The sequence below is a fragment of the Delphinapterus leucas genome, chromosome 3 (assembly GCF_059928025.1).
Source record: "Delphinapterus leucas isolate spDelLeu-1000000601 "Yukka" chromosome 3, BTC_Dleu_Yukka2, whole genome shotgun sequence".
In the NCBI taxonomy this organism is placed as follows: Eukaryota; Metazoa; Chordata; class Mammalia; order Artiodactyla; family Monodontidae; genus Delphinapterus; species Delphinapterus leucas.
The window spans coordinates 36890994-37175184 of record NC_143131.1 but is presented as its reverse complement, the minus strand read 5'-3'; the positions used below and the strand labels follow the sequence as shown (position 1 = coordinate 37175184).

The following is a 284191-nucleotide window of genomic DNA, read 5'->3' as shown; positions in this document are numbered from 1 at the left end:
GTTTTCAATCTGAATTTTAGCCGTGTATTTTCAGTTTATTGAATTATTATCCTCTGTATCACATATACTAGTAAAACTCTTCAATAGTTAAAACTTGATCCTTAAGACAGGAGACTAACTGTAATAGCAACCCATGATAAATGCAGTAAAATTCCTTTTGGGGTAAAGTTTAGAAATCATTATGATTTGATATACTGTTTTTGAACTGTATACTGTTGATCTATAGGATAATCTGAAGTAGTTAATGATGCAAAATCCTCCCTCTCAACTTTTTTTTTTAGTTCTTAACATTTTATTTTATTTATTTTACCCCCCCCCACCACCCTTGGCAACCACAAGTCTGTTCTCTATGTCTGTGAGTCTGTTTTTGCTTTCTAGATAGGTTCATTTATGCTATATTTTAGATTCCACATACAAGTGATATCATATGGTATTTATCTTTCTCTTTCTGACTTCCTTCACTTAGTATGATAAACTCTAGTTGCATCCATGTTGCTGCAAATGGCATTATTTGGTTCTTTTGTATGGCTGAGTAGTATTCCATTGCAATATATGTTCCACATCTTCTTTATCCATTCATCTGTTGACATTTAGGTTGTTTCCATGTTTTGGCTATTGAAAATAGTGCGGCAATGAACATAAAGGTGCATGTGTCTTTTTGAATTATAGTTTTGTCTGGGTATATGCCCAGGAGTGGGATTGCTGGATCATATGGTAATTCTGTTTTTAGTTTTCTGAGGAACCCCCCCACTGTTTTCCATAGTGGCTGCACCAACTTACATTCCCTCCAACAATGTAGGAGGGTTCCCTTTTCTCCACACCCTCCACACCCTCTTCAGCATTTGTTACTTGTAGACTTTTTTTTTTTGTGGTACGCCGACCTCTCACTGTTGTGGCCTCTCCCGTTGCGGAGCACAGGCTCCAGACGCACAGGCTCAGCGGCCATGGCTCACAGGCCCAGCCGCTCCGCAGCATGTGGGATCCTCCCGGACCAAGGCACGAACCCGTGTCCCCTGCATCGGCAGGTGGACTCTCAACCACTGTGCCACCAGGGAAGCCCTACTTGTAGACGTTTTAAGGATGGCCATTCTGACTGGTGTGAGGTGATACACCTCATTTTGATTAGTGATGTTGAGCATCTTTTCATGTGCCTACTGGCCATGTGTATGTCTTCTTTGTAGTTCCTAACATTGTACTATTATTATTATTTTTTAATTTATTTAAATTATTTATTTTTGGCTGTGTTGGGTCTTTGTTACTGCACACTTGCGGCGAACGGGGGCTTCCCTTGCGCAGCTGGGGCTCTAGGAGCACAGGCTTCAGTAGTTGTGACACACAGGCTTAATTGCTCCGCTGCATGTGGGATCTTCCCGGACCAGGGCTCGAACCCGTGTCCCCTGCATTAGCAGGCGGATTCTTAACCACTGCGCCACCAGGGAAGTCCTGTAGTTCCTAACATTTTAAATGAAAAAGGTTTCACTAGGGTTTTGTCTCAGAACATGGCTCCTGAACTAAACTCATTTTAATTTGAGCTTGATTTTCTCCCAACTCCTCCCCGCTAATGAGACCCTTGAGGTGTTTTTAAACCATCACTAGTATTATAGAACCATCCTTATAAAATCATCATTAACATTCCACTGGCTGTTATCACATGCTATTCCTTTTGTCACACTGGCCAAGCCATCTGATTGTTTCTAGGTGTCTTCATTGCCCCTCCTCCGATGTACGAAGGACAAGGTCAAGATCTTTTCAGTCTGTATGGTCTTCTTGCCCAGTGAACTAGGTGACAAGCTGGTGATTCAGGGGTCGTCAAATTCTTGGTGAGAAGCAAGGGACTGACTTGTGACCTCCACAGCCAGCCGCACAGTGGATGGCAGCCCCATTTCCTTCCATGCCCTTCTCCTGGGTCGCTGCCTTGCCCTCGCCCCTACCCTGCTCAGGCCGGCCCGCGGCAGCCCAGCGACAGGCTTGTGTTATCTCCCCATCCCCGCTCCTTGCCACCCTGAATGAATTCACCCTCAGTCCTGAGGCCCAGGGATTCCAGTTTCCTCCACTCGCATCCTGGTGTCCTCAGGCGTGGGAGAAATGGCTGCGTCAGAACTCTGTTCTGACCCAGGAGGATGTGAGGAGGTGTTAAGTAAAGAATATTCACGGAAAAGAGAATTCCGAACCCACCCACGAAAGGTCTGGAGCGTACCTGCTGTCTCCCACAGTTCCCTCAGGCTTCCCCCCGCAGCTTCCTCCTGGTGCTGGTCCGCCCCTGACTGCCGTCCCTTCCCCCGGAAGCGGTTCCCCCAACAATGGGCCCGCCCTTCTCCTGGTCCCACCTGTGCTCTGCCCTAGGGCCCCTCCTCCAGCCTTACCTCCTTCAGCCTTACCTCCTTGGGCTTCTTAGGTATTTTCATGTAGTTTCTAGAATATGATTCAACACTTAGTGACTGTCAGATCAATAATTATTTCCCGAGCAAAGAATAAATCACATTGGGTTAAGTTTTTTTAAAATAAATTTATTTAATATTTGGCTGTGTTGTGTCTTCGTTGCTGCGCGCAGGCTTTCTCTAGTTGCTGCAGGCGGGGGCTGCCCTTCGTTGTGGTGCGCGGGCTTCTCATTGCGGTGGCTTCTCTTGCTGCGGAGCACGGGCTCTAGGCTCGCGGTCTTAGTTGCTCCGCGGTATGTGGGATCTTCCCGGACCAGGGCTTAGAACCCGTGTCCCCTGCATTAGCAGGCGGATTCTTAACCACTGCGCCACCAGGGAAGCCCGGTTAAGTTTTGATTAATGAGTCAGCACTATTGAATAAATAATAATCCATATTTATTCTAGCAACATAAAGTAGGCTTATAAAGTACCAGACACTATGCTGGGTGATGGAGATGAAAACGTGGATACAATGCATTCTGTGCAGTCCAAAGTCAGTTAATGGATATGATCTCTCTTCTACAGAGTTTTGTCTTGGTAGCTTAGTGGTTAAGGGCGTGGGTTCTGCATGGATCCGACCCGCAACTCTTTTATTTACCAACTGGGTGATCATGGGCAATTTGTAAATTATACCTGCTTCAGCTTCTTTGCCTGTAAAATAGACATTAATTTATTAATGTCTACTTCATAGGGCTGTTGCAATGTTTAAATGAAATGATGCATTTTAAAAGTGAATAATGTACCTCCTGGCATAAGGTAAGTGTTAAAAATATTAATTATTATAATTAAAAATTTTTTTCAAAGACTGTTTGAAAGAATATCCACTGCCAACTTTGCCTTATCTACTTCTGTTTTTTTTTTTTTTGAGTAGGAGATGGGAGATTTATTTTTCTTAATTTGATTTTTCTATGAAACCCAAAATTTGGCATGCAGAAAAATGTAAACTGTAATAGGATAATTCGTACTTTATTATTTGAAAGGTATTATAGCATGGTGGCAAGAGAACTAGATGAAAGTGGGAAATGTGGCAGGGGGGAGGGGGGAAATCCTCTTTATGTTGCTAACCTGTTAGTAATTTGGGAAGGTTGGACTTTGCAAGTCTTTTTTTGTTTTTTATATAAAAATAAGAGAGGTAGACTAAATAACAGAGATAAAATTTTAAGATTTTTAAACTAGTCTTATGATAAGACATTGCTCATCAAAACATTTTGAAAATGTCATTTTCTCATGTTTATTACCTCATTAATTTCACAAAATTCACACATACACACACACATAATTTAATTTTTAAAGATCTTTCAAGAGATGAAACTTCTGGCTATCCAAGGAGGCTTTCCTTGACATTAGTAACAACACATAGGGATATTGAAAATGGCCTTTCAAATTGCTGGTTTTATCCAATTAGTGTATATATCTATATATCTATATCTATATATCATGTTCTATGTCACTTGTATCATAATAGGTTACTTAAACAAGCCCATTTTAAGATCCACCTAAAATGCTGCCTTCTCCATGATGCATTCACTGATCATATCAATCAACATGACCTACTTTTCCTTGTTCTATGCTTTTATTACACTTTGGACCATGCTGGATTTCTTTGGCATTTCTTAGGGCTGTTTGAATTGATATCTTCTCTCTCCTTCTCTCCTGTTGCATTATCTGCTCCTTGGAGAAAGAAATCTAGTGTGTGTGTGTGTGTGTGTGTGTGTGTGTGTGTGTGTGTGTATTTCTCCATAGTGCCAGCATAGTCAGAAGAAATAAATGAATCAACATACCAGAAATAACTCATGAAAATTTAGCTTGATTTTTCTAGTTTGAAATGAGTCATAAGCGTCTCTTCCAATTTATAGGTGTTAGCATTTTTTTGGAAAGAATCCTAGTGAATTCGAGATATATCTGTCAACGAGAAACTATATGAGCTTCCCATGATTTCATCTTTAAAAAGGGAATGTCTTCACAGTTGTATTCACAGTTTTATTCATCAAATACCATCTGAGAAACAGAATGGACTCATTGAACATTTGCTCAGAAACTGCCTGGAAAACCGTAAGAGAGAAATAACTTACGTTACTATGCCGTACTAACAAAGGGAGTGTAAAGAAAGTAATGTTAGAATCCATTAAAAAGTACCTTGGGGGCTTCCCTGGTGGCGCAGTGGTTGAGAGTCCGCCTGCCGATGCAGGGAACATGGGTTCGTGCCCCGGTCCGGGAAGATCCCGCATGCCGCGGAGCGGCTGGGCCCGTGAGGCATGGCTGCTGGGCCTGCGCGTGCGGTGAGAGGCCCGCGTACCGCAAAAAAAAAAAAAAAAAAAAAAAAAAGTACCTTGATTTGGAAAAATAGATGCATATGCACCCACATAATTGAAAAAAATTAGAAGCCAGTGATTTATGTATGTAAGTATCTTAAGATGAATGATACATTGATGTTTTTCCAGGTTACAAACAACAGCATTTATTAATTCATTCCTAAATATTTAAGTACTTGCAAGGTAGCGGCTACTGAGGGTCTAGGTGCTAAGGAGAGCAAGTCAAATAAGACATTCTCCTTCTGCTTTGGAGCTTATAGTCTCACAGGACTGCTTTTTTAAGACCATTAGCGCTTACCCATCTATTTATTCAAAAAATACATGTTGAGCACCAACCATGTTTGGGGATCTGTGAGAACACTAGAAATGAACAAAACAGACATGGTCCCTGACCCCAGAGGACCTACGGTGTAGAGATGGAGATAGATAATCAACAAATAAATAAAGGATAAATAAAAATTATAATAAGTGCAAGGAAAGAAACAAAAATCCATGATGTTGATTTAAAAAGTGAACAGGAGTTGCTTTAGGTATAGTGGTCAGGAAGTGTCTCAGAGCAGATAAGGTGAAAGCGAGACCTCAGTGGTACATCAAAATGTTAGCTGTGGGCAACAGATAAATACTAGGGTTGCTTTTTTTTTTTTGCTTTATTTTTAACCCTCCTGCTTGCTCTCTTGGCATACTTCTCCCTGCTCTTATCTCTGTGTTTATCTGATTCCCTTATTTCAATATCTGCTATTGAACCACATTGTCCTGGCTTCAGTTGCAACTTCAGGTCCCAGTTCTGTGGCTCCCTGGTTCTCAGCATTGCCTGCAGTAATTGGGTAAAAGACACCTGGGCACCAGGTCTGTGACCCTATGAAACTATGTTGGTTGGACTCACCTCCATCCATCCTCATGTAGAGAGAGGAATTTGGACACAATCCCAGGATAAATCCTAAACCATGGAATACTTGGACTACTTTTCTTGAAACAATCAGCCTTATATATGTAAATATTCCATCTCTAAACAGGCTTCTGTTAAAAGTAGAATCATATAGCTAACTGAGCAGAATTTGTATTTTTGGTTGAGGACAGAAAGTATGAGTATTCTATTTAATTTATTAAGAAGAAATCAATATACTTTAGACAGTGAGCTTATGGTAAGGGTGACATATTTTTGTGAAAATTAAGGAATCTAGCCACCGCTTAGTGGCTTGGTCTTCCATAGTTACTTGGAGGTGACTATAGGGTACTCTCAGGAGAAGTCAGATTTTTTTCTCAAAATACAGTTTTAAGTCTGTACAAGTACATAAACAAATGATCCATGATTACTTTGATATCATAATGTAACATGAGTTTAATGATTTGGGTCTAAAATATTCCTTTGCTCCCAGAGAAATCAACTTGTTCATAACATACCTTCTTAGCGATAACTTGGTTGGGGGTAGAGGGAATAAATAGACTTTTAGGCATACCTAGCTTCAATCCTGGCTCCACACCTATGAGCTGTGTGATTCTAGGCAACTCAGTTTATCTCTCTTCCCCTCAGTTTCATAATTTTCAAATGGGAACAAACTTCTGAAGATTGTGGAAGAGCTAAAATGAGATATTACATCTTATCAGGGCAGGCTTAGAGTATGCCAGAAGTATTTGTTGAATGGATGAATGAACCAATGAACAGTGTTAGTTCCTGAATCAATAAGCTATTGTAGTGTAATAAACTACTCTAAAACTTAGTGGTTTGAAACAACCATTTATTTAGCTAATGCTATTTCTGGTCAGAAATTTAGACTGGGCTCAGTGAGTAATTTTTCTAGTCTTGCCTGGGTTCCCTTATGTACCTGTGTTCAACTGTGGATCAAGTAAGGGGTGTAAGTGGCTTTGCTGGTCTTGATTGAGCTCTCACATCTTGGGATGTGAGTTGGGATGGCTTTTCACTCTGTCACTTGTTCTCTCATCCTCAAGTAGGCTTGACCAGGCTTGTTCTCAGGGAGTGTCAGGATTTCAAGAGGGGAAGCAGAGGCATGCAAGGCTCTGTAGTGGGTGAGGCTCAACACTGCCCCCAACCACTTCCTCACCGTTTTGTTGGGAAAAGTGCATTACAAGATCACCCAGATTCAAGTGGTGAAGGGACAGACTCCACCTCTTGATGGCAGGAGTTGCAAACAGGGTGAATACAGGAAAGGCAATAATTGCAGCCATTTTGCAAAAAAAAAAAAAAAAAAAAAAATTAACCAATAACTATCTTTAGGTATACCTGTCAAAATAAAATAGTTGTAGAATGCATACTTAAGTAAAGGGGATACATGGCCTGATGCATATAATAGTTAAGTTTAAGTCCAAGTTTAAATCCAAACTTGGAAGACATCTGCCAAGTGATTTTTGTGTAAGAAAAATTGAAATTTGGTCATTAGTTCTAATAGTGGTTAGATAGCAGAATGAAATGTCTTTTGAGGCAACTCCTAGTTTAAGTCATCCATGTAAAGGGTCATAAGTATCCTCCTAGGCAGTTGTAAATAATCAAGCGATATTAAAAAGAAATGGAGAAAATGAAGAGTCAGGTGATTCTTAAAACAGAGCTAGGGGGCTTCCCTGGTGGCACAGTGGTTGAGAGTCCGCCTGCCGATGCAGGGGACACGGGTTCGTGCCCTGGTCCGGGAAGATCCCACATGCCGCGGAGCGGCTAAGCCCGTGAGCCATGGCCGCTGAGCCTGCACGTCCGGAGCCTGTGCTCCACAACGGGAGAGGCCACAACAGTGAGAGGCCCGTGTACCAGAAAATAAAACAAAAAACAAAAAAACAGGGCTAGGCTTCTGGTTCGAGGTGGCTGCTGTTGCAGGGCAGACTATGGCAACTCAGGAAGCCAGTCAGAGCAGAGCAATGCTTTGGACTTGCCATCAGCTTATGATGTAAGGGATTAAGTGTTGCAGAGACCCAGCCAGGAGGCCAACAGTGAGGCTTTTAGCTCTGAGGAATCCCTTTCTATTCCTTGCTCTTCTGATGTGGATCCAGCCGTGTGGCTGACAAGGTCATTGTGCTCCGACCTGGTGTCAGGCCTGAGCCTCAGGTGGGAGAGCCGAATTCAGGTCATTGGACCACCAGAGACCTCCCGGCCCCACATAATATCAATCGGTGAGAGCTTTCCCAGGGATTTCCCACTCAGTGCTAAGACCCAGCTCCACCCAACAGCCAACAAATTCCAGTGCTGGATGCCCCATGCCAAACAACTAGCAAGACAGGAACATAACCACCCCCATTAGCAGAGAGGCTGCCTAAAATCATACTAAGTCCACAGACACCCCAAAACACACCACCGGCTGCACCCCTACCCATCAGAAAGATAATTTCCAGCCCCACGCACCAGAACACAGGCACAAGTCCCCTCCACCAGGTAGCCTACACAAGCCACTGAACCAACCTCACCCACTAGGAGCAGACACCAAAAACAATGGGAACTATGAACCTGCAGGCTGTAAACAGGAGACCCCAAACACAGTAAGTTAAACAAAATGAGAAGACAAAAATATGCAGCCGATAAAGGAGCAAGGTAAAAACCCACGAGACCAAACAAATGAGGAGGAAAAAGGGAGTATACCTGAAAAAGAATTCAGAGTAATGATAGTAAAGATGATCCAAAATCTTGGAAATAGAATGGAGAAAATACAAGAAACATTTAACAAGGACCTAGAAGAATTAAAGAGCAAACAAACAATGATGAACAACACAATAAATGAAATTAAAAATTCTCTAGAAGTAATCAATAGCAGAATAACTGAGGCAGAATAAGGGATAAGTGACCTGGAAGATAAAATAGTGGAAATAACTACCACAGAGCAGAATAGAGAAAAAAGAATGAAAAGGATTGAGGACAGTCTCAGAGACATTTGGGACAACAATAAATGCACCAACATTCGAATTATACGGGTCCCAGAAGAAGAGAAAAAGAAAGGGTCCGAGAAAATATTCAAAGAAATTATAGTTGAAAACTTCCCTAACATGGGAAAGAAAATAGTCAATCAAGTCCAGGAAGGGCAGAGAGCCCCATACAGGATAAATCCAAGGAGAAACATGCCAAGACACATATTAATCAAGCTATCAAAAATTAAACACAAAAAATATTAAAAGCAGCAAGGGAAAAGCAACAAATAACATACAAGGGAATCCCCATAAAGTTAACAGCTGATTTTTCAGCAGAAAATCTTCAAGCCAGAAGGGAGTGGCAGGACATATTTAAAGTGATGAAAGGGAAAAGCTTACAACCAAGATTACTCTACCCAGCAAGGATCTCATTCAGATTTGATGGAGAAATTAAAACCTTTACAGATAAGCAAAAGTTAAGAGAATTCAGCACCACCAAACCAGTTTTACAACGAATGCTAAAGGAACTTCTTTAGGCAGGAAGTGCAAGAGAAGGAAAAGATCCACAAAAACAAACCCCAGACAATTAAGAAAATGGTAATAGGAACATACATATTGATAATTACCTTAAATGTAAATGGATTAAATGCTCCAACCAAAAGATGTAGACTGGCTGAATGCATACAGAAACAAGACCCATATATATGCTGTCTACAAGAGACCCACTTCAGACCTAGGGACACATTCAGACTGGACGTGAGGGGATGGAAAAAGATATTCCATGCAAAGGAAATCAAAAGAAAGCTGGAGTAGCAATTCTCATATCAGACAAAATAGACTTTAAAATAAAGACTATTACAAGAGACAAAGAAGGACACTACATAATGATCAAGGGATCAATCCAAGAAGAAGATATAACAACTGTAAATATTTATGCACCCAACCTAGGAGCACCTCAATACATAAGGCAAATGCTAACAGCCATGAAAGGGGAAATCAACAGTAACACAATCATAGTAGGGGACTTTAACACCCCACTTTCACCAATGGACAGATCATCCAAAACGAAAATAAATACGAAACACAAGTGTTAAATGACACATTAAACAAGGTAGACATAATTGATATTTATAGGACATTCCATCCAAAAACAACAGAATACACTTTCTTCTCAAGTGCTCATGGAACATAGAGCCATGCATAGATCATATCTTGGGTCACAAATCAAGCCTTGGTAAACTTAAGAAAATTGAAATTGTATCAGGTATCTTTTCCGACCACAACGCCATGAGACTAGATATAAATTACAGGAAAATAAACGGTTAAAAATACAAACACATGGAGGCTAAACAATATGCTACTAAATAACAAAGAGATCACTGAAGAAACCAAAGAGGAAATACCTAGAAACAAATGACAATGAAAACACGATGACCAAAAACCTATGGGATGCAGCAAAAGCAGTTCTAAGAGGGAAGTTTAGAGCAATACAACCCTACCACAAGAAACAAGAAAAATCTCAAGTAAACAACCTAAACTTACACCTAAAACAATTAGAGAAAGAAGAACAAAAACCCCCAAAAGTTAGCAGAAGGAAAGAAATCATAAAGATCAGAGCAGAAATAAATGAAAAAAAAATGAAGGAAACAATAGCAAAGATCAATAAAACTAAAAGTTGGTTTTTGAGAAGATAAACAAAATTGATAAACCATTAGCCAGACTCATCAAGAAAAAAGGCAGAAGACTCAAATCAACAGAATTAGAAATGAAAAAGGAGAAGTAACAACTGACACTGCAGAAATACAAAGGATCATGAGAGATTACTACAAGCAACTCTATGCCAATAAAATGGACAACCTGGAAGAAATGGACAAATTCTTAGAAAAGCACAACTTTCCAAAACGGAACCAGGAAGAAATAGAAAATAGAAACAGACCAATCACAAGCACTGAAATTGAAACTGTGATTAAAAATCTTCCAACAAAAAAAACCGAGGACCAGATGGCTTCACAGATGAATTGTATCAAACATTTAGAGAAGAGCAAACATTGATCCTTCTCTAACTCTTCCAGTATGTAGCAGAGGGAGCAACACTCCCAAACTCATTCTACAAGGCCACCATCACCCTGATACCAAAACCAGAAAAAGATGTTACAAAAAAAGAAAACTACAGGCCAATATCACTGATGAACATAGATGAAAAAATCCTCAAACAGAATCCAACAGCACATTAAAAGGATCATACACCATGATCAAGTGGGGTTTATCCCAGGAATGCAAGGATTCTTCAGTATACGCAAATCAATCAATGTGATACACCATATTAACAAACTGAAGGAGAAAAACCATATGATCATCTCGATAGATGCAGAAAAAGCTTTTGACAAAATTCAATAACCAGTTATGACAAAAACTCTCCAGAAAGTAGGCATACAGGGAACCTACCTCAACATAATAAAGGCCATATATGACAAACCCACAGCCAACATCATTCTCAGTGGTGAAAAACTGAAACCATTTCCTCTAAGATCAGGAACAAGACAAATTTGCCCACTCTCACTGCTATTATTCAACATAGTTTTGTAAGTTTTAGCCACAGCACAGAAGAAAAAGAAATGAAAGGAATCCAAATCATAAAAGAAGAAGTACAACTGTCACTGTTTGCAGATGACATGATACTATATATAGAGAATCCTAAAGATGCTACCAGAAAACTACTAGTGCTAATCAGTGAATTTGGTAAAGTAGCAGGATACAAAATTAATACACAGAAATCTCTTTCATTCCTATACACGAATGATGAAAAATCTGAAAGCAAAATTAAGGAAACACTCCCATTTACCATTGCAACAAAAAGAATAAAATACCTAGCAATAAATCTACCCAAGGAGACAAAGATCTGTATGCAGAAAACTATAAGACACTGATGAAAGAAATTAAAGATGAGACAAAGAGATGGAGAGATATACCATGTTCTTGGATTGGAAGAATCAACATTGTGAAAATGACTCTACTACCCAAAGCAATCTACCGATTCAATGCAATCCCTATCAAACTACCAATGGCAGTTTTCACAGAACTAGAACAAAACATTTCACAATTTGTATGGAAACACAAACGACCCCAAATAGCCAAAACAATGTTGAAAAAGAAAAAACGAGCTGGAAGAATCAGGCTCCCTGACTTCAGACTATACTACAGAGCTACAGTAATCAAGACAGTATGGTACTGGCACAAAAACAGAAATATAGATCAATGGAACAGGATAGAAAGCCCAGAGATAAACCCATGCACATCTGGTCACCTTATCTTTGATAAAGGAGGCAAGAATACACAATGGAGAAAAGACAGCCTCTTCAATAAGTGGTGCTGGGAAAACTGGACAGCTACATGTAAAAAAATGAAATGAGAACACTTCCTGACACCATACACAAAAATAAACTCAAAATGGATTAACGACCTAAATGTAAGGTCAGACGCTATAAAACTCTTCAAGGAAAACTTAGGCAGAACACTCTATGACATAACTCACAGCAAGATCCTTTTTGACCCACCTCCTAGAGAAATGCAGATAAAACCAAAAATAAACAATTGGGACCTAATGAAACTTAAAAGCTTTTGCACAGCAAAGGAAACCATAATAAACAAGATCAAAAGACAACCCTCAGAATGGGAGAAAATATTTGCAAATGAAGCAACTAACAAAGGATTAATCTCCAAAACTTACAAGCAGCTCATGGGGCTCAGTATCAAAAAAACAAACAACCCAATCCAAAAATGGGCAGAAGACCTAAATAGACATTTCTCCAAAGAAGATATACAGATTGCCACCAAACACATGAAAAGATGCTCAACACCACTAATCATCAGAGAAATGCAAATCAAAATTACAATGAGATATTACCTCACACCAGTCAGAATGGCCATCATCAAAAAATCTACCAACAATAAATGCTGGAGAGGGTGTGGAGAAAAGGGAACCCTCTTGCACTGTTGGTGGGAATGTAAATTGATACAGCCACTATGGAGAATAGTATGGAGGTTCCTTAAAAAACTAAAAATAGAACTACCTTATGACCCAGCAATCCCACTACTGGGCATATACCCTGCGAAAACCATAATTCAAAGAGTCATGTACCACAATGTTAACTGAAGCACTATTTACAATAGCCAGGACATGGAAGCAACCTAAGTGTCCATCAACAGATGAATGGATAAAGAAGACATGGCACATATATACAATGGAATATTACTCAGACATAAAAAGAAACGAAAGTGAGTTATTTGTAGTGAGGTAGATGGACCCAGAGTCTGTCATACAGAGTGAAGTAAATCAAAAAGAGAAAATCAAATACCGTATGCTAACGCATATATATGGAATCTAAAAAAAAAAAGGTTCTGAAGAACCTAGGGGCAGGAGAGGAATAAAGACACAGATGTAGATAATGGACTTGAGGACACTGGGAGGGGGAAGGGTAAGCTGGAACGAAGTGAGAGAGTGGCATGGACATCTATATACTACCAAATGTAAAATAGATAGCTAGTGGGAAGCTGCCACATAGCACTGGGAGATCAGCTTGTTGCTTTGTGACCACCTAGAAGGGTGGGATAGGGAGGTTGGGAGGGAGATGCAAGAGCAAGGGGATATGCGGATATATGTATACGTATAGCTGATTTACTTTGTTATACAGCAGAATCTAACACACCATTGTGAAGCAATTATACTCCAATAATGATGTTAAAAAACAAAAACAGAGCTAATTTGGACTTCCTCCATCCTCTGCCTTCTATGAAGGGAGTCATTAGCAGCCTTGCCATTAGGATCTTCAGAAAGGATTCGTGAGTAAAAAACAAAACAAAAAAGCGAAAAACTAACAAGTTGAAACTAGATCTATAAATAGGCAATATTGGGCAAGCAAGGTAACTATAAACATTGGAGATATTACATTGTTCTGGAAAAAGAAGCCTAGTCAGGTCAGAAAATAATCAAGATTTTACTCTATGTGTCTCGACCCTCAGTAAAAGTCCTCCTCTTTTCTTCACCATTTCATTTGTCATGGTTCAGTAAATCCTCAGATAATTGCCTTCTCACAGTCTCTTTAACAACTCCTTTCTACTATGCTCAATTTGTGCCTAGTAACCTTAAGACATCTCTCTCTTTTTCTCTCTTAGGTTCGTCGGATGTTACCAAAATGAACTTAGTCTTGGCTAATAAATGCAGTGTGACCCACATAAAAGAAAATATAAAGTTGAGAACAAGTACCACCAACTCTGAAGCCCTTGGAATTTTCTGGGAGTCCTCTTCATCCTTCTCACACAAGCCTCCGTCTGCCTCCTCATCCTCTGCTAGGTAAATGTTCTTGTCAAACATGAGATGAAAGATACCTTTAAGATTGCTTCTTAACCAGGTAGTGCACAGAATCTACTACTTCACCTTGAACGTATAGCATTTCAGTTGCACTGAGGTTTAAACAGGCTTGTATAGGTGTATGCTTATATAGCATAGGTATGCTTAATCATAGAATCTGACAGTGTTTCTACAGAAAAATGCATTCAGACTACTGAACGATTAAATTATAAATGAAATTCTGGAACACATTAATTGTACATATTATATAAAATAAGTAACTGGGTTAATTTTTTAAAGAGAAAACTTTCATATTGACTACATAAAGTTTAGAAACATTAAACAACATAGAATAACCTGAACAAAATAACAAAGATTAAAACGAAATTGCAAAATAAAATGCAAATGGTTGCAAAATGTCAACTCCTCTAAATTAATCTATAAATTTAGGGCTAAACCATAAAAAGTTTAGCTCCAGTATTGTGGTGGTTGTGCATATTGCTTTTAAAACCAATGAAACTTATTGAGGTAAATTAAATGACTTTTACGTATTTTAAATAACATCCTCATAACCTATAAAAATGGTCTTTATTATTTAAAATGACTCCACCTGGTTACATAAAACTTCAATTTTGGATTATTCAATCAAAATGCCATAATTATAATTTTAAAAAAATTTATTTATTATTTATTTATTTTTGGCTGCGTCGGGTCTTAGCTGTGGCATGCGGGATCTTCGCTGAGGTATGAAGGATCTTTCGTTGTGGTGCGCGGGCTTCTCTCTAGTTGTGGCACGCAGGCTCCAGGGCACGTGGGCTCTGTAGTTTGTGGCACGTGGGCTCTTGTTGAGGCGCCTGAGCTCAGTAGTTGTGGTGCGCAGGCTTAGTTGCCCCGCAGCATGTGGGATCCTAGTTCCCCGACCAGGGATCGAACCTGCGTCCTCTACGTTGGAAGGCAGATTCTTTACCACTGGACCACCAGGGAAGTCCCTATACTTATAATTATATTTACCAAATTCTAGAGTGTTCAGGGTAGTTGAAATAAGATGTTCATAAACATTAATTACTCACAAAACATTTTTTGGGGGGAAATATAATTCTATCAAACCTCAATAAGAGCAAAACTAGCATCAGTTAAATAACCGCAGTTAAACCAAAAAGAAATAAAATTATTTTTAGAAACAGAAAACAGATGCCCTGTTGTGGCTGTGGATGTTCAGGGGTCCCTGCTGTGAAAGCTGAATCAAACCTGCATGTCCTATATACACTACCAAATGTCAAGTAGATAGCTAGTGGGAAGCAACCATATAGCACAGGGAGATCAGCTCGGTGCTTTGTGTCCACCTCGAGGGGTGGGATAGGGAGGGTGGGAGGGAGGGAGACGCAAGAGGGAGGAGATATGGGGATATATGTATATGTATAGCTGATTCACTTTGTTATACAGAAGTAACTAACACACCATTGCAAAGCAATTATACTCCAATAAAGATGATAAAAAGAAAAGAATAAAGACTAGGTGATAAACAAAACAAAACAAAACAAAAAGCCTGCATGTCCCCTGGCTCCTTGGGTCCTCACACTGTTACCCTTTTTCTCGAGGATTTGATTATCCAGCGGTTCCCCTGATCCTCTCGGGCCTCTGCCCAGGGCTATACGTGAACTGCAGGGGCAAAAGGGCCACTTGGAAAAAGCTGGAATTTAAACTCTGTTTCCACCAATTTTGTCTATTATGATCTCCCCCCACCCCACGCCTCCCCACCTTAGCTCTTTGAGCTTTCTCTCAGTTGACAGAGCTGCCAACCATCTTTCTTGAGGTTTTTCTCACTGGAGATAATCTGCCCTTGATAGAAGGAAGTCATTCTTTCTCATTCTTTTTCCAGGTCTTCAGCCATCCCCCTGGATAAGTATTCAGCTGATGTTTTCATACAGTTTGGGAAGTTATTTTTTTCTTTATTTGCAAGTGGTAAATACCCTCCTCTACTAATTTTCTGCAAAGTTGCATTTCAGGTTCTTGGTGAAGTTCAGGAAGTGTTTGCAATTTCAGCTGAAGCTTTTGAATCTCATTTTTAAGCTGAGAAAGTGAAAAGCCACTTCTTAGCTTAAAAGTTCACTGTCTTTCCGCCATGTCCTGAGCACTCCCAGCCTGGCCCCAAATATTCAGTCACTCTCTTAACCTGACCTCCTCTCCTTTGGGACCATCTTTTAGGAGTTCTCAATCCCCACCCCCAAAAAGCGTTAAAATAGTTAAACAAGGAAGCTCTTAGACTGATGTGGCACTAATGTAGTGGGGGCTTACGTAAGCAAACCAAAATTTAAGCCTGTAAATGCCTCAAGGTTACAAAAACAAAACGCTTAGGACAATCAATCACAAACAGCTGACTAGGCTTTAAGCTACAGGCAATCAAATAATTAATTTCTTTCTCCTGGCTCCTATCGGTGGAGCGCTCCTAATCACTGTGGTTTGGTGATGCTTGATTGGAATCTATTTCTGCGCAAATAAACCCTTAAACTTTTAAATATGCCTCAGTTTATCTTTTTTTTTTTTTTTTTTCCGGAACGCGGGCCTCTCACTGTTGTGGCCTCTCCCGTTGTAGAGCACAGGCTCCGGACGCGCAGGCTCAGCGGCCATGGCTCACGGGCCCAGCCGCTCCGCGGCATGTGGGATCTTCCCGGACCGGGGCACAAACCCATGTCCCCTGCATTGGCAGGCGGACTCTCAACCACTGCGCCACCAGGGAAGCCCTCAGTTTATCTTTTAACACAAGTTATCAAAACGTTTCTTGCAACCATACATGGTTGTCTGGAAGAGGAGTTCTGGGTGGTTTTCTTCATCTTGTTATATTTCCTGATAGATTGGCACTCAAACTCTGCCCCAGGCGGTGCCCCTTAACTTGGCTGTGCTGTGGTGGTCCAGGCAGACCCTGCCCTACCTTTGATGGGGCTCCTTGGAGATTTCACTCCCTTCCTTCCTTCTCTGCCCACTTTCTTCTTAATGCTCACTCTCCCTGATCCACTGTCGTGTTCTTACATTTTTTTTTCACTAATCTCTCTTAGTGATCTCTGGATCTCCCATCAGAATGCCTCATGGCACTCACCACTGAGAAGGGAGTTGGTTCTCATCTTCCTGGGTTTTAGGGCAATTTTCACTCTTTGAATTTCATGGCTAGGTTAAGAGAGAGGCTTTTGGCTCTATGGAGTTTGAAGAAATGTAATTTCTATTATATCTATTATTGTAAATTCAAATATAAATTTCATATTGTGCCCCAAATTAGTTCATTAATCTACCCTGCCTCTGAATTCTATTTGAAGACTGGGAATTGAGGTCTAGCCACTTTCCTGTATCTTGAATGTGAGAACAACTCAGATAAATCTGTTTGCAGCTGTTCCTGGAAAAATACTCTGCTATCTCCTCTGAGATTGTGTTAAATCTTCACGAATGGAGTTTACCCCTTTAATAAGAGCTTCTTCTACTTCATGGTAGATATTTTTATGACATAGATTCTTTCTCAAACTTGGCCTGGAGCTCTGGGAACCTGTGTTCTACCAGAGAGTCAGTCCAGGTTTTCCCATTTCCTCCATCTACCCAGTAGCTTTTCCTACTCCCCCACCCTTCCCTAGTCACAAGACAGTAACAATATTTAATTAGTCTATTTCTCTCCATAGTTAGAAGGTAGAAGCAGAAGTCTCAGGACTTTTCTGACTCAACCGTGATGCTTGCAGGAGGGGAGGGCGGGGAGAGGAGCCCTCACTAACCCTCCTCTGTTTCTTTTCTTGGTTGTCATCTTCTAAATTTATGACATAAGGTCATGGCTTTTCTCTTGTCTCATTCTTGTTGTTGTGAACTTTTTGACTGCTTTCATCTATTCTTTTTTTTTGTTGTTCATCTTACTAGCTTATAATATGGTGAGCTTCTGTGATCTGTTTATTGTCTCCCATCTTTACCAAGAAGCATCAATAACAATTTGATTGTAAAGCAATTGTGCATATAGTTTGAAATGATTTAAGGGGATATAGTATTTTAATATCATTATAACTCCTACAAAATAATTTATCCATTGGCTTCCTATGACACTGCATGATTCTCAGTTTGCTTCGTGTCACTGTCTCCTCAGCTACATGGCATGAATTAAGAACACTCCATGTCCACTTCTTAATGACATTGCTGCAGAAGGGTGATTTCCAGTTCCATTTAAGCTGATATCGTAATCCCTACAGAGTTTATATTAGGATTTTAAAGAGAGAATCTAGGTCAAACAGGAAGAAGTGACAAGCTGTGCCTTGACCCCTTGATCGGCTGCTCTGGATCCCACGGTGTGATTTCACTTTGCAATCAGGTCTCCATCAGGAGCTGTGCTGTTTATTTGCCAAAATATGTTGAACTTTCTCAAAGTCTTGTGCTTTGAGAAAGTTGTCTTATTTGGGACAAATAAGACAACAGTGGGAAATAAAATACCACTGAGAACCAAAAAGACTCATTTCAGCTTTAGGAACCAGAAATACTCAGAAACCTAAGTTATAATCGGCTCACAGACTCAGCTGAAGGGTTAAGCACCTCTAAGCTGCTGGGCTGAACCAACCTCTTCATCTGAATCTTTAGGCCAAAACACTCAAAACCAGCTCCCAACAATAAAGCCTATTCCATCATCACTGCTGAGAAATATTAAAAAATAATATTGCCAAAAAAAGAAAAGAATGGGAAAATAACCACATGGGAAACAAAAGGAGGTAAATTCCACCTGGATCCTCTTGCTCACTGAAGGAATCACAGAAAATCACAGAGAACCAGCTGCCCAGGGTTAGCAAGTGGTACAATAAAATGAACACTGGCAAAGTAGCTGTATGGTCAGGCCATTCAAGATGACTCTTCTCTTACTCTCCGCGCATCCCCTGCTCGACCAGACCCTCCTTCACTCACATGACTATCCAGTCTTCTTAATTATAGGGCTTAATTGGTAACTGCCTACGTGCTTGCCCCGGCTCCAGCTGCTGGTTTCCCTGGTAACTGATGAGCCAACCTGACGTCACTTGCCCCTATAAATGGTAGCCACCGCCGCCCCCTCCTCCTCCTCCTCCTCCTCCTCGCAGTGGTAGAGGTTCTTGCAGTCGCCTGCCTTACACGGTGTAGCTCCATGATCTTTTGCTTCAAACTGGTAAGATTCCCTGTCCAGTAAACTGTTGATGTTTCTGTTGGTATTTCCAGGCTCCTTCTTCGGTCTCAAGTCTGGCAACTACAAGGCTTGTAGTTCTGTGAGGTGCAGCCCAACAATTGACGAGCCAGCCAGGAGGCCAAAGAGACCCCCATGAGCACCAAGATGTCAGGAAATAAGAACGGGGAATGGAAAGTTGCAGGGGGAACCCCGGTTTGGCTGTCCACTAGAAAGTGGGGCCCTGTGGTGGCTGTCCTTGAGGAAGGGGTGTCGGCAAGAGAGTCCAGATGGTCATGGCCCATCCAAGTTGGGCTCCCAAGGTGTGGGACCTACTGAGAGCACTGAAGAAGAGAAAGTTTGGGATGAGGTCATAAAGGTCCTTATCCCACAGGATAGAGATGAAGAGCACCTCCCTTCAGAGCAGAGGCAGCTGACTACCATGAGAGATGTCTTTCTCTTCCACCATATTGATGATATCCTATTAACCTCAGAGTTTCTTTCTAGTTTTAAAAGTAGCAGCCCTGCACTTGTGGCTCATCTGACTGCATGGGGCTGGCTGGTGAATACAGACAAAATGCAAGGACCTGGATTATCTATCAAATACTTGGGCGTTATCTGGTCGGGTAAGACAAGCATAACCTAAACCATTACAGACACAGGCATTGGGGATATTAACACAGGGCCAGGCTTGTGAATTGGATGTGGCCAGTTAACCAGAAAGGTTTGATTTGGGCCTGTGGCAATGGCAAAGTGATGAAAGAGTACCCTTGGGCTTCTGCTCTGAGCTGTAGAAGGGGGAAGAGTAAGGATTGTGTGATCGAGCGGCAGCTGCATGTGGTCTACAGTGTTACAACAGGTGGAAGACATTACAAAAGGCCCACCCAAGTCATCCAGCAACTCAATAAAACCACTAGTTGGGGATCTATAACAGCTGTGCGTGATGTATGGGATCCCCATGTACTTCAATAGCCACCAAGGAACCCACTTTACCAGCCAGGAAGTTCAGGCATGGAATGATAAAAATGACACACTGGCCTTTCTACCTGCCCTACAACCCCACTGCTGCTGGGCTAGCAGAAAGGGTGAGTGGGCTACTTAACCATTGAGATGGAAACCTGCTGTCTCCACGTGTGGACGGGGAAGCTAATTCAAACCCTGTGAGTTATAACTGAAGAAGCCAGTGGCTGCGCCATGTTAACCCAGAGGCAACTAGGCAATGGTCAACTATTGGTCAGGACAATAATTCACTTTCACCCTTGCTGCAGGATCTACACCACTCCCTATCCCTTCCACAGCCCCCCGCCGGGGGAACACACTATAAAACGGCCCTGGGATTGGCAGGTAAAGCCCCGGTGGTTTGGGTTTGCTGAATAGGGTTAGAAAGGGACTTATCTCACTTGGCTTCTAGCTGGCCACACCCAAAACTACTATAGTAATCTGGGCCCCTTACTGGAGAGAGGTACCATCACATTAACACTGTGGCCTGTTTACATATGTGGCCTCCAGTCCTCAGCGCCGGCTGTGGAGGCTGAGGGTGGACAGGTGGTGTGGCACTGCAGGCCAGGACAAACCCACAGGCAGGGGTGGTATTTTCTCAGAGTGCTGTTACTGCTTGTAATTGGCTTAATGGTCATGATCGCCCCTGTACTGTGCCTGTCCAGCAACTCACATTTCATCCCTAGTCTGTCTGAGGACAAGGTGGCGATGGTGGTCTCACTGCAAAGTGAGTCTGATTGCTGGATGAGCAGTGAGATGCCATGAAAAATCGACCTGGCTGATGTGACTACGTGGGGACGACTGAAGCCTCTCGGAGGAGTCAGTGAGACCGGGTTTCTCCTGTCCCGCATGCCAGGGGCCTGGCTCTAGAATTTTCCCACCTCTGGGGGAATCACTATTTTTAGCATACTAGGTACCTTACACTTGATACTCTGTAGCTGCTCTTGTTTGTATTGCATTTGTGGTACTTTGTTGCTGTGTACGTCTACATACCTGACCCCAGGGATATCGTGGAAGAGGGGCAGGCCAAATTGTAAGGGTTGTGCAGGGTACGTAGGGGTGGAGTGTATCCTCAGGCCACTCAAGATGACTGTTCCCTTGCTCTCTATAAATCCCTCACAAGACTATCCAATCCTCTTAAGTAGAGGGCTTAATCAGTAACTGCCCAGGTGCTTGCCCACTGTCCCAGCCGCTGGTTTCCTTGGTAACTGATAAGCCAAACTGACTCCAATTTCCCCTGTAAATGGTAGCCTCCTTCTCCCCGAGTAGCGAAGATTGCTGCTGTGTCCTTCCTGGTGTCTGCCATACACAGTGGGGTGTTACTCCAGGAGCTTCTGCTTCAGACGGGTAAGATTCTCTATCCAATAAACTGTTGATAGTCTCTGTTGCTGTTTCCAGGCTCTTTCCTTGGTCTCGAGGCTGGGCAACAAGGCTTGCAGGCCTGTGGGGTGCAGCCCAACGATACCATATAACCAATGTTAGGGGGAAATGGGATTGAAAGATTTTTATGACTGGACCCGGGTGGTAAAAAGTTGAAGAAAATCCAACATCAAATCCTTCCTTAGGGAAGGTTAGATATGGCTTGAAGTGCCAGCCTCCAAACCCTCAGACCAGAACTGCCGACATAAATTGTGGAGCCCTTGCACAAAAACTAAATTTCAAGGCAAAACAGAGCATTAAACCAAGGACAGACCCTTCTGTATGTGGAGCCCTGCGCTTGTACACAGGTCACACACCCATGCAGCTGGCCTGCCTTCCACTCCTGCATTCTTGCCGCACGGATTTTTACCTTTTTCTAGCTCCTCTTTTTTTGTCTTGAAAGTTTAGGGTCTGTAGCTGTGTGCTGGGAATGCTTGAGATGCAGAGGTGGAGGGAGGCGCAGCGCCCCCTGGTGACTTCTCCAAGCATTGCACAATCTCCTGAGCGGAACGCAAGCATCTTCCAGTTTCCGTCTTGGGCTTTGTCACAATCAGTTTTATAGCCATAGACCAGTGTAAACAATACTTTAAAACGAGCTCAGAAAATACCGTGTCTGTCAGCGAGCTATTCAGAAGGATACCAGTGAATTTAGTTATTCCAAATTTCTTTGTTTAGAGCCAAGCGTCCTCCCCTGATGCTTTGTTAGATTTGATGGAGTCAGGGAGAGTTGGCACACAAGGCAGGGTAAGACCACTAAGTCAATTCATTAAAAATAAAATCCACATGGGCCATCAATCTTCCAAAGTTAAAACTCAGTTTTGATTAAGGGTTGGTTGTAGATTGAGATAAGGATTAGAAATGCCTAACCTGAAACTCCGCAACAGTCTAGAGCCCGGGACAAGTTTGTGATGAGCTTTGAATATCAGGCTAAGGAACATAACGGTTATTTTGGTTGAGACATGTGGATGCCAAAGGATTAGCATGATCATACCGATGTTCTAGAAAGATAATTCTGGCGAGGCCAAAACTTATGGAAGAAGTTGAAGTTGGGAAATCAGACAATAAAAATCTGAACTCTTCAAAAAAATAAGGGATATGTAGAAGTTGAATTCTTTTTCAATTTTTACTTGAAGTATAGTTGATTTGCAATATTAGTTATACAACACAGTGACTCAAATTCTTAGGTTATATTCTACTTAAAGTTATTATAAAATGTTGGCCATATTCCCTGTGCTGCAGTGTATCTTTGTAGCCTATTTTATATATAGTAGTTTGTACCTCTTAATCCTCTACCCCTATCTTGCCTCTCGCTACTGGCAACCACTAGTTTGTTTGCTAGATCTGTGAGTCCGTTTCTGTTTCATTATATACACTCATTTTGAGTTCACGTACAAGTGATAACATATAGTATTTTGTCTTTCTCTGACTTATTTCACTAAGCATAATATCCTCCATGACTAGGATATTGTAAATGGTAAAACTTTATTCTTTATGGCTGAGTAATACTCCATTGTGTATATATATCACATCTTTATTCATCTGTTGATGGATACTTAGGTTGCTTCCATGTCTTGGCTATAGTAAATGCTGCTATGAACACTGGGGTGCATGTATCTTTTTGAATTAGTGTTTTCATCTTCAGATATATACCCAGGAGTAGAATTGCTGGATCATATGGTATTCCTATTTTTAGATTTTTGAGGAATCTTCATACTGTTTTCAATAGTGGCTGTACCAATCTACATTTCCAACAACAGTGTAGGAGTGTTGCCTTTTGTAGAAGTTGAATTTTGGTGGTGGAATTTGGTGATGGAATGGGTATCTGGAAGTCAGAGCGAACATTTGGGGCTTAGATATTTTGTAACTTAGATCATCATATTTGCTGATGCCATTATTTGATATGGGGAGCATCAGCAAATCAGCCATTAAAGTTCCTGATGGGGGTGGATTTGGGGGTCCTCCATTCTGCATAGTAAGACAGTAATAAACCAAGATACTTATCCTTTTGACTTCCACCATTTTCAGTCACATCTTTAGAGATCTAGTCCATTATAACTTTTGAAATTATCAAGCAAAATTAAAAGTTAATTAGAAAATATCCTTAAATAAGGCTAAAATAACTAAAATATAGCTAGATATAGCTATATTCTATAGCTATATATAACCAGAATATAGCTGAGACAGATTATCTTCCAAAGAGTCCTGATAAAAGCTGTGATAATGTAAAGTATTATGCTATACATAATACTATGTAGAGAACTCTATCAGAATTGGTAACTTCCTCAATTTGGGGTAAAAAGTTTGAATTCTGTAATCCCATACTCATTGTGATGGCAATGAGATTTTCTTTACAGAACCTTCTGATGGCTCTGTAATCTCACAAGTTTAGAATACCAAGCTATGTAGTAACAATATTTTCCTAAGTTTGAGAGGAAAATTACCAGGATTTGAGACTTCCAAAAACATAAAAAATCCTTAATGATGGTGGAGACTTTTTTTTTCCTCCCTCTTCATCTTCCAGAGGGAGCCCCCTGAGCCTGTAATTCTGAACCCATACACTGATTAAACCAAACTTCACTGGTACAAGTTTTAAATTCTAAGCTTTTAAAACAATGTTTAAAAGTTTCAAAAACTAGAATAAAGCTTTTGATTGATGTGGCCTAGAAACTCTATCCTGTGATGCTCTTGTAATTTCTTTTTCAAATGTTTGTGGTTATAGAAGGAATGTACTTTAATTTGTGATGAGTCTGTGAGAAATCAGTCTTATCTGTGCATTGTTCAAATGTGTAAGGATGTTTTTGGGTTTTCACGATGACTGAAGACCTTATTAGAATTAGTATCTGGAAACCAAAGGTACATCCTATAATGCAGGGGACAGATGTATACCTGAAATCCTGGGTAACTGTAGGATTCTTTGTTTTTAAAAATATTACCAGAATATGTGCAGCTGTACTGTGTATGTATAACCCTGTTGTACTGTTCCCCTGGCGTATACATGCTATCTCAATATTCAGGGTTTCTTTATATCTCCTCCAGTTTCTAGATGGTCCAGTTGCTATTGCTGCAAAACAAACTACCCCCAAACTTAGTGATACACCAACGCTTTTAGTATAGTTCACATAATCAGTAGATCAGAAATTTGGACAGGGCTTGGCCGAGCAATTCTTTTGCTTCTTGTATCTTCAATTGAAGTCATTCCGTGGTACCCAACTGTTGGATAGGCTGGTGTGCAGGGCAAAAGATGATGTCCCTGCTCTTCTGGCTTCCTGACAGTGGTGGCTGGAAGGCCGGGCTTAGCTGGTACTATTGTCTAGAGTGCCTACACATGATGTCTCCTGCATGGTGGTCTCAGTGTTGTCAGAGTTCTTATGTGGTGGTGGGCTTTTCTGAAAGGAGTTGTCCCAGGAGAGCTGGGAGGAAGGTGTATCACCTTTTGTGACTCAGTGTTCAAAACCATACAGTGTCACTTCTAGCACATACTATTGGTTGAAGCAGTCACAAACCCACCAGATTCAAAGCCTGGAAATAGATTTCTATCTTTTAAAGGGATAAGCGTCAAAAATGTTGTGGCCATTTTTATAAACTACAACTTGAATTTATTCATTTAATATTGAGTGTGTAGTACATGCTAAATACCCTGCTGGGCTTAGGGACAGTGAACACAGGAAATAAAACACCCTCATATTAGGTGGGAGAAAGACATGAAAACAGAATGGCACAAATAACTACACAATAAAAGTAAGTGCTGTGAAGAGCTAACCTGGTCTGGGGCTCAAGGAAAGAACTTCCTGTAAAAAGCATGCTTCAGCTGAGATCTGAAGGATGAGCAGAATGTAGCCAAGCTGCAGAGGGGAGGAGCAGACATTCAGGGTGAAGGAAGGTGGCCCGGGAAGGCACAAGGTGTTCAAGCAACAGAGAAATGCTATATGGCTGGACATTGAGAGTAAGGTGGAAGTGACCCATGTCTTGTATCCTTTTTATAGGAGTTTGTAAGTTATCACAGAAGAAATGACAAATGCTTTTATCAGGTAAGTTGAGACCTGATCAGATCTGAAGTTTTACTCTAACGTTTTTGCTTGCTTTGGGCCCCAAGTGAAGGGAGTTGTCTTACTTATAATCAGTTTATAGCACAGCATCAGTGATGCATGCCAGGCCCCTTTCCTCTTTTTATATCTTTTCCCCTTCATCTTCCTGCTTCTATTTCCCTTCTTCCATCAAAGGCTGCTACTCTAAAGTGATTAACATAAATCCTTGGCAAGGTATGTATCATTCAAAGATATGGTGTAATTTATATATTAGGTGTGCCTTACATTTACATAGAGTATTATGTGCTAGCTCTTGTTTTGTCTTTTTCGCATTCAACATTTTATCCCCAAAGTGTATACTTGAGGTAGTGGTAGTGACCTCTCAAAACTAGGATTTCTCCATTTAAATCCTGGTTCTGCCACCTTTTAGCTATGTGACCTTTTTTTTTTCTTTGCGGTACGCGGGCCTCTCACGGTTGCGGCCTCTCCCATTGCGGAGCACAGGCTCAGGACACGCAGGCTCAGCGGCCATGGCTCACGGGTCCAGCCGCTCCGCGGCATGTGGGATCTTCCCGGACCGGGCCACGAAACCGCGTCCCCTGCATCGGCAGGCGGACTCTCAACCACTGCGCCACCAGGAAAGCCCTCTCCATACCTCAGTGTCCACATTTAGGAATATGATAATGGAGCATTGGGTTGAATAAAGGTGGTGCAGATAAACAAAGGACATGGCAAACAGTAAGTGATGTTAGCTAGTATTATCAGTCAATGTTAGCTAGTATTATCATTCCCTAGTAGTTAACTAAATATTTGCTATCATCATCTAGTTCATTGCTTCTGACCACTGAATAGGATTGTCATATGCCTCCACCCCATTTGGTTTATGTAGTTCCTTGATGATGGACAACAGACTCCAATTCTCTGTTATACCATTTCTCCCTTATAAACCTATACAAGAGTTTCTCTGAAGAACACACAAGTAATACTGGCAAGTCGCAGGGTGTGTGCCTACCCAGTTCCACTAAATACTGCTGAATTGATCTCTAGGATGGCTATGGTAGTTTATACGCTCACCTAACTGATCAGGGGTACGAAAGCCTGGACATCTTAGGACAGTTCAGGACAACCTTGAATATTCTGTAACTCTCTGGGGATGGGGGCAGGGGAGACAAGGCTTTCTCGGCCTGCATTGAATCTTCACTTCTTGTTCTGCCCACTCCTGCTTCCTCCTCCCTGCCACAGATGTTGGTCCCTAGGGCACTCCCTAAGAAATATTCTGCATGCTAAACTTTGCATCCTGCAGAACCCAACCTGAGACTTCATGCTATTTTTCAACTGAATTTTAAAACCTGATTTTATGCAATTATGTTAAATTACTTGAATGCTCAATCTCAAAGTGCTACAACATGCCAATGAGAAGACCACCTAATTTTGTCACACCATTGAAATGATTGTTTTTAGGAAAATACATTCTATTCTTTTTGTTCCGCTTCCTCTATTTTTGAAAACGTAGTTTCTCCCTGCAGCTCTATTAAAGGAAGTAAAACATTGAAGGGTAGCAGAATATGCCACCCCAAATTATGCTTCTTTGGCATAAGGATTATTTTGAGCTGATTATTTTGAGAAACTGCAGACACAGGAGAAGCTCTAAAACCAGTAGAAGTTACGCTTCTGTAAGAGTAATTTACATTAGAAAGGGGGCCTGTACTGGGAACAGAGTTATTACCAGAGATAAGTCACCTGAGGTGCTTACCTACAAGGCAAGGCAACGTTTGTTTGACAAATATTTCATTTCCTCTTTTCACCTTCCCGTGAATTGCCTTCTCTCCCTTTGAAACGCAGACCTCTATCACTTTCATTAGGTCAGGATGTTATATAAGCCTCAATTGTCTGGCTGCCTTTTGAGTCTCACATCTTTGGAATGCTCCTGTGTGTTAAGTACATAATTAAAATAGTGTTTTTCTCCTGTTTTTCTGTTATGCCAATTCAGTTCTTAAGTCAGACACAGAACCTAGAAGGGTAGAATGGAAAAGTTTTCCTTCCCAACAATATTACCAGGCTAAAAATGGATTTTCTGACTCTAGCAAGGGTACTATGTTTATCAAAACTGAAATTCCTTGTTTGTAAGGAGTTATCTACAAGTCAGTGAGTTATATTTCTGATACTGATCTAAAAGAAAATACAGATCTTCCTTGACTTACGGTGGGGTTATATCCCAATGAACTCATTGTAAATCAAAAATTTCCCGAGTTGAAAATGCATTTCACACACCTACTAAACATCATAGCTTAGCCTAGTCTACCTTAAAGATGCTGACAGCTAAAAATTTTCACCTGCACTCTGGTTCTATAAGAATCAAGTCACTAGCCACTGCAGTTGCTGACTTTCGGCACACCCTGAAAGGAGTTCAGGGAGATGAGGAATGAGGTACTCTGTGCTCTGAGAAAAACTGGCAGAACAGGGCTTTTGACAGTTAAATACTTTCAGCAGGAGATTTTATGAGCCCAAATTCTTGCATCTTCTCATATCTAGAAGAACGCTAAAATCATTAACAGACATCTGCCCCTTGTGACTAGCAGTAAGCTTCTTGTGACTAGCAACATTCTACCAAAATGTGTGCTTGATTGCACGTATCCCCCTTCACTAAAATTATATACTGACCACGCTCCCACCTCTTCCGAGCAGTTCCTCAGAACTATCTGAGGGGTTGTCTCCTGGGCTATAGTCCTCATTTTGTCCAAATAAAACTTAAACTCATGTTGTGCTTCCTTTTTTTTTCAGTCAACAGTTTGGCAACTAATGAAGGGACCCAGAGCAGTCCTCTCTCCTTTGCCTGAACTCTACAAGGAACCAGAGTTTGGTACCAGCAGAGCCCTCTTGTGCCCATTCACCTCCCTCAGAGAGTCTAGACGAGTTTGGGTGAGTCTCTCTTCCCTGGCTCTTGGCTCTCCCGTATTGGTTGATATCCTGAGTTTTATCTGGCAGTATGTAACAGTCCTTGGCCCCTCAGGTGAAAGACACTGTTGAGGGGTGTGCCCACCCAGCTGAAAGATACTAGGGAAGGCGCCCACCCGGTTGAAAGACACTGAGCTGTCTGGGCTGAGTGGTTAGGTAGAAGGCTGATCTGACACCTCTCCTGAATTTGGCTGCCTTACTGAGTTTGTTGGGATAAACGTGAAGATATTACATGAGAGCTTTGCTCCGAAGAAGTAGGATAAGACTGCTTCCGGTCGGTTACGACTTTCTCAGGAAACTGAGAAATTTATGGGAGTGGTGGAGGCAGAATCCTTACACTGTGCAGTGGTCCCACAGGCAACCTGTCTATTAATTAAAAGACGTGCTCATCCAGGGATCACGTATAAGAATTGGCCATTCAATGATCCGAGTACCAACGGTGGTCTTAGACGACCAAGGGGAGAAACTGAGACACGTAAGAGGGCTGCGATGACTCTAGAGCGGCGCCTAGAGGAGGTAAGCTCACAAGCAGCACACTGGCGCACATACAATCTCATTAGTAGATTTTATCCCCAACAAATTCAACTTTAAGATGGGAAATAGGGCTCTCAAACAGAAACAAGGGGTGTCAGAAAGCCAGCCTCTGACCAACACCCCAGCCAAGTTTATAAACAAAACTTACTCTTACAAGCGCTTACCTAATTGGGCATTAAAGGAGAATCTTGCCCGGAAAATGGCCAAAGTGGACTCTATAGCAGACACAGTTGTTAGAGAAAGCTGGCATGATAAAACACCTTTCCAGAATTCTGACCCTGAGGGAACAAGTCCTTCTAGGAAAACTTCCTTTTCTCTCCCAGTGCCTTGAGATATAAATGTTCTACCAGGGTTCTCAGGAATACTTACCTAGACTACTGTAATTCCTGAGACTGAGGGAAACAACGGAGTGGGGGAGAAGAGGCCTTTTCAAATTTAACTTATTCCAAATGTTATTTATAAACGAATGAGTTTTATATTGTAATGCCTAATTCATGACTAAATTTTAAAGTGAAGTTGAGACCTCTGCTTGTGTCTTTCCATATGTCTATGGGTGCATTATAAATATGTCTTTACCTTTGGATGGTATTACCAAAATTAATTTGGAAATGAGCTCTACTTAACTGGCTTAAAGGAAATTAAGTGCTTATGTGAATTCTCAGAAATATAAAAGGAAGCTGCCACAATGAATTTCAGGTTCACATGAACTGGGAAATATTCATTGTTAATACCTGGTATTAAAGTTTGTCAATTTAATTAGTATAGACATGTCTTTAGAATCATCAATATTAAGTATAATACTTTTACTGTATCTAGGTTTAATAGAAGTCAAATAAGTTCTTATATGTGTTGCAGATTTGTCAGCAAGAAAAAACTTGGTATGATTTTTATTAAAAAAAATTAAATGAAGTAAGAACTTTTGGGTTAATGTCTTAGGAGTAATTATGTTTTAGGAATGTCTACTTAAAAATAATCTCTCCAGATATTTGGTAACTTGAAATTTTAGAGTTGTGCTAATTTAAATGAGGAAAGTTTATTGAATAGCTAGGTCATTCCCAAATAAAATGAGGTACTGAAACACTAATTACTAAACATTGGCTTGTATTTACAGGGAAACTAAAGATATTTAAGACAATAGATAAATATGTTTGGTGCCACATGAGATTTTCTATAAGAAAGCACATATTTTTAGAAATTATTATTGGTATTTATGTTTGCCAATCTACAGAATACTAACATAAAAGACAGTTCATATTTGCTTGATCCTTAGTTTTCACTAGAAATTAAGGTTTTGAAGAGTTGAGTATTCTAGTTTAAATATGTAATTAAAGCTACCAGAAATAGAGAAATATTTCAGTATACAGTAGCAAAGTAGGATGTGGGTTTTCAGTAAAAGAAGGTATGAAGAATAGAATTGCATTTTGTTAAGGGAAAAGAAAGTAATTTTGTCCTAGAGATGGTTGTTTCTGCATGGGAAAAAATAAGAGACAAACTAATACTGATACAGAAAGTTATGGAAAGTTCGTGGAAAGGGACCCCGAGAAAAGTTCTGTGCAACGTCAGGATTGGGTAAGTTTAGAATAAATTTAATTAAGTAAATGAATTGTTATTAAAAGTAGGCTGATGCAAGACTGGAGTTCAGTTTTCTTTCTGTTAAGAAAACAAAGGTTTTTTTTGACCGTTGAGCTGCTTTTATAACAGAACTTAAGTTTCTTTACCTTTTAGAGTTTATCTTTTAAGTGATCTGTTCTGTATTTTCCTTTGAAATCTTTTGTCACATTGCTTAAGTGAATATGTATTGTTTCACGGTGATCTATGGTCTTATTTGACCAAGTGTTTTAAAACCTTTCTGACATTTTTTGACAAACTTCGCAAATCAAATTCCAGTGAAGTTCCTTTGACCTCTAACTAACTTTTGGGATGCTCCAAAAGGGTCCCTGAAACCTCCCAAAGAGAGATATTAAACTAATTAGGTTCATTTGGTACATTAATTACATGAGAAGCATTGTCAAATGAGTAATAAATCTTCTTAGGTTATATTGTATGGGTAAATGTTATTAATATAGATATTCTAGAAATTATACGGAATTCCTAAAAATCAGTAGGCCTTGGTAAAGTATTATCAGTCATAATTCTAGTTATCTTAAAATGTTTTATGTCATAGCAGTAACCAAGTTTCTTTGTCAATTGCATTGTAATTAGGTCTTTAACCGTGCCTTAAGTCTTGTCATTCATAGACGGTTATTGTTTTACTCTGATGCCCTTGCAAAAATGCTTCCTCTTCAAGAATATTCATAGCAAGAATATGTACTTTTTGACAAGTGCAGGCTTCTGATAACTTTCAGATTATACTGCTGATGGGTAAGAAATTAAAGAATTCTAATGGAAAGTCTCTTGGCTTCATAAACTTAACAAGAAGAATTAGTTACATGAGACAGTGAACTGGTGAATATGGTTATAATTTTTTATGACTTCTGTCTGAAATATTATTGGCTTTTAATCTTTATTTTACCAGCTATAAGGAACCCTTCCTCTTAAGCTAATTATGACTTAGGTCAATTTAGTAAATTATACCTTTGTAAGCAGAATTGAAACATATATCCTTTCTCTCTACCTGATCCCTCCAGAGATTGGAAACTCTTGGATTATCAGCACGTTTATCAGGTGAATTAGGAAGGCCACCTCCTAACAGGTGCAGGAATCTCAAGATATTTTGAGGACCTTGAAAAGGGAGAAATTCACTCAAAAATTTCCAAGACAAAATCAGTGACAAGCCCTTGGCATAGCTTTTCCTACCCTTGAAAGGCCTTTTAAAAATTTGAGATTCCTTAAAAAGTTCCAGCAAAGCCAACTTTAAAAGAACCTATATGATCAGTTACACTTGTATAAATCATCAGGCCAAGTTTATTGAAACCAGACTTATTCTGCAAACAAATTAGTCTTATTTTGGCTATATTTTGTAGAAATGAGGGTAATTTTCGAGAGAAAAAGATCGTTTCAGTGGACATTAAATTATAGTTTTGTTAGTTGAGGTCTGTATTTACTAAGACTCACTTCCCTGTAGCTCCTTGCTGTTACATTATTGTAAAGTTTAATTGAATTATTTTAAGGACACTCTAAGTTTGCTTCTGAAGTTTACCTCAGTAATCTATCTTTGAATGAAGATAAGATGCCTCTGGCGCACACACGGCTCCGGCGGGGAGGCGAAGCGGGTGGCGGCAGAATAGGCAGAGGCTGCCTGTTTCATAACCATCACTCCTTGCTGACTCGTGGGCTGCGAGGCCTGGGTTGGGTCGGGCTGCGAGGCCAGGGTCGGGTCGGGCTGCGCCGCGGGGGCCGCTTGGAGTGGCGGCCGCTTGGGGGCTGGCGGGCTGGAGGACTGTTGAACACACGTTGGAGGAACGTGCAGCAACCATGAGTTGAACAGAACAGAGGAGGGCAAAAAATAAAGTGCTTCGTTAACATGCTTGGAGGGAACACAGTAAGGAAAATCGTCAGCAGAGGTGTCTAGATGGAGAGGATGGAAATGCATGTTTGAGGGGAAGGAGAATCTGTTCTTCCATCACAGATGGGCAGTACCCTCAAGGGGTTCAGGTACATGTGCTGATTTCTTGGCAGTTTAGTGTGGAAACCATTGATCACCTTGTCCTCATTTCTACTTGTTCTGTGCTGTCGAGGGAGCGTGCCCAAATGAGCAAGGTATCGCAGCAGAACAGAACCCCGGGAGTGAATGGAATAAGTGTCATCCATACTCAGGCTCATGCCAGCGGTTTACAGCAGGTTCCTCAGCTGGGGCCCGCCGGCCCTGGGGGCGGAGGCAAAGCTGTGCCTCCAAGCAAGCAGAGCAAAAAGAGTTTGCCCGTGGATCGCAACAGTGATGAGTATCGTCAGCGCAGAGAGAGGAACAGCATGGCCGTGAAAAAGAGCCGGTTGAAAAGCCAGCTGAAAGCGCAGGATACGCTGCAGAGGGTGAATCAGCTCAAGGAAGAGAATGAATGGTTGGAAGCAAAAAGTAAATTGCTAAGGAATTAAGTGTACTGAAAGATTTATTTCTTGAGCATGCACAAAACCTCGCAGATAACCTGCAACCCAGTAGCACTGAAAATTTGACAAATTCTGATAATGCAGGACAGTAGACCTCACCCCTTCCAAACGTCACAGCTTGTGGCTTGAACGTTAAAGGTGTGACCACCTACACCACTCGTATCAGTGGCTGAATCTCCATCATTCAAAGATCCATTGAAGACTGTTTTCTAGGATCAGTACTGAAGAGTTGATTAGCTAAAAATGTTAGCCATGTAATTTGAATATCTGGTTTTAAATGATAAGGATTTTTGTGGGGATAAAAAAAACATTTTTAAAGGTATTTGGTTAAAAAAAAAATGCCCTGGAGCTTGAAGCTTTTAATAAATCCTGACTTCCCAAGGGAAAAAAAAAAAGATGCCTCCATGACTGCAACCAGGAGATTATGCATACTGGAAAAGACATCATTTAAAGGACTATCTCCAACCTAAATGGAAGGACCCTTATCAGGTACTTTTAACCAGCTCATGCACAGTAAAACTAAGGAAGTTGACCCCTTGCATTGGACTGGCCTATGGAGAGGACTGCTGACCTCAAAATCATCTTAAAAGTGATGCTTAAACAGAGGAGAAACTACCAGACCAGGATGAGAAGAAGACTACATCTGAAGTAGACAGCTTACTTAAGATGATGGATCAGGCCTGTATACCAATTACTTTGATAATTGCTCACACTTTTGCTTACAAACCAAATGTATTTCTTTCCTGGGACTCCCTCACTTGGCCAATCAATCAGACTTGCTCTAACCATCACCAAAAATATAAATTTTCTTTTAAAGGTACTCAAATTCAATCAGAGCAACGAGCAAATTTTCAGCCAAAGAATGTAACTTCCCTCAGTTGTGTGCTGGATTTATATGGCTAACATCAGGCTATGATTTTTAAGCCCCCCCTTATGTTGGGAACAATTAAACCATACTAAGGATTACCAGCTTAATAACACTAGGAAATTGGGCTGGGTGCCTTATGAATAAGCCTATATATCACTTCCCTTAAAGATACGAATTGGTACAGAACAGACTAAGTCAAATGACCTGGGGATATACTGGGTCGCACCTAACGCAAGTTCTTGGCTTAAATTCTTATGACCTTACTAATACTACTAGCTAGATTACTTGTATTGCTTATTTTACAAGATTGTTGTTTCTTATATTACCAAATGTGTGAATGAACCTCTGATAAAATGATGACTAAGTGACTTGAAGCAGTTGACCAGACATATAGTTCTGTATAAGATCAAATGATTGTAATAGTAACTCTCAATATGTGAAGAAGCACCAAGAGGGAATCATTTCTAGGACCATAAGGGACTAGTAAGACAGGTGGTCCAGGGGCTTTTGGCTACAGTTAATAGGGCCTAGTCCAGTAATAGCACATTGAGTGGCATCAATGAAATCCTTGCCTAGGAATGAACATTCCATGCACTGTGGGACAAAATGGTCATGAAATGCCTCCCAAGCCATCGTCAAATGTATGACCATGAGGGGCACTGCCAACTGAAATTGTTGCTCGCTATCTGGTTCTATAAGAATGAAGTCACTAGACACTGCAGTTGCTGACCTTCAGCACACCCTGAAAGGAGTTCAGGGTGGAGATCAGGAATGAGGCACTCTGCTCTGGGAAAAACTGGCAGAACAGGCCCTCAGATAGTTAGATATCTTCAGGAGAAGATTTTACGAGCCCAAGTTCTTGCATCTTCTCATACCTAGAAAAACACATTGTTAACAGACATCTGTTCCTCATGTCTAGCAACAAGCTTCTTGTGACTCGCAGCAAGATTCTGCCAAAACGTGTGCTAGATTGAATGTGTTTCTCTTCACTAAAATCACATGTATACTGACCTCCCCCGCTACCTCTTCTGAGCAGTTTGTCAGAGCTATCTGAGAGGCTATCTCCCGGGCTATAGTCCTCATTTTGTCCCATATAAAACTTAACTGACGACCCTCGTGCTGTACATTTTTTTTTTCAGTTGACAGCACTCAGACACTTACATTAGCCTAAAGTTGGGCAAAATCATCTAACACAAAACCTATTTTATAATATGTTGACTATCTTGTGTAATTTACTGAACACTGTATTGAAAGTGAAAAACTAAAATGTTGTAAGTCTGGAGTGGCTGTAAGAGTATTGGCTGTTGGTTCTTGTGATTGCATGTGTGACGGGGAGCTGTGGCTCCCTTCTTCTGCCCAGCATCATAAGAGGGTATCACACCACATATCACTAGCCAGGGAAAAGATCAAAATTTGAAAAATGGTTTTTACTGAATGTGTATCAGTGTTACACCATCATAAAATCAAAAAATCTTAAGTTGAGCCATCCTGAGTTGGGGGCTGTCTGTAGTCCATTATTTTAGACTCAGTAGGAATGCTAGTCAGAATAGTAGCATAATGAAACTAAAGACTAGTAAGTCATCTTTCAGTTGAGCCCATCTGAGAATCACTCAGAAATATCTTACTGGGATGTAAGCCTTTGCCCTTATATGTGACCTTAGGCAATCATTAACTTCTGAGGTTGCTTCGGTGTTGTTAAAAAGACAAACTGAGGCATATTAAAAATTTTAAGAGTTTGTGAGCAAAAATCAGTTCAAATTGGGCAGCTCCAAATGGTAGGTGGTTAGGAGTTCTCCATCAACAAGAGCTGGGGAGAGACTTTTACAGAGAAAAGGCAGAAGCAAAGCGAGGAAATTGACTAAAGCTTAAAGCCTACTTGGCTACTTGTGATTGGTTGTCCATAGGTTACAATTTTATAACCCTGAGGCATTTACAGGCTTAGATTTTGAACTGCTTACATAGGCTGCTGTGGCATTAGAGCCACCTCATATAAAGACCTCCTTTTTTATTTTTTCATTTTTATTACAGTGTTTATTTCTCTTGCATGCCATGATTTTTTTAAACATCTTTATTGGAGGATAATTGTTTACAATGGTGTGTTAGTTTCTGCTTTATAGCAAAGTTATACATATATCCCCATATCCTTCCCTCTTGTGTCTCCCTCCCTCCCACCCTCCCTATCCCACCCCTCTAGGTGGTCACAGAGTACAGAGCTGATCTCCCTGTGTTATGCGGCTGCTTCCCACTAGCCATCTATTTTACGTTTGGTAGTGTATATATATGTCCATGCCACTCTCTCACTTTGTCCCAGGTTACCCTTCCCCCTCCCCGTAGCCTCCAGTCCATCCTCTAGTAGGTCTACGTCTTTATTCCCTCTTGCCCCTAGGTTCTTCATGACCATTTTTTTGTTGTTTTTTAGGTCCCATATATATGTGTTAGCATACTGTATTTGTTTTTCACTTTGTGACTTACTTCACTCTGTATGACAGACTCTAGGTCCATCCACCTAAATTGACTACAAATGACTCAATTTCGTTTCTTTTTATGGCTGAGTAATATTCCATTGTATATATGTGCCACGTCTTCTTTATCCATTCTTCTGATGATGGACACTTAGGTTGCTTCCATGTCCTGGCTATTGTAAATAGAGCTGCAATGAACATTTTGGTACATGACTCTTTTTGAATTATGGTTTTCTCAGGGTATATGCCCAGTAGTGGGATTGCTGGGTCATATGGTAGTTCTATTTTTAGTTTTTTAAGGAACCTCCATACTGTTCTCCATATTGGCTGTATCAATTTACATTCCCACCAACAGTGCAAGAATGTTCCCTTTTCTCCACACCCTCTCCAGCATTTATTGTTTATAGATGTTTTTACGATGGCCATTCTGACCAGTGTGAGATGATATCTCGTTATAGTTTTGACTTGCATTTCTCTAATGATTAATGATGTTGAGCATTCTTTCATGTTTGTTGGCAATCTGTATATCTTCTTTGGAGAAATGTCTATTTAGGTCTTCTGCCCATTTTTGGATTGGGTTGATTGCTTTTTTGATATTGCGCTGCATGAGCTGCTTGTAAGTTTTGGAGATTAATCCTTTGTCAGTTGCTTCATTTGCAAATTTTTCTCCCATTCTGAGGGTTGTCTTTTGGTCTTGTTTATGTTTTCCTTTGCTGTGCAAAAGCTTTGAAGTTTCATTGGGTCCCATTTGTTTATTTTTGGCTTTATTTCTGTTTCTCTTGGAGGTGGGTCAAAAAGGATCTCGCTGTGATTTATGTCCTAGAGTGTTCTGCCTATGTTTTCTTCTAAGAGTTTGATAGTGTCTGGCCTTACATTTAGGTCTTTAATCCATTTTGAGTTTATTTTTGTGTATGGTGTTAGGGAGTGTTCTAATTCCATTCTTTTACATGTAGCTGTCCAGTTTTCCCAGCACCACTTACTGAAGACGCTCTCTTTTCTCCACTGTATATTCTTGCCTCCTTTATCAAAGATAAGGTGACCATATGTGCGTGGGTTTATCTCTGGGGTTTCTATCCTGTTCCATTGATCTGTATTTCTGTTTTTGTGCCAGTACCATACTGTCTTGATTACTGTAGCTTTGTAGTATAGTCTGAAGTCAGGGAGCCTGATACCTCCACCTCCGCTTTTCTTCTCAAGATTGCTTTGGCTATTCGGGGTCTTTTGTGTTGCAATACAAATTGTGAATTTTTTTGTTCTAGTTCTGTGAAAACTGCCATTGGTAGTTTGATAGGGATTGCACTGAATCTGTAGATTGCTTTGGGTAGTATAGTCATTTTCACAATGCTGATTCTTTCAATCTAAGAACATGGTATATCTCTCCATCTATTTGTATCATCTTTAATTTCTTTCATCAGTGTCTTATAATTTTCTGCATACAGGTCTTTTGTCTCCTTAGGTAGGTTTATTCCTAGATATTTTATTCTTTTTGTTGCATTGGTAAATAGGAGTGTTTTCTTAATTTCACCTTCACATTTTTCATCATTAGTGTATAGGTATGTAAGAGATTTCTGTGCATTAATTTTGTATCCTGCTACTTTAACAAATTCACTGATTAGTTCTAGTAGCTTTCTGGTAGCATCTTTAGGATTCTCTACGTATAGTATCATGTCATCTACAGTGACAGCTTTACTTCTTTTCTGGTTTGGATTCCTTTTATTTCTTTTTCTTCTCTGACTGCTGTGGCTAAACCTTCCAAAACTATGATGAATAATAGTGGTGAGAGTGGGCAACCTTGTCTTGTTCCTGATCTTAGTGGAAATGCTTTCAGTTTTTCACCATTGAGAACGATGTTGGCTGTGGGTTTATCAAATATGGCCTTTATTATGTTGAGGAAAGTTCCCTCTATGCCTACTTTCTGGAGGGTCTTTATCATAAATGGGTGTTGAATTTTTTTGAAAGCTTTCTCTGCCTCTATTGAGATGATCGTGTGATTTTTCTCCTTCAATTAGTTAATATAGTGTATCATGTTGATTGATTTGTGTATATTGAAGAATCTTTGCATTCCGTTGATAAACCCCTCTTGATCATGGTGTATGATCCTTTTAATGTGCTGTTGGATTCTGTTTGCTAGTATTTTGTTGAGGATTTTTGCATCTATGGTCATCAGTGATATTGGCCTTTAGTTTTCTTTCTTTGTGACATCTTTGTCTGGTTTTGGTATCAGGGTGATGGTGGCCTCGTAGAATGAGTTTGGGAGTGTTCCTCCCTTTGCTATAATTTGGAAGAGTTTGAGAAGGATAGGTGTTAGCTCTTCTGTAATTGTTCGATAGAATTCACCTGTGAAGCCATCTGGTCCTGGGCTTTTGTTTGTTGGAAGATTTTTAATCACAGTTTCCATTTCAGTGCTTGTGATTGCTCTGTTCATATTTTCTATTTCTTGCTGGTTCAGTCTTGGAAGGTTGTGCATTTCTAAGAATTTGTCCATTTCTTCCAGGTTGTCCATTTTATTGGCATAGAGTTGCTTGTAGTAATCTCTCATGATCCTTTGTATTTCTGTAGTGTCAGTTGTTACTTCTCCTTTTTCATTTCTAATTCTATTGATTTGAGTGTGCTCCCTTTTATCTTGATGAGTCTGGCTAATGGTTTATCAATTTTATCTTCTCAAAGAACCAGCTTTTAGTTTTATTGATCTTTGCTATTGTTTCCTTCATTTCTTTTTCATTCATTTCTGATCTGATCTTTATGATTTCTTTCCTTCTGCTATCTTTGAGGGTTTTTTTTTTTGTTCTTTTCTAATTGCGTTAGGTGTAAGGTTAGGCTGTTTATTTGAGATTTTTAAAATTATTTTAATTTTATTATATTTTTTAACATCTTTATTGGAGTATAATCGCTTTATAACTGTGTGTTAGTTTCTGCTTTATAACAAAGTGGGTCAGTTATACATATACATACGTACCCATATCTGTTCCCTCTTGCCTCTCCCTCCCTCCCACCCTCCCTATCCCACTGCTCTAGGTGGTCACAAACCACTGAGCTGATCTCCCTGTGCTATGTGGCTGCTTCCCACTAGCTATCTATTTTACGTTTGGTAGTGTATATATGTCCATGCCACTCTCTCACATTGTCACAGCTTACCCTTCCCCCTCCCCATATCCTCAAGTCCATTCTCTAGTAGGTCTGTGTGTTTATTCCCGTCTTACCCCTAGGTTCTTCATGACGTTTTTTTTTCCCCTTAGATTCCATATATATGTGTTAGCATATGGTATTTGTTTTTCTCTTTCTGACTTACTTCACTCTGTATGACAGACTCTAGGTCCATCCACCTCATTACAAAGAGCTCAATTTCGTTTCTTTTTATGGCGGAGTAATATTCCATTATGTATATATGTGCCACATATTCTTTATCCATTCATCGGATGATGGACACTTAGGTTGCTTCCATGTCCTGGCTATTGTAAATAAAGCTGCAATGAACATTGTGGTACATGACTCTTTGAATTATGGTTTTCTCAGGGTATATGCCCAGTAGTGGGATTGCTGGGGCGTATGGTAGTTCTATTTTTAATTTTTTAAGGAACCTCCATACTGTTCTCTATAGTGGCTGTATCAATTTACATTCCCACCAACAGTGTAAGAGTGTTCCCTTTTCTCCACACCCTCTCCAGCATTTATTGTTTCTAGAGTTCTTGATGATGGCCATTCTGACTGGTGTGAGATGATATCTCATTGTAGTTTTGATTTGCATTTCTCTAATGATTAATGATGTTGAGCATTCTTTCATGTGTTTGTTGGCAATCTGTATATCTTCTTTGGAGAAATGTCTATTTAGGTCTTCTGCCCATTTTTGGATTGGGTTGTTTGTTTTTTTGATATTGAGCTGCATGAGCTGCTTGTAAATCTTGGAGGTTAATCCTTTGTCAGTTGCTTCATTTGCAAGTATTTTCTCCCATTCTGAGGGCTGTCTTGGTCTTGTTTATGTTTTCCTTTGCTGTGCAAAAGCTTTGAAGTTTCATTAGGTCCATTTTGTTTATTTTTGTTTTTATTTCCATTTCTCTAGGAGGTGGGTCAAAAAGGATCTTGCTGTGATTTATGTCATAGAGTGTCCGCCTATGTTTTCCTCTAAGAGTTTGATAGTGTCTGGCCTTACATTTAGGTCTTTAATCCATTTTGAGTTTATTTTTGTGTATGGTGATAGGGAGTGTTCTAATTTCATACTTTTTCACGTACCTGTCCAGTTTTCTCAGCACCACTTACTGAAGAGGCTGTCTTTTCTCCACTGTATATTGTTGCCTCCTTTATCAAGTATAAGGTGACCATATGTGTGTCAGTTTACCTCTGGGCTTTCTATCCTGTTCCATTGATCTATATTTCTGTTTTTGTGCCAGTACCATACTGTCTTGTTTACTGTAGCTTTGTAGTATAGTGTGAAGTGAGGGAGCCTGATACCTCCACCTCCGCTTTTCTTCTCAAGATTGCTTTGGCTATTCGGGGTCTTTTGTGTTGCAATACAAATTGTGAATTTTTTTGTTCTAGTTCTGTGAAAAATGTCAGTGATAGTTTGATAGGGATTGCATTGAATCTGTAGATTGTTTTGGGTGGTAGAGTCATTTTCACAATGCTGATTCTTTCAATCTAAGAACATGGTATATCTCTCCATCTATTTGTATCATCTTTAATTTCTTTCATCAGTATCTTATAATTTTCTGCATACAGGTCTTTTGTCTCCTTAGGTAGGTTTATTCCTAGATATTTTATTATTTTTGTTGCAGTGGTAAATGGGAGTGTATTCTTGATTTCACTTTCACGTTTTTTATCATTAGTGTATAGGAATGCTAGAGATTTCTGTGCATTAATTTTGTATCCTGCTACTTTACCAAATTGATTGATTAGCTCTAGTAGTTTTCTGGTAGCATCTTTAGTATTCTCTATGTAGAGTATCATGTCATTTGCAAATAGTGACAGCTTTACTTCTTTTTTTCTGATTTGGATTCCTTTTATTTCTTTTTCTTCTCTGACTGCTGTGGCTAAAACTTCCAAAACTATGTTGAATAAGAGTGGTGAGAATGGGCAACCTTGTCTTGTTCCTGATCTTAGTGGAAATGCTTTCAGTTATTCACCATTGAGGATGATGTTGGCTGTGGGCTTGTCATATATGGCCTTTATTATCTTGAGGAAAGTTCCCTCTGTGCCTACTTTCTGGAGGGTCTTTATCATAAATGGGTATTGAATTTTGTTGAAAGCTTTCTCTGCATCTCTTGAGATGATCATATGGTTTTTCTCCTTCAGTTTGTTAATATGGTGTATCACGTTGATTGATTTGCATATATTGAAGAATCCTTGCATTCTGGAATAAACCCCACTTGATCATGGTGTATCATCCTTTTAATGTGCTGTTGGATTCTGTTTGCTAGTATTTTGTTGAGGATTTTTGCATCTATGTTCATCAGTGATACTGGCCTGTAGTTTTCTTTCTTTCTGACCTTTTTGTCTGGTTTTGGTATCAGGGTGATGGTGGCCTCATAGAATGAGTTTGGGAGTGTTCCTCTCTCTGCTATATTTTGGAATAGTTTGAGAAGGATGGGTGTTAGCTCTTCTCTAAATGTTTGATAGAATTCACCTGTGAAGCCATCTGGTCCTGGCTTTTGTTTGTTAGAAGATTTTTATCAGTTTCAATTTCAGTGCTTGTGATTGGTCTTCATATTTTCTATTTCTTCCTGGTTCAGTCTCAGCAGGTTGTGCATTTCTAAGAATTTCTCCATTTCTTCCATGTTGTCCATTTTATTGGCATAGAGTTGCTTGTAATCTCTCATGATCTTTTGTATTTCTGCAGTGTCAGTTGTTACTTCTTTTTCATTTCTAATTCTCTTGATTTGAGTCTTCTTCCTTTTTTTGTTGATGAGTCTGGGTAATGGTTATCAATTTTGTTTATATTCTCAGAGAACCAGCTTTTAGTTTTATTGATCTTTGCTATTTTTTCCTTCATTTCTTTTTCATTTATTTCTGATCTAATCTTTATGGTTTCTTTCCTTCTGCTATCTTTGGGGTGTTTTTTTGTTTTTCTTTCTGTAATTGCTTTAGGTGTAAGGTTAGGTTGTTTATTCGAGATGTTTCCTATTTCTTAAGGTAGGATTGTATTGCTATAAACTTCCCTGTTAGAACTGCTTTTGCTGCATCCCATAGGTTTTGGGTCATTGTGTCTCCACTGTCATTTGTTTCTAGGTATTTTTTGGTTTCCTCTTTGATTCCTTCAGAGATCTCTTGGTTATTAAATAGTGTATTGTTTAGCTTCCATGTGTTTGTAATTTTACAGATTTTTTCATGTATTTGATATCTAGTCTCATAGTGTTGTTGTCGGAAAAGGTACTTGATACAATTTCAATTTTCTTAAATTTACCAAGACTTGATTTGTGACCCAAGATATGATCCTAGAGAATGTTCCATGAGCACTTGAGAAGAAAGTGTATTCTGTTGTTTTTGGATGGAATGTCCTATAAATATCAATTAAGTCCATCTTGTTTAATGTATCATTTAAAGCTTCTGTTTCCTTATTTATTTTCATTTTGGATGATCTGTCCATTGGTGAAAGTGGCATGTTAAAGTCCCCTAATATGATTGTGTTTCTGTCAGTTCCCCCTTTTTTGGCTGTCAGTATTTTCCTAATGTACTGAGGTGCTCCTATGTTGGGTGCACAAATATTTACAATTGTTATATCTTCTTCTTGAATTGATCCCTTGATCATTATATAGTGTCCTTCTTTGTCTCTTGTAATAGTCTTTGTTTTAAAGTCTATTTTGTCTCATATGAGAATTGCTACTCCAGCTTTCTTTTGATTTCCATTTTCATGGAATATCTTTTTCCATCCCCTCACTTTCAGTCTGTGTGTGTCCCTAGGTCCGAAGTGAGTCTCTTGTAGACAGCATATATGTGTTTGTTTTTTTGTGTGTGTCCATTCAGCCAGTCTATGTCTTTTCGTTGGAGCATCTAAACCATTTACATTTAAGGTAATTATCGATATGTATGTTCGTATTACCATTTTCTTAATTGTTTTGGGTTTGTTATTGTAGGTCTTTTCTTTCTCTTGTGTTTTCTACCAAGAGAAGTTCCTTTAGCGTTTGTTGTAAAGGTGGTTTGGTGGTGCTGAATTCTCTTAGCTTTTGCTTGTTGGTGTAGGTTTTAATTTCTCCGTTAAATCTGAATGAGATCCTTGCTGGATAGAGTAGTCTTGGTTGTAGTTTTTTCCCTTCATCACTTTAAATATGTCCTGCCTGTCCCTTCTGGCTTGCAGAGTTTCTGCTGAAAGATCAGCTGTTAACCTTATGGGGATTACCTTGTGTGTTATTTGTTGTTTTTCCCTTGCTGCTTTTAATATTTGTTCTTTGTATTTAATTTTTGATAGTTTTATTAATATGTGTCTTGGAGTGTTTCTCCTTGGATTTATCATGTCTGGGACTCTCTGTGCTTCCTGTACTTGATTAAGTATTTTCTTTCCCATATTAGGGAAGTTTTCAACTATAGTCTCTCCCAATATTTTCTCAGTCCCTTTCTTTTTCTCTTCTTCTTTTGGGACCCCTATTATTTGAGTGTTGGTGTGTTTAATGTTGTCCCAGATGTCTCTGAGACTGTCCTCAATTCTTTTCATTCTTTTTTCTTTATTCTGCTGTGCAGTTGTTTTTTCCACTATTTTATCTTCCAGGTCACTTATATGTTCTTCTGCCTCAGTTATCCTGCTATTGATCCCTTCTAGAGAATTTTTAATTTCATTTAATGTGTTGTTCATCACTGTTTGTTTTCTCTTTCGTTCTTCAAATGTTTCTTGTATTTTCTCCATTCTTTTTCCAAGATTTTGGATCATCTTTACTATCATTCTGAATTCTTTTTCAGGTTCACTGCCTATTTCTTCTTCATTTGTTAGGTGTGGTAGGTTTTTACCTTGCTCCTTCATCTGCTGTGTGTTTCTCTGTCTTCTTATTTTGCTTAACGTACTGTGTTTGGGGTCTCCTTTTTGCAGTCTGCAGGTTCATATTTCCCGTTGTTTTTGGTGTCTGTCCCCAGTGGCTAAGGTTGGTTCAGTGGGTTGTGTAGGCTTCCTGGTGGAGGGGGCTAGTGCCTGTGTTCTGCTGGATGAGGCTGGATCTTGTCTTTCTTTTGGGCTGGTCCCAATCTGGTGGTGTGTTTTGGGGTGTTTGCGGCCTTATTATGATTTTAGGCAGCCTCTCTGCTAATGGATGGTGTTGTGTTCCTGTCTTGCTAGTTGTTTGACATAGGGTTTCCAGCACTGTAGCTTGCTGGTCATTGAGTGGAGCTGGGTCTTGGTGTTGAGACAGAGATCTCTGGGAGATTTTCGCCATTTGGTCTTATGTGGAGCTGGGAGGTCTGTTGTGGACCGATGTCCTGAACTTGGTTCTCCCACCTCTGAGGCACAGCCCTGACACCTGGCTGGAGCGCCAAGAGCCTGTGATCCACATGGCTCAGAATAAAAGGGAGAAAATGAAAGAAAGAAAGAAAGAAAGAAAGGAAGAAGATAAAATAACATAAAGTTATTAAAAATAATTATTATTAAAAAAATTTACAAAGTAATAAGAAAGGAAAGAAGGAAGGAAACAAACCGAAGAACACATCCGCCAATGATAACAAGTGCTAAAAACTGTACTAAAACAAACAAACAAAAGAAAACCGGACAGACGGAACCCTAGGACAAATGGTAAAAGCTAAGATATACAGACAAAATCACACAGAGAACGATCCACATACACACTTACAAAAAGAGAAAAACGGAAAAAAATAATATATCGTTGCTCCCCAAGTCCACCTCCTCAATTTGAGATGATTCGTTGTCTATTCAGGTATTCCACAGATGCAGGGTTCATCAAGTTGATTGTGGAGATTTATCTACTGCTCCTGAGGCTGCTGGGAGAGATTTCCCTTTCTCCTTGTTCACACAGGTCCCGGGGTTCAGCTTTGGATTTGGACCCGCCTCTGTGTGTAGGTTGCCTGAGGACGTCTGTTCTTCGCTCAGACAGGACAGGGTAAAGGAGCAGCTGATTCGGAGGCTCTGGCTCACTCAGGCCGGGGGAGAGGGAGGGGTACAGATGTGGGGCAAGCCTGCGGAGGCAGAGGCCGGCATGATGTTGCACCAGCCTGAGGCGCACCGTGCGTTCTCCTGGGGAAGTTGTCCCTGGATCACGGGGCCCTGGCAGTGGCGGGCTGCACAGGCTCCCGGGAGGAAAGGTGTGGATAGTGACCTGTGCTTGCACACAGGCTTTTTGGTGGCGGCAGCAGCAGTGTTAGTGTCTCATGCCTGTCTCTGGGGTCCGCGCTGATAGCTGCAGCTCGCGCCCATCTCTGGAGCTCCTTTAAGCAGCACTCTTAATCCCCTCTCCTTGCGCACCAGAAAACAGAGAGGGAAGAAAAAGTCTCTTGCCTCTTCGGCAGCGCCAGACTTTTTCCCGTACTCCCTCCCGGATAGCCGTGCCACAAGAGCCCCCTTCAGGCTGTGTTCACACCGCCAGTCGTCTCCCTGCGATCAGACCGAAGCCCGAGCTTCAGCTCCCAGACCCCGCCCACCCCGGCGGGGGAGCAGACAAGCCTCTCGGTCTGGTGAGTGCTGGTCGGCACCGATCCTCTGTGCGGGAATCTCTCCGCTTTGCCCTCTGCACCGCCGTGGCTGTGCTCTCCTCCGAGGCTCTGAAGCTTCCCCCCTCCGCCACCCACAGTCTCCGCCCGTGAAGGGGCTTCGTAGTGTGTGGAAACCTTTCCTCCTTCACAGCTTCCTCCCACTGGTGCATTGCCCGTCCCTATTCTTTTGTCTCTGTTTATTCTTTTTTCTTTTGCCCTACCCAGGTGCGTGGGGGAGTTTCTTGCCTTTTGGGAGGTCTGAGGTCTTCTGCCAGTGTTCAGAAGGTGCTCCGTAGGAGCTGTTCCCCATGTAGATGTATTTCTGATGAATTTGTGGGGAGGAAGGTGATCTTCACGTCTTACTCTTCTGCCATCTTGAAGCTCCACTAAAGGCCTCCTTGTTTAATTTAACTGTGTAATAGGACTTGTCTCTTGCCAGCATTATCAGAACTATGAGGCTTAGTCAATAATTATAGTTTAAGGTCTTCAGAGGTGTTAAAAACCACAGATCCAAAATAGTCACTTATGCTAAGCTCCATGTTACCAAACTCAGACTTAATTACAGTTTTGGCTCTCTGGAAATGGAATCTTAAACCAATCAGGAATTGCCTGATGAGCGCTAGTTAGGTAATCTGCCTGATAGACTCCTGTCATCCCCTAAAGGAAAGAAACCTTGTGATAACCCACCCTCTTTTATGTCTAGTATAACTTCCTTGTTCCTGCTGCTTTCTGCCTATAAAAGTCTTTCATTTTGTACAGGTCCTCAGTGCTCCTTTCTCTATCCTAGATTGGATACTGCCTATTTCATGGATCATTGAATAAAGCCAATAAGCTCTTTAAAATTTACTCAGTTGAATTTTTTTTTTTTTGACAACACCATATGCCATGTGGGATCTTAGTTCCCTGACCAGCAATTGAACCCACACCACCTGCAGTGGAAGTGAGGAATTCTAACCCCTGGACTGCCAGGGAAATCCCCGCATTTTTTTTTTTTTAAATAGAGGTAAACACTGCATGAGGCAACCTTCTAGGAAACTTCAGTCTGAGCCCATTTTGCCTACTGGAAATGTTCCTATAACTGTGTCTATACTCCCCAGTGCTCTGTCCACTATTACTATAAAATGTAACTAGTACAAAAATTGAGATAATGTAAGACCACAGAGGTGGGAGCCACCAATTCTGCCTGTGGATGCTGGGGAAGATTTTACAGTGGAGGTAATTCTTATAGGTTTGAGCCTATTGTAGAAGGATGGTAAGAGTTTTCCACACTGCATAATTAAAAAATGATGTCAACAGGTGATTCTGGCTTGCCCTTTTTGCAGGGAGTTCTTGCTCATTCTCTCCTCCTCTCCCCCTTAAGAATCAGAAAATTTTCAACAGGCCAGCACCTTCTGGAGGGGATCTAGTGCAAGAATGCTGCCAGATAGGGATGATCTACATGGATTGAGACTACCCAACCTAATCAGAACTTCTCTCTTGGGCTGTGCCAGGAAGTAAAAGGAGGAATATAGATAACGAGAGCCAGAGCTCCAGGAATAGGATGGGATTAGAGGGGAGGGATCATTAGATGAGTGCCTCTGAGGAAAAAGAAGAGTTAATAAAAATTATTGGGTCATTGTTGGAGCCTGGCTTGGCAGCCAAGAATGTGACTTCTTTTGCTTCTTGCTTCCTTTTTAATGTATGTACTAAGATCCATCACATAGTGTAGTAGATAAAAAATGGCCAAAAATCCACTGGAGCTCCTGCCTTCAAGAGGTAGCTCTGTTTCCCCATCCTTTTCATTTAGATTGGCCTTCATATACTGTGGAAGAAGGAATGTGAGGTTTTCCACACCTTAAGAGGTTTTGCACTTTTCACTCATGTTTTTCTACTTCCACCATGTGAACAAGCCTCAGCTACCCTGCTACAGAGGTCATGTGGAAGAGACTGAGGCTCTCCAGCCAACAGCCTACCAATTGCCCAACAGGCAAATGTGTCCATTTAGACCATCCACCCCTAGCCAACCCATCAGCTGACAGTTGATGAGTAAGCCTAGCTGAGACAGGCAGAAAAACTGCCTAGCTAGGCCCAGCTAAAAAGCCCAACCTGCTGATTTGTGAACTAATAAATGATTATTGTTTTAAGCCATTAAGTTTTGGAGGGATATTTTATGCAGCAAAGGCTGAGCATATTGCTATTATTTGAAACATGAAAGAGCATAAAATATTTGCCATGGAAAGAAGATTGACTTTTTTTCCATTTATTGCCATTTTTTCAGAAATGATCCTCTTTCAAATTAGGTAAAATGTAGCTTTCCTAATTGGATGTAAACAGTGGGACAGTTTAGGAGAGTGAAGTACTGAGATAACCAGAGCCTGAACTAAGGTAGTGAAAGTGAGTATGCTAATAAAAGAATAGGTTAATGGGTATTTCAGACTTCTAGGTCTGATTCCTGAGCCGGGCTATTGATGACATTTTCATTTTACAAACATTTCCTGTATTGTGAATAATTAAAGATTTGTGTGCCAATGATTGTCCTGAGAATCCCAATAACTGAAGCTGCTGAAAAATCCCAAATTGTGCAATAACTTGGTTTTTACCCTTCAAAGCACTGGTCATATAAGTGAAGACAATAATTCAAATAATAATTCAAAGAAAGTTAAAAAAAATAATGGGAACAACAAAATATGAAAATGTTGATTGAGAAAAAGACCACAGGCTAGAACTCAAGTTCATTTCCCTGCATTTTGCCTTTCAGAGAAAGTTATGTGATAGGACTAAATTTCAATAGAAAATTTAAAATGTTATGTATTATTTTATGATCCTAAAATAATAAAATTTGATTATAGACAATGTAGGAAATTACATCAAAGTAAAAATTAGGGAATTTAAACACCCATATTCCTACCTTCCAGAGATAACCATCATTAACATTTTGATGTATATACCATAAATCTTCTATATCACACACATACCTACACAAAAGTACATATGTACATATATGTGTATTTTACTCAATTTAGATCATAATGATTATATTGCTTTATATGTTCCCCTTTTCTCTTATTATGAGCATTTCCTATCCCTTAAAAATATGAATTTTAGTGTTTGCATGGCATTCTATCTTATGGGTATATCAAAATACATCTAATGTTGCAGGATGTTCTAATTTTCCAAAATATGTGTGACATTTAGGCACATAATTTTTGGATATATCTCTAATTAGTCCTATAATTAAATTCCTAGATGTGTGATTACTAGGTACGGTTTATGAATGTTGTCAAGGCTCGAGACACATATTGCCAGATATTCTTTTAAAAAGTGCCAATTTTGGGGCTTCCCTGGTGGCGCAGTGGTTGAGAGTCCACCTGCCGATGCAGGGAACGTGGGTTTGTGCTCTGGTCTGGGAGGATCCCACATGCCGTGAAGTGGCTGGGCCCGTGAGCCATGGCCACTGAGCCTGCGTGTCCGGAGCCTGTGCTCCGCAGTGGGAGAGGCCACAACAGTGAGAGGCCCACATACAGAAAAAAAAAAGTGCCAATTTTGAACTTGCACCTTTAGTCACTAGGTACTGTCATAAATGACAATAATTTATAGGACTTCCAGGATACATATGATAAGTAGACCACTTGCATCTATGAGCATAGAGTCAGCACAATTCAAGTTGAAAGCCAGAGTAATGACCTTGATGCTTTATGAGACTTCAGAGAAGTGGACTAAGATATGTAGTAATGTTCAACAGAAAGTATAATCAAGCATTCCATTCCTTGGGCATTCTAGTTAAGCAAGGGTTTACCCTCTGTTACTTCTTTTACAGTAAAACTGAAATTATATAGAAACTAGTGTTCCAGTTGCTACAAGAATTTTCAGTCACTCTAAATAGAGACAGAAAAAACAAGTAAAACAAAATATGTGCTGGTGAAGAAGAAACTTAGAGCAGTGAACAATCATGGAAACAGCCAAGAAGAGCCAGAGTTGTCTCTCTTGATAATTACATCCCCTACATTCTGAACAATTATTTCCTGGCAGAAGGAAGTCTAGTGGTCTGGCTCTGTCTCTAAAGTCCAGATTTTCTGCATGAGATCCAAGTCTGCTGTAGAATCAACAAGATGTATAAGGAAAAAAAAATTAAGGAATAAATGTGAAAATAGAGGGAAGAAAAGTGGAAGACTCTATAGATGATGGTGGTTCAGGGATATAGTGGAGTAAAGAAGTAGCAATACAAATGTCACAGGAACAGTGGCAGCAAGCAGCCAAAACACTGATGGAGAGAAGGAGGGAAGAAAGAGAACATTAAATAGGCTTGCTCTTTATGGAGAAAGAGAAAAGTGGTGGGAGTTTGGGTCAAAAAGGCCCTGGATGCAACTTTGGATTGAATAAAGGGATAGGAATTATTTGTAATTTTGAAGTAAAAATCACATTTTCAAAACCTTCAATTCTTGTCACAAGTTCTTCTATCTTTTCTCAAAAAATAGCTGATATTTGCATTCCTGGGGAACACATGTCTGACCAGGATTCCTTGAAATAATTTCCTTTAATTTTTTTAACAGCTTTGTTGAGATATCATTGACATATAAAATTGTATATATTTAAGATATACAGCTTGATGTCTTGATATACACATACATTATGAAATGATCACCACAATCAGGCTAATTATGGACAAAAAAATGTTGCCTGTCATTTCAGTAAACAACAAATGTTGCCTGCCATCAGCCACTGCAGCTGCCTCTGACAGTGCACCCTGAGTGGAATTCACAATGGAGAAAAATAGGATACTGGCCCCAGATAAGATTCATATCTATTGTATAATTTCCAAGAGCCCAGAATCTTGCATCTTTCCATACCTAAAAGAGTTCTAAAATCCTTAACTTGAGATTTCTGGGATTTTCTTTTTTGTAATTAGTAGTAATCTCTTGATGTTGGGCTACATGTTTTTTTGTTTTTGTTTTTTTTCCCAATAAAAACTCCTACATATCCCGGCTCCTCCCTTACCTCTCCAGAACAGTTCCTTAGAGCTATCTGAGAGGCTGCTTCCCAAGCTATAGTCCTCAGTAAGGTCCCAGCATAAAACATAACTCACAACTTTTAGGTTGTGCATTTTCTTCAGTCGATATATAACATATGTATTACTTCTACATAGTTACCATTTTGTGTGTGTGGTGGTGGGAAGGGGATTTAATCCTCAACAAATTACAAGTATACAATATAGTATTAACTATTGTCATTATGCTGTACATCAGATCTCCAGAAATTATTCATCTTGCATAACTGGAACTTTGTACCCTTTCACCAACATAATCATATTTCTCCACCTCCAGCCCCTGGAAAACTACCACTGGACTCTCTGCTTCTGTGAGTTTGACTATTTTAGATTTTACATGTAAGTGAGTTCATGCAGTACTTCTCTTTATGTGTCTGCCTTTCTTTGCTTAGTGTAATGTCTTCCACCTCCATTCATGTTGGCAGTATTTCTTTACTGAGGCTGAGTAATATTCCAATGTGTTATATATCAATATCTATCATGTATCTATGTACCTCATAGTTTTTTTTCTTTTAATTGGAGTTTAGCTGATTTTCAATATTGTGTTTCAGATGTACAGCAAAGTGAGTATAATGTGTATATTATATATAATATGTATTTTTAAACTATTTTCCATTGTAGGTTATTGCAAGATATTGAATATAGTTCCCTGTGTTATACATTAAACCCTGTTGATTATCTATTTTGTGTATAGTAGCTTTCATCTGTTTATCCCACAGTCCTAATATGACCCTTCCCCTACTTTGGTAACCATAAGTTTGTTCTCTATGTTTCTGTTTTGTATATAGATTCATCTGTATTATTTAGATTCCATGTATAAGTGATATCATATAATATTTGTCTTTCTCTGTCTAACTTCAGTAAATATAATATTTTCTAGGTCCGTCCATGTTGCTGCAAATGGCAGTATTTCTTTTTTTATGGCTGAGTAATATGCCACTGTGGTGTGTGTGTGTGTGTGTGTGTGTGTGTGTGTGTGTGTGTGTGTGACATCTGAAGTCAGTTGTCAGTTAATGGGCAGTTGGGTTGTTTCCATGTCTTGGCTATTATAAATAATGCTGCTATGAACATTGAAGGACATGTATCTTTTCAAATTAGAGTTTTCATTTTTTTCCAGACATATACCCAGGAGTGGGATTGCTGGATCATATGGTAGCTCTATTTTTAGTTCTTAAAGGAAACTCCATAGTGTTTTCCACTAAATTAGTGGTCACACTAATTTACACTCCCACCAACAGTGTGCCAGGGTTCCCATTTCTCCACATCCTCTCCAGCCTTGCTTTTATGGCTGAATAGTATTCCATTGTGTGTGTGTATATGTATATATACAGATATTTTCCTTATCCATTTATCAGTTGACACATAGGTTGCTTCCATATCTTGGCAATTGTAAATAATGCTGCTGTGAACATTGGAGTGCATGTATCTTTTTGAATTAGTGTTTTATATATATATATAGGATATATACCCAGGAGTGGAATTATTGGGTCCTATGGTTAGTTCTATTTTTAGTTTTTTGAGAAACTGCCATACTCTTTTCCACAGTGGCTGGACCAACCAACAGTGTACAAGGGTTCCCTTTTCTCTACCTTCTCACAAACATTTGTTATTTGTGTTCTTTTAGATGATAGCCATTCTACCAGGTGTGAGGTGATATCTTATTGTGGTTTTGATTTGCATTTCTTGTAATAATGTTGAGCATATTTTCATTTGGAAAAATGTCTATTCATGTCTTCTGCCCATTTTTTAATTGGGTTGGGTTTTTTTGATGTTGAGCTGTATGAGCTGTTTATATATTTTGGATATAAAGCCCTTATCACTCATTTCATCAGCAAATATTTTCTCCCATTAAGTAGGTTACCTTTTTGTTTTGTCAATGGTTTCCTTTACTGTGCAAAAGCTTTTAAGTCTTAGGTAACATTTTTAAATTTTGCTTTTATTTCCTTTGCTTTAGGAGACAGAGCCAAAAAAATATTGCTAAGATTTAGGTCAGAGTGTTCTGCCCATGGTTTCTTCTAGGATTTTTATGGCTTACAGTCTTAACATTTATGTGTTTAATCCATGTTGAGTTCATTTTTGTATATGGTGTTAAAGAATGTTTTAATTTAATTCTTTTACATACATACAGCTGGTCAGTTTTCCCAGCACCACTTGTTGAAGAGAATGTTTTTTCTCCATTGTATATTCTTGCCTCATTTATCATAGATTGACCATAAGTGTGTGGGTTTATTTCTGGAATCTGTGTTGTGTTCCATTGATCTATGTGTCTGTTTTCTGCCAGTATCATATTGTTTTGATTACTATAGCTTTGTAGTATAGTCTGAGGTCAGGGAGCATGATTCCTCCAGCTCTGTCCTTCTTTCTCAAGATTGGTTTGGCAATTCAGGGTCTTTTGTGTTCCATGCAAATTTTAAAATTGTTTGTTCTAGTTCTGTAGAAAATGCCATTGGTATTTTGATAGAGATTGCATTAAATCTGTAGATTGCCTTGGGTAGTATGGTCATTTTAAGAATATTAATTCTTCCAATCCCTGAACATGGTATATCTTTCTATCTGTTTGTGTCATTTTCAGTTTCTTTCATCAGTATCTTATAGTTTGTGTACAGGTCTTTTACCTGCTTAGGTGCGTTTATTCCTAGGTATTTTATGCTTTTTGATGCAATGGTAAATGGGATTATTTCCTTAATTTCTTTTTCTGATACTTTGTTGCTATTGTGTAGAAATGGAACAGATTTCTGTGTATCAGTTTTGTATCCTGCCACATTACTGAATTCACTGATGAGCTCTAGTAGCTTTCTGGTGGCATCTTCAGGGTTTTCTAGGTATAGTTTCATGTCATCTGTAAACAGTGACAGTTTTACTTCTTTCTTTCCAGTTTGAATTCCTTTTATTTTTTCTTGTCTGATTGCTGTGGGTAGGACTTCAAATACTATGTTGAATAATAAAAGTGGTGAGAGTGGGCATCTTTGTCTTGTTCCTGATCTTAGAGGGAATGCTTTCAGCTTTTCATCACGGGGTATGATGTTAGCTGTGTGTTTGTCATATGTGGTCGTTATGTTGAGGTATGCTCCCTCTGTGCCCATTTTCTGGAGAGTTTTATCTTAAATGGATGTTGAATTTTGTCAAGAGCTTTTCTGCATCTATTGAGATGATTTATGGTTTTTATTCTTCAATTTGTTGATGTGGTATATCATATTGGTTTGCAGATATTGAAAAATCCTTACTTCCTTTGGATAAATCTTGCTTATTCATGGTATATGATCCTTGTAATGTATTGTTGGATTTAGTTTGCTAGTATTTTGTTGAGGGTTTTTGCATCTACATTCTTCAGTGATATTGGCCTGTAATGTTCTTTATTTTGTGATATGTTTCTCTGTTTTTGTTATCAGGGTGATTGTGGCCTCATAGAATGAGTTCAGAATTGTTCCTTCTGCATTTTTTTGGGAAGATCTTCAGAAGGATAGGTGTTAACTCTTCTCTAAATGTTTGGTAGAATTCAACTGTGAAGACATCTGGTCCTGGACTTTTGTTTGTTGGGAGTTTTTAAATTACTGATTCAATTTCAGGGCTGGTAATTGGTCTGTTCATATTTTTTATTTCTTCCTGGTTCAGCCTTGAGAGATGATACCTTTCTAAGAATTTGTCCATTTCTTCTAGGTTGTCCATTTTATTGGTGTATTGTTGTTCTTAGTCTCTTATGATCCTTTGTATTTCTGTGGTGTCCATTGTAACTTCTCCTTTTTCATTCTTAATTTTGATTTGGGCCCTCCTTTTTTTTTCTTGATGAGTCTGGCTAAAGGTTTATCAACTTTGTTTATCTTTTCAAAGAACCAGCTTTTAGTTTCATTGACCATTTCAGTTGTTTTTTTAGTCTCTATTTCATTAACTTCTGCTCTGAGCTTTATGATTTCTTTCCTTCTGCTAACTTTGGGTTTTGTTTGTTCTTCTTTCTTTAGTTCCTTTAGGAGTAAGGTTAGATTGTTTATTTGAGATTTTTCTTGTTTCCTGAAGTAAGCTTGTATCACTTATAATCTTTCCTCTTAGAACCGCTTTTGCTGCATCTCATAGGTTTTAGATTGTCGTGTTTTCATTTTCTTTTATCTCCAGGTATTTTTTGATTTCTTCCATGAGCCATTTGTTCTTTAGTAGCATATTGGTTAGCCTCCATGTGTTTGTGCTTTTTGCAGTTTTTTTCTTGTAGTTGATCTCACAGAGTTGTGGTCAGAAAAGATGCTTGATAAGACTTCAATTTTTGTAAATTTACCAGTGCTTCTTTTGTGACCTAACATGTGATCTGTCCTGGAGAATGTTCCATGTACACTTGAAAAGAAATGTGTATTCTGCTGCTTTCAGATGAAATTCTCTATATATGTCAGTTAAGTCCATTTGGTCTAAGGTGTCATTTAAAGCCAGTGTTTCTTTATTGATTTTTTTGTCTGAATGATTTGTCCATTGACGTAAGTGGGGTGTTAAAGTCCCCCACTATTATTGTGTTATTGTATATTTCCCCTTTATGTCTGTTAATATTTGCTTTATGTTTTTAGGTGCTCCTATTTTGGGTGCATATATATTTACAATTATATCTTCTTCTTGGGTTGATCCCTTCATCATTATATAATATCCTCCTTTGTGTCTTGTAACAGTCTTTAAAGTCTATTTTGTCTGATATAAGTATTGTTACCCCAGCTTTCTTTTGATTTCCATTTGCATGGAATACCTTTCCCCATCCTCTCGCTTTCAGTCTGTGTTTATCTTTAGATCTGAAGTAAGTCTCTTGTAGGCAGCATATATATGGGTCTTGTTTTTGTATCCATTCAGCCACTCTGTGTCTTTTGATTGGAGCATTAGCTCCATTTATATTGAAGGTATTTATTGTATGCATGTTTTTATTGCCAGTTCATTAAGGGATTGTTTTTATAGGTCTTTTTTCCCTTTCTTCTTTTGTCCTCTTGTGATTTTTTTGAATATCTTTAGTGTTATGTTTAGATTCCTTTTTCTTTTTGTGTCTATATATATTACAGATTTTTGGTTTGTGGTTACCATGGGGTTTTTATATAGCAATGTATATACGTGATTTTTTAAAGTTGCTGATCTCTTAATTTCCAATGCATTTAAAAAACCCTGCATTTGTATTGTCCTCCCCTCATGATTACTGTTTTTGATATCACATTTTACATCTAATTGTTTTGTGTATCCTTTAACTTCTTATTGTGGGTATAGATGATTTTACTACTTTTGTCTTTTAACCTTCCACTAGTTTTGTGCATGGATAATTTCCTACCTGTTACTGTATGTCTACCTTTACCAGTGAGCTTTTTCATTTTGTAATTTTCTTGTTTTTAGTTGTGTCCTTTTCTTTTTTGCCTAGAGAAGTTCCTTTAACATTTATTGTAAAGCTGGTTTGGTGGTGCGGAACTCTTGTAGCTTTTGCTTGTTCGTAAAACTTTTGATCTCATCATCAAATCTGGAGAGCCTTGCTGGGTAGAATATTCTTGGTAGTATGTTGTTCCCTTTCATCACCTTAAGTATATTGTGCCCCTCCCTTCTGTCCTGAAGCGTTTCTTTTGAAAAGTAAGCTGATAGCCTTATGGGAGTTCCCTTGTATGTTGTTTGTTGCTTTTCCTTTGCTGCTTTTAATATTCTCTCTGTGTAATTAAAATGACAAAATTAATTTGTCTTGGTCTGTTTCTCTCTTGGGTTAATCCTGCATGGGACTCTCTGCACTCCCTGGACTTGGGTGACTGTTTCCTTTCCCAGGTTAGGGAAGTCTTCAGCTATTATGTCTTCAAATAAGTTATCAGCACCTTTTTCTCTTCTCCTTCTGGGACCCCTATAATGTGAATATTAGTGTGCTGGCTGTTGTCCCAGAGGTCTCTTAAACTGTCCTCATTTCTTTTCATTCTCTTTTCTTTTTTCTGTTCAGCATTAGTGATTTCCATTACTGTCTTCCAGCTGATCCACTCCTTTGTATCATTTAGTTTACTGTCCATTTCTTCTAGTGTATTTTTATTTCAATTATTGTATTCTTCATTTAGTTGTTCTTTATATTTTCTAACTCTTTGTTAAAAACGAACTTCTCACTCTGTGCATCCATTCTTCTCTGAGTCCTTTGATCATCTTTACGATCACTGTCCTGAACTCCTCCTAGGGTGGATTGCCTATCTCCACTTCACTTAGTTCTTCTGGGGTTTTATCTTGTTCCTTTGTTTGGAACATGTTCCTTTGCTTGGAACATGTTCCTTTGTTTGGAACATGTTTCTCTGTCCCCTCATTTTGCCTAAGTTGCTGTTTTTATGTATCTGGTAGGTTGGTTATATTTCCCTACCTTGGAGAAGTGGTCTTTTGTAGGAGACATACTATGCATCCAAGTAGCATATTACCTGCTCATAACCCAAACTATAGGCTCTAGAGGCTTCCTCTATGAGGGCTTCAGGGGTCTTTCTGTTGTGGTGGGCTGACTATATGGGATTCTGGTAGGGTTGGTTGGCCCCTGGTCAGGTTGATTGTCAGGCCCTGCCTTGTCCAGAGGCTGCCAGCCACTGGTTGGTGGGACCAGGACATGAAGAAGCTGACTCTGGAACCCCAGGGGACCCCAGGTCTTATGCTGGCTTACTGCTGGACTGAGTCAGAGTCTAGAAGACTCAGGGTGTTGTCTACCCACTGGTGGGTGAAGCCAAGTTCTGGGGTTAGAGCCAGGTCCTGGAGTCTGGTTGCAAAACGCAGGGACCCCAGAGCTGGTGTTGGATTGCTAGTGGGGCAGGGTAGTTTCTGACACAGTTGGGTCTGGGGTTCAGGGTTTCCTGAAGCTTGTTGGCCTGCTAGTGGGCAGGGCCAGGGCCCAGCTAGTCTTAGGACAGAATCTGGCCTGCTGATGGGGCAGGCTGGGTCCACAGGCTGTAGGATTCTGGGTTTCTTGAGTCTGGTGTCTGCCCCCTGGTGGGTGAGGTTGGCCCAGAGGCTAGAACAGGCTCCCTTAAGGGCAGGGCTTGGGCTCAGGGTATTCTTGGACTGGTGCCTGCTCACTGGTGGGTGGAGCTGTATCCTGGGCCCTCTGGTGGGTGGCAGGGTCATGTCTAGAGGTGGTGGTGGGCTCAGGGGATCTTAAGGCAGCCAGTCCCTGATGAGTGGGGCTGTGAACCCACTCATTACTTGCTTGGCCTCAGATATCCCAGCACTGAACACCTACAGGCTGTTGGGTGGGAACATGTTTTTGTGCTAATGAGCTAGAGGAGGATTCTACAATGGTGCTTGCTAGTATCATTGTTCATGTGGTAGAAGGAGCTCCCAACAACTGCCGCCTACAGCATCTATGTTCTGAGGTGGAGCTGCAGTTGCCTCCTGCTTCTCCTGTAGACTCTCCAAGATCATCAGGTAGGCCCAACCCAGTTCTTTCCATTTTTTGATTTTTTTTTTTTATGTTTAGTTGTATGAGCTGTTTGTATAGTTTGGACATTAACCCTGGTTGGTTGCATCATTTGCAAATATTTTCTACCATTCTGTAGGTTGTCTTTTCATTTTGTTGTTTGTTTCCTTTGCTGTGCAAATTTTTTTTTTTTTTTTTTTTGGCGGTACACGGGCCTCCCACTGCTGCAGCCTCTCCCGTTGCGGAGCACAGGCTCTGGATGCGCAGGCTCAGCGGCCATGGCCCACAAGCCCAGCCGCTTCGTGGCACGTGGGATCCTCCCGGACTGGGACATGAACCTGCGTCCCCTGCACTGGCAGGCAGACTCTCAACCACTGCGCCACCAGAGAAGCCCCCTGTGCAAATGCTTTTAAGTTTGATTAGATCCCATTTGCTTATTTTTTCTTTTCTTTTGCTACATTTATGTCCAGGAATGTTTTACCTGTGTTCTCTTCTAGCAGTTTTACGGTGTTATGTCTTATATTTAGGTCTTCAAACCATTTTGAGTTTATTTTTGTATATGGTGTGAGGGAATGTTCAGATTTTGTTGATTTACATGTAGCTGTTCAGCTTTCCCAACACCACTTGTTGAAGAGACTGTCTTTTATCCCTGGTATGTTTTTGTCTCCTTTGTCATAGATTAATTGAATGTAGGTGCATGAGTTTATTTCTGGGCTCTCTATTCTGTATCATTGATCTATATGTCTGTTTTTGTGTCAGTACCATGCTGTTTTGATTACTGTCGCTTTGTAGTATAGTCTGAAGTCTGGAAGGGTTATGCCTCCAACTTCTTTTTTTTTTTTTTGCGGTACGCGGGCCTCTCACTGTTGTGACCTCTCCCATTGTGGAGCACAGGCTCCGGACGCGCAGGCTCAGTGGCCATGGCTCATGGGCCTAGCTGCTCCGCGGCATGTGGGATCCTCCCGGACTGGGGCACGAACCTGTGTCCCCTGCATCAGCAGGCGGGCTCTCAGCCACTGCACCACCAGGGAAGCCCGACCCATTGGTTTTTTAGTAGCATATTGTTTCATCTCCACGTGTTCATTATTTTCCCATTTTCCTTTCTGTGATTGATTTCTAATTTCACACTGTTGTGGTCAGAAAAGTTGCTTTAAATAATTTCTGTCTTAAATTTGTTGTGGATTGCTTTGTGACCTGGTATGTGGTCTGTTCTTGAGAAAGTTCCATGCATACTTGATAAGAATGTGTATTCTGTTGTTTTGGTTGTACTGTAGTGTAGACATCAAGTCCAAATTGTCTGTTGTGTCATTTAGGATCTCTGTTGCTTTATTGATTTTCTGGATGATCTGTCCATTGATATCAGTGGGGTGTTAAAGTTTCCTACTATTATTATATTATTGTCCATTTCTCCTTTTATGTCTGTTAGTATTTGTTTTATGTATTTAGGTGCTCCTGTATTGGGTGCATATATGTTAGCGAGTGTAATATCTTCTTCTTGTGTTGATCCCTTTATTATTATATAATGCCCTTCTTTGTCCTTCTTTATAGTGTTTGTTTTAAAGTCTTTTTGTCTGATATGAGTATTGCTACCCCCACTTTCTTGTTGTTTCCATTTTCATGAAATATTTTTCCATCTCCTCACTTTCAGTCTGTGTGTCTTTCACCCTGCAATCTGCCACTCTATGTCTTTTGATTGGAGCATTTATTCCATTGACATTTAAAATAATTATTGATAGGTATGTAGTTATTGCCATTTTAAACTTTGTTTTCCAGTTGTTTTTTTAGTTCTTCTTTGTTCATTTCTTCTTTGTGTTTTTCCCTGTGTGGTTTGAAAATTTTCTTTTATAGTTTGATTTCCTTTTGTAGTATGCTTGAGTTCCTTTCTTTTTGGCTTTTCTGAATCTATTGTATGTTTTTGATTGGTGGGTACCACGGAGTTCAAGTATGTTGACCCATAACTATGTCTACTTGCTTTAAACTGATAGTCATACAAGTTCAAACACAGTCTAAAAGATCTACATTTTTATACTCCTCTCTCCCACATCTCGTGATTTTGATGTCCTATTTCACATCTTCATGCTTATCATTTTACTGTTAATTGTAGTCATCACTTTTATAAAATGTTTTTGTTTTTTAAATTCTATTGCTATATACTGGTTTATTTAAGTGATTTTCAATCCTTTTTTATATTCACCTTTCCTATTGTGATTTTCCTTTTCCTATAGATTCTTGCTTCTTTTTTTATTTAGAGAAGATCCTTCAATATTTCTTTTAGGGTAGCTTTAATTTTGCTGAATTCTTTTGGTTTTTGCTTGTCTGAGAAATTCTTTATCTCTCCTTCTATTCTAAATGATAATATTGCTGGGTAGACTCTTCTAGGCTGCAGATTTTTCCCTTTCAGGACTTTGAATATATCATGTCACTCCCTTCTGGCCTATAAATGTTCTGCAGAGGAATCAGCTGAAAGCCTTTTGGTAGTCCTCTTGTAACTGACTGTCTGTTTTTCTCTTGCTGCCTTTAGAATCCTCTTTAACTTTTGCCATTTTAACTATATGTCTTGATGTTGGTCTGTTTGGGTTCATCTTGTTTGGGACCCTCTGTGCTTCAGGTACCTGGATATCTGTTTCTTTGTTTAGGTTTGGGAAGTTTTCATCCATAATTTCTTCAAATACATTTTAGATTCCCTTCTCTCTCTCCTCTCCTTCGGGAACCCCTATCATGCATAGGTTGGCATGCTTTATGTTACCCCATATATCTCATATGTTGCTTTCATTTTTTTTCATTTGTATTTCTGTCTGCTGTTCTATTTAGGTGATTTCCATTATTCTGTCTTCCAGATCACTTGTTTATTCTTCTGTGTCATTTAGTCTGCTATTCATTGTTTCTAGATTGATTTTTATTTTGGCAATTGAATTATCTATTTTTGATTGGTTCACCTTTATATTTTCTAGTTCCTTGTTACAGTAATCTGCATTTCTGTTGATAATCTTTCTTAATTCCTTTAGCATTTCTATTACCTCCTTTTTTGAACTCAGGATGTAGTAGGGCGGTGAGGTCTGTTTCATTCTTTCAGGTGATTTCTCTTATCCTTTTAATTGGGAGTAGTTCCTCTGCCTTTTCAGGTTACTTAACTTTCTCTGATTCTATGGATTTAGGAGAAGCAGTTACCTCCTGTGGCCTTAAGGGGTGTTTTTATGTGGTAGCATCCCTATGTAGATTGCATGCATTCAATGTTTTTGGTGTGAGGGCTGGTTTTGGTATGGATGCCAGCCACATCGTTCCTCAGAGTGTGCTGGCCATTATCCCTTTGATTGGTGTTGGTGGGTTTAAAGCCTGTGAAGGATGCGAGGCAAGGTTTTCTCTTGGCATTGTGTCTGTCCCTGCCCTGTCAGGGATGGGGTCTGCTCTCCAGCTGTTGGAACAGAAACCTTGAGGGTCAGGTTTGATCAGGCTCCATTGCCATTGAGTGCATGCCCAGCCCCAGTAGAGGTGGTTGCTGAAGGAAGTGTGGACTATGTGATCACAGAGGACCTAGGCACTGCCTATGTAGGCATCCATGGTTCTGCTCAGCAACAGTCCAAGGTGGTATTCCTTTCTCTGTTGTGTTTGTCCTAGATCTAATGCAAGCCTGTGGTGTATCTCAGTTTCTTTATCCCACATTTTCTTTAACCATTCATCCATCAGTGGGCACTTGGGTTGTTTTCATATCTTGGTTATAGTGAATACTGTTGCAATGAACACAAGAGTGCACATATCTCTTTGTGATCCTGTTTTTAATTCCAGAAGTGGCACTACTGGATCCATGGCAGTTCTATTAATTTTTCTAGCTCCTTTCTGGAATTGGAGTTCTTGTGTTTGCATCCTGACTCTAATATTAATTTTGTGACTTTTGTCATGGTTAATAAACTATATTCCTCAGTTTCCACATCACTAAGCTGGGAATAATAGAATTTACATCATTGGATTGTTGTGAGGATAAAATAAGTTCATGTATGTAAAGTGTATAGAAAAGTGTCCGGCATATAAGTGCTTAATAAATTCTAGAAATTCTATCCTTTATGGAAAATGTCCATTAGATGGAATTATCAGGTTATGTAGACTCAGTGGTGTGCTGGAGCTGCTTTCAACTATCTCATGAGAGGTGATTGTGCAATATTTCTGACTGTGTTCAGTGATGAAGCACTGATGGCTTAAAATCAGTTACATTGGGAATCTTTACACCACAGAAATTTGCAAATACTACAAATCTGGACTCGCTCCTCCCCCCACCCCCCATCTCCCCGAACTGGTTGTTAAGCAGTGGTGTGCTAGTAAATCTTTAACAGAAAAAGAAACTTATCTCTAGCAGGTGATTCTTTGGATTCATGGACACTATAAAACATTTTTTCATTTCTTCACACTGAATAAGATCAGAAGCTTTTGCCCTATCAAGGAATGTTACATCCTACACTGTTTTTAGAATACTGGACTAGTCAGAAGGTCTATGCTTTTGTCCTGGCTCCAACACTTATTAATTAACTTTGGGAAAAACTCTTAGATTTTCTGAGCCGTGATTTTCTTGCCTGTAAAATGTTAAAAATAATGTCTGAGTTGCTTACAGATTTATGTTTAAATGAAATAATACATATGAAAGTACTTCATAAAATTAAAACACTATGCAAATTATTTTTATCATATTGTATCATCTAAAGGAAAGCTAATAATAAAAATTTTCTACTTTGAACTTCTGCAAAATCTGTTGGGAAAGCCAAAACGCATTACAATTTCCTGACAAAGTATTTTATCCTTACAGAAAATGCAGGTAACATCTCGTAATGTGAAAAATCTATTATGCTTGAAGTTCCGTCTGGGTGATTTTTATTTTTATTTATTTTTATTTATTTTATTTTTTTAACATCTTTATTGGGGTATAATTGCTTTACAATGGTGTGTTAGTTTCTGCTTTATAACAAAGTGAATCAGTTATACATATGTTCCCATATCTCTTCCCTCTTGCGTCTCCCTCCCTCACATCCTCCCTATCCCACTCCTCCAGGTGGTCACAAAGCACAGAGCTGATCTCCCTGTGCTATGCGGTTGCTTCCCACTAGCTATCTACCTTACATTTGGTAGTGTATATATGTCCATGCCTCTCTCTCGCTCTGTCACAGCTCACCCTTCCCCCTCCCCATATCCTCAAGTCCATTCTCTAGTAGGTCTGTGTCTTTACTCCTGTCTTACCCCTAGGTTCTTCATGACATTTTTTTTTCTTAAATTCCATATATATGTGTTAGCATACGGTATTTGTCTTTCTCTTTCTGACTTACTTCACTCTGTATGACAGACTCTAGGTCTATCCACCGCATTACAAATAGCTCAATTTCGTTTCTTTTTATGGCTGAGTAATATTCCATTGTATATATGTGCCACATCGTCTTTATCCATTCATCAGAAGATGGGCACTTAGGTTGTTTCCATCTCCAGGCTACTGTAAATAGAGCTGCAATGAACATTTTGGTACATGACTCTTTTTGAATTATGGTTTTCTCAGGGTATATGCCCAGTAGTGGGATTGCTGGGTCATATGGTAGTTCTATTTGTAGTTTTTTAAGGAACCTCCATACTGTTCTCCATAGTGGCTGTACCAATTCACATTCCCACCAGCAGTGCAAGAGTGTTCCTTTTTCTCTACACCCTCTCCAGCATTTATTGTTTCTAGATTTTTTGGTGATGGCCATTCTGACTGGTGTGAGATGATATCTCATTGTAGTTTTGATTTGCATTTCTCTAATGATTAATGATGTTGAGCATTCTTTCATGTGTTTGTTGGTAGTCTGTATATCTTCTTTGGAGAAATGTCTATTTAGGTCTTCTGCCCATTTTTGGATTGGGTTGTTTGTTTTTTTGTTACTGAGCTGCATGAACTGCTTGTAAATTTTGGAAATTAATCCTGTGTCAATTGCTTCATTTGCAAATATTTTCTCCCATTCTGAGGGTTGTCTTTTGGTCTTGTTTATGGTTTCCTTTGCTGTGCAAAAGCTTTGAAGTTTCATTAGGTCCCATTTGTTTATTTTTGGCTTTATTTCCATTTCTCTAGGAGGTGGGTCAAAAAGGATCTTGCTGTGATTTATGTCCTAGAGTGTTCTGCGTATGTTTTCCTCTAAGAGTTTGATAGTGTCTGGCCTTACATTTAGGTCTTTAATCCATTTTGAGCTTATTTTTGTGTATGGTGTTAGGGAGTGATCTAATCTCATACTTTTACATGTACCTGTCCAGTTTTCCCAGCACCACTTATTGAAGAGGCTGTCCTTTCTCCACTGTACATTCCTGCCTCCTTTATCAAAGATAAGTTGACGATATGTGTGTGGGTTTATCTCTGGGCTTTCTATCCTGTTCCATTGATCAATCTTTCTGTTTTTGTGCCAGTACCATACTGTCTTGATTACTGTAGCTTTGTAGTATAGTCTGAAGTCAGGGTGCCTGATTCCTCCAGCTCCGTTTTTCATTCTCAAGGCTGCTTTGGCTATTCGGGGTCTTTTGTGTTTCCATAAAAATTGTGAATTTTTTTGTTCTAGTTCTGTGAAAACTGCCATTGGTAGTTTGATAGGGATTGCACTGAATCTGTAGATTGCTTTGGGTAGTAGAGTCATTTTCACAATATTGATTCTTCCAATCCAAGAACATGGTATATTTCTCCATCTATTTGTATCATCTTTAATTTCTTTCATCAGTGTCTTATTTTCTGCATACAGGTCTTTTGTCTCCTTAGGTAGGTTTATTCCTAGATATTTTATTATTTTTGTTGCAGTGGTAAATGGGAGTGTATTCTTGATTTCACTTTCACGTTTTTTATCATTAGTGTATAGGAATGCTAGAGATTTCTGTGCATTAATTTTGTATCCTGCTACTTTACCAAATTGATTGATTAGCTCTAGTAGTTTTCTGGTAGCATATTTAGGATTCTCTTTGTATAATATCATGTCATCTGCAAACAGTGACAGCTTTACTTCTTCTTTTCCAATTTGGATTCCTTTTATTTCCTTTTCTTCTCTGATTGCTGTGGCTAAAACTTCCAAAACTATGTTGAATAAGAGTGGTGAGAGTGGGCAACCTTGTCTTGTTCCTTATCTTAGTGGAAATGCTTTCAGTTTTTCACCATTGAGGATGATGTTGGCTGTGGGTTTGTCATATATGGCCTTTATTATGTTGAGGAAAGTTCCCTCTATGCCTACTTTCTGCAGGGTTTTTATCATAAATGGGTGTTGAATTTTGTCAAAAGCTTTCTCTGCATCTCTTGAGATGATCATATGGTTTTTCTCCTTCAATTTGTTAATACGGTTTATCATGTTGATTGATTTGCGTATATTGAATCCTTGCATTCCGGGAATAAACCTCACTTGATCATGGTGTACAATCCTTTTAATGTGCTGTTGGATTCTGTTTGCTAGTATTTTGTTGAGGATTTTTGCATCTATATTCATCAGTGATATTGGCCTGTAGTTTTCTTTCTTTGTGACATCTTTGTCTGGTTTTGGTATCAAGGTGATGGTGGCCTCGTAGAATGAATTTGGGAGTGTTCCTCCCTCTGCTATATTTTGGAAGAGTTTGAGAAGGATAGCTGTTAGCTCTTGTCTAAATGTTTGATAGAATTCGCCTGTGAAGCCATCAGGTCCTGGGCTTTTATTTGTTGGAAGATTTTTAATCACAGTTTCAATGTCAGTACTTGTGATTGGTCTATTCATATTTTCTATTTCTTCCAGATTCAGTCTTGGCAGGTTGTGCATTTCTAAGAATTTGTCCATTTCTTCCAGGTTGTCCATTTTATTGGCATAGAGTTGCTTGTAGTAATCTCTCATGATCCTTTGTATTTCTGTAGTGTCAGTTGTTACTTCTCCTTTTTCATTTCTAATTCTCTTGATTTGCGTCTTCTCCCTTTTTTTTTTTTTTTTGGTGAGTCTGGCTAATGGTTTATCTATTTTATCTTCTCAAATAACCCAGCTTGTAGTTTTATTGATCTTTGCTATCGTTTCCTTTATTTCTTTTTCATTTATTTCTGATCTGATTTTTATGGTTTCTTTCCTTCTGCTAACTTTGGGGTTTTTTTCTTCTTCTTTCTCTAATTGCTTTAGGTGCAAGGTGAGGTTGTTTATTTTAGATGTTTCTTGTTTCTTAAGGTGGGCTTGTATTGCTATAAACTTCCCTCTTAGAACTGCTTTTGCTGCATCCCATAGGTTTTGGGTCGTTGTGTCTCCATTGTCATTTGTTTCTAGGTGTTTTTTTATTTCCTCTTTGATTTCTTCAGTGATCACTTCGTTATTCAGTAGTGTATTGTTTAGCCTCCATGAGTTTGTATTTTTTACAGATCTTTTCCTGTAATTGATATCTAGTCTCATAGCATTGTGGTTGGAAAAGATACCTGATACAATTTCAGTTTTCTTAAATTTACCAACACTTGATTTGTGACCCAAGGTATGATCTCTCCTGGAGAATGTTCCATGAGCACTTCAGAAAAATATGTATTCTGTTGTTTTTGGGTGGAGTGTCCTATAAATATCAGTTAAGTCCATCTTGTTCAATATATCATTTAAAGTTTGTGTTTCCATATTCATTTTGGATGATCTGTCCATTGGTGAAAGTGGGGTGTTAAAGTCCCCTACTATGAATGTGTTACTGTCGATTTCTCTTTTTATGGCTGTTAGTATTTGCCTTCTGTATTGAGGTGCTCCTATGTTGGGTGCATAAATATTTACAATTGTTATATCTTCTTCTTGGATCGATCCTTTGATCATTATGTAGTGTACTTCTTTGTCTCTTCTAATAGTCTTTATTTTAAAGTCTATTTTGTCTGATATGAGAATTGCTACTCCAGCTTTCTTTTGGTTTCCATTTGCATGGAATATCTTTTTCCATCCCCTTACTTTCACTCTGTATGTGTCTCTAGGTCTGAAGTGGGTCTCTTGTAGACAGCGTATATATGGGTCTTGTTTTTGTATCCATTCAGCCAATCTGTGTCTTTTGGTGGGAGCATTTAGTCCATTTACGTTTAAGGTAATTATCGATATGTATGTTCCTATTCCCATTTTCTTAATTGTTTTGGGTTCGTTATTGTAGGTCTTTTCTTTCTCTTGTGTTTCTTGCCTAGAGAAGTTCCTTTAGCATTTGTTGTAAAGCTGATTTTGTGGTGCTGAACTCTCTCAACTTTTGCTTGTCTGTAAAGGTTTTAATTTCTCCGTCAAATCTGAATGAGATCCTTGCTGGGTAGAGTAATCTTCCTTGCAGGTTTTTCTCCTTCATCACTTTAAATACGTCCTGCCACTGCCTTCTGACTTGCAGAGTTTCTGCTCAAAGATCAGATGTTAACCTTATGGGGATTCCCTTGTGTGTTATTTGTTGTTTTTCCCTTGCTGCTTTTAATATGCTTTCTTTGTATTTAATTTTTGAGAGTTTGATTAATATGTGTCTTGGCGCATTTCTCCTTGGATTTATCCTGTATGGGACTCTCTGTGCTTCCTGGACTTGATTAACTATTTCCTTTCCCATATTAGGGAAGTTTTCAACTATAATCTCTTCAAATATTTTCTCAGTAGTCCCTTTCTTTTTCTCTTCTTCTTCTGGTAGTCCTATAATTCGAATGTTGGTGAGTTTAATGTTGTCCCAGAGGTCTCTGAGACTGTCCTCAGTTCTTTTCATTCTTTTTTCTTTATTCTGCTCTGCAGTAGTTATTTCCATTATTTTATCTTCCAGGTCACTTATCTGTTCTTCTGTCTCAGTTATTCTGCTATTGATCCCATCTAGAGCATTTTTCATTTCATTTATTGTGTTGTTCGTCATTGTTTGTTTCATCTTTAGCTCTTCTAGGTCCTTGTTAAATGTTTCTTGCATTTTGTCTATTCTATTTCCAAGATATTGGATCATCTTTACTATCATTATTCTGAATTCTTTTTCAGGTAGACTGCCTATTTCCTCTTCATTTGTTAGGTCTGGTGGGTTTTTATCTTGCTCCTTCATCTGCGGTGTGTTTTTCTGTCTTCTCATTTTGCTTATCTTACTGTGTTTTTGGGGTTTCCTTTTTGCAGGCTGCAGGTTCCTAGTTCCCGTTGTTTTTGGTGTCTGTCCCCAGTGGCTTAGGTTGGTTCAGTGGGTTGTGTAGGCTTCCTGGTGGAAGGGACTGGTGCCTGTGTTCTGGTGGATGAGGCTGGATCTTGTCTCTCTGGTTGGCAGGTCCACGTCTGGTGGTGTGTTTTGGGGCGTCTGTGGACTTACTATGATTTTAGACAGCCTCTCTGCTAACAGGTGGGGTTGTGTTCCTGTTTTGCTAGTTGTTTGGCGTAGGGTGTCCAGCACTGTAGCTTGCTTGTCATTGAGTGAAGCTGGGTGCTGGTGTTGAGATGGAGATCTCTGGGAGATTTTCACTATTTGATATTATGTGGAGCTAGGAAGTCTCTTGTGGACCAGTGTCCTGAAGTTGGCTCTCCCACCTCAGAGGCACAGCACTGACTCCTGGATTCAGCATCAAGAGCCTTTCCTCTACACGGCTCAGAATAAAAGGGAGAAAACGTAGAAAGAAAGAAAGAAAGATAGAAAGAAAGGAAGAGAGAAATAAAGGAGGGAGGGAGGGAGGTGGGAAGGAAGGAAGAAAGGAGGGAAGAACGGAAAAAAGAAAGAAAGAAGGAAGATAAAGTAAAATAAAATAGAGTAAAATATAATAAAGTTATTAAATTAAAAAATAATTATTAAGAAAAAAGTTAAAAAAAACAAAAAAAGGACGGATAGAACCTTAGGACAAATGGTGGAAGTAAAGCTATACAGACAGAATCTCACACAGACGCATACACATACACACTCACAAAAAGAGGAAAAGGGGAAAAAATCATAAATCTTGCTCTCAAAGTCCACCTCCTCAATTTGGGATGATTCGTTGTCTAAAGGAGGGAAGGAAGGAAGGAAGGAAAGAAAGAAAGAAAGAAGGTAAAGTAAAATAAAAGTTATTAAAATTAATTATTAAGAAAGAAAAAAACTTAAACAACCAAAGAAAAAAAACAGATGGATAGAGCCTTAGGACAAATGGTGGAAGCAAAGCTATATAGACAAAATCTCACACAGAAGCATACACGTACACACTCACAAAAAGAGGACAAGGGGAAAAAATCATAAATCTTGCTCTCAAAGTCCACCTCCTCAATTTGGGATGATTCGTTGTCTATTCATGTATTCCACAGATGCAGGTACGTCAAGTTGATTGTGGAGCTTTAATCCGCTGCTTCTGAGGCTGCTGGGAGAGATTTCCCTTTCTCTTCTTTGCTCTCACAGCTCCCAGGGGCTCAGCTTTGGATTTGGCCCCGCCTCTGCGTGTAGGTCGCCAGAGGGCGTCTGTCTTTCGATCAGACAGGACGGGGTTAAAGGAGCCGCTGATTCGGGGACTCTGGCTCACTCAGGCCGGGGGGAGGGAGGGGCACGGAGTGCGGGGCGAGCCTGCGGCGGCAGAGGCCAGCGTGACGTTGCATCAGCCTCAGGCGCGCCGTGCGTTCTCCCGGGGGAGCTGTCCCTGGATCCCAGGACCCTGGCAGTGGCGGGCTGCACAGGCTCCCCGGAAGCGGGGTGTGGATAGTGACCTGTGCTCGCACACAGGCTTCTTGGTGACGGCAGCAGCAGCCTTAGCATCTTATGCCCGTCTCTGGGGTCTGCGCTTTTAGCCGTGGCTCGCGCCCGTTTCTGGAGCTCCTTTAAGCAGCGCTTTTAATCCCCTCTCGTCGCGCACCAGGAAACAAAGAGGGAAGAAAAAGTCTCTTGCCTCTTCGCAATCTCCAGACCTTTTCCCGGACTCCCTCCAGGCTATCCATGGTGCACTAACCCCCTGCAGGCTGTGTTCATGCTGCTAACCCCAGTCCTCTTCCTGCGATCTGACCGAAGCCCGAGCCTCAGCTCGCAGCCCCACCTGCCCCGGCGGGTGTGCAGACAAGCCTCTCGGGCTGGGCTGGTGAGTGCCGGTCGGCACCGATCCTCTGTGCGGGAATCTCCCTGCTTTGCTTTCTGCACCCCTGTTGCTGCGCTCTCCTCCGCGGCCCTGAAGCTCCCCCCCTCCGCCACCCACAGTCTCCGCCCGCGAAGGGGCTTCTAGTGTGTGGAAACCTTTCCTCTTTCATGGCTCCCTCCCTCTGGTGCAGGTCCCGTCCCTATCCTTTTGTCTCTGTTTATTCTTTTTTCTTTTGTCGTACCCAGGTACGTGGGGAGTTTCTTGCCTTTTGGGAGGTCTGAGGTCTTCTGCCAGCGTTCAGTAGGTGTTCTGTAGGAGTTGTTCCACGTGTAGATGTATTTCTGGTGTATCTGTGGGGAGGAAGGTGATCTCCGCGTCTTACTCTTCCGCCATCTTCCTTCTCTTCACCCGTCTGGGTGATTTTTAATTTATTTTTTAACTCAGAAGATAGAAGTAAGGAGTGAATTATTTTTGTTCAAGTAATAATATACACATTATTCTGTAGCTTCCCAGTAAAATACGCTCTTCATGAAGAGTGATATAAGCGTTACTCAGTGTTGTAACACACAGATTTCACAGTAAACTAAATACTGAGTGAGACTGAGAATTTGTTACTGTTGGTAAGTTCCATGTGTTAATCCTCCTCAGCTAGTCTTCCAGCTGAAGGGGGGAAATTCAGTCTTCTTTTTCAGCAAGGAGATAGAAAGTCAGTGCCACAGAGAAGACAATAAATGCTCTAAGATCTCCAAGACCTTAGAAAAATGTCGTTTCATATGGGAAAAAAGGTAATGTACCTGAGTTGAGAAGGGTCTGTGGTTATTTTAATCACGCAGCTGCAGCCTTTTATTTCTTAGTAAGTTTTATGGCCTCAGAGATGCATCGTTCAGATTCACATTTACCTGAAATTTATTATAACTTTATTTTGTGCTAGGCTTTCTAGTTACTCTTCTTGGAGCAGCTTTCCCCAAGTGTTAATAGACCCAATGATGGGTACTCCTTTACCATTATATTTTCCATTGTTGAATAAATTGGAAAATGTGTTAAATTTAAATAGATTTAACAGTAGAAACTTTAAAATGTCAATTTGTACTCTGGCTTTCCCAGAGGGAAATGTAGTATGAAGTGTTTTCCAAATTGACTACAGAATCATTCATTTAAGAACATTTCAGGAAACAGGTATGCCCCAGAATACCTGTTGGCAAACCCATCCTAGGCAGGTTGTTAGGTGAGTTAAAAACTAGAGTGTGATAAATACCATTAGAAGTGGTTCAGAGGAGGGAATGATCACTCAGGCCTGGAGGAGATCAAGGGGGCTGCATGAAGGAAGTGTTTGAGCTGGGCCACGAAGGATGAGGGAAAGTTCAACAGGCAGAGTTGGTAGGTGGGAGCTTTCAGGCGGAGGAAGAGGCAGGAACAAAAACATAGAGATGGGAAAGCACAAACTCTATTCAAAGAGTGGCAAGTGTCTCTTGATACCTCCACAAGGGGATGTTAAGTTCAAGTAAACATTCCCCAGATGATGACGGACCACACTTGGCCCCATTCTACTGACGAGACTGTAAGACAGGGCAGTATCAGGCTTTCTGTTTTACAGTCATAGTTGTAGCAACAGTCCATGTAGCAGAATACACAACCATTGACATAGCTGTCCAGTGTTTTCTTTCCTCTCCTCTGCCAAGTGACAGCTCAAGTGCAAGGGCAGGGGACTCATATTGGGCAGGTAAAGGAGTTCTCCCAGGCTCGGAAGCTCTATGTTCCACTGGAGCCAATAGCTCTTATTACAACTCCACAGGCATAGCTTTTAGTGTCCCCATATGGGATGTACTCAGAGTCACTATGCTCAAGTCCAAAGCATGGTTTATCTCGGCATCTAGAGTTTCTCCTTACCCAGATGCAATTTACCAGTCAGGTCATTTTAACCATGAGCAATTTTACTTGTGTAACATAGTTGACATAATATTCTTTGATTTCCAAGGGAACAGAGCTTAACCAAAGGTCAAATTCTTATTCAGAAGCTGTGCCCTTTACGCACAGCCCTTAAATATTAAGCTAGCAAGGAGATTGGGCAAATGATGTATTATATTGGATTCCAACTAGAGTTTGGATTCAAGTAACTTCTACCTTTTCCCATTTCTTACCCTAAACAGGGAACATGCAAAGACATTTAGTATTTTGTTATAAAACTCTGTAAATATGAAAATATTATAACACTAGATTTCAGCATTAGTATGTTTTGATAGAACCATTAAGAATTTAAAATACAGGAACACATGTTTAGCCATCTTGATTAATCTTTCAGAAGATTAACATGACATTAACCTTCTGAAATAGAAAGGAACGTGCTCTTCCGATCCATGGAAATAAGAGTCCTGCCTTTCCCTTCACTCCTGATCCTTGAAGCATCTAAAAGATATCTGGTGCTTCAAATGTGACCTTTAGTTTTGTAAATGTTAAGGCAGTATATGTTCCAGTATCTTAGGGTCAAATGAGACATGATTTTCCAAACTATATTTCTAAACAAGGAAGTAGGAAAACCTCAGGCTTCACCCATGGTTCTTTTAGATAATGGCTGCTCAAAGAGCAGAAGGCAGCAGGTGGAGAAATTTTGTTTTTTAATTTTTATTTTATATTGGACTATAGTTGATTTACAGTGTTGTGTTAGTTTCAGGTGTACAGGAAAGTGATTCAGTTGTACATATACATATATATATATATTCAAATTCTTTTCCCATTTAGGATATTACAGAATATTGAGCAGAGTTCCCTGTGCTACACAGTATGTTCTTGTTGGTTATCAATTTTAAATATAATAGTGTGTATATATCAATCCCAAACTCCCAATTTATCCCTCCCTCCCCACCTTTCCCCTTTGGTAACCATAAGTTTGTTTTCTATGTCTGTGAATCTGTTTGTGTTTTGTAAATAAGTTCATTTGTATCATTTTTTTAAAGATTCTGCATATAAGTGATAGCATATGATATTTGTCTTTCTCTGTCTGACTTACTTCACTGAGTATGATAATCTCTAGGCCCATCCATGTTGCTGCAAATGGCATTATTTCATTCCTTTTTATGGCCAAGTAATATTCCATTGTATATATGTACCACATCTTTACTCATCTGTCGATGGACATTTAGGTTGCTTCCATGTCTTGGCTATTGTAAATAGTGCTGCAATGAACACTGAGGTGCATGCATCCCTTTGAACCATGGTTTTCTCCAGATATATGCTCAGTAATGGGATTTCTGGATCATACGGTAGCTCTATTTTAAAATTTTTAAGGAACCTCCATACTGTTATCCATAGTGGCTGTACCAATTTACATTCCCACCAACAGTGTAGGAGGGTTCCCTTTTCTCCACACCCTCTCTAGCATTTATTGTTTGTAGATTTTTTGATGATGGCCATTCTGTCTGGTGTGAGGTGATACCTCATTGTAGTTTTGATTTGCATTTCTCTAATAATTAGTGATGTTGAGAATCTTTTCATATGCCTCTTGGCCATCTGTATGTCTTCTTTGGAGAAATGTCTATTTAGGTCTTCTGCCCATTTTTTGATTGGGCTATTTGTTTTTTGTTTTGATATTGAGCCACATGAGCTGTTTGTACATTTTGGAGAATAATCCCTTGTCAGTTGCATCATTTGCAAATAGTTTCTCCCATTCCATGGGTTGCCCCTTCATTTTGTTTATAGTTTCCTTTGCTGTGCAAAAAATTTTGAGTTTAATTAGGTCCCATTTATTTTTGTTTTTATTTACATTAGGAGACAAATCGAAAAAGATATTGTTGCGATTTATGTCAAAGAGTGTTCTGCCTGTGTTTTCCTCTAAGGGTTTTGTAGTATCCAGGCTTACATTTAGGTCTTTAATTAATTTTGAGTTTATTTTATGTGTACTGTGTTAGAGAATGTTCTAATTTCATTCTTTTACATGTAGCTGTCCGGTTTCCCCCACACCATTTATTGAAGAGACTGTCTTTTTTCCATTGTATAGTCTCGCCTCTTTGTTGTAGATTAATAGGCCATAGGTGTGTGGGTTTATTTCTGGTCTTTCTATCCTGTTCTATTGATCTATATTTCTGTTTTTGTGCCAGCACCATACTGTTTTGATGACTGTAGCTTTGTAATATAGCGTGAACTCAGGAAGCTTGTTTCCTCCAGCTGCATTTTTCTTTCTCAAGATTGCTTTTTCTATTCAGGGTCTTTTGTGTCTCCATACAAATTTTATGAGTTTTTGTTCTAGTTCTGTGAAAATGCCATTGGTAATTTGCTAGGGATTGCATTGAATCTGTAGATTGCTTTGGGTAATATAGTCATTTTCACAGTATTGATTCTTCCAATCCAAGAACATGGTATATCTTTCCATCTGTGTGCGTCATCTTCAGTTTCTTTCATCAGCATCTAATAGTTTTTGAAGTACAGGTCTTTTGCCTCCTTAGGTAGTTTTATTCCTAGGTATTTTATTCTTTTTGATGCAGTGGTAAATGGGATTGTTTCTTTAATTTCTCTTTCTGATCTTTCATTGTTAGTGTATAGAAATGCAACAGATTTTTGTGTATTAATTTCATACCCTACAACTTCACTGAATTCACTGATGAGTTCTAGTAGTTTTCTGGTAGCATCTTTAGGATTTTCTATGTACAGTATCATGTCATCTGCAAACAGTGATAGTTTTACTTCTTTTCCGATTTGGATTCCTTTTATTTCTTCTCTGCTGTGTCTAGAACATCCAAAATTATGTTGAATAACAGTGGTGAGGGTGGACATCCTTGGCTTGTTCCTGATCTTAGAGAAAATGCTTTTAGCTTTTTACAGTTGAGTATGATCTTAGCTGTAAGTCTGTCATATATGGCCTTTATTATGTTGAGGTATGTTCCTTCTATGCCCACTTAATGGAGAGTTTTTATCATAAATGGGTGTTGAATCTTGTCAAAAGCTTTTTCTGCATCTACTGAAATGATCATATGGTCATATTTGTCAACTTGTTAATGTGGTGTGTCACACTGATTTATTTGGGGATATTGAAAAATCCTTGCATCCCTGGGATAAATTCCACTTGATCATGGTGTATGATCATTTTAATGTATTGTTAGATTTAGTTTGCTAGTATTTTGTGGAGAATTTTTGTGTCTATGTTCACCAGTGATATTGGCCTGTAATTTTCTTTTTTTGTGGTATCTTTGTCTAGTTTTGGTATCAGGGTGATGGTTGCCTCATAGAATGAGTTTGGGAGGGTTCTTTCCTCTGAAAATTTTTGGAAAGGTTTCAGAAGGATAGGTGTTTACTCTTCTCTAAATGTTTGGTAGAGTTCAACTGTGAAGCCATCTGGTCCTTAACTTTTGTTTGCTGGGAGTTTTGAAATCACTGATTGAATTTCAGTACTGGTAATTGTTCATATTTTCTATTTCTTCCTGGTTCACTATTGAAAGATTATAAGAATTTGTCCATTTCTTCTACATTGTACATTTTATTGGCATATATTTGCTTGTAGTAGTCTCTTATGATCCTTTGTATTTCAGTAGTGTCCATTGTAACTTCTCCTTTTTCATTTCTAATTTTATTGATTTGAGCCCTCTCCCTTTTTCCTTGATGAGTCTGGCTAAAGGTTCATCAATTTTGTTTACTTTTTCAAAGAACCAGCTTTTAGTCTCATTGATCTTTGCTGTTGTTTTCTTTGTCTCTATTTCATTTCTTTTTTTTTTTTTTGATTAGGGTATAGTTGTTTTACAATATTGTGTTAGTTTCTACTGTACAGAGAAGTGGAGTTCCCTGTGCTATACAGCAGGTTCTCATTAGTTAACTATTTTATACATATTAGTGTATATATGTTAGTCCCAATCTCCCAATTTATCACCCCCACTTTCCTCCCTTAGTGTCCATACATTTTTTCTCTACATTTGTGTCTCTATTTCTGCCTTGCAAACCAGTTTATCTGTACAATTTTTCTAGATTCCACAAGTATGCGTTAATATACGATATTTGTTTTTCTCTTTCTGACTTACTTCACTCTGTATAACAGTCTCTAGGTCCATCCACATCTCTATAAATGACCCAATTTCGTTCCTTTTTATGGCTGAGTAATATTCCATTGTATATATGTACCACATCTTCTTTATGAATTCATTCCATGACCTGGCTATTGTAAATAGTGTTGCTATGACATTGGGGTGCATGTGTCACTTTTTTTTTAGTATCTTTATTGGAGTATAATTGCTTTCCAATGTTGTGTTAGTTTCTGCTGTATAACAAAGTGAATCAGCTATATGCATATGTATATCCCCGTATCCCCTCCCTCTTGCGTCTCCCTCCTACCCTCCTTTTCCCACCCCCTCTAGGTGGTCGCAAAGCACCGAGCTGATCTCCCTGTGCTATGCAGCTGCTTCCCACTGGCTATCTATTTTACATTTGGTAGTGTATATATGTCGGTGTTACTCTCTCACTTCGTCCCAGCTTACCCTTCTCCCTCCCCGTGTCCTCAAGTCCATTCTCTATGTCTGTGTCTTTATTCCTGTCCTGCCCATAGGTTCTTCAGAACCTTTTTTTTTTTTTTAGATGCCATATATATGTGTTAGCATAAAGTATTTGTTTTTCTCTTTCTGACTTACTTCACCCTGTATGACACACTCTAGGTCCATCCACTTCACTACAAATAACTCATTTTCATTTCTCTTTATGGCTGAGTAATATTCCATTGTATATATGTGCCACATCTTCTTTATCCATTCATCTGTCGATGGACACTTAGGCTGCTTCCATGTCCTGGCTATTGTAAATCGTGCTGCAATAAACATTGTGGAACATGACTCTTTTTGAATTATGGTTTTCTCAGGGTATATGCCCAGTAGTGGGATTGCTGGGTCATATGGTAGTTTTATTTTTAGTTTTTTAAAGAACCTCCATGCTGTTCTCCATAGTGGCTGTATCAATTTACATTCCCACCAACAGTGTATGAGGGTTCCCTTTTCTCCACACCCTCTCCAGCATTTACTGTTTGTAAATTTTTTTATGATGGCCATTCTGACTGATGTGAGGTGATACCTCATTGTGGTTTTGATTTGCATTTCTCTAATGATTAGTATTGCTGAGTGTCTTTTCCTGTATTTGTTGGCAATCTGTATATCTTCTTTGGATTAATGTCTATTTAGGTGTTCCACCCATGTTTTGATTGGGTTTTTGTTTTTTAATATTGAGCTGCATGAGCTGTTTGTATATTTTGCAGATTAATCCTTTGTCCATTGCTTTGTTTGCAAATAGTTTCTCCCATTCTGAGGGCTGGCTTTTTGTCTTCTTTATGGTTTCCTTTGCTGTGCAAAAGCTATTAACTTTCATTAGGTCTTGTTTATTTTTTTTTGTGGTACGTGGGCCTCTCACTGTTGTGGCCTCTCCTGTTGTGGAGCACAGGCTCCGGACGCACAGGCTCAGTGGCCATGGCTCACAGGCCCAGCCGCTCCGTGGCACATGGGACCTTCCCAGACTGGGGCATGAACCCACGTCCCCTGCATCAGCAGGCGGACTCTCAACCACTGCGCCACCAGGGAAGCCCCTTGTTTATTTTTGTTTTGATTTCCATTACTCTAGGAGGTGGGTCAAATAAGATCTTCCTGTGATTTATGTCCAAGAGTGTTCTTCCTACGTTTTCCTCTAAGAGTTTTACAGTGTCTGGTGTTACATTTAGGTCATTAATCCATTTTGAGTTTATTTTTGTGTATGGGGTTAGGGAGTGTTCTAGTTTCATTCTTTTAAATGTAGCTGTCCAGTTTTCTGAGCACCACTTATTGAAGAGACTGTCTTTTCTCCGTTCTATGTTCTTGCCTCCTTTGACATAAATTAGGTGACCATATCTGCATGGGTTTATCTCTGAGCTTTCTATCCTGTTCCATTGCTCTATATTTCTGTTTTTGTTCCCATTCTGTACTGTCTTGATTACTGTAGCTTTGCAGTATAATCTTAAATCAGGGAGTCTGATTCCTCCAGCTCTGTTTTTTTCCCCCCCTCAAGATTGCTTTGGCTATTTGGCGTCTTTTGTGTCTCCATACAGATTTTAAGATTTTTTTGTTCTAGTTCTGTGGAAAATACCATTGGAAATTTGATAGGGATTGCATTGAATCTGTAGGTTGCTTTGGGTAGTATAGTCATTTTCACAGTATTGATTCTTCCAATCCAAGAACATGGTATATCTTTCCATCTGTTTGTATCATCTTCAGTTTCTTTCATCAGCATCTTATAGTTTTCTGCATACAGGTCTTTTGCCTCCTTAGGTAGTTTAACCCTAGGTATTTTATTCTTTTTGTTGCAATGGTAAATGGGAGTGTTTCCTTAATTTCTCTTTCAGATTTTTCATCATTAGTGTATAGGAATGCAAGAGATTTCTGTGCATTAATTTTGTATCCTGCAACTTTACCAAATTGATTGATTAGGTCTAGTAGTTTTCTGGTGGCATCTTTAGGATTTTCTATGTATAGTATCGTGTCATCTGCAAACAGTGATAGCTTTACTTCTTCTTTTCCAATTTGTATTCCTTTTATTTCTTCTCTGACTGCTGTGTCTATGACTTCCAAAACTATTTTGAATAATAGTGGTGAGCATGGACATCCTTGTCTTTTTCCTGATCTTAGCAGATAATGCTTTTAGTTTTTCATTATTGAGAATGATGTTTGCTATGGGTTTGTCATATATGGCCTTTATTATGTTGAGGTAGGTTCCCACTGTGCCCATTTCTGGAGAGTTTTTATCATAAATAGGTGTTGAATTTTGTCAAAAGCTTTTCCTGCATATATTGAGATTATCATATGGTTTTTATTCAATTTGTTAATATGGAGTGTCACATTGATTGATTTGCATATATTGAAGAATCCTTGCATCTTGGGATAAATCCTACTTGATCATATTGTATGATCCTTTTTATGTGTTGTTGGATTCTGTTTGCTCGTATTTTGTTGAGGATTTTTGAATCTATATTCATCAGTGATATTGGTCTGTAATTCTATTTTTTGTGACATCTTTGTCTGGCTTTGGTATCAGGGTGGTGGTGGCCTTGTAGAATGAGTTTCGGTGTGTTCCTCCCTCTGAAATTTTTTGGAGGAGTTTGAGGAGGATGGCTGTTAGTTCTTCTCTACATGTTTGATAGAATTCACCTGTGAAGCCATCTGGTCCTAGACTTTTGTTTGTTGGAAGATTTTTAATCACAGTTTCAATTTCATTACTTGCAATTGGTCTGTTCATATTTTCTATTTCTTCCTGGTTCAGTCTTGGAAGGTTATACCTTTCTAAGAGTTTGTCAATTTCTTCCAGGTTGTCCATTTTATTGGCATAGAGTTGCTTGTAGTATTCTCTTATGATGCTTTGTATTACTGCAGTGTCTGTTGTAACTTCTCCTTTTTCATTTCTAATTTTATTGATTTGAGTCCTCTCCCTCTGAGTCTGGCTAATGGTTTATCAATTTTGTTTATCTTCTCAAAGAACCAGATTTTAGTTTTATTGATCTTTGCTATTGTACTCTTTGTCTGTTTTTCATGTATTTCTTCTGTGGTCTTTATGATTTCTTTCCTTCTACTAACTTGGGGTTTTGTTTGTTTTTCTTTCTCTAGTTCCTTTAGTTGTTAAATTAGATTGTTTATTTGGGATTTTTCTTGCTTCCTGAGGTAAGATTTTATTGCTGTAAATTCTCTTAGAACTGCTTTTTCTGTGTCCCATAGGTTTTAAATAATTGTGTTTTCATTTTCATTTGTCTCTAGGTATTTTTTGATTTCCTCTTTGATTTCTTTAGTGAGCCATTGGTTGTTTAGTAGCATATTGTTTAACCTCCACATGTTTGTGTCTTTTTCACATTTTTTTTTCTTGTAGTTCATTTCTAATCTCAGTGTTGTTGTCAGAAAGATGGTTGATATGATTTCAATTTATTTAAATTTACAAAGCTTGTTTTGTGTCCTAGAATGTGATCAATCCTGGAGAATGTTCCATGTGTACTTGAAAAGAATGTGTATTCTGCTCCTTTTAGAGGGAATGCTCTATAAATACTGATTAAGTCCATCTGGTCTAACGTGTCCTTTAAGGCCTGTGTTTCCTTATTGATTTTCTGTCTGGATGATCTATTGATGAAAGTGGGGTTTCAAAGTCCCCCACTAGTATTGTGTTACTGTTGATTTCTCCTTTTATGGTTGTTAGTATTTGCCTTATATATTGAGGTGCTGCTCTGTTGGGTGCATATATACTTACAATTTTTATATCTTCTTGGATTGATCCCTTGATCATTATGTAGTGTCCTTTGTCTCTTGCAAGAGTTTTTAAAGTCTATTTTGTCTGAGATGAGTATAGCTACACCAGCTTTCTTTTGATTTCCATTTGCAATGAATACCTTTTTCCATCCCCTCTCATTGTCTGTATGTGTTCTTAGATCTGAAGTGTGTTTCTTGTAGACAGCATGTATATGGGTCTTGTTTTTGTAACCATTCAGCTAGTCTGTGACTTTTGGTTGGAGCATTTAATCCATTTACATTTAACATAATTATTGATATGTACGTTCTTATTGCCATTTTAATTGTTTTGTATTTGTCTTTGTAGGTCTTTTCCCTTCCTTTCCTCTTCTCTTTTGTGATTTGATGGCTAAATTTACTGTTGTGTTTTTATTCCTTATTCTTTTTTTGTTTGTGTATCTATTGTAGATTTTTGGTTTGTGGTTACCATGAGGTTTTGATATAGCAGTCTTTATATAAAGAAGATTGTTTTATGTTGCCGGTCTTTTAATTTCAAATGCATTTCCAATGTCCTGCATTTGTACTCTCCTCTTCTCATGATTGCTGGTTTTGATATATTTTTTGTGTGGATGATTTCCTACCTTTATATTTGCCTTTTCCTATATTCTTGTTTTTAGTTGTGGCCTTTTCTTTTTCTTTTTCACCTAGAGAAGTTCCTTTAGCGTTTGTTGCAAAGCTGGTCTGCTCTGGTGGTGCTGAATTCTCTTAGCTTCTCATTTTTGTAAAGCTCTTGATTTCTCCATCAAATCTGAACAAGAGCCTTGCTGGCTAGTGTATTCTTGGTTGTAGGTTCTTCCCTTTCATCAGTTTAAATATATGGTGCCACTCCTTTCTGGCCTGTAATGTTTCTGCTGAAAAATCAGCTGATAACCTTATGGAAGTTCCCTTGTACGTTATTTGTTTCTTTTCCCTTGTTTCTTTTAGTATTTTCACTTTGTCTTTAATTTTTGTCAGTTTGATTACTCTGTGTCCCAGCATGTTCCTCCTTGGGTTTATCCTGCCTTGGACTCTCTGGGCTTCCTGGACTTGGGTTACACTTTCCTTTCCCATGTTAGGGTATTTTTCAGCTATTGTCTATTCAAATATTTACTCAGGTCCTTTCTATCTTCTCCTTCTGAGACTCCTATAATGTGAATGTTGGTGCATTTAATGTTGTCTCAGAGGTCTCTTAGATTTTCCTCATTTCTTTTCATTCTTTCTTCTTTATTCTGTTCCACAGCAGTGATTTCTGCCATTTTGTCTTCCAGTTCACTTATACATTCTTCTGCTTTATTTATTCTGCTATTGATTCCTTTTAGTGTATTTTTCATTTCAGTTGTTGTATTGTTCATCTATGTTTGTTCTTTAGTTCTTTTATGTCTTTATTAAATATTTCTTGTATCTTCCTGGTCTGTGCCTTTATCTTTTTCTGAGATCTTAGATCATCCTTACTATCATTACTCTGAATTCTTTTTTGGGTAGATTGCCTGTCTCCGCTGAGTTGTTGTTCTGGGATTTTATCTTGTCCCTTTCTCTGGGATATAGTCCTCTGCTGTCTCATTTTGTCTTTCTGTGATTGTGGTTTCCATTCCACAGGTTGCAGGGTTGTAGTTCTTCTTGCTTCTGCTGTCTGCTGCCTTGTGGATGAGGCTGGTCTAAGGGGCTTATGCTGGTTTCCTGGTGAGAGGGACTGGTTCCAGCCCACTGGTGGGCAGAGCTGGGTCTTGTCCCTCCTGTGGGCAGGGCTGTGTTAATGGGTGTGTTTAGTGGCCAGCTGTGGGCTTAGGAAGACTTTAGGCAGCCTGTTTGCTGATGGGTGGGGCTGTGTTCCCACCCTGTTGGTTGTTTGGTCTGAGGCATCCCAGCACTAGAACCTACTGGCGGTTGGGTGAGGCCAGGTCTTGGTGAGAAAATGGTGGCCTCCAGGAGGGCTTACGCCAATGAGTACTACCCAGAACTACCGCCACCAGTGTCTCTGTCCACACAGTGAGTCACAGCCACCCCCTCACACGCCCCCAACCCCCTCCACAGGAGACCCTCCAATACCAGCAGGTAGGTCTGGCCTAGGGTCTTAAGAGGTCACTCTTTTTCCCCTGTGTCCTGGTGCTCATGAGACCTTGTGTGTGCCCTCCAAGAGTGGAATTTCTGCCTCCCCCAGTTCTTTGGAAGTTTTGCAGTCAAACAAGGAGCTAGTCTGACAAACTGACTTGTTCTAATGTGTGAATGGTAGAGGGAGAACTGTTTACCCTTCCCCTCTTTCTAGGCAACATGCTCAAGCTCTCCCCATGTCACAAACACCCCCATGTGCATCATGCATGCTTTGATGCATCCAAAATATGGCTCTAAGAGTCCAGGCAAGCCAGCAGGATATTTTTGAGCTGGGCTTGTGTTTATTCAAAATTAAAAAAGGGTCGGAGCTGTCTTCTCTGCTCTATATTTCAGCACAGAAAAAAATCTTCACACACATTGCTACTGTGTTTAAACGAACTGTGCTATGCTCCCCTTACAAGGAGAAGAACTGAGTATGCAGTCTGATTTAGGATGCTTTTCCTGTGGGTGTTTGACAATAGAAGCACACCATCACAAATCCAAGAAAATAAATTTATTAAACTTTGAAGGAAAAAATCCACAGACATAAAGAAAGTTAAATATAAACTGCAGGACACAACTAGTCATACTAGTGAATAATGGCTTGTGTGGCCAGCAAAGTACCAAAATGACATTCGGAGACCGATTGAGGTATTTAGCTATTTTTGGCTATAGAAATGTCAGCCTATTGTAAAATAGTAAGATAGCTTTCCCAAACACACAGTTTTAAGTTGAATTAGGTTCTACATTGATGAAACTGTCTATGAAACTAAATTATGTAGCTCTTAGAGAAAACCGTAGCAGCAAGGTAGCAGAAAATCTATTAAACATCTATTACAAAGTAACATGTTGAACTTTAAACACCCAATTCTAGCTTTTCACTGTCCTTCCTGCAAGAAAGAGGGAATTTAAAATTGCCAACCATTAAGCTTGTTTCCTAAAAAGGTATGGCAAATACTATTTAAGTTAAAGCTAACTTTAAAGTTTTATTAACCTTTAAAAAATACTTAAGTGAGAAGCATTCTTGAGTGAGATGAGTCTTCTCTTTTTGACAAACCTTTTGAGGAGCAATCCCAGTGCTCCTATGAATGATGTTTAGGTTATTAAGATATTGAACAATAACTTATAATTTACTCAGGCTGCTTCTTTTTCTTCTGACTACCCGCTTTAAGGCCAATCCACTTAGAGGGGAAGTAAAAAATGATGAAACTTCTTTTATTAAGTAAATCCTATAAAAGATTTGGTAAGGAAGAAAGTTTCTGCTATGGGTTTAAATAAATTTTTTAATTATCTTGGGGATTTAAAATCTTGTTTTTTCTCTTTTTTTGCTACCATGAATAATGAGTATGTGTCTGGCTATAGGCTGTGAAAGAAAAAGCTTTTTCTTGAACTTTTATTCCATGATCTGGTTAACTTCACTTCGACCAGCTTCAACTTACAAAATGCTTCTTGTACCTATTCCTTCCTTAGGTAAATATGAACTAAGAGACACTGTGGCCGAGGTTCTAAGGCTTGACTCTCAAGATCTGAGTGCACTAAGAAACTCCTTCCCTGTGCACTGCAGTGATTAAGCATTCTGGGTCAATAGGAACCAGCTATGATTTCTATTCTCTTAGTATGCAGTGCTCTGACATGAACCAAAACTTGGGTAAGAAAAGCCTTTTTGTTCATTTGTGTTGTGGGGTTTTTTGGTTTTTTTGGTTCATGATAAGTTGATCTGTGCAAACATTTTAAAGTTTTCTAAATTAACAAATATCTGTTTACAAATTCAGATAAGATGAACACATTCCAATAATGCAGCTAACTACAATCATTTTAGAATCATTTAAAGAGTTTTAGGAGGTATAAAAAGGGCCCTGTAAAAAACTAGTTTTTCTTCAGGTGCGTTGACCAAAGCATTAAACCAGCTTTAGACTGCAGTTACTACATTCTTTAGATGGGTCGGCATGAGCTACAGTACACCGTGTATAGTGTAATAGAAAATAGCCATGCTTAAAGTGTAAATTATTAAAAATACCTTTATCCATTTTATGTCAAAATAAATGTTTTACATATCCAAACTATTTCTTCTCTTCTTACCTAAACTTTTAGTTCCCAATTATTAAAAAAAAATTAGCCTGTGCTATGATTTGCATTCAATCGTCCTGAACTGCAAAAGCCACCTGATTTTTCGCTTTTTCAAAAAGCATGATTAACTATAGATTAAAAAACATAGCCATTCAATGCTTAGTAGCACAAAATTAACACCCACAATAACAAGACAATCACTGCCACTAAACAGTCTTTGAGACAATTCTTTAAAATATTTACAATTCACAAGAATATCTATCTGATGAAGGGTTCTTCTTCTTTTTCTTTAATATCATGTTTCAACATCTCAGGAAAAGCCATTTAGAATCTGTATCCCCCACCCTCAACTCCCACCCCCCTCCAAAAAATGTTTAAACATTGTTTTGGTTTAAGCATTCATGCCCTAGCCAACTCTTTGCTAGAGTAAATAGGTAACTCATTAAATATGTAGCTCATGGGAAATCGAAGAAAAGCTACGGCATGATTTTGTTCAGTTGGTCTGTGCTCACGTAGCCACATGATGAGAGAAACTCTTTGTCAGGCAAGGGCAGGGCAGTTGCATTGAGTACGAGGCCCTGTGGAGATTGTACTATATGAATGGAGGTATAGTCTGGGACAGGCAACTCAGAACTTGGAACACGTTCTGCTGTCCCAGACCTCCCAGCAGTAGTGGTAAGGCTTTCCGTGGTGATGTAAATGTCTTCCTGGTTAAAGCTTGGCTCTACATGTGATTCAACCTCGATATGAGGGGCCAGGGCGATGCACTTTTTAGCATCTGCCTCACAGAAGTAGGCGTTGTCCATGATGAAGTTTGCTTGGCAGGGTGAGACGACTTCTGGATGCATGTCACACTGGGAGATCCCAGCCTTATTCTTTTGGCCTGGGGAAAGGACCACACTCCCTGCTGGTGTAATGTCACTTACCTGGGCATAAAAGTCGATGTTTGCCAATGAATTTGGATTGCTGAGCTGTTGCTGTGTATGGCCAGCTTGATGAGTTGACTCAGTTTTGGCAATAAGAAGTGATCTTGGTTTGTTTTCCTCTCCTAGGATAACACTGGGCTGCTGGCTAGCAGGGGTAGCATCATTCGAAGGTGAGTTATCTAGATTCTTCTGGTCAAGGCACAAGCGATCTGCTTCCCCTTTCAACCTTTGTGGCTGAGCAACCTCTGAGGTACCATCACACATGTCATTGGCATTGAAATCAGTCTCCAGAATGTCAGGTTCATAACAGCTGGTACGTCCAGAGTCGTCATCCTTTGCCCCAAGGATATTAAGTGATTTTTCATGGTCATTGCTTAGAAGTCTGTCTGTGTCTGATCCTTCAGTCTTTTCATCGGGGTCATCAATATCTAGCTCAATAAATTCAACCCAAGAGTCATCATTGTAGAATTCGTGTTTATAGTTGTCATGAATGGCTAAGATTGTGTTCACCTCTTCTAATTTTCCTTCCTAGGAAATAGAAAATGAAGATCTATGAAAAACTCACAACAATTAAGTGATATAATAAATAACATTCAGAGACTAATTAGTAACAAAACCACATTAGTGAAGAACTTTTCTTTCTTTCTTTTTAAAAATTCTTTTCTATTATGGTTCATCACAGAATACCAAACATAGTTCTCCATGCTATACAGCAGGATGTTGTTTATCCATTCCATATATAATAGCTTATATCTGCTAACCTCAACCTCCCATTCCATCCCTCCCCCAACCCCCTCCCCCTCGGCAACTACAAGTCTGTTCTCTATGTCTGTGAGTCTGTTTTTGTTTCATACGTAGATACGTTCATTTGTGTCATATTTTAGATTCCACATATAAGTGATATCGTATGGTATTTGTCTTTCTCTTTGACTTACTTCACTTAATATGACAATCTCTAGTTGCATCCATGTTGCTGCAAGTGGCATTATTTCATTCTTTTTTATGGCTGAGTAGTATTCCATTGTATATATGTACCACATCTTCTTTATCCATTCATCTGTTGATGGGCATTTAGGTTGTTTCTGTCTTGGCTATTGTGAATAGTGCTGCTGTGAACATAGGTGTGCATGTATCTTTTTGGATTAGAGTTTTGTCTGGATATATGCCTAGGAGTGGGATTGCTGGATCATATGGTAATTCTATTTTTAGTTCTCTGAGGAACCTCTATATTGTTTTCCATAGAGGCTGTACCAACTTACATTCCAACAGTGTAGGAGTGTTCCCTTTTCTCCACACCCTCTCCAGCATCTGTTATTTGTAGAGTTTTTAATGATGGCCATTCTGACTGGTGTGACGTGGTACCTCATTGTAGTTTTGATTTGCATTTCTCTAGTAATTAGCAATGCTGAGCATCTTTTCATGTACCTATTGGCCATTTGTATTTCTTCTTTGGAGAAATGTCTATTTAGGTCTTCTGCCCATTTTTCAATTGTGTTGTTTTTTTGTTGAGTTGTATGAGCTATTTGTATATTTTGGAAATAAAGCCCTTATTGGTCTCATTGTTTGAAAATACTTTCTCCCATTCTGTAGGTTGTCTCTTTGTTTATGGTTTCTTTTGCTGTGCAAAAGCTGGTAAGTTTGATTAGGTCCCATTTGTTTCTTTTTGTTTTTATTTCTATTGCTTTGGGAGACTGACTTAAGAAAACATTGGTATGATTTATGTCAGAGAATGTTTTGCCTATGATCTGTCCTAGGAGTTTTGTGGTGTCATGTCTTAAGTCTTTAAGCCGCTGTGAGTTTATTTTTATGTATGGTGAGAGGGTATGTTCTAACTTCATTGATTTCCATATGGCTATCCAAGTTTCCCAGCACCACTTGTTGAAGAGACTGTCTTTTTCCTATTGTGTATTCTTTCCTCCTTTGTTGAAGACTGACTATAGGTGTGTGGGTTTATTTCTGGGCTCTCTATTCTGTTTCATTGACCTATATGTCTGTTTTTTGTGCCAATACCCCTGTAGCTTTGTAGTATTGTCTGAACTCTGGGAGGGTAATGCCTCCTACTTTGTTCTTTTTCTTCAGGATTGCTTTAGCAATTCTGGGTCTTTAATAGTTCCATATAAATTTTAGGATTATTCTAGTTCTGTGAAAAATGTCATGGGTAATTTGATAGGGACTGCATTAAATCTGTAGTTTGCTTTGGGCTGTATGACCATTTTAACAATGTTAATTCTTCCAATCCATGAGCATGGGATATCTTTCCATTTCTTTGACTCACCTTCAGTTTCCTTTATTAATATTTTATAGTTCTCAGCATATAAGTCTTTTACCTCCACAGTCAGGTTTATTCTTAAGCTTATTTTATATTTTTGGGTGAGATTTTAAATAATATTGTTTGTTTACATTCCCTTTCTGATATTCTGTTGTTAGTATAAAGAAATGCAACCGGTTTCTATATGTTAATCTTGTATCCTGCTACTTTGCTGAATTTGCTTATTATTTCTAGCAGTTTTTTTGTGGATTCTTTAGGGTTTTCTATATAGTATGTCATCTGCATAAAATGACAATTTTGCCTCTTCCCTTCCAATTTGGATACTTTTTATTTCTTTTTCTTGTCCGATTGCTATGGCTAGGACTTCCAATACTATGTTAAATAGAAGAGGTAAGAGTGGGCATCCTTGTCTTGTTCCAGATTTTAGCAGGGAGTCTTTCAGCTTTTCACCCTTGAGTATTATATTGGCTGTGGGTTTGTCATAGCTTTTACTATGTTGAGATATGTTCCCTGTGTACCCACTTTGGTAAGAGTTTTTTATCATGAATGGATGTGGAATTTTGTCAAATGTTCTTTCTGCATCTTTTGAGATGATCATGTGGTTTTTGTCTTCTCTTTTGTTTATGTGATGTATCACATTGATTTGTGTATGCTGAACCATGCTTGTGAACTTGGGATGACTCTTGGTCATGGTGTATGATCTTTTTTTATGTGTTGTTGGATTTTGTTGAGAATTTTTGTGTCTATATTCATCAAAGTTATTGGCCTGTAATTTTCTTTTTTGGTGGTGTCTTTGTCTGGTTTTGGTATCAGGGTGATGGTGGCTTCATAGAATGTCTTTGGGAGTGTTCCCTCCTCTTCAATTCTTTGGAAGAGTTTGAGAAGGACTGGTGTGAGTTCTTTGTATGTTTGGTAGAATTTGCCTTTGAAGACATCTGGTCCTGGATTTTTGTTTGTAGGGAGTTAATTACATATTCTATTTCACCTGTAATGATTAGTCTGTTCAAATTATCTACTTATTGTTGATTCAATTTTGGTGGGCTGTATGTTTCTAGAAACTTGTCCTTTTCTTCTAGGTTGTTGAATTTGTTGAGATATAATTGGTCATAGCATTCCCTTATGGTTTCTGTATTACTGTGATATCAGTTGTTATGTCTCCTTTTTCATTTCTTATTTTGTTTATTTGGGTTCTCTCTCTTTTCTTCTTGGTGAGCCTGGCCAGAGGTTTGTCAGTCTTGTTTACCCTTTCAAAGAACCAGCTCTGGGTTTTATTGATTTTTTTCTACTTTTTAATCACTATGATTATTTCCATCCTTCTGCTGATTTTAGGTTCTGTTTGTTCTTTTTCTACTTCTTTTAAGTGGTAGATTAGGTTGTTTATCTGAGACTTTTCTTGTTTTTTTTGAGGAAGGCCTGTATCACTATGAACTTCCCTCTAGGAATTGCTTTTGCTGCATCCCATAGATTTTGTACAGTGGTGTTTTCATGGTAATTTTTCTCAAGGTATTTTTTAATTTACTCTTTGATTTCATTGTTGACTGATTGGTTTTTTAGTAGCATATTGTTTGGTAATCGTTTTTTTAGTAGCATATTGTTTAGTAGTCATTTTCTTTTTCTGTGGTTGATTTCTAGTTTCATGCTGCTGTGGTCAGAAAAGATGCTTGAGATAATTTCTATACTCAAGTTTGTTGAGGTCTGTTTTGTACCCTAGTATGTGGTCAATCCTAGAGAATGTTCCATGTGCACTCAAAAAGAATGTATATTCTGTTTTTTTGGATGTAATGTCCTAAAAATATCAATTAGGTCTATCTGTTCTATTGTATCATTTAGGATCTCTGTTGCCTTATTTTCTTTCTAGAAGATCTGTGCACTGATGTGAGTGGGGTGTTAAAGTCTCCTACTATTATTGTATTCCTGTCAGTTTCTCCCTTTATGTCTGTTAGTATTTGTTTTATGTATTTGGGTGCTCCTATATTAGGTGCATATATGTTGATGAGTGTAAAAGTGTCCTTCTTTATTTTTCTTTATGGCCTTTGTTTTAAAGTCTATTCTGTCTGATACGTGTATTGTGATCCCCACCTTGTCATTTCCATTTGCATGAAATATCTTTTTCCATCTCCTCACTTTCAATCTGTGTCCTTTGCTCTAAAGTGGGTCTCTTGTAGGCAGCATATTGTAGGCTCTTGTTTTTTTATCCAATCTTCCTCTCTGTGTCTTTTGATTGGAGCATTTAGTCCATTGACATTAAGGTAATTATTGATATGTATTTATTGCCATTTTAAGCCTTGCTTTCCTGTTGATTTTTAATTTCTTCTTTGTCCCTTTTTTCTTTTTGTTTTTCCCTTTTGTGGTTTGATGATTTTTCTTTTGTATTGTACTTCTTTTTGGTTTCTCTGAGTCTATTGTATGTTTTTGATTTGTGGTTACCTTGTTTCTCAAGTATGTAAACCCCATCCTATAGCTATTGATACTTGCCTTAGACTGGTAATCATATAGGCTCAAACACATTCTAGGAAATGATAAAAAAAATTTACACTTTCTTACTCTTCTCCCCCACATTATATGATTTTGATGTCCTCTTTTACATCTTCATGTTCATCCTTTTGCTGTTCACTGTGGTTATCATAATAAATTTCACAGAAATTTATTTTGATATTTTTAAAATCCATGTACTGGCTTATTTAGGTGATTTTCTTTCCAATTGTGATTTTCTCTTTCCTATATATTCTTCTTTTCTATTTACAGAAGACCTTTCAATATTTCCTTTAGGATAGGTTTAGTATTGCTGTATTCTTTTAGTTTTTGCTTGTCTAAGAAATTCTTTCTCCTTCTACTGTAAATAATAATCTTGCTGGGTAGAGTATCCTAGGTTGCAGTTTTTTCCCCTTCAGGACTTTGAATGTATCTTGCCACTTCCTTCTGGCCTGCAAAGTTTCTGTACAGAAATCAGCTGATAGCCTTATGGGGGTTCCCTTGTAATTAACTTTTCTCTTGCTGCCTTTAGAATCCTCTCTTTAACTTTTGCCATTTTAATTATAATTTTGGTGTAGGTCTGTTTGGTTTTACCTTGTTTGGGACCCTCTGCTTCCTGTACCTGGAGATGTTTCTTTCTTTACGTTTGGGAAGTTTTCAGCTTCCCAAATACATTTTCAATACCCTTTTCTCTTTCTTCCCATTCTGGGGTCTCTATTATGCATAGATTGGCATGCTTTATTTTAGCCCATAGGTCTCTTATATTGCTTTCATTTGGCTTTCTGTCTGCTGTCTTGATTGGGTGATTTCCATTATTCTATCTTCCAGGTCATTTACTCATTTTTATGTATTATTCATTCTGCTATTCATTGCCTTTAGTTCAGTTTTCATCTTGGCAAATGAGTTTTAAAATTTTTTTGGTTCCTTTTTATAGTACTCTGCATTTCTGTCAATAGCATTTCTTAATTCCTTCAGTATTTTCATTATCTCCTTTTTGAATTCGGTGTCTGTTAGACTGAAGAGGTCTGTTTCATTGTTCTTTCAGGGGAATTCTCTTGGTCTTTTAACTGGGAGTGGTTCCTCTGCTTCTTCATTTTACCTTATATTTCTCTTATTCTGTGAGTTTAGGAGAAACAATGATCTACTGTGGTCTTGGAGGGCTATTTATATGTGGGAGTGTCCTGGTGTAGTTTGTGTGGATTTAATATTTTGGTGCAAGGGCTGTTTTTAGTATTGATGCCTGTCACCTCTTTCCTCAGCATGTGCTAGTCATTATTCTCTTGATAGGGCGTGTGCAGATGCAGTGGCTGGTGCCTGGTCCTGGCATTCTCTGTGGTGGTAGCAGCTCATGCGCATCCCTGGAGCACACAATGGGAGGTGGTTCACAACTACTCCTGGAGTCTGCGAGGGTGGTAGCTCATGACAGCTCTTAAAGCATGGGGGTTGGGGGTGGTGGTGGCTTGTGATCACTCCTGTAGCTTGTGTAGGCAGTGTCCTGCAACCTGAGGGCACATGCAGGGAGAAAGGCTGCAATGGCAGGTCTTGCCTCTCCTCTCGCACACCACCCAAACAATGGTACCTGGCCTCTAAGGTAGCCCAGTCTTCCTCTGCGTACATCCTCTGGTGCAGTTGCACCAAACTCCAGCCCCTTCAGGCTCTTTCTGCACAGCCCACCACCTGAGTTCTCTCCCTGGGTCTAATCTCTGAAGCCTGAGCTTCAGCACCTGGTCCCTGCCCGCACTGATGGACGTGTGTCTCCGGCCGGGGAGTGCTGAGCGGTGGCACTGACTGTCTGCCGGTCTCCCTCCATTCTAGCTGCTGCAAAACCGGTTCCTGCATTCTCCTCCAAGGCTCTAAAACTCCCACTCTGTCCCAGCTGATCTCCATGATGGTGAGGGGACTTCCCAGGGTGCAGGCATCTTTCCTCTTTCACAGCTCTCTCCCAAGGGGTGGAGCTCTCTCCCAAGGGGTGGGGTGCAAGTCCCTTCCCAATTCCTTTCTTTTCTTTTGTCCTACCTGGTTACATAGAAATTTTCTTGCCCTTTTAGAGGTCTGACGTCTTCTGCCAGCGTTCAGTAGATATTCTGTAAGAATTGTTCCACATGTAGATGTGTTTTTGATGTATTTGTGTGAGGCAGTGAGCTTCACATTCTACTGCTCTGCCATCTTGATCCAGTAGTCAAGAACTTTTAAATACGTAAGACATTTTCATAATTTTGAGATGTATTATTTAAAAACTTTTTTTCCAGAAGGAATACAAAAAATAAAATGTAATACATATAGCTTGCAAAAGGTCTCAACATAAGACATTATTGTTCAGGTATCATTTAATTAGTGTTATGTATAACTTAGATAATTTATTAATTACCTTGAGGAGATCTGGATCAATTCCTTTAATCTTTGGAACTGGAACTGGGGGTAGAATCAACATCTTAATCCTTGAAAACAAAATTTTGTTTTGATGTCAGTTATACATTCTCATTTCAAAAGATAGAAATAAAATGTTGACAGTATTATTAAAGTAACAGAAAATTTGGAATAAGTATAATCTGAGAAAGAGGAGGAAAGAAAGAGGAGGAAAGCATTAAGCAGTAAATGACAAGGCAAAACTATAGAAGAAAAAGACAAAAAAAACAAAAAACCCTCATCTGAAACCAATTTAAGTAAAATGCAGTTTTCTTATAACTTTTCTTTTATAATGTCTTTTATTGATAGACAGTCTTAGTATTAGAAGTTAGAAATTTAATTCCATCTGAAGCCAATTTCCATGTCAGTTATAAGGGAGGTAATTTTAATATACATCTCATCTGTAATTTGTAGAGGAAGGGAAGGGGAGGAGAAAGAGCCAATCTATGTGGAGCCAACATTATCTGTACCCTTAAAAAAGAGTGGGTTGGTATAAGTTCATACCACAAATCTACATGAATTATAAGATTATCCAAGGCAATCTCATTAACCAGGGTGTTATTGCACAGTTCATTTCAGTTAGGACAGACTAAATTTGAACTATCTCTAATCAGTATGGATTTGTATACACAAGTCTATGATGCACTTAAAATTTCTGTTCCAAATATTTAAGTTACTTTTTGACCACAATTGATTTCAATATCTATCCTGCTTGTCTTGTGCCTGATTGTATCCCCAGCACTTAGAACAGTTCCTGGCACAGAGAAGGTGCTCAATAAACCATTTTTTGAATAAGTTTGAGTAAGTCATTTATTTATTTCATTAATAGAGTTTTTGTTTTAAAGTCAACATTGTGGCTGTGGAATAAAGCTCAGATACTACTATAAACCACTGATGAAAGAAATCAAAGATGACACAAACAGAGGGAGAGATATACCATGCTCCTGGATTGGAAGAATCAATACTATGAAAATGACTATGCTACCCAAAGAAATCTAGAGGTTCAGTGCAATCTCTGTCAAATTACCAATGGCATTTTTCACAGATTTAGAACAAAAAATTATACAACTTGTGTGGAAGCACAAAAGACCCCGACTAGCCAAAGCAATATTGAGGATGAAAAACAGAGCTGGAGGAATCAGGCTCCCCAACTTCAGACTATACTACAAAGCTACAGTAATCAAGACAGTATGGTACTGGCACAAAAACAGAAATACAGATCAATGGTACAGGATAGAAAGCCCAGAGATAAATGCATGCACCTATGGTCACCTAATCTATGACAAAGGAGGCAAGAATATACAATGGACACCAGACAGCCTCTTCAATAAATGGTGCTGGGAAAACTGGACAGCTACATGTAAAAGAAAATGTGAAATAAGAACACTCCCTAACACCGTACACAAAAATAAACTCAAAGTGGATTAAAGACCTAAATGTAAGACCTGACACTATAAAACCCTTAGAGGAAAACACAGGCAGAACACTCTTTGACATAAATTACAGCAAGATCTTTTATGACCCACCTTCTAGAGTAATGAAAATAAAAACAAACAAATGGGACCTAATGAAACTTAAAAGCTTTTGCACAGCAAAGGAAACCATAAACAAGACAAAAAGACAACACATAGAATGGGAGAAAATATTTGCAAATGAAGCAATGGACAAAGGATTAATCTCCAAAATACACAAACAGCTCATGCAGCTCAATATCAAAAAGACAACCCAATCAAAAAATGGGCAGAAGACATTTCAGCAAAGAAGACATACCAATGGCCAAGAGGCACATGATAAGCTGCTCAGCATCACTAATTATTAGAGAAATGCAAATCAAAACTACAATGAGGTATCACCTCACACCAGTCAGAATGGCCATCATCACATATCTACAAACAATAAATGCTGGAGAGGGTGTGTAGAAAAGGGAACCCTCTTGCACTGTTGGTGGGAATGTAAATTGGTACAGCCACTATGGAGAACAGCATGGAGGTTCCTTAAAAAACTAAAAATAGAACAACCATATGCCCCAGCAATCCCACTACTGGGCATGTACCCTGAGAAACCATAATTCAAAAAGATTCATGTACCACAATGTTCATTGCAGCACTATTTACAATAGCCAGGACATAGAAACAACCTAAATGTCCAATGACAGACAAATGGATAAAGAAGATGTGGTACATACATACAATATTACTCAGCCATAAAAGTGAACAAAATTGGGTCATTTGCAGAGATGTGGATGGACCTAGAGTCTGTCATACAGAGTGAAGTAAGTCAGAAAGAGAAAAACAAATATTGTATATTAATGCATATATGTGGAATCTATAAAAATGGTACAGGTGAACCTATCTGAAGGGCAGGAATAGAAAGGCAGATGTGGAGAATGGACGTGTGGACACAGTGGGGAAGGGGAGGGTGGGATGAATTGGGAGATTAGGTTTGACATCAATACACTACCATGTGTAAAACAGACAGCTAGTGGGAACCTGCTGTATAGCACAGGGAGCTCAGCTCGGTGCTCTGTGATAACCTAGATGGGTGGGATGGGGGGGAGGGAGGTTCAAGAGGGAGGGGCTATATATATATATACATATAGCTGATTCAGTTCACTGTACACGAGAAACTAACACAACATTGTAAAGCAATTATACTTCAATTAAAAGAAAAAAAATTAACATTGTGGCTCTGGAATAAAGCTCAGAGATTATCCATTCCAATCTGATTTTTGGGCATCAGCTGATAGTCTACTTAGTGTGAATGAACGTTTTTTGAATGTTTCCACCACCTTTTTACATAATCCAAGGAATAAGCCAAATTCTGTAAGTTGTGTTTGAGTAGACTCCACTAGGTTTACTCTGTGGGACAGTGTTAAATTGTTACTGATGAACAGAAGTTATAGAAAAAATTCATGTTATTAATAACTGCTACCATTTTTGAATGCTTCTGATAAACCACTGTGAGATGTATCTTGCACTAGACTCTGGGTCGGCAAATTATGGTCTATGGGCCAAATGTGGTCTGCCCTCTGTTTTTGTAAATAAAGTTTTATTGGAACATGGTCATGTTCATTTTACATATTATCTATGTAAAATAGTTTGCATATCATCTATGGCTGCTTTCATGCCACAGTGGCAGAGCTGAGTAGTGGTGACAGAGATTGCATAGCCTAGAAAGCCTAAAAATTTACTGTTTGGTTATTTTTAAAACAACTTTGTCAAGGCTTGCACTAAACATTTCATTTAATCCTTACCACTACCAGGGAGGCAGAAGACATTATCTGTGGAAAGATTTAGATATTTAAGGAACATGTTCAAATCACACACTAATACTTGGCTCAGCTGGAGCTCAAATCCAAAGCAGCTGACTCCAAAACCTGGGCCCTTTGCCTTCTGTCACGCTGATGGGTTAAACTTGGTTCTGCATCTCTAAATGAATAGTTCACAGGTTCAAACACATAGAAAAATGCAACAAAACCCCAGTTACAGGAGGCAAAGTTTCCTAAATGTCTAACGCTTTACTTTGTATGGGTGCCTCTTTTTTGTTTTTTGAAGAGAATGATGCATTTAGGTACTTGTTGATAGCTTTCTAGGAGTTGTGGTTGACTTTAGGCCAGGGTGGCAGACCCTGCAGCTTGGAGGGCCCAAGCCAGTCATGCAACTGAATATAGCGGGCCTGGTACAAAGTCATAGGGAGGGATGGGAATGGTGACAGAGAACATATGCCCTTTGCAAATGGGATGGTTGTTGGTCCTCTGCTTCAGCACATGTTGACATGCAGGAATATCAGCCCAGTTTCACTAGATCTCTGTTTTTAAAGGTAATCTGGTAATCTGGATTTTTGTGTGAAAATTCCCTGTTTTATAAACACTTTGCAGGAAAACCTTTACTCCAAAATCAAAAGAACATAAAACAACAAAACATGGATCTGTGGGCTGAATTTGGCTTTCAGGTTGCCAGTTTGTCACTTCTGTTTTATGTTGATTCAGTTATTTCTTCCTGGATTAGTCATAGCTTGAAGGCTGGAGTAGGCCATATTGTGGGAGCCACAGAGTATAGAATAAAGATAAACTGGCATGAAACTACGTTTCTGATTTTTCTATCATTTTATTCAAATCCAAATTACACTATAAATTTTGCTAGAGTTGACTCAATGATCTGGACTAAGAAAGGGAGCAGTGGCTTGGTTTGTGAACCAACAAAACCTCAAGCAAAGAGCACCTGAAGTCCTTTACAGTCCTGAAGTTCTGGGGTAAACTGGCATAGCACCTCATTCTTTGAGTTTCATTTTAATTGTTCTTTCCACACTTGCTGTCAGCTATTTTCTACCATTTCCTACTTTCATTAGAACATGGAAATTTAGACAATGATAAGGGTTTTTATGGGTACATGAGAAAAGAAAGGTTAATTGTTTTCCACGGAAAACTTAATTTAGAACAGGAAATTTGGCAGTACAAATAGATTTCCAAAATTTTTCCCAATTTGGTGATTTTGACCAAGCGTCATAGTTAAGAACTTCATTATTCATAGAAAACATTCTTTTAGACAAAGGTTAATATATTTCCTTTGAAATTCTATTTGGAGGATTATTTTTTCTTTCAAATATTGTTAACTAATGTAATTTTAAGCAACATAACAAATTTGCTTGGTCTTCATGATGACTCGAAATTGACAACTAATGTTAAAAGTAAATTCCGTTATGTACATAGTGGGTTTATCTACTGCAGGTACACATAAATGAGCCCATCGCCTAACTGTACAGATCAGTGAATTCAAATTAATCAACAGAATAATTTGACTCCTTTGCTGTTGGCATTGCTTAAATATATAAATTACTTAAAATCCTAAATAATTTACTTTTACTAACTCCACCCCGCCCCGCAATTGAAAAGTGTGTTATCCTGCTTTATAATACTTGTGTTTCTAAGATAGTAATGTTGTTAGAAAGTTAGATAGAAAATAAAATTCTACAGAGCGAATTTTGTTTTCTCCTGAGCTTACATTATAAAATTGGAGATGAAACTCCTAAAATAACCCTTCCTACATTCACTTGGAGACTTTTAGCATGCTTGACACTCTGGAACTCTAGAATTCTGAGAATGACACTCTATTTTGATGTTTACAAATGCTATACAGCTTCAAAATACAAATTAAAAAGCTTTTACAATATATTCACATAGATCCTCTTTTGATTTGTAGATGCGTCTTGGCTTCGCCTGGAGACTTGTCTTTAGTTCTAGCTAGAGTAACCAACTGTCTTGGTTTGCCTGGACACAGGACTTTCAGTGCTAAAACCAGGAAAGTCCCAGGCAAACAGTGTTAGCTACCCTAATTCTAGGAGAAGGGGCAAGATTAACCCATGGGACTTAAAGAATATTCTAAACTACCATATGACCCAGCAATCCCACTACTGGGCATATACCCTGAGAAAACCATAATTCAAAAAGAGTCATGTACCACAATGTTCATTGCAGCTCTATTTACAATAGCCAGGAGATGAAAACAACCTATGTGTCCATCATCGGATGAATGGATAAAGAAGATGTGGCACATATATACAATGGAATATTACTCAGCCATAAAAAGACATGAAACTGAGTTATTTGTAGTGAGGTGGATGGACCTAGAGACTGTCCTACAGAGTGAAGTAAGTCAGAAAGAGGAAAACAAATACTGTATGCTATCACATATATATGGAATCTAAAAAAAAAAAAGGTTCTGAAGAACCTAGGGGCAGGACAGGAATAAAGATGCAGATGTAGAGAATGGACTTGAGGACACGGGGAGGGGGAAGGGTAAGCTGGGACGAAGTGAGAGAGTGGCATGGACATATATACACTACCAAATGTAAAATAGATAGATAGTGGGAAGCAGCCGCATAGCAGAGGGAGATCAGCTTGGTGCTTTGTGACCACCTAGAAGGGTGGGATAGGGAGGGTGGGAGGGAGATGCAAGAGGGAGGAGATATGGGGATATACATATGCATATAGCTGATTCACTTTGTTATACAGCAGAAGCTAACACACCATTGTAAAGCAATTATACTCCGATAAAGATGTAAAAAAAAAAAGAATATTCTAAATGTAAGAAAACTGGCGACTAGTACCAGTAACTTTTCCTATGTTTTGTATTAAAAGTTCCTGTAGTCTGTACTGTCTTTCAAGAATGAAAATAGAATAATTAGTCTTTACAGCTTAAGGGAAATTTAAAGGTCATATAATCCAACACCCTCAAATTACCCATGAGAACATGGAGGCCTAGAGAGATTAAGGGACTCAAATGAGATTAAACAGCAGTGGCAGAATAATAACTGGAACCTGCCTTTTGACTGCAAGAGAATGCAGAATGGAATCTCTTCAAGCTTAGAATTTTATCTGTGTTGACAAAAGCAGATGAAATACCAAATCATAACTATCCAAGCAATTTCAATAAAACCCAAATTTACTTAAAATCAACATCATATGAAGTCAAAAAAGGTTTTATTAGATTGAATTATCCAGGTGGCTTTAGTTTACCACTTAAATTTCCTCTTACATTAGGACTGTGTCAGACTCAGCCAAAGCCTCACTGCTGCCTTATGGTCCTGGAATAAATGAGCCAATTTTTTCAGAACTTTGACGAGGTACATATCACAAGGTGTATAGTCACTAGCCTCAGCCTCTTAATGTCCTATGTAACTTTCCAGATAGAACTGAGACCTGTGATGTCTCTATGATGAACACAATAAAGTGGTAAATGTATAACTGGAGCTAATGTTTCACTGGGTTGAAATATTTCACTCACGATTCACAAAAGAAAACATCAAACAATAAATGGAAACGTGTATGTTTGCTAAATGGCAAAAACATATCAAAGTATATCACACTTACCTTTGTTGTTTAGAAAATATGAATAAGAATAATGTCACCGTTAGTCCAAATATTCCAAAGATAATAAATAAGAACCATGGAAACCGGAAATCTGAAAAACATAAGAAGAACATCTCACTCACAGAACTATGAATAGTTGAAGTTTACATTTCACTCTCCTGTTCCACATAAAAAAATTTCCTAATCTGTATTCATCTAGTAGAGTCAGTGATTTCATCTGATAACCACTGAAATAGAGTGCAATGACTTAGGAGTATTTTCTGTTCCAAGAACACCTCTATCCACTTCTTCAGATCCTTTCATGTACCAAAAAAAGAAAATCAAAGTAAAGGAACAGCATACAGTTTAAGCATGTTTATACAAACAAACTGCTTTAAGCATCTTATGTATTCAGGGTATGTCATTAAAATGCTTCAGCTCTAGGAAAAATTGATGCCTGTTAATATACTACTTTTCCTAAATAATGTCCACTTGGTTCTTTTTTTTTTTTTTAAAGGTGTGGTGATATTTTTTATCCTCCAGATTGAGGATCCATCAAAAAGATGGGGCAGAGTTTTACTTTTGAATCATTACTGAAACTTTTTAGACATGCAGGGCATACATTTTCTGCTTAAAAAATTGTTGTTTGACAGAAGAAGATCAGTACTAGGACTCCCATCTTTAGATTTTAGTATAATTTGTAGCAAATTTGTGGGAGTCTGTAAACCTTCTATTTCATTTCTCAAGAACAAGTGCCACAGTGGCAGAGGTTGACTGCTTTTAAGGTGGAATTTACCTTCACGTTGCTTTATGAAAGTAGGCTTTTATGCTGTAATATTTTATTTATTTTCTTATTCAGTTATTAAAAGCCCCAAGGGAGATGTTATGCATATTATAAAGAATTAGTGGGGGAGAGAATATCGTTTCTTTGTATCTTGTGGTACCTATAATTTTATATCAATGATATACTCAGGAACATAATATAAAGCGAGAGTTTAATTTTTTTCTTTTTTAACAGAGAAGAAAAGCTTGTTTAAAAAATGTTTTTGTTAAGGAATTAAATGCCATTACAATAAGCTTAAAGGGCATGTGGCAAATGTGCTTTTAACCTGAATTTCGTTGTATCAAGTATCATTTGAAACAACAAGCCTGTTGAGTAGAGCTTAGAAAAGATGGTGCTATAGACATTTTCATTTGTGTTATATAGTATCACAGATTCTACCTGTACTGTAGGTGCAGAAATATAAATTTAATTTCTCTGTAGCTTGTGATTGTTTCGTTAACAAACCTCAGACCCTCATGTGGCACTGTAAACCTTCTGTTTTTAATGGGGATGAGTTATAGCCAATTCCCATTTGGGAGTGATAATATTTTATACACTTACTATTCATTGTTAGGCAGCCTTCTTTATTTCTGTATCCAAAAATTTAAATTCTTTTATTCTGAATTCATAGGTCTCATTTCTTTAAACTATATGTTTATATTTCTTTTATATAGGATCTTCAAATATTCCTTGTCACTCTTGAGCGTATCTAGCACACGATTTATTAAGCCTTCCTCCAGGTAAAAGCCACACCCAAACTTTCTAAAACCAATAAACACCTGCCATTGACTACTTATGCTGACTCAATATTAGGAATTCTCTAAGATGTCACATAGATAGCCATCCATCCAGATTCAGAATTTCTTCACTGTGTATATGAGAAACATTTTTTTCTGATTATAAGTGCAAAACAAACTCATAGAAAATACTAGAAATACAGAAACAAGGAAATAAAGAAATGAAGAAAAGAATCACCTGAAATTCTGTTATCCAGAGATACCCCACCCCCTCCATCAATAGCTTAGTGTATCTTCTGCTCTTTAACTTGCACCTACCCCATGACTTTTCCTGAATAATTCAAAAATGAAATCCTCCTTCCTCTTTTGTAATGGAGGAAGGCAGTTACAGGCAGTGAACTCAAGGTCCCTCATCCTGACAATTGATGCTAATGTATCTTGATCTGGACAACACCCTAACAATCCCTGTATATTGACAAAAGCCATGTTGGCTTCCATCTTAATCTCTTAGGTTTACCTTCTTCACATGCAAATGGTCTCATCTGAGGAAGTGTTACAAAGAGCACCTCACTGAACTCGCCATATTTTTCAGAGTTTCGTTGTCTGGATCTCACACGCACTTCATACTCTTTATCCAGTCTCAATGAGTACACTGGAACTGATGTTGACAATACAGGGTCCATCTTTCAAGACAAAATATAAAACTTACTGATTAGAGAGTCAACAACTCAATGCAATAAGCTCTATGAGGTGTTTCCACATGTGTATTCAAAATGAATTTCTGTAAAGTAGGCAATGTTTTAAAATGCGCTGGTGGAGTTTGCTATTTAGAGAAAGATCAAGGCAAATAACTTAGTAACACAACATTGTAAATGAACTATACTTCAATTAAAAAATGGTAAAAAAAAGAATCATTTTAAATGGGGAGTAGTCTTCAAATTTATTTTGGTATAAACACAAAGATATGATAGACTTGTTTAAAGAAATGCAGCTATATCTTTGCATTAGGCTGTCAGATATTCTACTAAGATCAAAGCATAATAGAATTATAGTGAATGGCAGAATTATAAAGATTACAGATACATTGCCTACCCTTTGGGATATTACATTCTTATATAAAGACATCAGAACAGAAAGAAACAAACATATTTCCTATATCTATATCTGTTCTTTGGAAATCCTGGGTAGTCATTCATATGATCACAGAATTGGAAAGTGTCCTAGAAAAATCACAGTTGTCTTAATTAAACTTTCAAACAATTCTATCAGCTTGCTCTAGAAGGCTTAAAGCCACCTCAAAATAGTTTGCTATTCAAAATTTGTGAAGAAAAGTCACTGGAGGCCTTTGGTAACAACCAACAGGATTCCACAATCCTGAAGGCCAGGATGTTCCTTTACCTTCCCAGGGAAGGGTAGGTGAGGCTATTAGACTTTTAAGACATGTTGCTATCAAAGAGGTTAGACACAACTAATGATGGTGTTTTCCTCCAAGTCACATATTCAAAGCAGGTACACAATATGTGGTTTTCTTGTGTTTTGGGGTAGAACATCTTGTTCCTGTTTACAGAAAATTAGGAACATTCTCTTCTTCAACAGCATGGGTTTTATCACATAAATAAGATTCTCATAATTTATTAAGTCAGAGCCTGGGCCTTCAACTTCTAAAACAAATTTCCCTTCACCTCAGTTAGTTTCTACTCACAAAGTACCTCTTTTTTTCTCCTATGTACACAGAATGGTTAGTTTGCATCTTTTATAGATGCTTAATATATGGAATATTTGTATACCTAAAATGCTTCTGAATATTAAATTCATTTTATTATTTTTCTTAAACTATTTTAAAAAGCCTGTGTTTCCATTCTTGAAGCCCTCATTTCTCTGTCACTGTCACCAGTACTATTTCTTTACAGATTTCATTAATAACAAAACCAAAAAGGGACCCTCGGCCATTCGACCCATAGCCCCCTCTCCATCTTCCCTCACCCTTCCACACCAGCCACACCAAACTCAAATTTGCTCACAGGGCTCCTAATACCCGCCCTGCTCCCTGCCACCTTCCTATGAGGCAAAGCCTATTCTTGGCTAATTCTCAGTGCAAGTACTGCTGATATTCTAAGAAGCCTCTTCTGGCAATTATCCCTACTCCATCCTGCCAGGTAGTACACATATTACTTCTTTTAATTCATTGCTCTAATTTCTATATTATACTGCAAATTCCCTGGGGGCAAACGATGCCTTCATTTTCTTTACATTTCCAAAGCCCAGCACAATACCAGGTATATAGTGGGTACTCAAGAGATGGCCAACACATTGTGGATAATTCTACGCCACCCATTAAGTCTTAAAAAAAAAAAAAAAAACCAAACAAATTCTTAACTTGGTTTAGCAGGTAAATAGTTGTAAGCAACTACATGGTCATTAGAATTACTTTTATATTCAAAATGTGTTTAATAAATTAAAAATGGGCATAGTAATGCCAAATTCAAAATTGTCAAATGTAACGTGAATTCCTGATACAAGCAACAAACATTAGCCTTTTCCCCCTTGACTTACAACCCTCTCTTCTTTTTATGCTTATGCCTCTTGTTCTCATAACCAAGTAGAATGTAAGTTCTTCAAGAGAGGTCAATTCTATAGATGGGCCCTTGATACTCATGACAATTCTGAGATACCTTGCAAATTACCAAACTTATAAATATCATGAATTTGTAACTTCATTTATAAAAGGTAAGTAAAGTAAAAGTTAATTGACCCCTTTGGACTTACCTGATGAGATTTAGCAGGGGTGCAGTGAAAAGTGCCGCAAAGCCAAGTTGGGATGCAGCCCTGAATGGTCGACCGAGTCCCATGCTCCCACGCATCTGGCTCAGGGTGTGTGATTCCTATCAGTGCCTCAGCTGGGACAGAACTACAGGCCATGGACTTTCTGTGTTCAAACTATTAGCACTCAGTTTGTGTGCTAATGTTCTGATTTACATCTTTGCTTTTTCTAGGTTGTCAAACTTTTTTTGTTTCAGGTCTCCTCCACACTCTTAAAAATGATTGAGAATCCTAAAGATTTTGGGTTTTTTGGGTTATACCTTTCACTATTTACCATACTAGAAACTGAAAATGAGAATTTTAAAAATACTAAATTCAAAATTAAAATAACAGATTTTATGTTAACATTTTTATAAAAATTATTGTACTTTCTGAAAGAATAAAATTATAGTGAGAAAAATGACATTGATTTACATTTTTGCTAATCTCTTTAATATCTGGCTTAATGGTTGTATTTTTACAACTGTCTCTGAATTAAAACTGCTAGGATGTGTTGTTTTGGTTGAGGTGCATAAATAAAACTTGGTCTCACAGATATATAGTTAGGAAATGGAAGAGATATTTTAATACTCTTTTCAGATGATTGTATATATTCTTCTTTAACACCAACAAGAAAACTCAGTAAGTGGTATTTTCTTAAAGGTTAGTTGCAATGTGGAATCTGAAACTCTATCAATGAATCTTTCATACTTCATTATATTAAAATCCACCATTCCATCTAGTACTTTGAATGGATCATTTCCCCATGTGTGGTTTTGGTTACAGTACGTACTGGTCATTTGGAAAATACTGTTCACTGAGTTATGCAGATTTTCTAAATGTTCACACATTTCACTATACAATATTTTAAAAAAGCCTCACTTTTGCTTATATCACCGTTGATCTCATTAGGAGATCTTCAAAGGTTGGGGAAGCTATCAAGCTCACAGCTGCAGATGGCAAGTTTTCCAAAATTCGAATTTAACCTTGAAAGCTCAAATTTTCTCCTTGGCAACAAATACTGTCAATTGTTTTTCTTAAGTGTTAAGTTCACTTTTTCAAGAAATGTTGCCAAGTATTTGCCAACTCAAATATGAAAAGCCATCCAGCTGTTTATCAGTTATTCTTTCAAAGTAAAAATGGTATTCCAAGCAAAACGCAGCTAGTTCTAGCAGGCAACTCAGGTGTTTAAATGCCTTTTCTCAAGATAACCAACCACACCTCAGTATGTAGCTGCAGTGCTTTATGTGTACTTCCCATGTGTCACACAGAAGATTAAAAAGCTACATACTCAGAAGTCGTGATTTAATAAAATAATATATGCATGCAGCTTCATTGAGAACATTCTTATGTGAAACCACCTCCCCCCAGCCCTGCTCACCGCTTCTTAACTGTGAGTGCACGGTGGTGAAGAATACAGTGACTGTCAGTACGATTTGGAGTTACTGCCTTGATTTGTGCTCAGGCAGCAGCAGTGTTTCCACCATTGCGTTTGTACCATCTGTGTAAATCTCGACACAGTGAAAAAAGGAAAGAACATTCTAGTATTATTATGAAAATAGTCTTGAGCTTGTGGACTCCCTGAAAGGGTCCCAGGGACCCTCAGGGGTCCAAAGTTTACACTTTGGGAACTGCTGCCCTGGGGTGCCTAGCACCGTGCCTCGTGCACGGTAGTTATTTCAATACCTGGTTGCTGAACAAATGTTTGAGTGAAGCTTGAATTTAGAAAGCCTTGTTTGACTCAGCATCCAGCCAAGCTTTTCTGCACCAAGTCATGGAACAGATATCTAAATTAAAATGATTCTGCAAACAGAACCTTGAAGCCCAATATTTAACTGTGCACAGCTGCTCTAAACTTAACTTTCCTCTAATGACAAAACTGGCTTCTTCCTCAGCAGTTCACGGAATGGACAGGGCCCGGTGTCTCAAAATTCTGGGAGTGAGGCTGTGCCGGGCTGCTGGGCACGACCTGGTGACCAGCCAGAAACCACTTGGCTTGGCCAGGCCTGTGGCTGTGGCTAGACTGATTTAGAATTGGTTACATTGGGAGCAGCACGATAATCCTGGTTTCTTCTTGTTGTGTGCCATGTGGACTTTATCGAAGTGCCCAGTTCCCATACACTTGGCAAGGAAGTGTGGGGTTCAGAGGTCAACCAGTACCATGCCACTTGCTTACGTAAAAACCTCTTAGCTTGATTCTCCCTTGAGGTATGTAACAAAACATCCTTCTGAAACCTCTAGGGGATCGATTCCCTCCCCCTCTGTTTCCCTCCTGGAGTCACTCAAGAACTTATTTTAATGGGGGTCTGGTGAAAAGTAGCAAGTAAAATCATGGGAGAATATTTAGCCACAGCTCACTGTTGACCTTGATCATAACCCTTCCCATGTTTAGCCACACCCTCAAAGGCAGCTAACTGGCTAGAGTGCACGATATTGTTCTGAAGTTGAACTGGATACCAATGATGACTGGGGAAATATAGTTTTCCTTTCCTTCCATAGGTTTCTGTATAAAACTCCATGTACGCATTTGCTGTCTTAAAGAATTCCAAGATGATATTTTACTGATTATATCCAGTTTTCTCAAATAAGAAATTAGAGAGCATATAACATGGGCATGTGGTATTAAGTCAAAAGGAAGTCTATAAATGAGAGGGGGTTGTTAAACTAAAAAGAAGAAAAGTCGAAGGATTTTTAAATGTGAGATGTAATGATATCTTACCATTTTCCACTGGGTCTCATTTACTTCTTTGTATTGCAGTTCATACTCCAGGACTATCCATCCCTTCTGAACATCTGCATTTGGTGGTGGTTCCCATCTCACTTGGATATCTGCATGAATCCCTGTTAAGCTGATGTTCAGTAAAGTCCAGTTGAGGCCAATGGGTGGATCTGGTTGCACTGGGCATTTCAACAGGGAATTAGTACACAGACACAGCTCGGTATTAGTGGAATGCTTTCTTCCGAAGAGACTGTTACTTTATACATTTTTATTATTCAAACTCTTAATTCTTCCAATATTCCCACTTTATGGGAGAGTACCATTTTTTTTAAACACCTTTATTGGAGTATAATTGGTTTACAATGGTGTGTTAGTTTCTGCTTTACAACAAAGTGAATCATTTTTTAACTTAAGGATGATCTGTTTTTAACTTAAAAAAAAAGCCCCTATAAAAAACTTCTTTTTGAGTTTAAAATCTGATCTATAGCTATTCTTAAAGATTTGCCATGGTTTACACTTCTTTTGGCTCTGACAGGATTAATACTTTGGGATTTTGGCAAAGGAATTCACTTTAACTCAGAACTGAAGGAAGAGAGAGTCAGAAAGATCTATGGTGTTTAAACGTCGCTGTTTTGGAACTAGGGGTGGAGAAGTCTTTTTTCTTCCAAGCTCTATGTGACCTGGGGCAAGATCTTTCTTATTTTCTTTCTCATTTCTTGTCTTTGCCACTTCTGTACGGCTACAGAAGCACAATCCTTCCAAACACTCAGTAAATACTCCTTAGCTTGTCTTCCTAGCCACACGTGATCATTTCTTCAGATATAAAATGAAGGCATTACACTGCTCTCTCAAATGGTAATGAATCAGTGTTTTCTGTGTTTTACTTAACTGCATGCTACTGACCACTGTGGAGTGGATACTACTTTATAAAAAATGAGAAAGTCCCAATTTGACTAATCATGACCACATTTTGGAAATTAAATTGAAGGGATTTGCAAAATAGCTAAGCTACCCACATCATGACAGTTATACCTCAACTTTCTGGATTTGTTGGGGACTGATGAATTCTGAAAACCAAAGCTTAACCCTTTATATGACTGAACTATAAAAATGTTTTTAATGCAAAGTTTTCTCCAACTTATTACTCATGTTGCATCTTACAAATCTTCCTGTCTACTTTAAATAGAGGATATAGAACTGGGTCCTTTTTGAGAGGCTCAGTACCACCGTTATGAGCATAATAATAACCTCTTCCTTACTTTTATGCTTATTTCAAGGTGCCTTAGTTGACACATTACGGTGTGAGAAACACCCTGAGATGTTTAAAAAGCATCTGAAACTGAATGCATTCAAAGGCTAGTCTTCTGCCTGAAGCTTGCTCCTCTTCTACCTTCCCTGGTTCTGTTAATGGTGACTCCATTCCTCCAGTTGCTCAGGATAAAAATTCAACTCTTCCCGGACTCATCTTTTTTCTTTTTTTTTTTTCTTTTTTTGCGGCACGCGGGCCTCTCACTGTTGTGGCCTCTCCCGCTGCGGAGCACAGGCTCCGGATGCGCAGGCTCAGCAGCCATGGCTCACGGGCCCAGCCGCTCCGCGGCATGTGGGATCTTCCCAGACCGGGGCACGAACCCGCGTCCCCTGCATCAGCAGGCGGACTCTCAAACACTGCGCCACCAGGGAAGCCCCCGGACTCATCTTTTTTTTCACCATCCCACATTCTGTCAGCTGTACTTGCAAGATATTCCCCAAATCCACCCACTTCTCATCACCTGCATGGCTCTAACCTGGTCCTAGCCATTATCAATTTTTTTTTTTTTTGCTGCATTAGCCTCCCAACTAGTCTCTTCCTGTGGTCCTTGTCCCCCTTCAGTCTATTCTCAACACAGCCCTCAATACTGTGGACATGGTGGTCATCTTAAGTTAGGTCATATCACTCATCATTTAAAGCCTTCCAAAGGCTTCCTATCTCACTCCAGGTGAAAGCCAAAGTCACACATGGCTTAAAGGGTACCTTAGCCTTGACCCTCTGACCTCTGGGATCTGGTCTGTGACCACGCACCTCCTCGCTCTCTGTGTATCCCCTTGCTACCCCATGCTGTTCCTTGAGAGAGCAAAGGCATGCTCCCGCTTCAGGATCTTTACCCTTCCTGTGCCCTCTTCCCTCATGTGGACACGTGACTGTTCTCTCATTTCCTTCTTCACTCAAGTGTCGCTGTCTCGGTGAAGCCGTGTCTGATAACGCTACCACTGCAACCTCTCCAGCATGCTTTTCTCCCTCCCGATGTTATCTCTCTTCGCAGCATGGTCTCTTTCCACCCTCACCGGGAAAATGTCCCACTAGGGCAGACGTTTTCTGTCCCCAGCACCTAGAACACTGCCTGGTCTAAGGAAGAGACTCAACGATTGACTGAATAAACTGAATGAATGACAAATGCCTAAGTAATATATGACTTTAAATCCAAAGACGAGCCCTGTGAGGTCTAGTAGAATACATTCATAATACACGAGGAAGCTGAGGCTTGTGACTGTCATCTTCAGAGCTAGGTTCACCTCGGTTCTTTGTTGTCTCTCACTCTCAGCTCCCTCCCTCCCTGCTTTCATGGTAACTCTGCCCGTCATCATCTTTTGCCTTGATTATCACAGAGTCTTCTAATCCCCATACCTCTAGTCTGTGCTATTGCAATCTACCCTCTACACTGCAGCAAGAAGAATTCCCCTGAGACAACAGTACCATGCTGTATGGCTTTGAGGTTAAGAGCATGGGCTCTGGAGCTATGCTGCTTAGGTTTGAATCTCAGCTCTGCCTACCAGCTGTCTGACCTTGAGCTAGTCATTGATCCCCTGCTTTGGGGATCAGTTTCATCATCTGTAAAATGGGGATTATAATAGAACCTATCTCACACAGTCATCACACCTGATCTATGGTAAATGCTTTGTAAGTGTTAGCAATAAATATCCTGAGGTCATTTCCCTGCTTAAGCATCCTCAAATGTACCCCTGGGCAGTAAGGTAAAGTCCAAATTCCTCTGTTGGGTACACAAGATCAATTGATGATTTTTCTGGCCAACGAGTCAGGCCTGCCAAACTGCTCCCGAGTCTGTGAACATTCTGTGTTGTCTGTCACTTTTGGAACTTAGTCGCTGTTGGAAGACACAGTCCATCTTGTATAACTGGCAACTCCTGCTGATGCTTTAAGAAGTAACTGAACTAGTCACCATCTCTGTGCAGCCCTTTCTCTACCCTCAGGGCCAGTCAATCATTCACACCTCTGGCCACAACCTTGGCTTGCTGTGCATTCCACACACCTTGAGTCCGGCACCTATGTGCTGTATCACAATTACTTGTTAACCTGCCTGATTTCCCTACTTGACTGCGTCTTACTCGTTCTGTAGCCAACACACCCAGCACAGTGCCCAGCTCATGGCACTTGGCAGGGACAGGGTTAGAACACGGGTCTTGACACAGTAGTCTTTCTACTACCCATTTAGCCACTAGACAGCTACATCTATTGACGTTAGGGCATATGTACGAATAGTTCCTCTAAACCGTATAATTGGGTTCTCTTTTCTGCTTGGTACAGTTTTCTCAATCTTCTCCCTCAAAGTCAGGCTATCAGATTTACTTGTTTCCATCTGCAACTTCTACCCACACTCTCTCTGTCTCTTCCAGTCTGCTGATGCCTGGGAAACCACACACAAGAACAACACATCTGAGAGAGGCTCCAAGGAATTCCTATAAGCAACAAATGAGCTTTGTGGATAGATCTGAGGCACCAATGTCAGCTACTCATGGTCCTTCTTTGATTCTTTCTATTTAGCTGTTTATACTATTATAGTATAAACATGAATATTCCAATTATGGTTGTTTGTTTTGTTTCATTTCCCCTGTGTCCACATGATGGGCAAGGGATAAGCTGCTTGGAACTTTCACTTCGTTCACTGAGCTAATTACCTCCAGTGTTTGTTTTGAGATCTTATAAACATGTCTTTAAACTGATTTTGGCTGTTCTGTCAATGTAAAATTCCAGAATGATTATGCCTTGTGGTAAAGAAAATCTAGGCCTTTATTATAGCAGTGACAGAGATCAAGGCCAATGTATTTCAGTAGATCAGAATATAATAATCATACCAAATCATTAGGAGAGAAGGAATCTTAAGAATGCGTTGAGTTTGTCCCTCGCAGCGGCACACAAGAATACAATCCAGCTTTAGAGACCTTCTCAAGGAAAAGACTCCATAAGACTCCTATTCTTTTCTTTACAACATTTACTGCCAGATTTTTTTCATGTTAGAGCCAACCCAAGCTCCCTCTGCCCTTTCTCTCTTGTTCACCAGCTGATCTCATGCACTGTAAAGGAGACCTCCATCCCTCTACAGAGTGCAATGACACAGTCTTCCTATTTGCATACACTTGGACTTTGCAGCCTTCCCCATTTATTTAATCTAAAGCCATGTCAAATAAAACACAAACCTGTGATTTACCTATTTCCTCAACAGAGAAACACTTTTGATCCACAGTATCACCATTGCTAGTTAGCTTGATACAGTAGGGGATCCAAATGGAGGTATAAGATGAATTAAAGTAACAGCTGTTTTCTCCAGCAGAGACATAATCGGGGCATTCTTTCCATTCTTGAGTCCATTCTTGAGTGCTCCTGAAATGGAGGGTAAAAAAGGATGAATTGTTCCCCCAAATCATGCCATAGCTTAAGCCAAAGCAAGGTGCTTGGCAGTCAGATTCAATAAATTGGGACACGACTATGTTATAAGCAAGTATCTTAGTGGCACCATTTCCAAGAAGTAGCACATCTGTGGATTGATGATCAGTGTCTGTAGACCGATAGAAGGCCATTTGGTACTTCTGCCTATACCAAAAGCATCCCTTCATTGACTGTGTATAATGAGCCAGCTCCTAAATTAAGTGATTTATTGGCAGGTACTTCATTATCCCCATTCTGCCGATGAGGGTTCTCAGGCTTACGAAGGTTTAAAAATGTTCCTTTATTAAAATACTGCAGAGAGTCAACCCCCAAACTATAGAGATTCCCAGAGAATAGCTGAGTCTTTAAACCTGGGTATTCCCCCAACTTATGGTGGAAGAAACTGAGGCAGCACACTGATGGTGTTCTGCAGGCTGAGTGACATGGAGATTTGGGTGGCCCTGAAGTGGACAATTGGCTACCGTCCTATTCTGAACTGCTGCATCCTGTGTCCATCTCCCCAAAGCTGTCCATTGTTTGGGGGGGATGGTTTCCTGTTGCCTCGAACTCCTTCCCATTCTCCTGATTTTTTTTCCTTAATTACATGAAGAGCCACGGGAACATTTCAAACATGCTGGACATCCAGGTAACCTTTAAGAAACATGGGAGTCCTAGGATTTTCCCCTCTACTCATAAAAGAGACAAAAGCCATGAACCCAGAAATTAAAAAAATTTCTCCAAACTGAGAAAGCATTTTTCTTCTCCACTTTGTAAATAGCAATGGACATTTAATTATAATATCAAAAAAAGGAAAACAAAAATGGGCTGAACTGAATCAATGTGTTTGCCTATCAGTTCCTTTTTTGGTTTCTCTACAAAGAACAAGTTCATCTTTTCCTATATCTTCGATCAGATAAGAACAAACAAAACAAGTCATGAGGGATAGATGGACACATGGAGAACACTGAAGAAATCAGAAAAGCTACATCTCCATATTTAAATTCTACCATAGAGTTATTCACCTCTATCCCAGTCTACAGAAAGCATCATTTACCCAGATGACTTAGAACAACAGCAGGATGTGTGTCAAAGAAAAAAGAGATGCCAGGAAGTTCACTGTGGGAGGACGTCAGTTTAGGGAAAGGATATTCCCTGATCAGCTGCTAAGGGGACCTGAACAAAAATGCAGAGCAATCAAAAGATCGCTCAGACTCAAGTCCATCCCAGCAGGAACTGAGCAAACATGTGAGACAATGTGACACAGCTCTCCTCCCATTTCCCATCTGCTTGCCTGACTGAATGGCTGAATTCAGCAAGCCATCACTGGCTGTCTCCAATGCAAGCAGTATGTAAGCATTATAGCTGGCACTAGCACTGTGTGGCTATAATGATTAATAAGACTTGATCACTACCTTCAGGCTAGAAGATGACTCAGAAATTACCATCCAAGTACTTTCTTTTTTTGTCTCCTTTATTCAGTATACTGATATTTCATAAGCATTGATTATATATAAAACACCGTGCCAGATATTATGCGGGATTCATGTGAATTACTCCTGCCTCAGGGGAATGACCGAGAAACTGTATTACAAAGCAGTGTGGCTAAGTGTTTACACATAGTACTCACTGGAGTTAGAAGAGGGAATGATTGCTCTGGCTGTTCATGGAAGGCTTCAAGGTGGAGGTGGTGTTTTTAGCAATCTTGAAGATGGGTAAAAGTTTAACAGATGGCAATAGGGAAAGGAAGAGAGGGAACAGAAGGCAATGGAATAATTGGGAAAAACTTTCTTAAATTAGAATTGCTACTTAGGTGGGGTAATTGATTATTTACTTACTCTTCACTAGGCTATCGGCTGAGAAGGGGGTTTATAAGTCAAGGAGACATAAAGCCAGGTGATCTGTGGCTGAGGGAGAAGGGGGTAGGAATGACCTTGTGTCGGCTGAGGCGCTTGGGGCTGGCAGGCCACACTGTGGAGGTCTGTGAGCATCACCCCAGGGGGGTGGGTGCTGGGCAGCAGTGGACAGCAAGGACCCTGCAGGCTGTGGGAAGGCAGGATGAAGAGCTGGGAGAAGACACATGTTTCCTTCTTTACAGCTGTTTCCCAAGTTTGGCACTAGGAGGAAAGTTGTGTAACATCAGGGGGTCCTTGAGACAGCTGCTTGTCAGCTGTTGGAAAGAAGTTGGGATTAACATGGACAGTGAACTGTTGCTTAATTTCTGGTTGAGATTCTCAAAAGCTGCATACTCTTGGATGAGAGGGAGATTCATCTCCGATGGGAAAATTAAGTGGGTAGAGGGTAGAAGTAAGAATCGTGTGTATTGTATGTGTTTAGAATAGGAAAAAGATAAAAAAGAACTATCGATAGGTGGGTCATTGAACTATGGTATGGTTTGTTTTATCTTGGCTTTCAAACAAAATAAGAGTATAGTAAAGACAATGGTTTAAGAGATTGCCCAGTAAGTGAGGCTTCCATATAATAGTAAAGGACATATCAAATGTATTTAGCATAATTGACAGTATTAAAGTTACTATTAAAACATTCTAGTGCTTAGCAGTTCTGGATTTGTAATAGGGAGGTTAGCTCTGTGTATTTCACACAGTTTCTCAACTTTGGCTTGTCAGCACCCTGGTCCCCATGGGGACTGTATGAAAAACACTGTTTAGATTGTCCCCAACCCATTAGCTCCATGGAACAAACAACTTAAAGCACTTATCTTAAGCACAATAGATCCGGAAGAGCTAGTTCAAAACACAACTCCCAACCCCCTCCCTCACTAACTGAAGTTGAATTTTATTTTAAATACATATTTAACACTTCTTTTTAAACTATTAAATTTAGAGAAAAAAAAATGGGGGCTTCCCTGGTGGCGCAGTGGTTGAGAGTCCGCCTGCCAATGCAGGGGATGCGGGTTCGTGCCCCGGTCCGGGAAGATCCCACATGCCGTGGAGCGGCTGGGCCCGTGAGCCATGGCCGCTGAGCCTGTGCTCCGCAACGGGAGAGGCCACAACAGTGAGAAGCCTGCGTACCGCAAAAAAACAAATGGACTCACAAAACCGATGCTCTGTTGCCTGCCTTCACTGGGTTGAATTTCTCTACAGATGACCAAAGCCCGTTTATGGAAGCTACTCCCTACACTTAAGTGCTCTAGGTTTGCTCCCAGACTGGCTTGTGACATACCGGTGAGAACTATAGCAAGAGCCTATCAATAAAAATCAGAATAAAGAGCAGAAGAAATGCTTTCCACTTAAAGGTAACCAACTGGAAGAGAAATAAAAAAAAAATACAACATCATTTATGTTCTAAGGGCAACTGTTTTCATTATCTCCAGATCATGCGTTTTAGGCTTAAAATTTAACATATTCCTTAAAAAAAGAAAAGAGAGTAAAACTGCTCTTTCTCCTTTCTAATTTCCCCCACCACCTTGCATGGAAAAGAAACTTTCTTTTCAAAAGCCGGGGTAATTTGGGGAGGGGGTTTGGTGGGGTTGGGGGAGAGAGAATCTTTGAGACTGAGTCTTCACATGCCCACTTCTTTGAAAACAAGGCATCTGCAGGCAAAAGGCTGAGAGCAGAGCATGCTGACAGGCTCCTCTTTTTGCCAGGCCTGTGATTTGCATTCTTGCTGAGTCCCCTCCAAGCTCAGAGGCTGAATCGGGCACGGTCTCCATCGCAGGGTGGCACAGACTGTTCTGAATTGGCTGCCTCTTCCCCCAGCTCACCTGGCCAGGAGCAGAGCCAGCCAAGCCTGCAGCTGCTTCTGGGTCCGTGCTCTGGGCCTGACGTGTTTAGATTCCCTTGTGCTTTAGCCAGGCCGGGAGTGCATCAGCCCCCTCCTTCTCCTCCCCGCCTCCAGTGCTCTGGCTCTGGATGACATCATGTCACAGTTTCATCTCTGTATCAGGGATGGGGAGTCATGATTCTATAGTCCCAGGAGTTGCCTGGGAACTGAATTCTAAGAAACAATGACAAGAGTCAGAAAATGCATTTGTATTTTCTGCTTTGTGTAAGTGGGTAACATGAAGGCAACACATTTGTACTCTTAATTGGTGCAGTCCTGATAATGTATATTCCTGATACTCCTAATTCCCTTAATTCTCCCCTTTCCAGAGAAACCAGGCTGGGCGCTCATGTTATTTTGGCTAAGATATTCAAAATAGTTAAATGCTTATAGAGAAAACACAAAACACTGATTTTGCCAGTTTGGTAGGCCCAGAGAAACCAGGCTGGGCGCTCATGTTATTTTGGCTAAGATATTCAAAATAGTTAAATGCTTATAGAGAAAACACAAAACACTGATTTTGCCAGTTTGGTAGGCCCTAATTATGAGGTGGTACTTAGGGGGTTTGAGGATGTGGCAATTTCTTCCCCTGGGATCCCAAACTCTACTAGGACAATAATTGATGACGCCTTTCTGAATAGATCCAAGACTTTCCCCCACCTCATCACACTTTTAGTAGCATCTCTACTGGCACAGGGCTGGGTTTGGACTAGGGATGCTGAAAAGCCTGGGCTGTGCTGAGAAGGCCTGGAGACAAAGGTATGTGGCCCTGATGGATGAGGGTAAGGGACAAATATATATTGGTGAAGGCTGCATCCTTTTGGATCTTTTTACTCAGGTTCAAATTTGGTGAATATTAGGGTGGTGAAAATCTGTTTTCATAAAGTGGGCCCAACTGCTATTTCTCTCTTTATTTTAGTTAGTTGTGCCAGTATGAATAACTTGTTTTGTTTTGATTGAGCTCTAAGCTGCTAAAGCAAAAGTATGAAAACTGAACCTACTAAATCTCTCTTCATTTAACAATAATTTCAGAGGATATTCAAAAGTGTTACCAGACATTTTAGCTTCCTTTCAAAAGTGTTACCAGACATTTTAGCTTCCTGTCCAAATGTATGTATACAAATCAGCTTTGTCAACCGGCCCCTACCTCTCTGCAGTATCAGCCTTGCTGGGAAAAAATGTGCATTTGGTGCCCAACCGTCTCATCTCTGTGTGCCCTTTGGGGTACATCTGAGAGACCTCTCACACACCTGGAAGGTGACTAAGGCCAGTCCTAGTTGCTAATTCAAAGTATTTATTTGCAAATTAAGCATCCAGCTCTGCATTAAAAATGGTCTTATAGCACATCAATAGTCATAAGCAGTAAAGAATCAAAAATCACTTTTGTAGTCCAGCAATTAGAATTCTATATTATTTTAAATTATTATCCCGCTACCAATAATAAGAATAGCAGCTACCATTTATTCAGTACTTACTATGCTTGTCACCAAGCACAGTGATAAGTGTTTTTCATGGATTAGTGAATAGAACCCTCACAAGAAGCCATGTGGCAAAAGGTCTATTATCTCCATTTTGCAAATGAGGCGGCTGAATTGTTGACAGACTGACTAATCTGCCCAGCATCACTCTGTGAGCGAGGGCTGGAGCCAGGCTGAAATGCGAGATGGTTGGCCCTGAGCTCATGCCCTTAACTGCCTGCTGCCTCTACCTTTCCTTTCCCCGCTCCTCTGGGGGACTGAAAGCACCGTCCTTGGACAGATGACCACCACCAGATCAGGGGTCTCCACTAATCTTGCATCTTGGCTTAGGCCTTCCCTGGGGGTTGGGTGGAAAAGAGGAGATGATAGAGTGTTTGAGCCTAAAATTTTAAAAGCAAAAAGGTACAACATGAGAGTAAACAGAAATGGAAATCGTGCCAGGTGAGGAGGAGTAAGAAATAAACGACTCGGGTGGTGATCATGTTGGAAGATCTTTGTTTCACTCTTCCCGTTATTTTACAGGACCATCAGTAAAAATGGAAGAGAGAAGTATCACAGTCCCTCACTGAATGAAACTAATTTAACTGGGACACAGTCTATTTTCTACATAGGAACCAGTCTTTTAAAACACACATCTTTAAAAAAACCCCTATGGCTTCCCACCACAGAGAAAGTAGGCTGTGCCATGGCCTGCAAGGCTCGTCTCAGTTTGGCCCTGCTAACCCCCTCTGACTTCTCCCCCATTACTCTCCCTGTCTTCCACCTTGTACCATCCGGCCTCCTGCTTTCTTCCTACCTGCCACATCGGCCTCAGGGCTTTTGCACTTGCAATTTCCTCTGTCTGGACAGTCTTTCCCAGATACTCACATGGCCTCTCTCACCTCATTTACGTCTCCGCTATAATGCACCACAGAGAGGCCTCCGATGACCTCCTCATTTAAGATGTCACCCGAGCTCCTGACATACACACACACTCATGCACACTCACTTTGTTCACTCCCCCATATGCTCACGCACATTTACACATACAGACACTCATGCACAACCACCCCCCCCACACTCTCACACATATTCACACGTGCATACTCACCCACCTTCCCACATTCATGCAGTCACACTTGTACCCACTTTTACACACTCACACACATTCTTGCACTCACAAACATGCTCACTCATACCTTCACACACTCATCCTCAGACACTCTCAAGCACATGCATATATTTACACAGTGCTAACACTCTTTCTGGCTTTACTTTTCTTAACCATGTTGCCAGCTGACATTTAATTTTTTAATTAAAATTTTTTTTTGTCTGTCTTCCCCCACTGGAAACAAATCTCCATGAGACCAGGGACTTTATCTTTTTGTAATCACTACTGTATCTCCAGGGCCTAAAACAGTACCCAACATAGAGTAAGGGCTTAATTAATATCTTTGAATAAATGAATGGGTGAATGCATTTAGGTCATCAAAATAGGTTATTTCCGTTCCTACCACTGCATGTCACTCAATACGTTTTAATGAGAAAATCTGTAGAAGAGAAAAGTCAGAATGGCATGAAGCCTGCACCTTCTGATATAGAACAGCTGTATGGATCCTGGGCTCTGTAAACCGTGATGAACCCCATCTGTCCAGTGGCATGAAAAAGTCTCTAGTTCAGGTGAACGGCACTTGGTGAATTTAGGCTTCCCGGAAGAATCTGCAGAATAAAAAGAAAAGGCAAGGCATGATATCGGGAGGGTAACAGATGGTCCTAATGAAACACATACTTAAAGCGGTCAAGAACAAGCACTTCTTCTAGAAATGCTGTTTCCTTGGGTCACAGCTACAGAACTGCTGGCTGCCAGTGATTTCTCTGTCAGTCCCGATTCCAGGGACAAACCATTTTGTCTTTATTTCCGACATTATTTCTTGGGGCCTGTTTAAGAAACCAGAGCTAGAGATGAGGATTTGGGCACAGGTAGTTTATTTGGAGGGTGACCCCAGGAAAGGGAAAGAGGGACGTAGGGAAGGGAAAACAGCTAACAAAGTGTCTGCTCTTCGGCTCGTGCCCATAGTGGCTGACAGGGGTCCAACCCCACTGAGGTCCCTCTGAGAAGCTGTGAAAAGTGTGCCTTCCCTGTGTCCTCGACAATGATGGGAGCCCAGGGCGTTTATCCACCAACTCCCATCGGTTGAGGGCTGCCCTGGAGGTGTTAATGCCACTGAACTTCTAGGCTGCACCTGCCCATGGGCTGAGGGTCCTCACCTGACTTCTGAGAAACCTAGGCAGGCACCTGAAGTGTGCCCAGCAATGTGCATGGTGGCAGCTGCCCACCATGGATGGCTGTGTTGGCACCAGTTGGGCCCCAGAGAACCACAGAGGCTTTTCTCTTTTTACAGATGTTTGATAAAGTCACTAATGTTTGCAGTCTTTTAAAAGATTCAGCCAGTAAACTCATTAAACAGGTATCATTAAATAGATACCTACTTTCAACAACTTGTGCATATATATACGTGTCAATGCTAATTTGGGAAGTGGAGAAAGACTCCTGTGTGTTAGGATATTAGCCAAGCTCCTCTGCATCTATGAAAACTGCAGCTATGAATGTGCAGCGGGTCTGAGGTAAAACTCATTTTTGTATATCAATTTTCATTATTCTTCTGACTTCCATGGCCATTTTGGAGACTGTGGTCAATGTTTATGAACCCACTCAGAGCACTGAAGCACTGGAGCCTGTGTAATCTATTAAAAATGAAAAAGGTGTATGTTTCTTTAGGCAAGCAACTATTATACAGTAGAGTTCCTGGAAAAGTTCCTTTTTCTATTAGCTGAAGCACTGGAAGTATTATCTTTTAGATCCTTCCAGAAAATCAGTGCTAAATAAACCACATTTAAACCACAACTAACATGTTTTAACGCCTGCAGGGTTGAGGGGAGGATTGCACATTCTGACTGTTTTTTTGAACAGAACGTGAGAAGAGGAAATACACCAGATTTCCAATTGAGAGATTTGTGATGTAGTCTCAGTTCTGATACTATTTAGCCTTGAACTTCTCAAGTCATTTGGACCTCAGTTTTCTCAATAGAGAGGCTGGAATAGATGAGATCCAAGGTACTTTACAACTTCACTTTTATAATTAAGTGACATATACAACCACTAATAAAAATCTACAGAATCAAAACATAATTTTGGTATTGGAGCCCAAACCACCAGAGAACACCAAATGCAAACACCATCCAGGTTCCTATATTCCCTGTGCAATAAGCCTGCCACATAATGGCAAGAATAATAAACCTAATATGAAAACTTGAAACATGAAGGGAAAAAAAAAACTTTGCTAGCTGGGGGAAAAACAACTTAAAAAGAATTAATTTGAAACACATTTCTCTTGCTTAAACTTACTATCCTTGTTTATTCTGTTTCCTTTTAACTCCAGATATATAGAAAGCCCCATGTTATCCTGCATTCTAAATAAGAAATAGGAAATTCATGGTTGTGGTGCTAATGTGATGAAATACGTGCCCACAGAGGAATCCCGATGTAGGCGCAGTGCAGCAAAGCTACTTTTTTAATGTCTGTCTTTCATTGCCTGCCTTCCTTTCCCTATCTTCCTCCTTTCTTTCTCCTTCCTTGCACCCTCCTTCTCTCCTTCCTTCCTTCTTTCTTTTATGGCTGGGTATGTGCTGCTAGGTGCTGTAGCAGACAGCCTCTCAGATGGCCCCAAGGATCCCTGCCTCCTTCAATCCTCCTTGAAGGATCCCTATCCACAACCTTGAATATTTCCTCCCCTTGAGTAACTTGCCTCGAACCTATGGAATATGATAGCATTGAGGGGATGTCACACCTGTGATTAGGTTACAAAGGATTGTGACTTCTGTCTTGCTACCTGACTTAGTCTCTTGCTGGTTTTGCTGAAGTAAGCTGCCATGTTAGTGAGAACCACAGGGCAAAGAATGGAGGGTAGCCTCTGGTCCACAACCAGAAAGACGTTGAGGCCCTCAGTCTCACAACCCTCCAAGAACTGAGTCCTGGGGAACAACCATGAAAGTGACCATGGAAGCCGATCCTTCCCCATTTCAGACTTCGGATGAGACCATGGCCCTCGCTGGCACTTTGAGTGACTGTGAGAGAATCTGAGGCAGAGGACCCAGCTGATGGATTAATTTGGAGGATGGATAGGGAAAGATATTACCCATAGTAAATATCTGAAGGCTGTTGATATATTGATATAATAAACAAATTCAGTACATATCAGAACTTCAGAGCAGTGTTTAAGAATGACATAAACCACTTTTCTTAGCGAATGAATATGTCACAGTGAGTGTGGGAAAGTGGGTAACTTCTCTTCTGGAGGCAAGAAGAACTGTAATACAACTGCTGCTTCTCTCTTGCTCAGACACCTCCTGCTTCAGCTGTTATCACTGTGGCCGAAGACATTCAACCTTCCTCAAGTCCAGTTCCTTTGAGTCATGCTCAGGTTTCCCAAGTCTGAGAGGTGCTGGCCTAACCTTAAAATGAGCACCTGTCTATTCGATCTGAAAATCCCAGTAGAAAGTTGTTTTGTGTTTCACTATGAAGGCAATAAATGGTTATCATACACTCTGAGGTCCTCTCTGATGAGCCACACACAGTCATTTCTAGAGGAGAAATACTTCCTACTCTCTTGTGGTGTTTTTTTAGCCTAAACCTACAGACAGAGTAGCACACTCTTAAAAACATCTCTTAAAAGAATGTTTCAATGGACAAGAGAAGCCACCTTTGGCCCTAAAGTAATTCTTAGAGAAATGAGTATTCCATTCAAGTGGTCCCACATCCTGAAGAAATGTTAATGTGTTAACACTGATCAGCATTCAAAAATCTTGACCATAACCTTGGGATTCACTTTTATTCTCTCTTTGGAGCTTTCATTTTGAAAATAAGGATTGTACTGACATATTTACTTTGTTATCATTACTATGTTTCATACATCATGCTACATATTATTACATCATGTTGAATATTTATGTAATCTCCTTTAATACTGCTAACAGTTCTAGAAGGTGGGTACTATTTCCACTTAGACATGGGTGAAACTGGGGTTCCGAGAGGTTAAGTGAGTTGCCTGTGTTTATACTGCTGTTGTTTGCAGAGGTGGGATTAAAACACAAATCCTTGTGATTTCGTCTAAACTCTCAGCACTAGTAAAAAATAGCTTTTTTGTTAGACAATTCTCTACTGCTTCTCAAGAAATTCCCAGAAAGGAAAGATGACCAGCTCAGATGTGCTCTTAACTAAACTCTCAGAAATCTGTAACCTGGCAAGCCCTAAGAGCAGCATTTCCTAACTGTGACTGCACATCGGAATCAACTGAGGAGTTTTAAGAAAATACTGATGCCTTGGTCTACTCCCAGAGGCTTGACCCAATCTGTCAGGGGTGCAGCCTGGGTATTGAGATTTTTTAAACAACAGGTAGTCCAGGTTGAGAGCCACTGATGTAGAGAAATAAAGTTATACGTAAGCACTGAAAAGTTAGCTTTCCACATTATTAGGTTCTCTGATCAGTTCTAGCAGAGCTGCAGATCAAGAGTGACCTCCTTTGAGCCAAAGGTGTAACCTCCTTTGAGCCAAATTCTGGAGGGCGTGGGAAGGATGTGAATTAATTATGACCTTAAAAGAGTATAATAATTGTTCACAATGAACGCTTGGAGAACTAAGAGATATTTTAAATATATGTGTGAAATGACACATCTAAATGCTAAACCTGCCCAAATTTCTGATGGGCTATAAACTGGTAATAAGAACTAACTAAGAATAAGTTAAACTGATATTCCTACTGAAATTATTCTCTAGAAATCTTGAAGAGAGTTTTACTAAATTCAAGTTTTGAAAAGTCAATGGAATGATGTTATGTTCAAACCTACGATGACAGAGGGACGGCATCAGAGGGGCTGGGAGGCGCCGCTGGTTGCAGCACATCACCTTTGACAGTGACCGTGCCTGATTTTGTCAGCCAGATTGGCCGGGCCTCCTTTCCTGCCCAGTGGCTCTCCCCTTGGAGGAACATGATCTTCCTGGGCCGTACACAGACGTCGAACAGCTGTTACATACTGAGATAGTCATCTGCCTTCTTACCTTCTGTTCTCTCACCAGTCATGCTTTTCTATCCTCAACTCATGACAAAGCAGAAACAAAAGCCAAATGAAATCACATACAAGTTCCCAACGTGTGCTTGGGGGTTTGGGGTTAGAAGAGAAGGAAGAAGAGAAGCAATTGAAGTGGGAGGGGAAGGCTGGAAGGAAAGGAGTCTTTGGGAGGAAAGGACAACCTTCTTCCGAGAGCTCCAGGTCGTGGAGGGGAAGGCACTCAGCAGCCATTTGCCCTTAAATGTCCAACCTCCACTGCAGCCCGTCGTGTGATTCAACTGCTGTCAACAGTCCTGGCCAGTTATTATCACCCCTGAACAGAGAGGCTGGGGACTTAATACCTTGTGAAGAGACAACCTTGCCCTCTGACCAAAGTCTAACTGAACACAGCCAGTTGAGGATTTCCTTTTGAGTTGGGCAGCATAGACAAACAGTAAGGAAAGGAAAGAAAACAAAACAATAGTCCTTAATATAATTAAGAATTAAAACTTGCAAAGACATACTAAAGAAAACAATTTTATAGAATAGATAAATGAACTTCATAAATAAATAAATGGAATGGGCCAAGTGGTTGAACTGTATTTCTAAAATGCTACCTTTTATTTTTTTGTAAAGTCTAAATATTTCCTGGGGCTTCCTAGGGACCAGGTTCTGGACTGAGGGGCACTGCGTTTTGCACAGTGCTTGTAAACACTTAGGCGGAGGGGAAAGAACCCCTTGCCCAGCTTCCTTATGAAGAGTCCTCCCTTATGAAGCTCTGCTTTGAGGCCACACATCCTTCTCCTAAGTACACCTGTCATTTCCAAAGCACTTTTCTATTTGAAGAGCTTCAGGAATTCAGTGATTCCTTTACCTTAGAGCATCTTACACCCCCTTTCACCAAAGGTCTTGTCCTTGATGGATGCTGGCCTGTCAAAATATGGTAAAAGAAATCTGTAAACTTCCTAGTTGATCACTCTTGTCAAAAGTAACTGCCTTATAGATAATATAGTGTCAAAGAACACATCTTTTAAGTCTGGTAGGCTATTTTTTTAACCTATGGAATTGCCAAGTGGTTATGAAACTGCAACTACTTAGTTCATAAAACTATTGGCAGAAAAAGCTTTAATGTTGGAAATTGGCAAAGAATTTAATAAGTATTTTGTATTGGACAATACTGGATATAAGGAATTCACCCTCACAGTTGATTTCCTTTATGGTTCTCTGTGGAATTGAAGAAGGCACAGCTGTAAAGTCTTCTGCTTAGGCACTTAGTGGCTTAGAGTTGGGAACAAGAATTCACAAGATCTCCCCTGAACTACTCATTTCTTTCTTTTTTATTATTTTAAATTAAACTCTAGTATGCTTTAAAAATGGATTCTTGGTGCATTTAAAACATTGTAAGGTTGACTAAAATAAAGGCTTAGTAAACATGTCCAGTTAATTTAAGATGAATGTCAAATCAAGTGAACTTTGCAGTGTCTTGGAAAAGTATTTGCAGCACATGTGGTCTGGCAGGGAGCTTAACTGGATGCAGCCTCTATGGATAGCTCATCTGTATGGCAACGTCAGGAAATGTTGTGCATAGAGCTGTACATGCAGTTCTATTAGCACTTAGGCACTTATCTTTTCACCAAAACTTGCTTTGTTGTTTTAGTTAAGTTTTCACGGAACGTTTTCATTATAAAATATATTTACTCCTCTTCTTAAATAGCTGTAGCTGAACATAATTAATCCCAGTTTTGAACATTCAGGGGCATTAATCAATCATCTTTCCTTTCTTCTCCACAGCATTTATCTGGTGCATTTAGCTTACTTAGTGCTTTCACATTATTTCACTGACTTCTCTTGGACAGAATGATCATATATTTTCCTATCTGATCTAAGATTTTTCTCTCTTCTCCCATCAATTCTCTTAAAACTGTTGTGACTACTAACAGGGCTTCTTGGGTGGAAGGGTGTGGGCACTATTTTCCTTGGCGTTCTTTTCTCTGGCTAGAGGGGGGATGTGCCAAGGCAGCTCCAGCAGCCCCGAGTTCCAACAGGGTAGCCTGCTGGAAGACGGAAACAGGAGCATCACCTCAAAGACACGTACTTACTGTCCTGCAGGATAACTGACTCAGGAAACAGAACTGCCATAGTTTCATTATTCAAGAAAAAAGTATTCTGTATATCACGGTTTTGAGATGTCAAAGAAACAATTAGCATTAAATTTAGTAAGATTTATTTTCTGTTTGGCTAAGGTAAGGGACATCCTAGATAATAATCAAATAATTAAAATATAAAGCAAGAAGGTGTGGAATGATTGGAGTCTCCAGTAGGAATGTAAACTGATACAGCCACTGTAGAAAAACAGTTTAATCATTCCTCAAAAGTTAAACACAGAGTTACCACATGACCCAGCAATTCTGGTCCTAGGTAGGTAGGTACCCAAGAGAATTGAAAATACAGGCTCACATAAAAACTTGTACAATTATATTCATAGCTTCATTATTCATAATAATAAAAAAGTGGAAACAACCCAAGTGTTCATCACCAGATGAGAGGATAATACACAAAATGTAGTATAATCATGTAATAGAATATTCGTCAGCCATAAAAAGAAATAAAATATTGATACATGCTACAACCTTGAAGATCTTTTATTAAGTGAAAAAAGCCAGACAAAAAAGGCCACATATTATATTATTCCATTTGAATAGAACTTCCAGAGTTGACAGATCCATTAAGATAGAAAGTAGATTAGTAGTTGCTAGTAAAATAGGGAATTGTAACTCACTGCACAAAAGACACTACTGGTTCCCTCGATCTTATGAAAATGTCCTAAACGAAACTTAACCGAAGCACTTGTGAATGATGTCAGGTTCTTTTCAATGAGATGATCCAAATTCCTGAAAATCAGTAGCTGGCAGAGGAGCTATAGACAAAATTAACACATCATATGCTGGAATCTCCTGGGAAATTAGAAAAAAATACCAATGCCTGAGCTCTAGCCTTTGAGATTCTACTTTCATTGGTAATTTATGGAATCACCAATTTAGTTACCTGGGCATAGGGTTTTTCAAAGTTCCCCAGTGATTCTGAAGTATAGCAGAATTCAAGAACCACTGACTTATATCATCTTTTCCCCTCTGAGCCCAGAAGGCATCCTGCTTGTTCCCACCACTGGAGCCTCTTGTTTGGGTCTCCCATGCAAGTTCTTCGCCAGGAGTGGGAGGAAAAAGTACATGTGGGGATATTCTCATCCAAGCCTAAAAGTATAGCCATGCTTTGCCAAAGTCAAATCTCTGTCATGAAACACATGAACCTCCTAAAGTCTCAGGGGAGCCTTCTATCGCCAGAAGAAACCAACTGATGAATGAGCCTTTATTTTCCTTGTCTTGTAATTTTGTCGAGGCCATTTAATTCTCACTGATGATGATATAGTCTTCTATGTAATTTCATTTCTAAGGTTTGGAGTTTCAAATGCCATAAAACAGGGTCTTTTGTAATGAGCACACCAAAGCTTCTTAGTTTTAGATGCACAGGCACATTCAACATGCATTCATTCATTTGTTCATTTATTCAACAAACAATCATATTTGTTTATTATTTATTTTTGGCTGCCTTGGGTCTTCATTGCTGCACGCGGGCTTTCTTTTTAGTTGCAGCGAGCGGAGGGATAACTCTTCGTTGCAGTGCGCAGGCCTCTCATTAAGGTGGCTTCTCTTGTTGCGGAGCATGGGTTCTAGGTGCGTGGGCTTCAGTAGTTGTGGCACGCCAGCTCAGTAGTTGTGGCTCGCAGGCTCTTGAGCGCAAGCTCAGTAGTTGTGGCGTACCGGCTTAGTTGCTCCGTGGCATGTGGGATCTTCCCGGACCAGGGTTCGAACCCGTGTGCCCTGAATTGGCAGGCGGACCCTCAACCACTGTACCACCAGGGAGGCCCAACAAACAATCATTGAACACCTGTTTGTGTGCCAGGCTTCAGCTTAACATCATCACTTGCTGAAACAGTATATTCGGTCCAAGGATGATGGCACAGCAGACAGACTATTCTATATAAAGAGGCTGGGCCAGCTCCCTGAGAGAGACTCAGCCTGGTCATTCTTTCCTAATAACTTTTGCTCTGTGTACATTTTCTTGCTTGGTGAAATTACTCCCACCACATGTTTGAATTCTTAAGTGTATATTCAGATTTTTAAAATGTTTCATGTATATATTTCTATTTCCGTTAAAGGATGACCAATATGACACATGCAAAGATAAATATGGTATACATAGCCATGGCTTCCAAAATGCAATGAGAGAACATTTTTCTATAAGTACTTATACATGTTTCTCAGGAACACAGCTTGTCATTCTTGTGTGTGTGTGTGTGTGTGTGTGTTAATTTTTAAAGGTATTTACTGCTGCAGTAAGGCAGCTGTGTCATACTTCATTCTTCTAAACCAAGGATTCTTAACCAGGGATGAGTTTCCTTCCCAGCAGCTGTTTGCTGGAGACATATTTGATTGTCATGGCTGGGGGAGGGATGACACGGGCATTTAGCAGGTAGAGGCCAGAGATGCTGTGAAGCATCCTACAATGCACAGGACAGTCCCCACAGCAAAGAATTATCTGGTCTAAGATGTGAATAATGTCCTCTTCCAAAGAAATAATTAAAACCATTAAATTACAAAGTAGTTCTCCAAAATTCAAACATGTAGCTAGAATGAAAAAAGCTAACACAAAAACTGAAATCTCTAATCTCCTCTACCACCTTGCCCATCTGAACTTTTTTTTTCTGCTCAACAAAGAAAAACATCTTGCATTTTTAAGTACTTTGGGATTTTAAAGAGACTTTCACACAGATATTCCACTAATCAAGAAGCATTTATGCAGCACCAACTATGTGCAAGGCACTCTTTCAGGTGTTGTGGGAATTATAAAAATAACATGACACATGGATTCTGCCTTTGAAGAACTGTAAGTAGTACAGGAAATGATACATATGAGAAGTAGCTAACGATAAAAGGGAGCTCAAATAAAGATAATAATTGCTTTAGGAAATCAAAGAAAGTTGTGATTACTAAGAGCTGAGGGTGGAGAGAGAGGAAGGCTTCAAAGAGGAGTAAGGAGAGAGTGATTAACTTAACCTAGTTTGCTGCGATGGAAAAAGGCTGATGGTAGTCACCAACCAAATGCCACTAGGGACACATCCGTACACAGTTAGGTTTATTTACCTTCCTACGTGCTGAATCCGAATCTACATTCTAACAAGTTCCCAGGTTATCTGTAGGCACATTAAAGATTGAGAAGCGTTGACTTAAGGCACCTGACTGCCAGCTAAGGGCGCTTTCAAACTGGACCAGTGGTTCTCATCTCCGGCTTCACATTAGAATCACTCGGGGATCTTTAACAAACTACATTCCAGAGATCTAATTTAATTAGATTAGGTGATGCCTATACAGTGTTATGTCAATTATATCTTAAAAAAAATAAACACTACTCTCAATGTATGGAGTGAAAAAAACAAAAAGGACTGGGATGATGCCTGGGCGTTGGTATTTTTTTTAAATGCCCCAGGTGCTAATGGCAACCAGGGTTGATAACTACTGAATCAGAACAATGAGCTTGTGTTAGATTAGTATAATAAATTCCTTAAGCAAATGTATTGAAAGGCCCCTCAAATGCCGAGTCCTGTGAAAAACAAACCAAATAAGGGTTAGCAAGGCAAAGCAGCATGCATTGAATCTCCGAGGGGAACTAGATCAACCCCCAAATAATGAGGATGTTGACTGTGTCTATGTTGGCTCTCAGCGGTGGCGGTGTGGTAGACAGCACAAGTCCCTCTGGGGGTGGTCTTCCTGGGGTCTCCCAAGAAGGTCCAGCCGTAAATTCCACTGTGTAGAGCAGAAACATATGCTTGCAGCTGTGTTTCAGGGGTTCTAAAGTTGCAGTTTTAAGCATATATGGCATTGAGAGTACAGCTGCCTTAATTGTGGGAGTCATGGAAGTTAGTGTTAGATTCTGTGCCATAGATCCTGGGAGCAGAGCCAGTTCCAGGCTCCAGAATGGCCTGTGTCAGTCCACACAGTAGAACAGCCATGGCTGCCTCTGTGGGAAACTACAACTTCTCAGCAGAACACATCATATGAAGCCCTGGCATTGCTCCTGCAGCGAATTTCCTAAGCTCTCATAGTTCTTCATTTATTCACTCTTTCTGGACTCTTTGTTGGAGAGATCTGCGGTATTTTTAGAGAGATGCTTTTCAAACTTTAATACGTATAGACATCACCTGGCAATCTTGTTAAAATGCAGATTCAGTTGGTAGGGCCTGAGATTTTTGCACTTTTGACAAGTTCCAACATGCTACGAATGCTGCTTCTGGTGGCCACATTCTGAAGGGCAAGAATTTAGATGTGTTGTCCAATATGGTAGCTGCTAGCGTCACATGGATATCGAGTGCTTGAAATGGGGTACTGCAACCAAGAAATCTAGTTTTAAATTTTATTCAATTTTAATTAATTTAAATTTAAAAGTAAAAGCAAAAAAATTTTTCCTTAAATATAACTTTGTTTCAGTAGGACTACATTTCATTTCTCTGAAAATTTAGCATCCCAAGTGTGCCGTAAATGTAAAATACACACTGGATTTTGAAGATTATGAAAAAATAATGTAAAATATAACAATACCATTTTTATTAGATTGATTACATGTTGAAATTATAATATTTTGAATATATCGGGCTAAATAAGATATTATAAAAATTTTTTTACCTATTTCTTTACTCTTTTAATATGGTTAATAGAAAATTTAAAATTTTCTATGTAGCTGTCATATTTCTATTTGACAGTACTTGTTTAGATGGAAGAACTGATTTCAAAGGAAAAACATTTAGTTAAAAAGGAAGAATTTGGAAAATGTATTGTATCAGGCTTAAACACGGAAGACCTAAAAAATAGTTGCTAAATTGGCAAATTGTATAAATCGAGGTATAGAGGTAACCCCCATTTCAACGAATCCATTCTCTCTGGTGCACTGGTCCTGAGAAAGCTAGAAGTTTTCACCTAGTTCACGGACACTCAAGGGCCCCTCAGCAGGAGACCCAATCTAACCTTCCTGAGCAGAGCCCCTTAATCTTTATAAAAGTTTCTCTCCTACCTTATTTCCTCTAAAACACACCCATCTCTGTTTCCAATCTTAGACCCTTGGTGGATAGGGGCAGTAGGGAGCAGTAGAAAGAGCAAGGCTTGAAGGCCAGCTGGATTTAGGTTTGAATCTCAGATGTACAACTTGCTAGAAATATTACATAAAGTTTCTAAGCCCCAGTTTTCCCATGTGTAAAATGAAAGCAAAGTACCTGCACAGTTGCTGAAAATTAAATCAGAATATTTACATAAAGTACCCGGCACAGGACTGATTTTCAACAAAGAACCAGCACCATTATTACAGAGAACGAACTCACCAAATTTAAAATTGCATACGAAGCTCTCATTGTTTTTATTCATGTGGATTAGTAGATCCTTACTCCTTCATCTGTTGAGTTCCAAGGATATTTTTGAAATATAACAGGGCTTTATACATTGTAATGATTCAGCGTAAAATTATGGTGCACAATGAGAATCTGAAACACTGAAATGGTTCACATAGAAAGATATTTAGGACTAAGTAAATCTATGCAGAATCCACCAAAGTGGAAGCTACCTTCTTATTCACGCATCCAGGCAGTCTCAAATGCAAACCAAATTTATGTCAGAAGTAATGGGTTCTCTAGGTTCTATGGCAGGGTTTCTCAGCCTCAGCACTGTTGATATTCTGGACCAGCTACTTCTTTGTTGAGGGGGTTATCCTGTGCAGGATGTTTAGAACCCCGGGTGGGGTGCGTAGCATCACTGCTAGTCTCCACCCACTAGATGCCAGCAGCACTCCCCTCTCCCTCAGCTGTGACTACCAAAATGTCTCTAGCTATTGCCAAATGTCCCCTGGGAGAGAGAATCATCCCTGGTAAGAACCGCTGCTCTGTGGGAATGTACCACTCATTTTAGTACCTCAGTTACAAATGCCCTGATTATATTGAAATTGCATACTTACATTTAAATTGAATAATTTTTATTGTATATAAGTAAAAGCATTTTACTTAATGCATAAAAGTTCTTTCTGACTACCATTAATTGAGCTCCTACTATGTGCTAAGTTCTTGCCCTCTGTTTCTCGTCTCATCTTGACAACTCTTCTGTGAGGAATGTTGTATGAGAGTATGATAACCTTCACATCATAGATGAGGAAGCGTAACTTCAGAAAAGGTAAATCATTTTCAGCCAAAAAAACAAACCAGTGAGTAGCAAAGCTGGGATCTGAATCCAGATTTTTCTCATTGCAAAACGGTTTTCCTCATATGCTGCACTCTTTCAGTTTTATTTGGGTTTTCTCTTTATGGTGAGGTTGCTTTTTGGCATTAGGTTTAGAGATTTATCAGCTTCTATGAGCTGTTAGATAGCTTGTAGAGACTACAGCTTAGAGATTAACTGTCCTGTACTTGGTTTGAGAAGGCCTTGTACTTCACCCTTTACCCTCATTTATATAAAGCAAATAGGAAAAGCATCCTTATAATCAGAACCATATGTATCCCTGAACAGCAGTGCCAGATCCCCTCATGGAAATGAGAAACTAATGATAGTCCCTGCCTCTGTGAAGTTTTCAGTCTGGTTGGGGAAGTAAGATTTACACATGTGAAATGGTCAGAAAATAAAACATTTTAGGATATACTGTAGTAGCTATAATGAACTGCATAACGAAAAGTAAGACCGGTATGAGTTACAATAGACCTAGAAACCTTCATAGAAAAGTTCTGATGGGAAAGGAGAGAGAAAAAATGGGGGCGCACTTTAGGATATTGGTCATTTATAACACGTATTATACTTCTAAAGTTGTCATTGTGAGATAAGAGAGGAGGTTAGATGCATATTGGGAAGTAGCTGCTTATCCACTGGTGGACAACATTCCATTGGGCAACTCTCGAGAATAAAGGGCATACAATCATGGTCCACATTTGCTTCCTTCTCTCTTCCAAGTCAAGATTTCCACTCACTTCTAACCATAACCCAAAAGATAGATAAACATATAGAAGAATTAGAGAAGCAGCACTTATTTCAGACATCAAAGAATTCTGGGAACATGACTTTGGCAATTCCAAATAGAAGGGAGTTTACATGCGGTCACATACTCTTAGAGCTGGAAGAGGCCTTGACAGTCAGCTAGGCCCACCATTTCACTTTACAGACGAAGGAAATGATGTTCAAAAAAAGAGAAATGAATCGGCCAAGGTCACACAGCTGGTAAGAAGCCAGGCTATGTGTTCCACTGCCTCCATGAAGTAAAAATCATGGCCACTAAACATGATGGCCTCCTGATTATTATTATTATGTATTTACTTCACACCTACCAACCTCTGAGGCCCCACCACATTTCAAAGTGTCACATTTACAGAGTGAATCAAGCTTGATCCTGACCCCTAGACTCTATGACAATATTAAGACCAAGTCCAGGGTCCCAGTGACAAGAAAAATCGGTCACTGATTAGGCACTTTGAAAGCTTTTAAGAAACCAAAATGAAGAAGTATTTTAAGTACTAACATTCAACCATGTAATGAGTTCAGAATTCCATGCATAATTAACCTACTTTATTACACTAGATGGCAGCAAATAGGTACCTAGGTTTATAGTCAGTTAACTAGGAAATTGAAAACAAAATGAAACTACACACAGATTGGGTCTAAATTTGCCTGAATGAAGTGAAAGTCCATAAGCATTAAGCCCTTGCATGCTTTCAAACATCCCTGAAGTTGTGGTTCTTGTATGTTTTTTACCGAGGTTCCTTCTTACACATAGTAGGGTGCTAAAAATTGTGGTGAATCGCTGCAATGTTGAACTGTACAACCACTGACTTTTGGCAGGTAGGACAATATTTTATATATTTCCAGAATCTTTTCTCTGGCCATCAGAGGCAGAGCAATAATCAGAGGCTAGGGGATGTACAGTAGTGAAAAGACATGTCTGGGAAGAGATATTGCAGGATATAACCGTTAGGATGCACAGGACAGAAATGTCTACTAACAAAAGCAGGCTATAAATACTGGCAGCAGAGGTATTTGAAATTAAGAAAAATTAGAGGCTACATAACACCAAGAGGACTGAAAGATTCAAAATGGACCATGTGAAATAATCCACTGGGAATGAAAATAACACACTAAAGCTTTTATTAATATGTATTGTTTATCTAACATGGAAATTAAGGTTTATTAATAATGAACATGGAGAGTCACATGGAGCCTTCATTCAGCTTGTGTCAGAGTCACATGTCACATTTGTTATGAGAGGAATTCTGCAGGAAGAGTGGGTAGGAACAATTCAGAGAGTTGGTGAGTAGTCCCTTTACTTATCTCTTCTTTTAACATGTTAGAGCAGTTTTTTTCTTTTTTACAGGTTCTACATGGCTGATTTAGTGGATAAACAGATTAAACTAATATTATGGTGGCTTAATCATCACGTAGTAAACAAACGACTTAAAAATATTCATGTAATGATATCACTTACATGTGGAATCTAAAATATGGCACAAATGAACCTATCTACAAAACAGACTCATAGGACATAGAGTACAGATTTGTGTTTGCCCAGGGGGTGGGGGGCAGGGAGAGGGATGGACTGGGAGTTTGGGGTTGGTAGATGCAAACTATTACATTTAGAATGGAAAAACAACAAGGTCCTACTGTATAGCACAGGGAACTATATGCAATATCCTGTAATAAACCATAATGGAAAAGAATCTTAAAAGAAGAATGTCTATTGTGTATAACTGAGTCACTTTGCTGTACAGCAGAGATTGGCACAGCATCGTAAATCAACTCACTTCAATTAAAAAAACTGAAGAAAAAAATACTCATGTAAAGAAATCTCTTATTGAAGGTAATTCTAATAATGCCAGCCCAAGTCAACAAAAAGGCAATGGCTGAGCTGATGCTTTTCTTACCCACAGAATAGCTCTAATCAAATTTGATAGGAAGCTGATTTCCAAACTGGGAAATTATCCTAAACATTATTTGAAATATAGATTTACACCTTCTACAACTACTCTTCATTTTTTTTAACATCTAACTTGGTGTACATCTCGCACTTTTCAGATTCGAGACTGAGATTGTCATTAAAACAAAATATTGAAATAAATGTAGCATAGACCCAACCTTCAAACTGTGTTTCACAAACTGTTAAATGAAGACTTCCTCCTCCAGAAGAAGTAAACTTCTTCAAACACATTGCAGGAATTATTTTATTCTATCAAACATTAAAATATTGTAAAATATTTCTTGGTTTAACTTAAGACTTTAACATTTATATTTTTATGTATGTTTTAGAACAAAATATATTAGAACACTGTACATACATAATTTACAAATATGTAAACATGTATTTTGTGAGCCTGTTCAAAAATTATTTTACTAATGGGATACAGAATCCAAACTTCAGTGACCTATAACTTGAGCATAATCGCTTTACAGATGAATGAACAAAATGAAGCCAGAGGCTTAGGGACTACTAAGGTTAATACAGAGCATTAATTTTTTAAATTCTTGATATCCAAACTCTTTCCATTTCTTTCTATTCTGCTTTCATCCCTTCTTTGGGTTTAACTTATCAGGTACACATTTAGGTACACAGGTCCAGGGCAGACAACTGGACCTTACCCTCTTACAGCTCTCCAAGTGCCTTTATCCTTAAAGAATTCTCTGTTGGAAGCACAAGGGTACAAGGAATATTAAAGAGAAGGCATCTGCCCATCAGATAAAATGCAACTATATGCGAAGGAAGGACCCAGATATTAGAGCAGAAAGATACTACAGGATAAACTGTTTATTCCTATAATTAATCTTGTCAAATGAACTCTCATAAGCAAGAGACTTACTAAAAATGTATTCAGTATTTTGAACTGCACAGGAGAATGAAGAATGGCTTAGAAATAAAAGGTCAATGTGGTCACGGAGAAAATTGTCTGGCATTCTGGGGCAGGCACAAGGAAGTTTCCCTTCCAGATGAGGCATTTCCATGGCCCCAGTGGTCTTCTCCATGTTGGCTCCCTTTTCTTTGTGGAGCTGCAATCAATGGTCTGCATAAATCCTGCTGCAGAGATATAAAGTGGCTCTGGGGGACCAGTGTGCTCTCCACCTGGGGACCTTGAGAAACATCTAAGTTTCAGAGCCCCACCCCTGACCAATTCTCTGAGAGGGGCTTAGGAATCACTATTTTTTGTTTGTTTGTTTGTTTGTTTTGTTTTTTTCTTTCTGTGGTACGCGGGCCTCTCACTGCTGTGGCCTCTCCCGCTGCGGAGCACAGGCTCCGGACACGCAGGCTCAGCGGCCATGGCTCATGGGCCCAGCCGCTCCGCGGCATGTGGGATCTTCCCGGACCGGGGCACGAACCCATGTCCCCTGCATCGGCAGGCAGACTCTCAACCACTGCGCCACCAGGGAAGCCCAGGAATCACTATTTTTGATTTCCCTAGCTGATTTGTATACTTTTGGGTCTCAACTCTCAGGCACAATGTGTTGTCTGGTAACCACAAAGGGAGAAAAGACAAGATCAGAGGTTTTCCTGCTGGCCTGAGGTCATTAGGGTCTTCCTTTCAAAGACAGTATTATATTCATGTTATGAACTTCAGTAAGATATAAGACCACTTCTGGCTCACAAAGAAAATGAAACACAAAAATGGCTACATTTAAGGAGAGACTGTAAATCTTCACTTTGAAAAGGGCACTCTCTTTTGAGTCTTTTGAGATGTGTCTTTGCCCACATGGGGGGCAAGGGCACCGGGACAGATTCAGCTAACACTTATTGCATGCAACTATGTTCCAGAAACACATACATTTAATGCTCAAGCCAACCACAGAAGGCAGTCAGTATTATCCGCAGTTTATAAATGGGAATATAAGACTTGGAGAGGTTAAAAGTCTTATCTAAATTCATTCAGCTAATATAACGCAGAGGTGGGATTTGCATCAGATCTCTGAAATTCACAACCAGTACATTTTCCACTGCCTTTGTGCCACTACCCTTCTGGTTCTAAAATTCAGGGTACCATTGGTAAACAGATGAGAGAAAAAGTAAAAGTATAGAGGAGATAGGAATAAAGAGGGAAAGGCTACTGTATCTGGCGAAAAGGAAATATGCAGGCATTCCCTATGACCATTTAATAGAACCATAATAACCCTTACAGCAAAGGGGAGTAAAGGAATCTCTCTAAACTGATGACTTAGCACCCTTGAAGTTGTAGGTCAACAAACAGGAAATATTCACTTGGTTTGAACTGGAACACAGAGTTCCAGTCTTACGAGAAATTTATAGGATTGTCAACATTGACAAGTGGTCGGGTCAGCTGTTGAGTTTCACATCTTCCATGGACAGAGCAGACATACTATCCCCCTGGAGCAATGGTTCAGCACTGATTCATGAAGCAATAGCTCTCAATTAGGAGCCACAGCTGCCACTTCCTATATCAACCAAGATTTCCTGGGTGGTCTCTCACCATACCGTAATTATTAATGTAACTTTATTTATGGGCTCAGACAGGTCTTAGCACAGAGCAGCACGGTTGTTATCCAGTGAGCCAATACAGCTGTGCTACATTTGTTACCATGTCCCTGATGTAATTTCACAAGCGTAATATTAATTTTTCTCTCTTTTCTCTGTTTTCCTATTGCCTCTGTTTTGCATTGGTGTTTTTGATCAATGTAAGGATTGGCCGAAGAAACCTGGGGTTTAGAACAAGACAAGGGTGGTAGAAGGAGCTGAGGCTTTGGGGCCTGTGTTCTCTGAGTCTGAATCCTTGCTTATTTGATTTTAGAAAATAATATATTTTCCTGTGGTCTGAGTGTTCTCAAATTCAGTGAAATGGGAATGTAAGAGTTATCTTACTGAATTTTTGTGAGATAAACTCTAAAAAGTGCCTGTTTAATAAATGTTAATCATCTCTCACCCAGGAAATTTGGCTACCATAATTCACATACTAAGGTTGATGTTAATACATTTATTATGATAACAAGAGCTAATACTTATTGTTAGCTCTTGAACAGGCCATCTGTCAGGCCCTGTACTCAGAGCTCTTGGTGTATTATCTCATTTAATCCTTCTAACGAGTACTATGAGATAGGGACTGATGGTATCCCATGGTAAAGATAGGAAAACTTTGACCCAGAGATGGGAAGCACCATGCCCAGGAAGTCCTATTTCAAGGCCCATGCTCTCAATCTCTTTATATCACTACTTCCCGTTGTTCTAGAAGAAGAGTTCTGCATCAAGACGATACACAGAGGCCACACAGAACAGTGGTAATGAGCAAGGGTGCCCGAGTCAGGATGGCTGGGTTTGAACCGCAGCTCTGTACTTCTTAGCTATGCGTGCTCTGAGCAAGTCACTTCTTCTCCTGTGCACAGTCCTCATCCATTACATAAGGATAGTAGCAGGACTGTTATGAGAATTACTAATGATTTTAAAGATGTAAAGTGTCTGTTAATAAAGTATTTCCAGGTAGTAAGTCTGATGATGAATGTCTTCAACACTGCAACTGTAAACAATCTGTGTTTTTCTTTTTTTTTTTTTTGCTCCTCTCAATGATTACAAACCTTCCTTACAATTCTGCATCAAATAATAACTTTGCTAGTGTTTTATGAACTAAAATAATATCTCAATTTCTTCTTAATGCAATAACCCATTTTAATAACCCATTTTGGCCTCTGTGACATGAACAGTAGTAAAATCCATTTAGGTCAGTGAAATCATAGGGTAAGAAAAAGAAGAAATAAGAACACGGTCTTTAAAAGCAGGCACTCATTAGACCAGAGACCCCATCTGACACGGTAGCCATACCCACCATACACAGACTGTAATTTTGAAAATTCATGCTGTAGCAGTGTCATCATTTTTAAAGACCTACTTTTAAAGGCCAGATTTTATTTTTTAAGGTAAAAAAACTTGAGTTCAGAATTTGAAGTTTGAAAGTTCAGAATTCCCTATAGTTGTCACAACTACCTGTGCTACAAAATCTAGTACTTTCATCTTGCCTGTTTGGTATAAGGAGTGGGATGCGTGCAACATTTTACTTAATCCTTGCGGCAGAGAATTTACCAGATTCTAATTTTGAACTTTCCTCTGGCCAGCAATTCCTGGTTTATGACTTGTAATTTGAAAGCTGTGCGTCAGCACACTATACAAGAAAGTAGCACTTAACACATCTCCCTTTTTGAATGATCCTAAACAAAAACAAACACAACTGAATGATGCCCCCAGATAGTTAAATATATTGGTCATTTATAGAACTTAAAACTGTGCCTTTTTCTTTTATAGTTTTTTGGGTTAATCTTTTAAAATCAAGAGTTTAATTCATGGCTGAGGCAAATATACTATCAGGTTGAAAGGCACACTTTAAAAATACTTGTACTGGGACATAATGCTTAAGTTGAGAATATAGCAGAAGTCCCACCAAATGAAATCAGCTGATACAACTTTCCCTTTTAATACAAAACTACCATCCATCTCTAGCTTGATAATATCAGTCTAGAAAAAGGTTTTGAGTAAACACATTTGCTGGACAGTTGAGAGACAGAGAATAAATGGAAACGGAGAAGAGAAAGGAGAGACAGAACAGTTCAGCATGTCACTCAAAGGAGTACGTCTCTCCCACTTCTCATAGCTCCAGGACACACTATGGCCCAGCTGAGAGAGAGGTGTGTCTCTTGGTCCATGTGTGTCTACTAATTTGGGGCCCCTGGCCAGCTCGTCTCAATTCCCTACTGATAAAAGGCTACAGTGCACCAAGTTTTCTGTTTCATTCTCAACACTGCACAGGGTATCCACTCAAAATCTGGTCCAGGCTTGAGAATCTGGAGGTTCACTGACCCCTCTTACAGTGTGCAAGATGATGGAAGGCCATGGAAAGATTAGAGATGTGGCTGGGTGGAGTCTGAAGGTTACTTGGGACAAAACCATCATAAAATAGAGACTTTGCCTCTCAGATGTGAACCAGACACACTTTAGGGGAACACGTCAGCAGTGTGGTTTCTTTGGGATTCAATCATAGGAAGCCCAAGCCTTGGTAACGTTCATGAAAGTCTCCCAGAATCACTCTGGGCATCCTTACTATCCATGCAGGACCCTTTTTACTAGGATGGAGAAATCAGGAAAACCCTATTTCTTGATCTCTTTCCCCTATTTGACACCTCCACTTTGTTCCAGCAAAGTCCCTATGGAACAGGTTAGATGCTAAGTCCATTTCATTCTAAAGAAGACTTCTAACCATTTAAAATCACCTTGGAGTTGATAGCTGTAGGCTGACAGTGGCTACCTGCACTCACGAATTTACAATGCTTGGAAAGGTGCTCAAGATAAAGGCTATGTTACCCACTTACTTGGGGCATCTGGTTCAGGGTCCCAAAAGGACAACTACAATTACAGCAATCGTGCGCTTCATAAAAAAGATTTCTATATTCTATATATTATCATCACATTCAGTAAGCTCACATATTTTATTCCAACTATTAGCGCTTGATGTGATTACAAAGTAATAAAACTTACCATTTTAATCATTATGCTGGCATTCATATATTTAAATAACATTATCTTTAAAAGTGAGTACCTTGGGAAGTTTTAAATAAATCCCAATGAGGTTGTTACTACTCAAAGGACTTTTAAAACTCTTCCTTGGGAATTATCTTTAGAGTTAAATTAATTCATGAGTCACAGAAGAAAATCAGTCCTATTACTTTTTAGTCCGAACCAATCTAATTTAGTAATACAGTGAAAGTTTTTGGAGCAAATAATTTCATTATCTGGAACTGGCTGGTACTGGCATTTTCCTGTCCTTGCTTGCAATTTCCCCAGGCAACTACAGATAACTGGGGTAGTGAATATAATGGAAGCATTTAAGTGTCACTGCTGCTCTCTGTAATATTATCCCCAGTAAATTTATGTGGCCTCTTGTATGACTTTGAATAACATCATGGTGTAAGGAAAACGGGGACAAAAAGCTCTCAAATAAATTGTAAGGCTTCAGGTCCAAGGGCCACGTCTTCTCTCTTTCTAACCCCTGGCCCCCTAAACATTCACTCCCTAGGTCATTTAAGGTAGTTTTATGCTCATAATAGGTGCTCAGTAAATATTCCCAATGCACTAGGTTGAAACCTCCCTTTCTATTTTTTTCTTCCAACTGAAACCTACATTTCTTAAAGAAAAGGACTCTGGTTTCTCCCCTGAATGGCTGGCTCGCCACCAAAGTAAACAGGATTTTCAGAACATTCTCCATTTTTTCAACCTGTCACACTGCTTTATAGCAGTCAAACCAAATCCTTGTACTGAGCTACTTTATTTTCAAAATCTCTGCAGAAATCACCTCCACTCCATGCTCAGCATCATGCTTTTCGGATTTAATTATGTTCACAGGTTCCGGTAAATCATTTCATCTCCTGGCTGTTCTTTTTGTGTAAGAGGAGGTTGCTTTTCCAGAGTGGGAAATAAGGCCCAGGGAGTAGACCGTAATTTTCCAGGTGTCAGTTTTCAAAAGCCCTTTAAAGAGAACCAGGCTTTTTGGCTTTGTCTTCTCTTTAATGGGGTTTTAAGGCTTCTATTACTTTGCAAATATCAGGTGCCCTGTATCTTACTGCTTTGATAATTTCCTCTTTCTCTGAATATTTATCTTCAGTTTATTTTTCCCAGATTCATTAATTAAAGTATTTTGTTTATTTGTTTTTAATTAATTACTGTTATTATTTTACAAATATTCCTTATTTCATTGATAACATTCCAAATTAGCGCCCCTTTAAAAAAATGTTCTCAAGTATCTCAGATCTTGGGTTTGGTATATTTATATACTTTTCCCTTGTGCTAATGAAATGTTCATGACTTCCTAAACCACATATTTTCATAGCTGGATAGAAGAAGGAAGGAAACTCACATCATGTTCAGTGGAAATTTTTATGCATACTTATAAAGCAGGTAGCATTTATCTTTGTTTACAGATCAGCAGCTTAAGGCTCAGAGGTTAAGTGATTTGTCCAAAATCCCACAGCTAGGAAGTAGCAGTGTCAGAAGTCCAGCCACGACTGCCTGACTCAGAGTCCAAGCGCTTGGGCAGGCTTCTCAGAGGACCGCTCCTTTCAGTTTCATTTTTCAAATACTCCTCTCATTTGATGGAAGTTCTAGGAAAATCACTTGTGCTTTTTGAACCTCTTAGAAAAGATTATCATTACTGATTCCAAGAAGAAGATATATTGGTCAGGTTTAAGAGACAGGATCTTAAGGGCTAAAGGCACTTCAAGTTGTCATAAGTTTGTTGAGGATGCTACAAAAACAAGCAAAGTCTGAAACAACCCAAATCTGCAGGCAGTTGTCATAAAAGCTGCCAGTCAGGTACAGGAAGTATTTCTATTACCATTTTTATTTCTCTCAGTAATAATAACAATAGTAATAATAACAGTTACTATTATATATTATAGTATATAGTATATAATATACACTATATACTATATATACACTATCATATACATAGTATATAATGTATAGTATATACTATATAATATAATATTACTATTATTATTAATTTAGAACAGTCATACTAAGGAAGTAGGGTAAGACAAAGCTAAGCAAAATGTCAGCTTTCTGATGTTTATTAACAAAGGAGAGTGAAAAGTCCCTGTTCTGAGACTTTGGGTAAAGAGAGGAAAAAGGCTCTAGGAAAAGCCAGGAATAGAGACGAAGCCAGGAAGACAAATTATTTCCCTTTTCCTCCTCCAAAACATATACACACATGTCCACAAACTCCTTGCACTGCTGGCTATGTCCTCCTTCACCGGAGACATTAACCAGAGAGTCTGGTTCCATGACAGAGTCTCTGCCACCCTGCTTCACTGTTTGGAACAGCCCACAATTTTTTCTTCTTTGAGAACCCCTTATGGCTTACAGAGTCCTAGAACACTTGCAAGCAATGTGCACATCTTGGTCACACCCAACCCCTGTAAAGGCGAGAGTCTAAATATAAATATTCCTAGTTTTGAAAATAAAGGGAAGAGCCTCAAGAGGTCCATGACTTTCACGTGGTGGGGCAGCTACTCTAGGCCCAGTTTTCTGACTATGCTCTTTCTACTTGTTTATACTTCTTGTTGCTGGAAATCTCTGGTCTTAAAATTTGTTTTTTTAATTAAAAAAATTGAGATAAACTTTATACACAGTGAAAACACAAATTTACATTTATACTTCAACGATTTGACAAATGCACACAGTGTCATCAACCCCCCAATTAGGATACAGAACATCTGATCTTCTTTAATTTATGGTAGCATAAAATCTAGGACCACTGAACAAGTCTATTAAAGGGAAAGAAAGCCATACCTAGGGAAATAAAACATATTTCAAAATTTTAAAGTAAAAACTCTAAAAGCTATATGCAAGGAAATACAACTTTGGGTACTTGCTATGCCTAACGTAAGGCCCTTTTGCCAGGAGGGAAGAGGGAAAAACAAGCTCGAGTGCTGAGTTTTCTAAGCTGGCTTTCTGTGATTTTCTCTCTGCTTCCTTCCAGTTGATGAGCTTCTCTGCTCTGCATTACACTTGCATGGAAGACGCCTAGGAACATATGAGAATTAGATTTTCCCTTCATTTTTACTTTGGCTCTTGATTTTACTACACTATTAATATCACACTACAAAGCTCTCAGTGGCAGTTGGCTAATTAGTCTTATTCATATTGAAAAAGGACCATAATCCCATCTTAAACTTTGCACAGTGCAGCTCAGTGTTTTCTACTCAGATGATTCTCAACCATAACGTTATAATTACGCCATTTTCTCAGCAGCATCACCCAACTACTATAATTTCAAAGCTAAAGCTATGTTTATAGTGTACTAAAGAGAATGGAATTGTTTCATTTTAAGTGATTCATTTACCTCCTCTGTTGGTAACAGAAATGCATGATAATGGAAGAGTCATGGTTTAATATGCTTCTCTGAAGAACAATTTCAGATACCGAGAAGCCAAAAAAGAAAATAAAGCCCCAAAACCCCAATATGAGAAAGTATGGGAGACATGATTCCCAGTCTGGTTACCACAATGACTCCTCGTTTGAAAATCTAGGATGGGCAAGGGAATGGAGGTTAGCATGCTGGCGGCCACTGTGAGGTCTCAGGATGCCCTCAGTTTATCTGCCTTGTGGCAGGACATCCCCATGCACTTCAAGTCAGTTTGCAGGACTGACATCATGGCTCTGAGCCTGTAAGATAATGACTCATCTAAGCACAGGGAACTTCTGTCCTTCAGGACCATCCATTCCTTTATGGATGAAAGAGTGGATGGATATTTCATTCATATCAACTATGGGCTAGTTCCAGGTGCTAAGTACACAGCACGGAACAAAGCAGAAATCTCTGTTCTCCTGGAACTCTAATGTATTTTAGATCTGTCTTTTGCTTATTTACCCAGGTGAATAAAAAGAAAGCTTTTACTTTTTTTATTTCATTGACCTATAGTTGATTTACAAAATTGTGTTAGTTTCAGGTGTACAGCAAAGTGATTCAGTTATACATATATATATATATATATATACACACATATGTATATTCTTTTTTCAGATTACAAGATATTGATTATAGCTCCCTATGCTATACAGTAAATCCTTGTTGTTTACTTTACACGTAGTGGTGTGTGTCTGTTAATCCCATACTCCTAATTTATCCCTCCAATCCCCCTTCCCCTTTGGTAACCATAAGTTTGTTTTCTATGTTTGTGAGTCTGTTTTTGTTTTGTAAGTAGATTCGTTTGTATTATTTTTTAGATTACACATATAAGTGATATTATATAATATTTGTCTTTCTCTGTCTGACTTCATTTAGTATGATAATCTCTTCGTTCACCCATGTTGTTGCAAACTGCAATATTTCATTCTTTTTTATGGCTGGGGAATATCTCATTGTGTACACGTGCACACACACACACATCTTCTTTATCCATTCATCTGTTGATGGACACTTAGATTGCTTCCATGTCTTGGCTATTGTAAACAGTGCTGCTATGACCACTGGCGTGCATGTATCAGAAAGCTTTCACTTTTACTGTGGGTGATGTAGACTCACCCATATTAGCTTGCATGACAAAGTGCCGGTCCACTATAGACTGAAAGCCACCATTTTCTTGACATATGGGCATGTATTCGGTCTGGCAAAGAGAGGAATGATAAATGAGTGGAACAGCCTGGGGTTAGATGTGCTGGGTTCATTTGTAATCAGCTAAGAGAGAACACCCTCCAGCTCTCTGACATTGATGGGGTAGAGATTGATACTTCATCTCCAGTACACCTCTCACTGGCTTGCCTAAAGCCTCCGGTTGAAAATGTTTCATAAAACCTTGACATTCTTTGACTTTTCCTGCTCCATGGAATCTCAGGTGCAGGAGGAGTAGACGATAACATTGTGGGAAACCATAAAGGATGGCTTGGTGGGAAGACATGTCTAGGTACGTGTCTCATGTTTATATTTTAGGAATTACTTCTCAGGTGTATGGGGTTTCCTTTTCTTTTTAGAGCAAGCTAAATTATGAACGAATTTTGATAGCTTTTAGGCCAACAAGCAGATGCCTATGGTGCAAATGATTCCTCTCCTGGGTTCTGAGACATCCAACAGCTGAGCCCAAGCCTCTTAGAAATCAGTCAGCAACGCTAAGGGAACTGAACAGTCTTTGAAACGAAATTCCATTATTTCTGGTTATCACTTAGATTTCCTTCTATTTATATGAGCTTGAATGACTATGCTACCTGCAGCGCTCTCAGCCTCTAAACCCCTGACCTAGGACAGCAGGGCAGGAGTGGAGAGGAAGTAGGCCAAGTGGCATGGACAAGGACAGGGGTGGCCATATTGCCAACATTTCCTTTAAGCTTGAAAATGGCAAGCCTTAAAGTTGGACCTTCAAGAACAGATAGCTGGAAAGTAGAAATAAGAAAAAGCCTGCATTTAGAAAATTGCAGCTAACTGGTTCCCTCTTCTGTCCTCTCTTTTTGGTTTGTGATTTAATCAAAAGCCTATTGATTTTCTTTCTTTCTTGGTTTAGGAGCGGTAAGAGGCTAATCCAAGGCGGCAGAATGTAAATACTCCATTGTCACATCATCTTGGAATCTCTACAGGGACACAGCACTGTTCACTATAATGTGACTTCAGTTCTAGGAAATTGCTTGCACCAACGTTAGACCTATAGCAGAGCTTGTGTGCAAGCAAATTCATCATGGTAGGTAACAGCAGCGATGAAATCTTCAGCCCAAATTGAGTTCAAATATGACCAGAGCCATAGTCTTAAATTCTAGACAAGTTGTTTTCCTTGCCACTTGAAAACAGGGTATCATCTTTCAACATGAACCGTTCAGGACCACACACTTCAACACAACTCATGTCTAGTTAGCTAGAACTCCACATTTTCTGGTTTTCCCATAGCAATTTTCTAAACTAATGTGTTCATATAAAGACTTTTCCACTTTTCATAGATGGAATTCTGGTCACCAGTAAAGCTAATTCATGGTTTCCACTGCGGATGTGAATTGTGTTTTCTTGGGGGTAGGGACTGAGATCATCTGTTCATGATGGATTACTCTACATTTATTATGGAATTTGCACAGTTTAATGAACCACTATATGTGCCCCACCCAGCTTCAACAATTATCAGCATTTGGCCTATCCTGTTTTGCATTTTCTTAACCTGTTTTTATTTTAATCATCTGCTTTTACCCGTAACTACCTACCTATGTATCTTTAAAAGCTAAGGACTCTCTCATTTAAAACAATAATCCAATATCACACCTAATAAATGAATGATGATCCCTAAATATCATCTAATATCCAGTCTATGCTCAAATTTCCCAAAACATCTCAAAAATTTTCTTTTGGCTATTTGTTTGAATCAGGATACAAACTAGGTCCATGCAATGTCTCAAGTCTGTCCAAATCCGTGATACTTCCTTTCTCTTTTTTAAAATTACATCGTTGTTTTGGTTGAAGATAGTTTCCTTTAGCTTACTGAATTCTTAAAGAGTGATTTAAAATATCCCTCTTGACCTGTTATTTCCTATAAACTGGCAGAAGACCCAGAGGCTTAATTTGATTCTGTTCACCTCTCATGGAAAGAATCTGTCATGGGTAGCTGTGAACTCCTGTATCAGGGACATATTATGTCATATGATGACAAGACTGATCTGTGTTCAAAACGTTGTCAGCCTGATTCACCTAGAATACAGCATACCTACATATTTTTATCATTCACTGATGAGCTTGTCTAAATCACTATGTCATTAGGGCTTCTAAACTGGGGATTTCTCTAATCCTGCCATTTCATCTGCATTTATTAGCTAAGTATGTCTGTATAAAGAACAATAACAAGCAAAAGAAAACAACTTTCCTTCACCCTGAAATGCAATTCATACAAAAATTCAAGGTAATTGCTTGATTATTTCCCTGATGTATCAGTTTTTATAATAATGAGTAGAGGTCCTAGTAACCTCCAAAGGTGACCATTTTTAAAAAAGTATCATTATGAACTTACTGATGCCATTCATGTTTTGATGCCATTTTTAAGGGACTGTAATGATAAGAATAGAAATGATGAAGTAATTTCATCTTTTTTCAGCTATTCTGAGCTTTTTTCAGAAAAAAAAAGCATACTGTGTAATCTTGGCTACCTTTCCCCTTTCCATTCCCCTTTTCTCCACTCTATCACCCTACTATTTTACCAGGCTCCTTCCATAAAAATGGCTGAAAGCAAGACTCAAGACTAGATGACTTCTAAAAATCCATGCACATATACCAATTGTCTAGGGAAACCCCTTTGGATATTTAACGAAGGATTCACACATACTCGGGGAAGGGTCAGTACAGACATCGATAATCTAAATGTTTGAACGCTGTGGTAGACTCACGTGCTAGACCCACGCCATGCCCTCAGCATTGAGCACAGCTGCAGAAGTGCCACAATCACTAGCCACCTGTGCTCCTTTGAACACTAGTGGCCACTGGGGTAGCAATAGGTAATCCCTTGAAAAGAAGTTCCCTGGTCAACTATTTTCAGAAAGTGCTATGGTTCTTTTATTTCTCTTGGATATTCACAATGCACCCAAACAGATTAGAGACTCTGAGTGGTTCTGTGATAAAGAATCCTGTTTAACTTTGCATGTTCCAGCATTTCCCAAGCACTGGAGACATGGTAGGCTAAAAAGTTAAGGTCAGAGTTCTTTGCAGGGGTGTGTGAAGAATATTTGTGGAGGAAATTAAAAAAAAACTTATGTACAACTATTTCGTATAAAATAAACAATAAGGTCCTACTGTATAGCACAGGGAACTATATTCAATATCTTGTAATAACCTATAGCGGAAAAGAATCCGAAAAAGAATATCTCTCTATCTATCTATCATCTATCTCTGAATCACTTTGCTGTACACCAGAAGCTAACACAATATTGTAAATCAACCATACTTCAATTTAAAAAATACATATCTGTAGTGGGTTAAATTATATTCTCCAAATATATGCCCAAGTCCTAACCTCTGGTACCTCTGAATGTGCCCTTAGTTGGAAAAACGGTCTTTGCAGATGTAATTAAGGTAAGGATCTCAAGATGAGGTTATCCTGGATTAGGGCTCTAAATTCAATGATGGGTGTCCTTATGAGAGAAAGAAAAAGGACAGGAAGAACAGACATAGAGACACAGGGAGAAGGCAATGTGAAAATGGAGATAGGGATTGAAGTGTTAAATCTACAAACCAAGGAACACCAACGATTGCTAGCAGTTTCCAGAAGCTAGGAGAGAAACAGGAACAAATTCTCTCTCAGAGCATCCAGAAGGAATCAACACTAACGTCACCTTGATTTTTGACTTCTGGCTTCCATAACTGTGATAGATTAAATTTCTGTTGTTTTAAGCCACTAGGATTATGGTAATTTGCTACATAGCATTCCTAGGAAATGAATACAATATGCCTGAATCAATGAAGATTGATTCAGTAGATCTGAGGGAGATGGCATTTGTATTTACTGAAAATGTCCACAGATGATTCTGATGGGCATATACACCAAGAACCACCACTTTAGGATCTTTGGGGTTGACCTGGTTATATTGACATCCTATAGGATTTAGGCTCTTGCTGTGACTCTGGATGGACCAATAAAGCCTCCTGCCCTTTACCTCCAAGTCTGTTTTTCAGAGAAAGTAGTCCTAAAGAAAATGCTTTTGGGTTATCCCTTAAGTAGTAATTGGAAATAGTTTTTTATAGGTGGTGATGATGGTCAAGGCTATGTGAGTAGAAGGAAGTAATTATGGGTTCAAAGGGAAGAGGGGAAAATCAGCGCTTGTCAAATTAGCCATATGGATCTCACTTGAAGGGAGCTTTCATTTTGCAGCCTGAACAAGGCTGAGCTTCCTTTCTTTTGGTACCTTGAGAAATCTTGGTCTCCTACGACTTCAAATCATTCTAATTCACTTCTAATCTTCTGGACTCAGTTTCCTTCCTTTCCTCAGCTGCCTGAGAAGGCTGCTTCTTTCATCCCCAGCTTCTATTCAACTGAAAACATCTTTCTTTTCCCAATTGTTCTCATTTTAGTGCCTAGCCTCCCTGGATGTTTTTGATGTACTTCTTCCCTCTTAGTCTCTGGTTTCTCCAAAAGGAGTTGGGGGGGGGTCCTATGCTAATGAACTCAGTCTTTGCCTGACACTTTGCCTCACCCTGAATTCCTTCTGTGCTGAGACAAAAGAACCTGAGCTTCAGTAAGTCCTGACACCAGGCTATCCACATCCTGGTGAAATTCGTTGGGAAGCGAGTTAATATGGACTCTGATTATGCTCCAACGGCTTAAAAAAAAATACACAGTCTTCTCTAGAAAACGTAAAGGCACAGTGCTAAGAGTCTGTGCTGATCTGAAGCCTTTTTTTGAAGCAGATGCTACCTTACTAGAACCAATTGAGCAGGATGTAAATTAAGGTCAAAGCTGTCCACATTACACCAGAGACCTCCTGGCCCCACGGAATATCAATTGGCGAGAGTTCTCCCAGAGATCTCCGTCTCAACGCTAAGACCCAGCTTAACTCAATGACCAGCAAGCTCCAGGGCTGGACACCCCATGCCAAACAACTAGCAAGACAGGAACACAACCCCACCCATTAGCAGAGAGGATGCCTAAAATCATACTAAGTTCACAGACAACCCAAAACACACCACCAGATGCGGTCCTGCCCACCAGAAAGACAAGATCCAGCCTCATCCACCAGAACACAGGCACCACTCTCTTCCACCAGGAAGCCTACACAAGCCACTGAACCAACCTTACCCACTGGGGGCAGACACCAAAAACAACAGGAACTATGAACCTGCAGCCTGGGAAAAGGAGCCCCCAAACACAGTAAGTTAAGCAAAATGAGAAGAAAGATAAATATACAGCAGATGACGGAGCAAGGTAAAAACCCACCAGGCCAAACAAATAAAGAGGAAATAGGCAGTCTATCTGAAAAAGAATCCAGAGAAGTGATAGTAAAGAGATCCAAATTCTTGGAAATAGAATGAAGAAAATGCAAGAGACATTTAACAAGGACCTAGAAGAACTAAAGAGCAAACAAACAATGATGAACAGTACAATAAATGAAATTAAAAATTCTCTAGAAGTAATCAATAGCAGAATAACTGAGGCAGAAGATGGATAAGAATGGAAGATAAAATAGTGGAAATAACTAGCGCAGAGCAGAAGAAAGAAGAAAGAATGAAAAGAATTGAGGATATTCTCAGAAACCTCTGGGAAAATGTTAAATGCACCAACATTCGAATTATAGGGGTCCCAGAAGAGGAAGAGAAAAAGAAAGGGACTGAGAAAATATTTGAAGAGGTTATTGTTGAAAACTTCCCTAATATGGGAAAGGAAATAATCATTCAAGTCCAAGAAGCGCAGAGTCCCATACAAGATAAATCCAAGAAGAAACATGCCAAGACACATATTAATCAAAATATCAAAAATTAAATCCAAAGAAAAAATATTAAAAGCAGCAAGGGAAAAGCAACAAATGACATACAAGGGAATCCCCGTAAGGTTAACAGCTGATCTTTCAGCAGAAACTCTGCAAGCCAGAAGGGAGTGGGAGGACATATTTAAAGTGATGAAGGAGAAAAACCTACAACCAAGATTACTCTACCCAGCAAGGATCTCATTCAGATTTGATGGAGAAATGAAAACCTTTACAGACAAGCAAAGGCTAAGAATTCAGCACCACCAAACCAGCCTTACAACAAATGCTAAAGGAACTTCTCTAGGCAGGAAACACAAAAGAAGGAAAAGACCTACAAAAACAAACTCAAAACAATTAAGAAAATGGTAATAGGAACATACATATCGATAATTACCTTAAAGGTAAATGGATTAAATGCTCCAACCAAAAGACATAGATTGGCTGAATGGATACAAAAACAAGACCCATATATGCTGTCTACAAGAGACCCACTTCAGACCTAGGGACACATACAGACTGAAAGTGAGGGGATGGGAAAAGATATCCCATGCAAAGGGAAATCAAAAGAAAGCTGGAGTAGCAATTCTCATATCAGACAAAAAAGACTTTAAAATAAAGAATATTACAAGTGACAAGGAAGGACACTACATAATGATTAAGGGATCAATCCAAGAAGAAGATATAACAATTGTAAATATTTAGGCACCCAACATAGGAGCACCTCAGTACATAAGGCAAATGCTAACAGCCATAAAAGGGGAAATCGACAGTAACACCATAATAGTAGGGGACTTCAACATCCCACTTTCACCAATGGACAGATCATCCAAAATGAAAATAAATAAGGAAACACAAGCTTTAAATGACACATTAAAAAGTACCTTTTCCAACCACGAGGCTATAAGACTAGATATCGATTACAGGAAAAAAAACTGTAAAAAATGCAAACACATTGGAGGCTAAACAACACGCTACTAAATAACCAAGAGATCACTGAAGAAATCAAAGAGGAAATAAAAAAATACATAGAAAAAATGACAATGAAAACACGATGACCCAAAACCTATGGGATGCAGCAAAAGCAGTTCTAAGAGGGAAGTTTATAGCAATACAATCCAACCTCAAGAAAAAAGAAAAATCTCAAATAAACAACCTAACCTTACACCTAAAGCAATTAGAGGAAGAAGAACAAAAAAACCCCAAGTTAGCAGAAGGAAATAAATCATAAACATCAGAGCAGAAATAAATGAACAAGAAATGAAGGAAACAATAGCAAAGATCAATAAAACTAAAAGCTGGTTCTTTGAGAAGATAAATAAAATTGATAACCCATTAGCCAGACTCATCAAGAAAAAAACGGAGAAGACTCAAATCAACAGAATTAGAAATGAAAAAGGAGAAGTAACAACTGACACTGTAGAAATAGAAAGGATCATGAGAGATTACTACAAGCAACTATATGCCAATAAAATGGACAATCTGGAAGAAATGGACAAATTCTTAGAAGTGCACAACCTTCCAAGACTGAACCAGGAAGAAACAGAAAATATAAACATACCAATCACAAGCATTGAAATTGAAACTGTGATTAAAAATCTTCCAACAAAGGACCAGGACCAGAGGATTCACAGGTGAATTCTATCAAACATTTAGATAAAAGCTAACAACTATCCTCTCAAACTCTTCCAAAATATAGTAGAGGGAGGAACACTAAACTCGCTCTACGAGGCCACCATCACTCTGATACCAAAACCAGAAGAAGATGTCACAAAAAAAGAAAACTATAGGCCAATATCACTGATGAACACAGATGCAAAAATCCTCTACAAAATACTAGCAAACAGAATCCAGCACCACACTAAAAGGATCATACACCATGATCAAGTGGGGTTTATCCCAGGAATGCAAGGATTCTTCAATATATGCAAATCAATCAACGTGATACACCATATTAACAAACTGAAGGATAAAAACCATGTGATAATCTCAATAGATGCAGAAAAAGCTTTTGACAAAATTCAACACCCATTTATGATAAAAACTCTCCAGAAAGTAGGCACAGAGGGAACTTACCTCAACATAATAAAGGCCATATATGACAAACCCACAGCCAACATCGTTCTCAGTGGTGAAAAACTGAAACCATTTCCACTAAGATCAGGAACAAGACAAGGTTGCCCACTCTCACCACTCTTATTCAACATAGTTTTGGAAGTTTTAGCCACAGCAATCAGAGATGAAAAAGAAATAAAAGGAATCCAAATCGGAAAAGAAGAAGGAAAGCTGTCACTCTTTGCAGATGACATGATACTATACGTAGAGAATCCTAAAGATGCTACCAGAACACTACTAGAGCTAATCAATGAGTTTGGTAAAGTTTTAGGATACAAAATTAATGCAGAGAAATCTCTTGCATTCCTATACACTAATAATGAAAAATCTGAAAGAGAAATTAAGGAAACACTCCCATTTACCACTGCAACAGAAAGAATAAAATACCTAGGAATAAACCTACTTAAGGAGACCAAAGACCTATATGCAGAAAAGTATAAGACACTGATGAAAGAAATTAAAGATGATACAAACAGATGGAGAGATATACCATGCTCTTGGATTGGAAGAATCAACATTGTGAAGATGACTCTACTACCCAAAGCAATCTACAGATTCAATGCAATTCCTATCAAATTACCAGTGGAATTTTTTACAGAACTAGAACAAAAAAATCTTAATATTTGTATGGAGACACAAAAGACCCCGAACAGCCAAAGCAGTCTTGAGGGAAAAAAATGGAGCTGGAGGAATCATACTCCCTGACTTCAGACTATACTACAAAGCTACAGTAATCAAGACAATATGGTACTGGCACAAAAACAGAAATATCAATCAATGGAACAAGATAGAAAGCCCAGAGATAAACCCATGCACCCATGGTCAACTAATCTATGACAAAGGAGGCAAGGATATACAATGGAGAAACGACAGTCTCTTCAATGAGTGGTGCTGGGAAAACTGGACAGCTACATGTAAAAGAATGGAATTAGAACACTCCCTAACACCATACACAAAAACAAACTCAAAATTGATTAAAGACCTAAATGTAAGGCCAGACCAGACACTATAAAACTCTTAGAGGAAAACAAAGGCAGAACCCTCTTTGACATAAATCACAGCAAGATCCTTTTTGACCCACCTCCTAGAGAAATGGAAATAAAAACAAAAATAAACAAATGGGACCTAATGAAGCTTAAAAGCTTTTGCAAAGCAAAGGAAACCATAAACAAGACAAAAAGACAACCCTCAGAATGGGAGAAACTATTTGCAAGTGAAGCAACTGGCAAGGGATTAATCTCCAAAATATACAAGCAGATCATGCAGCTCAACATCAAAAAAACAAACAAGCCAATTGAAAAATGGGCAGAAGACCTAAGTAGTCATTTCTCCAAAGAAGATAAACAGATTGCCAACAAACACATGAAAGGATACTCAACATCACTAATCACTAGAGAAATGCAAATCAAAACTACAATGAGGTATCACCTCACATCAGTCAGAATGGCCATCATCAAAAAATCTACAAACAGTAAATGCTGAGAGGGTGTGGAGAAAAGGGAACCCTCTTGCACCGTTGGTGGGAATGTAAATTGCTACAGCCAATATGGAGAACAGTACGGAGGTTCCTTAAAAAACTAAAAATAGAACTACCATATGACCCCGCAATCCCACTACTGGGCACGTACCCTGAGAAAACCATAATTCAAAAAAGTCATGTACCACAATGTTCACTGCAGCTGTATTTACAATAGCCAGGACATGGAAGCAACCTAAGTGTCCATCAACAGATGAATGGATAAAGAAGATGTGGCACATATATACAATGGAATATTACTCAGCTATAAAAAGAAATGAAATTGAGTTATTTGTAGTGAGGTGGATGGAGCTAGAGTCTGTCATACAGAGTGAAGTAAGTCAGAAAGAGAAAAACAAATACCATATGCTAACACATATATAGGGAATCTAAAAAAAAAAAAAATGGTTGTGAAGAACCTAGGAGCAGGACAGGAATAAAGACACAGACGTAGAGAATGGACTTGAGGATGTGGGGAGGGGGAAGGGTAAGCTGGGACGAAGTGAGAGAGTGGTATGGACATATATACACTACCAAAAGTAAAATAGATAGCTAGTGGGAAGCAGCTGCATAGCACAGGGAGATGAGCTTGGTGCTTTGGGACCACCTAGAGGGGTAGGAAAGGGAGGGTGGGAGGGAGATGCAAGAGGGAGGAGATATGGGGACATATGTATGTGTATAACTGAATCACTTTGTTATACAGCAGCAACTATCACAACAATGTAAAGTAATTATACTCCAATAAAGATGTAAAAAAAGGAGTGGGGGATATCTCTCTAGTCCTTTCAAATCTAATGACTAATAAATAAGGCACCTGCTCTTAAAAATACCTCCGCAAGGAAAGGTTTGCGAGACAGGAACGAGTTGGTGTATGCTCCTCTGGTTTTCTGGTTTGACAACTTCTCACATTGAGGCTGACTAGACCCTAGGAGGTTATTTACTCATGGTTTAACCAAGATTATCCAGTCAAAAACTAAATTTGGCGGAAAGTACCAAAGAAAAATTTCAGAACTTTTGCCCTAGCTGGTTCTTCACCCAGGAAGTGGTGAAGTGTGGTGAAGGGGAAGACAGAGGGTAGGGGTGGTGAGGGCAGGATGAGATGGTGAAGGAGGCATTCCTTCACCGTACAAACCGCAAAGCTCCTGACCCAGCTCTAGGAGCCAGCCACAGTTCACCTACAACCCAAATCAAACAGGCTGTCACAGCCTAGATGTGTACTTAACCACTAGTTAATATATTATTTGTTGCGGCTGTTACACTCGATTTGGAGGGCCTCCTTACAGCCGAACTTCTGAAGCAAAAACAAATTTCAAGTTAGGGACTCCAGGGCCTTATAAATGTATACATATAAAAGAATCCTAGCAATAAAACAGTACTCGATTATTGCCAAATGACTCCCCAGGCACTAAATGTTCTAAAAGCTCAGAGAAGGAAGCTTGGGTCTGAGTTTAGTTCAGTAGGGGGTAAAGTTGCCCTTTGGAAAAGTAGAAAAAGTTTGTTTTAATGGCACACCTTTTAGCTGTCTATACAGCTTCATTGCTTCTATAGCTAAGGACAGTCTTTTTCAGGGGAAAGAGGAAGGAAAGGGAACAACATTCTACTAGGTGCCAAGTACTGTGGTAAACATTTGATCTAATGCTGCCTCAGGACAGCCCTGAGGCAAGACAGTGAAGCAATGAAGTCAGCCTCCAGGCTGCTCCTTCCCCCTCTTGCCCACCACCTCCTCGTTGTGACGTCCATCTTTCTTGCCTGGTACCCATGTCTCATCCTCTGGACATCTGGAGTCTGGCAAGCCTCTCAGTCCCTCCCTTTCAGTAAGTGCTTTCTGCTTCCTCAGCTCTAAAGGGCCAGCCTGACCTATATTCCAGGTTGATGTGCTTATAGCAGAACATGAAAGCAGGGCTTCTCAAACAAGTGTCTTTTGGGATACGAAATTAAGTTGTGTTCTTTTTGCAGAGATAAGTGACAATGAAAAGAAATATCTCCAACATTAAAATTTATTTTTTAAATCAATTTTTCTCAAACTGGCCTGTACAGGCATTCTCTGGAGTCTGTGAGAATTTTACTTCCTTAAAAAATAAATTACTCAAAATAGAGCTACCATATGATCCAGCAATCCCGCTCCTGGGAATATATCCAGAGAAAACCATAATTTGAGAAGATACATGTACCCCAATCTTCACTGCAGCACTATTTACAATAGCCAGGACATGGAAGCAACCTAAACGTCCATCGACGGAGGAATGGATAAAGAAGATGTGGTACAAATATACAATGGAATAGTACTCAGCTATAAAAAAGCACAAAATAATGTCATTTGCAATGACATGGATGGACTTAGAGATTGTCATACTCAGTGAAGTAAGTCAGCCAGAGAAAGACAAATATCATATGATATTGCTTATATGTGGAATCTAAAAAAAATGGTACAAATGAACTTATTTACAAAACAGAAATAGAATCACAGATGTAGAAAATGAACTTATGGTTACCAAGGGGGAAAGGGGGAGGGGAGGGATAAATTGGGAGATTGGGATTGACATAATACATTACTATATATAAAACAGGTAACTAATAAGAACCTACTGCATAAAACAGGGAATTCTGCTCAATACTCTGTAATGACCTATATGGAGATAGAATCTAAAAAAGAGTGGATATATGTATATGTATAACTGACTCACTTTGCTGTACAGCAGAAACTAACACAACATTGTAAATCAACTATACTGCAATAAAAATTAATTAAAAAATATACTACTCCAATATGAGATATATTCTACTAGATCCAGCATCCTTCTTATCCTCCCAGAAAATATACACAGGAGATAAGCTCTGGTGAGTGGGGTGAGGACGTGGGTAGGATGCTTCCAGCAACCCAGGCTACTACTACTTTTTCAGGAGGAGTAATAGCAGTAGTAGCAGCAGCAATAGTAAAAATAATAAAGTATCTAATATTTATTCCTTACCTACTTTGTGTCAGGAATTTTCCTATGTACCTATCTGCTCCTCACAATGACCATTTGAGATAGATGTTAAGATCTCCACTGACAAATGGATAAATCAGAGTTCACAGCATGTCAGCCATATGCCAGGTACACACACACAGGACCAACTCAGGGTCTCCAGCTCCCCAGGCTCCAAAGTGCTCATCCCACAGCCTGGGACACCAACTGAAACCAATAACAGAATTTGCCACAATCACTAGTGGCTGATAAGAATAAACACCTCCAATACTTTTGTAGGACCTTCTTGTCTGCTTTTCCCCACGAGAAAGAAAAATGGCAGAAGAGGAAATGCATCTGCTGCTCTCAGATTCAGGAAACAATTCTCCTCAGTATTGGTCTTAGTGTCGTGGAGAGGATGTCAAACTCAAACACCATGAAATCTAAGCTAACGCCTCCCCCTCCACTTCCCTTCTGCATTTGCTCTCAAGTCATTCCTGGAACTCATGTGGCATTCATTTAACCAGTAGTAAGCCCCCATTTTGTATCAGGCCCTGTTTATGTTGTGGAGGAAAGGAGCAGAGCATATAAAGATGAGGGAAGACTAAGTTCCTTCCCTCTGAGAACTTACAACTGAAGGGAAGCTACCATATGTACACAAGCCACTTGACTTCAGTGCAAAAGATGCACAACTTCAAACGCTTTTGGAATTCAGAAAAAGAAGAGCTTCTGTCGCAGTGAGGATGCTATCCAGGTGTTTCTCCATTTCCCCGGGGTTTGCTTGGCAGGAGCTTTGCAGTGACAGGTGCACAGACCCACTCCTGCAAATATTTGCTCTCCAATGAATCCAAATTTGTAGTGTTAAAATTCTATTTACTAAGGAATATTAAGTGAGAAAAAAGAAGAGCTAAAGGCTGCTTTTCCATAACATATGAAAATGAAAGTACAACCTGTAGCAGTAAAGACATGAATGTTACTTGAGAACATGTTGAGGATACACAAAGGCCATTCATCTGAACGGTAACATCTACTACAATGTGAGGTTTCTGGTCTACGATTCTTTCACGGTGCACAACTTCCTAAAAGGAGAGTCTTCTGTCTTTATTCTTCAGCATGAATTCAGTGGCAGCAGTGGTTTATGGATGATCCACAAACCTGTAAAGTCAAGTCTGCCCTCAAACTGGAGCTGTGTGTTACACCGACTGTAACTCTTCATAAGATGAATATTATGTGATAATGATGACATATCTCAGACAGTTCAGTTGCAAATTATTGCCCATTCAATCCATCACCAAGCATTTACAGATGCTCAGCTTTCATTTGGTGGAATACCGATAATAATAAAAATGTACAAGTCCACACCGATTAGCAGATACTGTTAATCTTACTTTGCAATAGAGTGTATTTCAGAAAAGTTGACTGTGAAGGAAATTCATAAAGTGAATCCTGAATTCTCATTTATGTCAGTTACCAACTGAAAATAATTTTCGATAGGAGATTAAAAGATAACAACCAATACAAACATGATGACTAGTTCCATAAAATACCTTTTTATAGAAACAATCTTTTTCTGTTTATAACAGGGGTTGACATACTTTTTCTTCAAGGGCCAGATAGTAAATATTTCAGGCTTGCGGACCTATGTTTTAGCTACCCAACTCTGACATTGTATCCCCAAAGCAGCCATAAACAATCTGAAACAAATAGATCTGGTTGTGTTGCAATAAAACTTTACTTACAAAACGACTGAGGACAACAGTTTGCCAACCCCTGGTTCAAATAATTGTTGACCTTAAAAAAAATTAGCTGATTTTGTATCGTATATTGTGAATTACATGCAAATCAATTTCCTATAAATTATATATATTTAAAAGCCCTTTGAAAGTTGTATAATCTATTTTCTAAGTGATAAGTTCTTTATTTAGTAATTCGTCATCTCTTATTTTTGGTTTAAATATATATTGCATATATTTGCCATAAGGCGCACTATTATTTGAACTTCTACTCAGTGGTACCTATGTTTGAATTCCATAAATCTTTTTATAAATATGGTGTGTAGTCTGCTTTCTCAGTGCATAGATTAATCTGTATTAAAATCAGGGCCCACCCGTATGATGAATTCAAGGTTTTTTCCTTAGTGCAAAAGTGCACATTATCTGAAAAATTGTGCATCACAAGTTGGAGCTGGTATGAACAAAGGCCTTTCTGGAATGACAGAGCCTAGGCCTTTCTGGAATGACAGAGCCCAGCCTCTGTCTCTCCCTAGAGAGGCTTCTGTGCACAGAAGCCAGAGTTCTCTTGAGAGCAGTGATTACAGAGTTGGTTTTGAAGCTGTAGAACTAAGCAAGCCGTCAGGGCTGCAGTCTGGAACTCAAAGGTCACAGTCAACTTTGGGATGCTTTAACTTTCCAGTCACTAAAAAGAGTTCACCACCCACTGGGGTCACCTAGGGTGAAAGAATGTTTGTCTTGGATTTCACCCCTGAAAAATGTGTGTTATGCTTTGGAAGAGAAACCATACTAGGAATGGGTATGTAGAGTACACACAGGCCCACTGGAATTTTTAGAGAGATGCTTAATCAAAAAAAAATGTTACTTCTACAGTCAAGGCTTTCCGAGGCATATGCCCACAGATTTCTAACTCTTTTCTTACTGTTTGGGTTCCAGAATAAACAGACAACCTTGATATATGTTGACAATCAGAAAGGACCTGCAGGGGCTTGAGGAGGCTGACCTTGAGCTGTGGTTTCACTCCCCCTCTAGACGTTCACTGACGCTGGTCTGAGCGCGTGCACAGAGAACAGGTCTCTCGTAAACTCAGTGGGAAATATCTACTCACCACTGATTATGGCTCAGCAAATTGCTGGGAGTTGAGGAGGATAAAAAAGTCAAGACCTAATATTTATCTTACAAAGAATCCTTACCTCCCAACAATTATATGTGAAAGCAGGGAGCGTATAATGAAGCACTACCACTGGGAAACTAATAGCAGGCATTATCTGAGTATTTCAGCCTGGAAAAAGTCACTATCAAGTCCCTATTTTGAGATAACTAAACACTGTTATTTGAATTATCAATAACATGCATTATCTACACTTTATTTTGCTCATCTAGGAGCAGATACAAAGCATCGCATGGACGGTACCTTCTTTACTCTCTTGTTGGTCTGTCAAAGAGACTTGGGAAAGCTGTTTTGTCTCTACCTCTGTTTCTTCTTCTATAAAGTGCATAAGTCTACCGGCCTCCCTCCAACCTCAGAGAAGCAAGGAAGGGGGATAAATAGCCTTTCAGGATGCTTGGCATTATCAGGATATTAGTGCTATCTGTGAGTCAGGATGGGCTACCACTAGTTTGGGTGCAAGAGGGAGCCAACATAAACACCATTTCCTTAAAAGGGATCATAATAATCTGTGTTTACTTACTGAATCATTTGCTGAGTTGTTTATAAACAGCAGACTGTAAAGAATTCAATGTCAGCTTCGATGTCAGAGTCCAATGCTGCTCTCTAATGCGTGTCCAAAGCTCAAGTTCTTTGTAACCAATAAAGGCTGCACATTCTGAGATACCATTCCTGCACGGACACACTTCCCTTATATTGTGTTTCTTTTACGTGTACTGTCAGCTTGTGCTTATTGTAGCTGTATTGTCAGTTAATAAGCCCTTAAGGTTGAAAATATCTGATGAAAAAGAATGATTAAAGCTGAGAGGGTCATTCGGCTCTTACAGGGGCAGGGATGGGTCACAGGCAGGAGTGGGGGTACTATTCCCTTGGCAGCTGAAGTGCCCACAGGATAGCACAGCGATGACACAGAAACATCCTGGGACACACCCCAAGACTAGACCATGACACTGGTCCCATGACCTGAAGCTAAGGTTCTGTGGAAGGCTTTTGGGAAAGACTGTAAGTATATTAGTAATGGACGAGAGAAATGTCTCCTCCTGCATATTTTAATCTCTCTCCTTTCATAAATGACTGCCGGAGGACATAAAGGTACTCTATGGTAGCCAAAGAATACTTAAGACACTGGGGGGGAAACTTGGCTTCTATTTTTTGAATTTTTTTCGTGTGCGTGCAAAATCCACTGACTGTTTGTTAAACACTCGGCATTTGCCAGGTCCTTACCAGGTACCGTAAGATACAAGGATGTAAAAGACATAGCCCTTATCCTTAGGAATAGTACAGTCTATTAGAGGGAACAGAAAGCACATAAAAGTCTCCATTAGGTTGAAACAAATGACATTATGATATGATGGTCCAAAATAGAGTTGAATATGGGAAATTTCATACAGTTCAATTCTAATTCTTGTTGGAATATAAATAAGAGCCACAAGAGAATACAATAAACACCATGGGACCAGGTACTATCCTAACTACTTTAAATGTATCAACACTTGTAATTCTCACCACAATTTTATGAGGTAGGTACTATTAGCATCTTTATTTTAGAAGTAAAACAAAACAAAACAGAACTAGGTACAGAGAGGTCATGAAACTTACATAAGATCATGCAGGAAGTAAGTACTAGAACTGGGACTTGAACCAAAGCTGTCTTGCTGCAGAGGCTGAGTTCTTCAAGTACTGTGCTATATACTACCTCTCCTAGAGAGGGAGAAAGAAAGGGCTTCAGAGATTCTAAGATGGAAGTGTGAATCCTCTTGGAGGAACTGGGAAAAGCTTTGTGGATAAGGCGATATTTGAAGTATGCCTTAAAGACAAAATCCATGAAGGACTTTTCCCACCTGGGAGGTAAGAAGAGGGAATTTCTGACAAAGGGGTCATTATGAATGGCTATAATGAAGCAAGAATTCAGAGGACACAAACATGGGTGTACATAGTACATAAGCGAGATGAGGCTAGAAAGGTACATAGGATCCATGTTGTGGGCCTTCTTAAATGCCAGAGAGATGAGTTTATTCATAATTTAGGAAACAGTGGGGAGCCACTGAAGATGATGGGGCAGAAGAATCACTGGATGAAAGGTAGGCAAGAATGAATGTGGAAGCAGAGGGTAGGATGGCTGGGGATAGGGAAAAAATAGGAGGTAGGGAAGAAAAATTAGGGGGCTAGGACAGGAGTCCAGCTAAGAATGCACAGTAAGGACCCCAACAAGCAAAATGACAGTTACTATATTAAATTTTTGTCTCCTATAAGTGTCTTTATTGAAAAGTAACTCACCATTGTAAAGGAAGTTGTTGAACTTATAAAAATTGAAGCAATTCATTTCTGTGCCCATCTAATATGATAATCTTTTGGGATTCTTTCAAAACTGCATTCTGACCTCAGTCATGGATGTTTATGTTCAGGACGCCTGTTTTCATAAAATCTTGGACTAATTTATGCTCCAGATGCCAGTCAATGAAACTTCAGTAGTTTTCTCCAGTTGGATATTCATTTTATTTTGAGGTGGAAATGCCACTGATCACACAATTTACACTTTCATAGTAATACGTGACAAATTCAGTGAAAAGGTGTGGCTTTAAAAAAAAGGACAGGAAAAATCCCCCTCAGAACGATGTGCAATCTTTTAATAATTTCTCTATGTGTTTAATAAGTCTTAAGTATTTGGCCCATACGATCATCAAATCCTCTGCCAAAAACCAACTGTGAGAGAGACATGAAATTACTGGGAAAACACAAAGCACATGGGACCACAGCAGCCTAACTCGGGAGTCTGCCTTCTTCAGGAGCACTAACAACGTTTTGCTTTTCTCTAGAAGATTCTAACCATCCTCATCACCCTCTCCCACAACTAAAAGCAGCTTTCTTTGTAGTAAGTTTGCACCGTTACTTCTTTAAAGTATACAAAGATGCCTACCACTTTAAACCGTAAACTCCGTCAATATCCTTCTCATTCTATATGTGGGTTTTTGCTCAGATTTATGCCTCTGCATAGATGAAGTATGCTGCTACCCACGTGCATGGGATAAAACGTCCTCATGGGACTTTTAAAAATAGCTCTTTGTTTCCAGAAAATATTTCTCAAGCCTGTAATCTGCAGAAGGTATGTTAGTATGTGCCCATGAGCACACAAACACCTATTCACATGGATTAGGTCCACGCAAAAAGCACGCAGAAAGCAAAGCCCCGAGGGCTTAGAAGCTGGGACAGATACTTTTTGGTGAGCAAGAGAAGGAAGAGATGAACGTAATGGGCAATTCTTTAAGTGGCGGATGGCATGGGTTAATTTTAGCTGTGCTTTTTTTCCACGCGTGCTTTTTTTCCAGAGTTACTGACGCTTGGCAATGCTATGTATAGACTGTGTTAACTAAAGGTAAGTGATGTGCAGTAGTCATGGGTCCCTGAGTTGTTTCAGGGCAGAATATGTCAGCTTGTCAATGCTGCTTAGCAATATAATTAAATTTATGATTTGCACCTAAATTCAGTGGAACTGGGGGCTGATGTAAGGCTGTCCACATAGCTAGGGTGTGCCTACATGACGAGCTCACTCTAGGAAACTCCATTACGAGCAGACTTTGGGCTTCCTGGTACCAAGGTGCTTGGCAGGCACACAGGTAGTGGTTCCAGACCTGGAGACACAGGGTGTCTGGTGTGACTGTGCAGTGAGAGGACGAAGAGGCCTACACCTGGGCTCTCCAGACCCCGGTCAGTGCACTCCCCTCATCTGCTGTTGCCCTAGTGTATCCTTTGCCTGTAAGGAAGCTATCCTCTGAGTATAAACCATTTGATTCCTATGAGTCCTTTTAGCAACACTGAAGGTGATTAATGGGCAATTAACACAGGTGGCAAGATCTGTTCCTCCATGAATGCCCCCCCTCCACCCCCCGCCCCTGAGATCCAAGAGGCTCCATGATAACAAGGGGGGCTGGTGGGAATTGTCAAGAGTGCCGAAGGGTGGGTAGCCAGGGAGCTATTAAGGATACTTCCATTTAGTTAATTTATTTGCAATATCATTTATTACTTACAATGTTCAAGGTACCATTTGAGGTACTGTGAGTTATACAACTCTGAACAAGACACAGCTGTTCATAATCCAGATGGGAAGATAAGAGAAGTATGCAAATAGCTACACTCCAAAGCAGCGTGTAACATATCCCCTCAGAGCGATACGAAATCGTGTGACCTCTCAAAGACACACACAGAGGAGGGAGGAACTGCTTCAGGCCAAGGGTCAAAGTGTTTCGGCTGAACCTTAAAGTATGGGCAGGATTTATATTTCCAGAATGCTGGGCGAGGCAGAAGGATGATAGTTCTGGAAGATGGGACGGCACGAGCAAAGTCCCAGAGGAGGGAAAGCACAGTGCTCCTGGGGAGTAGTGGGTAGTCTAGGCTTACAAGCTGGGGTCAGGTGACAGATGGTGGATTTGAGTGTCTTGGGATAGGATTGCAGTTTAAAATTTAGGCAGTGGGGAAGGTACTAAAGATAGTTAGGGTTATTTAGAACAGAGGGATATGTTGGATTCTGAAAATCGTTATTGGCAGAGGAAGATGGATACAAGGAAGGAGAGAGGGGGTAGGGTGTGGAAGGAGAGAGGAGAGAGACAGCTACTAAAGGGTTATTGTGATAGCCCAAGTGTAAAGTAAAGGTGGCCTGCAGAAGGGTGGTGGCCTTTATTTACGTTTGGACAGTTCTGTCTAGGATTCACTCTGGGAGGGTTTATTTATTTTTCTTCCACAAGGTTTTGCTTTGAATCCGAGAATTCAGAAAAGTGCACATAGGAAATGTATACATTACAATTGTGAATTGACAGTTCTTGAACACTAGCTTTTTGTGTAAAACTATCTCCTTAGGGGGAATATGACCTCCCTGAGGTCAGGACAATATCTTACACATTTCTTTCTTCCTCAAGGTGTAGAGCTAGCTAGTGCTGGGTGCATGGCAGGGAGTTAAACATTTGTGATACCGTGACTGTGTCCACAGTGACACAGTGAGGCTACGGGAGCACTAGGGTCTGTTGCATCTCAGTGAGATGCTTGGATGATAAAGGTGGCCATGTGTCCTAGTGAGTGCACTGTGGAAGGTGCCTAGTGATACAGACATATCCGTTGACGTGGGGTACTTTATCCAATCAGTCCTGAGACAGAGGGCATGTAACTTCAGATAAGGAGAAGCTGGAAGGATAGGATTCTTCCTTGCGTGGGGAGCTCAGTGTCTGTGTGGCGTGCCACAGATGAAGGGTAAGAGCTATTATTCTTGTTTATCACAAGGACAGAAAATCAGCATATGCCAAATGACTGGTAGCAACTTCTTCAACACATCTGCCATACTCACAGGTTGTATTCCAACAAGGCCCACAGCTTAAGGTCCTCAGACCCCATGACCTGACAAAGACAATGGCTCGGGGAAATCTTACCATCACTTTGGGGGCAAGAGAAGGGCAGTGTATTGTGATTGTGTGTTGGGGAGGGTTCCAGTGTGGGATGGAGCACGCACCATTAGTAAACCATTCTTAACTGATTCTTTCTTATTTCCTTACAGAAAGCAGCAATAAGCCACATCATCTACTGAGTGAAGGCTCTGAAATATTCTGGCTGGGATAACCCACACATGAGCAACAGCTAGTCTTTCCACAAGCCCTCACGTTAATTAGGGAGCAGATTAACATGTCAGATGATTCTAAAACAGGAGGGTTGTAGAGTTTGCGGTCTGGCACAACTGAAGAATTGATGACGTTTGTTAAAAACAGCACCAACCCTCCCTTCCAGTCACCTCCAAGAAAAATGATGTTTACATCGCCTACTAGAAAAGGACTCTGCAATTTAGGCACAAAACCCCAATTATAGTTTCATGATGCCGTTATGATCCCTGAAACAGCAATGGCTTAAACACGGTCAGGTACACTAACTTCCCTTCCTTTATTTTGTAATGTGGACTCGAGCACATACTTCAACTGAGGAAAAGAAAATCCATCCTTAGAACTTAATTGAAGGTGCCTACTATGTGATCACGTTTTTTTTTTAGGTCACGTGAAGGATTTAGAAGAAGCAGAAAACATAGGCTTTGCCTTAATTAATTGCGACATAATTAATTTGTGCAGTGCACACAACTCATTGAGTCCTGCACATGGTATGAACACATGCATGAAGATGTTGTGAGGTAAATGCTATCACGGAGCAGTGGACAGAATTTCAGAGCCCAAGGCGATTTGGTTGAAGGGACAAATTTAACTGTCTGGTAATGTGATCACTAGGTAAAGAAATATCTCAAAATAATAATGACAAAAACGCAGATTCCTAAACTCAGTAAACCAATTGTTGGCCCACAATAAGTTATTTTATGTCTTTTTTTCTTTGCATTAATTTGGGCTTACTTAACCTCTAAGGATAAGCTTATTAGAAAAATAAAGAAGCATTCTTTTTTTCCAAAGAGGAAATGCAGGTGGCTAACAGGCCCATGAAACATTGCTCAACACTGATAATCCTCAGGCGAATACAAATCAAAACCACAATGAGATCTCACCTCACACTTGGCAGAATAGCTAACATCAAAAAGAACACAAATAACAAATGTTGGCGAGGATGTTGAGAAAAGGGTATCCTCATACACTTTTGGTGAGAATGTAAATTGGTGCAGCCACTGTGGAAAACAGTATGGAGATTTCTCAAAAAACTAGAAATAGGACTACCATATGACCCAGCAATTCCACTCCTGGGTACAAACAAAAACACTAATTTGAAAATATATACTCACCCCAATGTTCACAGCAGCATTATTTACAATTGCCAAGGTATGGAAGCAACCTACGTGTCCATCAACAGATGAATGGATAGAGAAGATGTGTTATATGTACAACGGGATACTACTCAGCCATAAAAAGAATGAAATTTTGCTATTTGCAGCAACATGGATGGACTTGGAGGATATTATGCTAAGTGAAATAAGTCAGACAGAGAAAGACAAATACTGTATGATATCACTTATATGTGGAACCTAAAACAATCAACAAACTAATGAATAAAACAGAAAAGAAGCAGACTCACAGATATAGAGAATAAACTAGTGGTTACCAGTGGGGAGAGGGAAGGAGGGAGGGGCAAGACAGGGGTAGAGGAAAGAAAGGGTTATTATGGGATTATATGAAATCATTTGCATGAAACTTTTGAAAATTGTAAAGAACTTTGGAATTTAAAGGATCTTTCGTTCAATTAAAACAAAAGGGAAAAAAAAGAAGCAGCCTTGCAGAAAAGTTGAAAAAGAAATTCTGAAAAAAAAATTTGTTAGTTTGCCCATGTAATTTCAGTCAGTCATTCATCCAGTTACCATATCCCAAATAAAATAGGGAAAGGACAGTAGCTTGAATTACAGTAAAACCTGGACAATATCGTTGAAGGCAGAAAAGGGAGTGAAATTCTTACTTGTCTCTAGGCCTGGATGAACTCTCTGCAGACTCTGAGATGCTCTGACAAGGATAGCTGGTGTGGCTGGAACAGAAAGAGACGAAAACCATTAGTTACCCCTATAAAAAGTGGTCTGATGTGACCTTCTTACAATCTCATTTTCAAATGTCAAAATGTGACCAGGCCCAACCTCACAACAATTCTCTCCTTTTTCTTTCTTTCTTTCTTTTTCAAACTAAAATTGCACCTACCCTCTGAAAAGAACTCCTAAATATTCAGAGCAAATGGAAACCTTCTGGTCTTAGCTGCCTCTGGTCTCATGCCTGGACACAGTCAGGAGGATGAAAAATTGCCTTCCTACAACATTTGAGTCCAAACTTAAGTCTTGCTTGTGAAAACAAGGAGGAACATAAATTCTTTTTAAAAAGAGTATTAAAAACAGTTCAGTCAAAAGCGTTTATTCTTAGAAATAAACATGTGAGCAACCCTGGGAATAGGGAAGGAATGAGGGGAAGTGAGAAGTTGGACAAGAGGGGGACAGAAATTTAGGACGCGAGATGGCAATGAGTCATCTATTATAAAAGCACTTTCAATTTTATTGATACTAGTATTAGGTTGCATTAAAAACAGGAAAAATGGGCTTCCCTGGTGGCGCAGTGGTTGAGAGTCCACCTGCCGATGCAGGGGACACGGCTTCGTGCCCTGTTCTGGGAGGATCCCACATGCCGCAGAGCGGCTGGGCCCATGAGCCATGGCTGCTGAGCCTGCGTGTCCGGAGCCTGTGCTCTGCAACGGGAGAGGCCACAACAGTGAGAGGCCCGCGTACCGGAAAAAAATAAGCAAGAACAAAAACAAAAACAGGAAAAATGGAAAATGATCAATGTAGTTATGACTGAACTGTTGAAATGCGTTGAACTGCAAACACCTCAGCTACAAAAGTATTGTAACTGTTATCTGGGCTTGGTGGAGAAGGGGGTGTCTCCAAGATTCCTCCCATCCCATCAGGCTATCCGTGGGTTATCAGAGAGGCAGTTTGGTCCAGGCCCACAACAAACAGAGAGCATTACCTCAAAGCAGCGAAGCTGCTGATGCTTTTGGTCCTCAATAGAAACCCACAGTAACAGCGCTAAGATATCTTTCTTTGATATGAAAAAAGGAAGAGGAAGAAAATGAAGATGCATGGGCAGTGAGCTGGCCCACACCCATCTCCCTGAATTTCAGGGAGGGTGAATCCTGTCCATCTGTCCTGATCCACTTCTCAATGTGCTTTTTTTTACTAACTCCTCCCACCTGGCTAACCACTAGGAAGCAGCTGTCGGGTCTGAAGTTCAGAATATAGAACCTAACAGAGGAAGTTAAGATCCTTTCACTAAATACTGCAGAATTCTAACGCGTGAAAGTTTTTGCAGCCTGGGCATATCAGTGAGAGTGTTCTTCCAAGCGAAGTTAGGTTTGGGGGCCTTTGGTGAATTAATATTTTAAATTCTGTGTGACTATTAGCTCTGGAAGGGTTTCTTTTCAGTCTCTCTCTAAATTTTAATATTAACTTCATCTGCAGAAGCTCATTTACTCCCAAATACAATAAAGAATTACGACAGAAAGCAAATGGAATACACGTTTCCCTAGAGTAGATAATGTACTACACATTGATTTTAACGTGACCAGAAAGGAAAACTGCATTTTATGAAAATCCCCTCAAGTCTACTCACTGTCTTGATATCCTTAGTCTTTATTATTACCATTGTCTAGACCCCAACCCCTGCCTTTAATTCCTTACTACAAATCGGAGAACACTTTATTACCCCTTGCACTAAATTGGGCACCAGAATGTTATTTTTGGTCAAGGTTTGGCAAGGTTGTATAACTTCCAACTGTGAATGACCTATTTCACTGAAAACTATATATGCCTTGAGAAAGTCCTGATAGCTCAAAAAAAGAGGAAAATTAAGTCCATCATGGGATGACACGCAATCATGTGTGTTATTTTTGTCAAAATTATCCAGCAAGTTTGTCTCAATTTTCAGCTTGAAAGTGAGTAAACAGACACCAGTTTCCAGGCTCAGATCAGCAGGAAAGTTGACGAATTTCTCCAGAATGACGACTGATATGGAATGTGGGCATCAGTTATGAGGCCCCAAGGAGCCCACAGAGCCAAACCTCAGGCCCGGAAATGCTTGGGGAGCACTGGCCACCCTTGACTCTTCCCAAACCAGGATTTTGCTTTCTTTGCAGACAGACGTCTGGTGCTTTCCTCCTTATGGTGTATTTGGTAACACTTTCATGAAGCAGAAAGTCTTACTCAGCTAACACCCTCCACAGTATGTGATGAATCGAGGCATAAAAGGAACAAATGGCATTCTTGGGGAAGAACCACAGATTTATGCCAGTGCCGAGAGGGTGCTGATTACAAATCGAGCACAATGAGAAAAACTGTGCCATCTTAGCAAATGGAGATGTCACCCTCAGTTGTCAATTTTAGTGTCCAAGCTGTCCTCACTGTCTAGAAGTGCCGAGCGATGGAGGAAAACAAATGAAGGGTGACAATAAGCAGAGAATCACAGCTCCAGTATATCCTATAGGAGCTTTCAAATGCTGGGCATTATAAAATGAATTAGCTACAGCCCCTGGCCTTGGTGAGCCCACTATTTCCGGGCAGGGATCTATAAATGAAGGAGTGGTCAGCATTGGAGCGGCAATGTGGTAGCCCTTAACGAGTCTGGACAAGCTCCCTGGGGAAGGTGACCCCTTGGACAGGCGCTGAATTTGGGATAAATAAGAAATGAAAAGGAAAGGAAAGGGCAGTTGGAGCCAAGGCAAGCACTGCATAAAGACAGAGATAAGACACAACCTAGGCATGTAAAGAGCCACGATCTGTAGGGAGCGGGTGGAGCAGAGCTGACCTAGGATGTGTGGAGAGGTCAAGGGCATATTGGGAATGGTCTTTCCAAAGAACTTAATTGTGGGACTTCCCTGGTGGTCCAGAGGTTAAGAATCCACGCTTCCACTGCAGGGGGCACGGGTTTGATCCCTGGTTCTGGAACTAAGATCCCGCATGCTGCATGGTGCAGCCAAACATAAATAAATAAAGCAATAAAGAACTGAATTGTGATCCTGCAAACACTGGAGAACTAGTGCTTTGCAGTGCCTTGAGGCGGAGCTTCTCATGGTGGACCTGCCTAAGAATGAACTGCAATCTATCCTCTCCTACTTATGTCCAGCCTTGTGCTCAGCTTCCCAACTATGGCACACAACTGGACCTCAGTTTCTGTCTGTAAAATGGGGACAGTTGCAGTATCTATACATGTGAGGTTTAAGTCAGTTAATACATGCAATATATTAAATATGCAATATAATAAGTGCTTGGTAAATGTTAGATATTCTTCTTGTTATTATTATTGTCACTTATTATTGCTACCACTACCCTGAAAGTAAGAGCTCATCTTTTCCAACAAAGAATTTGACAATGTTTTTACCCTAGACTTTGTGAGCTTAGGGCTTTGCACATATGAGGACAGGATGATGCCCTAAGCCCAGGATCTACTCCGGTCCTCCTGCACAGGCTGGATGCAGGCAGTGGGACTTTGGGGAAGTAGGGTCAGTGGCATCGGGGATGGTAATCTGCCTGGGACTAAATGCCGTCAGTTCCAGTTCTTGTAAATTGGTGAATTGCCTATTATATCAGTAAGAAAGCTAGTATGGGAGAATCAATGTTCTGGTGAGTACTGTAACTTACCAGTTGTGCAGCAATGGCATTAGAACCAGCCGCAAGTAGACAGTGCAAACACAAGTAGGTAAACCAAGATACTGCATATGGCAACAATTTTACACGACAGGAGATAACGTAAAGGGCCTCACAGGGCATCTGCCATAAAATAAGCATTGGTTAATGTCAGCTATCGTTATCATTGTTAGCTTATGGTTACTATAATGATAATGATGATGTAACTATCATGAAATCTCTATTTCAAGACTTCCTCTGATTGCCGTAATCATTTTACAGTATATACATGTATCGAATCATTGTGTTGTACACAAACCTGCACAGTATTTTATGTTAATTTTATCTCAATAAAGCTGAAAAAAAAGACTTCCACTGAGAGGTTTTGCTTTCTCCCTCAAGCAGGTAAGCTGTCCTCCACCCAACAGCCCTAGAAACCATTCTTACACCCTTTGCTGTAACTGCTTATTCTCCTGTGCCCTATGACACACAGCAAGTTTCTTGAGATGGGTATTCCTTTTATCTTTGTAACCTCTGTTAGGAGCACAGGGCATGGCACCTAGTAGAAAAATAAGGCTTGCAAAGAAAGGAGGTAGATGAATTACAAATGCTTTAAACTTTGGCTTTCCAACTAAAAGGGGATCAAAGAAAAATTGTTTATTCTCAGCAAACTGTCTTTCCTTGTAAATCTCAAGTTTGCTTGATGACTTTTCCTGCCTTTTTGAAGTGTATTTATCCTTGTGCATATTCCAAAAATTTTCCCAGCTTGGATTTCAACCTCAAAGCTCTTTCCAGACCCACTTATTTCTTTCTGTTCTTTTTTCTCTATCAAACTATGATCACCATCACGGAAGAGTATTCAATTTAAAGTCCATATCTCCTCCAGATATGCAGCCTCCTTGCAATAAGGCTGAAGTTCAAGCTCACTGTCTGGTCATATTGATGCCATGCCCCAGACCGTCCTGCTGCCTCTGAAGGGGATGGCTGATGGCAAAGTCAAAAAATGTGTGTGAGGTGTTTACATCTCACGTTTATTGTGCCCTTAAAATGTACCAGGCACACACTTCAGGACATTTTATGATTTTTTCCATTTTATTCTCACAACAACCCTCTGAAGTGGATATTATTAGTTACATTGTATGAATGAGGGATCTGAGGCTCAAAGAAATAACTTGCCTAAGGCTACCCAGCAATTATATGGCAGAGGCCAAAGTGGAACTGGAGTCAGATTCTGACTCCACCCCACTCTACAGTTTCCCAAACTTGTCTGACCATTAAGATCTACTGTGGCGGAACTTCCCAGGTGGCGCAGTGGATAAGACTCCACGCCCCCAATGCAGAGGGCCTGGGTTCAATCCCTGGTCAGGGAACTAGATCCCACATGCATGCTGCAACTAAGAGTTCACATGCCACAACAAAGGAGCCCATGAGACGCAACTAAGGAGCCCACCTGCCGCAACTAAGACCCAGTGCAACCAAATAAATGAATATTTAAAAAAAAAAAGATCTACTGTGGCATTCATTCATTCATTCATTTACTGAAGTACAGTTGATTTAACTGTGGCATTTGTTAAACATACAGATTCCAAGGCCCTGTGCCAGCTCTACAGAATCTGAATCTCTAGGGCCCTGGTCAATCCATATGTTGGCAAGGTCCTGAGCATCTGTATGCTCACCCTGCATGCTCCATCCCCCAGCCAGGTGATCCTCATGACATGACACGTTTGGAAACCTGTTCACTGCCCACTACTTTCTTGCTCTGATCAGTCACTGTGTCCTCTGTGGGGCTCCTCTTCTAGGGGTCCCCCACTAAGTGTCCACAGCTGGTGTTTATGACTTGCGCAGCCCGATTTATTTGAATGCTGCAAACATTCTGGAAAGTTATACTGTTGGGGCCAGGTTGTTGAGGCTCTGGGCGGAAATACCCTTCAGGGGTCAGTTCACGAGGAACCAGGTAGGACTTGCAACACCCTGGCAGCCAGGCCTCTTCCTTTTGCTCTGTCATCGAGTGATACCTACACAGCAGGTCCTGGGGCTGCAGAGGTCATGTTGGTCATGGCTACCCCTTGGCACACCAAGTCCTGGGCCCGAGTGCAGTGACAATTCTAAGCCGGAATTTTATTTCTTTTGTGGCTCACTGGCTAAATTGAATTTCCATCCATAGTTTCTCCTGAAATAAAATGTATTATCTCCTACACATTACGGCTCTTGGCAGCTCTAAAGAAGCCTGTGTAATCTGAACAGGAAATCTCTGAATCTTTCGGACAGCATTACCTCCCCAGATCTCCACTAGGGAATGTGTTTCTTCTATACTTGAATAGTAAATCATAGAGCACATTACATGAGATAATTCAAACAAACAAAAAACGGAGCTGTGAAATGATGCTGGTGGTTTCAAACACCTTCTAATGCTAAAAAAGCTGCTTCACAAACAATCTACAACAATTTTGGAGGAGAAACTGGTGTCATGAAATGAAGCACATGCTGAACTAAATCTGCAGCGGCCATAGTTCGCTGTAAATGCTTTTAGAGAGTAGCTGGGCCTCGAGGTAAGGAGAATCAATGTGCAATGAGAAATCATAAAGACCTTCTTTTCCCGCAGGTCTACCTCTGGCTTAGTGGACAAATGTGGAAGTTTCCTAACAACTTGAAGCTTCACATATTCCTTTTCTGTCTGGCAGTGCTCTCCTTGGCGAGTTAAAAAAAAAAAATCCTCCTGACACAAGTTTATGCACATACCGAGGACATCTGCTTGCAATTAAAGACAGAAACTACGGCCTGACTTTTCAAACGTAGCTCTTTGAGTGATAAGGCCAGTTAGGGGTGCAGTGACTTAAGGAGAACACATTGGGGGGTGCTTTAAAAAAAAAAAAAGGTATGAAAGGGAGCAGTTAATATGCATGCTGGGTCTCAGCTGGCTTGCATCTTCCTTCAGCAAAGCTTCCCAGCAATTCCTCTGGCTTTCGCTTCCAACTGCTACAAGAACAGTGAAACACCCTGCCCAGCTAGCAGCCCTTAAAGCTGCTTCTCATTATGGAGAACAGCAAGGGTGTCAACACCAGGCAACGGGCGGAAAGCCATCCCTCTGTGCCATGTGATAGCAGGAGCCCAGGGGAATCACAGCCCTGCTAAGAGAAGCAAACAGCATCCAGGTTGGCACTGGACCATTATCAGTCCTAGGTGGCTAGGCAGAGGCATAGGACTGGGACTGGAAGGACAGACAGAGTATTAAAAGGTCAGGCTGAGGTGTAGGGAGAAGGGCAGAGGTGTCTCTTCCTCTATAATGTTGTCTTAGATGTTTTTAATACCTGTGAATCCACTCATTAAAGCAATAGAGTCAGACGTTTGAATAAAGCCCAAAGCTCAGATGGTGACTCACAGATGATGTGCCGGAGCTGGCACCTCTTCCCAGCTCTGTGTTCAGTGACATCATGTCATTAACTTGAAATCGGCCATAGTGGGAATACTTACACCATAAAATCTGGTGAACGCTCCAAATCAAGGCTTTCTGCCATCTAAGTCTGTGAAAATTCCATTCATCTTTCAAGATGAGTGTGTCTTCTCCTCCATGATGCATTTTTAAATTTTCTCCCAGATGGGATCCATCTCTCCATCCTTTGTGCTTCCACACAATAGCTGGACCATGGCATTTCTTATTCCCTGCCTGGCGTCTCAGTTATCTGACCTGCCCAGTGAATGATAAAGTGGACGTTTGAAGGCGAGGACCCTGTCTCTTCCTTCTGACCCACCACATCATTAGCACAGCTCCTTCAATATAGTGAGTGCCCAGTACACATGTGTGAAATTACTGAGCATCTCACTGGGAAGTCTTTCGAGAAACGCTGTGAGGCACCATGACTTTACTTATATCACTTTGAATTTAGCAGACATTCTGTGGTCTCTGGAGTCTCAATTGGCACAAAAGAAGATTCTAAAGCACATCATTAGATGACAAGTGTCCTCCTGGGACCGTGAATGCTCAAACTTGAGGCAAAGTCAGTGCATTTCAACTCATTTTCATGGTATTGAGCCGCTTAATAGTGCTCAGTGAGGGGAAGAACTAATGAACATAGGATCGTTTAACTTCTTCACCTGCCTTCCTGTCACATGGATAGATGCATTTGCTTGGTTTTGGCTACAGCAGAGAGCCAGTGTTTTGATATCGAGGTGTGTAGTCCGTGCCCATTTACTAGGCTGAGGCTGGTAGTAGGGAATTTTAAGTCCTGGGGATCAGTTGATGTGGCAAATTCATGGATCTCCTTGTTGAGACCAGGCAGTGTTTCAGAAGCACAGCATGGTAAAGGTGTCCTAGGCAGGCATATACTTTGTCAGAGGTTTAAAGTTGTGTTTTCCCCTCTCTGGGCAAAGGCACCTTTTATAAACAGGTTGGTCTGAGCTGCCACTCTGCCTCTCGTTCCCAAGTTCCACTTACCAATTTCCATGGAACATTTCTTGAACAAAATCCTACTCCCTTGGGAAGTAGGTATTTGAGGGATATTGAGAGGTCAGAACTGCAGTGTGTGAGATGCCAGGTGCTGACCTTGACGCCAGGGATACAACGGTGAGGAGTGTGGAGGGAGGTGTGCCTTTCCAGGTGTACAGTCTGCTGTGTGCAGAGGGAGACAGATAAGCCAATGGATGATGCCAGGTAGCAGGGGAGGGCACTGAGATGCGGGGAGAGGAGCTCTCAGAGACTTGGAACAGCATGAAAGAGTGTAGGCCCTAAGGTGGGACTGGGGGCTAGAAAGGAGGTCGGTGTGGGAGGGGCAAGGGGAGAGAAGAAGGAACAGAGGGAGGGAGGGGCGAGAAGAAGCATTTGAGGTCACGGCGTGCCAGGGGCCAGATCTTGCACTGTCTTGCAGGCCAGGGTAAGGACGTGTGCACTGCTCACTATGTCACCATGTCACGTTCCATGAAAGGGACCCCAGTGAGTTGGAGCTACTATTGCTGTCACACCTGTCTCATTAGGTGTGTCCTTCCCACTTGAATCCTTCACTGTAATAGTTGGGAATTGGGAGGTGTTGGCATTGGGTCCCGAGGCTCTTTGGTGTATGGCTTTAATTCACTAATTACACTTATCCCACTGTACTTGGTCTGGGTTACAGACACAAGCCAGAGGGCCATTTGTTTGTACAAGACATATTTATCAAGCATCTATTGTGCATAAGGCACTATACTAGGCATTGGGATATGGTGGTGAACAGACTACCATAGGGCCCGAGGTTCATTTCTCTCTATTCCCCTAAATGGATCCTTAGCCCCTGACCAATGCATCTCTTTGCCATCTGATACATTCCTGATTCTAGGTCTTTGCTCACCTTATATCATTCTCCTTGTTTTCTCCAGAATGGGGAGAAGATCAGAGGTAATTCCCATCTATGGAGTGGGGATAATCATTCAGAAAATGAAACTGATATACATAAAGTACTTCACAGAATGTCTGGCACAATAAAAAAAAGAATTAAATAATACCATTTGCAGCTACATGGATGCACCTAGAGGTTATCCTACTAAGTGAAGTCAGTCAGAAAGAGTAAGACGAACACCATATGATATCACTTGTACGTGGAATCTAAAATATGACACAAATGAACATGTCTACGAAACAGAAACAGACTCACAGACATAGAGAACAGACTTGTGGTTGCCAAGGGGGTGGGGTGCGGTGGGGAGGGAAAGATTGGGAGTTTGGGATTGGCAGATGTAAACTAGTATATATAGCAGGGGTCCCCCAACCCGTGGACCGTGAACCGCTACCAGTCCGTGGCCTGTTAGGAACTGGGCCACGCAGCAGGAGGTGAGCGGTGGGCCAGCGAGTAAAGCTTCATCTACCGCTGCCCATTGCTCACATTACCGCCTGAACCATTCCCCCAACACCCCCGCCCTGGCCTGTGGGAAAAGTGTCTTCCAAGAAACCGGTCCCTGGTACCAAAAAGGTTGGGGACCGCCGATATGTAGCATGGATAAACAACAAGGTCCTACTGTATAGCACAGCTAACTATATTAAATATTCTCTGGTAAACCATAATGGAAAAGAATATATATATGTATAACTGAGCCACTTTGCTGTACAGCAGAAATTAACATAACATTGTAAATCAACTACACTTTAATAAAATTAAAAAAAATTTCTTTTAAGTAAAAAAAAAACCTCTGGCACATAGTGTTTATGAGTACGGTACAGTTCACTGAGAGCAGTTAACGGCATTTATATATGCCACTCATCGGACAGTTACGTCCTATGCTGATTCTTGCACTGTTTAGTTTGTGTTTATATATTTGCCCCCTCAATTAGATTACAAGTCCCTTCAAAGTAGGGACCACATTTTATCCTTTCCAACCCTGCACATATTAGGCCCTCCATTAATATCTGTAGTATGATGGCTAGCTGGCCTTTTGATTGGTATCTATGAGATTACAGGTTTTATTGGTTAACAAAGATTCTTAGTGGAAGGTCATGTACACTTTATAGATATATTTGTCACAATTTTATATGGTAAAAGAAACATAAAACTTTGACACAGCTTCTCACAGATACTTGACTCAAAATTTTTAGATTCATTTTCTGAAGCCCAGTTTTGGAAAGACATTATTGAAACTCTGTAGCTAACATGCAACCAGCTCCAAAAATTATTTTGCAGCAGAAAATAGAAGCTCTACCAAAAAGTGAATGGAGATGGATAAGGTGACAATCCACTGTAGACACGTACCTTGGCAGAAAGGTACCTGAAGCTTACTTTTTTGAACTTCGTCCTTTTTGTTGTGCCTTCTGTAGTTCTGGCTCCAGTGAGAAGCAACCCTTATGGGCACTGAAGCTTAACCCTAAATCTAACTTCAGAATTTCCAAAATGGACAGTTAAAATTAGAGTCAAAAGAGTCCATCAAATCACATAACAACAATTTAAAGCAGAAAGTTATACTGGGGGTGAAAAAAAACTTATGACATTTTTCTGGAAGGAATATGTTTCAGCTGAAAAGGAGATCCATTTCTTTGTATCTACAGGGCAGGCAAAGTCTTATAGTCTAAAATATAAGCTTTGATTCCTTGCTGGAATTATGTGTAGTGTGGTGACAATATGACATAGAGAAAAAAAATCAAAAGCCTTATTGATCATCCATATGTGGCCACTGCTCTGGCCACATATGGAAAGGCTTGGAAAGGATAAAATGTGGTTCCTACTTTGAAGGGACTTGTAATCTAATTGAGGGGGCAAATATATAAACACAAACTAAACAGTGCAAGAATCAGCATAGGACATAACTGTCCGATGAGTGGCATATATAAATGCCGTTAACTGCTCTCAGTGAACTGTACCGTACTCATAAACACTATGTGCCAGAGATTATTATTTTTTTTACTTAAAAAAATTTTTTTTTAAATTTTATTAAAGTATAGTTGATTTACAATGTTGTGATAATTTCTGCCTTGCACAGTATGCCTCTGTGTCAGCCTGAAGGGGTGCCCTGCCCATAGGCTTTCTGGCGGGACAGGGACACTGTATGGCTTTAAGTGTTCCCTGACTGAAGGTGGGAAAGGCAGCAGTGAGCCAAGTTCTGAACAGAGTTTTTACTGTGCTGAGGCCAGGAGGTGAGGGGGAGGGAGAGGGACAGGACTCCCACACAGCTTCTGCCCCGCTCTAGTTTCTGGTAGATATAAGTTAAAAAGGCTGAGAAAGACACCTTTGGGTAGATGGGACAAAGGAGGATCTGGGACTCTATACAGTTCAAGTTTAGGAAATCAGCAAATGCAAATATATATATAACATGTATTATATGCATGTAGTATTTATAATTTATATTAATTTACATTTTATTTATATATATATATATTTAATGAACTTCTAAGCAGCAGCTGGTGAAACTGAAGGGCACCCAAAATAATAGGTATGACTATACAGATCCTACCTCAGTCTGGTCTGCTATTAGCCCCCTGCTCTACATTGGAAAAATCTGAATGGCCTAGTTTCTTTTCAGTGGAAGGAGCATGTAGGGAAAAGGGATCTAGAGAAGCCAGAAATGGTTGGGCCACCAATGTCATTTCAAATGAAAACTACAACAGGACATTTCTCTTTCTAAAGAATAACATCAAAAAACAATTTAAAAAACGTATCTGGAAAGTACACTCATTTTTGAGTCATTAGGAGATGTGCTGCCAAGAAGCATCTTTCCTGTTCCCAGATCTTTGAAGCCCTGCCTGAACGATTGACGCCACTTCCTATTTTCTTCTCTTTTGAATCCTCTTCAGCTGTGTTTCTGACCCTTCCCCTCCACTAAACCTGTTCTTGTCAAATTCAATGGTCTCTTCTCTTTCCTTATTTGACTCAACTTTTCAGGTGCGTTTGACTCAGCCAACCATTGCCTTTTAAAGATACGCTCTTTGCCTAGCTTCCATGATGCCAAATTTGCCTGGTCTCCCTTTTACCTCACTGGCTGTTCTTTCTTGCTCACCTCTGCTGGCTTCTCTTCCTTTGCTTTACCCCCTAAATATTGTAGTTTCACAGACTCTTCACTTCCCTAGTTTTTCTGCCCCCATCCCCCCCTGAAAGGGGAATCTCATCAAGTCTCATGGCTTTAAACATCACTACATGCTGATGGTTCCAAATCTCCATCTTTATTTAGCCTGAACCTCTCCATTGAACTCCAGGCTCGACTCAGCCTCTTTGGCCTCTTCACTAGATATCCAATAGGTATCTCAGTCTTAACACACAACTCTCAAGTAATCCCCGATGAACCCACTCCTTGTCAACTCTTCACTATCTCTGTAAATTATTTCACCATCCACGCTGGTACTTAATCCAAAACCCTATAGGCCATCTTCATTTCTTCAGTCTCCCTAACTCGTATGCCCTTATTTAACCCACCGACAAATTATGTCAGTTCCATCTCAATTCACTTCTCTCCTTCTCCTTTGCTATTATTATAGCCCAAGTTCCCAACACCTCTTGCCTAGACTTTCAAATAGCTTCCTAATTGGTCTTCTCACTTCCACTTTTGGCCCCCTTCAATTAACTACTGAAACATTAAACAGGGTGACCTTTTAAAAGCATAAACCAGATCATGATACTTCATTAAAATTCTCCATGGTTTCCCATGTAATCAGACTAAAGCCCAAACTCCTTGTAAGGGCCACCAAGACCTCTTGTGTGGTAAACACGGCTGGTTGTCTACCCAGACTGCCTTCCTCTTTCCTTCTCAACAGAAGCGTGATTTTGTTCAGGTAACCACTCCTCCCCAAGCAGCTCATGTGCCTCAAGGGAAGCCAACCCAACCCCAGCTCCAAGAGTAGGTATAATTGGACGGAGGGTTATTCCCATCCTCTTCTGAAGTTCAAGAAAGAGGATGTGACCCAAAGGGAATCTTACTGGGGGGGATTCTAGAAAATTTAAGGGAAAAGATTTACAGAATGCCCCAAAGGGAATCTTACTGGGGGGGATTCTAGAAAATTTAAGGGAAAAGATTTACAGAAGGCCCCAGGCTCCTTGCTTTGCCTATTTCACCCCAAACCTGAACATGTAGCTGATACAACTGACAGGGCAAAGACATCTTTTTTTTTTTTTTTGGAATTTTACCAACTTGGTCAAATTTAATTTTATTTATTTTTTTATACAGCAGGTTCTTATTAGTCATCCATTTTATACACATCAGTGTATACATGTCAATCCCAATCTCCCAATTCATCACACCACCACCCCAGGCAAAGACATCTTTTGGAAAATGAATTTGAAGCCACTGGATTTAGCCGATCCACAGCCTGCACCAACTCTGTTTTTCTAATTATATGAATTACTTTCCTTATTACTTAAGTCAGTTTGCATTATGCTTCCTGTCCCTTGCTCCTGATCCTGGCTAGTATATTCCAAGAGTGGCCCCTGCTTCCCTTTCTTTCTCCTTGCGCCAACGTCTTCTTACCGTTACGCCCCAGCCCTGAAACTTACTGATCTTATTCAGACTCAACCCCTGCTGTTCTTAGTACCCACATGATTCTGTGTGATTGACTCAGGCTTCAGCTCAAATGGTATCTTCTCAAGGATGCTTTCTCTGACCAAATAATCTAAAGGAGTCATTCCCAAGTCACTTGTAGGACATCGCTATGTTTTATTTTCTTCATAGCCTTTATTTATCTTTGCGTTGAGTTCAATTATTTGTATTCTTCTCTATTTTCCTATCTTCACTCCACTAGAATATAAGTCCTGAGAAAAGCAAGGATCTACTTTCCCAGCACAAAGTAAGCATTTTATAAATATTTGTTGAATGGAGAAATGCATGAACGAACCCCTTGGCCCAGTAATAATGGGGACTTTATCTACTTTTTGCTTGTTACCTTATCTGCAACAGATTTAAAAGCTGTAGATGTAGCTGCAAATATTTTCCTGGAAACCCTATGAAAATTCCTGACAATTAGCAACAAATAAATGGTTGCTCATTTGCTTAGGGGGGCATAAAGGCTGTTAAAGCAGGCAGAATCTTTGAACGCAAATAGTTGGTAATCTAAAGATTGGCTAATATCTTTTCCCAGTCTCCAGAAATGGCATCATCACTGTTTTCTTGGACTTGGACTTACAATTTTGGATTGTCTATGATTTCTCATTTTTTCTACCAGTTGTCAGAACATACCATTGGTTCTTTCCTTCCATGATGTGTTTCCCAGGCTACTCCCTTTCTTGCCAACTTCCACTTCCCTAACGAGGCCTCATTTCTTCACCCACGCCTTATTCCAAAGCTTCCTGTTATCTCTGCCCTGAGCAGGGATTCCAGTCTATTCTTTGCGCAATGTTGGATTAATCTTCCTAAAATACCATTTTCATCCTGCCACGCCCCTGCTGATGGACTCAAATGTCACCCTCTTGCTTACTGGATTAAGTCCAAATTCTGCAGCTCAACATTCAAAGCGTTTCTTCAGAAGGCACTGCTTTTCTCTAACTTCTTTCCCACAACTTGTTAACGCAAACACGCTTCAGTCAAGACGGCGTGCCTACGATCGTCAGCCTGTGTTCTCTTTTCTTTCTCCTTTACCTTTTTCTCTTTATCCTCTTCTGCTGAAAGTTTCCATCCTTCCCTCCTTAAGCAAAAATCTCCAACTCCCCGGAGATCACCCCTCCTTCACAAAACCTCCCTTGATAATTGGCTCCCTTCTGACAATTTTTGACATTTCACCTCTCCCCTTGAACTGGCCACTGATGTTCTCCATCAGTGATTTTTCTTGAAAAGACTGCTAAGGAGGAACATGGAATGTCAACTATTTGTATACAGTTACTATCATTAGGATATTCTCTCCACACAGGAAAATGTGACCCAAGTGTATGTGATAAACGAGTAGCATAACAGCGTTAGAGAACATGGAGGCTCCAAACATGTACTTCAAGTCACACTGGAATGTGAACTGTTTGTAACACTTATTCCCAATAATTAGAATCTACCCAAAGCTCTCGGAAATAATTAACATTGTTCTCCCTCCTTGGACACCTTCTTACAGTAGATTGGCACAAACTGGTATATTTCAGACATATTGAAATTGATAATCACATAATTTTCTTTAATTAAAACCCACTAAATATGTGTTTATTTTTTCAAATTTCTACTTTTAGAGTGTAGTGTGAACAGGTAACCTCCTCTGTTTCTTAAGCTTTAACCACAATGTTAATTATTCATAACCGGCAGCATGTTATAAAGGTAACGGATGACACGTCCACATTGTCTGAAAATGTCTTCCCTAAACCCAGTCTTTGAAAATGAAAAATATTGAGATGGCAAACTGCACATTTATAGGGAGCATTGCCTAAATGCCTAGCTCTTTGCTAGGTTCTGTGGGCTAAGGAAAAGTAGTTGAAATAGTTGAAATTCCTGGGCTTAGAAATTTTCATCTGGTCCGGGAGCAAAACTAACAGACCAGATGCTACCTGAGGCTCCTGAGGGCGAAAATGGTTACAACTTGCTGATGCACGAGGACTTTGGGAAGTGAGAGAGTGGCACAGTCAGGAGTAGCTTGACAATTTATATGACAGTGATGGGACCGGAATCCATTTTGAAGGCTTGTAGAATGGAGGATGCAGATAGATGGGCAGGTGAGGGAAATAACATGCCCAGGGCAATGATAAAAGGGCAAGACTGGCTCAGAGGAGCGTTGCGAAGGACAGATACAGCCATGACGGGGAGTGTGTCTGGGAGGAGATGGGGGAAAGGTTGGACATTTAGTGGAGAGTCAGATGGCCTCAAAACACAGACTTGAAGCATTTGGCAATGTGAACCACTAAGATTCTTGAACTAGAGCGTGATAGGACAAAAGGGCTGTTTTAGGAAACTGAGCTCTTCAGCTGTATGCCTGAGGGATTGGGGAATCCAAGGGGCTCTTACAATGGCCCAGGAATGATCTCTGAGGGGACTGAGAACATATCCATTATTCTCTATTGTTCTTACTTGTTCAGAAGACCTTGACAAAATAAGGCTTTCTCTACATGGCTTGATTTCTATGTGAAAGTTTCCTTTTCCACATCTCCTGCCAAGTCTCCTAAGGACCATCCCCCTTGCTTCCCTCCTTTAGTTCACAGTGACCTCTTCTTCAGGACTACCCTCACCCTCATGACCATTAAGTACTAAAACACATGAATAATCATAAATTTGTATCAGCTGAGACTTTAAACCCAGAAGGGTCCAAAAATTAACACGAATGTTTGTTTTGAAAAGTTTCAACTTCTTGAGAAATAAAAATATGGTAATAAATTTCTATTAAATGTTCCCTTCCTCCCTGCAAAGTTGGCCGTGTCAAATCCCCCTTTCCTCTTGAGGCAAGGCTCCTTTAATGCCATGTTGGAAAGGTTCTAGAAGATTTCAGACACTTTCACTTAACAGAATAACCTCGTTCTGACAGTAAAGACTCAGTCTGTTCATTTTAAAGTAGGGCTGCTTTGACCAAAGAGGGAGCAGAAGGCCCAAGTCTGCCCACTAGGCAGCATTTACTAGCTTCTTGGCGGAAACCACTGATCAAAAAGCCTCTGGCAAAACGTTTAGAAATTAAAAAACAAAATATTTGATTGAAATTATATTTCAGAGGCTATCTGTACAGTTACCTGAAAATTTATGAGGTGCTTCTGGCAGTGGGCTAAAGAACTGTTTCTACTTATTCATTAAATCGACAAATAACAACTGATAACTTCATATCTACTATACGGCTGGCATGACTCAAAGCTCTAAGGACACAACATTGAAATATCTATCCCTGCCCTCATGAAGGTTATAGTCTATGGCTATCCTATCTCAATAGCATCAATCTGCTTAAAAATGCCCAAGACAATAACTGTTTTATGACTTTTTAAAAGTAGTCCAATTTCTTTAATAAGCAGAAGAAATTAGACTATGATATGAAAAATCTAGGGAATGAATTTGGAAAATAAACAAAATCTTAGACAGTTAAATCTCCTTTTCCTGTAGAACTCAACCAACAAAGCCATAAGCTGGATGGAAAAACAGTTTCTGGGGAGTATGCAATGTGTTAACCTCAGTAAATGTCAAAAGTGACAGCATTATGTACTGAATGCATACTACAAGCAAAGGTTCAAGTTTACATGGTGGATTATTTCTGTCTCCTCTATTCATTTCTGTTAACAGCTTTGTATCAGTGCATGTGCACAAAAATATCCTTATTTTCTCGTTAGCATATTTTGCTGTGGAGTTTAAAAAACCTTAAGGGCATATTCTTGTAAACTGCCTAGGTATAGATTTCACGTGAAGCAGGTATAAATTTTTGGCAAAGTCATCGGGGTGCAAAGAATGCCGCATTACTGTACTTCTCTAAGATTGATTTGAGTCTGACTCGGAGTCTCCTCAGTTCTTACCAAGTTCGTGGGATATTCAATTGCAGCTATTTCTATAGGAAATAGCTCTATTTCCTACTCCTGGGTCAAGGGAGGGTCTTTGGAGGTCTCACACAGAGATAAACATTTACAAAAAAAGTATCCATTGTCTTTCTCTTTCTTCTCTTTGGGTCCCAACTCTCCTTAACTCCAGAGATGCTCACTTCTCTCTCCAACATTTGTAAAAAAAAAAACTAGGAAGAGAAGGCCTGTTCTAGACCTGCAAAATCCCCTGGGGCCAAGAGAAAAAGAAATCTTGGCTGCCTTTGGAATGGGAGCTGGAACAAAACACAGATTAATGCACCAGTAATGCTCCTGTCCCATTTGAAATGGTAAATGGCTTGTGTTCACCTTCCATTCTTGTTGTGTCACAGAGTGTTGAAAGGCAGCATTTTTTTTTTTTTTTTTTGCGGTACGCGGGCCTCTCACTGTTGTGGCCTCTCCCGTTGCCGAGCACAGGCTTCGGACGCGCAGGCTCAGCGGCCATGGCTCACGGGCCTAGCCGCTCCGCGGCATGTGGGATCTTCCCAGACTGGGGCACGAACCCGTGTCCCCTGCATCGGCAGGCGGACTCTCAACCACTGCGCCACCAGGGAAGCCCAAGGCAGAATTTTTTAGTCATTAATTCCTTGGAATTGTAACCTAGAATTGTAATTTGTGCTCCCTGTAAAAAACATTCTCTTTGTCCTGTAGAGCTTGCTACTCAAAGCAGTGTGCAGTCTGTGTGCTGGCAGCATCAGTGGCCCCTGGGGGCTTGTTAGAAATGCAGATTCTCAGGTCCCACGTTAGACCTTCAGAATAAGAATCTGCATTTGAACAAGTTCCGCAGGTGATTCATATGCTCCTTAAAGTTTGAGAAGCACCTGTCTATATGATTTTTCCTTCCGTTTTTCTTTTCCATTTCTCAAACACAAGGCATAATCCTTGCATGTCTTATAGGCCCTGAAAAATCCCTTCCAAATGAGTAATGAAAATTAAGCTTTTAGAAGGGGCTTCTGTCTGTTCTTCAACACTTGGATGAAAACTGTGTCACAACATCTGGGATTAGGTAATCAATAGACTTCCAATGAGAAGAGAGTTCACATTTTCCTTCTGGAGGGAACAAGACATATTTGTGCTCTGGTTCCATATTTATGCTGCTGATCTTACTAAATTGTGTATGGAGGGACTTCTGAACTCAGATCAGTAAGCTTTGAGACATGAAAGGCCAGCATTTTGGTCCAGGTCCCAAACACAGCTTACTGAATGCTTACTACAGGCAGCAAGAAAAACGTCTTTTGAGCCAGGGTACAAGTAGTTTTCAAAAGTCATTAGACTTGTGAAAATTCTACCTGGCCTATAAAATTTACACTTGGCCCAAGCATTTACACTTTGCAGCGCCAGTTAATTTTCCAAGCAGGTATTCCCTTCTCCTACTGTCCCTAACGTTAAGAGCCAAGGATCAGGAATATTTGCCTGTTAAAAATTCTTCCCCACTCTTCACCCACAGTCGAGATTAGAGAAGAAAAACAGATCAGGTTAACTTAAAAAAAAATCATTTCCACATTTCATGGCCTTTAGGTATGTCATTCACTCATTCATTCATTCATTTCTACTTTTGTCCACTTTCAAGTAGCTGTTTTTAAGGCAATTTTATGTCTTCAAGATAATGTCAAAATCAAATACCTGAAATAATTTACGAGTGATAAACTTCCTGCTTTTGAAATGATGCTCTCCAAATTACATAGCTTTCCATAGTGGTGCCTGGTATAGAGTACTACCAAGAAATACTTGGTTTGCTCATTTCTTAAAAACATTTATCAAGTGGCTGTTATGTGTCCAATTAGTTATCATAGATTTAGCAATATAAGATGCAAGGGTTGTGAGAAGTAAAAGTATTAGACAAATCCCCATGCTCAAATAGATTACAGCTTGTTGGAGGAGCCAGACAGGAACATACCCACGGTGGAACAACAGCAAGGATGAGTCAGTATCAGCAAAGTATTGCTAGAGGGCCTTTCCCCAAACGTTGTCTGATGAGTAACTAACCAGAGCAGTGATGTGGTCCAGATCACTGAAAGCTGGAACAAACTGGGAAACCTACATGCAGGAAGTAAGACTTGAAGTGGACCCTGGAGGATGGCTGGGTAGAAGTTAGAGAAAGAGAAATGCCAAGAGGCACAGTCATAGACAATATTATGTACTTAAAGAAACTAATTTCTCCTCTGGAAGAACAATTTGGAAATGAATCCCTGCATTTTGTGACTGAGGCTTAATTTGCAGAAGGTCTAGATCCCAATCTTATACCAATAGTAGGGGAGACTTCAGGGGCTGCACTGCATGCTGGATAGGCTAAGAATTTCTGACTAGGGGCCGCTGCAGACAACATGTTTGTGAGGCTCTGGACTCTAGAGTCAGATGGAAATCTTCCCTGGAAGGTGCAGTTCTTACTCTGAGAGCAAGTGCAGTTCTAAGGATAAACAGCTTCCTAAATCTTCATTCAGTCAAATGTCTTGAGCTGAAGTTACTTTAAATGGCCACAAGTTTTATAGTACTATTAAAAATCTAAAACAAATAGCAAAAATAACACCACCTAGTAAGTTAACATCAGGAAAATATTTGAGCAATAATTACATGACCTCAGAGATTCCCTGGTCCAGAAACCAGAACCCAGTCATTAGCCAATATAATCCTCAGTATGGTCTTTCCATTCTTCCCATCATTCCTTGTCAGTTAATACTGCCTGATGGAATCACCATCTGACACTGCACAATTAAGTCAAAGTCATTATAAATTCTTGGCCTCTATCCAACGAATGCTTTTTAAATTTTTAAAAATCAATGCCAGAAAAGAGCTTTATCTTTTTCTTTTGGGGCTACGTCTTGTGAAGGAGTCAGAAACAGTTGCGAAGAGTTTCTAATACTTATGCTCCGTGTGTGCCAGATCACCAATCATTGTGAAAACTATTAATGTTATGACAAAATTAAATGGCTTTCCTAGCAGGCCATTTCTGAGAAATATTATGCCTGTGGCTTTAGGTCAATTCAATGACATAGCTCATCTTCCCAGAGACTCAAGTGGAATGCTTATTTATTTTTTTTTCGCATTTCCTTAAATCACAACACTATGGAAACCCATACTGATGTTTTGCTCCAAAACTGTTTTTGTAGTGAGACTTAGAGGTATTCATTCATTGTTGAGGCAGAAGAACTAATTCTGTGCGTACATATTCCAGACTTTTTAAAAAATTAAATACCTAAATTTGATGAATTTTCAGTCAGCCTGTCCAAAAGCAAGAAAATAAGCTACTGTTTCTCTGGTACCTCACAAATAGCCATATTAAAACCAACACACTGGGGTTTCCCAGGTAGCACAGTGGTTAAGAATCCACCTGCCAATGCAGGGGACACGGGTTCGAGCCCTGGTCCGGGAAGATCCCACATGCCGTGGAGCAACTAAGCCCGTGCGCCACAACTACTGAGCCCGCGCGCCACAACTACTGAAGCCTGCGTGCCTAGAGCCTGTGCTCCACAAGAGAAGCCACCACAGTGAGAAGCCCACGCACCACAATGAAGAGTAGCCCCACTCGCCGCAACTAGAGAAAGCCTGTGTGCAGCAACGAAGACCTAATGCAGCCAAAAAAACGCAACACACTAAGAATCTAGAGACTATTATCAACATTTGTGACTCTTAGTAAAGGCATTCATATCTTCCCATTCCTGTCGCCTCCTTTACTATTCTTATCTCTACCTCTTGGCTCTTGTTCTCCAGTCTTCTTCATTCAGGATAATAATTTCTCATGACAGCTGAGTACAATATTTCCTTCTTCAGCCAAATAACAAAATAATAAAAATAAATGATTTCTTTACTGCATTTCCACATATCACCTCCCTGGATGAGAACTTTGGCATTTTGGAAATTTTAAATTCACAATAGGCAGAAATGGGGATATACTGTGGCTTCACTCTGCACAGTACCATGGGCACATAGATATTTAATATGGAACAATAATACTAGCTGATAGCTAATAATCACTTTCCATGAGCCACGCACCATGTTACGCACTTTACAGAAATGATCTCTTTTAATTCCTGAAACAATCTCACGAAGCTATGGTGCAAGTGCTCTTGTTACCATCATTTTAAAGATATGAATAGTGAAGCACAGAGTGGGTGAGTAACTCACCCCAAATCACAAGGTAGTAACTACTGGACCTAAGCCAGGCAGAGGCTCTAGAGCTCATACGCTTAAACCCCACAGTCTAGTTGGTATTTCTTTGAATGTTTGTCTGTGAATTCTTTCAGTTGGATCATCACCAGAATCTGACAGCAGTAAATGAAAGGAACAAATAAAACAAAATAAAAGGATTGAAGGCTGAAGTTGGAATGGACCTAACTGTTAAATGGGCCATAATTTTAGAGATGAAATAACTGGGCCCCAGAGTGGTTAAGGGACTGCTCAAAACCACATAACTAGTTAGTTGGACTGAAAATATAATCTAGGTCTCCAGCCTTGTCTGTTAAGGGATCTTTCCACTGTGCTGTGCTCCCTGACTCCTGATCTGTCATTCCTCTGCCATGTTATTCCTCTGTTCCATGCCAGGCTCAGGGCATTGAGATATTCAAAATCACAAGCAGAAGTATGAGTTATAAATTAATACAACAGATTTAAACTGGTGCACATTTTATATATTCATTTTAATGGCTTTCTTTCTACTTAAAAGCTATCATTTACAGGTTCTCTCTTGATAGATAACATTTTAATGACAAGTAAAAATAAAGGAACAGATACAGATATACATATGTATTGGACTAACTGGTTAAATGAAACTTTTTTTCACTGTTCTGAAAACTATAACCTTAACCTAGGCAATATGAATTGCATGTGTGTGAGGACTGAAGCTGAGAGAATGGGAGATAGTGATGTCATAGGGACAGGAATGAATTTCAAAGTGGTTCAAAAGTAGTGGCAACAAGTACCTCTTGCCAGGAGATGAACAAAGTTGCATACTGGGTAGAATTTCCAACCCTCTTGCACTGTTGGTGGGAATGTAAATTGATACAGCCACTATGGAGAGCAGTACTGAGGTTCCTTAAAAAACTAAAAATAGAACTACCATATGACCCAGCAATTCCACTACTGTGCATATACCCTGCAAAAACCATAATTCAAAAAGACACATGTACCCCAATGTTCATTGCAGCACTATTTACAATAGCCAGGATATGGAAGCAACCTAAATGTCCAAAAATAGAGGAATGGATAAAGAAGATGTGGTACATATATACAATGGAATAGTACTCAGCCATAAAAAGGAATGAAATTGGGTCATTTGTAGAGACATGGATGGACCTAGAGACTGTCATACAAAGTGAAGTAAGTCAGAGAAAGACAAATATCGTATATTAATGCATATATGTGGAATCTGAAAAAATTGGTATAGACAATCTTATTTCTAATCTTAGAAATAGAAACACAGACATAGAGAACAAACATATAGACACCAAGGGGCAAGAGGGGTGGAATGAATTGGGAGATTGGGACTGACATATATACACTATTGATACTATGTATAAAATAGATAACTAATGAGAACCTACTGTATAGCACAAGGAACTCTACTCAGTGCTCTGTGGTGACTGAAATGGGAATGAAATCCAAAAAAGAGGGGATATATGTATACATATAGCTGATTCACTTTGCTGTACAGTAGAAACTAATACAACATTGTAAAGCAAATATACTCCAATAAAAATTTTTTAAAAATCTGGCAGATATTAAAATGCATTCAGTGTTTAGAGGCAGAAAGAAAAGTTAATTTGATGTTGATTCATTTCTGGTCCCAAAAGATGTCGTAAACCCTTGTTTCTGGAAACTATTTAGGTGACAAAAACCGGTACAGAAGCTGAGTGAGTGACACTCATTTTGTCCTTTTAAAATAATATGTATGGTCTCTCTAGGTCTGGGTTAATGCTGGCACACATCTTTTCAAGTTTTCTACTATAAGCAACTTTTGAGGGAGTAAAATTGGATATAATGACATTGAATTTAGGATGAGGAGCATTTCTATACTGGAGTTTCAAGGCACAATGTGAAAACTGAAGTTCTTGCCTTAATGAAAGTTTGCCTATAGTTGGAGTTTCCCGTAGGAAAAGAATAGGACATCATTAAAATACTCCATACAGGGGAAAGGTCCATAACAAAGAAAAGTGTTTCTCCAGGTAAACTTTGAAATGAAGATCTGAGATGGTAGCCTGTCAAAAATACATCATGCTCCTTCTCTTTGTTTATATCCTTTGTTTCTATGAAGACAGGGAAAAAATTATAACAACCGTAAAAATCTATATCTACATGAACTGATCTGTAAGTCAGAGGCTACTCATTTGTAAGGTGAGATTGTATCTGAACACACATGGTAGTTTGATATATTCAAACAACCTGTTAAATTCTAGCAGCCAGTGGTAACTACCTACTGAAGAGCTGTTTCAAAATAGTAACTGATTTACCATTTAGCCAGACTTTCTTCCTAAAACTCGGTGTATATAATAATGGATTTTCAAATAAATGATAAACTTACAAAATCCTATCCTGAAAGAATCTATAGTGCATTTGCCTCAACAGAAAGGGTCTTAACTGCTACAGATTTGCTTCTGGTTGAAGTTCAGAACTCTCTGACTAGGTGAAGGGCGTTTTTCAACTACTGTATGAAGTCTCTGTGTCCTTTGAGAATTCATATAAATGTCAGAAAGGGGAAACTTGCAAATGGGGGGGGACACTATTCGTTCATACACAAAGTGTTTGTTAGTTGCGATAAGAGTGTTATCCTAAATACCATGCTAGATACAGAGACAGAAAGAAATCAGATGAGTTATCAAAACTTCAAAAAGATTATAGTCTGATAGGAAAGATGAGGCAAACATAAAAATATAGTATAACCTACAACATTATATATATATATATATATATATATATATATATATATATAATGTATGCAAGATGTACATAACAGAGGGCTAACATGGTTGAAAAATCTGATGAAGAGGGTCAGGAAAGACTTCAAGAAGACCATGAAGTCTTGAAGATGATGGGATTTGTACCTACAAAGACTAAGTTCTTTATGTAACTACATGTTTATCGTCATTCAAATTTCAGCTTAAATGCCATCTCTTCTCTGACCACTCTATCAAAGTAGAACCCTTCCCTAATTCCGTCAGAGTATCCCGTTCTTTTACTTCTGACACTCTTACATGATTTGCAAGCATGTATTTGTCTATTGACCTGATTATTATCTGTTTCTCCTCCACTAGATTCGAAGTTCCAAGAGGGTATAAACCACATCTGTTTTGTTCCCTAACGTATATCTAGTTCTAAATCTAGGGCTCAACCCGTGGGAAGGGCACACTAAACATATGCTATGAATAAATTCTAGTTGAGAAAACAATTTGAGCAAAGTGATAACAGTGGATAAACAAGAATCATTTAGGACACAGCAAATGTTACAAAAGAGCTGAAATACAAGGTAAAGTGAAATGGTATATAATTAAGGTTGGAAGGTGGGTTGGGACTAGATTGTGGGAGACTGAACTCCAAGCTAAGGAAACTTGGACTTTATTATTTAGATGCTGGGCCAGCGGGACAATCTGTAAATGGACTGTTTCAGAAAACCTGGGGTATAAGATCACATATGTAAAGATAAGGAAAAAGCATTGAAAATTCTTTAAGAAATGAGATGACTGTTGAATATGGATATTGAAAATGAATCTAATAGTTAATAAAGGGCCTTCATCAATGTATTTCTTCATCTGAAAGATAACACATCTCCAAATTTTGCTTGTACAACCCGTTGCTCCTGAAAGGTTTCGGTGGCCATAAAAATCCATCTCCCAGATCTCCTACTGCAGAAAGCATAACTGGCCTATGCCCTCAGTTGCTGTGCTCTGAAACCCATCCAGCCAATGACTTAGCATGACAGGCCCATTCCTGGGACGGGGCGGGGGGGTGATTCCTCTGTCAGGTGGCTTTGGCTTGAAGACTCCCTGTGTAGGCTTTGCCAAAACTTTCCTAGCCTTGTACTGATGTCTGAGGCCTTTCCTCCCTCCCTCCCTCCCTTCCTCCCTCTTTTCTTCCTTTCCTCCCTTCCTTCCTCCCTCCCTCCCTTTCTTCCATTCCTTCCTTCATGTATTTCTTCTTCACAGGGGTCAGAACTGCATTGGAGTCTGCAGCTCTCCCAGTCCCCTCTAGTTCCTTCCCCCTTTTTCCTCACAAGCATTTCCTCTCATAAATCTCTTGCATAGCTAATCTCCCAGTAAATCCCTTGCACAAGGTCTGCATCTCAGAAAACTCAGGCTAACCGAGCAGCCAAACCTTACATTCCCAGAATCACAACAGCTTGAGAAAAATAAATTTCAACTGGTCAGCCACTATCAAGCTGCTGCCGAGGTCCCAAAACATTGTGTCATGAGCTGATGAGCCACTTAGCTTTGTTTCTTATCCTAAGAGTGAAGTGTGTGCTCTGGGTAAAGAGGCTGTCAAGCTTTGAAATGAAAAGAGAGGCTCAAGGACTAGAGGGGTTCAGGCTCAGGTTGGCCTCATTGCCAGTGGGGTGCTTGCCAAGGAGGACCCAGTGGCTGGGAGAACATAGCTAATCTTGGCATTCAGGACTTGCTCTTTTTTTTGTGTGTGTGGTATGTGGGCCTCTCACTGTTGTGGCCTCTCCCGTTGCGGAGCACAGGCTCCGGACGCGCAGGCTCAGCGGCCATGGCTCACGGGCCCAGCCGCTTCGCGGCATGTGGGATCTTCCCTGACCGGGGCACGAACCCGTGACCCCTGCATCGGCAGGCGGACTCTCAACCACTGCACCACCAGGGAAGCCCAGAATTTACTCTTTTACTTTTCATTTTCCCCTTGAACATGCTGTCCTCACATTTCCTCTACACTCTTATGATTTATGTCTGGTCTTCTTGCTTTAGAATTTTCTTTCCCCTCCACTGCCACATGAATAAAAAAAGAAGAGTAACTCTTATCACACACTTATAATATTCCACTTCCTGCCATTCAAGGGCCCTCCTGAGAGCCCTGGAAGAGCTTTCATGCCTCCTGCTTTACTATTTCAAGCTACGTTTGCATTTTAGTGACAATCACTAAGGCCACTTCGTCTTCCAAGGTTTTTCTTAGTCACTGGCCTATTATTTTCCCTTCTTGAGCACTGTACCAAATGACAGAGAACACAGATGTTAAAGGTGATTCTGAATTACAGAAAAGGAGATTGAAATTTCAAATGCTATCTGAAAAGCATTAATCTCGAGAAAGCAAAAAATGACTGTTTTCACAACAATAGAACAGAAAACAGAAATGAATCTGGCTGATTGTGTGTCCTTCTAACCTAGTAATTTATTTCCTTCTTTGAACCTGTGATCTAGAAGCTGTTGTGCCTATGAACTCAATCAGGGCACTTTATTCTTTACCTTAGGTTCTTTTAAGAAGTTCCTGTGGAGCCGAGCTGCAGTGCTGCATTGGGCTTCTCAGCCTCCAAGATCTCCTCCCACTTCCAGAATCCAGACATAACTTTGAATGTTCCCTTCCCGGGAGAAAACCAACTGTCAGAGCGGAGACACATTGCCCCCTCCCCCTTCTTCACCTGAGCTGGATCCTGGCTTTTCCTCATCCTCCTCTACAGTGCCCGGTAGACAAGTGCTACACTGAATAGAGACCTTGTTAAGACTTGTCCTGTAGCTTGGTATTACAGATGTGCTATTAGTGCAATAAGGTGAAGGCTGTCTGCCCAGAGAAATACATAATTTATATAAGAAAATAAATTTCATAAATTAAAAAAAAACACAATACTATTTGTAACTGCATGAAAAATATTAAATACCTAGGAATAAATCTGTTGAAAGGTGTGCAAGACCTTGACACTGAAAACTATAAAACTTATCTGGAGAAAAATTAAAGAAGACCTCAGTAAATGGACAGATATTCCATGTTCATAAATTGGAAGACTCAATACTGTTATCGATTTTTTCTAAATTGATCTATAGGTTCAATGCAATCCAATTACAATTCCAGCAAGCCACGTGTGAAAAAAAAGACGTTCCTGTGGGCAGACACCATTGGTTGGTTACCCAACAGTTAGGAACCAAATTACCCCAACTCATGGCTACATTGGGTTTAGTCTAAACCAGTTAAGATATCCCATTCACCTTTGCCAGATGTTCACACTTATGACATCCTTTGCAACTGGAGGTGGCAGGTGAAAGAGTTCTGACTAAAGAGACTTATGTGGACGTTGGCTGAAGACTTCTGGAAAACCTTTAGATGCCTTAAAAAATGGACAAGGTGCAAAAGAAGAGCTTGCTGACACCATTACCTGTTCTATCTTCAAGCCTTGAGTATGTATGTGATGTCTGGAGTTTTAGCTATTGTCTTGGCCATTAGGCGGTGACAATCATGAAGCCAAAAAGCCATCACACTAGAGGTGGAGCAGAAACCCAAGAAAAGCCTGATGACATCCTTAACCTGCCTAACCAAACCCGAGACCACTTCTAAATTTAAGTAAACAATAAATGTCCATATGGCTGGAGCCACTATTAACGGGATATTCTGTTATTTGCATCAAAAATAATTTTAAAGTCCCCCTCTCTGCTTCTCTCTGTTTCTGGCAGAGACTGTGTTCCACCATGACAGCTCTGGTCACATGGCTCCTCTCCTACTACTCTGTGTCCCACCTGGGATCTAGAATGCTGTTTTCTCCCCTTGCTCAGGTAGATACGGGGCAGTAAAGGCTCTCAGCTATTGCTAGCTCTGGGTCCTTCACCATGAATTGGTTTCTTTAACTCTGTGGACTCTTTTGTAAAGATACACATCATTACACTCTCTCTAGTTAGACTCTTTGCATATGCCATCTCTTTCCTCCCTGGACCTAGACTGATAAAATGGATTTCTATACATACTGAGTTTTATTGTTTGATTCCACAATTCTGATTGAGAGTTTTCAAAAATAAGCAACTTAAAAGCTTCCAAAAAATAGAAAAACCACTTTTGGGAGGGCAGAGTCAAGATGGCGGTGGGGGAGGATGCAGAGTTCGTGTCTCCCCACAACTAGGGAGCCTGCTGGACACTGGTGGGGGACCTTGATGCCCAAGGAGATAGGAGGAACCCTTGAGAGACCATGTAGGATGTGGTGGGGAGTGAGGGGGGAGGAGAAGTGGAGGTTAGCTAGGACTGGAGCCCCTGAGGGGTGTCTGGGAGGGGAGAGGGGTTCCCATACCTGGAGGGACCCTTGGGGGCTCGGAGGATTAGGGGGAGCGCACCTACCATTTGCCCTGCCCAACCCTCCCCAGGAACACTGCTGGGCTCCCTGGCTGGGTCCTCCACCCTCTGAGGCCTCCTCCCAGCCAAGCTGGTCCTAGGGGCATAGGAGGGAGGCAGGGGGAGAAGAGGAGAGGCGGGTGGGAGGGGTCATCTGGGACCAGAGGATCAGGGAAGGCACGGTGGGTGTTTCTGCCGCCAACTCGGGCCCCAGAAAGCCTGCTGGGCTCCCGGGCCTGGTCCTCCATCCTCTGGGGCCCCTTCCAGCCTCATGGGTCCTAAGGACATGGGAAGGAGGGAGGGAAGAGGGGGAAACAGGAGGAGAGGCCATGGTGGGGGCGCACCCTCCAGGACCTGAGAATCAGGAGAGATGCAGTAGGCATTTCCCCGACCCACTCAGCCCTGGAAAGCCTGCTGGGCTCCCAGGACAGGTCCCCTGCCCTCCAAGGCCCCCTCTGGGCTGCGTTGGTCCTAAAGGCGTTGGGGGGGGGGAATAAGAAGAGAGGCCAATGGGGAGGGGCCCTCTGGGATCAGAGGCTGGGGAGGGACACGCCAAGCATATCCCCTGCCCACTTGGGCCCAGTGAGCCTGCTGGGGTCCTGGACCTGGTCCTCCATGCTCCAAGGCCAGAGGCACTCCTGGGCCTGTCCTGCTACCATGAGCCTAAGCCCCACCCCCCACTACCCCCAGGGCCTTCTCCAGCCCTGTGGGTCCTAAGTATAGGCCCTGCCAACTGCTGAAACCTTCCCCCTGCCTAAGCCCTGCCCCACAGCCAAGGCCTTTTTGGGTATTTTTTTTTCTCCTCTTTTTTTACTATTGTGGTTCCAGTTTACCTTCCAGTTGTTGTTTCATCTATATTTTTATTTTTTTATTCTTTCTAACACATCAGTTAGTTTTCTAATCTTATTGTTTTACTCTTTGTTATTCTGCTCCTTTTCTTCTTTTTTTGAACCCTGCATGGCTTGCAGGATCTTGGTTCACCAGCCAGGGGTCAGGCCTGAGCTCCTGCAGCGGGAGCTCCAAGTCCGAACCACTGGACTAACTGAGAACCTCAGACTCCAGGGACTATTCATTGGAGTGAGGTCTCTCAGAGGTCCTCATCTCAGCACCAAGACCCAGCTCTACCCAAGAGCCTACAAACTCCAGTGCTGGAAGCCTCAGGCCAAAAACCAGTAAGACAGAAACATAATCCAGCCACCAAAAACAAAACAAAACAAAGAGATGACAAAAAAATATGTCACAGATAAAGGAGCAAGGTAAAAACCTACAAGACCAAATAAATGAAGAGGAAATAGCAACCTACCTGAAAAAGAATTTGGAGTAACTACAGTAAAGATGATCCAGAATCTTGGAAACAGAATGGAGGCACAGATTGAGAAAATACAAGAAATGTTTAACAAAGATCTAGAAGAACCAAAGAACAAACACAGAGATGAACAACAAAATAACTGAAATGAAAAATACACTAGAAGGAATCAATAACAAAATAACTGAGGCAGAAGCACGAGTAAGTGAGCTGGAAGATAGAATGGTGGAAATAACTGCCGAGGAGCAGAATAAAGAAAAAAGAATGAAAAGAATTGAAGACAGTCTCAGGGACCTCTGGGACAACACTAAAAGCACCAACATTCGAATTACAGGGTCCCAGAAGAAGAAGAGAAAAAGAAAAGGTCTGAGAAAATATTCAGAGAGATTATAGTGGAAAACTTTCCTAACGTGGGAAAGGAAATAGTCACCCAAGTCCAGGAAGTGCAGAGAGTCCCATACAGGAAAAACACTAGGAGAAATACACCAAGACACATAATTAATCAAACTAACAAAAATCAAATTCAAGGAAAAAATATTAAAAGCAGCAAGGGAAAAGCAAAAAATAACATACAAAGGAATCCCCATAAGGTTATCAGCTGATATGCAGCAGAAATTCTGCAGGCCAGAAGGGAGTGGCAGGATATACTTAAAGTGATGAAAGAGAAAAATCTACAACCAAGATTACTCTACCCAGCAAGGATCTCATTCAGATTCAACAGAGAAATCAAAAGCTTTACAGACAAGCAAAAGCTAAGAGAATTTGGCACCACCAAACCAGCTTTACAACAAATGCTAAAGGAACTTCTCTAGGCGGGAAACACAAGAGAAGAAAAAGACCCACAAAAACAAACCCAAAACAATTAAGAAAATGGTAATAGGAACATACATATCGATAATAACCTTGAATATAAATGGATTAAATGCTCCAACCAAAAGACACAGACTGGCTGAATGTATACAAACACAAGACCCATATATATGCTGTCTACAAGAGACCCACTTCAGACCTAGGGATACATACAGACGGAAAGTGAAGGGATAGAAAAAGATATTCCATGCAAATGGAAGTCAAAAGAAAGCTGGAGCAGCAATACTCATATCAGATAAAGTAGACTTTAAAATAAAGAATGTTATAAGAGACAAGGAAGGACACTTCATAATGATCAAGGGATCAATCCAAGAAGAAGATACAACAATTGTAAATATTTATGCACCCAACATAGGAGAACCTCAATACGTAAGGCAAATGCTAACAACCATAAAAGGGGAAATTGACAGTAACACAATAATAGTAGGGGACTTTAACACCCCACTTTCACCAAGGGACAGAGCAACCAAAATGAAAATAAAAAAGGAAACACAAGCTTTAAATGATACATTAAACAAGATGGACTTAATTGATATTTATAGGACATTCTACCCAGAACAACAGAATACACTTTCTTCTCGAGTGCTCATGGAACATTCTCCAGGATAGATCATATCTTGGGTCATAAATGAAGTCTTGGTAAATTTATGAAAATTGAAATTGTATCAAGTATCGTTTCCGACCACAACGCCATGAGACTAGATATGAATTACAGGAAAAAATCTGTTAAAAATACAAACACATGGAGGCTAAACAATACACTACTTAATAACCAAGAGATCACTGAAGAAATCAAAAAAGACATAAAAAAATACATAGAAACAAATGACAGTGAAAACACAACAACCCAAAACCTATGGAATGCAGCAAAAGCAGTTCTAAGAGGGAAGTTATAGCAATTCGATCTCACCTCAAGAAACAAGAAAAATCTCAAATAAACAATCTAACCTTATGCCTAAAGCAACTAGAGAAGGAAGAACAAAGAAAACCCAAAGTCAGTAGAAGGAAAGAAATCATAAAGATCAGAGCAGAAATAAATGAAATAGAAATGAAGAAAACAATAGCAAACATCAATAAAACTAAAAGTTGGTTCTTTGAGAAGAAAAACAAAATTGATAAACTATTAGCCAGACTCATCAAGAAAAAAAGGGAGAGGACACAAATCAATAAAATTAGAAATGAAAAAGGAGAAATCACAACTGACACCACAGAAATACAAAGGATTATAAGAGACTACTACAAACAACTATACGCCAATAAAATGGACAACCACGAAGAAATGGACAAATTCTTGGAAAGGTACAATTTGCAAGACTGAACCAGGAAGGATTAGAAAATATAAACAGACCTGTCACAAGTAACAAGTATTAATTGAAACTGTAATTAAAAATCTTTCAACAAACAAAAGTCCAGGACCAGATGGCTTCACAGGTGAATTCTGTCAAACGTTTAGAGAAGAGCTAACACCCATCCTCCTCAAACTCTTCCAAAAAATTGCAGCGGAACATTCCTAAATTTGTTCTATGAGGCCGCCATCACTCTGATACCAAAACCAGACAAAGATATCGCAAAAAAAGAAACTTACAGACCAATATCACTGATGAATATAGATGCAAAAATCCTCAACAAGATACTAGCTAACAGGATCCAAAAGCACATTAAAAGGATCATACACCATGATCAACTGGGATTTATCCCAGGAATGCAAGGATTCTTTAATATATGCAAATCAATCAATGTGATACACCATATTAACAAATTAAGGAATAAGAACCATATGATCAACTCAATAGATGCAGAAAAAGCTTTTGACAAAATTCAATGCCCATTTATGGTGAAAACTCCCTAGAAAATGGGCATAGAGGGAAACTACCTCAACATAAAAAAGGCCATATATGACAAACCCAATAGCAAACATCATTCTCAATGGTGAAAAACTGAAAGCATTTCCACTAAGATCAGGAACAAGACAAGGATATCCATTCTCGCCACTATAATTCAATATAGTTTTGGAAGTCCTAGCCATGGCAATCAGAGAAGGAAAAGAAATAAAAGGAATACAAACTGGAAAAGAAGTAAAACTGTCACTGTTTGCAGATGCCATGATACTATACCTAGAAGATCCTAAAGATGTCACCAGAAAACTACTAGAACTAATCAATGAATTTGGTAAGGATACAATAACAACAAAATATCAGAAAGAGAAATTAAGGAAACAATCCCATTTACCATCTCATCAAAAAGAATAAAATACCTAGGGATAAAACTACCTAAGGTGGCAAAAGACTTGTACTCAGAAAACTATAAAACGCTGATGAAAGAAATCAAATATGACATAAACAGATGGAGAAATATACCATGTTCTTGGATTGGAAGAATCAATATTGTGAAAATGACTGTACTACCCAAAGCAATCTATGGATTCATGCAATACCTATCAAACTACCAAAGGAATTCTTCACAGAATTAGAACAAAAAATTTTACAATTTGTATGGAAACACAAAAGACCCCGAATATCCAAAGAAATTTTTGTTTCTCAAGAGAAAGAAAAATGGAGCTGGAGGAATCAGGCTCCCTGACTTCACACTATACTACAAAGCTACAGTAATCAAGACAGTATGGTACTGGCACAAAAACGGAAATATAGATCAACGGTACAGGATAGAAAGCCCAGAGATAAACCCACGCACATATGGTCACCTAATTTATGACAAAGGAGGCAAGAACATACAATGGAGAAAAGACAGCCTCTTCAGTAAGTGGTGCTGGGAAAACTGGACAGCTACTGTAAAAGAATGAAATTAGAACACTCCCTAATACCATACACAAAAATAAACTCAAAATGGATTAAAGACCTAAATGTAAGACCAGACACTATAAAACTCTTAGAGGAAAACACAGGAAAAACATTCTTTGATATAAACCACAGCAAGATCTTTTTTGACCCACCTCCCAGAGTAATGAAAATAAAAACAAAAATAAACAAATGGGACCTAATTAAGCTTAAAAGCTTTTGCACAGCAAAGGAAACCATAAACAAGATGAAAAGACAACCCTCAGAATGGGATAAAATATTAGCAAATGAAGCAATGGACAAAGGATTAATCTCCAAAATATATAAACAGCTCATGGACCTCAATATCAAAAACCAAACAACCCAATCAAAAAATGGGCAGAAGACCTAAATAGCCATTTCACCAAAGAAGGCATACAGATGGCTAAGACGCACATGAAAAAGATGCTGAACATCACTAATTATTAGAGGAATGCAAATCAAAACTACAGTGAGGTATTACCTCACACCTGTCGGAATGGCCATCATCAAAAAATCTACAAACGATAAATGCTGGAGACGGCGTGGAGAAAAGGGAACCCTTTTGCACTGTTGGTGGGAATGTAAATTGATACAGCCACTATGGAGAACAGTATGGAGGTTCCTTAAGAAACTAAAAATAGACCTCACTACTGGGCATATACCCAGAGAAAACCATAATTCAAAAGGACACATGTACCCCAATGTTCACTGCAGCACTATTTACAATAGCCAGGACACGGAAACAACCTAAATGTCCAACAAGAGGTGAATGGATAAGAATATGTGGTACATATACACAACGGAATATGACTCAGCCATAAAAAGGAAGGAAATTGGGTCATTTTTTGAGATGTGGATGGACCTAGAGTCTGTCTTACAGAGGAAGTAAGTCAGAAAGAGAAAAACAAATATCGTATATTAATGCATTTATGTGGAATCTAGAAAAATGATACAGATAACCTGTTTGTAGGGCAGGAATAGAGATGTAGTCGTAGAGAATGGACATGTGGACATGGGGAGGGGGTAAGTGGAGGATGTGACAAATTGGGAGATTAGGTTTGACATAAATACACTACCATGTTTAAAATAGTTAGCTAGTGGGAACCTGCTGTGTAGCGCAGGGAGCTCAGCTCAGTGCTCTGTGATAACCTAGATGGTTATGGAGGGGGGAGGGAGGTCCAAGAGGGAGGGGATATATGTATACTTATAGCTGATTCACTTCACTGTATAGCAGAAACTAACACAATATTGTTAAGCAATTTTACTCCGATAAAAAAAAAAAGAAAGAAAAAGAATAGGAAAAAAAATAGCTTCCAGAAAATATAGTGCAGGATGGGTTCTAGGCATGTAGATTTTAATGGAAACAAATGAAGCAACCCTTTACTTTCTACACTGGGTAGAAGAAGTGAAGGTAGAATTTGAGTTTCAGCAACAGGCATAGGAAAAAATGCAGAATATGTAGTACCATGCTCTACTTCATCATAATCTCATGTTCGTTACATAGTGTAACTTATCTCTGAAATCTAATTTTTTTTGGTTTAACTTGAGGATTCAAAAAAATGAGGACTGAATGTTTTGTAATTTCAGTACTGTAGTATAACTAGGGCTTTCAATTTTTGACAACAATCCACAAATATACATTTGACCCATATATACATCACTTATGTCTCTGTGTATCACTAAATGATACCTACCATTACTATAAATGATATAATCTTCCATACTAAAGAGTGCAATATATATCTTACTCTCCTGTTCTATGCTTTTTCATTAAAAAATACTAGTTAGGGAGTTTGGGATTGACATGTACACACTGCTATATTTAAAATGGATAACCAACAAGGACGTACTGTATAGCCCAGGGAAATCTGCTCAATATTATGTAACAACCTAAATGGGAAAAGACTTTGAAAAAGAATAGATACATGGATGTGTATAACTGAATCACCTTGCTGTACACCTGAAACTAACACAACATTGTTAATCAACTATACTCCAAAAATAAAAAAAAATACTAGTTGAGCCTTACTAAATAAATTTCATGGCAGCCTGATGGTTGCTACTGGTAGTGTAAAAAATGTGTATGGAAACACAAAAGACCCCAAATAGCCAAAATAATCTTGAGAAAGAAGAACAGAGTTGGAGGAATCATACTCTCTGACTTCAGAGTATACTACAAAGCTACAGTAATCTGTTTTTTTTTGCTACAGTATTGGCACAAAAACAGACACACAGATCAATGGAACAGGATAGAGAGCCCAGAAATAAACCCATGCACTTATGGTCAGTTAATCTGTGACAAGGGAGGCAAGAATATACAATGGAGAAAAGACAGCCTCTTCAATAAGTGGTGCTGGGAAAACTGGACAGCTACAAGTAAAAGTCTGTAATAAGAACATTCTCTCACAGCATATACAAAAATACACTCAAAATGGATTAAAGACCGAAATGTATGACCAGATACTATTGTCCTAGAGGAAAATATAGGCACAACTCTCTCTGACATAAACCACAGCAATATTTTTTTGGATCCATCTCCTAAAGTAAATAAAAGCAAAAATAAACAAATGTTACCAATTAGACTTAAAAGCTTTTGCACAGCAAAGGAAACCATCAACAAAAAGACAACCTAGTAAGTGGGGGAAAAAATCTGCAAATGATATGACTGATAAGGGATCAACATCCAATATATATCAACAGCTCATACAACTCAACATCAAAAAAACAGTCCAGTTAAAAGGCAGAAGACCCGAATAGACATTTTTCCCAAAGAGAAAATGCAGATGATGGCCAACAGGCACATGAAAAGATGCTCAACATCACTAATCATCAGGGAAGTGCAAATCAAAACCACAATGAGATGTCACATCACAGCTGTCAGAATAGCCATCAGCAAAAGAACACAAATACCAAATGTTAGCGAAGATGTGGAGAAAAGAGGACCCTCATATACTGTTGGTGGGAATGTAAATTGTTGCAGCCACTGTGGAAAACAGTATGGAGGCTTCTCAAAAAACTAAAAATAGAACTACCATTTGACCCAGCAATTCCATTCCTGGTATATATCCAAAAAACCAAAACCACTAATTTGAAAAGATACATGCACCCCAATGATCACAGTAACATTATTTACAATTGCCAAGATATGAAAGCAACCTAAGTGTCCATCAACAGGTGAATGGATAAAGAAGATGTGGTACGTATACACAATGGAATACTACTCAGCCATAAAGAAGAATGAAATTTTGCCATTTGCAGCAACACGGATGGACTTGGAGGGCATTATGCTAAGTGAAATAAGTTAGAGAATGACAGATACTGCATGATATCACTTATATGTGGAATCTAACAAATACAACAAACTAGTGAATATAACAAAAAAGAAGCAGACTCACAGATGTAGAGAACAAACTAGTGGTGGCCAGTGGGGGTGGGGGGAGGGGCAATATAGGAGTTGGGAAGTACCAACTATTGGGTGTAAGGTAGGATGTATTGTACAACATGGGGAATATAGCCAATATTTTGAATAACTGTAAATGGATTATAACCTTCAAAAATTGTATTAAAAAACCCCATATTCATCTTTAAAACAAAAATCATTGCACTTAACTTTTTAATGTAAAGAATCTAAATCCATGACATAAAAGTGTGGTCTAGTGGAGAGAGTAACCAAAACACTAGCATTTGTATTGTTTAATAGTTTAAAAAGAATTTCCACACTTTTTGATATAACTTAATAGCCACAATAACCCAGTAATATAAATAAGGCTCCCATTTCCATTCCTAGGTGAGAAAACCAGGGCTCACCAGATTAAACAGTCTGCTCATGTGCACACTGCCAGAAAATACAGGTTTTCATCTTCTGATGCTGAACGCCGAACTCCTTGACTCTTCTAGGTTAGCAGCAGGTAATTAGAATCAGCCCAAACTCTAATTGAGAAAGTCAATAACCTCAGCTGTAAAACAATAAAAAATATTTGCCTCTTTCACTTTGCCAGAAAATCTTGAAAGTAGACTGAGGTGTTGGATGGTTTCAACACTCGAAATTCTTAGGAGAAAGTTAACAGTAAGTTCTTATCAATATCAAACCTCTGCTATTTTCACCTTTCTGTGCCTCTAATAGTGTTACTATACTGGAATGAGTCTCTTCCATTTCTCTCTCCACATCCCACCCCTTCGTTAATACTCAAAGTGAGTTCCTTCTCTTCCATGCAGTCTTCTTGACCAACTCTTATCTACCCTGTCCCCTTTCAGTTTTCTGAATTCTACCATCACTTACATACTACAACAGCATTCAGCAACTTATTATGGTGCCTTGTTATTTTGCTTTTATATGAGTCAGTCTTTTCTTCCTGATTAGACTGTACACTCTCTCAGAGTAAGGATTTTTATGGCTGTATCCTTCCTAGCTCTTAGCAGAATATGGAACACCTAGTTGGAGTTTAAGGACATAGTTAACTATTGATAAATCCCAGACTTACTTTTATACTTTGCTTGTTTCTTTCCCTCTTTCAAAATTTAAGACAAGAAACAGAACATTTTTGGGCTACAAATCCTATTAAAAACCACCTTTAACACATAAGTTTTCATTAAATGTTCATGAGAGGAATAAAAAGCTGAATGAAAGATAGAAAGGATAAGAACCAGCACAACTAAAATAGTAACAAGTTCCTTAGTATTTGACACCTAAGGGCAATTACATTATGTATCTTTAATATGAAATTGTAATAAATCAGATTAGACTTTAGCAATTAATGACATTAATCCTGTCAGGCATGAGAGAAGGTAGGGGAGTAGGAGGAAACTTCCACTTGCATTAACTCTTTAATGAGATTTTGGAAAATAACAAACCTATGATGTGTTTGGGACTATAATTTCTTCTTTGGGACAACTGCTTCAGAGCCACTTAGAAAAATATATCTATTATTGGGTCAAGGTCCCTAACATCCCTTTTGCAATGAAGTGAGTTTTTGCAAATGCCTGGATCAACAATCCTCATGAATAGATCAAAATGAAATCAATAAAAGTAAAAAGCTGCACCAGCAATTGTACACACCAGAGCTGAAGACATCTGATTATTCCTTGTATGGTTAACACAGTAGAGTTAGAGGTCTGGGGGAGAGAAAAGGGAAGACATCAAAAGAAGGAAGATTCTGGTCCTTCTCAAAAAGCATTCTTTTTTGAGGTTACAATAAGATATAATAAGAGTTGATTCAGATTTCTGGACACAGACTGGTAACGGTTTGATGATCTAATACTGTGTGAAGATGAAAAAATTTCTGTAGTGACTAAATGATAAGTTAGTAAAGGGGGTAAAGAGTATGGCATCAAACTGCTCTCTTAGGCCAGAACTTGCTTGATTCTGAATCAGTCCAAAGAACTTAGGCACAGCCTTGGGTACCATGTAGGACAGGGTCACAACCTGTGCCTAGAGGCAGTGTTGATATTCATCTGTGGTCACTGGTACAGCTGCTTGTCATGGGGGCCACTGCAGAGTGCTGTCCAGACCCCTTCAATGAAGGACCAGGTGCTGGAGGTGCTCTAGGCCAACAGCCTTCAGTTCTCAGCCCCTCTAGGGATTGCCTCGGCGGTAGAGGGCAGCCTCCACCAAGGGCAAGACCCTTCCCACATTCACTGAGTGATCTGTGTTGGGGCAGAAAGGCCAGGTTATCTTGCCCTCATGGGAAACAATTATGAAGGGCCAGCCAGCTCCTGAGCTCCCCATGGGGTCAGCTGAGGCTGTCCCTGGGCCTGTTCCGCAGCTCAACTTCCTGCTCTGCCCACTTTTTTTTCCCCCCTTTGTTTGTTTGATTTGTTTAATTTTAACTTTTGAAATAATTATGGATTCACAAGGAGTTGAAAAGATAATACAGAAAGATCCTCTGTATCCCTCACCTATGTCCCCAAGGTAGTTACATCTTACATAATTATGGGAGAATATCAAACGCAGGAAACTGACATTGGTACAGGGTATATGTAGAGTTCTGTGTCATTTTGTCACATATGAAGATTCGGGTAACCATCACTGCAGTCAAGATAGAGATTCCATCAGCACAAAGACCTTCATGCTGCCCTTTTCCTGCTCTGCTGTTCTTGTTTCCTTCCTCTCTCTTCCACATGTATTGATTAAGGAGTACTCTTAATAAACATCCTGTACTTCCATGCTAGTTGGTAAAAAGCTACCAACACAAGCTCCTGAGGGCCCCACTCCCCAAAGTGCCTCCCCAGTTCCTTCCCTGGGATTTCCTGAACCTTTTTATGATCCAGTAACTAAACAGGTAATGTCCAGCCTAGCACAGTCATGTTCTAGGATTCTGTCCTGGTGCTCAAGCTTGGTCCTTTCTGACTGCCCGTGTAATACCTGTTATTCAATCTTTTAAATATGACCTTGGCCTACTGAAGCTATGAGGGTAGCAAAAATGTCTAAAGCAGCCTGGAGAAAGGGGGTGGGTAGGATGGACAAGTAGAGAATGTTTGACCCATCCGAGAGGGGCAAGGGCTACTTAGTTCCAGACAACTGTTTTAACGATGCAGGCCCAGGCTTGTCCAATTAGTCAAAGAAAAGCCAGAAATAAGAATTGTTTTTTGGGGCTTCCTTGGTGGCGCAGTGGTTGGGAGTCCGCCTGCCAATGCAGGGGACACGGGTTCGTGCCCCAGTCCGGGAAGATCCCACATGCCGCAGAACGGCTGGGCCCGTGAGCCATGGCCGCTGAGCCTGCGCATCCAGAGCCTGTGCTCCGCAATGGGAGAGGCCACAAAGGTGAGAGGCCCGAGTACTGCAAAAAAAAAAAAAAAAAAAAAAAAAGAATTGCTTTTTTGTTGTTAAATCCTTCAGATTTTAAATGATACCAACCAATTTGACTTTACAGAAATGCTGCTTGGGTGACATAAAACATCTGGCCTAGGGACATCAGTTGTGGGCTTTGTGATTCAAGCTCTGGTCCACATCACCCTCGGAGGCCAACTCCAGTAGGATGTTTGGTGGCTGGCTGGCTTTTCTAATTCCTGCCTGATCTGACATCTGGGGAAATGTGGAAACACTTCAGTTTATGCCCCAAGGCAGAAGACCAGGCTGGGGTCAAGGAGCTTAACCTAAAACCCATCTCAGATAGTCACTATGTCCAGTGAGGAATGTGACATTGACCCAGTCTGCACTAAAGCTATTGATCTCTTACAGAATAGCTTCATTCACTGCCCCTGGCAGTAGTCACATAGACAGCTCCATAACTCAACTTTACATTGTTTTTCGAACTGCAAAACTGAGTAACCCAGAGCTTTGAAATTGAGCCAGATAATCTGATTTTAAATGAAGAAGAGCTCTCCAGATGCTCCTGCCTACACATACTTTTCATATTGCACATTCATATCTGCACACTCCACTGACATACCTATTTTCTTAAGTTTTTCCTTTTAAGATGTACTCAAGTAATTTTTCTTTAAAAAAGAAATAAAGGTTTTAAGAGGCTTCAGCTATGTGTATTTTTCCAAGTTCTCAATCCAGATTTACAGAAATACATTTCTGGAAGACAACAGGACAAAGAAAACTCTAGAATTACTGGAAGAAGATGGGTCCGATAAATTCAAGATGCAAGCATAAAGAGAGTTCCGGGGGCTTATAGCCATTTAAGTGCATCAAATTGTCTTTAAAACTTAAGTAGCTGCTGTGAAAAGCTACTTAAATGATGAAAGATTAATTCTCTTGACTAAAGGTATATTGCTTTTCTAATTTACCTTTTGGAGAGGAGGAGAATAATTTTAGATATGAAGACTACTGTTTTGGCAGGGAGCAAACATTCCCTTTAAGAACAGGTTAGGGCCAAGCCCTGACAGAAAGCCTCCAGCAGTAGCCAGCGGCCTGTCCACTGACTGGGGAAATTTTACCCATGATCCCCAGGTAATAGAGTGGTGCCCACGGGTGTCTCCAGAATTCTTTCAAAACCACATACCTAATTCTTTCAGTCCTCTGCTTATTCTAAGGTCTTTCTATTACTAAAGGAAAAAACTTGAAACTCTTTAGCATGACATAAAAATGCCCTTGACCACCTGGCCCTGAACCCCTCGACCACTCTTATCTCTACTCGGGTGAGGGAGCACTGTGGGGCCTCTCATAAGGGCACTAATCCCAATCGTGAGGGCTCTGCCTCATGACCTAGTCACCCCCAAAGGCCCACGTCCTAATACTATTGTCTTGGGGATTTGAAGGTCAATATCTGAATTTCGGGGGCACATAAGTATTCAGACCACAACAGCCCCCTGCCCAGGTACCCAAGTAGGCTCCTGGGCAATACAGAAACACTCTCTGTGCCTTCACATTCCTACGCTTTGTCTGCCTTGCTTCCTTTGCCAAAGAACACCCACCCTGTAATCTTTCCTTCCCACTTCAGTGATCAGTCTTCTCTAGTCATCATTAAAGACCCTATTCAAACTTTCCTTCTTTACTTTTCTTTGACCCATTTCAGAGCTATAATGATTTCTTCTTCATTTCTGCACACTGACTATCTTACACTTAAATCCCTAAAAAAAAAAAAAAAGCCCTATAAAACAGGGACTTCCCTGGTGGTGCAGTGGTTAAGAATCCCCCTGCCAATGCAGGGGACACGGGTTCGAGCCCTGGTCCGGGAAGATCCCACATGCAGTGGAGCAACTAAGCCGGTGCACCACAACTACGAAGCCTGCGCTCTAGACCCCGCAAGCCACAACTACTGAGCCCACGAGCCAAAACTACTGCAGCCCGTGTGCCTAGAGCCTGTGCTCTGCAACAAGAGAAGCCACAGCAACGAGAAGCCCGCGCACTGCAATGAAGACCCAACGCAGCCAAAAATAAATAAATAAATTAATTAATTAATAAAACAAACAAAAAACACTTTTACCCAGGTTGTGTCGAATTTTTTTGTGGCGTCCTTGTGAATTGTCATCAGGTTTCCCACTTTAGTACTGGACATGGCGCGGGTAGGTATGGCAATCATTCCAATATCTCCTAACATCATCCCTCTGCTCTCAGGGCCTCCCAGCCTCCTGGCAAACCTGTGGCATTGCACCATCCAGTAAACGCAACTGACTATCAACCACGGATACCAGGACCTGAAGCTAAGCAAGCCATTCAAGACAACTCACTCTTCTTACAGAATGACAGTTTCCCTGGCCATTGGAAGAGACCTGGGAGCAGTGCTGCAGGACTGAGTTATTCCCCTCTCCCGGCCCCTGCACAGGAACCATGGATGCCAGTGTCAACACTTTTCTTGGCAGGGCAAAGTACTTCTTCCAGATTGTTCTTACCTAGTGGTGTGCTGGAGTCAGCTCTTATCAGTTCACGGGAGTGAGCTGGTAGTCACATTTTCAGGAATTGTGTGAGCTAGTTATTAAACACAGGCACTATTAAAAGTTAAATTATATCAACTTAAAATTAAACAAATTATATTAAAAACAAATGTAATCAAGACTTAAAACCCATCACTTCATAATTATTTCACTACATTTAATTACTCTCTATGATCTTGAGGTTATTTATGTCTGTTGAATTTGTCTGGTGGAAATACTATATAATGGGGACTGCTGTGCCTCTCTTCCCAATGCTACCTTTGGTCACCCTGGTAGCTTGAAACTGGCCATGGGGAGGAGTATTTACACCACAGAAGTCAGCGAATACTACAGTTCACTGCGTCCCCTCTCTCTCTTTCCCCACCACGAAGAGCAGTTGTTCAACATTTACCAGCATTCCACTGCAAATAGCCCTTGCCAATCTACCTTCACTGAACTCAGTTAACAGCCTGGAGTGGTCACCCTTTTCTAAACATCCTCCACAGTGTCCTATGGTGACGTGGCTGACCAGCCGCACAAGTCTTACAGGTTGGAGTGGAACAGGTTACTGGCAGCATGGGCTGCAATGCTTAAAGGCCACCCTTTCAATCAGGCTGGTGAGCTGAGAGTGAAGGACTCATTTGCTCAAGACTGATCTCCCTACAAGCTGGCCTCCAAGAAAAGGAGCTGGCTTCCTGCAGAGCTCTGCAAGAGTTCTTACCTGATGCTTAAGGCAATCAGTTGTATTCAACATGAAGGCCTAGGGCTCAGACACTTGATCATGCCAGGAGAGAAGCTGGGGCTCCCTACGACCACAAACACCAAGCCGGCAGGGTTAGGCTGGAGCCAAGGTTCCGACAGATAGTTCTACTGTACTCTGGCTCCTGATCACACCAGGGGAGGAGCCAGTGCCTCACTCATCAGGTGACCTAAAGCTCCCACGGCCTAAGGGCTCTGCAAGACTGTTTATGTGCTGCCCCGGAATGTGAAAAGGCAATGCAGGAGTTGCACATCTGCTTCTACTGCCCTCTCCCCATGGACTTCTGCTCCAGCCTTTGTGCTGAGATTGCCGCTTTTCCTTGTTTTATAAGACCTTCTCAGAGCAATTTAGACATATTTGACTTTATTTATTTACCTGTTTCCTTTCATCTTCCTTGGAGGTAGGGACCTAATTCATTCATCTAAGAATATTTATGAGGCACCTACTATGTGCTATATACCGTGGTAGGCTCTGTACACAGTGATGGATAAAGCAGACCTGGTGAGAAGTCAATAAGTAGTGAATTAATGTTAACTCTACCAGGTGACGAAAGCTGGCTACAATGCACTGATTCTTTTTTGTACTCTCACCTGCTTTTTCCATACTTGGGTTTAGCTAGCCCTTTCTAATTTTATATATATACCATCAGAACTTTCTCTTAATTGGCCTCTCGGCCTTTAATGCTCTACCTTCTTATTTATTTTAGAAACTGAAGTGAGAATCCTTCCCTAACAGGAAACTGTTACTTGACTTTTCCACAGTTCCTATCCTCAGCTGTCTCTTCAATCAAATGAAAACATAATAAGGCAATCAGCTCTGGTATCACAGGCAGACAGATCTCCTTACTGCCCTCAGGATATCACTCACTCATTCTACAGCTGCATCTTCCTTACTGACAATTTCGCACGTAAAACACCTGCGTCTCCAGCAACCCACTTCCTTTTCCTCCTAAGCTCCACTTAAGATCCATTTCATTAAGGGAACTTTGAACCGCTCACCCTACTTAGTCTGCATTCACTCTGGCACAGCAACAATCCCTCTAAACTGGATCCATATCTTTCTTTCTCATTTTTTCACTCATTCCCATTGGAAATTAAACAAATACACAATGAAACATATTAAGAAAAATAAATCAGAGCAAAGGAAACACAAGATCTAAGGAATAAGATAATTTCAGGGAAAATCCCATATAGTAATAATGCCATAGGGCCCTGAATAATAAATAAGTTGGATTTTCAGCTCTTGTCTTCCTGGTGGCCAAAGCAGAGCAGAAAGCACCGTTGTGAGATTTACAGGGGCCATAAGATAAACATGCACCAGATTCTGAGTACGAGCAGAGTTTTTACTATAGCAATCAGCATTTCTCCAATGGGTAATAATAAAAGGGAACAGTGTGTTCTACATCATTGCTAAGATTACAGTAAATCATTTCATAGCCCTGCTTCTTATAAAATGACGATCAGCTAAAGCAATTCCCCGGCACAGGTAGTAAGATAAGAGAGCAGGCACTACCAAGTGGCTAATGGATCATCTTGGCTTCTATGTAATCTTTTTTTTTTTTTTTTTAGAATTACTGCAGGAAGCTTCATTAAACCAGAATTTAGCATCATTTTTTTTAGTATTTATTTTGGGCCTTAGATTGTAATTTTCTAGGGAAAGGTGTCATGAAAATATTCTATGTTGGTGGGTTCACAAAGTCAAAATTATCATTATAATAATACTAAACTACTGTTTGTCTCTTTCATGAGTGCACTGTGGAGTCTTCCAGAGGCTACCTGATATGTGATGATATCATCGCTCTAATGGCTATGTGTTGGTTTCAATATTTCTCGGATTTAATTTCTTACACAGTAAATATCAATAAAACCCCATAAACAAAAGCTCGTAGGCGTCCAATAATCTGGAGGAATATATAATAGGGTCGGGAGACACAAAGCTCTGGGAACTACCGCTCTACTTCGTAGGTTACCAAGTAAAAAAAGAAAGGTGTTTATAAAGTTACAGTGTGTGTGCTCTAGGACCTACTGTTACTAAAGTGATCATTCTAAAGCAGGGGTCCCCAACCCCCTGGCCGCGGACCGGTAGCAGTCTGCAGCCTGTTAGGAACCGGGCCACACAGCAGGAGGTGAGCTGTGGGTGAGCCAGCAAAGCTTCATCTGCCGCTCGCCATCGCTCGCGTTACCGCCCGAGCCATCCTTCCCTCAGCCCCCCACTACCCCCCACCCCCTGTCCGTGGAAAAATTGTCTTCCACGAAACCAGTTCCTGGCGCCAAAAAGGTTGGGGACCGCTGCTCTAAAGAGAATCCATCACTGGCATTGCTACCTCAGTGGCTTGGGGGAAAACTTCAGCTTTATCTGACAGCACTGGTCATGACATTATTTTAATAATATATGCAATGTTAGTCTTTACATTTTAGAAAAGATGAAAGGAAAGCATGTGAGAGATGAGCTACAAGAAATGATGACAAGGTTTAGGATTATTTAACCCAAAACTGTGATTCCCAAACTAAGAATGGCATTAACCTGTATGGGAATGAGGGTGAGCGTGGGGACTGGAGTTATCTGGATCCAAGAATCCATGTCAAGTCCAAGGATTGCCAAATATTCCAATAAACCATGTGGAGATGTGAGGGCTGCAGAAATGGACACTAAATGGGGATCACATTGGAAAAGTCTGGGAATTTATGATCTAGAAGGAAAGAAAGCTAAAGTGATAGAATATAAATAGATGTAGGATATTTTCATGGCAAGATGCTGACGAAATGTTGACAAAATTCTGACAATGGAAAAATGTTTATCACTCATGAAGAGAAATTTAGGCTAGAGACATAGGAAAATTCCCCAACAGCAAGGGTTTTAAATAGAAACATGTAGTTTGGGGACTGCAAGGTTTTTGTTTGTTTGTTTGTTTTTCTAAGGATGAGTCAGGTACAATCTGGGTGGTGGCTGGGAGAAGGAAAGCTGGCCTAGAGAAATGACCCCTTGGTCTAGGCTTCTCTATTGCCTGGCGCCCTTCTCAACCCTGAATTTCAAAACTCGCCTTCAGAAACCAGCAGGTGAATTCCCAATTAAGAAAATCTGTCACTATTTCAGAGCCTCAAGAATGGTTATGAGCCTACTCAATTCAGAAGAGGAAGGAAGGTTTGGATCAAGGCTCTGAAATCACCTTCTCTTTCCAGCAAAGGGAATTCCCCCACAAGTGGAAAATGTGTATGACTTTCCTCAGGGCCTCACTTTAAATTCTAGGCCCAGGCATGACATTCCAGCACGTCACCTTCAGAAATACCCTTGGCAGGGATGCTCCTTTTGGGGCCCTTTAAGCACAGGTGACCTCCTTAGGAGGTAGCTCTACCAAGGTAAAGTCCAGTTCAGCTGCCCAGTGCTCAGCACCTTGAGTATAGGCAGGGCTACATGCATAAATCAATATATATCCATAGAGATATAGAATGTTCACCAAATCAGCTGAATGTGTTTGTTTATGCAAAAATAGTTATTTTGACATCAATATTGATATATAAGAGCTTCTAAGAGACAGCTTCCCTTGGCTTAACCCTGCTTCCTAGGGAAAATAAAGATTGTCATACTGAGTTAAGTCAGACAGAGAAAGACAAACATCATATGATATCACTTACATGTAGCATCTAAAAAAATGGTACAAGGCTTCCCTGGTGGCGCAGTGGTTGAGAGTCCGCCTGCCGATGCAGGGGACACGGGTTCGTGCCCTGGTCCGGGAAGATCCCAGATGCCGCGGAGCGGCTGGGCCCGTGAGCCATGGCCGCTGAGCCTGTGCGTCCGGAGCCTGTGCTCCGCAACGGGAGAGGCCACAACAGTGAGAGGCCCATGTACCGCAAAAAAAAAATTAAAAATAAATAAATAAATAAAATAAAAGATAAAAAAAATGGTACAAATGAACTTATTTACAAAACAGAAGTAGAGTCACAGATGTAGAAAACGAACGTATGGTTACCAAGGGGGAAAGGGGAGGGGAAGGGGATTGGGATTGACATATACATACTACTACATATAAAATAGGTAACTAATAAGGACCTACTGTATAGCACAGGGAACTCTGCGCAATACTCTGTAATGACCTATATGGGAAAAGAGTCTAAAAAAGAGTAGACGTATGTATACGTATAACTGATTCACTTTGCTGTACAGCAGAAACTAACACAACGTTGTAAATCAACTATACTCCAATAAAAAATAATAAAAAAGAAAGCAAAATAAAACAAAAACCAAAACTGTATCAACTCATTAAATATTTACTAAAGCCTACTTTAAAAGCACATTGCTAGATGCTATGTAGATTGATAAGTACCTGACACTACGCATTTGCAACCAAGGAAATAACATGGAATCACACAGCTGAAAATTTAAGTCCAGTATTCATTTCTATAAATGTCTTTACAGTATCTACTGTTTTGTAACAATAAATAATGTTTGCAAAATTAACTAGCATTTTCATAATAATGATGTCCTCATTATTCTTTGCTTCTAAACTATGAGCTTATAGTAGAAATTTAAGGGTAGAAGCCAGATTTTCCACTTGGAAACTGCTTGGCCTTCATGGAGAATCTTGGAAATCATTTCTTTTGGATTGTTGGCTTCCAGAGGGCGACTACTGCTCTTTTCTAACTAACCAGACTAAGCAATCTCTCTACCAATTCATCCACCTGCATTGCTTCAAATTATTTGGTTAACAGAAGTTTTCTGAAGTTTTACAAATCTACAGGGAAGGATGTCAAGGGATATTTTCAGTTCCATTGGAGACTTAGTTTAACAACCTGAAATAAACTGCAGTAAAATACCTCTTTTTAATTTTCACTGATTTCAATGAATTTTGGCAAAGGAGTGAAGATAAATGTTTTCAAAGACATAACAACTAAACTCTATATCTTTAAAAAGAAAACATGGGGAGCTGGATAATGTATTCACTTGCTGAGTATGACCTGAGGGACTGAGGGAAGAATCCCCTGGGTCACCAAGATGTCCATACCAGCTGGTGCTGGAGAACAGAAATTGTACCATTAGAGATTTATTCATCTGGATGAACCATGGCCCCCTACTAAAACGCATATACCCCTGAGGAAGCTGTCACATTCAGAACACTCAGCTGGTCAAACACCTCAGCATAAATTATTTTATGATTTTCCCATGGGCCATCAGTTTGGGGCACATGTAAATAGATTTTGAGATGGAAGAGAAAAAGGCCAAAGTCTGGAGCTCTTTTGGGAGGGCAGGCCTGTTAGGGATGGCAGAGGGATGTCCTGGTGGCAGGGACAGTGGGAGGGTGTAGGATGGGCATGGGGTGGATAGGAGACAAGAAAGAGGGAGTCTCAAAGAGAGCTGTGGAGGATTCCGATGCTGAAAACAACCTTGCCAACTGCACGTTCTCCCTAGAGAGCACATCTGAGATTCAGTGCAGCAGTCTTGACACGATTTTCCCACCCGGGGGAAGATGGCGGACACTGGGGGATAGTGGGAAATCACAATTCTCAAGCCCCATCATCCCTCCCTTTAGCTGCAGCTGTAAGAACCTCTAACTTGTGATGAAAGTGAAACAATTCAAAAGCCAAAGATCCTACCCACTGGTTCTGAAGGAGAAAACTAGTCTGGGAAATGACAGAACAAGGTCCACGAGAACCATTTGCCTCCAATGGGGTCAAAAGTTCACTCCTGACTGGAGTTGCTGCCGCTCCTTTGACCTAACGCAGAAGGTCTGCCCCATTTCTGGGCATCCTAAGTGCTGTCAATAGCCTGCACAGCTCCCACCGAAAACCTCTGACAATATTACAGCTGTTTCCTCGCCTGCCAATTCCCTTAAACTTGCAGGGTTCCCTGCATTCTTTTAAGTAAGGGTTGGAAGCCATAGCTAACGTAGATGATTCAGCTCAAGTGTTTTTCATTTTGATTGCAGAACTGTACATTTGCCTAATGTGGAATGCTTCCACACAGAGTTCCCTTTTAGAGACTGTGAGGTGGGTGGCCAACAGGGAGTTCTCTTCTGCTCAGATTTTACTGTGCTGAACTGAAAAACACGTTGCTAGGCTTACAGCAGAGAAATCAACCGTAGTCCCGGCAAAACACACACAGCTGTATAAAGAAATCCAATAGGGAAGGCAAGGACTCATTTCACTCCCATTCTCCCTGTGAACAGCCTGGTCAGTTCTAGGCATACATACTGGGTTTCTGATCCTAGAAACCCATGAGATGTCCACTGGTTAGAATGTCAATGCATGTACTTATTGTTATGAGTAACAGGGTTTCTTAATATCAAGATTACCTATTTTTAATGCTGGTTTATAGTTACATTTCCCACAACAGAATTTAAGTACCAAAAACCCAGGGGTAATTGGTTCTAGGAGAAAACTTTCTGGCATTCTGCGGTTGGTTTGCAATCTGAATATGTGGCAGAATCTGATGCTCTGTGGTTGCTTTCAGGGGGACAGTAGCTCTCAAATACTGAATTTGTGTTTCCACTTCCCTGATCACATCTCTATCAGGCTGCCAACACAGCAGTCCTCCCCACACTAAAAGTCAATACGCAAAGGAAGGAAGAAAACAAAAAAGCATCGTGTTTAGTAGCTGAGTAGAAAACTCTAGTCTTAAAAACTTCCCTCACAGAAACACCTCTCTTTCCTTTCTGATTTTAATCTTTAGCCTCTTTAAATGGTTACAGATAGACTCTTCGGGGATCCTTTTTATTATTTTGAAGCATTATGTGTTAAAGTAGAAGTTGTCTGTAGCTTATTACTTTAAGTGCTTGGCTGTGTGTTCAGAACAGAAAAGCGTCTATGGGCTGGCCAGCTGTATTTGAAGGCGGAGGGCGACTGTTCCTCATTATTCTCACTTTCTCATTTTGTGTTTCCCTCACCCTTTTCAGGGAAACTAGGATGATGCCAGGCATGCAGCATGCTCCCAATAAACATTGACAAATGAATGAATGAAATAACTGGTTAATGTTGCCATTCCCTTCCCCAACTTCCCACTGACCTCCTGCTGATCCCTAGGGGCCCAGAGCTATTCCTGTGTTTTCCCCTCCAGCTGGCCTTCTCCAGCTCTGAATTTCTCACCACCATCCCTCTCCACCTGAACTTAATGGTCTTGGGTTTCACTGCATCTTGCCAAGTATTGGTACCAAATCTGATGATTTGCTATGTTTAGATTACAATTTTGAGACTTGTTACTTATTCTAGGAATAATCACTCAAAGGAATCATCTCCACCTTAAATTACACCTCATACATGGGTAGACCCTCAGTCCTCTCACATGTAGCACAAATGATCTTTAAATATTCAGGATGCACTGAAAGAGCCAAGTTAATACAAAAAAAAAAACCCCACAAGTACATATATATATATATATATATACACACATATATATGTACGTATATGTGTACACAGATAAAGAGAGAGGCGGGGAGACTACGGACCATTTTTTTAAAAAGCTGATGCACTAATTGATAGTTCAGAATTTTTACACTTAAAAGGTAAAGCTCTAAACTGAGATACATTTTTCTCTCTTCTCACAAAACTAAAATATTGGGTTGGCCAAAAAGTGTGTTTGGGTTTTTCCGTAAGATGTAACAGAAAAACCCGAACACACTTTTTGGCCAACCCAATACTATGAAAACAACAAGAACAGATGACTCAACTCAGAGAAGAAAGGGAAAGCAAAGGGACACACTTACAGAATTTTCTTCGTCTCAGTCAAGGGACTGCAGAATACAGAATAAATGTAGTAAATTGAAGTCTAAAGCCAGTGGAACAATACGCATAATCCCAAAGCTAACAGCGAGTTCACTTCTGAGGGTTTTCAGAGGACAAAAATAGGAGACATCCCGATATTCAAATAAGTTAAAAGGGTAGATTCTTAACCTATACCTTTAACTTCAATCCCCAGCAACATTCTAGAATGAACTGTTAGTTTCTAAGTGTCCAGAAAGGAAACCACGGGTCACTTGGAACCAGCATGGATTCACTAAGAACAAATCATCATAGGAAATGTACTTCATTTCCTTTCAGAAGGATTATCTGACTGTTGTTTAGGAGAGTGCTGTTCATCAAATGTTTCTCAATCTCAGTGAGACAGGGGACATCGTCTCTCATGATATGTTGTGAGTAAAATCTATTACTGTGGCCTGAAAATTATAAAGATAAGTGAATTCATTGATGGTTAAACAAATAACCCAAGAAGTGAATTGCAGAATTCTGAACAGCTTGGGTCATGACCTTCATGGGTAGGTGGCAAGGTTTTGCATTTGGTTTTGCTAGAAAGGCTTTGGTAGAAGAACCCCCAAAAGTGGGGAGCATGCATATGGGTTTATCAAGTCCTGAAAGAAAATTGGTAATTCTGTTCTGGAGGAAAAAAGAAGGACAGGGTTTCCAACCTACCAGATCTCTATTAGATTCAACTAATGGACTAAAATGAACTAAAAATCTCCAAAATTCATTTGGAGAAAAGGTAAAGTACCAAGTTTGAATTTGAAATTCTCTTGCAAAAGTACAGGGCACTCCTTATCAGCCTGCATCATTGCCTGGCCTCTAGCTGGCAAAGCCTGTGCTCTTACAGAAGTTTCTCTCACTCCCCAGAAGCTGCATCAGTAGGATCTGACTCAAGGTATCATTTTGATTTTGGAAACTAGATTCGAAGCAGACAGCAAATTAACACAACTTTAAACAATACACACTTTAACACTGAAAATCTTAATCTGTCTGATTCAGTCCTCTCTGGCAAAGGCAGATATCCAGGCAAGGAGGAAAAGACAAGTTCATTCACTTCTCAGAAGACTGGCCCTGAACTAATGGGTTACCCTTCTGGGAGATTATAACTCACAGTAAGGGGTAGACACATAACCTACCTAAAGGTATGGTGGAGATGGAGGTGGGGTAGGGTGGGGAGAAGAGGTGATGGTGGACAGGGAACATGGTCCAGCCCCAGGGGGAGGCATGTGGCCCCATTTGTCTAAGCATCTCATCTTGTTCTTTAGTTAGTTGTGGTCTTCCTGTGCCAGGGAAAGGGTCTGTGAGAAGAACAAGTCTCCATTTCTTAAAAAAAAAAACAAAAAACCCAACAGCAGCAAAGGATAACCCCCAAAGTTCACATTCCCAAATAAAAAGAGAAGGGAGCAAAACCTTTGCCACTAAACAGGAAGACCAGGCAGTTGTGCTTGCACAAGGTTCCCAGGGAGGAAGGAGGAGGGGTTTAGACTAGTGATAAGATCATAGCTTCCAGCAGCTGAGTGGCTTTCCCTGACCCTCTGGTCTTGGGCGTTCTGGACCAGAATTCGGATCCCTTCTGGCTTTGACAAGAGAAAAACAAAATAAAACCAAAAACAGAAAGGGGGAAAGAAAATGAAAACTTTCCCAAGTTACTGATCTCCTTTTTCCCTCATTCCTTCTGTCTTTAGTCCATCCATCCTCCTGGGATGGTGCTTTATTTGGAGGAGAAGGAAACCATTTTAATAAGATCCCTAAATATTCCAGTTTCTGCAGCCTCCCAGCCTTAGACCATGCTCAGAAAAGCATGACGCCTTCATGGGGTTTGTTTCTTGCGTTGTCTTGTTCTCATTCAATTGTTTTGAAATTATACACGTTTTCCAGTGTATCCCGAGTAAAAGCAATCCTGTTTTAAAATGCTTACTGCCAAATTTACAAACATCTTGATAAGAAAAAAGAAGCCCATGTGGAGTTAATTTATCCAGGGAGCCCATTTTTTTAGTGTGTTATCACTTTTGGGTTCAGTATTAGAAATGTTGTCCCTCAAGTATCAGACAGCAACTCAATATTTTGACCCTCTTCCCTTTCCCCTTTCCATGTTATTTATAAACTATTTCTCCAACAAACTTATCTGAGATACCCAGTGCCACATGTCTGGGCTCTATTTAGTCATACATTTTGCACCTTCATTCAGCTTTGGCTGGAATCCCAGCCCTCTGGCTCAGATGTACTTCATGGCCTGGTAAGAAGGGCCCTTTGAGGTCAGCAGAGCCCTGGTGAGGAGGGGTGAAGACCTGTGACTCAGGAGAGACACACCACAGGCACGGATGGCCTGAGGGATAACTCTGCTCTTTGATTTTGATTTCCATAATGCGTGAGTATCACCTGTACACAATACAGCAACTAAACCCAAACATTGGTGAAGTAAGAGAAGTAGGCTTTGCAGAGTAAACGTCTCTCCTAAAAGCATAGTGACACGTCCTTAATGTTCATCCTTTAGAGCCCTGAGTCCAGCTGTCCTAGTTTTGTCATTGAGCCAATCAAAAAGTTAAACCCATTTCTTAGGAAATAAGCTTTCTGTTGCCATAAAGCCCAATACTGCTGGATGCAGCCACTTTAGCTGAAAGGTACACCTGATTATCAAAAAGCTTCCTGCCCTCCAAAGCACGCACATCTTCTTTTCTTCTAAACATTTTTGCTGAAAAATTCTAAAGTTGGGAGGAAGAGAAATAGGAGGCAGGGTGGATTGGGAGGTGAGGCAATTGGGGTCAGAGGAAGAGGAAGAAAGGAAAACATTACCAATACCCCACCAAACCATATGACTTCTGGGTTCTCTTTCTCTAGTTTTATAAGACCTTATGTCTATTGAGTGCTTATGTGCTAGATAGGTTTTCAGGTCTTTACATGTATTAACTTATTTAATGCTCACGATAACCCCGTATTCTAGGCAGTATTATTATCCTCTCTTACATGAGGAAACTGAGGCACAGAGAGGCGAAGTAACTTCCCTGAGGTCCCACAACGTGTGGTAGAGGGAGGATTCAAATCCGCTCTGTTCTCTGCACCACTCTCTGCTTGATGGGTTCTTTGTTACGCAGCCTCTGTGGCACTGGGCAGGTGAGCACCGCGAGCACAGAGAGAGAGAGCATCCTCTCTCCTTCAACCTCATTAACCACCTTCCACCTTTCTTTCAAGTTTGTTATAGGGATTACATTTGTACATTTATTTAGTATTTTATTCATCAAAAAATAAAGACATGGTTTTTCCCTGAAATCCTGAAACTTCAAAGGGTCAAAATTTGGGGAATAAAGGTTTTTATTTTTAAATTTTGATTTCAAATAAGCAAGCTATGAGAACAGTAACAAACTAAAAAAGGTGCAAGCATGAGTCCAGGAGGGTGCGTTGGCATCAGTGCTCAGCTGTAGGAAGGAAGCATAGAAAGTCATATGGAACGTTCCAGGGGTGGAGTTTGAACGATGACCCACTGCCTGGAGCTCAGCCTCCAGCTGTCTAGCCAGATGTACCCTCCACCAGAAAACCTGAACTCACAATAAAATACAATTCAATTACAAATGAGATGTCGTTATTTACAGAGACCTATTTGTTTTATAAAAGGCTTAACCTACAATCCCTTTAACTATGCCAGTTTAGTGTTTGTTTGTAGGCTACATATGAACTAGAAAAACCACAAAGGACGGCAAGGCATCGTTCTTGCAAGCTGGTGGAAAAACAGATTCAACCGATGGCTACTTAATTTTTATCAACACGATTTCCGTTTAACTATTCAGGTGCTTCAACTACAGCATAAATGAAGGTACAGCTCATACAGTTGGAAAGACCCTGAGGAATCGTGCAGACGAGCCCGCTCAACTGATTATATGTAATATAATCCCGGTTTTACAAGGCTCATTTTACTCACCTGGCCAAAGTAACGAAGTTTTAAAATGGCAGGAGGGTAGGGAACTGGAATCAGATCCTAAGTACAGTTCTTTCCATACTATGCTGTTCACACACAGAGTAAAGGGTGGGTTTGGGACTCATACCAATTCTCTTATCTACACAGAGCTGTATTTTATATCATTACAGGGGAAAAGGCAGTTCAGGCGTGTGTGTGTGTGTGTGTGTGTGTGTGTGTGTGTGTACACATATTCCAGTTAAGATGTTAAATAGATTGCATGACAGTATTCCAGTAATAAGGATATACAATGGTAAGAAAAATAAGCCAAGTGAAACCTATTGTTTATGTTCCTTAAGAAAAAAATTAATAAAAAATCACTCACCACTATATCGACAATCAAGGATGAAAGAAGAGTGAAAAACCACCACAAAAAGGGTACATTCATGCTGAGAGAGCAATCATGCAGGATCCTGTGGGAGATGGATGGAGACGCACACATACACACGCACAGAGTTTATATCAGTGCCTGGCCTCTGAGTTCTGCTCTGCTGGTTAATACAGGTAACTATTTAGTTTCACCAAAGCTTGCAGGGGTATTTGGCATCTGCCCTGTGATATCCAGTCTCAAATTTCCAACGGTTTTGTGGCTTTTGCTGTCCTCATCTCCTACCCAAACTCACCCACCTGCCAAATTCCTTTCCTAAATAATTCTAGATGCGAGAGTATTAACATGAGGAACTGAGGACTGTGCAGAGATACACTGATTATTAAACATTCATTAAAGAAAAGATGATTTTACTATGAACATAGTACCATGAGATTTAATATCATTTACCATGAAAGTTATTATTTCTGTATCACTAAGTAGGAGACTAAGCAATCACTGCATAGAGGTAGCGAGCACATTAAAGGAACACATGGGTGCTCACCAGCAGCCAGACCGGGGTTCTAGTTCGAGCTTTTCCCCTTGCTGGGTGACATACCACAACCCCCTCAAACTCTCTTAACCTCAGTGCCTCCTGGGTAAATAGGATGACTACATATACCTCACAGGGTCTTGGAGGGATGCAAGGTGAGCACAACTGCCTAAGTGTCCCTTACACTTAATGCTGAGTTCACGTCTGCCCCTTTAATCTGGTGACTAGAAGTTTCTAAAGTGTAAGGATTTAAAAAAAATACTCTTTCATTTTTTGCAAAATTAAAAAAATCCAAAGGTTTGGGGAGGTAGGGAGGAGCCAACTTTGTCTGCAAGAGGTGGAATTTGGGTAAATGATAGAAGAAAAGGGGGACAAAGAAGCAAAAATATCCCAAGGATAACCTGTTGCAGGTAGACTTCTGAAACCTGGTGGTGGGGGGGGAACCCATAAAGAGATGCCAGGATCTTTATAAAGCTCTGCTCTAAATGTAAGTCATGTGCAAACAGTGTCCCATGAGCTTGAGGCTATCCTAATGATTCCTCTCATAGCTGTGGTCTGTGTATATCTCCTTGGGGACTTGCCAGCTCCGACTGGCCAACTCCTGGCGGCTCCCGTTTAAACATTTTGCTGCTTGTCGGCACCTCCACTAGAGGGCAGCAGGTGGAAGGGAGAGGACGTCCAAATGGATCAATGTCAGCACTTGGCAAGAGCAGCTGTCAAGGTGGGGTGCCGAGTAATGGGGGCTGCAAGGGGGCAAGTCAACTGAGTGGAAAAGATGAGAGCCTGAGTGATCAGTGGTTTTCCATTGCTAAGTGAAGCCAGGGACGGAAGGAGAAAGAGCTCGGCGTTAGAGGAAGCTGGGGCAAGGTTTTCCAAACCAGCTAATCTTCAGATTCATGTTTGGAGTTTTTCCTAAAACACACACACACACACACACACACACACACACACACCCATAACATGAAAACAGACAAACTCCAGGACATCACTCTCAGCCTTCTGCATCAGAGTCTCTGGGTATGGAGCTTATGAATCTGTATTTTTCAAAAAACTCCTAGCTTATTCTGAGTAACAGCCAAGGTTGGCCTCATAAGGGTGTCTGAGGTCCCTTCCAACTCTCAGAAGACTAATTTCACTAACATAAAATATGCCCAAAGCAACCTTCAAAATAATGGTAAAACTGTCTATCCCTCTAGCAACTTGTCTTCAGAGAAAGAAGGGGCAGAAGTAATTGAAATTGCTAGAATATGGATTGCAAGTTACAGTTTTCAGTGTTATTACAGACACAATCTCCCTTAACCTTTTAATCCTCACAGCAAGCCTGTACATAGGAAGATTTTTAAAGCCCATGTATAGTTAGGGAAACCAAGTTCTAGCAAGGCCACCTAGAATGGTAGGTCTAGGAGCCATGACTACTGACTGCAGTTTATTCCAGTACATGCCTACTTCCAGTGCCTTTTCAGTTCTGTTCTTAACCTGGATTTATAAACAATCTTTTCAACAAATGATTTAGTGGAGCTCTAAGAATGATGGCCAAGTCCAAGGTATATGCAGAACAGGAATGGAGACAGGAATAAGAGAAAGCTGTGGTGGCAAGGCCATAGACCCACCTCTAGGCGTGTCTTCTGGCGCTCCAGGAAGCAGGAGGAGAATGGGCAGTGGTGGTCTGTGAGTGAGAAAGGTGAATGAGGGTGCAAGGATCAGGGGTTATGCTTCCGCAGCTGGCCTGCCATGGCGGAGAGCAGAGTGATTTCATAAGGGTCTTGTCTCAACCCAATTCATTCACCTGAAAATCTCCTTTCTGCTATTGACCACTCTGCCGTGAGGCTGCCACTCGTCATGTACCTTAAGACATTTTAAATTTCGCGATGTTTCGAAAACATTAGATTCTACCTGAAACTAACACAACATTGTTAATCAACTGTACTGTCATATAAAATTAAAAGTTAAAAAAAACCTATATTACCATAAAAAATAAATACCAAATTATGACCAGTGAAGAAATATAATATGATGAAAATTTAATGGGCAAGGGGATTTTTATATTTAACTCGATGGTACTACCTGTCGTATTAAAGAAAATCACTGATTCAGAAACAAAAACAAAAACAAAGAAACATAGATTCTGCCACCTAGGTTGCTTGCTGTCAAAGGCTAACCTGTGGAGGAATGCACACCAGGCCAGGAGTCTGCATCTCGGCCCTGCCCCTGCTGATGACTACTGGACTTCGGGTAAGTCATTTAACCTCTCTGGGCCTGGGCTTTCTCATCAATAAACAGAGAGGGTGCGCGTTGCAGCTTCCAGACAGACCATGAGGACACGTTTAGTGTCAAATTATTTTGAACTGGTCCCTAACATCGAAAACTTAGGAGATTCAGATAAAAATATTTCAAGATCAACTTTTGTTTTCACTCCGATGAGGAAAAAATGGAGTGGTTATAATTATTCAAATAATTTAATTATTATTTTTATAGGCTACCATCTGCCTCACCTACCCACACACCCTCTTCAAAACACATACACATCCTGCTAAGGAAAGCTCCACGGCAGCAGGATTTTTTTACATTTCTTGTTCACGAAAGCATTCGTTTTCTTAAAACCATTTTTCATTGACGTATAGTTAATTTACACTAAAAAATATTTGTTGAATCAATTCCTGGTAATTTAATGAAAAGCAAGTTTTTTTCAAGTGAGGGAAGCTAGAGACAGTACAAGCCAGAGATAAGACATGAATATATCCAATAAATTCCTGATTTAAAAATCATAACACAGGCTTGGTTTTCAAAATGAGTCATCAAATAAGGGCTATCGATACATGCTTATGCTGTATACAGTATGTGTCTTTCTCATAAACATGATTCAAGATATAGTGCTGGGGGAGTTTTCACAGGGATTCTGAATGTACCACAAGATCCACCTGTCAGCTGTTTGTTTCTCTTGTAATGCTTAAAAAACAGCACGGCATGGATATTCTAAAGGCACGTGACAGACAGCTCAGTATGCAGAATGTTCCATATTGATGTGACCTTAAACGTGGAGACTGATTTCTCTGGTGGTAAAAGGCAGGTCTTAAGGCTGATGAAATGTAATCTCACACCAATTACATTGATTTCAACAGCTGGTTTTGCAGTTCCCACACTCCACCAGTCTTCTACTAAATGCTCAGGGATGTCTCCCAGTTTACTTCACTAGGCTTTCATTCTCGAAGCTGTCGAGGGAGAACTGACAGGAAGCATTTGTCGGAAGCACTCAGATGTGGCTGTGCATTCATGGGGATTTCTTAGCTGATATCAAAGTTGTTGCACTCCCCATAAACAAGCATGAGGGACAGGCTTTAAGTGTGATCTTCCCAAACAAATGTGACTCAAAACCATTAGGGCAGCTCATGCTAAAGCTAGCAACTCTTGCTCTAGTCAACCTGTGTGCACCTCTGCAACACAGAATAGGTAAAATTGCAGGGGAGGTTTAAAGGCAGGACAGGCTTTAATGTAAATGTGGCTCCATAGGGCACACCAGCTTTTATATGGAGTTTCCTTGTTAATGAATATTTAATGCAGAACATTCTGGAATAAAGTTTGGAAATTCTGATACTTTCATAATGGTCAACCCTATCTCCATGGTACTAGCAGGTAATTACTCAGGCAGACATATTTCTATCTAAATATGCAATGTCAGATTTAGAGCTTTAAACAGGTGTTCATGATTCTAGGAATGGTTCTTCTTGAATCAACAGACCTCAAATGAACTGATCGAGGTCCACTTGAAGAATATACTCAGGACTGAGCTTCCTGTGTTATTCTCTAGTGTCTGATATTTGTGGCTCTACTTCAGGAAATCTGGGCTAGAATTTTTGTCTATTTTTTTGTTTGATTGTTTGCTATCACTGGAGCGGGTATGAAAAAAGGCGAAAATAACAGGTGTCTGTAACAACTTCAATTAAGTTGCTCATTCAGATTTCATACCCAAGTGTAGACCTAAAAAATGATTAATACCTTAATCAGTGCTGAACACTGTCAGCACACACCTTAAACACTCCTGGAAAAGCTGCATGAGTATATGTCATTGTGTGAAGGAGAATTAGTCACAATTAGTCAAACGGTAATTGTTATTACAGGGCTTCAGCTGTGTAGTCCAACTGGTTTTCTATGGTTTGGATCAAAGGCAGCCCTTCCTTCCTTGGGGCTCCCATAACATTTTATGCATGTTATATGCATACATTCATTATGGGATGTCTTACATGATTGCTCTTTTTCTTCTAAGTTCTTTGTTTACTCGGCACACCTTTCAGTCTCTCGAGGTTTATTTATTTAAAGGTGTCCACCACCTGCTTCAAAAAATTCTTAGGTTGAATGAATGAACAGATGAACCAGTGAAAAGATAAGGGCTGCATTGTAACTATATGTATACATTTTTTCTTTACTTTTAAAAGTCTATAAACACGCTTTGTCTAATTTGACCCCTGCAACAACCCTGGGCACGGTCAGGTCAACATGCAATCATCAGATCTAGGGCAGTGGTTCTCAACTGGGGGTCATTTCCCACCCCCGGTGCCCCCTCACCCAGGGAACACTTAGCAATGTCTGGAGATGTTCTGGTTCTTACAACTGAGGGTGGAGGGTACCACCTAGTACCTAAAGGTCACGGATGCTGCTAACATGTTACAATGCACAGGACAGCTTCCACCACAAAAATTTATCTGACCTGAAATGTCAATATTGTCAAGATTGAGAAACCCTCATCCAGGCCTTCGATCTCTAAAACTATTGTAACCCTATGTTCTGTGAGCTCCTGTCGGACATATTTTTCTGACTAAGTATGTCCTAGAAGAAATCACTCAGTGTACCGTATTAAACTACTCCTTGCATTCAGTCACCTTACTCAAAAACATACAAACTAACCAGAAAGTATGGGAATAGCAAGTTCGTGGTTTGATTCCCAACTGCTGATCCAGGATGAATGTTTGGTTTGCCCACCATGTTCTTTTAGAGAAGGCACTTGGGCATAGCTTGGAAGCACCTGGGTACTTTCACGCATTTCAAGAAGAATAATTTTGCTGTCTAAGCTCTCTTAGAACATTTACAAGTTCGCCTGCTTCTTGTGATTAAAGCTCCTAGAAGGACAGCTAGAGAGGTCTAGATGGATTTAATTATCAGCTGTTTAAAAGAAAACCCAGTGTCGAAATACTGGCAAGTTAATTCCACCTTTTGCCTTTGAGAAAATCATACATGACTTGCTGGGGGGAAGGGGGGCAGTGGAGCAGGAAATCACGGTACCGCAGTGATAAGAGAACTATAAAGAGGGGGCTAGCAATCCCTTTTGTTTGTCACAACTGAATTATCTTTCTATAACTTACAAAAATGATTCCCTAACTTCATAAGTGTAGTGGAGTAACACATCTGGGTCTTTTCTAACTCCATCTCCAGCAGGATTGTGCATGTTCTAGTGAGTATCAATCCCAAAAACACAGACGTGCAGAGAACAGGGAGAACAAAGCCTTCTTAGGGATCATCTTATCCACTGATTTTCTGCCTTTTAAAAAATTTCCTGAACTATTCATTCATACCTGGAAACTTACTGTGTCAAATCAAAATTATTACATGAAGCTGTGTTTGGACAAGAGTGGAGGACAAGAGTGGGGCACCAGAGAGCCTTGGCAGGTCAGCGCTGCTCTCCCAGACTTTTAACCCCAGCCCTGCCTGACCTAGCAACTCATCCTACTTTGGGGTAGTTGCAGTAGGCATAAAATACTTTCTGGAAAAGCAACCTAACTGTCCTCCTTCTTCCCCTCTCGAAGGGAAGGTAAACAAAGAAGAGATTAGCCTTTACAAAAAACCTATCTCTTACCAATAACTATGCCAGGTGCTTAACATGCCAGCTCATCTAACCTTCATGGATGGCTTTCTGAGCAAGATATTATTACCCCTATTTCAAGATGGGAAACGGATATGCTGAGAAATTACTCAGTCACAGGGTTGAAACTTACAGAGCTGAAATTCGTACATGCACATGTTTGGTTCCCAAAGTCTACATTTTTGGTATATTATTTCTCCATGCTTTCTAAACACGGTTGATTAAAGCCCTCATCAACAGGATACATTTTGAAAACAAATACCTCGCCATTGCCCCTTCATCACCCTCAGACTAAACGTCTCCAGTCCCTTTTGTGTGATTTCAGGAGTTTTCACCATTAAGATTCCTTTGTTCTGGTTTATCAATATCTTTCTTAAATCTCGATATCTGGAACTCACTGGATTATTCTAGATATGCTGTGGCCAGTGCAGAGTCCAGAGGACTGGTGATTTACTTGTTCTAGACCCTCTGTTTCTATTAAGGCAGGCTGAGCTATCTTATCTTACTTTGGTAGCTACACTGTAACAGGTGAGTTAAATTATATATTTGCAATGAGCTAAATAATTTCAAGTCTTTTACAGAGGACTTGCTGTGAGCTGGGACTGTCACTTCATTTATGATTTTATAAAACCTAAACACAGGCCTTTACATTTATCCCTATCAAATTTTATCTTGCAGTTTTTGGCCCACTACCGAGGCTGTCAAGATATCTTGAATCCTATGTCTGTGATTCAGCACATTAGCTATTCTTGGCTTTGCATCATCCGTAGATTTGGTGAGTCTGCCTTCCTTGTCCTCACTCTAGTCACTAATTTAAAAAAAAAAAAAAAAGCTCAGGAGCAGAAAGTCTATCGCAAAGACCTTCAGACAGGGCTTGGCATGAAGGAATCCCTAGCTGGGTACTACATCCGTATCTGAGAAACAATAGAAAAAATAATTTTGGAGTTGAGAGGGACAGATTTGATTTTTTCTCTCTGAAAAGTTTTATTCATATATCAGCAACTGAGTTTATAGAAATTAACAGCTTTTGCCCATAACCACAGAACTGATTACTGATGCAATTGGACTCATAACCCAGAGGTGGTGATTGGTTGATATTTTTTTCCCATCACACCATTAGGTGAGATCACTGATGGCAAGAAAGACACTCTAAATTTGTTTTTAAATAATTTCTTGGTACAGTTTTCTTTTCTGACAATGTGCCCCTTTACCTTAAAAGGGCAACACAAAAATAAATTCCAATGAATGGAAGACTCTTGTTCATATAAGCTTGGTTTCAGGTCCACTGATTTGTATGGACAAATCTTACCAGAAAATGGTGTAGGAACAATGTTATACCAACACAAGTCCTGTGTACAAAATAGGGAATGTTAATACAGTGACGATGAGAAAAGCTGTGGGTAAGGAGGTACAGTCTTAGAAACAGGCAAAAGTACATGCTATAATAGTGAGCGTGTGTAGTAGAATAATTCTCTAGGTATGTTAGTAGGTGGCTTTCCTTTACTTTGACAGCTTCTGCATTCGTGGAGAATCCAGGAGTGATCAGAAGAGAAAACCCAGAGTTGATTTCATAAGACAGTTCTTGAACCTCCTTAGAAAAATGCAGGGAGAGCCTTGTACACATAACAGGGCTGCACAGTACCAGACGGGGTCGCCCAGTGGCCCAGGAGGTACCTTTCAAGGATTTTTTTCAAAGGAGAAGAGGTGACACCTGTCCCCACAAACTTTGGCTACTGATATAACCTCGGAGAGAGATGCCCATTTGCTTTGAGGAAACTACCCATGCCTCATCATAAGTTTTACATTTGTATGTAAGTATATACAAGTATCAATACTTATATATGAAATAATGAGGTCAACATTAAAAGTCAAAGTACTGCATTAAACTTAATGAATCTGAATCTTAGAGGATTTACAGAAGGAGTTCATGGAATCACCTCCTGTTGCTTTGACATAGCTGTGATTCCTGGCCTTGGCTGAGTAAGTGAAACAGATGCAACTTCCGGAGTTCAGCTGAAATTCCCACAGAGGTGAGTACTACAGATAGGTGCCACGGGAATCCCAGGACACGCGAGGCAGTGTAGTGTGTGCGCTCTGGGGTCAGACTGCCTGGACTGGACTCTCACGTTGGCCTTTGCTAGTTATGTAAGCGAGTTACGTAACTATTCTTGGTGTCCTTTCCTAAAGCAGGGTAATAATGGAACTTTCCTCTTACCATTGCTGTGGGAATTAACCAAGGTGACAAGTATAAAGTACTTAAAATTGGATCCATGAAATGCTTCTATTTTTCTTGCAATGAACTGGTTTTAATTCTCTCTCCCTACATCCCCAGTTCACCTGGTGACTAACCTGGGAAACCGTGTCTCATTCCTCTTGGTCTCGTGTCTGCCCTATGGCAAATGCTCAAAGAACGCTCGTTGAACTCAACTGACTTGCCCGGTGTCACTCCCAGCATCAGCGTCAACTCACTCCAGACCCACTTGCTGGATTGATCAGATTCAATTTTATTAAAAGTATAAGAACTAGAGCACTAAGGCTTTTATCACACTTATCCTCTGAGCATTCACTGTTAAAACTATAAATATAGAACAGTGCCCTGTTTCCTAAAAGTTTATGCCATCATGCCTTAGTTCTATTGTTGAAAGCACCTTAAACATTAGAATCCTCTTCTAGACAGTGTTCTGGAGTCATTATTAAAATTATCTTTAGCTTCCAAAACTTCCTTGTGCAACTGAACTGCTTCTTTTAGGCATATATTGTTATAATTCAAATTCTACAGGTCTGTTTAGTTTGCATGTTTATTTAAGGCCTCAGGGTTTGGAGTAACTCAACCTGAGGCCAACGAGAGTTACCAGTTATTGACTACTTATGTGCTTTTCCTGTGTCATCTCAGCAGGTGCTTTACTATTGTTACCTCCTTGATGGTTTTAAACAAGTTCTTTTCCTCCCATTTAACAGAAGAGAAAACTGAGGCTCAGAAAGTATAAGAAACTACGAAAGCCTTTGTAGTACATGCTGTCAGTGCTCTGCTGATATAGATCCCATAACCATTTATGTGCACATGGACTCCCTGTGTGCTTTCACTCCCAACACCCAGCACCTGCGTCTCTGTCGGCACCTGGAGCCATCTTGACCTGCACTTGGAGAGCTGATAGTGTCTAGGAATTTATGACCTCTAAGGGTCGCCCTTAACCATCAGCTGAGGGCTGTTCTGGACAACTTGAAGCACTACTTCTAGAGAGGACCGAGTCAGATACCATCCCCACCAACCACCCCACCGTGGGATAGCACTTGACATTGCATTCTTGCTTTTTTTTTTTTTCTTTTTTAGCCTTTTCCCTGTCTCATTTCCCTACTCCCTGGAATATTTTTCTAATAATTCACTTTCATTTGAACCCTTGTCTCAGCATCTGGCTTCTGGGGAACTCGACCTAAAAAAAATCACACAACTCATTAATGATAGAGCTGGGATCCAAACCCAATTCTGACAAAGTTCAAGATCAATGCTCTAAAATCCCCAATCTAGACTGATTCTCCTGACGATGGCAGAGAAGATGGAAGCAGGAATCAGATATGACTGGTGCAGAGACTTGCTTACTGGTCCTACTCCCTAAGCATCTCTGTATGTTCTCTGAGTACCAGCCAAGGCCATCTGACCAGCGTCTCTCCTCACCCTCCAGAGAGTTCCTCCACAGGCCCCCTTTACCCTCTGATGGTCTAAGCCTCTGGCTGATTGCTGCTGCCCCAGGGAAGTGATAGCCAAGGGCAGGATCACAGAACCAGAGGGACACTGTGCATAACCAAATCAAGTGCAGATCAAACTGGGCTCCTAGCAACTAACTGCAGAAATCAATCAGTAATCTACATGGTATTTATTAAACACCAACTGTGGGCTCAGTGATGGCCACGGCCCCCTCATTTCAGCCTGGAATTTCAGCCTCTTCCTTCTACCTTCTGCTTTAAGGCATCCATTGACTCTCCACCACATCAAAGGCTTCTGACTTTGGGTTTACAGCAACCCACTCTCAACCAACATGTTAGAGAAATCACCCTCTGCCCAAATTTGACGGTTAGGGAATAGTTTCATTTTAGAAACATCTCATGTTAATGAAAGTGCTACATATCCTTTGTCTTTAATATTTTTTCCTCCAGGTAAGATTTTAAGACATAAAAATACAGGCTTTTAGTACCCATCCATAGAAATAAGACAAGACAGGTCATACTGGGGAGTAGCTACACTTCTGCCTTTCACACCTATAATGGCTATATAAACACGAGTTTGACACGCATATATGGCCATGGTATGCACAGAAGTTAATCTAGGTCTTTCTATTCCTCGATAAGAGCTTTCCAGGAAGTCAGGCTTAGTGATAGCTACAAAGGGAGAGAGAGCTAGTCAGCCATGCTTATGAAGTTCAGAGCAAACACCCAGAGACTATGGTGCTGGCACGGCTCACAAGGGAAGTTGGGCACAATCACAAACCAGTTTGCAAACTTGGCCTGGGCTGTATGAGCACAGCACCTCGGTACTTCACTGCCTTCTCCACCTCACAAGCTAATCTGGCCCGATTGTGCCCTGACATGGGGCACGGCTCTTTGACTGGTTCCCCCACTTCCCCGACTTCCCTGCTCTCTTTAAAAAAAAAAAAAAAGCATGGTGCTTCCTGCTTCAGCCAAGGAAGCAGCTGGCCCACTGGTTGGGTAGCGGAGGGAGGAGGATTGGTCCTGAATGTTACACAGCCACAAAATGATCCTTTCCTAAAAAACTGAGCTCTCAGTTTGGGGGAAGCCAAGGAGTGGTAAACATCACCAATTCAATCTCCACTAATGTAAGTCTATTAATACTTAATAACACACAGCTATCCACAAGTCAAATATTCTGAACGTTATTTCTCCTTTTACAAATTTGCAAGATTTTACTAAAAGATTAGATTACACAAAATACAACTTTTTTCCATATTCATGGATGAAGAAATTAAGGATTTTATCATATACCTGATTTAATTTTGAGAGTTTCATACTTCAAGATGGGCTCTCATTGGAAACTGGGAAAACCTGATATTTAAGGGATGTGGCTGGGAAAACTGATCTAGCTCTCCATAAGATCCCTAGTCATGGTCTTTCGTAATCTAAAGTTCAATGTCTGAAGGGGCAGAGAAAACTTGAATTTGGAATCTACAGGCCTCATTATACCTCTCTGTCAATATTTGAGGAGATTTAATCGGGTAGGTGGGGCACAGATAAAGGTGGTGTCAGGGGTAGGTGCTGGGTGACTGGTTTATTCAATGCAGGATGTTGGCCAGTAGCTGGTGCATGGGGTACAGAGTCCAGTCACCTGGGAAAAGGTTGGCAAGACTTATAAAGGGCATCAGGCTCCCAGGCATTGGTGTGTTGGGCAAAGTTCTGACCCTGGGTACATCTGAAGTATATAGCAGGAAAATGAGAGCATTCCATCCACAGGGAAAGGCCACAAATCAGGGCTTCGGGTAGGGCACAGGGATACTTGGGGCTTCTTGGAGAATAGCTTCTACAGTTGCACAGCTATTTCCAGACACTTTCTACTGGAAGGGGGTCCAAATCCAGCCTCTGCTCTGCTTAGGGCTGGACATAACAGAGCATTAGTGACAATTGTGGACAATTACTGGGAAAGTTCCAGGTCAGGATTTAGATGTTGATTCCCTTAAATAAAGTGAAGATCTACTCCATGTGTCAGAATGCTAGAGGAGGGGATACAGGGGTGGTCAAAACATCCACTGTGAATTTTCAGGCCTAGTGAGTTTTAATCCATAACTATTTATCACACAGAGTATGCAATGGTCATTTTGTCAGTCATTCGAAAACAAAGTGTGTATATTTCAAGCTCAATCCAGAATTTGTCACACAACTTAAAACACAGATGTCACGACAACTTCATTTAGAAGAGAGACACAAAACAAATGTCGCCTCCCCAAACCCCTGATCCCCCACCACTGGCTGCCCTCCTGCCCATCCCTGTGTGCTGCATCTTGGGGAAAGCTGCTAAAACAACAAACAGCATCCTGAAACATTCCCTCCGTGGTTGGGACATGAGCCCCCACACTCTAATACCTGCAACCCTGCTGTGGAGCGGTAACACACACACTGTAATTAGTTAAGGTTAAGGGCTTAAGGCTGGTAAGTTGTGACAGAAACAGAGATTCCTGATAGATGTATCTGATGAAATATCGCGGATTCATTTTGGACGAAGTTGGGAAATACAGACCAGAGAAGACTGATTTGCAGCTGAGGTTGAAGAAGTGCTCCAGGCCCCTGGGCCTCCCGGTCTGTGCAGTGCCGGCCAGACGGGGCGCCACGGAATCCTCTCTGTACGATCAGTTGCATCCGATTTCAAAGTGTGTTTATGTCACACATCATCACCACCCTTATGCTGCTAACTACAGATGAGGAGGAAGCTTCGCTCTGAGTCTGAGGGATGACACTGATGACAGCCTGTGAGCGTTTCTGGAAGAGCCCAAATGGGACCCCGATGCCTCCTGCTTGTGAAAACTGATGGTGGTCCTTGGGCTGTGGCTGCTGGTGACTCTGCCTGATGACAAGTTAGACATCCATAACTATGTCTAGCAGTCAGTTACAAGGAGCAGGGGATAGGCCCCGAAGATGCCTTTGCGGGTGGCTCTGAACCGCCTAGAATTCTGTATCATCGACTTTAAGGTTAAGGGTTTAAACTAAACCAAAGTAACACATTGACTTAAAATCAGGGTGAGAAGAAAACCACCACCCACAGCTTCTTCCTGAGAGGGTTTTCCTAGGGAAAAGATGCTGGGTGATTGAGGGACCCTGGGGCCGTAGTTGTGGAGGATATCAGGCAGGGAGAGGCTGGCCGGGCCAGTCCAAGCCAGTGTGGGCTTCTGCACAGTTAAACTTGGGTTAGCTTCCACTAGAGGCAGAAACCCAGGTGTGTCAATGAACAAGAGCTGGTGGCCGGCACCACACATCAAACACATTCCGTCAACCCCGTTCCTGTCCTCCCATAACAGAAGCCCTAGTTTAGGCTACCGAACCAAAGTGGTGTGGAGACATTTTGCACACCAGGACCGGCTCTTGTCCTGTAATGGTTGGCAGATGACTGTCCTATAATCTAAGGCAGAAGATTGGAAGTATGGTTCATCATTGGCATGTATGACCTGAACGTTTAAGGTTCAGGCTATCCTTGGGTGGTCCCAGTCCTTTTAATACTAATTAGCTGAGGCACGAACCTCATCACTCACACGCCAGCTGCTTCATAGAGGTGAGTCACAGAGCTACTGTGTAAGCTTCGCCGACCTCCCAGATTCTGCTCAGTGCATAACTCTGCTGCCCTGGACTCATCCTGCGTATAAGTACATATTCTAGGGATGATCAAATATCTGGGGGTATGTCAAGGTCTCGGGACTGAGTCGTGAATGTGCAGAGACTACATAGGTATGGAGCTCAGGCCTTTGTCCCCGCTGTGGACCCTCAGGGAACAGTGACCAAGCCATAGCACAGACACACTGCAGAGGGGAGCAGACAGCCGTGGGACCTGGGCTGGGCACAGGCAGGAGGGGCTCTGGGAAATGGCACAAAAGAAAGTTCGCTTAGATACTCTGCTGTCATCAGTCTCAGTGTTTCCCCCTCCACAGAGCTGTTCCGTGCAAGTACCACTTCACTGCTAATAGGCTGAGCTGTGTTCCAGGGCTTCACTCTATTAAAAGTGAGTCACTGCTGATGTTGATAACACGTAATTGGAAGAAATCCACATGTAATTGGACTCCGAGCACTCCGCAACATCTGTCTGTAATCCATCTATTTTGTTTTAGCCACCACTGGCACACTTGCCTCGTCTCTCCTAACCTATTACAACCATCCTCCTCCGCATTCATCGCTCTCCAATTCACTTTGACTCGATTACCGGCTGTGTTTCCAAAAGGACAATCTAACAGTATTATTACCCTGCTTAAAACTCTTTAATAACCTTAGGGAGCCATGATTAAATTAGGTTTACTTATCTGTCTTCCCTTCTATAGACCATGAGCTCCTTAAAGGTAGAAACATAAATTCAAAATTCATCTTTGAATCCATAAACGTGCTCGATAAAAACTTGCTAAAAGTCCTCATCACACACAAAGGTCTATGCATATCTTCCATTGGCATCATCCAGGTAGACGAGACCAGAAGCTCCGTCGCCTGGCCTGCTATAACCTGAACTCTGGCGTCATAGCATCTGTGACACCAGGAAGACCAGGTGATGTAGGTCTGCTAATGTCCACGGCACTAGAAGAGACTAGGATTTCTTCCTGCCTCTTGAAGACAGCAGTAATCTTAAGCTCTATGGCTTTCTCCCTCACTTCCAGTGTGCATTCAAGGAAAGTGCACATTGTTCCTTCTTGAAAACATTTTTAACAGGCTCACGCTTCACTGTTTACCAACTACAGCCATGACTCTAATACTTGCTTGAAATATATCCTGTATGTCCTGAAGCTCTTAGGGCTCTGTGGAGCTTCACCAGCAAAGGGGCATGAAAGTGTAAGGTTTATTTAGAAAAAATAAAATGTTCCTGCCACTGTGTCATTATTTCCTATCTGTTAGCAATGAGAATAGAGGTGTCTTTCCTTTCACACAAGTGCTGTGTGTGTTTGCATAAGTTTATGAAAAATGTTCAAAGGTATACAAAGAACATTATTTGGGGGATCCTGGTTCCTTTGGGACATGGCATCTCACTCCTAGTGTAAGGTTTTTATCTTGACTGGTATGGAATGATATTTAGAGTGATAAGACACTAATTATGTGCTTTGCCTGCAAACCATGCCATGTATATACACACACATATATTACACGTAAATAGTTTTGTTTTTGGCTGCGCCATGTGGCTTGCGGGATCTTGGTTCCCCGACCAGGGATCAGACCCGGGCCCTGGCAGTGAAAGCGTGGAATCCTAACCACTAGACCGCCAGGGAATTCCCTGTATATGCTTTATATAAATATCACACACACACACACACACATACACACAGAGTACCATCATGAACCTCTTACCTGGCCTACAACTTTAAGAGCTATGACTTGCTTCCTCTCCAAAATACGACCCATCCTTCAAGACCCAGCAAGATTTGCCTTTTCCATGAAGCTTTTGCCATCTCTAGACCTTCTGTAATTTAACTCGAGTTCACTGACCTAAGTTTACGTCCAAAGGGAATAATTACAAATGCAGTGCTCACGTGCCATGCACTCTGGCCAAATTAATCGTACGCCTTCCACAAAGTAAGTGCTCAAAAAACCTCTGTTGGATGCTGTGTGTGTGAAACAGAGCCACTCATTCCTAGCACAGTGCCCCGTACATAGTGTAAACCCAGTGACTGGTTGACCTGTTCTCCGCGTACACCTCATATCTACACCTGTGCACGTCTTTTATGTTGTTCCTTTATCACACACGCTATTCCTGCAGCCACTCCCTGCTCTTCCAGGCCTTTCAAAGTCTTAACCCGGTATTCTAATATCTGCTGAAATAACACCAACATCCCCTGTGAAGCTCTCTGTGCTTCACCACATCCTGAGGTGACTCTCCTCTCTTCACTCCTCTTAAAGAGTGTAGTTCAGGCCACTATTTCTACAGTGAACACATTCTGCCTCATACAGTAATTCGTTATACATATTCCTGATCTCTTAAGTCATGATAAATTCCTTGAGGGAAGAATCACTGTTTTACTCATAGCCGTAATTTCAACCTTTAAAAATGGAAAGCTCTAAAGAAATATCTGTACGTTGAATTTGTTGAATTAACTATTCCAGTCCACCTTCATTTAGCCTTTTTTAGAGCATCTTGGCCATCCATATTAATCACACAATCTAGACCTTAAAACTATACAGTCTCTCATTAATTTCTAGAAGTTCTTCATATCCTAACTAGACTGAACTTCTTCAGGTCGGGGCTAGCCTGCTCCCACCTTACACTGCTGAGGTCAAAGAGGATGCTCACTTGTGGACCAACAGAAATAGGAGAGGTATAACAACGTATAATAGGTGCTCCTCAGAAGAATATCTGTATCCATTAAGTCTTTACGCACATTTCTCATTAAAATCGTCTTTGCAGAAGCAGCAGTTTCTTTTTTAATTAATTTTATTTTTATTTTTATTTACTCTTGGCTGCACTGGGTCTTCGTTGCTGCACACAGGCTTTCTCTAGTTGTGGCGAGCAGGGGCTACTCTTTGTTGCGGTGCGCAGGCTTCTCATGGTGGTGGCTTCTCTTGTTGTGGAGCACGGGCTCCAGGCGCACGGGCTCAGTAGTTGTGACTCGTGGGCTCTAGAGTGCAGGCTCAGTAGCTGTGGCGCACAGGCTTAGTTGCTCCGCGGCATGTGGGATCTTCCCGGACCAGGGCTTGAACCCGTGTCCCCTGCATTGGCAGGCAGATTCCCAACCACTGAGCCATCAGGGAAGCCCAGGAGCAGCGGTTTTGATGCAACCAGTTGACAGTTCAACCCTGTGAAGCCCTCTGAAGATGAAACATTGTTGCTCATTCCTGATTTTGGAATAAGAAATTCTTCCTGAGAACACTTCTACACTGTTGGTGGGAATGTAAATTGGGGCAGCCACTATGGAAAACAGTATGGCAGTTCTTCAAAAAACTAAAAATAGAACTACTGTATGATCCATCAACTCCACTCCTGGATATATATCCAGAAAAAATGAAAACACTAATTTGAAAAGACGCATGCACCCCAATGTTCATAGTAGCACTATTTACAATAGCCAAGACATGGAAGCAACCCAAGTGTCAACAGACAAACTGATAAAAAGGATATGGTATATATCTATACAATGGAATATTACTCAGCCATAAAAAAGAATGAAATTCTGCCATTTGCAGCAACATGGATGGACCTGGAGGGTATTATGCTTAGTGAAAAAAGTCAGACAGAGAAAGAAAAATACTGTATGATATCACTTATTTGTGAAATCTAAAAAATAAAACAAACAAATGTATATAGCAAAAGAGAACAGACTCACAGATACAGAGAACAAACTAGTAGTTACCAGCAGGGAGATGGGAGGGGAGAGGGGCAAGATAGGGGTATGGGATTAAGAGGTACTAACTACTATATATAAAATAGATAAGCCAAATGGATGTATTGTACAGCACAAGGAATTATAGCCATCATTTTGTAATAACTTGGAATGGAATATAATCTATAAAAGTACCGAGTCACTAGGCTGTACATCTGAAACTAATATAATATTGTAAATCAAGTATATTTTAATTTAAAAAATTAAATAAACTGTGGTACATCCAGAAAAAAAAGAAAAAGAAAGAAATTCTCTCTGAGAGTATGTAACCTGCCTTGAGGATCAGATGTAAAGACTAATTAATATTAAGGATGAAAGACAAATAGAGAGCATCAATTACAACACTTTAGCTAATACAATGGTGGCACTGTTCGATGCTTAGTTCTCATTAAATTTCCAAGAGGGCAATTAGACTTAATAAAAAAATCCTCTTAGGGCCAGCATATTTTAAATTGCTCATCTGCCTAAGCAAGAAGAGCCCTGCTCAAGGCTTTAAGTGCCAACGTTCCTCAGGCATGCAGATCTGTCATCTCCTCCCAGCTCCTGGGCAGCTTTTCTCCCTGTGATGCTTCCCAGTTCCTTTCCTCAGCTGTGCCACCTCTTCCACTGACTAAACTTAATTCAATGAATGGCTGGTGAAACTACAGTAGCATCTTTTTTTTTTTTTTTTTTTAAGTCCTCTCTTACATTTTTAGTCTGCCTCATACAATGGGAGAGAAAATAAAAATAAAGTGATTTGGGTACAATCCAGACCTGGCAGAAAAAGAAACACATGGCCCATGAATGTCATCTGAGATTCAATCCATGTCATATCAGGAGATCGCTCTAGCTGAACTCATCGGATAAGTGGCCAGCGCCAGCACACACACACACACACACACACACACACACACACACACACACGGCTCACGTTCAAACACTCATCTGCACCTTCTTATATAAACATCATACCGCGTCCTTAACAATCCCCAGGCCATTTTAAGGTAAGAATTTTGGAGTAGCCACATATTCCAAAGGAATCTGGTTAGCCTACTAAGAAAAAAAGAAATTTTTTTCCTTTGCTAAATTACTTAGTATGTGTAAGTAATGTTAAACTATGTGATTTGTATTTACTATAAACCACTGCATTTTCTTATGCTCTGCTCCCCCCCAAATAAACAAAGCAAACACAAAACTATCAAAAAGCAAACATAAAACCAGCTAATGGTTTTGTTTCCTCTATGAAGTTAAAGGCTTGCTAAAATGTCAAAGCAGTTGAAATAGGTGCTGTTTGCCGACTCTCTAGGTCAAAAATGTAACTTGAGCTCTAGTCTTTTAGCTGGGGATACATTTTAAATTTTCTTTAAAGATTTCCTTTGCCATGCTTTTCATTTCACAAGTCTTTTAAATTCCTCGAGCCTTGCCCAGTGGAGTGAAAGTCACCTTAATGAAGAAAGTAGAGACCTAACCACCATGACTTTGGAATAGCAGAGGATCTCAGCTGTAATTCTTTGGCTCAGAACCAGGGTCTAAAACCAGCCATGGGAAAAGCTGCTGACATGGAGCCTGCAATTCCCTCCATGTTTGACTTGCAAAATGTTGACATTATAACACCAGAGAGACCCCAAAATATTTCAAACAATTATGACTTCTTTTGTATAAATATTTTTAAATTGTTTTAGGAGATAAAATAACATATTTTACACTTCTTGTTTTCTTAGTTACTCTGGTTGCCCTCAGCAGCTCACTACTAGGGATTTATTTTTGGCTCGAAGGTCAGGGAGGACATTTTAAGGCACTACTTCTGCTGCTAAACTGTGTTTTCCAAGATGAGTTGCCTGGTAAGTAGGGGAGTTGGCCGCTCTTAAAGCAACAAGTGACTGTGGTATCACAGAATAGGAGAAATGATGATTTCTTTCTTTTGTTGAAGCTCAAGGAAGAAAAAAAATCAAGTACTCAAGATGATATTTTAAAACGTCTCCCACCCTCGTTACGAGCACAGTTTTCTTTCTGGGCAGAAAAATACTTTTCATTCCCTTTCATTTCTCTTCTGTTCCGGTTATTGCTGTGTGACACCTAAGTTTGAATACATGGCAACTCTTCCAATAGGAAGAGGGTATAAAGAGGGAGGGAGAATTACAGAGATGGCCAAGGAAACTCGTGACTTTGACTATATTATCCAACTATTTCGGGTGTTTCCTCCTTCAGATTTAGCCAAATGGTAATCACCCAGAGAGTAAGAGGTAAAATTTATTTGAAATCTGCAATTTCCACTCTCAGAGAATATGATTAAGAGGACTTAATTCTGAGCTCTGGAAATAAGCTATGATATCCTTAGTCACAGATGAGCTGAGTGATCAGTACGTTAGTAATCCTTCAGTGCAATTTCAATCTCTCTCCCAGAGCCTGAGGACCAAGAGAGCCGGCTTGCCTTCACCAGAAATGCCCTCAGCATGATTTGCAGCATTTATTTTTGACGTGGAAACATCAGATGCCAAAGCTGACTACTGTTTTCCTCCTAAAAACATCCCCAGAAACGTCCTCCCGGTTTGTGATTTTAAAGCTACAACAGGTTTTCTATTTACTGCTACTTAAAACTTACCTCTTCTAGTTACATCATCCAGAGAACTTAGATTTAACAAATAAAGTTCAGTGTGGTTTCAAAACACTGCGGGTGGGAATGGAAAAGCAGAACTCACCTTGACTCCCAGAAAAAGCATCACTTGAGCCTGCCACTGCCAAGGTCAACAGCAGCTGCCAGAGATCCATACCTGTAGGACCTGCGATCATACAAAGAGGAATAAGATAAAGCTAAGCGATTAAAAGCAGACTATTTTCATTAAAAATTGTTTAAAGACTGGCTAAATTATGAATGAGTTGACATGCACAGCAGCTCTAGAAGGAATCTTTGTAAGTCTTTCACTGCCCTAGAGTCTCACGTTGTCATACTTTTCATGAGCGCAAACAGCAGGTTGTAATAAATTCTACTTCCGGTGGATGCCTGCCTCAGGAAATAACATGGACACTAGAGATTTTCACATCCTGGCCGGCAGCCATAGGACCACCACACAACAAATGACCCCCACGCATTGCTTCCATAACAGGGCCAGTGTGGTTCACTTTAATCTGATCTGGAAATAGAAACTCTTCAGCAGTATCACCAAGCAAGGGGCCTTGAGCTGGACGGCCCATAAAAGGGAAAACAAAACAACCCACTTCAGTAGTAGTAAAACTTCTCCAGTGTGTGTCCCAGTGAACAAAAGAGCTCAATTAACACTCAAAACCCTGTGCTAATGAGCCATCCTAAGGGGGTTTAACCAGAAGGCAGCAGTAAGGAGGTGAGAGGCAAAAGAAAACAAAACACTGGTGCTTCCTAGGTGGCCTCCCCTGGGACACCTGGTGTCCTTGTGGGTTTCAGGAGGAATGTGGTCTCTGAAAGGCCCAGGAATGTGAACACCTCAGACTCTAAGAAGGGTCAGTTTGTGGCTGGGCTAGCCATTTGGAATCCCAAGTGTGGCCACACCTTGAAGCCTTTGGTTTGATGAATGGGGGAGCAGATCAGCATGCCTCAGCCAGCACACACCTTTACCTGGAGGAAATGAAGCTTCTTGGGAATAAATAAACCAGGTGCCCACCTCCTGGATCTCTAAAGAGACAATTTTGGCTGGCTTAAAACGAACTCAGCAGACTGCCCTCTGGAGAGCTGTTGCTACATCTGACGACTAACGCCAACTACTTTAAAGCTTAGCTGCAGTATTTCCATGATATTACAGTACTTTACAAGTCACTCAGGCAAATCTGATCGTCATACTGGGAGCTCCACCAGTGCCTCTATTGGACTTATTTTTTTACTGCACATTCTTGACAATAATAAAATAGCCCTCTGCTACCCCTAGTCAAACTGAAACGATGAACACAAATGTTTGTTTTCACAGATAGTGGAATGCTGTGTTCCGGGTAATGGCTGTGTAATTCGGAATAGGTAGTAAACGTCTCACACTCTACACTTTCTTTCTAGACAGTGGATGATGCATCATTTTTTAAAATTCTATATGATTTTAACGTTGTTAAAAAATTCTAAGAAGACATCTCTAGGTGAATGGAATCTCCCCCTGCGTCTGAATATCCAGGTGTAGCCCACATGCATGAGGATGCCCCACATACACTGCCCCATGGGGTCATTCACAGGACTGAGTGTGACGGCGTAGATGAACACACTTTGCCAACTGTGAGAGTTCACACTAATGTGAGTTGTGGTTATTATAACACCCATGTTTTAAATTCTTAACCTGGAAGGCTCTGGGCTCATGGCCTTGCATCATCCCCAGCTACTTTCACGGAGCATCTCTCCCAAGGTCCTTTACTCCTAGGTGAACAGGCCACTGTAATCATAGTTTGAAGTCTCCAGCAGAAATACATAAAAAGGCTAAAAACAAATACGTTATAGGTTGAAAATGCTATCCTCTGGGTAACTGGATATTTCCTTTTAAATTCTGTTTTACAAGTATTTTTTTAAGGAGGAAAAGCATTGAGGAACTGGATTCTGTACATAGTGCTACTTTTACTCGCCATCCCTCAACACACCATGTGTCGGGCAAAGAAGCCTCCCTCCTCTGCCACAGGCTCTCTTGATGTTGGGTTGTAACAGTGAGTCCCATTCCCAGGCAACACTGTATATGCTCCCCAGCTGAATAAGGATATGAACAGGTTTGCATTTCTCAGAAGGATGCTTCCTCTGGTTTCGAAGTTACCTCTTCGAAATTCTCAAAGAGACTTGGCAGATGCCAGAGACAAGTGAATTTTGCTTCAGATGAATCGTAGTTGGCGCCCTCCCATCCCCAATCTTTTGAAAGCTGTTGCCTACAAATGAACTTCGCCTCTTCCAGATAAAGAACTGATTATCGCAACAGTTTCTTTATGAGCCAAACACATCTCCACAGAATACATTCTATCTCACAGAACAAATTAGAATCCCCAAAGCAAAATTAACCAGAAAACTGTTTGCACACTCTGACAGCAGAAAAGGAGGTATTTAAAACGGCCATCCTCCCACATAGAAGAGAACAGTTCACTGCCAATGAGAGCAGGGCATAGGGACTCCCAACTCTAAGGCTCTAACTAGGGGACAGAGAAGAGGATAAAGCAATGTGGCTGGATTCAGTAAGGGCTAAGGGTTTCCTTAGACACTAACACTCCCAGTCCACTGTTGCTGGCTCAGTGGGGATAACTCCGAAAGCGGCCCCCTTTGCACTCCCCCCTCTCCTTGCACCCCCATAGTGAACTCTCTTTAGTGCCATCACATGAACAGAACGTTCATTGGCCTGGGCCGATTTGACTGTAAGCTTTCCCCTTCAATGATGCAGGGTGCTGCACGGCAGCTTCTAGATGAGAGGGTTCTCTTTTATTAGGTTCTGGAGGAGATAAAATGTCCCTGGGAGAGGACAGAGTGCCAACACACAAAGTCTGGAACTTTAATCTATCAGTGATGTGCCAGATGTGAGCAGGAGAAAACCCCTTTATTTCCTTTTCCCGATATAATAATCTAACTAGAGGCAGGCAGTGTTCAGAAGAATCTATTAAATTGTACCTTAGTCTATTGGGTTTATAAAGTTCGCAGTATTTTCCTAGGGAAAATCCCTCTCTAAATTTCTAATGATATTTATGCATTCTTTGGCCATAGCCACATGGCAGGATGTTCACTGGGGTGGGGGAAGGAGGCTTCTATTTTTGCAGAAGGGAACTCACACCATTCGAATCTCAACGCGCCTGAGGCATTTTGCCGGCTCCCCCTTCCTCAAGGGAGAGCCATTTGAAAAGCCCTTTGACCCAGCTGGTGTGAGTTTTAATTCTGTAAACTGCGTAGCACAGGAGGCCTCCAAATCACAGTGAGGCCAGTGATATACTTTTGTTCCTTGGCTATAAAATAGTCCATAAACACATGAGAAGAAATGGAGATTAAATACACTATTTTTTCCCAACATGTTAAAACCAACTCCAGGCAAAGAAAGCCATTGGTTCCATTCTCTTTAATTTAAAATTAGCAAGTATTTGTTGAACTACCAGTGGCTGCTAGCATTGTACAAGGCTGAGAATATAAAAGCAATCAAAACCATTGAGAGAGAAATCACTACTGGATTTCAGAGATATCTACACAGAAACGATGAGTAGCAGACAAATTTCATGTGAAGACTATTTTGTGAAGAATCCCCACATCATCTTTATTAAAAGTAACATTAAAAAGTATATGAAGCCATACAGGAAAAAATGTGATCATATCTGGTTAGTAATTTGTCAGAGATAAAACGGACCACCACCCAAAACCACCTACACCCTCTGATTCTCTGATCTGTATCAAGTACTTAAAAGGAAAATGGTCAAAAGCATCCTTAGAAGTATGATGTTAGCATTTTAATAAGTGAGAGGAGTAAAATAATAGATTTAGGAGCTTGTAGTTCTGTTATGGCCAAGTAACGAAGAATATCAAAATGGCAGCCGAATTGATCAGAAATAAGAAGTTTTCTCAAATGTCTGTTTTACTGGTCTAGTGATTCTGCTATGGAAAGAGCGAGAGCTGATTTTAAAAACCCCAACAGAAGCAGAATAGTTTATATTGCAAAACCAAGACTCCAGGTAGATAACCTAATAAATGTGTACTTTCTAATGCTAGGTTGATTACTAATGAAATATTGCAAAACTGAATCTCATTGATTTCCTGGTGAAGCTTTTCTAAGAACTCAGCACTGAAGAAGGAGGAGGCTCACCCCAAAGGGTATTTGAAATGATCCATTCTAGTTAGCTTCAGGCATTTATTTGAACAGTTTGTATCTGGAGTTCATGTTATTATCCACTTTTTGGTGGTGGTCATTTGAAAATTGGTCAGACACAAAATGCCTTAGGTCAATTTATCTCCTTCCCATCAGTGAGGGAGAAGAAATTCACAGACATTATTGATATCATTACTCTCGCTGAGATTTCTCTCCTTGCAGGGATCCAGTGGGGAATATAGGACGGGAAAGTAGTTTAAATGTGTACAGTATGAGGGGAAAAATAAACTTTGGGAGTGGTGTATATAATACGTCTCCATTTTTATAAAAAAACAAAAAATAGAGCATATACGGTCACCTGTGCTGACCAGTTCCGCTACTACCAGTCACCTATAACTATTGAGTGCTTGAAGTGTGGCTAGTGCAACTGAGGAATTAAATAAGCTAAATTTTAATTAAATATTTCAATTAAATAAGTATATTAAGAACAGATTGGGTATGTAAACCTTTCTCAACTGTACATTTTATAAAACCTAAGTACAGATCAAGTGTTTCTGACGAAAAGTTAGGATCTAAATTGAGATGTGCTGTAAGTATAAAATATACATGGATTTTGAAGGCTTGGTACAAAAAAGGATGCAAAATATTTCAATAACGTTTATGTTGACTATACGTTAAAATCGTAATTTGGATTGTTGAATAGAATGTTAAAAACTAATATCCCCCATTTCTTTTTTTTTAAACGTGACTAGTAGAGAATTTTAAATTACATACGTGGCATTATATTTTATATTTCTAATTGACAACATTTATATATATACTTTATGGCTGATATGTTTGTATCTGCATTCAGAAACATTAGACTGTTACAGGAGCATCTGTTTTCATAAAAACAATACACAAAATAAAATTGTATATTTGTAGTGACATATAAAATCATTATGGTTATGTTTTCAGAGGTCTTCCCAAATGCAGAATGATGGGGATAAAAGATTCACGGAAGACTTAGGTAAGATTATATTTATAGAAGTTTTTTTTAGGGTACCCAGTGTGCCTTTGTTTACCTTTAGAATGTGACAATTCATATTGTATCTCTGAGTCACAGCCGGTGGTGTAGTAGTATTTAACAGCCGTCTCTCTGGAATAATAATTTTAAAAGGGCCACGATTTGTAGCTTTTGCCAATCTCTGTGGTATAAATACCTCCACCAAGGCTGATTTTAAGCTACCAAGTCACTTAACACGGATTCACTGCATCACTGACATCACTGAATGTGGATTCACAAGCCAGTATGAGCTGGACCCGGCACGCCACCAGCTGGGGAAGTAAATGATATTCTCTAGGCTCCAGGTGAGGTAACAGGTACAAAGATTAAACGATCTGCTGACATTGACACAAGAGGTAAGAGACAGTGCTACTGAGTGAACCCTGGACACTTGATTTCATTTGATGCCATCTGTTCCACTGTCAGATGGTCACATTTAGTTAATAATCATTGATAGATACTTTCCCAGGTCTATAGAAATTACCATCAGACTCTACCTCAGATGTTATCCTTGCTCTTCACCTATAGAGAGGGTGAGCTTAGGGGTTCAGGGTACAGGTTGTGGATCAGGTTCAAATCCTGGCTTTACCAAACCTCAGGCTACTCATCTCTAATATGGAGATGATAATATTATTCCTCTTTTCATGAGAAAAATCAGGAGTCAACTGAATGAGACGTTGATTCAAAGCACTTGGCCTGCCCTCTGCATATATCAATACTAGGTATTTATTACACTTTCTGATACTAGTGATTAAATAGCCCGTTTTAGGTTCCCATGGGATTGGGAATGGGGCCCTCATTGTATGTCCTGGAAAGGAAGTCTAGGGACATGGTAAAGCAATCAGCCACAATACGTGAGACTTCACTCTTCAGTCAAGCACTTACATCACACGAGAGTCCAGGGGAGGGGAAGGATAATCATAACCTAATGTGTACATCTCCCAGGATAAGGCAGGAGTGCTGATCACTTCTGCTTAGGTGTACAGGCAAATTGCACACCTTCTACATGGAGGCCCAAGTGTGGGGGAGTAATCCAGAGGCTGATTTTTCCCCTAATCACTATCTCATCTACTGTAAGAAAATTACACGCTGCTGTTACTGGGTCCAGATCATTTGTTTCGTGAGTCATGGGTTTCTAGAGCTGACAATTGGGTAGATGAATTCCATCAATAAGAGGCTTGGTTTGAAGCCAGGACTCTTCCTGTGAGAACACAGAGAAGGCAGCTGGGTTATAGGAGCCTGGGTCTCCACCTCTTCCTTTCCAGGGAGTGAAAGAATAAGGGCCATTTCAACACCAAATGCTTGGTGCTTCTCCTGTCTTGGTATATGCACGGGCATTCCGTTGAGACTGGGCCTTTCTTGGTGCATGGGGCATTCTGTTTGAAATCAGTAGGACCCAGTGGCACTTTGAAACACCTCGCCACAAAGCTAGACCAAACTCACCCAGCCTGATTTACCTGGTGCATTCACTGATGCATGATGCAGGTGTAACTCTTACATGGAAGAGAAAATCAATTGCATAGGTGGGTGCTTACTTGAACAATATGTTCTGTTCCTTTTTATATCTTACAGCATTGCACCTACCAAGTCATTGTTTCCCAAAACAGAATTTGAAAAAGCAAACCTCTTACTGGATTTCTGCTGTCTCACTTTCCACAAGTGGCTCTTTTTTTTTTTTAAATGATCTAATATTTTATTACTGTGATAGAACACGGAGAATGTACCTTAAACAAAGTTGAAGATGTTGGAGTATCTTCCAAGACTCTCGGATGGAAGTATAGGCTTTGTTTTACCTGATTTAACAGGAAATAGATGAGCTGTTGAAGATCTCACAGAAGGAAGTTTTCAGGTAACAAAAACATTCAGGATCTTGATGAGATTACAATGTGACAATGATTACCACACTAACTCCAAGTACTGAAGGAGTCACTCACATGCCCAGATTATATATAGAGCAAAAGTTGGAAGAAACTCTTTTTTTCCTTTTATCAAGTCCAAAGTGGTGAAGTTGTTCTTTTAGGGTAAACAAGTTGGGAAACCAAGAGTGAGGCAATGTGCTCTCCTGGGAAAAGCATTGCTAGAGAAGGAGTCAGAAATCCCGTGCCCTGGACACAGCCCAGCACCACCTGATGTGGCGACTCGGGCAGTCACTTCATGACTGTGGGTCTGTCCCCTCACCTACACACCATACCAGACTTTTGTGATACGCCAAACCCCGCGCAGTGCAACGTAATGAACAGCTGCAAGGGACAGAGGACTTCTCCTGTCCTGATGCTGCTGGGCTCCTTGTCTTTCTCCTCCTCTAGCTGTGAGCAAACCGGGGGCAGTAGCTGTGTGTCACTCACTCTTTTATCCCCAGCAGCTAGCCCTGGGCCGCAAAGAGTAGATGTCCCCTGCAAAATCTGCCAAGGAATCAGTGTGCTGAGTGCCTTATTACTTCATTCGTTCCTTGCAAGAGACCCTCATTTTAAAATTGAGGAAATGAAAGTTTAGAGGAGCTTTGAGAAGTTAAGGGGATCCCGCAAGCTGAGACGGAATACCTCTGGGTCGGGATCGGAACCATCTCCAAGGCCTGGCTGTCTTTGCCTTTGCCTTCCCATGCTTCTTTGAAAATGCTAAACTGGGTCGGCTAAATACACAAGTAGAGTACCAGTGAGGCAGGCCAAACTACAGAGAACAAGAAAAAGAGAGAGAGGAAAATCTGGATTTGCATTATGGACAAGGGTAGGCACCACAGTACTTTCCAGTACTTTGGGCCTGTCAAGGACGGTGATAATTCATAAATGCTGACATTGCAGTTTCTTTAGGAGCAGAATTGTTTAAGGGATATTCATCTCTCTGTCTTACAGCCTCCAAGAGCACTTGGTCTACTTTTGGGTACATTACTTAAGAGGTATGAAGTGTGCCCTTTCCATGACACGGGGGCATCCCCCCGCCTCCTTTGATTCTATATTATAAATAGAAAGAAGTCTATTTGGCCAGACTGACTGGCTGCCAGATAGATGGCAAACACGGGGCAGATCAATGTCACGTCTCATCGCCAGGAAGTTTACAATACCCCACTTCACTCTTCAAGATCACAGGAGGTGTAATAGCTTGGCGTGGACCATTCATTGTTAACTGCTTTAATAGAACATGTTCTCAGGAAGAGAAATGTCTCACCGAAATATAATGCCAGCCACAGATGCCAGTCGTACGTGTAATTTTAAATTTCCCAGTAACCATATTAAGAAATAAATTTTAATTATATATCCTATTTAACCCACTATGTACAAAATATTATCACTTTATCATGCAGTAAATATGAAAAGTATTGAAGTATTTCATACACTTTTTTTTCATAATGAGTCTTTGAATCTGGTGTGTATTTCACACTCACAGCACATCACAACTGGCACCAGCCACATTTAAAGTGCTCAAGAACCATGGGCAGTGAGTGGCCACCCCATTGGATGGTGCAGCTCTGAGACACTGAGATTGGGGAGGTCCATGCATCAAGCTCCTGACTAGTGCAGAACATATCTGTGTTTATTATTGCTCATGAGCAGACCAAACCGCTGAGAAGAGACCTTTAAACTTCTTTTGCAAGGTCTAATAGTTTCTTAAAGTCCTAGAAAGAATTTTGCTACCGAAGCGAGAAGCAGGGAGTTCCAGACCTTAACACTCATTTTGCATATAATTACTGAGCACTGAACTCTACAAATAATTAAACCATAAACCTAGCACCAGATCTGTCACCAGGTATGAGACTTGAAGTGAATCATTTCTCACCCTCAGCCTCCTTATTTCCAAAATAGCATGTTGGGAGCATATCAATAGTTCTCAGCCTTGGTTGTGTATTAGACCTTACAAACAAATGCCCTGGCTTTACCACAGGTAAACTGAGAATCACTGACCTAATGCAAATCAAATTTGCTATGATTTTGAAATCTTTGAAAATAGAGCCCATCTGCCCCAAGCAGCCTCAGCTGGGTGAGGGGGAGAGAAAAACATCATTCTCCTCCATTTAGCCAACCAATAAATGTATTTTTTGTAACACAGAACCTTCTAAGCCAAGGGGTTGAAATGCTGAAATATGAAGGTAGGATCAGAAAATATTATCCTACAAAATTGCAAATAAAAAGAATATGTGTAAATAGATGAAACCAGTCATCCACAGATATGATCACCCCAATAAAGACAAGACATCATTTCAAAATGTTGCTGATGCGACTGGATAGGCAGAATGCTAAAGAGGTCCCCCCCAGATTATCTTCTCTGGTTATTCAAACATTAACCTAGGTATTGCTCTGGCAGGACTTCACAGATGTAATTAAGGTTACTAATCAACTGACTTTAAAATAGGGAGATTATTCTGGATTGTCTGGGTGATTAAATGTAATCACATTAGTCTGTAAAAGCAGGAGGGGAAGTTAGTCAGTGAGATGTGCAGAAGGGGAAGTCAGAGAGGTTAGAAACTCGAGAGGGACTTATCCTGCTGTTGCTGGAGGGGCCACATAGGAAGCATGAGATGCAGTGCAGGCAGGCTCCAGGGGCAAAAATAGGCTCCCAGCTGACAATTAGCAAGGAAATGGGGATGACAGTCCTACAACAGCAAGGAACTGAATTTGGTCAACAACCTGAATGAACTTGGAAGCAAATTCATTCCCAGGACCTCCTGAGGGTAATGCAGCCCTAATGACAGTTTGATTTCAGCCTTGTGAACTCTGAGCAGAGAATCCAGTTACACCAGCCTGTGTCCAGACTTCTCACTTACAGAACTGTGAGCTAATAAATGGGTTTTTATAAGCCTCTAAATTTAAGGTAATTTGTTTTAGAAGCAATAGAAAATGAATACAGTCTTTAAAAGCCTGTTATAGAGCCTGAGGTTGACTTCTTAAACATCAATCAGGAAGACAACTATCCAGCCATGATTGAAACATAGCCATAAGGAGAGGGGATTTTTAGCAGAGCACAGAAATTTGGAGGCAGAAGGGGCTTTAGAGATAATCTAGTCTAATCAATTAATGTTTGATGAAGAATGCTGAAAAAAATAATTTATGGCTTTGTCTCAATCCAATTACTTGGGACCAACGAGAATGTCCCAATACAGAGACAGGTACAATAATTTTCAGAGCCTGCTGATGCTCTCCCTTGAGGGCCACACAGTTCCCTCCATTGCGACTCTACAATTGCCACATGACCTTCTGATTCTTATCTTGTTTTCTGGGCTCTCTCTCTTTCTGGAAAACTAATACAATAACCAGCTGAAATGAAACTGCTTCACAGCTCAAATGGAGAATAAACAAATGTATTGGCATTCTGGTATATTGGCCCATCTCACGAGGTTAGCTAGTGTAAATTGAGCCCCTAGAGTCTAATCACCTCTGGGTCAGTTGATGCAATTTATTTTCGAACACATAAATCTGGACACAAGTTGATCCCAGGGAAAGTGAGAAAGCCTGAGAGATCCTGTCTAAATCAGTTTGCTGGCTTTGCTTCTCATCTTAACCTCAGGTCAGACAGGAAATTAAAAACAGACAATGTGTCAATGTGAAGGTAAATCAAAATCAAGGTCAAAATCTATGAAAGACTAGGGTCAGGAGAAGATAAGGGCAAGGAGTATGTGTTTATGGAGGAAAAGGTCGTGTGGAGGGGAGGACAGGCTATCTTTACATTTCCCTGTAAATCTAACATCTTGGCTCAGGAGAGCTTGTTTTCGGTCCTCCTGAATTAAATGTTCAAGTCCCAGGAGCCTCATGTTTACCACCCTAAGGGACCACCACAGCATAACTCTGGAACCTGGAACTCAATGACCTGGCTGTGTTTCTCCTAAATCAGTTGGCCGGTGGAAGATGGTTGGAAAAAGGCTGAGCCAAACCCTGAACTACTACTGATTCAAGAAGATGGTCCACCTATCCAGAAGTCAAAGGAACAGACACTAAAATGCTTTTCATTGCATTCTGTTTGAGAGAAATCAGTTATTTCACATCTTGGAGAACAGTAATAAAACATTCATCTTCCCATCAAACTGGAAAGTGATTCAAAGGAATTTTTCCACTTTCAATCACTTGTGATCACGTTACCAGTCAAAACTTTACTTCCAAATGGAGAAGAAAAGCTACAGGGAACCCCCAAGGTGGCAGTTTACTCAGAGCATCCTGGAAATGTTAAAGAACCAGAAGGCAGGTGCCTCGGACACAGGGAGACCGTCACCTGGATGCCCATAAGCATCTAAAATCATTCCTGTCTAAACTGAATGAACTCACATCTCCTACCTGCCTCCAGTCCCCACCTCATGAACACACAGCTTCATCTCATACATTTTCTAACATGTTTAATGAGATTAGGGCTCCCCAGTTACATGTAACTCCAACCCCGTCATGTGTCACTTGTCACCATGAGGGGGTGATTCAACCTTAGAATTCTCTCTGGAATGTACCTCCTCCTCTCCCAATGCTCACCACACTTCTCTAGACTTAAAACATCCCCCTTCACGGCCTCTTTTCCTTTACCTTCAAGGCTGCTGCCGGACAAATCCTCAATGTATCTGCTCTTCAAAAGCATGCTCCAATATCACTACCTCCATGAAGCCTTCTACACTCCCCTGACACTGACCTGTTCATCCTCTACTATAAAATGTGCCCTGACATGGAAGTCACAAGGTAACGAATCCCTGTATGTGGAATAAATGAGTCCTCAGTGCCTGTGCTGCTGTAGGTTTCCTCAGGGCAAGACACAGGCTTTCCTCATCTGTGTATCACTCTGCACCTACTCTACCAACATGCTTTGCATTTTGATGGGTGAAGGGGTGTGTGTGTGTGTGTGCGCGCGTGTGTGTGCGTGTGTGTGTGTGTGTGGCGGGGGGTGGGAGGGAATACTGGTGGCTGTAAGGTAGGTCAGAGGCATTAGAAGTTCTTTCCCCACCTCAAGAGTATCCACATCATCATTCAGCTTTGGGAGAAGTTAGTTTGAGTAAAAGAGAGCAGAGGGTAACTTAGAGGTTAGGGGATGGGCCTATATAACCTGAGAGCACTGGATACAGGCGCAAGAGATTTTCACAAAGGCAAAGAAGGTCACAGTTACTCAAAATTCTGCCGAGGATCTACCTGAATGGCTGCTCATGCCAAATAAAGGCTGCACTGCTCCTCTGGAAGGCGGGAGAACTCAGGTACCCATAGGTCAGCCTTCCCCATCAGTGTCTTACCCTCAGTGCCCTCAGAATCCCCGGCCAATCTACTTTTGCAGGAGGGACAAGCAGAAAAAGTCAAGAGAAAAAGAAGGAAGTTGTGTGCAGGTGGCTTTCTGCTTCCCTTTTACCATCTGCATAGGACAAACACGAATCACAATTTTTTTCCTTCGAAAATTATTTCCCATGCTCACTAGATTATATTCTTTAAACTGAAACTTAGTTTAAATAAATGGCTTTCCTAGTTTCTCTATTAATCAGAATGTCTGGAAGCCTGAGTTTGGGGGTCAGGGGGACCACTGGGGAGACAGAATCACAATCAGAGAGCCTGGGGGCTGGATGGGGCCCTAATGACCATGTTACCATAAAGGTCTGACTTTACAGATGAGGTAAGCAAAGCATAGAGGGATGAAGTGACATGTACAAGATCCCACTGCTGGTTACAGCCGAGCTGGGGGCAGCATCCAGGCCTCCCGTCCCCAGTCCAGTGGGTTTTTCAGTACTCCCCATCGTCTTCAACCTGTCACTCTATTTTCAAGGAGCAAAAAGCCAACTTACCCTCAGGCTCACACGGGCTGTCACATCTAATGTCATTTATTGTTAGACATTCAGTTCAAACAAATCCTAACAAGTGCGGACATGAGGTGAGCCGGCCTCTCCTGGCCTTCCCCAGCTCCACAGGAGCTGAGCTCCCCTGGCCACCTTCTTTGAAGTAGGTCAAGAAGCACTGGATTAACCCAGAAATGAAATTTACTCACAACCAGCCCTCAAGTCTGGACCAAGCTGAGCCTAAATTTCCGAGAATAATCCTGGTTAGAACCTTGCAAAAATCTATTCTCCACACTGACACCACAGTATTTCAACTGCAGCTCGGCAGCCTCTGTTTCAAACTGTCCAGTATAAGTGACAAACCCTTAACAAGGTGCCTCCAGCCTTGTGTGATCTGATCTGGCCTCCTTCACCTTTCCATGCCCATCTTCCACCATCTCCCCAAACCTCCCCCTTTCCTCTGTCCATGGAGGAATCTTCTCAGAAGGTTCCAGGCTGTTCACACCTTCAGGCCCTCTGCCTCCTGTCCTCTTCCCACTTCATCCATCTCTGCCACTCATTTCCGAAGACTCAGCACAAGGTCACTTCAACTTAAATGTATTTCGAGCAACAACCTCCACTGCCTGCCGGGGGAAGTTCGGTGCCCCTCCTCTCTCCTTGCCAAACCTCTATCATAGCATTGTGAGATGCCCACTACTTTCTTATCTCTCCCCTGAGGGTCATCTCTGTATCCCCTACTACCTCACAGTACCTAACACGCTCAGCTTGAAATGAATTGTTGCAGAAACGAACAGAGACCCCTTGACCTTAAAATCGATGTTTTAAGGGGGTAGAACACGTCCTTCTGGTGAAAGTTCAGCTGAATGCTTTTTAACGAGATAGAATAAGTGATGTTTCCCATCACATCAGGCACCATGGGATAGCTTTAATCAGGTATGCAGGAAGGAACCCGAAACATCGGAGTAAACCAGCCAAGATATACGGCTAAAAATGCAAAAAGACAAAGTCTTATTTTCCTTTTCTTCCATGTGCTGACAATCCCCAAGACTTTAGAAAACCTGGAATAAAATGCAAAACAAACATGCAATTGTGGTGTCACTTCTTCTTTACGATACTCTTCTAAAATATAAACTGACCGTTGAAATGTAAAACATAGGCCAGAATTAAAACCCTGAAATGTCTCCCGAGTGCAAATTATTATCTCTGTCGACACTCTCAAAATGTACCAGATTCTTATATGTGCAGAAAATGGACTTCAAAGACCCAAATTATATCTTAATGGCGATCAGACAGGGAGGAAGGCAGTCTGAGGCTTTGCGTAATCAGAGTATTTTATAAGCTGCAGGACAAGAGAAAGAAGTTTCGCTCAGAGTAGAGGGAGAAGAGTGGAGGACAGCAAGGAGGGAGCAGGGAGAAATGAAGCCAGAAGAGGGAAGGATGAGGTGGGAGGAGAAGGAAAGCAACCAGTTAAGCCAAGTTGGACAAGTTGGAGCTTTACATCTAAAAAGCTCACAAGCAAGGTTAAAAAAAAAAAAAGAGAGAGAGAGAGCTGACTCTCAGCCTTTTAATCAAAGTGAACAAGAAGGGAAATACTAACCACCAGTCCGGCAGATATTCCTGAAATAGAGGCTGGATTTTTGTACGGTTTCCTCCAGGCTTTATGGCAAGAACTTTTAAATTTCCTTTTTCATTCAGTCATGTATGCAAGCAGACCACACTATACTAATTTGGTTAAAATTGGCGGAGAGGGTGGGGGGTGAAGGAGGAATACGGTAAATGCTTCTTGGTTACCGCTTGGCACGTTAGATTCTTGGTCTTGCTGCTTTCCTATATAAACCTTCGCAAAATCCTCCCCAAATCAATTACATTTTCTCCCTCTTCCTCCCTCCCTCCCTCCCAATCTCTCTCTCTCTCTCTCTCTCTCTCTCTCTCACACACACACACACACACACACACACACACACACACACACACACCCTGGTACCAGAAGTGCAGATTAAAGCACACAGCCCATTGCCTCACATAACGAATCCCCTGACCTTTGCCCAGTGCTTTTCTGGGCTCTGCCAACTGAAGTGAAGGCCAGGCCTGGCCTGGAGTCTCATGAGACCCATCACGATGGAGCCAGCCAGGCCGGCTGAGAAGGGCACGCGTCAGAAACTGACAAAGGCTATGAACTGGAAGGGCTGAAAAAAGTGACAGGCTTATCTGAATCTAATCCCACGACTAAGGAGTTCAAGAAGGGAAGCTCTAGGAGGGCAGAGGTGCCCATCATCGTGTTTACTGGTCTCTTACTGAAGTATCCCAAGTGCCCAGAGTGTAGAATGTTGAATATTTGTTAAATGAAGGATAAGTGATTGAATTTGAAAACATTAGTGCCCATTGGAAATCCTAACAAACTTAACTTTAAATGTTTAATCATAGTATCAGTGGCACAAAATAGTTGACTAGAAAACTGTTAGCGCCATCTACACATTCATTGTAGGATATTTTGGTAGATCGGGCAGGAGGACACAGCACTTAGATTATGTGGGGTTTGTTTCTTTCTAGTCACCTTGTAGTAGAGAGAAGTAGGTCTAAGAAAAAATACCCCAAACCAAATAAAAAGCTCAAAACACTAACCATTTAGTAAATTGCATACACGAGCAACCCGAGAAACAGAAACACTGCTCTCTAGCTCTGCAGCTTCACCAGATTTCTTGTGGCTTCTCACGGGTTAGAACAATCGCAATGATTCCCATCACTGAGTGTGGGTTGAGCCACGGTACACACACAAGGCTACAGGACTATTATTCCTGTGTGACCAACAGTCCTGTCCATGCTTCCCACAAAAGAAGACTGTTCATGATTGATGACCACAGTAGGAATTAGCAAGGCCTAAAAGACTCCCTCTGCCTGGCTGGCTTTCCTATGCTTGTGTGCAATGAACCATTCTGTGACATGCGATACATACAAAGCCCTTTAACATAAAGAACCCTCACAGGGGAGTGTTCATTCGAACAAGAAGAGTTAATGATGACTAGATTTGAGACTCTCACTGACTGTGAGTTGGTGGTTTATTTTGGATGTGTAGAAACAGCCTCTCTGACAGATGTTTCCAAAGCTAAACTCAGGGGTCCATAGATACCTCATCCCCAAACCTTGTTTTCCTCTAGAGTCTGCAACACAAACCAGAAATCTAGGAGTTACCTGGATAGCTTCTCTACCTCTTCTGCCCCCATTTCATCCATCAGCCTTACCTCTTCAGTATCTTTTGACTTCATTCCACTCCCTTTATCTTCTCTACTGCTACTGCCAAGTCCTAGCCATGATCTCTCACTTAGACCTTAGGAATGGCCTCTTAACACTCACTTGGGCTTCCGCCAATTCATCTTTCACACAAAAATTACATTTTGAAACAAATATGATCATGGCATCCCTCTGAATACAACATTCAAATGACTTGCCTTGTTCATACGATCAATACCGCAACCCATAATATGAACTAATAGTTACTAGTTGTCCCCCAGTATTCACTCTCCCCACTTTCAGTTAGTAATAGAATCCAGTGAAAGATGACATTTCACAGCACACCTTGCAGCCACCAGGATGCGAGCAGAGTGGCATAAGCATCTTTCAGGAAAATGTGTATTCCTTTCGCCTCCCCTTCTCCACTCCCACTGGCTTGATGGTCTGGATCACCAAACACATGGATGAGGGCATCTAAATCTGTGGAACATTTCTGGAACTCACTATGAAGTTGGATCTCAGGTAACGAGCTTGTTTAAACACTGGTAAAGGACCAACTAGTCAGTGGTTTTTTGACCAGGCAGCCCAGATCTTTCTAGCTTATTCTTGAAAAAAAAATTTTGTTTCACCTAATTTTTCAGGCTCAACTGAAAAGAAGTGGGAAAGAGTAATCACACAAGACATGTAAAACCATAAGCTTAAATTTTATCCTCAATACCTAAAAAGAAAGAAACTTACTGGAGCACATGACATTTTGACCTGGATTTTTTTTATGGGCCTTAAGAGATACTCCTTCCTTTTCTAAGAGAGTTATGAATCCTAGTGTGCTAGAACCAAAAGTATTTAGAACTTTAGAATTTGTGAGTAGTGTTATTTAGGGAATTATTAGGGCCCACAGAAATGACCATCCTCAACAGACAAGTGATATTTTGGTCTATTAAAGAAAACAGGTGATACTCTGTCCAATCCTATCCCAAACCAAATTTCCAAACCTCAAGTTATTAGGGGATTTATTGAATAAATAAAAACAGGCAATAAATAATGGTTACACAAAGAGTAGGGAAGTGTAGGGCCTTAGGGGAAGGATCTTTCTAGGTCTTTGTACCCAGTCCTCCCAAACCAAGCTGTATACTGAGCAATGTATTCTGAAATGGTGTTAGTAGGACAAACAGGGGGCTTTCTGCTTCAAACAGAATTTTATTCATAGAGACTTCATATTTAGATATTCATACCAAGAGCATGAGCTACATCAAGAGTAGTACATGATGCTGGTTTGCAAAATGATCATTTTCCCCAGAGCCAATTTTGATTATTTTTTCTGATTATAAATCTACAATACTTGTTTTGCAGAAATTTGATAAGTATTAACATAATGTAAAACAAATTTTAGGTTCCTTTTCTGTCACTCTCCTTCTAAGAGAGTTTCTTAAAAAAAAAGTTGAAAACAGGCCCAATGCAAAAAAGTTGTCTTTTTTTATTTTTCTTTTTGCATTTAACATTAGCGTCTCAAATATCTGCCAATTAGATTCCCACTTTTTCTAGGAAATGCAGCTTTTAGCAATTCTTTGTTGATTCAAATGAAATCAACCTGGGTCAGCTAGTATTAACTGATTAGATTGAGAATGAAGTCCCAATACTAATGGCAGACCAATAATAAATGCTTGAAATTAAATGTTGGGTGACCGACCCAGGCAGATTCTATTTGCTTGGAAAGGTTACAAGTAAGAGGAGCGGGGAGCTTGGGGACATCATGAACAATCCATGAAGGATCCATGAAGTATTGAGAGAGAGAGACAGGAGGATGACTGGGCACAGCAACAGAGATCTGGTATCATTAAAGTAAGTCCCCATTAGATGGAGTTACGTGGAAACATCCTCTCCGTTGCTGGCTGAAAAAGCGTAATCCCCACCCAACCCCAAAGCAAAACCAAAATAAAAAACTGATCATAAAATGTAATGGATGCATTAATTAATATTCCATCATATGCCTATTTAGATGCCAGTGCTTTTCAAACTGAGTGTTAACCTATAATTAGGCTGTGGGATCAATTTAGTGGGTCAAATACAGCTTTGTCAATTTGTTTAAATGAATGGAATGGAATGGTGCTAGGGACCAAACATTTGTCCCCCTCCACTCAAATTCCTATGTTGAAATCTAATCCCCAGTGTGATGGTATATGGAGATGGGGGCCTTGAGGTGATTAGCTCAGAGCCCTCATGGTTCCAGAGAGCTTTCTCCACCTTCCTGCCATGTGAGGACACAGGAAAAAGACAGCTGTCTGTGAACCAGGAAGTGGGCTCTCACCAGACGCTGAATCTGCCGGTGCCTTGATCTTGGACTTCCCAGCCTCCAGAACTGTGAGAAATAAAATTTTGTTGTTTATAAGCCATTGAGTTTATGATATTTCTGTTATAGCAGCCCAAAGAGACTAAGATAAATGGAATGGAATGGGTGGTTTTGTCACCTGAAATTTTTTTAATGTACGTGTATGACTATTGGCTCACAGTGAAGACCCTATTATTTCGTACTGTGGACAGTAGTCAAAAAATTTGTAGCCCATTGATATAGACTGCTTCTAATTTTTAAATATCATAAATAATTGTACAATAAACATCCCTTGGCGGGGAGGGGATTTGGCCTGTATTTCCATTTATTGCCTAACGGTTGATTCCCCGAAACAATGTTGCTGCATGAAAGGGGTAAAACATTTATGAGGTTTTTGATAGATATCACTCAATGCTTTCAAACTGTCCTAATTTAGACTCAGACCAGACCAGCAGTGAACTTTTATATCAGCGTACAATTGTCAGCAAAAATTTTCTTTTCCTCCCATCATTGCTAATTTGATGGGTAAAAATGATCTTCCACTGTTTCAATTGACAGTTATTTGAAAATGAGTGAGGTTAATTCTTTGAAACATTTAATGTGAATTATCTATGTATACCCTCCCTCCTTTTTTTGAGTTCCTTTCTTTGTTGGAGCATCCTACCTTTTTTATTTCTGCTCTTTTACACATTTTTTTTATTTTTAAGGGAAAGCTTCCTAGTTATTCTCTAGGGATGAAGGTGTAGCAAGAAGAGAAAATGGGAGAGAATATTTCAATCAGCTTGATTTTGCCAGGCTGATATCAGACTATGCTTAGGCTTTTAATCCTTGGTTTTGAACCAGCTGCATGATACAGTATATTAACCTTAAAAATAACTTTAAAAAATAACCAGGGCCAGAAGTGTAGCCAATGTGCAAGTTTACACTTTGTACTTCCTCCTCTGTGTCAAATACTTCAATGGTAGGTTTATTATTTTTTTAAATTAAGACAGTAGTACTGGAAAATGTGAAAGAGCAATTATAAGCCAAGGAGGGCAGATTGAGAAGCTCCAATATACATATGCTGGGAGTTCCAGAAGAAGAGAATTTAACTCAACTGCAAAAAATAAGTTTTGGAAAATGTTATTATGGATAATTTTATAAAATTAAAGAATGAAGTGAGTCTTCAGATTAAAATCAAATGTAATCATTTAGTATAAATGAAAAGTAAATCCACTCTAGGGCATCAGGACAAAGAAAAACTCTTTAAAAGTTACTTTAAATAAGAGGCAGATTACCTAGTGAGAAACTCAAATGGACAGGTAGAAGATTTTCTTTCAGCAACAACAGATGCCAGGACACAAATTAAAACCTTTAAAGTGGCAGTGAAATAACCATCTATTCAGAATTTGATACCCAGCTAAGCTCTCCCTAAGTCTTCTGTGTGGGCGGGGACAGGGCAGGAGGTGTATGAAAACTGAGAGTTTACTATCTAAAGATCCTAATTTAAATAATTACTGACGGAGCTATTTTGCAAGAAGACAAAAATCTTAAATAAATGCTGAAGTTTTTGTCTCTTTAAAAAAAAAGATCCTCGGGGGCTTCCCTGGTGGCGCAGTGGTTGAGAGTCTGCCTGCTGATGCAGGGGACACGGGTTCGTGCCCTGCTCTGGGGAGATCCCACATGCCGCGGAGCGGCTGCGCCCGTGGGCCATGGCCGCTGAGCCTGCGTGTCCGGAGCCTGTGCTCCGCAACGGGAGAGGCCACAACAGTGAGAGGCCCGCGTACCGCAAAAAAAAAAAAAAAAAACCAATTACTCCAGTTATACTGTAGCTATTGACCCATTTCTCTGCTTCCCTTTAAAGTAAAACTTTTTGAAGGAATTGCATTATATTTTTATTTCCAATTCATTTTTGTCTATTTTCTTAAACCCACTGAAACCAGACTCCACTCCCCACCACTCCTATTAAATACCTTTTGTCCTGGTCTTGAATGACTTCTATTATATATTGCTAAATCTAGTAGCTAGTTCTTAATCATCTCATTTGACTTGTTAACAACATATGACACAGTGGCCTACTCTTTGAAATACTATCTTAGTTTGATATTTGGACACCATTCTACATTGATTCTCCCACTCTACTAGGCTCTTTATCTTGGTTTATTTTGCTGTGTCCTCTTCATTTTCTCAACCATATAACACTGGAATACCCCTACTTGGAATTGGAATATTCCCTACTTCTCCTCTCCTCTTTTTCCTATCTACATTTACTCCCTAGGTGACCTCATTCAACATTATGACATTAATGTCATCTACGATTATGTTCTCCAAATATATAACTTCAATTCAAATCTCTTCTTGAACTACAGGCTCATATATCCAATGACTAATAATACCCTTGGATGTTTGATAGGAATCTCAAAACTTACAAATCTATAAACAAACTTCTGGTTTTTACCCTCCTAACCTGCTCATTCTGCAGTCTTGGTCATTTCAGCAGTATCACCCTCATCCTTCCAGATTCTCAGGCCTTTTACTCATACCCCTGATCAATGCTCTCAGATATACCTTCAAATTATATCCAGAATGGGATCACTTCTTACCATCCCCATCTTTATCTCCCTCATCCAAGCCACCAACATTTCTCATCTGGATTATGATATTAATTTCTTAATTGGTCTACATGCTTCTGGTCTTGAATCTCCTTATCTCCAAATACATAAGCCATCAACACAAGATCTTGATCTCACTGAAACAAGAACATATCAATTCTTTGTTCAGGACCCTCTGATGGTAGCCCATCTCACTTAGAGTAAATGCCAAAGTGCTTACAATGGTCTGAAAGTCTTATTGGATTTCCCTCAACCCTCACCCCCCACTCTTACCCACTATCTCTGCCACCATTGACCACCATACTTTTTTTGCTCATTCTACTCCAACAACACTGGACTCTTTGATGTTTCTTGATGCCCCCATGCAGCATATGCCGTTTTTCCCATATAGGGTACTTTCCTCTCAGACTTCCTTCAAGTATCCATTCAAATATCACTTTATCTGTGAGCTCTTTCCTGATAACCTACATCAGTAATAACCCTTATGCTCTTACTTTTCTCCATAGCACTTGTCTTTATTATATAGCTAGTTGTTAATGTTTTTTCTCTCTCCTCTTACTAGAATATCAACCATATGAGTTCAGGGACTTTGACTATCTGTTCACTGCTTTATCTCCAAGTACCTATAACCATGGCAGGCCAATAGAGGGCATGCATTAAGGATTTATTAGATAAATAAATAAATGGTGAGAAAAAAAAGATAAAACCTGATAGCTAATTCAACTAAATATTGCTTGTAAAAACAATATTGACCACATTTCCTATTGATCAAAAAAGATGAAAATAAATTTAGGCAATAAAAATATGGGAGATAGTAGACATCTCAGAGGACAACTAAAATGTACTAGATTTTCTACTTTGTTAGGAGGATAGATGATGCATGTGAAATGGGAACACTAATGGTGCTTGATGCGGGAGTGAGCAGCCTGACTGAGGGGTATGTGAATACATGGGCATGTGGTGAGCACTGACGATGTGGTCATTGCAGCTTCTGCTGCCTTAAGAATCAGTGGGTGGTGCTGGGACCCACACCAGGGAGGACTGAGGGGTGTCACGCCCCACCAGAGAGCCTAGGAAGGGAGAGAGAAGCTGAGCCTGATCACAACTCTTAGAAAAGCGACAGTCTTCACAGAGTTTAAAAAATAGGAAAAGGAGATGTTTTAGGCTTATGTTCTGGGGATGTTTTCATTCTCAATAGGCAGAAAATGGAGAATCCCTTTTCCTAGGTAATGACTATACTTGAAATAAAATGAAAGGCAAACCTTTGCACGTTTAGCTTTTCAAAGAAACATTTCTGAAAAGTAATTATTTAAATCAATACCCATAAAAAGCAAGTCTACCAAAATATGTTTTAAGACTTTAAAAAACAAAACAAAACAAAAAAGACACAGTAATACATACAATTCAGGTAAGATTTAGACCAGAAATGCAAGGGGCGTTCATTATCAGAAAGGTCAATATATTACCAGAAAGATCAATATGATCTTCAGCATTAATAATCTAAAGGAGGCAATCAAATGGTTACTCTAACATGCAGAAGACCACCATTACTAATTTATACTTATTTATAATAAATTCTCTTAATAAACTAGACTTAGAGAACAGTTCTCTTAATCTGACAAAAAATAGGTCGTCCCCAAAACTATACCTAGTAGCATACTTCAAGTGAAATTTTTGAAGTACTCTCACTATAATGAAGTACGACATAAAAATGCTTATTATAAAGGCATAGTATTTACATGGCATGGTATCCTGTAAGGATAGGGAAGTTGAGAGCAACAGAAAAAAAAGCGTATATGAGAAAAGCATATATAGAAAAGTCCAAAGCATATATGGGATCTTAGTATACAACAGAGAAGACAGTAAAAACAATGGAGAAAGAATGGGGCTTTTCAGTAAATGCTGTTGGGACTAGTTTTTCATATGGGAAAAAAAGATTCATGCTTTACACCATACACTAACTCATTAACTCCACATAAATTGAAAGTCTACATTTTTAAAATAAAACTTTCAGAAGTAAATTAAAACACTTTAGAGTATAGGAGGAGTTAATATAAAATATAACCATGGAGGAGAAAATGACTTCTTAAGCAAGGCACAAAAAGCCGAATAAAAGAAATTTAACTACATCAAAAATTTAAAGTTGTTTGTGCTAAAAGATGTCAAGTTTGGGATTGACATGTACACGCTGGTATACTTAAAAAGGATAACCAACAAGGACCTACTGCATAGCACAGGGAACTTTGCTCAGTATTATATAACAATCTAAATGGGAAAAGAATTTGAAAAAGAATATATACATGTATATATATAACTGAATCACTTTGCTGTACACCTGCAACTAACACAACATTGTTAATCAACTATACTCCAATATAAAATAAAAAGTTAAAAAATTACAATGCAGGGCTTCCCTGGTGGCGCAGTGGTTGAGAGTCCGCCTGCCGATGCAGGGGACACGGGTTCGTGCCCCGGTCCGGGAAGGTCCCACATGCCGCGGAGCGGCTAGGCCCGCGGGCCATGGCCACTGAGCCTGCGCGTCCGGAGCCTGTGCTCCACAACGGGAGAGGCCCCAACAGTGAGAGGCCCGCGTACCGCAAAAAAAAAAAAAATTACAATGCAATCAACAGATGAGAGGCAAAATTTTCCACATGTATAACAAAGGATTAGTTACATATATATGAACGTATATTATAAAATATAAACATATACTACGATACATATACATTAGGATCACACATACACACACGTTTCTATAAATCAATAATGAGAACAGACAAATGAATGGACCAAGAGGAGAAATAGATAAGTTAGAGAAGAGGAAATCCAAACGGCCCTGTAAGACATGATGTTCAATTTCATAAATAATGAGTCATGAAAATTAAAACAATGAGATTCATATCCATCATCCATCAACTAGCAAATAATTAAATCTGATAATGATCAAGTGCTGGCAGGGACCTGGGCAAGTGAGGGTTCTCACATATTGCTGGTACTAGTATAAATTGGTTGTGCAATTTGGAGAGCAATTTGGCAATATCTCAGACACAAAAACGCACATACCCTATGACATGACAAACCCACCGATACGTACTCCAGAAAAGCTCTATCACATATGTCCTAGGGGAAATGTCCTAGGGGATAGTTATTTCAGTATTACTTATTTAGGTAAAACAATTGAATCAATTCAAATTCCAATCAGTGTGGGAATGGATAAATAGTGACAGTTTCATAGATGAAGTAATATACGCAATTTAAACAAATGAACTAGGGTACCATAACAAGTTCTGAAAACAAAATGTTTGGTAGTAAAAGTAGCAATTACCAGAGTACCACATCCCACCCCTAAAGTAAAAAAAAAAAAATGTACTTGAAAAATATGCAAATAATTTGGCTCATGTATGTAATAAGCATGTTTCATATGTGTAGTAAAATTTAAAAGTATAAAAAACAGGATTGTGCAACTGCCAGTACATGACAGTTGTATCGTGTGGAGTGGTAGAGAGCAGGGTGAGGCTGGGGAAGGTAAAACTGGGGACTTCACATTTACTTGGATAGTTTGTTTCTTTACAAACAACAGCTATGAAGCAGGTATGGGAAAAATGTTTACATTTGATGGGTGGCAGGTACGTGGGCATGTATTGTAGCATCCCTAGTACATTAAGAAAATAACAATATAAAACAAAGTAAGTCAGAGAGCCCCAAATCTACATCCCTGCCCAGAGTCAAAAGTGACAAGCTCATTAAGTATTACACAGATGGAAAGCTAGAGAGAGGTTCTGATGACTTTCCACACAGAGGGTATCCATCCCTGTGACAACACTGAGAGGGGAGGGCTGGAATAGTTACTCAGGTCGGTTCAAGTCACTGAATCCATGACTGTCACCCTCACATCCATCCCACTTACCCCTTAGCCGACTTGTATGAGGAGGAAGGGGAGCTTTCTCAATCCCAGTCTCCAGGCTGAGAAACATTTCCTTCCCAGATTCCAGAGAAAAGCCACAGAGTGGACCTTCCAAGAAGAAAAGCAAATCACATGTGATGCTGCCCAGGCCAGGTCCTGTCACAAGGCTTCTGAGAGGTCTGGTGCCAGCAGAGGCTGATGAAAGCACAGAAAGCTGTATTCCTCTCTAGCCTTCAAGAAGGATGCTAATTTGAGTGCTTCAGCACTCCAGTGAAAAACTGTCTGATTTAGGGGCGTAATGATTAATAAGTGGTTCTCAATCTCTCTCCCTGGAAGTCACACATACAGGATAAGATCTCGGTAAGCTGGACAGGGGGTCTTGTTTTGTTTCCCTGAATTGCAACTAATGGCTATGAAAGGGCTGGTTCATTTCACTCAAGTGGACCATTGGGAAACCTGCTAGCGAATACCCATTAAAACAAGAATCAAACTATTTCACATACTACTATGTGATTCAGTTGGTTGAGAAACATCATCATAATAATATAGTAACCATAAAAGGACAGCACAGGCAGAAGCCCTGTACAGGAGGTAGTGATCCAGGGTGAACTTCATACATCTGTGGTCATCTCTGCTCCTAAGTGCAGATGCACCAGAATACCATGCTCGATGCCTCAAATGACTGCAGAGAATATCCTGAGAAAGTCGTTAATTAGTTTCCTTGATTTTACTTTTAAGAAATAATATAGACCTTCCCTGGTGGCACAGTGGTTGAGAGTCCGCCTGCCGATGCAGGGGACACGAGTTCGTGCCCCGGTCTGGGAGGATCCCACATGCCGCGGAGCGGCTGGGCCCGTGAGCCATGGCCGCTGAGCCTGAGCGTCTGGAGCCTGTGCTCCGCAATGGGAGAGGTCACAACAGTGAGAGGCCCGCGTAATGCAAAAAAAAAAAAAAAAAAAAAAGAAACAATATAATTATCCCAAATAGGCTTCTATGTATATTTTGAGGGATGCAGAAGTGTTTCCCTTATATATTTTATCTGCATGTCCTAGGGTAACACCCTTCACAAGCATGATTCCAAAACGTTGGTCAGGAGCTTCAGCTGCAGCTCTAGAAACTCTATATAGCTGTTCTTATTGAAAGAGGCAAAAAAACCAGGAGAATAGGTAACTTAGTTTGTGCCAACAATCTACTGCTGACTATGACACAGCTTATGCAAAACTGGCACGTCTTGTACATTAAAAGATTTGGTGCTAGTAATCATTTCCGAGCCCCGACTGGGTTGTACCAGTATCTAGAAAATTTTAAAGTCCTATGAGTTTACTTCCAATTACTTTTTTTCCCTTGAAAATGTAAAAACATTTTTATTCTTTGAGTTCTTATGTGATTCCCACTTTAAAGCAAAAAGGCAGAGTAGGCAATGAATGAGAACACCCTAGTTGCCACTGAGTTCCACCCGTGGCTCATCTTGCCCTTTTAACTAAATTGGCAATGTGAATGATTTTGTAAGACAGCATGGACTTTTTCTTTCATGACAATAATTTCAGAGTTAAGTGCTCCCATTCATTCCTGAATGTTTGACTGTCTGAGTCTTCCTCATAAGCCTCACAGTTTGTCAGATATTTCTAAAACTGAAAAACTACATGACAATTTTTCTCCTTCCATTAGAATTTTCATTGGTGTTGTAGGTTGTAGCTAGTGTTCAAAAGGGAACAAGTTCACACACTCTCTTTAGTGCTAATTCTACATTTAACTTGTTTCAGGTGAAGAAGATGGGGCCAGCATAATTAAGTTAAGAAAGATGAAGGGTCCCTTCATTTGTTCATTTTTCTTCTGGTCCTGAGAATGGATTCTGTCTCCATTTTTAGTTAACAATGGAATATTTAAAAATCATAGATGCAAACGCAATCAGAGATCCAAAAGAAGTCATAGATCTTATATCCTAGGGATGGAAGGGATGACAAGAGTAAATATACTTCAAAAGCCCACCTTAGGCAAGTAGGATATTTCTAGATCTGAAACCTGCTGAAGCCTCAACCAAGCAGGAACTAAGTGACCCACCGAAGGGTTAAGCTGTGTCTGAGACAGCAAGCTTCAGGCGTGCATGGTGTGGAACACCCACTTTCATGCAGGCTGTCAAACTCAAAACTGGCCGGAAAGATTTACCTTCCAGACTCAGACTTCTGTGTAGTTGTAGAACAATGGGAAATGGGCCAAAGCTGCCTTTATTGCTGGTTGAGGAACATAGCACTGAAATCTTTAACGCTGCAGGGAATAATGAGATGGCCAGGACTTTAACAAGTAAAGGGAGATTTGTACTGATGGATATGTTTGGATTTACATCTTATGGTATTTATCTGCTGACTGATCTGTAACATCATTAGATATCGCTCCTAATTCCACATTGAGACCACCCTGACTAAATCCCATTACAATGAATCTCCATTGGATATTCCACTTAATTTTTGTCTAGACAGATCCCACCGCTTTGGAAGACACTACTCTGTGAAGGGGTTTTGTTGTGATCATAACCTAGAGTGGATCTGCCTCTGCTCATTTTAAAGACCATTAACCACCACCTGCTCCTCATTGGTCCCCCTGTTTTCTGACTCTTGTCTCCAATCCATCATGCACGTTGCTACCAGGAATCAAAAGTCCATCTCTGAACATAACATTTTCTTGTTTAGTATTCTTTAATGACTTCCCATGCTTGGGCTCTGAGTCCTTAGCTGGCAATCAGGGCCCCATCCAAACTGGTCCTGGTCTGTCTTTCAAGTTACACTCTACACTCAACTTCATTCAATTTGCTACGTGGATGTGCCCTAGCTTTTAATCGATACGTTCTGTACTACGTGGAGTGCCCTCTATTTTCCCTTCTCTCCGTATTTCAGCTCTTTTCACCTTGTAATGCGACTTACCAAGCTTTCCTGTCTCTTCCTTCAGAAAGTTTTCCTCAGTCACTGAATCAGGTGGGATCTTTTTGTGCTCTGAAGCTCCACTGTACTTTCTTTGTCACTCTCTTACTCAGTTTATCACAGCCTGTCTGACAGTGAGCTGTAAGCGGTCTTTTCTTTATCAAACTAGAAGTTTCCTTAGGGCGGTAGAGACTTATTAAATATATTTGGTGTTAAACTGACACGGTTTAATATTGGAAAGGGTGCCTGACAAATGTGATCATACGCTTTACAGAACCAAATAAATTTTAAAATCATCCAGAGCTTTTCAGCTCTGCCTTCTCATTCCCCAGTGCCCAAAGGGAAAGAGATCTAAGACTCTAAAAGCAAGACCTCATCTGTGCCTCCTCTATTATCTTGCATAATGCCTGGAAAATTAGGGGCCCTAATAAAATGTTCTTTTTCTCCTCCAGTTAACGAGCCTTGGCTGAATAGAAGCATAGCTAACCACTTCACCACAAGGTGCACGCATCTTTGGGCTTTGATACTCTTTCTTATAACAGGAGGAAGAACCTTACGACCGAGGAAAGTTGTTCAGCCAGCAACCACAATGGCAACCCACCCTGGCCACAGAGAACAGTGGCGATTAGACGCCACGTGCTCTTCTTAAAGACGAGCTGGGAGTAGTTGCGGCGGCCCGGGGCGGGGTGCAGGGATGGGTGCTTTTTGACTTGTCATTTCAAGATCAGAGAAAAAGGTTTTCACCTTTAGCAGTTTTCTGTTGATCTCCATAGCTAATAGCATTGCCAGAGTAAAAAAGAAAAGGTGGTAAGATGATGCAAAGACCCATCTGTTAAAACTGAATTTATCTGTATTTACATTGTCACTTTCAAGCTTCAAGCTGAAAATGCCTTTGATCAAGATATTTCAACAAACTGCTGAAAGCAGAAAGTATCTGCCATTTCTTCTGGTAAGTGCTAACATGCATAAATTTCTTACATAATGGATGAGAAAAGAAATTATTGTTTGATATATGAATGTTTTTTTTTCTTGTGTCGAAAGAAATTTGGCAGTCAACATGCACCACCCTTTACACACAAAGTGGCTCAACCGAACACTGGCCTCTTCTTACAAATCTGGTAATCTGGGTCACCTTGATGGCATAATGCTCGGGATGCTTTCCCATGTGCAACCCAAAACCATGGAACAATGGAGTGTTTCTTTTGGCCCACTGACTTTGTACAAAGGTCCCATCTATGTTCCCCCTTCAAAAACTCCTGCGTAACACCTTAAAAGGTCAAGCTGAAAAAAATCATGACGTTAGTCTTTCCTTTGGGCTAAAATCCTTAATTTGTAGAATGCAAATATGTCTTTCAAAATCATTTTTAAATAGCTGAGAGAACCCATGAATATGTCAAAGCCTGTGCATCCCAAACTTTCCCCAAATTGTCTGCTTCATTTTTGATTCAGTTAAGAACTAGAGAAATACATTTTATATAACTAGAACTCTCAACCCAAATAACATCTTCTCTTTTGAAAAAGAGAAGTCAGTTTGTTTTCCTCATCCTTTAGGCTTTCGCAGCAAAGCAAAAACAATTTAAAACAAAATCAGCCTAAGTATTACGAAAAACGTGTGCCCGAGGTGTCTTCAGTGATCTGATTTTTAACCAGACAGGTTCTCTGGCAGATAAAAATCATTAGCAAGAGAAACTGTAAAGTTATTAAGATGTGTTGGAAAAGTTTCAGAGAAGATCTATAGCATAAATAGCTTTACAACCCTGAAGCAACATTCTAAATTATACCTGGAAGCCAGCCCATCAGATGACCAGAAAGGCTAGAATAAGAAATACAGACTAAATTCTGAAAGATACCGGTCTCACAGCAACTGCAGCTTCACAGTAGAGACCAAAGGGAGCCTATATCAGAGATGCCACCCTTTCATCTGAAAAGGATGGAAATATATGTTCCTAGTGTCTATTGATGGGCAAGGAGAGAGAAGGTTTGGGTTGGCGCCAAGGCAAAGGCACCTGAAGATCAGCTGACATTCTTGCAAGAGGTTTTCTTCAGGCAAAGGGCATGACAGGACTCTTGACCATTTCCCTCAACCTCTGACCATTCATGCATTCAATTAGTCATTCAATAAGCTGTGTCTGAGCACCTATCACACACCACACACTTTCCAGGACACATTAAATCAACAGTAAAAGTCTCCTATTTCATGGAACTGAGAATTCTAATGGGGGAAATTTAAAATAAAAAGTAAACAAGTGAAAAAACATCAGATGGGGTAATTGCTATAAAGCAGGCGTTAAGAGGATGATGTGATAGAGAGTAATGGAAACAGGGGTAGGAGAGGTTACTCATGTAACTGGGATCACAGAAGACCTTTCGGTTGAGCTGAGACCAGAACGACAAGAGGAGCCAGCAGTGCCAAAAATCTGAGGGCAAAGTGTTCCAGACGAGGGGATAGTTAGCTTAGTGGGTTAGGGAACGTAAGGAAAGTCAGTGTGGCTGGAGCTTAGTGAGATGCTTGTCCTCAAGTCAATCACCTATAATTGCAGACACTCAGGTCTCTGCCACGTGTTCTTCAAACTTGGGGTGAAACAAGGAAAGCTAGACACAAAAACGTACCCAGTTTGTATAAAGCATAAAGAGGTCTTGGGGGTCTTACGCATACAATAATGACCTTGAGGGCAAGAGCCTGAGCTTCATTCCAGTTCGTGTTCCAGTATTGATAGATTGGACCTGTTTCTCATGGTTGAAGGCACAGAGAGTGCAAAGCTGGTAGGGTTAAGGAGCGCTGCATGTGGCCGTGAGAGGAAGTGCAACTAACTTGCCTGTCCTCACCGGACCTCTGGCCATATCGGAACACCAAAAAGCTTTTCCTGATTCTTCAGGAGACATGCACGAGGTCACAAGGTATCTTGTGGCACAGTGATCTCTCTCAGGCTTTTAAGTCCCACCTGACTCTATTATATTCCATCTTGAGTAATAGTTATTTCAGGATTTGTCATCTTGCGACTGTTAACCTACAAGTGACTTCCTGGCAGAGACTGTGTCTTATCAATCATTCTCTTTTCAGTACCTAATACCGTGCCTGGCACACAACAGATGCTCAGTAAATGATAAATTCCCTGGGTTGGCTTTGACTTTTTTAGCCCAATATTCCAATTACAGGTATAGTAATGGTACCCAAATAATCTAATTGTTTTGGTGTATAAGTAATAAATCCTTAAGAACTCCTGTGCTATCTACCAAAAGACAAATAGATTCCCAGCAATGCTTGGCATAAAGCAGATAACGATGCTTGCCAAACGCACGCGTGCATGTCTGGACAAATCTGTGAACAAGTTCCAGTAAGAACAGTTGTATCCAGAGTCATTTGATTCATCCAGCACTGAGTGTCTACCATATGCTCGGCACTAAGCTAAGTGTTCCCGAGACAATGAGTAAGGCTCTGCCATACTGGGCTCTGCCATAATGGCGCTATGGGTCTAGTGGGGAAGCACAACCGAAGTCATTACACATGTCTGTAATTATGTTGCAAGTGCTATGAAGAAATGCATGACCTAGTTTGATGATCAGAGAAGGCGAATTTGAAGTCTACCTGAAAGACACGGTCAACTTTATTCAAAATGTAGACAAGGGGGTCAGTGCCGGTACATAATCATGAAGTCTTTAGGAACCATGCAAAAATGGAGCAAGTGGTCAAGAAGGATGACAGCTGATGGTAGCTGCAGCTGCCTCTTGGTAATTAACTGGGGATGGGTTACTGAGAGAATACGTGTAATCTTCCTCTTTGGCCATCTTTAAAACTAAACTAGAGCTTTTCACGTGTGTCCCGATTATGTGTGGTCTTGTTAAAACACAAAAGGATACATTCAGCAACCTAAAATTATCCTCTGCAGGCATTCTTTACCATCCCATGATTCTTTTCTAAACACTTTAAATGGAGCAGCTCTGCTATTTTTCTGACATATACCAGGCAAAAATTGAAATTTATTTCATGAGCTGAAAAAAAACAATGCATTGCCCTCATTCTCCCATCATTCAGGAAAAACAGCTAAGTGAAATTTTGGTCAAACTTTCCAAAAAGCTTTGGGCTGAGGACAAGCATGGAAAAATTCAAGCCCAAAGAAGAAACTTCCAGAATCTTAGAAGCAAGTGAAAACAGGGGGTTACAACAGTTCAGCACTTGCTGCCAGGAACAAAGTATATATGATATTATTTATTGCTGAAAGCCTTTCAGAGAGGCAGCATCTGGTTTCAGTGAGGTCTTGCTTTCATCCCCTCCAGCAGCTGGACCGAACACTACAGCACAAGGAGATCAACCAATTTGCCAAGGTGACACAGCGAGTTAGTGACTTTCTCCAGATTAGACCACAAGAGCCTCTGGATCCTTGAATGCCAAGAATAAGTCACATGACCAACAGAGTTTAGCCCTTTTTATCGACTCCAAGTGGATTCTCCACTCTTAATTTTCTATTTGTGTTTATATTTTCAGAGTCCCAAAGAATTATTCTTTCTCACTTTTCTCCAGTGGGGAGATCAGATATCATTTTGGTTCCCTGTGAATGCCAAGACTCCCTGCCCCCCTCAACTGGGATTTATTCATCTAGGCTGAGCGTGTGAATGGCAGGAAGAGTCAGAGATGGTCCTGCAATGTCCTGCTCACACCGGGAAGGGGAAGGTGGCAATCCAAAGGCTAGCTAACTCTGAGCAGAAAAGCCAGGCACTCTACTTTGGTCATTCCAAATGTGCCTCTGAGGCAGGTGAAGACCTTATGAGGAGGGGGCTATTCTGCCAGGAGAAAGTAAGCTTCTACTTCCCTTTGAGCCTTTTTCTCTACCAGTGTTATTTCTCACAGAGCCCTGGCTACAGAAAACACATCCCTTCACTCCTTTCGCATATGTCTTCCCTACCAACCGGGGTGGGGGGTGGGGGGAAGGAGGCTCTGTTTCCTGAGCATCCCAAGAACGCTAGGTTATTTGAGTTGCAAAGGGAACAAACAACAACAAACACACCCACAAAACTTGTTTAACAAGAAATTTTAGCATTTAATACAATAGCCCAAGTATCTACCGATCACTCTCTCTCCTCTGTATATGTGTGTGTACGTACATACACTATTAATGATCATAAGGCTGTTTATAAAAATAATTACCAATATATTAATATAATAGTATTACTACTACTAATTATTAGTATAATGGAATCAAGAGGTCAATTTTAGGGAAAGAAAGAGAAGGGAAGGCAATGAAGGGAAAGGATCACAGCCGTTGTTTTTAATGACTAAACTTCCAGCTGGTGGAGAATCTAATCTGAGAAGACCAGAAAACAGAGCACTGAGCCACTTAGTTGTGTGAATGGACTTGGCATATTCTAAAAGTGGTCAAAAGAATATCAGGAAAAGAACAGACCTCATTTGGTCCTTAGACTCTGCAATGGCGATAGGGCACAACACCAAGAGAAATTACGCAAGTGTTTGGAATACACGACAAATGCTCAGAAGACATGCCATTTTAATAACGTAAAACATATATCGATTCGGAATGGCAGCAATAATTGCAGTGTAAGTTGGAATGAACAATATGCCACTAAGAAACGTGACAATCTCGACACAACAGGATTTGGGAAATTAACCTAAAACTTATTGCAGATGTCAAAAGCAATAGAAATATAGAGCATTTCACTTTGTTTCCTTTATATCACATTTTCTCCCTTTTAACTGGAACAGACAAAATAGGCCCTGACCATAAAGAATAATGACATATTCCCCTTCGACTTAATTCCCTTATTCCAAGGGACAGCCATGCTAATTTAGATACTGTACTTATTCATTCAGCTTTTATTGAGTGCCTACTATGACCTGGGTAACGATACAGGCCCAAAGATGTAGTCATAAACCACACAGACACATCCCTGCCCTCCTGGAGATTCTAATTGGGTAGTCTGACCTTATTTCAAAGTTCAAATGTTGTTTTGATAAAGCTCAGTTCAGGTTTTTAAAAGGAAACCTCCATCTGAGGAAAATTCTTAAGTTACTACTGTCTTTCCAGAACTTATTTTCTCAACCCCCCAATTAGTCCATTGATACTAAACTCACAGTTACTGGCTTCTTAGAGGAAACATGATAAAGGGTTGCTTTTTTTGCTTTGAGAAGATAAATTTCTAAATAATAAACGTCTAATGTCTAATGAGCTAACCAGTAGGTTCGGTTGCTACACGCCAAACTAAGGGCAGTAACAAAAGCCAGGCCAACTGAAGAAGATGCTTCCAAATAGTAAACTTAATCCTGTCTCCGCCAAAAAAGCTAAACTGACATCTTTAGCAAGCATCAGTAAATAATTACACATTCTGGCAAACAAGTGCAAACAACCAGGTTTCAAAGTTTGCCCCAACTACCTGTCCATAAAATCCTTTGTGCCAATAGGGATCAATCTGACCACAGGGGACACCAGGCAATTGGCCAGGACATAAGTCACACAGGTCTACACCTCTGCTTCAATATAAGCTCCAGTCTCTTGCTGATGTGCACCAAGGTTTCTCAAAGTCATATGAACATACCTATATATCTCTTCTTGCAAAAAATCAAAAAATAGCCATTTTACATTTGAGATTCTTCCACTTTTTCTTTAGCTTTCTCTTCCCCACTCCCCCATCCCTCACTGCCTTGTCTCCTTTCCTCTCACTGTTTCTCCCCTATTTTCCCTACAGGGTGAGACACTGTTCGAAGCTCTTTACATATATCACCTCATTTCACAGCTCTGTGAAGAAACTCTGCAACCACTGAACTTAGCAGAAGGGTCCCTGAAGCCCAAGGGTACATAGCTTGGAAGTAGCTAAACCAAGATCCCAGTTAGCCCACCTGAGCCCTCCAGCACTGTGCCATACTGCCTCTTAAGTGATTTTTGGCTTAAGTGTTGATGATAAAGATGAACTGTTTTTAGGCTCTAAGTAGCAGAGTAGCAATGATCCAGAAGAAATTAATCTCTGCTGCTCTAACAAACTCTCACTTTAAAGGCAGTAATGAAGGTGGTAATTAACGGGGCAGTTTATTAAGGTTTTATGTCTTGAGTGAGCCAACTTCAGGCCTTTTGCATCTCCCATGTGGGGAGCACAATGACAAAAGTCAGAAACAAATAACAGTTAGAGGTTATAATGACTCAACTGAATAATCAAAAAGTAAATAACAAAAATCTACTCTATAATGTCACAGTTATTCTCTGTATCCCCTCCAAAAATAAGCCAAATAAAGCCTTTGTTTCTATTAACATTCATTATTGTTATTCATTTCATGGATCGGGAAAAGCTTTCGATGGGCATAGCTCTTAGATTTAAACTAAACAATTCGATGGAGATAAAGCTAAAATATGAACTCCTACCAGATCAACCTACTTAATGAACTAATTTCTAGGCTGTGATAAAATGAAAGAAATGGAAGGACTCCTACTGCCCTCCTTCACCGAAGCTTGTCCAACTCAACTCTGTGCTTACTGGTTGTGAAGGCTGGACCACCCACTAAATTTCCTCCAGCTAAACAAACAGCTACAGTCCAATGAAGCGCAAATTTCTTAGCTTACTGTTTTTATATCCACCCAGTGTTCATTCAAGACTGTGTTCCAGCAGGTCACAGACTGAACCCAATAGAATGAAACTGGGATCTTAATTAAGCCTTCTGCCAAATGAAGGAGATCATTAAGTTAGTCCTCAGCCTGTGTCCCCCTTCACTCTTCTTTCCTCTGAACAACTAACTCTCTGGTTAGTTGGAAGCCAATGCTACATATCCTACACAGAGCATAATAACACTGATCCCACGGACAAAGAAAAATGCAGCAGCTTTATAAAGTGGGTTCCATTAGTAAACTGACAGTATTAACAGCAGGAATAGAGTACACTGCAAGACGAGAAAGGAAAAACAGGATAACAACAGTTGTAAACAGTAGCCATCTGCCATGAAGGAGACACTAGCCTATGCCAAAATAAACTGCAAAGGAAAGAAAACTGTTTTTACCAGAAGGCAAAGCTGCTTTCTGGATTTGCAATCATTTCCCTGTAGTGTCATTGTTTGGTTCTCTGGAAGGAACCAGGTTCAAGGTCTCTATGGAACTCGATGAGATCGGGGAAAGCAGTGGCTACTGTGTCTTTAGCAAGCATATATTAAGTGCCTGCTAATGTGTAAGATGCTGCATCTTGGGTAAACCTGCCTCATGCTTTATGACTCTGTGGCAGAAGTAGTACTCTGTGCAACTTCAGCAGTTGTGCTCTTCATAAAAGGTGACTGCCCTCTCCTGGCCACCTTTTATGAGACTGTTGGCTTTAAGACTTAGCTGGCCCATCACCTGCCCCCATCACTCTCCCTCCTTTGAGCTGTCACAAACTCCCAGTGAAATGGAGTGTCTTATTGGTCCTTAAAGGCCTAATCTTCTTTCAGATATTGGAAACATAGGAAACCTTACAAAGCTCCTTCAAATGGAATTGGGATCATGTTACTTATGGGGACCCTCCACTGACCCTCCCACAATCTTTTCCTTCCGTCCCTCCTTCTCATTCTGTAATGACCACAGATCTTTACCAATGTCCCCACCACGGCACAGTTCCAGGGGCAGGCCTGGCCATTACCTCACCAGAGATCCCAGGCTTGTCACTGCCCTAGCCCTCCCTCTTACTTAGGTCGTGCCCTAATCTCTGACCTCTATTTCTTTTTTTTTTTTTTGCGGTACGCGGGCCTCTCACTGCTGTGGTCTCTCCCGTTGCGGAGCACAGGCTCCGGACACGCAGCCTCAGCGGCCATGGCTCACGGGCCCAGCCGCTCCGTGGCATGTGGGATCCTCCCAGACCGGGGCACGAACCCGCGTCCCCTGCATCGGCAGGCGGACTCCCAACCACTGCGCCACCAGGGAAGCCCCTGACCTCTATTTCTTAAATCCAGAAATTGGTTCTATGGCTTCTTCGCTTCTTCACTAAGAAGAGTATCTTTCTATTTCTTAATCATTTCTTTCTTCTTGCATCTAGAGCCATTTATGTCCATAATCATGGATAGCTGGGAGTTTGCATAAACCCAGAGAAAACTTTTTTGAGGATCATAAATTCTAACAGAAGGGAAGAGAGGCCTGGTTGTCAGACGGGCAAGGCTAGAGATTCCTCCAAGAAATATAGCGTGAATTTATCTTCTGAGTATGAAATCTCTGGGTCTGCATATCCAAAGAGGTGACCTCGCTCATGGGAAATTTGCAGAACAAATCTTGTTTGGGGGCCTGCACCCAGAAGCCATTTGTAAGCAGCCAAATTTCTGCATGCAGGCTGCAAAACACAGGTGTAAGGTTCATCTTTTGACTTAAGCAAATCTTTTACTATATTTAGTCACAGTTCTGGTTCAAGAACTTGCCTGATTTTGACTAGGAAAAATGACATTCTGAGCAAAGTAAGTTTTATTTTGATTTTCCCGTAAGTAAAAGTATTTTTTTTCAAGAGCCTACAGTAAAGAATTTTTATATTGGCCTCATTAATGCTTGCAGCCAACTCATGCTTAATTACTGGAAGGGAAAAAGGGAAGAGGGGAAAGGAGAAAGGTAACATACATAAGCCAATGTCACAGATAATCCCCAAACCTCTTTAATCAAGTTTTAACCTCATCCTGCTAAGCCTTTTATCAGAGCTGCTAAGAAAGAACCAATGTGACATACTTAAGCTTCATCTCATCCATTTCCTCTCCCTGGCCTCTAGTTGGGCCGCTAATAAGCTGTGAAGTGGCCAAAGATAGCTAGCCTCCATGTGGGAGGGAGAGGACTAGAGGCTGGATAATCCACAAAGTCATTTGGAGACTGCACAGGGAGCTATGTACTTCTTATCCCAGCCTTAGGAAAAATGATTTAAGAGGCTGAGCGGGGCATTTTCCCCCCAAATAACTACCCATCCACAGTTGAAACCTCACCAAAGGGGTACATTTGGGGGGTGGGGGGGTTAAATCATCAGGTCTCTAGTAATCATTTCATTACGGAAATTTGGCCACATAAGTCTACTGAGATGCAGAAATGTGGAGGGACTTTTCAGTGATACCCAACCTGTCAATGGCAGACCTGAGCCTCGGCTTACAGCAGGGTATTGTTTTCATCATGAACCTCACAAAGGATCTAATTCAACCTTATGTCCTTGATCATTAAAATTTTTTTTTTATCCCAGAGCCATGAGTTCAGGACACCAAAGTAAGAACTTCAGCGTGTTCAAAAATGTTTGGGTGGCGTGGGCGACCCCACCACAAGTTGAGAAGTGGATCAGAGCTGGTAGAAGAAACCTAAGACAGATCTGAGAAAGACGATGTGTCAAAGCTTTTAATCCAAGTCAAAAAAATGTTACAGGGTGTCTACGTGTGCCATTACTTCTATTAATTCATAGTCTATAATCTAATTTTCATTGGGCAACCTGCTAGTCAAGTGCAGGGTCCTAAAGGATTTGAATGTAGTTAAGTTTTGCTATAAAAAATGCAGAATATTGATAGATCACAGCAACGTAAGCTTAAAGCTGACAGTTTTGAGAAGCCAGGGACTGGTTGGGAAAGGTGAGGAATTGGAAGATGTATCACCTAAAACTTTGATAGCTCCCTAGTTGGGTCAAGTTCAAACTCTTTATGGCACATGGGGCTACCTCTCTCATCAGCATTTCCTATACTCCCCCCGCCCCCATGCCTAATGATTCACCATACTAGTCCCTGAACACACTGGAACCCGTCCATTTCGGTGCCTTTTAACATGTTGATCCCTGGATCCACCTCCACTGCTCTCTGCCTTGAGAACTCCCGCACTTATTATCCTCCCCCCAACTGACCTCAACCACCACCTGCTCTCATCACCACCCTCGTGAAGCCCTGCCCAGCACCAGAGGGAGTTAGTCACCATCTCCCTGCCCTTTCGTAACATTAACACAAATGCCTGTGCTGCGGCCATCACTGTGGAGTATGAGAATGACCTATTTTTTTAACTGTACACCAAGACCGGTAGTGGGTATAGAGGTAATATATTCAAATTCCCATCAAAAATTAATTTTACAGCAATGCACTAGCAGCTAGAGCACAGGCTAGCTAATATCTGAAAAACCTATGAACTTAATTTTTAATTGTTATCATGAGAGCTTGGACTCCTGAAGGGGGATAAGGAGTGCTTACATTGGTAGAGGGGTACAGAAAGATACACACAACCTGCACCACGACTTTTTCCAGCACACACCTTATAATAAGTTCCTGAAATATCAAAGTTTTAAATGTTAGAACATCCCTAGGGGCAGTGTGGTGGGTATGAAACAGCATGCAAGTCTGATGCATACCAAAGAACACATGAAACCAGGTTTGAGAAAAGCCACTCTCCCTGTCACATACACAAACACATAAACAACATCAGAAAAGAAATAAAGTCAGATGGACTACTGTCTAGGTTAGAAGGAAATTCAGATGAATTCTAAAGGAGTTCGAATTTCATTCATTCAGTCAACATTTTTGAAATGCCTTGCTTTCACACTCTGGCCCATGTTCCAGGCACTGAAGATGTAGCAGAGGAAAACAAAGGAAGCAAATAAAATAAACACCCCACAATCCTTGCCCTCCCAGAGCTTAACTACTCATGGATGTGGATCAGGCAATAAGTGAGTCATATATATCAGATGATAAGCATCAAGGAGAAAAATAAACAATGACTTGCAGGAGAGAATGTGGGGGGGGGCGGGGATGCGGCGGGGAGTGAGGGTGTTGCACTCTTAAACGGGCTGTCAGGGAAGCTGCCACTATGAAGGAAACATTAAAGGTGTGAAAGAGATGAAGAAATCCAGGAGGATTTTGGAGGGGGGCCATGCCAGGTGGCAAGAAGAACAAGCGCGAAAGCCTCTAGGTGGGTGCTTTCCTGACCCACTGGAGGAAGAGCCAAGATGACAGAAAATAAGTCAGGACAAGCTGTTCTGTTACAACGTGTGTTTCTGTAACAGCAATTAGTTCATAGGCTATTGGCAAACAATAGGATAAATGTTGGTATAACACAGAAACATTTTTTTTTTCCCCTAGGCAAAAGGAGCCAGAATAGCAGGAGCAGAATTCTAATCTTAGCAGGAAAGGAGAAAGGCCTCAGGCTGGCTGCTGCACAGGCTGGAGTGATTTCAGCTCCATTTGAGAGAATAAGCACCTGCACCAGTGCTGTCTCCCCAGAAATGTGCCCCCTCCCAACCGCGCAGCTCTCCCAAGCTATCTCTGGTTAGTGCAGAGGTTTTTAAGTTGTAGAAAATAGGAGAGGTCCACTCTAATCCTACTTTTCCATAAGCCCTGGGGTTTGTTTTTTTGTTTTTTGTTTTAGTACATTTTGGAGAACACGAAGTTTTACAGGACACAAAATACTGTTATAGCAGAAACATCTGTCCAGGTGAAGGATTATAGGGAACCAGATCACAAAGGGCCTTGTAGGACACATGAAATGGGAAGGCACTGGAGGACTTTAAGCAGAGGCATGAGATGACCTGATGCACTGAAAATAGACCATGGGGCGATGGCAAGAGAGAGGGTGAGCAAGTGGGAAGCTGACAGACCAGTGAGGGCCCTTTGCAACAGTCAGGGGAGAGAGGGTGGGGCCTTGGACCAGGAAGGTAGCAGTGACGATGGAGTGAGATGCTTAGGATTTGCTGATGAGTTGGCTTTGGGAAAGAAAGGAGCCAAGAGGATTCCAATATTTTTCAGCCTAAGCAACTAAAGGATGGAGGGGTCACCAAACGGTGGTCAATTCTGTTATGGTGAGGTCAGTTTTGAGTGCCTATAAAGCATTCAAGTGGAGATTTCAACTAGGTAGTGAAATAGACATGTCCAAAGCTCAGGGGAGATTAGTTTGGAATTTTTCAGTGTATAGATATTATATAAAACCATCAGAGTAAATGTATTCAAATTTTCATCAAATATTGATTTTTCCAGCAACCCACTAGCAGCTGGAGCACAGGACAATATCTACAAAGGCTTGGACTTAGTTTTTAATTCCTAGCACAAAAGCTTGGACTCTTGGAATGGAAGCAGGGGACTACTTATTGTGGCAGAGGGGTGCAAGAAAAGACCTGAAGCCTGGTTCTGCGTCATTCTAACAGTCAGAGGTTGGGGTGATGAGCAAAAATAGCAAAGAGTTTACAAGGACGACCTGTGAGGTGTGAGGAAAACTAGAAAAATGCAGTGTCCTAGACACCAAGTAGAGAAGTGTGGGTGATCCAACAGGTCAAAGGGGATGAGGATTGAGCACATGCTACTGAATTTAGCAACCAGGACAGGGCAAGCAACTGTCCCAGCAGCTAAACACTGTTTCCATCTTCTGTCCCACCATAGTCAATGGAGTATGGACAACTCTCCCAGGGAGTTTTGTTGAAAAGGATAGAAAAATGAGGGGGGTGGTGCTAAAGAAAGACACAGGATCAACAATTGCATGTTTATCTTTTATAATAATATTAGGACGTTACAGCATGCTTTTATGGTGATTGAATGATCCAGTGGAGAGAGAAAATAAATACAAGAGAGAAGACGGAGAATTGCAGGGGTAATGTCTGTAAGTAGAAGGCAGGAGAAAAAGCAGGTGTCAGGTGAAGTGGTTTGTCTCAGAAGCTCTGATAACACAGGAGGAAGGCACAGCCTATGGGCACTGATTCTGGGTGGTAAGTAGATGTGGTGGGAGCCTCTGGGGTCTGTTTGCAGTAAAATAGGAAGAAAGGTTATCTGCACAGAGGTAGGATGTGAGAATTAAGTGTGAGGGGCTCGAGGAGAGA

At 40.3% G+C, this 284191-nt stretch overlaps 1 protein-coding gene and 1 pseudogene across 1 annotated transcript; one reads left to right on the top strand and one right to left on the bottom strand.

Moving 5' to 3' along the window:
- Positions 1-32463: 32463 nt before the first annotated feature.
- Positions 32464-33290, top strand: LOC111163204 (CCAAT/enhancer-binding protein gamma-like; annotated as a pseudogene).
- Positions 33291-83168: 49878 nt separating this feature from the next.
- Positions 83169-243858, bottom strand: GHR (growth hormone receptor). The gene is made up of 9 exons (XM_022598269.3): positions 242652-243858; positions 166645-166710; positions 118227-118356; positions 111183-111355; positions 106702-106880; positions 101701-101866; positions 99645-99735; positions 92739-92808; positions 83169-86157 (listed from the first exon to the last, which is right to left on the bottom strand). The coding sequence occupies exons 1-9, from the start codon at positions 242740-242742 to the stop codon at positions 85180-85182; spliced, it is 1944 nt and encodes a 647-aa protein (XP_022453977.2). The 5' UTR covers positions 242743-243858; the 3' UTR covers positions 83169-85179.
- Between the last annotated feature and the right edge of the window lie 40333 nt (positions 243859-284191).

What these genes read in the sequence shown, in the direction of transcription:
- GHR (XM_022598269.3), bottom strand. Translation starts at nt 242,742, where the DNA reads ATGATCGCAGGTCCTACAGGTATGGATCTCTGGCAGCTGCTGTTGACC. An exon ending in TGCTTTTTCTGGGAGTCAAG is followed by an intron (nt 166,711 to 242,651) that starts GTGAGTTCTGCT and finishes TTTCTGTTCCAG; the next exon opens with CCACACCAGCTATCCTTGTC. An exon ending in CAGCTGTTCTATATCAGAAG is followed by an intron (nt 111,356 to 118,226) that starts GTGCAGGCTTCA and finishes CCTCCATTTCAG; the next exon opens with GAGCACTCAAGAATGGACTC.